At 46.3% G+C, this 285,720-nt stretch overlaps 6 protein-coding genes, 1 long non-coding RNA gene and 1 other non-coding gene across 72 annotated transcripts; 6 read left to right on the plus strand and 2 right to left on the minus strand.

Annotated features, from left to right (window-relative positions):
• The first annotated feature begins 12,901 nt into the window (after positions 1 to 12,901).
• Positions 12,902 to 13,003, plus strand: LOC121831862 (U6 spliceosomal RNA). The gene has a single exon (XR_006075464.1). It is a non-coding gene; the product is annotated as a U6 spliceosomal RNA (small nuclear RNA).
• A 3,064-nt stretch (positions 13,004 to 16,067) lies between these two features.
• On the plus strand, positions 16,068 to 24,422 carry Cdkn2aipnl (CDKN2A interacting protein N-terminal like). Its single transcript, XM_006991335.4, has 3 exons — positions 16,068 to 16,388; positions 18,402 to 18,501; positions 22,884 to 24,422. The coding sequence occupies exons 1-3, from the start codon at positions 16,150 to 16,152 to the stop codon at positions 22,893 to 22,895; spliced, it is 351 nt and encodes a 116-aa protein (XP_006991397.1). The 5' UTR covers positions 16,068 to 16,149; the 3' UTR covers positions 22,896 to 24,422.
• An 8,783-nt stretch (positions 24,423 to 33,205) lies between these two features.
• Positions 33,206 to 51,512, minus strand: Ube2b (ubiquitin conjugating enzyme E2 B). 4 transcript variants are annotated; one of them, XM_042283979.2, is made up of 9 exons: positions 48,965 to 49,120; positions 48,556 to 48,633; positions 47,885 to 47,958; positions 47,168 to 47,236; positions 44,675 to 44,755; positions 41,883 to 41,908; positions 38,133 to 38,222; positions 35,865 to 35,953; positions 33,206 to 34,468 (listed from the first exon to the last, which is right to left on the minus strand). In XM_042283979.2, the coding sequence occupies exons 4-9, from the start codon at positions 47,209 to 47,211 to the stop codon at positions 34,340 to 34,342; spliced, it is 459 nt and encodes a 152-aa protein (XP_042139913.1). In that variant the 5' UTR covers positions 47,212 to 47,236; positions 47,885 to 47,958; positions 48,556 to 48,633; positions 48,965 to 49,120; the 3' UTR covers positions 33,206 to 34,339. The 4 variants fall into 4 exon arrangements, with proteins under 4 accessions (XP_042139913.1, XP_076434470.1, XP_042139914.1 ...); XM_076578355.1 differs by lacking the exons at positions 48,556 to 48,633; positions 48,965 to 49,120 and adding an exon at positions 51,427 to 51,512; XM_042283980.2 differs by lacking the exon at positions 48,556 to 48,633 and having other exon boundaries at positions 48,965 to 49,097.
• Cdkl3 (cyclin dependent kinase like 3) lies at positions 51,465 to 139,189 on the plus strand. Of its 50 annotated transcripts, none has more exons than XR_013053276.1 (14): positions 51,467 to 51,685; positions 52,319 to 52,498; positions 58,807 to 59,001; positions 68,223 to 68,401; positions 69,442 to 69,554; positions 72,654 to 72,793; positions 77,038 to 77,126; positions 78,235 to 78,394; positions 78,485 to 78,813; positions 80,961 to 81,059; positions 83,811 to 83,973; positions 84,981 to 85,078; positions 117,933 to 118,042; positions 125,426 to 125,593. XR_013053276.1 is itself a non-coding variant. In XM_076578331.1 (14 exons), the coding sequence occupies exons 2-13, from the start codon at positions 52,334 to 52,336 to the stop codon at positions 117,999 to 118,001; spliced, it is 1,794 nt and encodes a 597-aa protein (XP_076434446.1). In that variant the 5' UTR covers positions 51,467 to 51,685; positions 52,319 to 52,333; the 3' UTR covers positions 118,002 to 118,042; positions 125,426 to 125,593. The 50 variants fall into 50 exon arrangements, 35 of the variants coding, with proteins under 35 accessions (XP_076434447.1, XP_076434446.1, XP_076434455.1 ...); XM_076578331.1 differs by having other exon boundaries at positions 80,961 to 81,054; XR_013053268.1 differs by lacking the exon at positions 125,426 to 125,593 and adding an exon at positions 138,907 to 139,189 and having other exon boundaries at positions 51,532 to 51,671.
• A 13,768-nt stretch (positions 139,190 to 152,957) lies between these two features.
• On the plus strand, positions 152,958 to 177,617 carry Ppp2ca (protein phosphatase 2 catalytic subunit alpha). Its single transcript, XM_076578353.1, has 7 exons — positions 152,958 to 153,237; positions 166,341 to 166,550; positions 170,533 to 170,706; positions 171,215 to 171,304; positions 171,691 to 171,852; positions 173,268 to 173,386; positions 176,132 to 177,617. Exons 1-7 carry the CDS (start codon positions 153,136 to 153,138, stop codon positions 176,202 to 176,204), a joined length of 930 nt encoding a protein of 309 aa, XP_076434468.1. The 5' UTR covers positions 152,958 to 153,135; the 3' UTR covers positions 176,205 to 177,617.
• Positions 177,618 to 206,153: 28,536 nt separating this feature from the next.
• Positions 206,154 to 221,094, plus strand: Skp1 (S-phase kinase associated protein 1). 4 transcript variants are annotated; one of them, XM_006991331.4, is made up of 6 exons: positions 206,154 to 206,356; positions 210,233 to 210,329; positions 215,862 to 215,935; positions 217,726 to 217,869; positions 218,997 to 219,137; positions 220,387 to 221,094. In XM_006991331.4, exons 2-6 carry the CDS (start codon positions 210,233 to 210,235, stop codon positions 220,420 to 220,422), a joined length of 492 nt encoding a protein of 163 aa, XP_006991393.1. In that variant the 5' UTR covers positions 206,154 to 206,356; the 3' UTR covers positions 220,423 to 221,094. The 4 variants fall into 4 exon arrangements, with proteins under 4 accessions (XP_006991393.1, XP_006991394.1, XP_042139916.1 ...); XM_006991332.4 differs by lacking the exon at positions 206,154 to 206,356 and adding an exon at positions 206,848 to 206,923; XM_042283982.2 differs by lacking the exon at positions 206,154 to 206,356 and adding an exon at positions 207,126 to 207,158.
• On the plus strand, positions 210,339 to 213,884 carry LOC143274571 (uncharacterized). Its single transcript, XR_013053263.1, has 2 exons — positions 210,339 to 210,763; positions 210,848 to 213,884. It is a non-coding gene; the product is annotated as an uncharacterized LOC143274571 (long non-coding RNA).
• Positions 220,596 to 256,527, minus strand: Tcf7 (transcription factor 7). 10 transcript variants are annotated; one of them, XM_076578317.1, is made up of 13 exons: positions 256,133 to 256,527; positions 255,924 to 255,990; positions 255,362 to 255,486; positions 236,019 to 236,130; positions 234,954 to 235,044; positions 233,275 to 233,367; positions 232,052 to 232,171; positions 231,101 to 231,263; positions 230,885 to 230,992; positions 230,352 to 230,400; positions 229,204 to 229,276; positions 228,036 to 228,056; positions 227,757 to 227,910 (listed from the first exon to the last, which is right to left on the minus strand). In XM_076578317.1, the coding sequence occupies exons 1-13, from the start codon at positions 256,382 to 256,384 to the stop codon at positions 227,898 to 227,900; spliced, it is 1,287 nt and encodes a 428-aa protein (XP_076434432.1). In that variant the 5' UTR covers positions 256,385 to 256,527; the 3' UTR covers positions 227,757 to 227,897. The 10 variants fall into 10 exon arrangements, with proteins under 10 accessions (XP_042139917.1, XP_015865097.1, XP_015865098.1 ...); XM_042283983.2 differs by lacking the exon at positions 229,204 to 229,276 and having other exon boundaries at positions 220,596 to 227,910; XM_016009611.3 differs by having other exon boundaries at positions 220,596 to 228,056.
• Between the last annotated feature and the right edge of the window lie 29,193 nt (positions 256,528 to 285,720).

The following is a 285,720-nucleotide window of genomic DNA, read 5'->3' on the forward strand; positions in this document are numbered from 1 at the left end:
CTGACTTGGGTGTCTCTGGGGATCAGAGGTAGCGCCAAGTTGGCAGGACAGGAAACTACTGTCCTACTGTGTGCTTTTAGTGATGTTCCTCTCTCTCTCTCTCTCTCTCTCTCTCTCTCTCTCTCTCTCTCTCTCTCTCTCTCTCTCCTATTCAATGTTTTCATAAGTGATTTTTTTACCTTCCCCCCCTTCTACCACACAGTGGTAAAGATTAAACCCAGCCTTGGGTACACTAAGTAAACACTCTACCACAGAGGTAGCCCAAAATGTCAGTTTTAAAATAAAAATTAATTGAATAGTTGCCTAATGTACACAAAGCCCTGGGGTTAGTCCTCATCTCCCGCCCCCTCACCCTAATTAATTTTCTTAGAAAAAAAGGGGGGGGCTAAAGAGATTGTTGTGAGTTAATTATCTCTAGTTTGGTATTCTGCTGCTGCTGACCTTGTCTGTCTGCTTTCTAAAGAGGCCACACTCTCTTTAGGGCTCTCTCAGGCTGATGGATGGATTAGAATTTGTGTGACTGAGGAGAGCTGGAATGTTCCACATGGAGAGCCAACATTATCTTGGGCTATCTGAAGCCTTCCTAATAGCCGTTTATTGCCCAGATCTGCATCTAACCTAACATCCTTTTGATTATCAAGTGAAAACGTTTGGAATGTCTTCTTACCAAACCGGGTTTCAAGATAGTGTCTGTAGCCAGCTGTGGTGTCTTATGCCTGCAACTCCAGGACTTGAGAGGCTGAGGCAGGATTGTTGGTTGGGAGGCAGCCTGGGCTACAAAGTGAGCCCCTGCCTCAAGAAGACAAAGCAACACAAAAATTTAGAGTCTGCAACCTACAGTAGAGACTTCCCTGCTCTGCTGTGACCTGCACCAGGTCCCTACCGACATATGTGATAAATGCCTCCATACGTGGTTTTCCTTTTGTTTTGTGACCTAAAAGTTCTTGTGACTGTTTCTGTGGTTGCCTGTGTTATTTAGAGAAACCCGGGTCCTCATTCAGGGCCACAGTCACTCAGTTTTGGCCCAGAGTGAAATCTCTTATATTCCCTTTGGGGGTGAGAACTGTTTTACGTCAACATCTCTGTCTCTGTTTATTTTCTTTCTTTCAAAGACTAAATCTTGACTGGAAAATGAGGTAACGTTGCCAGATAAAATACACTTGGGATATTACTTACACTAAAAAAATTATCACTGCTAATCTGAAGTTCAAGTTTAACTCTGCTTCAGCAGCATGTAGACTTCAGTTGGAATGATACAGAGAAATTTATGAAGTGTTCCATACTTTAGGTTAACTGAGCCAAGCATGGTGGCACACGCCTTTAATCCCAGCACTCGGGAGGCAGAGGCAGGAGGATCTCGGTGAAGTAGAGAAACCAGCCTGGTCTGCATAGTGAATTCCAGGACAGCTAGAACTACACAGTGAGACTCTGTTTCAAAAGAAGTCAAATTAAATTAAATTTAAATTAACTGAGCCAAGCATGGTGACACACGCCTTTAATCCCAGTACTAAGGAGACAGAGGCAGGTGGATTTCCATGAGTTTGAGGCCATACTGATTTATGTAATGAGATCCAACACATTTAGGGACACAGATCCTGTCCCTAAAAAGAAAAGAAGAAGAAGAAGAAAAGAAACTGAAGTGGTTTTCTTTGGGGAGGGGCATGGGGTGGTGTTAGTGATGGAAACCAACACTAAGAAGGAAATCTATTACTGAGTGACGTCCCTAAAGCCCATCCTGTAGTCACAGTGGATACATCAGGGGCTGTAAATGCTGGGGACACCTTCACTAGCCCCACAGGTTAGAACTGTGACCAAAAAGACAACAATAAACTGTGAAGTTTCACTCTAGTAAATACTCACAATGTGAGAGCTGTGGACAGAAATGACCACGCTTCCTGGTCACAAGCTGATGGTGATTTGGGATTGTGACCGGAATGTCAGCTCCCACCACAGGGCCACTACTGACTTCCCATCAACAAAACATCGGAGTTGGGCATGGGGGCCAATGCTGGAGCACTTGCCTGACATTGTGTAAGGGGCTGGATCCAGTCTCCAGCATCCTGGGGGTGAAAGTCTGAGGAGACAGACATACCTCTGAATATGTGAAGCCAGATAGCAGGTCAGATGTCAGCCACTTGAAGGTCCTTAGGATGGGCCCCTTCCTTGCAATCAGTGGCTAACCAACTCGGGGCCCTAAAACAGCAGGACTTGATGGCTGGACAAAACAGGGGTGTGTGAATTGTATCTCAGGTTCTGGACAGAGATGCGATGTTCTGAACAGTCCAAAAGATTGGAGATCTGTACCTAGCAGGAGGTATGCCTTGTCTCCTCCCTTAAGAGTTAAGGCAAATGTGCACAATGTGGAGTTTGCACCCTGTATACACACACACACACACACACACACACACACACACACACACACACACACACACACACTTAATTTAAGAGAGTTAAGGCAAATGGGACTGTCAATTTCCTGGAGAAGAGAATGTTTTCCAGAAAAGTTGTCGATTCTAACGACTTTAACAAAAATGTAAAAAATGTAAAGCCTACCTAAATAGGGTTGGTACAATGACATTGCCCACCCTTACCCTGAAAATCTGTCTTCTATACTATGTATCTCACCAGGATTTTTTTCTCTTTAACTTCCCTTTTTTAAAAAAAATAATGTATTTATTTTTATTTTATGTGCCTTAGTGTTTTGCCTGCATGTATGTCTGTTTGAAGGTGTTCAAAATTTATAGACAGTTGTGAGCTGCCATGTGGGTACTGGGAATTGAACCCTGGTCCTCTGGAAGAGCAGTCAGTACTCTCAACCTCTGAGCCTTCTCTCCAGCCTTCTCTTTTCCAGATCTCACTATGTAGCCTTGGCTAGCCTGAAATTTACTATGTAGACCAGGCTAACCTTGAATGAAAGATCCATCTGCCTAAAGAGTGCTGGGATTAAAGGAACACATCACCATGCCCAGTTGTCTGAATTATTTGGATGGAAATCTGGACCAGAATGATGAGGGCACATAGTTAGATCTGGGTAACAAAAACATCTCCAAAATATGTAAAAACATGCCTTGGAAACATAGATGCAGACAGAGAAGCAGCTACAATCTAGATTTTGTTTTTGTTTTTTCAAAGCAGTGTTTCTCTGTGTAATAGTCCTGGCTGTCCTGGAACTTGACTTGTAGACCAGAATGGCTTCGAACTCACAGAGATCTGCCTGCCTCTGACTCCTGAGTGCTGGGATCAAACGTGAGTGCTGACATGCCTGCCCTTAAAACTCTGCTTTTATACTGCTATTTTCTTGGACTGATAGCTTATGAAGCATTGACCATTTTCTTTTCATTATAGGAGATGGGGATATTCACTTATCTATTCTGTTTTAATATTTAATTTTTTTGTTTGCTTTTGTTTTTCAAAACAGCCTTTCTCTGGTATATCCTTGGCTGTCCTGGATCTCACTCACTCTGTAGCCCAGGCTGGCCTTGAACTCACAGAGATCCACCTGCCTCTGCCTCCCGAGTGCTGGGATTAAAGGCATGTGCCACCACTGCCTGCTTGATATTTTAAAACACAGAAGAGGGCTGAGGTTGTAGCTCAGCTTCCAGTGTGCTTTTCTACATACATGAAACCCTGGGTTCGATACCAGAACCACTCATACTGAACAATGAAGCACACGGCTGGAATCCCTGCACTTAGGAGGTGGAGGCAGGAGGATCAGAAGTTCGAAGTTGGATCAACAAGATGGTTCAGTGGGAAAAGGCATTTGCTGTCCTATGTTGTAAGCGTGAGACCTGAGTTCACATGAGAATGAAGGGTGAGGATGGGTCCACACAGGTGTCCTCTGACACTTGCCCTCCTTGGCATGCATGCCTCCCCACACATCACACACAATCACACATGTGAGACCTTGCCTCAAAACACACAAAGCAACAAAAACAAACAGGCAGAACAGCACAACCGTGAAGCATCTCTAGTGTGTATTAAATTAATTTTTAAAAATTGTATGTTTGCCTATATGTATGTATGTTCATGACATGAAGGCCAAATAGGGAGTCAGATCTCCTGGAACTGGAGTTAGAGACAGTTGTGAGCTGCCATGTGGGTGCTGGGAACTGAACTCAGGTCCTCTGGAAGAGCAGCCACCTCTCTCCAGCCCCTAGATCTACTTTATTTCAGAACTGCAGGTTAACACTATTTGAATCTTCCCAGTGATGGGGCAGTAGGGGGGTGGGGATGTGGGGATTGAGGGGGAGGGGTATGTGTAGTGGGGGGTAGGGGTAAATTCAATGTAGGTGTCATTTTGTATTTTCGGACGGTTCTCATGGTTTATAGTTGTTTAAGTCTCTTTATATTGGTGGGTATGTGGGTTGGTGCTCTCCTGCGATCCCACTGCTTACAGAGGTTGAAGCAGAGGATACCCTCTAGTCGAAGGCCAACCTGGGCTACAAAGCGTGGGGAATGTAGAATGGAATGTCCTGTCTTTGGCCAACCATGAAGAGGATGGGGCAGGGCTCTGACCAGTCAGTGGGGCTCAGGAGCTTGTTGTTTTAGGAATAAAACCCAGTGGGACCCTCCCCTGGTTGCTTGCTCCCGGGGTGTGCTGTCTGCCGGGGTGTGCTTACTGTCTGCCGGGGTGTGCTGTCTGTCGTGGTGTGCTGTCTGCCGGGGTGTGCTGTCTGCCGGGGTGTGCTGTCTGCCGGGGTGTGCTGTCTGTCGTGGTGTGCTGTCTGCCGGGGTGTGCTGTCTGCCGGGGTGTGCTCGCTGTCTGCCGGGGTGTGCTGTCTGTCGTGGTGTGCTGTCTGCCGGGGTGTGCTGTCTGTCGTGGTGTGCTGTCTGCCGGGGTGTGCTTGCTGTCTGCCGGGGTGTGCTGTCTGTTGGGGTGTGCTTGCTTGCTGAAGTGTAGGCCTGCAGGCTCCTGCGGAAGGAACACACTGTCTTGCTGAAATAGTTTGGATAGTATAGTTCTCTTCTCTGGTTTCAGACTCATTTCTAATAACAGTGAGTTCAAGGCCGGCCAGAGCTACATGAGGAGACTTTGCCACAATATAGAACAAAAGCCAGACAAGGTGGCATACATACACCAGCATTCAGGAGGCAGAGGCAGGTGTATCTCTGTGAGTTCGAGGCCACCCTGGTCTACAGCGGAAGCCTTGTCTCTAAAAACCAAACCAAACCAACCAAACAAACAAACAGCCCCAAAACAATAAATAAATTATAAAGATATAGGCTACTCAGGAAGTGGGGATGGTGGGGGGTGGCAGACCATCTACTCAGTATACAGAAGTCCTTGACTTTGATTTCCACACCACGACCAGGAAGGAAGGGAGAAAGGGAGGAAGGGAGGGAGGAAGAAAGGAAGAGACAAGATCTGGCTTTTCAGAGCATGTGCTGGCCCTATGCTTGTCTTGAGGAGTGATGGAGAACGAACAGCTCTTCAAAGCTCCTCTCATTAGGTCCTCTGCCCGCTTGTAAGCCAGCTCGGTTTTCCCTCCTCTGAGTACTTCAGTTCATCAGTGCTGGGCTTAAAATAAGGCACTCAGTCTGAAGTTCCCCTGGTACGGCCCGAGGCAAGCAAAACAGTAAGGCAGCTTCCCTCCCTCTGATCACCAGGATGAATGAGGCAAGCAGTAGCAGCCACCAGCTCCATCTTCTAAGAGCACCCTTGTGGGGTTCTGGTGGAGAGAGATTTGTGTAACGCAACAGAAAGACACTTAAGCTTGCATTTGCAAAGGTTGAACCAAATGTCTGACCAATTTGATACTGAAAATGGCATCTTTATTTTAAAAAAAAATTATTTATTTCATACCATTGGTGTTTTGCCTGCATGGATGTCTGTGTGAGGGTGTTGGATCCACTGGAACTGGAGTTACTGACAGTTCTGAGCTGCCATGTGGGTGCTGGGAATTGAGCCTAGGTCCTCTGGAAGAGCAGCCAGTGCTCTTAACCTCTGAGCCATCTCTCCAGCACCTGAAAAATGACATCTTATTAGAAAGTAAACAATGCTTTACAGGATGTTGCTGGCCGAGGGTCCTCAAATTTAAACCTCAGACTTGTGCTGTAAGGAGCAGACAACCAAGTAAAAACAATCAAACAAATGAGCAGAAAACAGAGAAGAGTTGAAAGTACTGGGGATAGATAAAAGTGAGCTAGCCTCATGTTTCAGTGTTAGAGCCTCTGGGCCACAAAAGAGAAGGTAGGCTGAACGGCCCTGGATGGTCAAGAACGTGAGACCAGTGACTGTTGTAACAATTCACCAGCTTTAAAGGGAAAGCCACAGTCCATAGCTATGGAAACACTGGCATCAGCTTTTTAAAGTGGGATTTGTCAAAACACAGTAAAAGCTTTGAACGTGTATACCCTCTCTTAAATCAGAGAGAAACCAAATTTATCAGGAGGAAAATACTCAGTAGGTATCCATAAAAATATAGTTGAAACTATGAATCACAGAGGTCTTGATAATGGTGTTAATGATGGCGATGGTGATGGTGATGATGATAATCATGGTGATGGTCATGGTGATGGTGTTGATGATGGTAATGATGATGGCCATGTTGATGGTGATGATGGTGGTCATGGTGATGGTGATGATGATAATCATGGTGATGGTCATGGTGATGGTGTTGATGATGGTAATGATGATGGCCATGTTGATGGTGATGATGGTGGTCATGGTGATGGTGATGATGGTGGTCGTGGTGATGGTGATGATGGTAGTCATGGTGATGGTGATGATGGTGGTCATGATGATGGTGGTGGTGGTGATTCCCATTATTCCTGTTATCATCATTATTATTATCATTATTTATTTTCTGCAGTACTAGGGGTTGGGCATAGTGCTCACTGCTCTTCCAGAGCCCCTAGGTTACAATTTTCCAGTTGCTGGCACTATTTAAAAGATGGAGTCTTGTTGAAGGAAGAAGGTCACTAGAGGTAGACCTTGGAAGGTTTTGTTAGTTTCTGGTTTTGCTCTGAGTTTTCTGCTTCTTAATTGGTCAAGATATAAAAAAGCTACTACCACTACAAGCTACTACCACCAAGAACCCATGTGTTATGCTTGGCTGTCCCTGCCATAATGGACGATCTGTGGCCCTATAGAACCATGAGCCAAAATAAACCATTCTTCCCAAGTTGGTTCTGATCAGTATTTTGAAAATAAGGACAAGAAAATAAATCTATAAAAAGTCCTTTATGGACAACAAAGGGTGGTCCTCCTTGACTCTTTCACATCAGAGGGACCCATCTCTCCCTGGGGCATCAGAGCAGGACTTGGGCCTTGCTAGGACTGCTGCATACAGTTAAATAGGCACTGTTAATGATAATGATAGGCCTTCATTGTTAGCTCTCTTTTGAACGCCTCTCTCTCTCTCTCTGTCTTTCACTAAGATGCTTGTGGCCAGGGCAATTTGACTCTCTAATTGACAGTTGTTAGAAGCTTCCCTTCTGCCCAGGCTGCCTTGGGCCCAGGCTTCCTAGCCAAGCAGCCCCTATTTGGCAGCCAGCTGGGCAGCCCTCATGCCAGCAGGCTGCTTTGAACACTTCACGGATGTCTTGAGAAAGCTACACTGCGACCACAGCTGCTTGCTGCCAAAGCACGACTCCAGCTCCAAAAGGCACTGCTCCAGATACTTCTGTTTCAGGCAGCTTGCGCCAGAGTCTTTGCCACAGCAAGCCTTGGTGAATTCTCAGTTGTTTGTACCCAGGCTAGAGGGTCAATGCTTCCTGTAGGCAGAGAAGAAGGCTTGTGATTGGTATAACCATGGTCTTTCATCTGAATGGACTGTGCTGTGATTGGTGCAAATACAGTCTTTCATTTGCATGAAAGAGTGTGCCTCACTGCAAACGCTTACCCACCTGCTTTCTGGCGGTGTGAGCAGGCTGTGCAGTACACTTTTGAGTCGGCCAAGAGATCCCCTTCTGTGCTGCCCTCTGGTGTTGTGACATTAGGCCCATTAAAAAAAAAAGAACTCTCTCTTTTTTAAATAATTTATTTTTATTTTATGTGCATTGGTGTTTTGCCTGTCTGTATGTCTGTGTGAGGGTGTTGGATCTTGGAGTTAAAGACAATTTTTAGATGCCATGTGGGTGCTGGGAATTGAACCTGGGTCCTCTGGAAGAGCAGTCGATGCTATTAACCCCTGAGCCATTTCTCCAGCCCCTTCTCTCTCTCTCTCTCTCTCTCTCTCTCTCTCTCTCTCTCTCTCTCTCTCTCTTCTTTTTTTTTTTTTTGGTTTTTTTCGAGACAGGGTTTCTCTGTGTAGCTTTGCGCCTTTCCTGGAGCTCACTTGGTAGCCCAGGCTGGCCTCGAACTCACAGAGATCCGCCTGGCTCTGCCTCCCGAGTGCTGGGATTAAAGGCGTGCACCACCATGCCCGGCTCTCTCTCTCTCTTTTAATTGCTTACTTTTTGTTTTGTTTCTTGAGATAGGATCTCACTATGTAGCTCTGGCTGTCCTAGAACTAACTATGTAGACCACACTGGCCTTGAACTCATAGAGATCCATCTGCTCTGCCTCATGAATGCTGGGATTAAAGGCGTGCGCCACCATACCCTGGTTGCTTATTACTTTTCAACTTTAAACAAATGAAATATATATTTACATGCATGTGTGTATGTATGTGTGTGTTTGTGCCATGTATGTTCAGGTGTTCTCAGAAACCAGAAGAGAGCACCAGATAACCTGGAACTGAAGTTAAAGGTGGTTGCAAGTGCACCGACCTGGCTGCTGGGAACTGAACCTGGGTCTTCTGAAAGAACAGGAAGTGCTCTTAACCTCTGAGCCATCGCTGTGTCTTCCACCTTTAAACAGTTTATTTATGTGCACATGGATGTGTGTGTTTCCACATATTGTGTTGTGGTGTGTGTGTGTGTGTGTGTGCCATGTGAGTGCAGATACCTGTGGAGGTCAGCAGAGGGCATCAGATCCCCTGAAGCTGGAGTTAAAAGACAGTTGGGAGCCACCTGATGTGGGTGCTGAGAACTGAACCTAGGGCCTCTGGAAGGGCAATGAGCACTCTTAACACAGCTGAGCCATCTCTCTAGCCCTTTACTTTTTTTTTTTTTAAGATGTCTTTATTTTTATTTTATATGTATGGGTGTTTTGCCTGCATATATGTCTGCTCACCGTATGCATGCCTGGTGCCTGTGGAGGTCAGAAGAGGGTTTCAGATCCCCTGGAAGTGGACTTACAGATGATTTAAGTTTTGTTTTGTTTATTTCTGAGACAAAACAAAACTTAAAAAAAAATTGTTTTTTTTTTTCCCTCCCCAAGGTCATCAGCTACACAGCAGGTTTGAGACCAGCCTGGGTTCCAGAAGATTCCGTCTCAAGCCATGGCAGTGGCAACAACAAAAGGGGCAAGGCATGGTGTCTCCTACCTGTGACCCCTGACCTGGGAGGCAGAGACAGTAAGACTGAAGTAAGTTCAAGGCTAGCCTGGTCGGGACAGCAAGGTCCAGCTCAGACCCTTTCTCCAAAACAAAACAACAGGGGCCTGTGGAGAGATGGCTCGGCATTGGCTGCTCTTGTCAAGGACCCAGGTTCAGTTTCCATCGCCCATATGGTGACTCAGCACTGCCTGTAACCCATTCCAGGGACCCAGTGCCCTCTGACGGCCTCCACAGGCATTAGGCACGGCAGGTAGCTCACGTACGTGTGTGAGCTCATGAACATAAAAATAAGCAAAGTTTTAAAAATATTTATTTACATCCCAACTGGTTTCTCCTCTCTCCTCTCCTTCCAGCCCCTCCCTGCACCTCCCCTCTGCCCACCTCCCATCCACTCCTCCATTTCTGTTCAGGAAAGGGCAGATCTCCCACGGATATCAACAAAACATGGCATATTAAGCTGCAGTGAAACTAAACATCTCCCCTTGTGTTAAGGCTGGACAGGGCAATCCAGTATGAGGAGTAGGGTCCCAAAAGCCATCAAAAGAGTCAGAGACAGCCCCTGTTCCCACTATTAGGAGTCCCACAAAAAGACAAAGCTACATAACTGTCACATATGTGCAGAGGGTCTAGGTCAGTTGTTGGCTTATTCTCTGTGAGCTCCTATGAGCCTAGGTTTGTTGTAGAATATTATTTTATGATGTGTTATACTCATTTATGCTGTGGAATATTTGTTTAATGATGCAAAGATGTGTTACATTCTTTTATGTTGCATTTGTTTAACTCTGTGAAGCTGCGTTACTGTGCCTGCCTAAAACACCTGATTGGTCTAATAAAGATCTGAATAGCCAATAGCTAGGCAGGAAAGAGGGATAGGCAGGGCTGTCGGGCAGAGAGAATAAATCAAAGAGAGAAGAGAAAGGAGAGAAAAGGAAAAGGAGAGGAGGACTTCAGGGACCAGCTACCCAGCCACACGGCCAGCCGGGAGTAAGAAGGAAAGAAAAGTAAACAGAATAGAGAAAGGTAAAATCTAAGAGGCAAAAGATAGATGGGATAATTTAAGAAAAGCTGGCTAGAAACAAGCCAAGCTAAGTCTGGTCATTCATAAGTAGGAGTAAGCCTCCATGTATTTATTTGGGAGGTGGGTGGTGGGCCCCCAAAGAGCAAAGAGTAAAAAAACCAACTATACGGGTTAGTTGTTTCTGCGGGTTTTCTTGTGATGTCCTTGATCTCTCTGACTCTTAAATTCTCCTCCCTCTCTCCAGCAGGGTTCCCCAAGCTCGGCCTAACGTTTGTCTGTGGGTCTCTGCATCTGCCTCCATCAGTTGCTAGATGGTGCCTCTCTGATGACAACTGGGCTAGACACCAATCTATTAGTATAGCAGAATATTGCTACGTATCTTTACATTGACATTTTTTCTCCAGTTTTGTTTAGTTCAAAATACAAGTGACAGCTCATCCTGGAGAGAATGTGGAACAAGGGGAACATTCCTTCATTACTGGTGAGAATGCAAACTTGTACAGCCACTTTGGAAATCAATATGGCAGTTTCTCAAAAAATCTGGGAATCAATCTACCTCAAGACCCAGCTATACAACTCTTGGGCATATACCCAAAGGATGTTCAATCATACCACAAGGATGCTTGCTCAACTATGTTCATAGCAGCTTTATTCATAATAGCCAGAACTTGGAAACAACCTAAATGTCCCTCAACCAAAAAATGTGGTACATTTATACAATGGAGTATTACTCACCTGTTAAAACCAATGACATCATGAAATTCACAGGCAAATGGATGGAATTAGAAAAAAAAATTATCCTGAGTGATATAACCCAGACTCAGGAAGACAAACATGGTATGTACTCACTTATAAGTGAATATTAGCTGTAAACTAATGGATAACCATGCTACAGTCCACAGCCCCAGAGAGGAGAAAGACAAAGGAAAAGGGGCTGCATTTGGGGGTCAAGAGTGAAACCTGGTGCAAGGGAAACTCCCAGGAATCTACAAGGATGACCCCAGCTAAGACTCCTAGCAACCGTGACTACATAGCCTGAACTGTCCATCTCCTGTGACCAGGCAAGACTTCCAGTGGAAGGATTGGGACACCAACCCAGTCATATAACCTTTGACCTGTCTGTCCTGCCTAGGAGATGTGCTGGGTTAAGGGTGGCATGGAGATTGTGGAAGTGGCCAACTAATTAATAGTCCAGCCTGAGACCCATGCCACAAAAGTGAGCCCACCCCTGACACTGCCTGGAGCACCAGGACCCAGAAGCTGGATGACCCAGAGACCTCGGATAGAACAAATAGTTTTTATTTTTATTTTTTGGTTTATTTTATTTATTTTGAGACAGGGTCTCACTGTGTAGCCCTGGCTGTCATGTAACTAACTCGCTCTGTAGAACAGGCTGGCCTCGAACTCACAGAGATCTGCCTGCCTCTGCCTCCCAAGTGCTGGGGTTGATAGTGTTTGACACCCACCACATTCAGCAACGAATCTTTAAAAAAAAAAAAATTGAAGTATGGTCTGGAAAGGTGGCTCAGCAGTTAAGAGCACTTGTTCTTATGGAGAACCCAGGTTCAATTCCCAGTACCCACATAACAGCTCAAAACTGCCTCTAACTCCAGTTTCTGGGGATCTGACATTGTCTTTTGCCTTAAGCAAATACACATACACAACAAGATTTTTAAAAATTAAAAAAACTGAAGTCCAAAACTTTGTATGCTGAAGAAGCCTGTGTATGAAACGCCACCAAATGTCAAAAACAACAATAAACAGTGTGACCGAGAGAGCAAGATTAGCTTCTAATCTGTCTTCTAGAATCAGCTCTGGGTTTTCAGGTCTGCAATCCAAAGAACTGGTGAGAATATTCCAGAAGATACACATGGGAGAAAGAGAAAGACAAAAAGAGAAGGAATAGGAAAAGGAAAAGGCAAACAAAAACAAATCAAAAGAAAACCCCCGAGGCTGGTGAAGCCTAAAGTTCAGGGGACCACTACATATCAAGTGTGGTGGGATGTATCTGAGTCCCCAGCTCTGGGAAGTAGAGGCAGCAAAACCAAAAGTTCAAGGTCAGCTTTTACTATACAGTGAGTTAGGGGCTAGCTTGGGCTACATAAGACCCTGTCTTAAAATAAAAATTAAATTTAAATAAGTAAAGGAAGTAAGAATTTTTTTAAAATTTTGTTTTTGAGACAAAATCTCACTTAAAAACCTCTTTCTGGCATAGAACACCATAAGTAGATCAGGCTGGTCTTGAACTCACAGAGATCCATCTGCCTCTATCTCCTGAGTGTTGTGATTAAAAGGATGTTTGAATATTAAAATTTTCAAGTATAAAGAAGATAAAACCAGCTGGGGGTGGTGATGGTGGCACATGCCTTTAATTCCAGGACTCAAGAGGCAGGTGGATCTCTGTGAATTTGAGGCCAGCCTGGTCTACAGAGCTAGTTCTAGGATAGCTAAGGCTATACAAAGAAACCCTAAAAAGAAGAAGAAGAAGATGAAGCCGTGTTTGCTTGGGCAGCATACTTGCTAAAATTGGAACGGATACAGAGATGATTAGCATGCCCCTGTGCAAGGGTGACATGCAAATTGTGTAGTCTTCCGTATTTTTGATTTGTTGCTAAGGATTCTTCTTTCGAAACTGATATTGCTGACTATCTTAAGTGACATGTTAAGCCTACTTTGTTCGTTAATGTAATGGAACTTAAGAAGAGTCGTGTAAAAAAAAAAAAGATACATTACTGCTTTTCCTACTTTGATCATTTCCAGTGAGTAAATAGATGTTTTGAATTAAAAAAAAAAAAAAAAAAAAGACCACGAGCCAGATGGTGTAAAAGATATGTAAGGCATAACGAACCAAGCGGGAATGGGTGTGTCAGTCTAATGGCTCACGAGACCATCAAAATACACTACCTCTGCAGCCAACTCAGCCAGGCAGGTTCTTCTCCTCATGGGGCCTGTGGCAGCGTTGCAGGCAGCAGCCTCCTCGGGAGTGTGCAGCCTCCTCGGGAGTGTGCAGCCTCCTCGGGAGTGTGCAGCCTGAACCTTGTCTGGATTGCCCCAGTGGGCCTTTGAGATTGAGTTTTCTGGTGGAAACGCATGTCTCTGAGCTCATGCTGTCCCTACTCTATGCTCCAGACCTGACCCAGTGGCCAGTTTCACACAAGCCAGGTCATCATGTCCATCTGCCTCAAGCAGGTTCAAGTTCCCTGGCCACCAGGAGATCCACATCTCAAAGAAGCAGGGCTTCACCCAGTTTAATGCATGTAAATGTGAAGACCTGGTTGCCGAGAAGCGGCTCATCCCTGATGTCTGTGGGGTCAAATGCATCCCCATTCGCGATCCCCTGGACAAGAGGAGGCCCTGCACTCCTGAGGGCTACCGCTGTGCTGAGTTCCACATTCTGCCAATCATGTTTGCTAATAACTCTTACATCCAAAACCAACCAACCAACCATAAAGCCAGATGGAGTGGCTCATGCCTGCAATCCTAGCACTTGGTACGCGGAGGTGGAAGGATCAGTATTTCAAAGCCAGTCTCAGCTACAAAAGGAGTTCAAGGCCATCCTGGGCTACATAAGACCCTATTTTTAAAAAGTGCTCTAGTGCACACACATGCACACACACACACACACACACACACACACACACACACACACACACACACATCCCACAATAGTTACACAGCATTTAGAAAGTTAAGGCAGGAAGGTTGAGATTTCAAGGACACTCTGGGCTGCAGAAAGAGACCTCCATCTCAAAAACCAAGTAAATAAAATAACAGCAAAGAAAACTATATACACACAAAGCCTAAATAAATGGAGAGATATATCATTATCATGTTTGTAAACTAGAAGATTCGATATGATAAAATTTTAATTCTCCTCAAATAATCCCCCAAGAAATATCAACAGTGTGTTTTTCTAGAAGTCAACAAAGAGATGCTAAAATTTATATCAAAAGTCAATATCACGGAGGAGCACACTTAAAATAGCAGCACTGAGGAGGCTGAAGCAGAAGGATCTTAAGTTTGTGTCTTCTGTTATTAAAAAATAAACAACATGTGACTGTAGTTGTGGATGGCTGTAAGCCACCATTCAGGTGCTGGGAACCAAACCCAGGTCCTCTAAAAGAGCAGCCTTGTGTTCTTAATGGCTGAACCATCATCTTTCCAGGCCCTGTGTTCTAATTTCTGGACCAACCACTGCAGTATACAACCAAGGAACCAAGAATGTAGCTCAGTGAACCCCAAACAATGTTTTTAAGAGATGGTCTTTCTGTGATAAGGATGACTGCAAACTTTCCGGCTCGAGTATTTCTCCTGCCTCGACATAGGGAGTAGCTGGGACAAAAGGTGTCTGCCATTGTGCCTGGCACAGTGAATGTTTTCAAAGTCTGGTCCGCTGACTTTAGAATCAGAATTACCTAGAACCTTGACCCTGAATGTCCAAAGGTTTACGTGGGAGTCTGCCACTGCAATAAGCTTGTCAGGGCATGTCACCTGCACTTTGGGAACTCAGCTCTGGTTACTGTTATCCTTAGGTCCCTGATTGCTGGGGAGAAGTTGCTTCTGTCTTTGGGTTCTCATGTCTAGTTCAGATGCTCCCTGCCAGAGTGTGAATGCCATGCCTTCCTGAGACGACATGGATGTTTGTCACCCAGCATGGTGCTGGTCCTTCACTGCTCTGGCACTGTGAACTGCATGGCATTTCTGCCTGCTGGGGTCCTAACAGTGAAATAGAAGCCTTAGGAAAAGGAGCTGTAGGCCAGCCTGTGCTATGTAGTGTAAGATCCCGGTGGAAGGAAGATATCTGCAATAACAAACATTATATAATGAATTCTTACCCTGGGGCCCACTCACCACTTAAGACCTTCATTGGAGCTTGAGATCCTGGATTCTAGGCTTTCCTCTCTACCCAACTTTATATTATATATATTCACATTTATTTATTTGTTTGTTTATTCTCTTTCCTTCCCTCCCTCCCCCGCTCTCCGTGTGTGTGTGTGTGTGTGTGTGTGTGTGTGTGTGTGTACACCCATGTACCACAGCTTGCATGTGGAGGCCAAAGGACAATTTTCAGGAGTTGGTTTTCTCCTTCCACCGTGTGGGTTGCAGAGATTAAATTCAGGCACTCTTCAGTTCTCCGACCACCACTTCCATACCTCCAAGACTGGAGCAAGTCAGACCCTTGCTTCTTCAGGCTGTGGCAATCTGACTTCTTTTATGATTTGCCAAAGTCCCATTTACTTGGGCAATTCTTTCACGAACATTCTTTAGAGCGAGGCACGCTGAACATCAAAGTGCTTGGTAGGTAGGTGATCATTGGATGGATGACTCTGCAGGAAGGCAGGGCATGAGCTGATACCACAGTAGATCTATAAAAGAGAGGACATCACTCTCCAGGGAGATCCACGGAACTTAGGGCAAGCCTCGGCTGTGGCTGAAGATAGGGAGGTGCTTTGGGAACACCCCAGGGCAAAAGGGGTACCGCAGAGCCCCAGCGGGCACCCAGCTGCCGACTCGGCACTTGTGGGCCTCAGTTTCCCCAGCAGGTTGTCCACACGGAGGACCCAGGATCGGCCCTGGCAGCCCTGGGTCACACTTAGGCCTCCGTGCCCCTCGAGGGCGCTCCAAGTCAGTCCTCCCGAGCAGTCGCGTTCAGCCGCGGCCGCTCTAGCCGCGCGGTGGCGGCGCGGGGCGTGTCGGGAAGGCGGCGGGCTAGTGCCACCTTTGGTGGCGGCGGCGGCGGCGAGAGCTATGGTGGGTGGCGAGGCCGCCGCCTCAGTGGAGGAGCTCGTTTCCGGGGTGCGGCAGGCGGCCGACTTCGCCGAGCAGTTCCGCTCCTACTCGGAGAGCGAGAAGCAATGGAAAGCGCGCATGGAGTTCATCCTGCGCCACCTGCCTGACTACCGAGACCCACCCGACGGCGGCGGCCGCCTGGACCAGCTGCTGTCCCTATCCATGGTCTGGGCCAACCACCTCTTCCTGGGTTGCAGGTGCGGACCCCCGCCGGACCCCATCTGCCGACCTTCAGTTTGGCCATGCCCTGCCCCACGCTGAACGCGAGCCAGCCTCCTACTGCCTTGGCTGATCCCCCTTTCCACTCCCTCGGGGAAGATGGGTCTCTCCTCTGAGCCTCGCTTTCCTCTGGTGAATGAGTGGTTGTGATGACTGCAGCAGGTGCATGGTGGGCAGTGCAGTGTAGCTGGGCTCGGAGGAGGATGTGTTGCTGTGGTCATTTTTCATTCCTGTTTATTAGCCCAGAAGATTGCCTTTGCAGAGTGTGTTTGAAGTCATTAGTTCCTGTCACCCACGTGGCAAAAGTGCAGACAGAAACTGAGACTTTCCCCTCCCCCTCTAGGTGAAGACACCTAGCAAGAGGATGTGATATATCGCACCGTTGGTTGGTGGATTTCACCGCTAAGGCAGGATGTAATCTTTTCCTCCTCATTTTCCTCTTTGCTTTCCCTCTTAAGAAAGTAACGATTTCTTCCTGTTCCTGTCCCAAAGCCCCCTGAACCTTTTCGATCACACCAGGAGGGCAAGAGCCTGGCCCTGAGATTCCTGGCAAGGCATTCCCTTTACTCCCCCGGGGAAAAGCACCAGGGTTTTTACACTCCCTTATGGTTTTTTATTTCATTTTCATTTTTTTATTTTTTAACTTTTAAGGCAATCGTCCTTTATAACTGAGGCTGGCCTCCAGTTTTTATGTAGCTAAGGTAATGCTGGAACTCCATTTACTGACATTATGCATGCACCTCCAAGCTCCTATAGGCTTCTAGAGCTTCTTGAAGTTGTGTTAAAATAGGATAACCTGACTCGGACCTGATTTCTGTATCCTCTACTGGTCACGTGGCCCCTCCAGGACAAACTACCTGGTTTGCTTTTGGGATTTTGTGCTAGGGATGAAGCCCAGGCCCTTGCAGATATCAAATAAGTACTCTACTACTGAGCTACTTCCAGCCCTGAGGGTACTTGGTTTTAGATCTTGGGATATTTGTTAGAACAAGATGTGGGGAAACTCTGCCAGACACACCCATCATGCACATGTGCCCATCCTCCCTTCTGCCTTCTAGGTGCCCTCTAAAATCCTAGTGTACAGGAGCCAAGTTCAGACAAATAACAGAACTGAACAAAGGAATAAATGATGTTGTTTTCATTAGACCAATATTCTGTGTGTTTTAAAAATAATCAAAACTTTGGCCCTCAAATCTCGTCCATGAATATGCACTACCAGATGTATGGTGCTCCATTTTGTAATTTTATTCATTTATTTACAGCTATTTTAAATTTTATATGTATGGGTGTTTTGTCTACACGTACGCCTGTACCACATGAGTGCCTGATGATGGTGGACGACAGAAGAGGGCATTGGACTCCCTGGGACTGGAGTTGCACATGATTGTGAGCCACCATGTGGATGTTGGGAATCGAAACTGAATCCTCTGGAAAAGCAGCAAGTGCTCTTAACTGCTCCTGTTTCTGTAATTAAAAAAACAAAAAAAACCTTTTTATTTTGTATGTATGGGTATATAACAGATATGTGTCCGGTATCCTCAGACTCTAGAAAAGGTCATCAGATCTCTGAGAACTGAAATTATAGCTATGTAGGAACTGAACCCAGGTCCTCTGCAAGAGCCTCAAGTGCTCCTAGCTGCTGAGCCATCTCTCCAGTCCCTGTTTTCATAATTCTTCAAACATCTGCCATACTGGCGTTCTTCAAGCCTCGTCCTGCACCCACAGGCAGGGGGAGCCACTTGTTACCCTGTGCCGAACACGGTAGGTCCCCTGCCCTGGCAAAGCAGTAACTGGCAGAACTTGACAGTGGTGTGTGTCTGTAGTCCCAGCTGTAAGAAAGCTCATGGGAGCCTTGCTTACACCTCGGATGGCATAGTGTGACCTCACCAACGATCAAGCAGGTCTGTAGTCTAGGAGTTGCCTTGACACTTTTATTAACCCATGACAGTGCGTCTTCCCAGGGTTTTACCTTACTGTTTTTTATTGTGCAGTTATAATAAAGACCTTCTGGACAAGGTGATGGAAATGGCTGATGGGATTGAAGTGGAAGACCTGCCACAGTTTACAACCAGAAGTGAATTAATGAAAAAGGTAATGAGGAGAGATGACAGTCCCCGCTTCGACACTGGATCATGTTGTTTTTGAGCATTCTTGTTTCCTGCTCCACAGCCTTAAGCCCTATTCATTATTGCCTCACAGTTGGTATAAACCTTTTCATAACTAGATAACAGCTCAGCATGATAAATTATGCATTGTCAGTGAGTAACACACAGGCTCAGCCTCTGGTTTGTCTAGAACATGTTTCTCTTGGTGTCAGGGCTTGGACTCAGGTCCTCTATCTAGATAAACTGGGACTCAGGAGGATCCTCAAAAAACGAAAGGCACTTCCAGCCGCACTGCTCCTGACGGACTGAGGGAACGGAGCAGACTTGACACATCCGTGTTTGTTGCTGTGCTGGTCACAGTAACCAGCCTCGGTGTCCATCACTAGACGAGTGGATACACACAGTGAAGTTCTGTGCAGCTGTGAAGAGAGATGAAATTGGATGTTCATGGATAGAAATGGAGATCGTTATGTTGAGCAAAATAAGCTAGAATTCAGAAAGACGAGCATCGTGTTTTCCCTCAGAGGTAAAATGTAGGTTTAAGTGCATCTATTACTTTCATGTTAATGAGAATTGAACCTAGAGCTTTGTGTGTGCGAGGCGGGTGCTCCACCCCTGAGCTGTACAGACAGCTTTTCTTTTGACTTTCTCACACAGGGTCTTGTCCAGGCTGACCTTGCCCTTTAGCCAGGCAGGCCTGGAGCTTCAATCCTCCTGCCTCTGCCTCCCTCGTGGCCTGGCACCAGATCTGCTCCCAGGAACAGCTAGGTAGTGTATTCATTATTTATTCATTCATTCAGTTCTTTTTGTTTGTTTTGGTTTTGGTTTTTTGAGACAGGATCTTGCTCCACAGCCCTGGCTGGCCTGGAACCTGATGTGTACACCAGGCTGTTCTCAAACTTGGTATGATCCTCCTGCCTCGGCCTACCTATTTCTGGGATTATAGGAATAAGCCCCCAGATTTGGCTTATTTTGCTTTATTTTATTTTTTATTTTATTTTTACTCTTGCTTAGAGTACTAAAGTTAGAAGTCCTTTATTTTAGACTAATTCATACAGAATATCTCTGCTTCAGCAGGTCAAGGCTGGACCAGACCAGTGTGGACTGTCTGACTTGCTGATAAGGAATGTGGTGGGGTAATGTAATGTCCAGACACCACAGTTATGCTCTGCTCTTCAGGGCTTAGTCTTATGGCTGTGGCCTTGTACACAGTGAGCTTTGCCCTAGAGTCTTATGTCTGGATCATGGATCCCTGGGGCCAGGGAGAGGCAGAAGGAACTTTGGAGGATGGGGCTGTCTATCCCAGTTAAGTACCCCAGGGCATTCATTTTTCTCACATCTGCTCTGGACTCTTCAGGCAGTAGATTGCTGCCTTGTTTCCTAAAGTCCCTTTGGTATCTATCCAGGCCTTTTATATACAAATTCAAATTATTTATTTGGGTAGAGTATAAGGCTCACTGCTGAGCATGATTCAGGAGATAGTGTAGCCATGCAGGAACCAAGAGTTCAGGACCTGCCACGATGCCACAGATGTATGTGGCTGCTGACCTGCTCTTCAGCCACCAGGTCTTCAGAGTTCCTTGCATTGAACTTGGTAAAGCCCCACCTGTGTGGGGTATGGGTTTTCTGGCAGCTAGTGAACTTGAACTTGACCTTATGCAGTGCTCCCATCACATGCTTCTTGTTCTTAACTTAGTGCAGAGGGACATGATGACCTAGCCAGTGTGAACCCAGGCCACTGTGTCCTGGGGCTTCCCAGAGGCATCTCAAGTATCTGTCTGGAGCCTGGAAGCCCCAGGACAGAACAGCAAGTCAGCATCCTGTAGCTACGGTAATGTGGAAAGGGTGGACTTGTGCTCACATGTGAAAGCCCTATTTGTACAAACACACTTGACACTTGGACTCCAGGGCTTTGAAGGAGACAGTGTGTGGAGACAAAGTGGGAATTTTGTCAATCTTAGGCCTGTGAGATGGTTCAGCAGATAAAGGTGTTTGCTGGCAAGCTTGATGATCTGAGTTCAGTACCCAGAGCCCACATGGTGGAAGGAGAGAACTGACTCCTGAAAGTTGTCTGCTAACCTCCACACATGTGCTGTGGCCTGCACACATACATGAGCACACACATGGAAATAAATAATAACAGTGTAGACTAAACAAGAGATTCTTCTAGGAGGCTGGGGATGTGGCTCAGTGGTAGAGTACTCTCTAGTAATCCCAACAAAACAAAAACTTGTGTAGATAAGGCCCTCCTGAGACAAGTCATCTATACACTGACCGGTTTGCATGCTGTTGAAAGCCGCCCCTGAGAGTCCTCTGCAGAGAGCCCAGGGTCTTCCAAGTAGTGTGTCCTTCAGTTCATGTCAGAGGAAGCTGAGGGGTAGTAGGCCAGAGATCTAAAAGCCCCATCATTGTGCCAGCCAGAATCGAGCCTTAGCTCTAAAATTAGAGGTAGCTGGTGTGTAGAAATTGAGTCACACAGCATCGTTGGCACCTTGGGGCCAGACAAGATGATGACTTAGACAAGCTCTCTGGAGTCAAGTTTTAAAAATACATTTTGCCCTCCTGCAGCTTTTGGGCAGGTGTATGTCTATCTGTCCAACTCTCTTTCTTTAGTCTGAGGAATGAGTGTGACAGGTAGGATTTGCTCGACTGTTGGAGTGTGCTATTTCTGGAAGAGGGGCATTTGGCACAAGTCTACTGAGCAAATGCCTTGGCCATCTAAATACCACCCCAAGATTCACCTGCAGCCTGCAGCCCTGTCACTGAGTTGTCAGGTGTGGTAGCCACACCTTTAGTCCCAGCACTCTGGAGGAAGAGGCAGGTAGATCTCCTTGAGTTTGATGTGAGGTTGGTCTATATATCTAGTACCAGGTCAGCTAAGGCTACATAGAGAGACCCTGTCTCAAAAGAAGTAAAACCAAACCAAGAATGATGGACAAAGAAGCTGTCATTGTTGGTTCACAGCACAAGTTGTTAGCATCACCATGTGGTTCTTCTCCTGAGAACATCTGTATCCCATGAGGAAAGACAGCAGTGTAAAAGTGACCATAGGTAACAATGGGAAAATCATGTCACGAGGTTCTTCTGGGCTCTGTGCAGTCCTGGCCAGCTCTGAGGCTGTATTTTCATGAAAGCCGTAACCAGACATGAGGGTTGACACCTTTAACCCCAGCACTCCAGAGTTAGAGGTGAGAAGGTCAGGGGCTCACAGTCATCGCTGACTACAAAGCCAGTTGGAGACAAGTCTGGGCTGTGTAGATCCTGTCAAGGGAGAGGGAGAAGGAAGAACTAGATCCAACCCTGTGGGCTGGTCTTGTCCTGAGTCCAGGATAGGTGGATCACCTGACAGCACTGTGTGGAAAAAACAGTAGCCTCGGTCTGTCCAGTTGAAAATCTGAGCAAGGGGCTGGAGAGATGGCTCAGTGGTTAAGAGCACTGGTTGCTCTTCCAGAGGACCCGGGTTCAACTCCCAGCACCCACATGGTGGCTCACAATCTTTTGTAACCCTAATCCCAGGGTATCTAAATCCCTCTCCTGGCACATCCTCAGGCATACGCATGGTACACAGATATGCAACACCTATATTCATGAAATAAATAATGTTTAAAAAGAAAGCCTGAGTGAGATGGCTCAGGATGTCTCCCCCTGGACTGCGGGTGGTTTCTTTGGTCACACTGCATTCTCCTGAGAGGAGAAAGACTGGTATTTTATCTTTGCTGAGGATTTTTGGCTTAGCTAGAAAATAGGTCATACCTTGAAATCTCTGATTACTAAAAGGACTTTGTTGCTTCCCTCACGCTGCTCCGTGTTAAGGGAATCCATTCAAACACAGGGTGACAGTCAGTGATTTCGTCACACGCTCCTTGAAAGTTTTCCGAAGCTAAGTTTAAATTTACCACGGGTGTTAGAGAGCGCCCGGAAGGAATCTGTGGGCTCCAGGTCACCGGTTTGCAGACTCACTTTTACAGTTTCTAATCATGTGAACTCCAGAAATACGTAACCGTCACATCTCCTAAGTGCTCTGACTCAGTGTGGAGTGCTGCAGATTCCCCACCTGAATCTGGGTGTCCGAGAGCAGAGGCCAGTGAAAGGAGGAGCATTTTAGTATTTCCGCTCTCACTTGAAATTGTGAACACGTATAGACAGCAAGCCACAAGTCAGGCAAGTAAGGTTCTGGTTTCCAAATGGATCATGAGGTCAGTGTTTAGCTGCATATTCTTATGTAGTAAAATATTAATAATTTCTGAGTAGACTTGCCATCTGGGTCGAACATAAATATTCCATTACTGCTTTATTTGAATGTGTGAAAATAAACTTGATTCATGGGACTCGATGGCTGTGTAACTTCTTCTTCTCTCTTTTCCCCAGCATCAGATCTAAGGCCACATTGCCACCCCTCGGGACAGGCTTAGAAAGGAGGCCGGGGTGGAGGTGACTGAACCGTGGCAGCTCTTGAATTCCTGGTGTTTGCATCCTAGAAGCAGCTGGAATGGAAAGGAATGTGTCTACAAGGGCTCCAAAGAAGTCTTGGTTTTTCCAGAAGCTGTTGCTGTAAAAATACAATGCATATTTATGAATGGCGAACTCTCCGAAATTCCATCAGCTTCGTCCAAGCCAAAACTTTGTTTGAAATGCCTTTTATGTTGTTATAATAATGACAGGTGATGAATTTTATAATTTGATGTTTTTAGCAGAGTGCTTTTAAATGTAATTCTGGTTTTTGCCTCACCCCCACCCATTTTTGTCCTGAGGTAAGCCAGATTCTCCTTATTTCTGTCTGAACCCACTCTATACTTGTACCTCACTGCCGATGGCCACTGAAGGACTGTGCGCTAACCAACTGATCACCGGAGCCCCCCCACTGCTGGGCTCTCAGGTCTTCGTGTAGGAAATGGGAGTCATGCTGTAGGCCTGCAGTAGCCGAGCTAGCTCATAGGAAGGAGGAAGCTCACACAAAATCATCTGACTTCATTTTACAGTTCACTGAGGGCCGGAGATGTAGCTCAGTGGGAGAGCGCTTGCTTAGCATCTTGAGATCCTGGCTTGGTCCCCAGTGTTGTAGAGAGAGAGAAATAGCTAGTCAGATGAAAAATGCCTGCAAGTTGATACAGCTTTGTTCAGCAGGCTAGCTGATTTCTAGACTCTAGGTCTCCTAGGCTGCTCACATGTCTGCATTCTCTTTGTTTCTAGAAGGCTTTCAGACTTGAACTGCCTTGCACATCGCCTCTAGATTGTAGTGCAGTCTTGCTTTGCTCTGAGATGTATTGATATTCCACCTGACAGCTGATCTGTCTGTTCTGAACCCCCTTCCAGTTCCTTCTACTTAGTCTCCCCATCAGGTAAATGCCCGAACTGTGGGCAGCAGTGGAACAGTGTACCACGGCAGGACTCATCAATGGCAGGCCGGTTATGGTCAGTAAGACAGTGGGGTCTGCCTTGGCTTTATCTTCTGGATAAAGGAAATTAGACACCCAGAAGCTGGGGCCAGTGGTGTCTGGTGTCAGATCAGTGGGACGACATTCTTGTTGGTGGCTTGAGATGAAGACCACATCTTTGTGTGGTTCCTAACTCCAGTCCCCAGTGACCAGGATAGATCAGGAGTCAAGATCATTGATCTGCAACCTTGGACAAACTCCCCCAGGCAATGGAGGTCAGGTTGCCAGTTACAGAGGCCTTGGCAAGGTAGTGACTGATAGAGCTGAGCTCTGTACTCACTGAGACTTTATCATTTAGCTTTATCTCCTCCTCAAATGCATCCTTGCCCTCTTCCCATTCTAATCATTTGTCAGATTTGTGAGGCTTAAAACAAAATGAACAATTGTGATGGTTCACTTTAAAATGCACTTTCCATAGCTTGGTGATTTTATTTTCTGTGTACAACCCCCAATAAAACAGCTTTCCATTAAATGAAGCTTGAGTTGTGTGATTCCGTCCCGTGCCCTTCCGTTTCCTGACTTAGGTGTAGGAAGGTGGACAGCCAGGATCTGGGAAGTGGAGCTGGCTTACAGGCATGACGTTGGGGCCAGCATAGCACAATTCTGTCACCTTGCACTCTCTGTTCCTCCCTCCAGCCTTCTCTTTTTTTCTTTTCTTTGTTTTTGGTGCCAATGATCAAACCTAGAGCCTCTACATGCAAGGCAAGGACTCCGTCATTGAGCTAAATCCCCAGGCCCCTTAGGTTAAATTTTCTGATTATAGTGAGTGAGTTTTCTCCATTTTCTCAGTTAGGCTGCCTGCCTTTCTTCTGGTCGTTATTTTTACCACTCATTGGCTGACTCACCTATAAAATTAACCAGTATTTTATTCTTTATGTATTTCTTTCCAAGCTTGAAGTGAGAGTGTGTGAGCTTGTACAGAGCATGCCCAGGAGAGGACTTTCCCTGAGAGTGCGTATCAGGCCATGGGAAGTGAGCACCCAGGCTTGAGAGGTGCTCAGGTTGATCATGCTGCACCCCGGAAGCTGCCCTCTCCAATATGCCAGAGAAGCCTGGGGCAGCGCAGGCTAGGCGTGTGGCTCAGTAGTGGGATCCCTGGATATGGTGGTGCACCCCCGTAGTCTCAGCACCAGTCCAGGCCATTCTCAGCTGATACTGAGTTCAAGTCTAGCCTGGGCTACACATGACCTTGTCTTAGAAAGAAAAAAAAAAGAGTCCACCTGATGATGATGTGAAAGGTAAGGATTCCCTCTGAGCTTTTCTAGGATTGACGTGGACTACTGGCTCATCTGAGCAATGGCAGAAATAACTGCCTACCGGCGAACTCTTTGCAATGTGTAGTAAAATGTTGCCCTAGCTCAAGCTAGACTCGAGCGCTGCCCACTTGAGCTCTAAAGGGTCATCTGGATGTTAGTCATGGTGGCACCAATTGTGGGGATTCAGCCTGCTGTCTGAGGCCTGTGTGCGTCATGAAGCCCAGGCACGGCTCTTGCTCTTGACATGTTTAGTGATGCCAGTTACTTTGGGAGAGTGCACAGGGATCTTGAGAAACAACGATTTCAGAACTTACAAACCAGACTCTAGTCATAGAAATTGCTTCCCTCAACAAATGCTGAGTGCACAGTGAAAAAAGGACCTTCTTCCTTGTGTGTGTGTGTGTGTGTGTGTGTGTGTGTGTGTGTGTGTGTGTGAAATGAACTTCCAAGTTCATTCTTCCTTTCTGAAAGATCATACTCTCGGGCCCGGTGGAGGAAAGGTGTCTGCCAGCAGCTGGGCAGTCTGTGGCATGTGCTCGTCAGTGATGGAGGGGACCTCCACTGCACCAGCTGATCAGATTCAGAGTCGGGCAAAACCACAGACTAGAAACTAATGAGGAGTCTGCTGCTCCTGTGGACTTGTGCTCCTTTGTCCTAGGAGTGAGCATGTGAGCTGGGCGGGATGCCTCTAAATACAACCCATCAGCTTTCTGCTTTCCCAGCCTTGGTAGGCTAAGGCTTAAAAAAATCCTTCACTGTGGCCTTCCAATCTCATTTGCCTGGAGGGATGCCACTGTTGCCACTGTTAAGGGTTTAAGACCCATCTCAGGTTTAAAATTATTATTATTATTATTTGTCTTTTGAGACAGGGTTTCTCCATGTAGACCTGGCTGGCCTGGAACTCACTATGTAGACCAGGCTGGCCTCCAACTCACAGAGATCTGCCTGACTCTGCCACCCAGGTGCTGGGATTGAAGGCATGTGCCACTACTATCTGGCTTAAATTTTTTAAATTTTGTGTGCATGGATATTTTGTCTGCATGTATGTCTGTGTATCACTTGCATGCCTGATGCTCTTGGAGGTCAGAAGAGGGTGTTGGATCCTTGGATCCAATCTCCTGGAGCTAGAGTTACAGACAGGTGTGAGCCGCCATGTGGGTGCTGGGAATTGAACCCAGGTCCTCTGGAAGAGCAGCCAGTGCTCTTAACCACTGAGCCAGCCCTACTTCCCTTGGTTTAATAAAGGAGCAATTAGAGGCCACCTTTGTGCTATGTGGGGCTGGTGACTTAGCAGCTCTGCTGTTCAAATTGACATCCAAATGTATTAATCTTGGGCCGTGTCCTCTTCACTCTTACCATTTTTGTTTGAGTCTTGCCATATAGCCCTGGCTGGCCTGGTGCTCCACCTGCCTCAGCCTCCCACGTGGTTAGGGTGACATATGGGATTCATCAGAGGTTCGTTCAGCTGTCCAGAGTGTGACTGTAGACACTTCCCGTTGGCGGTGCCCTGGGTGGAGGCATCTGCCCAGTATTGGAGGGTTCTGGGGAGACCAGTGTCCACACAGGCCTGGCATGAGTGTATCTCCGCTTCTGTCCTGTCCTAGGTTTCCATGGAGGCCAAGCTGCAACATGTTGGAACCAAAGCTTTTGACAAACTTGGGCTCGCACAAAAGAAAAACAAGTTTCCACAGGAGCCCTGCTCTCCCACCGCAGGGCTGCAAGAGGAAGGACCTTTCTCTGGAGAGGGAGTAGCATGGATGTGGCCCTCAGACACTTGAAGCTGACAGATGGTGGGAGGTACTGAGCAACAGGCCAACCACCAAATACAAACCCTCCAAAGTGGCAGGTCTTAGCTAACGCTCTGGCGGCCACTTGCAGTCCCCAGCTCCAAACCCTGGGTATCCTGGGACCTGATAGCACTGGGTCTAGGATGTAGAGTTCCTGTGGTGTGAGCATGCTCCTGCCCTGCGCTGTGTGCACAGCCTGTGACAGGAGGCCTGTCCCACACAGTCCTGCAAAACACCAGATTTCCCTTTGTGGTGATATGTTGTTCCTGCTGTAACAAATAAGACTTGCCTGAAGATCAGAGGGCAAGGCCAGCCAGTAGTTCACCACAGAGGCCAGGCAGTGGTGGCACACACCTTTAATCCCAGCACTTGGTATTCTTCTCTTCTCTTCTCTTCTCTTCTCTTCTCTTCTCTTCTCTTCTCTTCTCTTCTCTTCTCTTCTCTTCTCTTCTCTTCTCTTCTTCTCTTCTCTCTTCTCTTCTCTTCTCTTCTCTTCTCTTCTCTTCTCTTCTCTTCTCTTCTCTTCTCTTCTCTTCTCTTCTCTTCTCTTCTCCTCTCCTCTCCTCTCCTCTCCTCTCCTCTCCTCTCCTCTGCTCCCCTCCCCTCCCCTCCCCTCCCCTCCCCTCCCCTCCCCTCCCCTCCCCTTCTCTCTCTCTCTCTCTCTCTCTCTCTCTCTCTCTCTCTCTCTCTCTCTCTCTCTCTCATATCTCACATGGTAGCTGGAGTGACAGCCATGAGTGCTGGCAACCGAACTCCTATATTTTTGGTTGTGAGCCTAGCCTTTAATGGCTGAACCATCTCTCCAGCTCCCAGTACTTGGGAGGCACATGCCTTTAATCCCAGCACTAGGGAGGTTGAGATAGGAAGTAATATGGCTGGGCAGAGAAAGGAATATAAGGCGGGAAGAGACAGGAACTCAGTCCTTTTGGCTGAGGAGTTGGTGGGGTGAGAAGTCTCTCTAGTGGCTGGCTCTTTTACTGTTCTCTCAGCATTTACCCCGATATCTGGCTCCGGATTTTTATTAAGACTAATTAGGATTTGTGCTACACCTGGCTAGAGTTCTGGGCTGACCCTACTTCTGCTTAAACCATCGGTTTTCAGCATCTCAGGTGCTAAGTCAGTGATTTGTGTACCCTCTACTTATTTATTTATTTATTTATTTATTTATTTATCTTTATAACTTGTTAAATTCTGTTGTTGTTGTACTGAGACAGAGCCCCACTATGTAGACCAGGCTGGCCTCATAGAGATCTGTCTGCCTCTGCCTCCTGAGTGCTGGGATTAAAAGTGTGCACCTTGCACCCCAAAGATCCTCTGCTGTCTTCTAGGCTTCCTGTCCAGCCAAGTCTGTGCCTCCAGAGGTCAGCTGCAAAGCAAGCGATCCTCATTTTCCTTTGGTATACCGGATCCTTGATGCTGATTGTGGCTACTTTTCCAGCTGCCCTGAGTTCATCCCCAGCAGTGGGTAAGCCAGGTGTGATGGTGCACACCTACAATACTAGCACTTAGGAAAGGGAGGCAAGAGGATCAGACATTTTAATTTTTTTAAGGTTTTATTTATTATGTATGCAGTGTTTATTATGTATACATGGATGCCTGCACACCAGAAGAGGGCGCCAGATCTCATTACAGATGGTTGAGCCACTATGTGGTTGCTGGGAATTGAACTCAGGACCGCTGGAAGAGCAGCCAGATGCTCTTAACCGCTGAGCCATCTCTCCAGCCCCAGGATCAGACATTTAAGGTCATCCTTGACTGTATACCAAGTTCAAGGCCAGTCTGGACTAAGACTATCTCAAAAAACAACAAAAAGTGGGCTGGAGGGATGGCTCAGTGGTTAAGAGCACTGGCTGCTCTTCCAGGGGACCTGATTCAATTCCAAGCACTCACATGGTGGTTAACAACTGTCTATAACTCCAGTTGAAGGGGATCTGATAATGCCCTCTTTTGGCTTCTGTAGGCATCAGGCACGCAAGTGTTACAAAGACATCTATGCAGGCAAAATACCCATACATGTAAAAACAGCAATGTAGCTCATCATGATGGCACTTGGAAGTTTGAGGCAGGATTTTAAGTCTGAGGCTATCCTGGACTACAGAGTCCTAGGTTTGCCTGGGCTGTAGGAGACTATTTCTAGCACACACACCCCAATAAATGTGTGAAGACAAAGCCAGGAGTGAGCACCAGTGTTGGCCTTGCAGGTGCTGCTGCCTTGCAGAGGACCCCAGGGAAGAGCCCTCCCACTACAGGAAAGCTTTCAGTTCCCATTCTGCCTGGTACCTCATCTTTGTGTGTATCCAAGGGGGCATTTCCAGGACCAAGGCCTGTCACAGCATGGTAGGATGACAGCTTTTCTTCTTCTTCTTTTCTTCTTCTTCTCCTCCTCCTCCTCCTTTTCTAAGTTTTTAGTTTTTGAGATAGGGTTTCTTTGTGTAGCTCTGGCTGTCCTGGATCTCGCGCTGCAAACCAGGCTGGCCTCGAACTCACAGAGCTCTGCCTGCCTCTGCCTCCCGAATGACAGCTTTTCCTGATATAAGCATGTAGCTGAAGCTGGTGCCCGGCTAGCCTCTCCAGAGGCCTCCGTTGTCTCTGGTGGTGTGTAAGTTATCAGGTCAAGCAAACACATCTTTTTCTACGAAAAGGGAGAGTAACTCTCAGGCTTGGTGGAATGAGGTGGTAGGTAGGTAGGTGAGGACTTTCCTGTTTCTGGTTTTCTCTGAACCAAATTAGAGACATTTATGTTAGAAAATTCCCAATTCTGTTTTCTAAAAATGTCTTTGTGCGGACCAGCCAGAGCTTCAAGCCTCTTTACTTGACACTCTTTAGACGCGCCACTGTGCCAATTCAGTTAGTGGGCAGTGGTATTCTTGGCAAAAGATCTTGTTTGTAAAGGAGCAACTTTCTCCTCTGGGCTTCAGAAAGGTAGCAGCTGTAGGGAAGAAGCCTTTGCTCTGGAGAGTTCTGTGAAAGAGCAATGCCTGTCCCAGCAGCTTTCAAGACATGGTGAAGTCCTTCTCAGAGTCTACAGATGGTGGCTAACCAGTTCACAGACACTCCGGTCCTCTACGTTCCCAGCCCAACCACATTTTAGGGCTTGACTTCCATCGGAGCTAAGCAGCGTAGTGTGTGTAGGCTGCTGGGGACCAGACCCAGAGCTTAGACTAGTTACAGCAGGTGCTGCTCTGCTGCCGACCCACACACGCAGCCCACAGGTGTTGGTTTGTAACCATCACTCTGTAAAGTCTTTCTCTGGTAAGCTTGGCTAGCTGCTCTCGGCAAGTCACTGTCAGAGAAGTGCCATGTGGCCAGAGCGTTAGTTATGTAATAAATGGCAGTTAAGTCCTTCCACAGGCAAGTTCCTCTTCTAGGTCTGAACCTTCTAGATACCAAAGAGGATGCCTGGAGCTAATGATGAGCTGCGTGTGGACTGCTGGCATACCCATTTGTAAAGGAATCAGGCCATTCATCTTTTTGACCCAACTAAAACAATTCCCTAGTCTTCGTATGAGCAGAAGAAACATTAAAACCTCAAGACTTATTTTTCTAAGACTTTACCTAGATTATTATAAGTTATCATAATGATGTGAAGGATTTACTAAAAATGGCACATGTATTCAATTATCTCTTCTTTCCTCAAAGGATAGAGAAAAGGCCAGTTCTTTCAGTCAAATGACTTCTGGTATCTTTGCTTTGTCATATACTGGGACAGAAAATAATCTCTATTGGATAACAGCTCATTTCCTCCCTAACTAGATGGGAACTAAGCATAACCCTGGCACAAGTCTCTGCTGACAATCTTGCACAACTTCAACAGCTTGAACTACTAGATTTCTATTTACACATTTAACCCATAGGGCACATGCCATGGCTGGACACAATAGAAAGAACTGTGATCCACAGTCTACTCCCAAAATCAGGAAAATTGAAACATCAAACCATCCTGGGGCCAGGCAATCCAGCTTTTTAACAGAACCCTCGCCTAGTGTGCCTGAGGCCATTTTGACTTCCAGTACCTCAAAATTTGAGTCCAAACATTTCTTTCTAGAGGCATTGACTCTGTGTGGTCTGGCTAGCCTCAAATTCATGGTAACGCTCCTGTCTTGGCCTCCCAAATACTAAGCTATAGACATGAACCATACCACACATATTACTATACCCACATTCTTTTAAAATCTTCACGTGTGTATGTGTCCATGAGTGCTGGTGCCCATGGGTTAGAAGCTTCAGGTCCCCTGGAGTTACACGTGAGCTACCTGGCATGGGTGTTGGGAACTGAACTCAAGTCCTGCAAGAGCAGTGTGTGATCTTAACACCTGGCCATCTCTCCAGCCTCCAGTGTTATTTCCACCACTAGTCAATAGGAACTAGGTGTGTAGCTCATCAGTATAGTGCTTATGTGGCACTCACAAGGACTTTAGTTCAGTCCTCAGTTCCACCAGAAAATAATACACTGGGTACTCTGTTTACTGAGCACAAAACAGACCATTAGTAATCAGAGCATCAGTCTTGGCTTTCTTCATCACTTTCCAGTTTAAAACCAGTCCTCAAAGACCTTAAATTACACCGATTTTGTGTTTATGTGTATGAAAGCACGTGCCATGTATGGTTAGAGGTCAGAGGACAACTCACGGGGGAGGGGGGGGGGGCCGGCGGCAGGGGTTGTTCCCTGGGATTGGACTCTGGCCGTCACCAGACGTCACCTTCACCTGTCATCTCAGCCACTGAGGTTGTTTACACTAATGGAACCCTTTTGTTGTGAAGAGGGTTAGGCTTCAGGAGCTCAACTCAAGGGTATTTCCTGGAGGAGGGAAATGGTTTATTGAGAAACTAGTCCTTTATATAGAGACCAGGGAAGTTTCTACATCCAGACTTTTTAACATGGGGTCTGTGTTTGAAGGTGGGAAATGAGGACAAAGAGAACTTGCCCACTGGAGAGTCCCTGTGTAGCTCTCTATTAAGCAAAGTATTTCTCCACAAGTGAATTTCCCCTGAATATTACTGGTCAGACTACTCCAAGGCCAGCTAATTTCCAACTGGTTGACCTGAGTGAGACACCTCGTTTGTGTGTACTTAGTTCCCTGATCTGTAAAGAAACGAAGTCCTGGGCACAGTGCCATGTGGGCAGCTCTGTCAGCCATTACTGAGGACTGCATCACAAGCACATCCGAACCCCGATGCAAACCTACCTCAATTACTTCTAGCTTCTTGCAATACAAATGTAGAGAGTAAAACAAACATTTAAAAAATTTTATTTTATGTGCATTGGTGTTTTGCCTGCATGTATGTCTGTCTCAGATCTTGGAGTTACAGTTGTTAGCTGCCATGTGGGTACTGGGAATTGAACCCAGGTCTCTCCAGCCCCCAAAATGAACATTTTTGTATGGTAAAAACTTATCAGCCAGGCCATGGTGGCACTTGCCTTTGATCCCAGGACTTGGGAGGCAGAGGCAGTTGCATCTCTGTGAGTTCAAGGCCAGCCTGGGCTACAGAGTAGGTTCCAGGGCAGGCTCCAAGGCTACACAGAGAAACCCTGTCTCAGAAAAACCAAAAACCGAAAGAGAATAAATTTGGTGCTGACCCACTATCCAGGAAAGTCTTTAGCTAAACAGGAGAGTGCTTCACAGGTATTGCTTATTTTCTGTCCAGGTCACTGGAGGGAAAGAATTTGTTTTAGAGCTAAACAGAAGTATCACACATGGGTCTCACTATGTAGCCCTGAGTGGCCTGGAACTCACTATGTAGATCAGGCTCAAACCCATGATCCTCCCCAGCCTTCTGAGGATATGTGCCACCATGCTCTACTTAATAGCTTGAATTTTTTGTAGGAATTTTCATTAGGTGTGCATCTGTGTGCGTGAGTGCTAGTTTCTGAGGAGGTCGGAAGCTTTGGATCCTCCCCGAGCTGGAGTTACAGGCAGCTGGGGCTGTCTGAGGTGGGCGCAGGGAGACAAGCTCGGGTTCCTGCAAAAACAGTACACGCTGTTACCCACTGAGCCCCTCTTCAGCCCCTCGGATTGTAACTTCTATAGGGAAGTACCAGTTCTTATCCATCCCAGCTTTACACTTGGCTCGTAAGAGGAAGCCATGGTCATTCTGCCACCCAACTTTCCAACAGAGAGGCTCCAGAGCCTGTCTCTCGAAGGCTGGTATGGATGACAAGAGACTCAGGCTCACTGCAATAGCTGTTCCAACTACCAGAGAGACTACACAAGTGGTTCAACAGAATTTACTGGTATATTTTCCATTTTCTATACTAGTTGAAGGCATAGGATAGCTTTGTAGTAGCTTTCTACAATACTGTGTTTTAAATCTATCCAGTAAACTAAGATGCAGTACAACTGGTATACAACTGAGGAGGGGAGAAGCAACTCGGCAGGCCCTGGTGCTCAACAGTTCCAGAATAAACAGGTAGCGCGCAGCGGCATTAAAAGGTAGTTTGCAAATATTCAAGTCACACCAAGATTCCTTCCAAATATCTGCCTTGCTCAAACCAACGCAACCGGCCATTGCTAATACTGTGGCACGGCATTTAGTAAATGATGACGGATTTACTCTCTTCTTAATCAAAAGCCTGTGAAGGTGCTGCCACGCAGCAGAGAAAATCAGCTCTGCTCGTGGTCGAGGTGCCAATTGTGAAGTCACAATAGGTACAGTTTAACATGAGAAACGCACGTTAACAAGTGGCCCAAATACAGAGCTGGACAGAATCAGACCAGTAAGTCTATAATTACTCAACTGAACTAACATAAGTACATTCAAAATAAAGCCGGAGATCAGAATTGGTTTAGATTCAAATTTGCAGACTTTCTTGATAAACTAGAAGTATGCTCTTCTGCAGTTGGAAATGAAGCTCTCACCTGGCGGAGAGCTAGAGACTTCTCAGTCCCTCCTGCACAGATAAGGAAATAAGTGACAAAGTCTCTTGCACTGAAGTTATGTATTTTAACAGCTTTACATGTAATATTCATATATAAAAAACTTTAAGTGCTTTTCTCCAATTTAAAAATCTAAAGAATTCAAAAATAAGGCATTCAATATTTGAAAAAAGTACAGATTTACAAAATGTGTATATTCTGTCATGAAAACTCCACACCAACATTATACACTTGGAAAAAAATACAAACAGGATATATTACAAATTTATGCAGCAATAACTTAGTTCACACCATGCAATAAAAAGTACATTAATCAAGATACACAAGCTTTTGTAGGTTCTAAACTGAAGGACTTTTTCTTTTTTCTCTGCAGAATCCTTAAAACCCGTGGCACTTAAAACTTGCTAGCCTTTCTACTGGGAGGTAAATTATACACAACAACGATGAAAAGATGAACAGACCAGGTGTCTATTAGGAATCATTCCAGCTTTGCTCAACAATGGCCGAAACTCTCTTCTCATATTCCCGTTTGTTTTCCTGATAAAGCTGTGCTGCTTGGCTATTCGCTGGACTGTTTGGATTCGGTTCATCCAACAGAGACTAGAAGAGAGAAGAAAATGCTTTTCAGTTATGTGTTATATTAATAGGGCTCAGATGAGGACAAAAAATTTACTCAAAACAACAGAATTATTTGGAAGTTCCTATGTCATCTTTTAGGTCTCAAAACCTTCAGAAATGGCATGAACAGGTTTCTGCTGCTAAAGAACTCTAGTTTCCAAAACAATTCCAAGCTGCCTTGAGACCTCCCATTTCAAGGAAATCAGCCAAGAACAATGTTCATTAGCAAATAAGAACTTCCTTACCAGGAAATAAACAGCTTCATTTGGTTAAACTATAATGCTTGTAAATACCTTAGTAATTGTTATTTTCATATAATTTTTACTGTTAATTCCTAACATTTTTTTGGTGGTGCTCAAGTCTCCAGCATGCTAGGTGACCAATTTACTACTAACCACACCCCAGGCCTAAACATTATGGTTTAGGTTACTCAGCCAATCTGTAGGCAGGCTTGCTCCTCTGATACATAAAACACGTATGTTCAGCAGGGAGGGAATGGAATAGAAAGGTGATCGGGGTGTGAAGAACAGAGAGTGACCAGTAACTAAGGGAACAGCTGCTCTTCTGTGGGGACTAGACCTTTAAAGACATGGAACATGGGAATGGGAAGTGGATTATGGCAGAGGGCTATGGGGGAGGAGGACACAACATACAGGGATGGGACAGATGGACACAGTGAGCAGGACAGACAGGTAGTGGGGAAGCAGGTATGAGTAAGGGTCAATGACACAGTACAAAACAGCATAATGACATTCTCTAGAGATGAGCAGAACGAACAGTAGAGTAAAAGACTCACAAAGATGGACATAAATTGAAACATTTTGTGCTATTCTCAAATCAGCACAGCTACAACAGTCTCCCAAGACTCACTGGCAAACAGTTCCTGCCCCTCTTTTATACACACACTTTCCTGGATGGGACAAAACAGGCCATGGTTCTTTGACTCAGCAGTTCCTAAAGGTCCCTATGGTTTTCTAAGCAATCATCTTTACTTCTCCACAGATACCATGTGAACATGAGTAAGTCTGACCTGTGAGAATGTGTAGCACATGATCAGGGAACAGTTGTGACTGACTAGGCGTGGTAGCACATAGGCCTGTACCTGCAGCACTCGGGAGAGAGGCCGGAGGATCAGAGGTTATAAGTCATCCCTGGGTCAGCCTAGGCAACAAGAGATACCACCCTGACCTCCAGAGGAAACAGGTTGTGGATTAGACCTCATATGTCAACTAACCAAGTGCAGATGAGTCCAGGGTTCTTGTCTGAGCGCTGTACTAGCTCTTGGATGCTGGCTGGTTGGTCGCTAGACAGCTCTGAGTAACTGGTTATGTCCCACAAAATTACAGACAAGTTGTGATTCTTCTGAGGACACACGTACCTGAATTGAAGTTAAGATGGAAGAGACATCGTATGTGGGACTCCATCGATTCTGCAGGATATCTAAACATATGCTACCATCAGCATACACTGCAAAGACAACACTGAATTAGTTACACCATCAACTCACATCTAGTTAAGAAAACTTGTCAACACACACATTACCTGACCAAGTCATACATTCTAATCTCTTCCCTTCTGTCTTATGGGGAGACTTGTTCTTAAAAGTCATGTCTGTCTCACTTCAGAAGGTTGAGGGAGAGACTTTTTCAAAGCACAACATATATTAATCACTCCATTTCAGGTCCAAGGTTGTAGCTCAGTGGTAGAGTGACTCCCCAGCACCCACACAGAACTACGCCATGCTTAAGTCTCAAACAGAACTCTTAAAAACCCTACTCCTAGAGATTATCTTCAGGAGATTATTAAGAATATGTAACAGATTTATGGTCCAAAAAAAAAGGTGTCTGGCTAAACAACAGCACAATCCTGCCTGGAGGTGGAGCATTTACACTCATGGACAAAGTCCTGGGTTAGGTTCCCAGCATCCTAAGAATAGTAAATGATGACACATTCCAGGAACACTACTAGTTTAAACATTATAAATGGCATCTATCTACTGTGCTTGTCATGGAAACAAGAGGTTTTGTTTGTAGACAGGTTCTTACTAAGTAGCCCTGGCTGGCCTGGAACTCATAGAGACTGGCCTGCCTCTGCCTGAAAAAGTCTAAAAATTATATCTAGTAGTTCTGTATTTTGTTTTTTAAAAAAGTACATAAATACCCTTACATTGAGTAAATGAAGTAACAAATATTTGTAAAATTAGGCCAAAATATTAGCAGTTAAGACTGTCGGCTGACTTTTACCCCATCCCCCAACCCCTGGCCACACACAAGTGGAAGAAAAAGACAGAAATGAACCACCTGGGACACACCTTCTACCTCTTAGGCCAAGGTTACAGGTACTGCCAATGTGCAGGACTTCATTCTTTTAGAAGAAAGTCTCACGTCGCCCAGGCCTGCTATGGAGCCTAGGACAGCACTGAGCTTCTGAGCCTCCTGCCTCTCTCTACCACCCAAGTGCTGGGATTATAAGCATGCTCCACTACTCCTGGCAATATTGCCAAACCGAAAAACCCCAGAACCGTAATATTCTCCATAGCAACAGGGTTAAGGAGCGCATGTGCCTTTCCTCAGGGCTTCATCCTAGGGTTTCTCTTCTTTCCATCCCCATTGTTCATCTCCGGGCAATTGTATCTACCCTTTTGGCCTCACCTTGTTCTCTATGTGCTCAGTATTACTAACGGTTAACCTCAGTCCAGATCTTTTGGCCTGAATCAAGTATAAGTCAGCCACTTCTCATCTGTCCTACAGAATCAAATGTCACACCCCATAGCCTCCCCCTCCTAAAGAAGCATTTGATAATTTTAAAGTTTTAAACTAGTTTTGATTTTTTGAGATGCTAAAAGGAAACTTGAATCCAAATGTCCATCCTTTGATCAACAGGTAAACAGAATATATTTCTACATAGTAAAACATGATTCAAGCAACGAGACAAAGTACAGTTATAAGGCTGGGATGTAGTTCAACCACAAGAGACAAACCAAAAGGTTTATTAGGCAGAAAAGTCAGTAAAGAACCCATTAACACAAAATATCCAGACTGTTATCTCACAAGAGAAAGGGAAATTGGCCACTTTGATGGTTTTACTGTGTCTGTGACTATATCAAAACTGACTCTGACCCTGAACTCCTTATTGCCCATCCTCTGGCTTGCGTGTGTGTGTGTGTGTGTGTGTGTGTGTGTGTGTGTGTGTGTGTGTGTGTGTGTGTGTTTTCTTTTTGGTTTTTCAAGACAGGGTTTCTCTGTGTAGCTTTGTGCCTTTCTGGAACTCGCTTTGTAGACCAGGCTGGCCTCGAACTCACAGAGATACACCTGCCTCTGCCTCCCAGCCTCCCAAGTGCTGGGATTAAAGGTGTGTGCCACCACCGCCCAGCACATGTGTGGTTTTTAAGAGCCAAATTTCAGGTAGAATTTTTGTTCTTTAAGCAAATAGATGTCTATTACTTTTAATTCAGATGTTATTCAAATTACTTTACCTCACACATGGAAAACTGGACTGTAGCAACAAAACTGCGGCTAGCACGGGTATGGAAGTGGGATCTGAAGACAGGCCCTAACTGTAAGAATAAGCTCTACCCAAGGGGAGGGACAAACCCTCCCACACCCTCATCCCATCACTGACAAAAATCCAAGAAGCTGCTACTTACCATTTGGATGAAACATTTTGGATAAAAACCTAACGGTTGGTGGTTTATTTGGATATTCTTCAGAAAATTCTATGACTAGTTTAAAAGTACCTAGGTAAAAACAAACCAAATTACAGTAAGGACAAACATTACTTTGAAACACCTTCATCAAATAATTCTTAATTCCGTATCAGATTTTGCACAACCACACGTTAGCTGGAGAACTCCGGTTTAGCATGTAAAACATCTAGCACACTTCTGTGTAGACTGTGGACAAGCGATGCTGGCAAGCACTTGGAGGACAGGCACTTTCATGGGCTACTACACAAGTGTGGAAGTAGTAACGGTCCTATCTAGCTCGCTGACTGACTGGGGGTGTGTGTGTGGAGGTCAGAGGTCAACTTCCTTCTGCAGTTCTTTCCTCCCATCTTTCCCAAAGTTCTGGGAGTCCCTCAGGCTGTCAGTCTGTGGGGCAAGCTCCTTTACCCTCAGCCATCTCTCCAGTCCCAACTGTCATTATTTTTGACAGGTAACTGGACCCTAACTACTAAAATTTTAAAAATTCACACTTAAGGAACTAGAAAGTTTTTTACAGCTTAAATGGAGGATGCCAAAGGATTCTGAAAGAACTGACTACCACCTGACAAAGGGCAGCTTAGGCCCGGGTGCTTATTGGAAAATAGTTCTGCTTCCTTCATTTGAACACGCTAAAAACAAAATGGATCGTTTATATCTTTACTCATCATAAATTTGGAACACAATCTCCATTTCTTTACTGTTGCTGTTGGTGGGAAATTTGGCTAAAGATACAAACCTAAGTTCTATTTCCTATGTGCACATATAACAGAGGTAACTCAGACAGTTAATGAAGTTAGCCTTAACTACTATCCTGAGGATTAAACCAAGGGCCTCACATCTATCTCAAGCATACACTCTTTGCTGATGTACACCTCAAGCCCTTACATATTTCAAGTTTACATTTTCATTTTTGCAATTATAAAAACAGCTGGACCAAATACAATTTCAAGCGAAAGTATGGGATGGTTAATCTTAAACTTTTTGGTCTCAGGACCACTTAGTAGTATTAATCCCACTATGGGCAAGAAGTGGATTCATGAAACTGAGGTGTAGAGAACACCATACACTATGATAACTCACCATGGTAACAGACGTTAAGAATTCTAAGAGCCAGATAGTATCGAGTGGCAGAACAATTAGAAAACTACTTTGTGGTTCAATTATTACCACTTTCTGATTTCTAGAATGTTGGTTTTTCGAAACAGGGTTCCTCTGTGTAACGGCCTTGTCTGTCCTGGAACTCACTCTGTAACTGTAGACCATGTTGGCCTTGAACTCACAGAGATCCACCTGCCTCTGCCTCCTGAGTGCTGGGAGTGAAGGCATATGCCACCACCGCCCAGCTAAAACATTGTTTTTAAAAGCAGCATTTAATTAAAATAGCGGCTGCAAAACTCTCCGAGGTTTCAACAACCGGCCCTTGTGTTTCTGTATCTACTGCCTCCAATAAGACACTGGTGGTATCTCCTTGTCCTTGTACTAGAAATTGTCATTTGACAGCTGGGGACATAGTCGGTGGCAGAACACTGCCTAGTGAGTGGGTACAAGGCCTGGGGTGGGGTGCATGGGAACCGGAAACCCAGCTATTCAGGCAGCTGAAGACAAGAGGATCTCAAGTTCTGGGCCAGTGTGAGCAACTCTGCAATACCTTGTCTCATAGAAAGGGGCTGGAGCAGTGTCAGCTCAGTGAAGAGCTAGCCTGACACACTTGGGGTCATTCTCCAGCTATCAAGACAGAGTAACTGAAAAAATCCGAGAATTCATAAAAAAGTGACTGAGCCTTACTATATATTAACCTAAATTATAATATACTTAAGAGATGTGCTAAATAATCTACTTAAAGACATGCTAGCGACAGGTCCATCATTATTCTTCATTTTTACAATTCTCTTTAAGGCTTAGTTTAAAGAAGACAGCTGGGTTCTCCTATCTACACGCAATCTGTTGCAATCTGTTGTTTGATTGAAGTATAGTACATGAACAAAATCTGGCCTCACAGAATATGTAACTGAAAATTTTCACAGCCCTTTGGATAACTAGACTGGCTTGCTATGGCACGAGATCTGTTTAAAGGCTTGTTGCAATGGAGCATCTACACTCTTATCCATAAACGTTCTGTGCTCAGTTATATTCAACCCTGCTGCACTCTGGATACAGTTTGGTTTTGCTTTGGTCCTTCTCTGACAATGCTAGACTAGAGCAAGGCCATGCCAGGCACACACTCCACCACCCAGCTCCTTCCCGGGCCTGTCAGTCTTTCTTCCAAGTGAAGATCTCCATGACAAACCAGGAGCCCACTCTGTAACCGACTCCCAAGTGCACAAGTGCTTTTGTCATGTCCCTTCGTCACACACAACACCAAGGAGCAGATCGAGAGTCCAAACTGAATGACACTAGCAATTCCAACTGTCGCCAAGACATTTTAACACGCAGAGAACACAGCGACTGTTAGTATAATTGGGTCAAGGTCTCAACTTGTTCTTAGATGCTCGATTACTTAAGGTAGAGACCTAGCTTAGATTACTTCTGTACTTGCGAAGGTCAACAAACACTGTTATCAAGACGGTTACATGGTCTCCTGAAAGGGGACTCAGACAGCCTGAAGGATTTGTAGATCAAACACAAGTGAGAAGTCCTGAGATAGCTAAAAAAAATTCTGCTATAGTCATTCAATACCTCCTTGGATTCCTTATAACTACCTAGAAATAAGTGTGACGAGTGTGGCATGTGTCTCTAACAGATGCATACATGTTAATTAAAAAAAGAGGATAATCCCAGCACTTAGAAGGCAGAAGCAGGATTTTCTGTGAGTCCAGGCCAACAGAATGAGATCTACCTCGAACACAGATCTGTATTATTCTACATGATTTCTGTCTAAGACTTATGACCAGATCGGCCTCATTACTCAACAGGTAATATTTCGAAGCACAGTACCACTTGCTCATTAGGCTTTCAGGTTATCCCTTGACAAACAGTTCACAGTAGTTATTCTGTCAAATATGTTAATAGATAAATAGAAGTCACGTGATAATTACAGCAAAGCTGTTTAATTTCTTAAAATCTACTGTAATTAGGAAAAATCTTGCAGCACCTGCTTAAAACCAATTTAATAAACTTAATCATGATTACAGATTAGAACTGTTCTCCCATTTCCCTGGCTCCTGTTAGACAGACCCAATGTGAGATGCAAACGACTGTGCAGAATGCTTCAGGTGTCACATGCTAAGTAGGGAAGCTACTGGAGCTATGGACTCAGGACTGGGGAGAGCTTGTTTAGAAACACAAAGCTCTGGGTCTGATTCCTAGCACTGGGGAAAAAAGACAAAAAGAAAGACTTTTATCACAAGACCACTATCATGTAGGCAATAAGTAGAAAACTACAATTATCCTCTTGGTATTACCTCAAGAACCCCTTCTGCTAGGCTGCCCAAACATAAACTACTCCTAACACAGACCCACTACCTAGTCCTACAGCTCTACGGGCAAATCATGCTAGACAGGAAACTGGTGACAGAGGTGTTCAAGCTGATCTGCAAAAAGGATCCTTGTCAACTACAAATTTTCATTCACTTGCTTAGTGTCCATGGAGTTTATTAAGAGTAAAACCTGACTTCAAATAGGTGTGCTGGTGTTTGACTCTGACTTAAAAGCACCTTTTAATATCATATAGAATATAATTTAAGAATTACTCACCATCTTCAAAGGGTGTCCCTTCTGGTCTGAAAACAAGAAAATTTCCGATTAAACCATTTTTTACTCTGCCTTTTCTGTCTCTAAGGGGGAAGGGTAACTGGGAAACTAGAAAGGCTGTGGTCACCCAGTCACCTGGAGAGCTGCACAAACTGCCGCTTAGGCCAAAGCACAGCCTTAGCTTTTCAGTGATAGAGCAGAGATGACTTTGAATGTTTAAGTCCATCCATCCACCCCCCACCCCGCTAAGGGTAATTTTACTCAACAAAACTGTCTATGATTTTGCTCCGAAAATAATAACACAGTGCAGCTAGGTCTCTGAGTTCAAGGTCAGCCTGGTCTACAGAATGAGTTCCAGGACAGCCGGGACTATACAAATAAACCATCTCAAAAAACCAAAACCAAAAACCAACAACAACACCACCCAAAACAACAGTATACAAGTGGACATGGTGCTACACACTTGTAATCCCAGATACTCAGGAGACTGAAGCAGGAGGATGTCAAGTTTGAGGCCTGCCTGGCATACATGAATAGTATGAGGCCTGCCTGAGCAACTTGTATGAGGCCTGCCTGAGGAACTTGGCAAGACGCTGTCTCAAACTAGAATTTAAAAAAGGGATGGTATAACATACACAGGGGAAAAAAAAAAACAAAAAAAACAAAAACTGGGTGTCACAGCCCAGGCTGGCTTGACCCTGCAGCAAGCCCCCTGCCTCAGACTCCTGAGTGCTAGGATTAATAAGTATGAATCAGAACACCTAACTATTTTGATTTTCTTGAGACAAGGTCTTGCTAAATAGCCTACGTTGGCTTTTGTGACCCTTCTGCCTCATCCTTCCAGGGTGTATGATTACAGATGCCCAAACTAAGGCCTCGAGAAGGCTAGGCAAACACTCCACCAACTTAGCTACGCTCCCAGTCTGCCAGGAGACTTTAAATGTAGACTCTTCTGCCGGGCGGTGGTGGCAGCGCACGCCTTTAATCCCAGCACTCAGGAGGCAGAGCCAGGCAGATCTCGATGAGTTCGAGGCCAGCCTGGCCTACAGAGCGAGATCCAGGACAGGCACCAAAACTACATGGAGAAACCCTGTCTTGAAAAAGCAAAAAGCAGACTCTTCTAAGCTGGTTCAGTGACTGAAACTCTTACACGAGTTCCCACACCCTCATCAGGCAGTGCACAACTTTAACTACGGCTTCAGAGCTGACTCCCCCACCTGCCTGTATTCCACAGCACCCCCTTCAAACCCTAGGGTTTTGGTTTTGGTTTTTTTGAGACAGGGTTTCTCTGTGTAGCCCTGGCTGTCCTGAAACTCTCTTTGTAGACCAGGCTGGTCTCGAACTCACAGAAATCTGCCTGCCTCTGCCTCCCGAGTGCAGGGTTTAAAGGCATGACGCACCACCGCCCGGCCCAAACCCTAGTTATTAATCAATTACCTAGACTGACTGTAAAATACCACAGGCAGCTGTAGTGGCAAACTCAGCTGTGGGACCAATCTCATATCAACAGACACACATAATCAAAAACAAATTTTTAAGTTTTAAATAAAAAAGGATATGCAGGTCTAGCAAGACGGTCCAGCAAGTAAAAGTGTTTGCCTCCCTCTCCCTGGAACCCATGATGGAGGGAAGAAGTGACTTAACAGTTACCATCTTCCCTTTACCTTGAGTACTGTGGGTTACAGGCACCTACACTCACTCACGCAGTCATATGCACAGTCACATACACCCTCACACGAAGAAATAATAAATAAGAATTTAAGGAAGTATTAAGTATGGTGGTCCTTGCCTATGATTCCAGCACTGGGGAGGTTGAAGCAAGAGGATCCTAAGTTTGAGGACAATTTGGGAAATTCATGGAGATCTTTTTGCATTTTTATTTTGTTTTTGTGAGACAGGGCCCCATTAGGCAGCCTGGACCTTATTCTCCAAGTGCTTAATCAAAGGGCTGCCCCAACCCTTGTCAACAGTCCACCTCAAAATCAAATTTTAAAGGGGTTGAGTGTGGCTTGGCGATGGAACACCTGCCTACAATGTGGAACGAGCTCCGGTTCAATCCCACCATCACCCAAAGTAAACTACTTCCGTTCGTATACAGATGATTTTTAGCTGAAATTCTTGTCACAGCAAAGTTCTCATTATTTTGGTTCCAAGCCTTTTTACAGCTCTGACAGCATGCACACAAGAACTTACTTGCATGGCACATTTTGCATGAGATAATTTATTTCATCTCCTTTATTTAACTTAAAATATTTACTTATTTTTTTTTAGTGCTGGGGATCAAACCCAGGGCCATATGCATGGTAGGCAAGCATTCTACCAATCGGCTTCAGTCAAAGCCTTTGAGCTCGAGTTTTTATCAATTACCTGGAGTGGCTGGAAAACCATAGTCATACTCCCACAATCCCAGCTACTGGAGGGCCTAAAACAGGAGGAGCCCTGCAGCCCAGTTCAAAATCACCCTGGGCATCATTTCAACATCCTGGCTCAATGAAAGAAAATCAAATAAAACTATATATAACAGCAAGAAGCAAATCAATTTTATGTAACTGTCCTAGACTCAATAAATGTTTCAGGGGTTGGGTGTGCAGCTTAGTGGTGGAGCACTAGTGAGCAAGCACACATGGGGCCCTGGGTTCAATCCTCAGCTTCTCCAAAGTGGCACACCCCCACCCCACCCCCACCCTGTCCAGCGAGAATCAGATTCTACCTCCACCTCTTTCCTCAGTGCTTATATACTTACTTTTCTGAAGGAGTCCCCACACACCTATCACCAGGTAACTATTTCAACTCACCCAAATATAACTGCGTTCCACTGCATGATGTTGTTTTCAGACGGTGCACCACTGACCCCCACAGGTGGGTCCTCCTGCAATCTAGAAATCCAGAGTGGTCACTTTCAGAGTTGAACATAAAGGTTATTAGTGAGGTCAAATTCTACTGACTCTATTCTGAGAGAATGACTAGATGGACTTTCTTGTTATTGTTGGAGCTGGAATGAACCACATTAAATCAATCAACCAGGTTAACACATTTAGTAATACTACAAGTGATCTCTAAGTCCAAAGGCCTAAGAGATCATCTCTCTTCAAACAGCAAAATTTAAGATACTCTCTCTTGAAGAACTCATGTTTTTAGACTGCACTCTTAACTCATTAAAGGTTTACAATCTCATCAGTAAAAATGACTGCTAGAGAATCAGCAACTTCTCCTGGGCAGTGGTGGAGCAGGCCTTTAAACCCAGAGCTTGGGAGGCAGAGGCAGGTGGACATCTTGTGAGTTGGAGGCCAGCCTGGTCTACAGAGTGAATTCCAGGACAGGCAAGGCTACACAGAGAAACCGTCTTGAAAAACAAAAACATGGGCTGGAGAGATGGCTTAGAGGTTAAGAGCACCGACTGTTCTTCCAGAGGTCCTGAGTTCAATTCCCAGCAATCACATGGTGGCTCACAACCTGGCGCCCTCTTCTGTATACATAATAAATAAATCTTTAAAAAAAAAAACAAAAACAAAAACATAACAAAAGAGAGAACCTCCAACCTTCCTACCTTAATCATGCAAGCCTCACCAGTTCTAACCACAGACACTGTACAATATAAAAACGTAGTAAATCTCTGTATACTGTAAACGACTAAAACTCACATTCAATTCAATCGGAAAGCAAGTTTTGCTTTATGCTTTGTGCTTCAGACAGTGACTTTCCAAAGTGGCCAGAAGCTCCAGCTAGCTTTTCTGGAAGCCTCTATTTTAAAAGCTGTTCGAAGGCTAGATCTACCTCTCAGACCAGGAGACTTCATACAAAGCTTCCAACAGATGCCATCACCAAATTCTTGTAACCCGAAGACCCTTGGAAACCCACCAAAGGCATTGTGTCTTCAACTCAGAAGCAAGTACAGGAATTGCAAAACTGAACAAGAGGTAACAATGGATGTAACTGGGAAGATTTATTTGCATTTTGGTCTCAGAGCTAATCAAATATAGTGACTTCAGGCCTTGGGTGACTTTTGCACCAAAAAAGGGCATCCTTGCCTGTCATATTAAAAAAACAAAAACAAAAACAAAAACCCTCTCCATTTAACACACAGAAATGTTATTTTCAGGTAGGGCATTTAGCAATCAGTCCACATAAGACGTGTACTGTTTGGTCAACATCAAGCAGATTAGGCCGCTGACAGGGCTGACAGGAACTACTTACTGCTTGTCTCCCCACTTTTTAGTGGCTAAAAGCCGCAACGAATGAATTAAACGATGAAGTTGTCCAGGGTGCAAGACAATGGCTTCCAAAGGCCTCATACAGGGCTCTATCATGGCCAAGTTAAGAGATTACTTCCTGAGCGGCAAATCTAAGTTTTTCTAGTACAGATTTGTCTCAATCACGGCAGGTCTGCACCAGAAAAGAAAACTTAAGACTATCTCGACGCTGGACTTCAGGTACTGTGTCTGCACTTGTACGTTTCCAAGGAAATAAAAGAACTGGAAGAGGAGGGGAGAGGTCATTTTCTTCCTCCAAGCCCCGTATTTCCTAACAAACCCGTATTTTCCAAAAGGAGGCCCAGGTGGAGTATCAGATTAGCTCCCGGCTGAGGGAAGGCATTTTTCCAGGCTGGGGAGGCTATAGATAGGCCTTTATTCCGCGGCCAGATCTCAGCTCCAGAAGGCACTGGCAGCACGGAGTGGCCATCTCCCGGTCCAGGTTTCCCGAGCCAGTTCTCAAGGTCCTTCCAGGTGGGCGGGGGCAGAGTCGGGTTTCGGGGGGATGGGCTAACTACCTCCGGACCTCGCGCAGCAGACCCCACCCTCATCACTGCAGAGAGGGAAGGGACGTGGGACAGCGTTCACCCGAACCCGGGAACCCGGCTCCAAACCGGAGGCGGCGGGGCGCTGTAACAAAGCTGGACGGCTCGGCCCCGCGAGGCCCGAGCCTCAGGCGGAGCTCCCTCGCACCGGCTGGGGAGGGGACGCCCGCCGCAGGGTGCAGAGGCGGGAGATGAGGCGTCGGCAGCTGGCCGAGGTGGGCCTTGGGACACCCAGGCCCAGCCATGGCCACCTTCCTACTTTGGGTGCGGGGGGAGGGCAGGAGGCAGTATTCCCGACCATCTTTACTCAAAGGGAGGTACCAGGCAAGGGAGTGGGAGCCGCGGGTAAGCCGGGGGCTACCGCGGCTCCCGCAGGCCCACAGTCCGCCTCCTCGGGGTCACCAGGGGAAGATGTCCCGGGTCCCCTCTCTCCCTGCAGTCCCGCGGATTCGGGAAGGGGACCGTCATGGTGGACGAAGGCGAGGGCCCTTACCGCTTGAAATCCCGCATGAGCCTCCTACGGGCCGGGGTCGACATGCTCCGCAGCTGCCCCGCGGTCAGTCTGAAAGAAAAGAGTCCCGTTCGGCCCCCCCACCCCCCGGCACAGCGGCCGAATCACTGTGGGTCGCCGCCGCCGCCGCCGCCGAGACTGCACAAACAACCCTGCAATGACGTCTCCCTCCGCCGCCTCCGGATCCCTCCGCCCTCCGCCAGTACCACCGCGGGAGGAGGGGGGAGGGGGCGGGGCGAGCGGGCGCGCGCGCGGCCCCGGCCCGCGCCAGGGGCCGGCTTCCGGGCTGGTTGGCTGCGGGGCGGAGCGGGCCGTCCGCTGCCTGCTCCCGCCGGACGCGGCAGGCCCCGGGCCGCCGCGGGCCACACTCTACCTTGCCTCTTCCCCCCCGCCGCCCCGCCCGCCCGCCCCCCACGCCGGTCGCTAGTTTCAGATTCGGCCGGACGGGGAGAGACGGGCGCATCCGGAGCCTGAGATTTCAGGGAAAAGGAGGCGGGGGGGGGGTGACGTCAGGTCACGTGACCGCCGGCGGCGTTGTCAACAATCCACCCCCCGAGGGGGAGGGAGCGAAGTCTCTAGAACCACGTGTCCCTGTGACGCCGGTAGAACGGGTCACGTGACAGCGCCGCCCGGCTCCCGGTTTTGGGGGTCTAACGAGGCAGGTCGTTGAGTTTCAGGGCTTGACACCTCCAGTCATACCTTGTCCTTTGGGTCCCAAGTACAGGGATTTAGCCTAAGGAGACGTTGTGGAAGGAGCCGCTTGCGTTCTAAGTCTTTAAAACGGAACAAAAAAAAAAACAAAACCTGGATTTAATTCTCTGTTTCAAGTGACTTAGCAAGTCTGGGACGTGGGGCAGGTACTGAGAAGGTCGCGTAGACTTATAATAATAATAATAAACAGCTTTGAATGCTAAGGCCGGCGCCAGTGAGGTGGGCTCATGGGCACTGGGACCAGTAGCCTGTTCCTGCTAGTGGGATTTCTGTACTTAAGAGTCCAAACGGAGATGAGAATGGAATAAATTGGCCAAGCCTTAAAGACTGCACAGAACTAAGGAAATTGAAATCTGAATTTGCCTGCGTTTGAGGCATAATTGTATTTCTAAAAAAAATGTGGGGGTGTGATTTTAGAGCATATCAATGGGCTGCTGGTTGTCAAAGAAACCTACAAAATGATTCAGATCGGGGGAGAGACCGTGCAGACATGAGTGGGAGGTATTTCTTGAGTCTGAGATAATTCTTTATAGGTTTTGGATAGTGGCAAGGACGGTGCAAAAGGACCGGAAGTGCCTGGTCGTTGGGTGGTGATGTGCAGCAGGTCCAGAAGCCTAGACCCTGCAGGCTCCTCCTTTTCCGAGTCACAGAATACTCACCCTCAGCTTCTATCTCCAGTTGGGAGGATTTGTTAGTCTGGGGTACCGAACATTTTAGTAGACGCGGAATTCTTAGCTCTAGAAGGAGGAAGGGAATAGGAATCCACCTCTCCACTCCTGCCCATATATATTTCCTTGAAACCAGGAATGGTTTACAGTTTCCCACTGTTCTTATCCATCCTTCTTCAAACTCTGAATTCTCTTGATTTAAAAAGTAACCTCCAGGGGCTGGAGAGATGGCTCAGAGGTTAAGAGCACTGACTGCTCTTCTAGAGGTTCTGAGTTCAATTCCCAGCAACCACATGGTGGCTCACAACCATCTGTAATGAGATATGATGCCCTCTTCTGGCGGGCAGACATACATGCAAGCAGAACACTTATACATAGTTTAAAAAAAAAAAAAAGTAACCTCGAGAACCCGATGTCTTGGTGCATTCTGCTAATCCCGCCATTCAGGTAGTGGAAAGGATCAGTTTACGAGTAGCCTTGGTGACGGTGAAATGGTGGCCATCCTGGGCAGCCTGAGGCAGTCTCATCCTTCCACCCCACCCCCAACCCCTTACCCCTCCTACCCCTCCCACCCCCGGAAAAAAGTAACCCTGAGGATTGTTAGGTAAGTCTAACTCCGTAGCTGTTGCTATGCACTCACAATGTGACTAAGTTAAAAGTTAAATATTGGCTGGAGAGATGGCTCAGTGGGTAAGAGCACAGGCTGCTCTTCCAGAGGACCCAGGTTCAATTCCCAGCACCCACATGGCAGCTCACAGCTGTCTGTAAACTCCAGTTCCAGGGGATCTGACAACCTCATACATACATGCAGGCAATACACCAATGTACATAAAATAAAAATAAAAAACTAGATAAATATTGAAGAAAAGTTAAATATTCTTGCCTTTGAGTTTTTTCCCTCCTTGTTGAGGTATGCCATAGAACCCCAGGGCCTTTAAATTTTTATTGAGCAGGATGGATAGTACACAAGCAACCTCAGCACCAAACAGGCGGTGACAGGATCGCAAATTCCATGCCACCTTGAGCTACATGGAGAGATATCTGTCTCGGGAAAAATAGTGAGACAGACAGACTCCTTAAGTTCCCCAGGCTGGCCTTAACTCCCTCTGAGTAGCTGGCATAGGTAACAAGTGTCTTGCCTTTTTTAAATTTGCCATCCAGCCATACCAGTCCTAATCTTGCACATGGCTAAGAAGGAAGGCAAACGTGGGGTTATATGCAGTGAAATGCTAAAGAGACTGTGTTTTTTTTTTAAATCTCACTCTGTTATCTAGTAATTTATAACTTAGAACTGGATGGGATAGTTTGATTTTTCCAAAATGAAATGTTTTGACATATTCCATGTACTTCTTAAAGCATTAGAGAGCAGAATGTTAACAAAGTCTACATTATTTCTTGATTAGGAGGCTCGCTGAAAACCTACAACCATAGTCTTAGAACTTATTTATTTTATTTTATTTTTAAAACAGGGTATGTGTAGCTCAGGCTGGCCTGGAACTTGCTATGTAGACCAGGCTGGCCACAATCTCAAAGAGCTCTGTCTGCCTCTTTCCAAAGTACTGGGATTAAAATGGGCATCAGTGACTTTGTAGCTTTGTGAGTTAAAAGATGCCAGGAACTCAGTCTGGTTCATGCTTTGCTCCTTGCAAATATTTAGTTCATAACAAATAGTAAATAAACATAGAGCACAGTATTGTAAGACTTAATTATGGCATTTTGTTTTTCAAGACAGTGTTTCCCTATGTAACTGCCCTGGCTGTCCTTGAATTTACTCTGCAGACCAGGCTGCCATTGATCTCAGAGATCCTCTTGCCTGCCTCCTGAGTGCTGGTACTAAAAGTATGCACTGCCACCACCTGGCTGACATTTTTTTTTGGGGGGGGGACGGGGGAGACCAGGACAGGACAGACCTGAGGACAATGACAGGGACACAAAACAAACCCAAACCAGGTACACCCACCCCTCCTTACTCTCATGCTCCAAAATCCAAGCTCTAACAGGATGGACAGGATAGTAGTAAAATGAGATGCACCTAAACTGTTTTTTTAAAAAAGCAAACTAGTTTTTTCGTTTTTACATACACTACTCAGCACACTTCTTGTGCACATTCATTTATTTTTGTGTGTGGGTCAGAGGACAAGTTGGAGGAGTTGGTTCTCTTTCCCCCAAGCAGACCCAAGGGATTGGTCTCAAGTCGTCAGGCTTTATAGCCTTTTCCTACTGAGCTATCTTGCTGACCTAGTTACTACCCTCTCCGGTTAAATCAGGATCCCTAGAAGCGGAGTCATTTAAAAATCTCTTCGGGTTATTTAAATGTACATTCCGAAGTGCCCTCGTATATCACTCGGTCCAGTGAATTATTTGCTCTCCTGAAAAGTGTTGCGTTTCACATGTAGTGAGAATTTTTTTTTAAAGGGCTGCTAGGGCTGGGGACATGGTAGCACACCGTGCCTCAAAGCAGGTAGATGAACTAACTCTTGGCCAGTCAGGGGAGTAGCGAATGCTGAGTCTGCAGCTTACCACTGAGCTATGCCCTCTAAGAACCATCTTGTCCCTGTTTAAGGATCAATGTCGACTCTGAGGTCGAGATCAGGTGTATGGAATATTAACGCAGCCTTGGCAAACTGTAGTCACACGGGGCTTCTTTGGATCAGTTGTCTCTAGTGACAACCTCTTTAGGACCGGGCACAAGCAGGTGACCAGCAGTCACCCTGGCGACTAAACGCTCTCCTTTCCCACTGCGCAGAAGGAGCCCTCCAGGACGGTCAATGTGCGATAGAAACCGCCTCCCCGACTCTGCAAGCACGCGGGACTCGGGCACGTCCCCCCTCCCCCGCCCCGTCCGGTCCCGTCCCCACTTACATCTAGCTTCCGCTTGGTGTCACTTTCCCTTCCGGGTCGGGACCCCAGCGATTTCCAGTCTTGCGTACGGAGGTTCGAACGCCCCCGGCCCCGCCCCTGCCCCGTTGCCAGGGCATCCGGCGGCCCAGAGCCGGCGAGGTCGGCCGGGAGAGGAGGCGTGGTGTCCCGTGGCCGGCTGGGACTTCGTGGAGCCGAGCCGCCGGGACTACAGGATGGGCTGAGGCGGCAGCGGTTCTCAGGACGAGGTTGACAGCGAGAGGCGCGACTCGGGTCGGGGTTGCTGAGACTGGGGGTGTGAGGAGAGGGAGGGATGCGTGGGCGACAGCAGTACTCAGGTGGGGGTTCCCACGCTTGGTGGACCGGAGCCTGTAACAAGGGACCCTGTAACAAGGGACCCGTAATGTTTGTTAGTTTTTTTGGTTTACCAAGACAGGGTTTCTCTGTGTAACAGTCCTGGCTGTCCTCGAACTCACAGAGATCCACCTGGCTCTGCCTCCCAAGTGCTAGGACTGAAGGTGTGTGTCACCGCCGCCCGGCGTTGGTGGGACTTTTTTAACCTGGCTTTCGTTGTAGTTGCTGTTCTCTGAAAGGGGACCTCGTATTCTATATCGCGTATTCTAAATCCCGTATTCTAAAAGAATTCCAGAATTAAGCGCGAATCAAATCTCCCTTTAATTTCTCAGTCCCCAAATGCCTGATTAATGCGGGACACTGTCCCCTGTGAAAGTTGGAGCTTCTCCGACAACCCAAGAGTTCCCAGGCTGTGTTATAGCCAGCTCTTCTGGTTTTTGTCCTTATATCTGAGAGTAGGGGGTTATGGACTCCATACATTGTCTAGCTTGAAAAATTTAAAGTACGAACTTTTAACATTTTCTTTATTTCTGTGAAGCAGAAGCCAGGCTTGAAAATGGAGATGTATGAAACTCTTGGAAAAGTGGGAGAGGGAAGTTACGGAACGGTCATGAAATGCAAACATAAGGATACTGGGCGGATAGTGGCCATTAAGATATTCTATGAGAAACCAGAAAAATCTGTCAACAAAATTGCAACGAGAGAAATAAAGTTTCTAAAGGTTTGTTTCTTTTGCCTTTTATTATATAGATATATGTATATTTTTTAATTTTTACATTTTTTTTTCCACTGGTACTCCACTATGAAGCCCAGGCTGGCCTGGAACAATTACTTTTTCCAGTGCTGAGATTTACAGGCTACATTACAACTCTGTGCTTCTTTTGCCCTGATTGTGTAGTCAAGAGAGAAATTGTTATAGAAGAATAGAAACAAGGGGGCTGCAGAGATGGCTCAGAGGTTAAGAGCACTGGCTGCTCTTCCAGAGGTCCTGAGTTCAATTCCCAGCAACCACATGGTGGCTCACAACCATCTGTAATGAGATCTGGCGCCCTCTTCTGGCCTGCAGTCATACATGCTGTATACATAATTAATAAATAAATAAATAAATAAATAAATAAATCTTAAAAAAAAAAAAAGAATAGAAACAAAATGTATGAAAGAACATTTCCATTAACATATACTAAGACCTACATATATAAATCCTCATTGTCAACAGTTCCTAATTTTTTTTAGTGATAAAAGATCTGTGTGCTTGTGTATAACAGAATTATGATAATATTGTGAAGTCACTCAAGACTACTCAAGTTATAATAACTAAAAAGGTCCACTTTGTACAGGGGATTGTGGAAGAAGGTAAGACTGGAAAGAAGTAAAAACTTGTTCCTTAATGACTTATAACTAGGCAGGAGGGTATATAAAAATAATCCTGGATAAGAGTGACTCATGCTGGGCCAGAGAGAGGGCTCTGTGGTTAAGAGCACTTACTGCTCTTGTAGAGGGCTAGAGTCAGTTCCCAGGACACACAGCAGGAGGCTCACAACTGCCTGTAATTCCAGCTCTAAGGGACTGCCTGTAATTCCAGCTCTCAGGGATCCTACACCCACTTCTGGCCTCCAGGGACACCTGCAAGTTTGTGTGCATAACCACATACCCACACAGTTGTTTTTTTTTTTTTTTTAATGATTAATATTAAATTCCACAAATTTCTGTTTGGCAGGGTAGGTTTTTTGCAGAAGGTCTGGTACGTTCTTGTCCTTGAAGGATGTGTAGAATTTGGGTAAAGTGGAACTACTGCTGAATTCCAGGTTAGTGGAACAGCATTAGCTCACAAAGACTAAAACAGACAGAGCAAGAGTGGAAAGGAAAAGAACAGATACTGCCTATGAGTTTCTTGTATAGAATTAGAAAGAGGTGTGATTAGTGCAGCAAATTGGAAGTAGATTTTTAAAGCGTTTTAGGCTAAGAAGTCAAAACTTGGTTTGGGGGCTTGATTTGTTGTAGTTCAGTTGGTAGAGTGCTGGTTAAGCATGCATGAAGCCCTGGGTTTGATCCCCAGAACCATATAAAACTGAGTGTATGCAATCCTGTTGCCATCCTCTGCCATGTGTTGAGTTCCAAGCCAGCTTGGGATACATGACAGCCTGTCTCAAAAGCACAAACCTGATTGTCGAGGGAGGTTTCTCCGGTCCTGCCTGGCCCTTCGATCGGACGAATCTCTCCCACTTGCATCCCGCAGCTGCTTGGTCCCAAGTAAACACACAGAGGCTTATATTATTTACAAATGTATGGCCTATGGGTCAGCTAGCTTCTTGCTAGCTAGGTCCTATAACTTAACTCAACCCATTTCTATTCGTCTATATGTTGCCACGTGGCCATGGCATTGCCGGTCTGTGGGCATCTTGTTGCTCCTTGGGCAGCGAGCTGGCGTCTCTCTGACTCCACCCTTCTTCCTCTCGTCTTCAGTTGAGTGTACCGCCTAAACTTATCCTGCCCTGCCACAGGCCAATGCAGCTTTATTCATCAACCATCAGAGCAGCACATATTCACAGAGTACAGAAAGACATCCTGTAGCACCTGATTTTTTAAGAGCTGGCAAGTGAAGGTCAAGTTCATTGTAAAGAATTTCTGTTAAGTATTAATCTCTAATGCTCTGTAGAATGTATCAGAAGACTGAAATCTAAAAGGGTCTGATGAGAATTTAATTCAGGAGTCCTGCTAGGATATCATGAGTCCTCTTTTAGAATTCAGCAGTATAAATGGTATATAGAAAGGAGTCAGACGCCTTTGAAGTTCTGAGAATGCTGCAGTTGGTGTAAGTTGGAAGAGAAATTGAGAACTAGTTCAGTTTTGGGAATGTTGTCTTGGAGATGACTGGAATATTTAACTAGAGACTGTTAGGCTTCTGCAAGGATACAGCGACAGTATCAGGAGAGATCAGGGCACTGTAGGTGTGACAGACAAAGAACTGAGGGGGTGAAAAGGGGATGTGAACATTCCTTGGGGACTGGGTCCAAAACTAGAGTCTGAAAACATTGCCTACTAATACAGATGTTCTATTTTACTGGAATCTAGGTGCTGTAAGGGTTCTCTCCTTGACAGTGGAGTTCAGATGTTTTATATGTGATGAAGAATACAACTATTCTTGCCCATCTTTATCTGGTATAGAGGAAGCATTTTCTTTCTTTTTGGTTTTCAAAACAGGGTTTCTCTGTGTAGCCTTGGCTGTCCTGAATCTCACTCTGTAGCCCAGGCTGGCCTCAAACTCACAGAGATCCACCTACCTCTGCCTCCCTGGTGCTAGGATTAAAGGTGTGCACCACCACTGCCCAGCTATTGTTTGTTTTTTAAGACAGGTCTCACTATATAGTCCTAGCTGCCCTGAAACTTCCTATGTAGAACAGACTAACCTCTAACTTACAGAGAGAGATCTGCCTACTTCTGCCTCATGAGTGTTGGAATTAAAGGCCTGTGACACCATTACCAAGACACTTGACTCTCACTGACTTAGTTGGGATGTCCCAGCTGCTTTCCCTCTCTCCCTGCCTTTCTTCCTTTAAAACATTTTTGTGGGGGGCTGGGAGGGGACTTTCAAGACAGGGTTTCACTGTATAACATCCCTGACTGTCCTGGATCTCACTCTGTAGACCAGGCTGACTTTGAACTCACTGAGATCCACCTGCCTCTGCCTTCCCAGTGCTGGAATTAAAGGCGTGCACCATCACTGTGCCCTGCTACAATAGTTTTCAGACGTAAAGATTTTCATTTTATGTCTATGAGTGTTTTGCCTGTATGTGTTTGTGCTGTGTTGGTGCAGTGCCCACAGGGGACAGAAGAGGGTGTCATACTTCCTGAAACTGGAGTTACAGAGCTGTGAGCCTGAGGGTTCAGGACCAGAGCCCTAGGGGCTGGAGAGTTGACTCAGCAGTTAAGGGTACTTGTTGCTCTTCCAGAGGACCTGGGTTCAATTCCTAGAGCCCACATGGTGGCATTTGATTTTCTCTTCTGACCTCCCTGGGCACCAGGCATGCATCTGTGTATAGACATTACATGCAGGTACATTCATACATAAATAGTAAAATAAATCTAAAAGAACTAGAGTCCTCTGGAAGATCAGCCAGTTCTATTATTGCTATTTCATCTCATTGTATAGCTCAGGCTGGCCTTAAACTCTTCCTCATTCTGCTTCAGCCTCTGGAGTCCTGGGGTTACAGGCACATGCCACCACATACCACTTTTCAACTTAACATAATCTAATAGATTTCTTGCATTTGTTAATATTCTTAACCTAAAACGATAACTCATTTTTAACTAAATTTTCATGGTAGACTCTGATTACCAACAGAGCAGTTATAATATCTGTGGAAAGATTGTCCAGTAATAGAGAAAGATATAATTAAATACATTAAAAAAGAAGTTCCTGCTGTTTTTGTTGGCTCCTTACTGCCTCCTAAAGACTAAGGTCTGGAGAGATGGCTCAGCTGTTAAGAGCACTTCTTTCACAGTTGGCTCACAGCCGTCTGTGACTCCAGTTCCAGGGCTGAGCACCAGGCACGCACATGTGTACAGACATGTATGTAGATCAGACACCTGTCCACATAAACAAACCTATCAAAACTATGAAATGAAGACCAGACAAAGCCAGTCGTGTTCGCTAGCGGGGCCGTTCTTTTGGTGTCCGAAAGCACTCACCCTGCACTGTCCCTCCGCTGCTGCCAGTGTTCTGTTGCTGCTGCACCACACGGGGCATCCTCGGATCAGGGAAGTTGAGAGCAAGCAGAGGAAAGGAACCTGGCATTGCCTTTTGGCAGAAATTTCGTCCAGTCATGTTTCAAGGATTTTAGTTTCTGTTAGCACAGGAAAGTGGAAAACCTGACATTGCATCACTAGAATAAAAGCATTTTAAAAAAAATTATATTTTGCTAGTGAATCTAATAATGAAAGTGCAGTCATTTTTATCCAAATTTAGAAATATTTTTGTTAATTTAAAAAAGCAGTTAAGCTGGGCGGTGGTGGCGCACGCCTTTAATCCCAGCACTTGGGAGGCAGAGGCAGGCGGATCTCAGTGAGTTCGAGGCCAGCCTGGGCTACCAAGTGAGTTCCAGGAAAGGCGCAAAGCTACACAGGGAAACCCTGTCTTGAAAAACCAAAAAAAAAAAAAAAAAAAAATAAAAATAAAAAAGCAGTTAAATATTTCAGAGTTGATTGTAGTAAGGACAATAGTAGCTTATGCATAAAATGTTAAGCTTCATTTGTGTCCTACACTGATACATGGTAATTATTTAAAAGCATTTGTTTTGTGTGTGTGTGTGACGTGCATATGAACCTGGATGGCAGAGGTCCATGCTGGGTGTCCGTCCGCCTCTTACCACTCTCTGCCTTATTTTTGGAAACAATTGAGCTAGGAATGGCCAAGCAGTGAGCTGCCCTCCAGCCACCCATTTTCACCTCATTCAGTGCTGGTCACAGGCACTCACTGCTGTGTCTCACTGCTGTGTCTGGCTTATCTGTGGTTGCTGGGGATTGAACTCAGGTCTCGTGTGTGTGTGTGTGTGTGTGTGTGTGTGTGTGTGTGTGTGTGTGTGTGTGTGTATAACAAACAATTTCCCACTGAGCCATCTTCCCAGCTCCTTAAAACTGTTTTTGACCATGGTTGTTGATGGGAGTACAAAAAGGATTTTTGTTTTGTTTTTTAAATGACTTATCTAATTTTTGTTGGGATGAAATAAAGAGCTCACTGTGTTGCCCAGGCTGGCCTCAGATTTTTCTTCCTGTCTCAGCCTCCCAAGGAGCTGAGACAAAGGGTGTTTTGTGGTTTAGTAGAATTATAGAATAGACAATGAATAAAAATACCATAAATATTTGCGTATTTATGTTGTTTCTGTGGTTATAAATTATTTCACATATTTGAAGTTTTTAAAAACATTTTGATATTCTTTTGATTATCAAATGAATTAATAAATAACCCCTAGAACTTAATGGTTTATTCTCTACAGTTTAAGACCAAAATTAGAGAGAACGTTGTATAAATATATAGCACATGCTTAAAATGATGTTTGAAATATATGCTTGGGCTGGAGAGATGGCTCAATGGTTAAGAGCACTTGTTCTTACAGAAAACCCAGGTTTGCTTCCTAGCACCCACATGGTGGTTCACAGCCATCCTAAACTCCAGTTCTAGGGGATCTGACATCATCCTCTTCTGACCTCTGGGTGCAAGGCATGCACATGGTGCACATATATACACGTAGACCAACACTCATACATACATTTTTTAAAAATGAAAATTCATACTCATTTGAAAGCATGAGGACCTTAGGGGCTAGATATTTTCAGCTCAGCCTGTAAAAAGATCTCAAGTTCAGTTTCCAGAAAACAAAACCAGTACAAATTGAACATGGTGGCTTATATCTTTAATCTCAGCACCCAGTACTCCAGAAACTGAGACAGAAAGGTTGTGAGTTCTGGTCTAGCCTGGGATACCATAGCAAGCCTCTGTCTCTGAAAATCAAAGTAAGAACAACAGCTACAAAAATAATAAACAGGAAACAAGGTCCATTTTATTTTATTGACTGATTTTTATTTGTTTTGTTTTGAGACTAGCTCTCACTCTGTAGCTCTGCCTAGCCTGGAACTCCCTATGTAGACATTGAACTCAGGGATTGGCCTGCCTCCGCCTTCTAGGTACTGGGATTAAAGGCTCATGCCACCATGCCTGGCCCATGAAGTCCTCTTAAATTGTTAAGTACAAACCAAATTAAAAGATAGCAAAAACATTTCTTATTGCATTGTGGTACATTAGTTCTAAATTATTTTAATAAATAATCATGTCAGCATGTCTCACCTTTACAGAGAGCAGGAAATCACTTAACAGTAATTTGTGCACATTAAGAATGTGACAGATCACTTGAGACATTTCTGTTGAAAGGAAAGAAGTTGAAACTTCCTGTTTTCTTTCAAAATTATATAGGTGTTTGAATGAGTTACTGTTTGAAACAGTTTTATTTAAAACTCTGTTTCTTTTGTTAATAGCAATTTCGGCATGAAAACCTGGTCAATCTGATTGAAGTTTTTAGACAAAAAAAGAAAATTCATTTGGTATTTGAATTTATTGACCACACAGTCTTAGATGAGTTACAGCATTACTGTCACGGACTAGAGAGTAAGCGACTGAGAAAGTACCTGTTCCAGATTCTTCGAGCAATTGAGTATCTTCACAATAATAATGTAAGTGCTTCAGAGAGAGAGCCCAGCTGGGACGGGTATGACTCACAAGTGCCATTTGAATGGTTCTATTTTTATGAAGCTTGTTAAGATTTTTCTCTGTATAACAATAGTAGACTTTCTGAAAATGAGAAGGGGGAGATTGCCTTTCAGTTTATTTGCAGAACCCCAAAGCTTTTATTTAGTACTTAGTAATTGTAATGACAAGGTAGACTGAGTCTGAGGTACAGTTAGTTTTCCATAAGCTGTGACCAAAACCACTGTGAGGACAACTTAAAGGGAGGAATTACTGTTTTGCTTCATGATTTCAGAGGTTTCAGCTCATAATTCTCTTTGAGCATCATGGCTGCAGGGGCTTGAGACAGTGTGTTTGTCTCGTGGTAGACAAGGAACAGAAAGAGAAAGGGTCCCAGACAAGGTATATTCCCTCAAGGACATGCCCTGTGACCCACTTCTTCTAGCTAGACACCCTCCTGAAGTTTCCTGAGACACCTCCAACAGCAGCAGCAGCAGCGGGGATATACCCTCCCATGAGCCTTTCGAAGGGGACACTTCACATCCAGTCAGTGGCAGATGCTAAAAGCAGCATCAATGAAGAACTTGAGAAATGCCTCAGAATGTTGAAAGTCAGAGCCGTGCTTTCATGGAAGAGTCCTTTCAATGAAGGGAGGTTTGGGGTCTGGGTGGATATTAGGTAAGAGAATGGCAAGTCAGTGGATGCCTTTAGGAGAAGAAGGCAGAGCAAAGTGTCCATCACTCAGTCTGTGGAAGTGTATATATATATATATATATATATATATATATATATATCCAACTCTTCTGATTACTCTTTTAGTACTGACTTCAGTAGTATTTAAGTAGTAATGTAGCACATCAGTTTTTTTGAGACACAACTTCTTCTTTTTTTTTTTTTTTTTTGGTTTTTCGAGACAGGGTTTCTCTGTGTAGCTTTGCGCCTTTCCTGGAGCTCACTTGGTAGCCCAGGCTGGCCTCGAACTCACAGAGATCCGCCTGGCTCTGCCTCCCGAGTGCTGGGATTAAAGGCGTGCGCCACCAACGCCCGGCCGAGACACAACTTCTATATAGCCCTGCCTGTCCTGAAACCTGCTGTGTAGACCAGGCTGGCCTTGAACTCACAGAGATCCTCCTGCCTCTGCCTCCTGAATGCTGGAATCAAAGACATATGCCACCAAAGCTCAGCCTAGCTTAGCAGTATTTTGTGGCATTTTATTTTTTTTCAGATGGCTGTACTTTCTGGAAAGTACATATAGTCAGGAAATAGCAATAAATTATATGTCCAGGAAAAAATCATAAAATCCTCAAAAAATAGTTTTGTTTTGTTTTTTGAAACAAGGTTCTCAATGGGTAGTCCAGGCTAATGCCAAATTCACTATGTATTCCAGGCTAGCCCCAAGTTCTAGGTCTTTCTGCCTTAGACTTTAGCATACAGGGATCATAGTGCAAGCTGCTGGCTTGCTGTATGTATGCTGTATCCACACGGCAGAGCAGCACTCAGTATCTAAACAGAACAAAGCACTAATACACGTCCCAACAAAGACGACTCTGGACTCTGCACTAAGGTGAAGGAAGTCATGTGCAAGGCTCTGTGTTTCCATGTGCTGGCATTTCAGAGATCATTTTGTTAACGTAGTTGATACTGGTACAGCTGATTTCTCGGATGGTTTCTACTGCTTTGATTTGCTAATAATGCTGCATATTTCATGGCTTTGAAAAATATTGTGATATCAATTGGAGTTCACATGGTGATGTCCTTGCCAGCTAGATCCGAGAGGAGGCAGTTATGAGGTCATCAGGAGCATGTAGAGCTGGGCATGTGGTGCACACTTGCACTCAGCTGGCCAAGGCAGGAGGATCACTGCAAGTGCAGGCCAGCAGACTCTGTGACAAGACCCTGTCTCATGAAACAGCATGTACAGTCTTAAATCACACTAACCAATGTTTTCACCACATGTTATCTCTGAAAACCTTTGTGATTTGTGGAACCAGAGCTGACAGCTTCATGATTCCATACCCTGGAGATTTAACGTTCTTTGTTTCACTTGTCTGTTTTGAGAAAAGGTCTCTCACATAGTTCTGACTGTCCTAGAGCTAACTCTGCAGACCAGGCTGGCCTCAAACTCACAGATCTGCCAGCCTTTGCTTCCTGAGTTCTGGGACTAAAGGCCAGCACCAGAACACTTCTTAAGACTTAACCTTCTTAAGCTTCCCTTTCTTGTTTTTTTTTTCCCCCTTTCTTTTTTTCTTTTTGGTTTTTTGAGACAGGGTTTCTCTGTGTAGCTTTGAGCCTGTCCTGGAACTTACTCTGTAGTCCAGATTGGCCTTGAACTCACAGAGATCTGCCTGCCTCTGCCTCCCAAGTGCTGGGATTAAAGGCGTGCGCCACCACCGCCTAGCTCCCTTTCTTGTTTGTAAAATAACACGACTTTACTTCACTGACTTTAAAATACCAAATATCCAGCCAGGTGGTGCTCGTGCGTGCCTTTAATCCCAGCACTCAGGAGGCAGAAGCAGGTGAATCTCTGAGTTTGAGACCAGCCTGGTCTACAGAGTAAGTTCCAGGACAGCCAGGACTACACAGAGAAAACCTTGTCTTGAAAAACCAAAATAATAATAATAATAATAATAATAATAATAATAATAATAATAATAAACCAAATAGGCTGTAGCTAGAATGTGCACCCCACTTCACACACACACTCCAAGCAAATTGAAAGTGTAATGCATGGTGTCTCCAGGGAGTGTGGGACAAACAAACAGTAAAAGTTTGAGGATGAGGTAAAGTAAGTTGGATTGAAATGTCGCTAGGAATTCATTAGAGAAGTGTACACAGGTTGCTACTGAAAGATGGAAGTCGACCTGAGCAAGGGACTTAAGACTTGAGTGGCGCTAAATCAGGGAGGAGGAGACACGATCGCCCAGTTGTCCTGGACAGGGTTTGCTCCAGAGCACACACACGTGCACACAAAACAAAAGAAAATAGATCAACATTTTCAAAGTCACGAGGGACAGTGGAGACGGCCCAGTGGGTAGCACACTTGCTGCCAAGGCCGACACACAACTCCTGATGTCCTCTCACACACTGGCACACATGCACCCTTCCACACGCAGACTCACTGAAGAAGGAGTGTCATGGTGCTCTCCTTTAATCCCAGTGCTCTGGAGGCAGAGGCAGGTGGACCTCAGCCTGGTCTGTATAGCTAGTTTCAGGACAGCCAGCACTTCAAGTGAGACCCTGTCTCAGAAAACAAATGAGACCCTATTTCATACAAGTGCTATATGCTAACAACAACAACAACAAAATAAGCTGATTTAAAGGCTGTTCAGCAAGTACAGTGTTGGCATCTTGGAAAAACATCTACTGAGTTACTGAGTGCTGTATCCTGATTTTTTTTTTACATGCCCCTAAGTTTTTGTTGAAAACAGGATATTTAAAATAATATGGCAATTACAGAAATCAGAGTTTTCCATCCCTCTCTGGGCTTAACTCCCCACCCTACACACACACACACACACACACACACACACACACACACACACACACACACACACACACACACACACACCATATCCCTGCTAAGTAGGTGTGGCTGGTCTGGAACTCATTATGATGATCAGGTGGCCTCTCACTTGCTGAGATTCTCCTGGCTCTGTGTTTCCATGTGCTGGCATGGTAGGAAGGTGTGAGTCACCAGACCCACTCTGCCTGGGTTTTTCAGGTTAATTTTCCTGCACTTTAAAGTTCTTTTTAAAAAAGTTTTATTTATTTATATTTTAGGTGTGAGTATACTGCATGTATACCTTTATGCCAGAAGGGGGCATCAGAACCTATTAGAGATGGTTGTGAAGCATCGTGTAATTGCTGGGAATTGAACTCGGGTCCTCTGGAGGAGCACCAGCGCTCCTAACCCCTGAGCCATCTCTCCAGACCCCACTTTAAAGTCCTGAGTCTGCAGTCTTTGTCATGTCTACTCAATTCAGTGGTCAGCTAATGAGTGGACAGGGATTTTAAGTTAGCTTGCTTCCTTTTACTTAGTCCCAGTTTCTAACCTCAGCTCCAGGAAGCCGATAACCAGTTTTGTGTTTATAGATAGGCTTTTGCTGAAATTTTCTTAAAAATAAAACCACACAGTGAACAGTCTTGCACATGGCTTCCTTCACCTTAGTGCAGAGTCCAGAGTCGTCTTTCTTGGGACGTGTATTGGTGCTTTGTTCTGTTTAGATACTGAGTGCCATGTGGATACAGCATACACCAGCTGGTGGTCTTTCAGCTTGTTTCTAGCTCAGGCTTTCTGAATAATACTGCCATCAACAGCTCTGTTTTATTTATTTTAGTGGTGGTGGTGGTTTTAAAGAAACTGCCACTGGGTGGTGTTGGCGCATGCCATACTACCAACACTCAGCGCTCAGGAGGCAGAGGCAGGCAGATCTCTGTGAGTTTGAGGCCAGCCTGGTCTACAAAGAATTCTAAAGAAAATCTGTCTTGAGGGGGAGAAAAAAAGAAAAGAAAGAAACTGCCCAGCTGTTTTCCAAAGTGACGGATTCATTTTGGCTTTTTGGTGCTGGAGCTCTGACCCAGGGTCTTGTGCATGCTGAGCGGGGACTGACCCAGCCCTGTGACTGTCACTTTTATTGTAGCTAGTGTAGTAGCTGCAATGGCAAAGTATGCTGTCGCTGTTCACAGATAACATGCTCATTTACATAGAATATTCCCACAACAAAATTTTCTGGATTGTAGGATACAAGATGAACATTCCTATATTCCTAAATCTGTTGTTTTACTTCCTCCTCTTCCCTCCCATCCCCTCCCCTCTCCTTCCCTTCCTTCCTTTTTTTTTTCCAAGACATGATTTCAGGGTTGGGGATTTAGCTCAGTGGTAGAGCACTTGCCTAGCAAGCGCAAGGCCCTGGGTTTGGTCCTCAGCTCTCGAAAACAAAACAAACTAAGACATGATTTCTCTGTGTAGCCCTGGCTGTCTTGGAACTTGCTCTGTAGACCAAGCTGGCCTCAAACCCAAAGACTCTGCTGCCTCTGCCTCCCAGGTACTGGGATTAAAGGTATGTGCCACCACTGCCTGGCTGTTTTTCTATACATTAGCAACAAATAATCAGAAACTAGAATTTTTAGGGTATGACCATCGCCTGGTAATGTCAATTAATTGGTGGAGTGCTTGCATGTTCTTGGTGTGATTCCGCACCCCCCAACACCATATAAAACTGAGTGTGGTGGCACACTCCTGAAATCCCAGCACTTGGGAGGTGCAGACTGGAGAATCAGAAATTCAACGTAACCTTGACTACATAGTGGATGGAATACCCTGCCTGAAGTAAAATAAAATGCCATTTACAACATCAAAATATTATATAACCTAAGAAACACTTGACAAAAGATGTGTGAGATCTGTACATTGAAAAGTAAACATTGGGATTAGCCTATAGAAAAACGTCTGCCGTAAATCAAACAGTGAAGGGGAAGATGAATAGGAATCTCACTTACACAACTTGAGTAAAACATAGCTCTCTGAACAGGTGAAGATAGGTTTCTTCTGTATCCCAGAATCTAATCAATATTTATATGTATAATACAGCTATCATTTGGCTTAAAAGGACTTAATGGGAAATGTTACCATTTTTACTATTTTCTACAGAGAAAATATTTTACTGTTTAAAATAACCCTGGATTTTTAAATTATAACCTGTTTTTATGTTAAAAACAAAAAGAAAAGTAAACATTGTAGAGAAATACTAAAGATAGTCTAACCATACAGAAAGAGACAATTTTTAAAGGACTGTCAGTGTGACAATGACAGACCAAAGTTTCTGAAGTCCATGAACCACATTCAGAGTCAACTCAAGATAGACTGAAGACTTAAAGGTGAGGCTAATGCTGAAGCAGTTCTGTGACACTATGGGGCATAGATTCTCTCTCTCTCTCTCTCTCTCTCTCTCTCTCTCTCTCTCTCTCTCTCTCTCCTCCCCTCCCCTCCCCTCCCCTCTTTTCTTCTCTTCTCTCCCCTTCTTTCCCCTCACTTCCTCTCTTCCCTCCCCACTTCTTTCTTTCTTTGTGAGATAAACTCAAAGCACATGTAGTAAAAGCAAAAATAGACAATGAAAGAAGATGAGACCCAGCTGAAAAGCTTGTGTGTAGCCAAGGGAAAAATGTACAGCATGAAGAAACAGCTTCCAGAATGGGAGAAAAATGGGAACCAATAAAGAATTCAAATAACTCAGTGTAAATAAACAGAATGATTAAAAATGAGCAAAGGAAAGCCGCATTTTGAAGTAGACCAGGTATATGAAGGTGGACAGGTATATGAAGGTGGACAGGTATGTGAAGGTGGACAGGTATGTGAAGGTGGACAGGTATGTGAAGGTGGACAGGTATGTGAAGGTGGACAGGTATGTGAAGGTGGACAGGTATGTGAAGGTGGACAGGTATATGAAGGCGGACAGGTATATGAAGGTGGACAGGTAGGTATATGAGATGGACAGGTATATGAAGATAGACAGATATATGAAGAAATGTTCAAATTCTGTCATTATCAGAGAAATGTACATTAAAATGACGGAAGTCACTGAATGGTGATTTCAAAGGCAGAAATTAGAATGTGGAGGAAATGAAACCTTTGTAGACTGCTGGTGGTAGTGTGAATTACTTGGACATTATGGGAACCGTATGCAGGGTCCTCAGTAATTTCAAGCTAGAACTGTGGGTAAGCCAGCAGTCTCACTACTGGGCATGTATGGAAACAAATGAGTTCGTCTGAGATAGCTGCAAGTCTGCATTCACTGGAGCATCATTCACAGTAGGCAGAGTGTGTTGCCATTAATCTAAGTGTCCAACCATAGATGAATGGGCCCAGAAAATACAGCAAAGAAAATTTGATGTACATATAGTACTGAGACTTGGCGATAGGGCACAATACTTACGTGGGTAATTATATTACATGTGAAATCTAAAAAAGGAGGCTAAGAGAAAGATTTCTGTCAAGGCTACCAAGTTTCAGATAGGAGTAAGTTCAAGAGTTGTTTTTCTTTTACAACATGGTAACTATAGTTAGTGACTATTGTGTTGTTAAAATTGCTGAGAGTAGATTTTAAGGTCCATTTTGCAAAAATGACAAGAGGTAAGAGGTTAGTCAATCTAATTTAGTTATTCCTTGGTGGGTTTTTTGGGTTTTGCTCTTTTTTTTTTTTTTTGAGACAAAGTATCTATTTTAGTTTTGACTATCCTGGAGCTCACTATGTAGACCAGGATGGCCTCTAACTCACAATGATCCTCCTGTCTCAACCTCCCAAGTGCTAGGATTAAAGGCATGTGCCACTGTGCCCAGCTTTGTTGGTATATTTTAATAAAAAAATTAATAAAATGTATGCAATTAATATATATTTATGTCAGTTAAAGCATTTTCTTATTCTTTAAAAAAAATTACTAAAAAGAGGGGTGCTGAAACTGAAATAGATCAGTCAGTAGGTGGGAAGAAAGAAGCACATGGATTTGTGATCTCCAGAACCACATGATGAAAGCGGTCCACGGGTAGAGACGGAGAGCCGAGTATGATCGTGTGTCTGTGATCCTGGGAGACCAGGATGGAAAGTTATGCTTGCCTACATAGTGAGTTGAAGGATAGACTGGACTCCATGAGACCCTGTTTTAAAACAAAACAACAGAAAACCAGGGTGGAGGGCAGAAGGAGGGAGAGAGAGAAGAGCATGGTGTTTGAGAAGGGAAAGTGGGAGACAGTCCTACATTTAAGGGACAGAGAAAGGAACTTCTAGGCCAAGAAAAGACTTTTCGGGCCCAGGACCGCAGAATAGAGGGTGTTTGGTAACATGCTCACACTAAGAAATCAGTGAGGTAAGGGCTGAGAGGTGTCCATCAGTGTGCCAGTAGCATTGATGACTGTCCAAGGCAGTTGAACACAGCATGGAAGCAGAGGACGGGGTAGTATACAGTATTCTTGCAGAGGACGGGTTAGTATACAGTATTCTTGCAGAGGACGGGTTAGTATACGGTATTCTTGCAGAGGATGGGTTAGTATACGGTATTCTTGCAGAGGACGGGTTAGTATACGGTATTCTTGCAGAGGACAGGTTAGTATACAGTATTCTTGCAGAGGACGGGTTAGTATACAGTATTCTTGCAGAGGACGGGTTAGTATACGGTATTCTTGCAGAGGACAGGTTAGTATACAGTATTCTTGCAGAGGACAGGTTAGTATACAGTATTCTTGCAGAGGACGGGTTAGTATATGGTATTCTTGCAGAGGATGGGTTAGTATACGGTATTCTTGCAGAGGACGGGTTAGTATACAGTATTCTTGCAGAGGACGGGTTAGTATACAGTATTCTTGCAGAGGACGGGTTAGTATATGGTATTCTTGCAGAGGATGGGTTAGTATACAGTATTCTTGCAGAGGATTGGCGTGAAGACAGTGGATACCACTGGGTCAAAGCAAAGCTGAACTTTTTCTCACTAGGTCCCTTTGATCTTAGAGTGTGACTAATGGAGCAGGCTTTCTTGGACTGCCAGCCCCCAGATCATGACACAGAGACTTACTATTAAGTATGAATGCCCGGCCTTAGCTTAGGCTTGTCCCACTAGCTCTTATAACTTAATTTAACCTGTTTCTCTTCACCTAAATTTTGCCACAGGGCTTTTTACTTTTTTCTCATTCTCTGTGTCCTACTTTTCCTGCTTTTTCTGTGGCTGGCTGGCTGGCTGGCCCTAGGTGGCTCCCTCTCTTTCTCTCTTGTTTTCTCCTTTTCCTTCTCGAGCCTAGGTTCCTCCTCCTCCTTACTATCTCTGCCCTACATCCCCGCCTATCCCTCTCCTGCCTAGCTACTGGCCGTTCAGTTTTTATTAGACCAATCAGGTGCCTTAGGCAGACAAGGTAAAACAGCAACACATCTTTACATAATTAAATAAATACAGCATTAAAAAATGTAGCACATCTTTACATAGTTAAAGTAATATGCCACAACAGTGTCTGTTTTGGCTTCATTCCATTTGGAAGTGATGGATGGAGAATATGTAACATTTTACCTGTGATTAGGAAATGTCTTCACTGTCTTAGCTGTGAGTTAGACTTTTCTCTGAATAGTTTTTGATTCTGTATAAAAGGAGACCCTGTTTTAGTATATGTGCTCCCAAAGCGAGCACGGAAACCCTGTTTTAATATATTAAATTTTCTGTTTGTTTTTAGATTATCCATCGAGATATAAAGCCTGAAAATATTTTAGTCTCCCAGTCAGGAATTACTAAACTCTGTGATTTTGGGTTTGCAAGGACACTAGCGGCTCCTGGAGATGTGTACACAGACTATGTGGCCACACGCTGGTACAGAGCTCCGGAACTGGTGTTAAAAGACACCTCTTATGGAAAGTACGTATACTTTGGGGACCTGCCTGGCTTCTCCCAGGTGTGTCATTTTCCCTCTATTCCTGACACTCTGCCATCTGTGTCTGGCTTTGGTCAAGGAAGAGGGACACCTTTGAAGGTAACCGGAAGACGCTTTGGGCACCTGTGCTGACACTGGAGGGTTTAATGGCTGCAGCAGCTGCTGGAGGCCTGCGCATATGTCCTCACACTGTGTCCAGGCTTGCTTGAGCAGTCTGTCCACACCTCTGCAGGGCTGTCTCCTCTGTTGATGTTCTGCAACGGTTAAATGATTTATATTTCATTTAATGATGGGGTAGGGCCCATGGCATGCATGTGGAGGTCAGAGGACAGCTTGCAGGAATCAGTTCCTCCCAACTATGTGGGTCCCTGGGATCCAGCTCAGTTTTCAGACCCAGTGGCCAGTACCTTTGCCTGCTGAGCCATCTTGACAACCCCTCCAAAGACTCTCCAGTCATTTAGCATGATTCTGTGTTGAAATAGGATCTACCAAGTTTGTTGGAAAAAGTGACGTCTTCTTTATAAAGACTGAAAGTGATGATTTTTTAAAAAATTGTGCTCTAGATGGCTCAAAAAGGAGCACAGTCTCACAATTAGTGAATATACTACAGTGAAAACTTGTAAATAATACCACTTAACCATTATCTCCCCCACTCCCCACTGGTCTTGAGACAGGGCCTCACTGTGTAGCCTTGGCTGACCTGGAACTCAATATATAGACCAAGCTGGCCTCAAAACCACAGATATCCATCCGCCTGTTTCTGCCTCCCGAGTGCTGAGCTTGAGACATGCACCATCACTTGTGGCTGTCCCCCTTTGGGGCTGTATTAATCAGATAGCATAATGGCATATATCAGGACATTTTCTTGCACATACAGTTTGATCATGTTCATCTGCCTTAGTTTCCCTCCTCCTCCCTTTTAGCTTTGATTTGATATAAAATGTGTTTAGACTAGTTATCACACATATTGGTGCCTGACAAAGTAATTTACTCCTTTGTTTGTTTGTTTGTTTTGTTTTTTCAGACCAGTGGACATCTGGGCTTTGGGCTGTATGATCATTGAGATGGCCACTGGTAATCCCTACCTTCCTAGCAGTTCAGATTTGGATTTGCTCCACAAGATTGTTTTAAAAGTAGGTAGGTATTACTGAAATACTCTGCTATGTGTCTAAGTAACTGCATCAGTTATCCTTGGTGCCCATGTTTAGGGAGTGAACACTGAGGAAGCACCTTGTGAGACAGGTGATGGCAGATGGGGTTCCATGCTGGTAAAGAAGGCAGAAAATGGTTTTGACAGATAATGTTTTCCTTGCAGGAACTCAAAGCCACATGTTAATCATTGCTGCTAAGAAAAGTAGAGTAGTTCTCTCCTTCACTGAGTTAAGTCTCCAACCCCACCCACTACTACAAGTTTTCTAAAAGTTGTGCTGTTCTAGAACTAAAAGTTGGCCTCTGCAAATACTTGCTCTTTAGACAAGGGCTTTTAATAATAAAGTTGAGTCAGATGCTTTTTAAAAATATTTGAGATAGAAAAGCAATTATTTGCTAATAAATTATTTTCTTTTTAATAAGATCTATTTTGTTTTAATTGTGTATATATGTATGCATCTGTGTGTGGGTATGTGCATTTAAGTGCTGATGCCCAGAGACCAGAGGTGTTGGCTCCCCTGGAGCTGGAGTTACAGCAGTCAACTGTAAGCCACCAGAGGTGGGTTCTGGGAACCAAACTTGGGTCCTATGGAACTGCAGAGTGCCCTTAACCCCTGAGCCATCTCTTCCAGTCCCCTTAAGTCATCCTCTTTATCAACAACCACTACAACCCCACAGTAGAAAACCATGTAGCTAAATAATGTGTTCAGTAATATAGCTGATGAAAAGTAAAATTTGAAAGTATACTTGATAAGAGTTTAATTACTTTACAATCTGTTTTAACTACTGTCTTAGATGCTTTTCTTGTTGCTCTGATAAAGCAACTTTAGGGAGATTAGGTTTATTTTGGCTCACAGCCCCAGGTTCTAGTCCATCATGGAGCCGAAGTCACAGCAGAAGCTTGACCTGATTACATCACACCCACAATCAGGAACAGACAGTAATAAATACATTCATGTTGCTTGGCTCCCTTTCTCCATTTCTACAATCCTGGACCCAGCCAGGGAGCCATCCACAGTAGGAGGTCAATTAATGTAATCAAGATAATTCCCCAGGGTGTCCCCAGAGGCTTCCAGGTTGACAATTTACACTGATCACCATAACTACCTAGACATTTTGGTCATTAGCTTTGCACATGATATTTCAGTCTGAAGGAGGAGCTTGAGGAGCCCCAAGTGTGCCGGGAAAACTCTTCATAAACACGTAATTGCAGGACTCTGAGGAAGAAGGCACTGTGAACAGTCATTAAAGCAGTAGAACCTGGATTAACGTTGATTGAGGATGATTTAAGATTAATAAAAGTCAGATCGAGCCTTGAAGCATCCACTTTATGTGCCTTTTTAAAGCCCTGTTCTGAGACTGTGTTGGAAGAGAGCTTGGAGGTGATGACATTAACCCTGTCATCTTACAGAGGGAACCAAGCCATAAATGACGAAGAGATTTGCTCTACGGCACAGTATTAGTGGTGGTGAATGGTACCAGAGCCTAGTCTCCATGAGTGTTCACAGTTCTTTGCACTCTGTGGCTGGTCTTCTTCCTTCTACACCAGTGCTCGTCAACTTAGTAATGCTGCAACCCTTTGATACAGTTCCCCATGTTGTGGTGACCCACCACCATAACATTATTTCCATTGCTACTTCATAACTGTACTTTTGCTGCTGTGATGAATTGTAGATGTTGGACAACACCAAGGGATCACAGCCTACAGGTTGAGAATCACTATTCTATACAATACTTTGGTTTCTGAATTACTTTTGTGTTTTTTTTTTTTCAAGACAGGGTTTCTTTGTGTAGCTTTGGCACCTTTCCTGGAACTCACTCTGTAGCCCAGGCAGGCCTCAAACTCACAGAAATCCACCTGCCTCTGCCTCCTGAATGCTGGGATTAAAGGTGTGAGCCACCACCGCCCAGCTAAAGACTTACTTATTTTATCAATGAGTGCTCTACCTACATGTACAACTTCATGCCAGAAGAGGGCATCAGATTCCACTATAGATGGTTGTGAGCCACCATGTGGGTGCTAGGAGTTGAACTCAGGACCTCTGTGGCCAGTGCTCTTAACCACTGAACCAGCTCTCTAGCTCTTTACTGTGTTTTTTGTTTGTGTGGTTTTTGTTTGCTCTGTAGACCAGGCTGGCCTTGAACTCAAATATCTGCCTGCCTCTGCCTCCTGAGTGCTAGGATTAAAAGTTGTATGCTACTAGGCTGGAGAGATGGCTCAGAGGTTAAGAGCACTGACTGTTCTTCCAGAGGTCCGGAGTTCACTTCCCAGCAACCACATGGTGGCTCACAACCATCTATAGTGAGATCTGGTGCCCTCTTCTGGCCTGCAGGCAGACATGCTGTATACATAGTAAATAAATAAATAAATCTTAAAAAAAAAAAAAAAAAAGTTGTGCACTGCCACCACCTGGCTCTATTGTTTTAGCTGTTATGAGTAAGGTTTCAGTCTGTAAGAATGAACACTTGACAGTTAAACTATTAAGATCAAGTAGAGAAACATGTCCAATTTTAAAGTTCTTTTGATGGTAGGTATTTATTATGCCTTAGAGTTTGGGGACAAAAGAACCATATGGTTTTATGTATTTTGCTGCCTGTCAGCAGCTTACTGGAGGAAACTTCAACTTATTTATTTATTTGGGTCACATAGATTTTCTTTTTTTATTAAAAATTTTTCTATTCACTTTACATAACAACCACAGATTCCCCCCCCCCCCACTCCCCGGAAACTTCAATTTTTAAAACTTCATTTTTTTTTTAACAGAGTTGGAAACTGAACCTAGGGCCTTACACTTGTTAAACAAGCACTCCACTGCAGAGCTGTGCCCCTAACGTCCAGCCTCTGTTATCGTGACACATTTAGATAGTTCCTCAACCGTAAACTTTTCTTTTCTTTTTCTTTCTTTTCTTTTTCTTTCTTTTTTTCTTTTCTTTTTTCTTCCTTTTCTTCTTTTCTTTCTTTTTCTTTTCTTTTCTTTCTTTTCTTTTTTTTCTTCCTCTTCTCCACTCATTCATGACTGAGAGCGAATGGCGTGCAATCTCCACTGAGAGCAGTTTCCTGACTCAGACACTTGGTTATCGTTTCAGGCAACCTGACGCCACACCTGCACAATATCTTTTCCAAGAGTCCCATCTTTGCCGGGGTGGTTCTTCCTCAAGTTCAACACCCAAAGAATGCAAGAAAGAAATACCCAAAGCTCAACGGATTGCTGGCAGAGATAGTTCATGTATGTTAAGACATTAAGAACAACTAAGAATTTGCAGAAATCATAATAACATGGAATCTTGTCTTCTCTTTGGTGTTAGAAATGGAGCACACAGCTGGGCGAGCATTCTATCCCTGAGCCATACTCCCAGCAATAATACAATTTTAAAATATTACTTGAAAGAGATTCCAGAAAGACCCCTAAAGTGATACTAACACGTTATATACTACATAGAAATTAATAGAGAGAAATTAACATTTAAGATACCGAGGGAAAAATTGGGAACACTTGAAGGACTTTCCATGTTTCCCACCACCTTCAGCATCTGGTCTACCAGGCTAGGGCTGTTGTTTGTCCTGTGCTGTCCTAACTTTCTGCAGAGGCATCTGTTGGCAGCGATCATTTGAATGTTGCTGAGAGTACACCAAGTACCCAAATTCACAAAGTAGAGAAAACAAAAACATTTAAGAGCTGTGTGTGTGTGTGTGTGTGTGTGTGTGTGTGTGTGTGTGTGCGTGAGCGAATGCTGTGCTGTGCGTGTGTAGTATACATACTTGAGAGTATGAGTGTGTGTGCACATAGGGCATCTTGTATGCCTGCATCTCCAGAAGTCAGAAGTTAATGTAGGTGTCTTTCCTTGAAGCTCCCCATGCTTTGTTGTCGTTTAGATAGAATCTCTTTCTAGGTATAGCTCAGGGATACAATACTTAAATAACATTCACAAGGCCCTGAGTTCAGTACCCGGCATGGTGGGTAGAGGGAGGGAGACAGGAAGGAGAGAGGGAGATATCCATTTCAGTGAACCTAGAGCTGCTGGCCAGTGAACATAATCCATATGTCTCCTCTTCACTGGTGCTGGGTTACAGATCCATGCAGCCATAGCATCTAAACTCAGGTTCTTAGGTTTACATGGCACTTTACCAACTGAGCCATCTCTCTAGCCCTTGTTTCTTATTTTAAGTTTTAAATTTTATTTAAACTAAGTAGCATATGAACACAGTTCAAAATTCAAATAATATAAGGTGGATTTATTATGAATAGCAAATCTTATTTTATTTCTCTAACCAGCTGGTTTCCTATACCAGGAGGAGTGAAGATGCTCATTTCTAGATGAGTGTTGTATGACCATTGTTGTGGAATGTTAGTTTAAGATGTGTTACATTCATTTATGCTGTGGAATATTTGTTTAATGATGCAAAGACGTGTTGCATTCTTTTATGTTGCATTTGTTTAACTCTGTAAAGCTGTGTTACTTTACCTGTCTAAAACACTTGATTGGTCTAATAAAGAGCTGAATGGTCAATAGCTAGGCAGGAGAGAGGATAGGTGGGGCTAGCATGCAGAGAGAATAAATAGGAGGGGTGAGAAAAGGAGAAGGAGAGGAGGACACCAGGAGCCAGCCACCCAGCCACACAGCCAGCCACGGAGTAAGAAAGAAAGATATATAGAATAAAGAGAGGTTAAAAATATAAACATAGAAGAAGAAAAACAAGATAATTTAAGTTAGAAAAGCTGTCTAGAAACAAGCCAAGCTAAGGCCCTGAATTCATAGGAAAGAGTAAGTCTCTGTGTATTTATTTGGAAACTGGGTGGCAGGCCCCCAAAGAGTAAAACAAACAAACAAACAAAACCCAAAAAACTACAGACTGTAGTAGAGTCCTAGTTTCTAATACACAGCTCCTTTTACTTTTATTTTTAGATTTACATGTGTGGCTGTTTTGCTTGCATGTGTGTCTGTGCACCACGTGTGCCTGATAACCACAGGGGCCAGAAGAGGGTGTTGGGTCTCCTGGGATTGGAGTTCCAGACAGTATCTACCTGCCTCTGCCTTTTGTAGTGTTCTGATTAAAGATTGCACCATCACCACCTTGCCTGGCTCTTAATCCCCGAGGTGTCTCTCCAGCCCCAATGTGAAGTTCTTAAACATGGTTTCTGGAATTTCAGAACAAATAAAATGAAGTATCTTCTAAAAAGTGGCTCTTGGCTCAGTTGGTAGTTGTTTGCCTTGTAGACGTGGGAACCTGAATTCTGTCCTCCAGAACCTACGTAAAAAGCTGGGGCAGTGGTGTGCACCAGTAATCTCAGGACTGAGAAAGTGGAGAGAGGAGGACCCCCAGGCTTGCTGGCCGGCCTTTCTGGCTGAGCTGGTGAACCTCTGGTTCAGTGAGAGACGATCTCAAAAAATTAAGGTGGAAAGTGATGGAGGAAGACACCTGACATCAACCTCTGGTCTTTACACTTGTGTACGCAGCTGCACACATGAACACATGCACCACACAGACATGCACACTCAGTTCCACTTGAATTTCTCCATGTGACGTGCAGTCTCCCTTCTCGCCAGCACTTCTAACCCCGTGTGCACTGTGTGCAGCAGAGCTATAGAACTGTAGTTCGTACTGTGCACTTGGAAGATAGCAGAAGACCTTCTGTATCTTCATTCCGGTCCTTCTACGTAAGATCTTAGGCCGGGGCCAGCAAGATGGGTCGGCATGTCAAAGTGCTTGTTGTGCGAGCCTGCTAACCCCAGTTTCTTCCCGGAACCCACCTAAAGGTGGGGAGACAAAGCCAACTGCACAGTGCTGTCCTCTCACTTCCACACATGCGCCATGGCATGCCTCCTGCCCTACAATAAATGAAGTTAAAAGACTTAACGTCTACAGGGCTTGGTCTCCTGGAGTGTTCACAGGACAGCAGACTGTGGAGAAGTACCGGGAAAGGGCCTTTTCGCAGACCGAGAATGCATTTTTTTTTTTTTTTTTTTTTGGTTTTTCGAGACAGGGTTTCTCTGTGTAGCTTTGTGCCTTTCCTGGAACTCGCTTTGGAGACCAGGCTGGCCTCGAACTCACAGAGATCCGCCTGCCTCTGCCTCCCGAGTGCTGGGATTAAAGGCGTGCGCCACCACCGCCCGGCGAGAATGCATTTTATAAAGCACATGCCTTTCAGTCAAATCCTGTGGCCATTGTCCTAAAGAGTGGTGCTCTGTCGTGACAGTCTGGGTATTTAGTGGCCTGTGGGTCATTGTGAGCAGCTTCCTTTTCATAACTTGTCCCATGAGTTGCCTTTGGGTTTTGGTTGTCTCCTCAGCTGAGGCATTCCCAAGGCAGAGAGACACAGAAGAGCCGATCACTGATTTAAAAAAACAACTTTATTTTATGTATGTTTGTGTTTTGCCTGCCTGTATGTGTGTGCATCATGTGTGTAGTGCCTGCAGAGGCCAGAGAGAGGGGTGGAGCCCCTGGGACTGGAGTGAGCTGCCATTTGAGTGCTGGGAATTGAACCCAGCTCCTCTGGAGAGTGCTCTGAACTGCTGAGCCATCTCTCCAGCTCCAGAAGAGCTGCTTTAATGCTGGGCTTTCAGAGGCCTGAGAGTTGCAGTATTCACTGAGCTTCCTTAGGCCACAAAGGGTGCAGCATTAGGAGCCAGCTGATACAGGTTCAAATCCCCATTTGACCAATCACTGATCATGCTTCTAGATCTGCACAATATAAATTATTCCCTGTGAACTTCTCCCCCACAAAGGGCTGACAGAAGAGCAAAGCTAAATTATTTCTGTTAACCTAATGCAACTTTATGATTTTATTACTGCTTGTGTGTAAGAGAGATTCTGGGGATTGAACCCAGAGCCTTGTGTGGTGGGCCAGCACACTACCTCTAAACTATACCCTCAGTTCCTAATTTCTGTTAATTATAGCATGAGCAGGCTGATTTTATTTTGGCTAGGATCATATAACTTTTAACCTGTAATAAAAGTTTCACTGGCTGGTTAGGTGGCAGCTGATAGAGGCACTTTAATGCAGGCCTATTGACCTGAATTTAATCCCCAGATCCCACAAGGTCTCAGGAGAGAACCAATAACAGAGTTGTTCTCTGCACCACCCCCCATGTGCCTGTGGCATGCACATATAAAATATAACTTTTAAAATAAGTTTTGTGAGAGTAAATTTCTTAGGTAAATAGATTGTCAGAACTTAACTATTAGAAATCTGTATATTTTGGGCAGATCTCTGTGAATTTGAGGCTAGCCTGGTCTACAAAGTGAGTTTCAGGACAGCTAGGGCTATTACACAGAGAAACCCTGTCTCCATAAAACAACAACAACAACAAAAGAAAAGAAAGAAAGGAAGGAAAGAAAAGGAAACTTGCCTATTCTGTTAGCACTGAAAAATTACTTTGTCATGTGTCAAATCAGTTTTTTACCTATTAAAGACTTAATTTTAGAGCAGAGCCCAAAGCTCATCTTGTATTAAACCTTTTTCTCTTCCAGGCTTGTTTACAAATTGACCCTGCGGAGAGGACATCATCTACTGATCTTTTGCATCATGATTACTTTACTAGAGATGGATTTATTGAGAAGTAAGCATGTGTGCTCTTTCTAGAAGGGGAATTGCTAGGTAGAATAATGTTGCAAACCACAAATATTCAGCTTCACAAAAAGTTAACAGTTACTGCACCAGGTATTGATCAGGTACATGGTAGTCTGGCAGGTGACATGGGTGAGAGATTTAATGCAAGTAATTGCAGCTAGCATTCATTACAAGGACATGGGATTGTAGGCAGTGTACCAAGATCCCATTCTACAATTGTAGCCTTATCTCAGATCAGAGGACATATTTAATACAAGAATTAAGGGTGTGTTTTCTTTTTATGTATGTGTATGTGCACATGTGTGTGGGTGCCTGTGGAAGTTTGAAGAACAGTAGATCCCCTGGAGGTAGAGCTACAGGCAGTTGTGAGCTGCCTGAGTTTTGGAAAACAAGCTCTATGTAAATCCAGAGATACAAACAGCTTCTCTATCACAACCCAAATTGACATTTCATTAAATTCACATCTCAAAGGGAATCTAATGAAAGTCTGTTCTGTAAGTTTGTTTTTGTTTTCTTTCTCGAGACGGTTTCTTTATGTAGCCCTGGCTGTCCTGGAACTAGCTTTGTAGACCAGGCTGGCCTGGACCTCACAGAGATCCACCTGCCTTGGGTTGTTGTTGTTGTTTGTTTTTGTTTTTGTTTTGTTTTTTGAGACAAGATTTCTGTGTAGCCCTGGCTGTCCTGGAACTCTATTTGGAGACCAGACTGGCCTCCAACTTGGAGATCTGCCTGGCTCTGCCTCCAAGTGCTGGGATGAAAGGCGTGCGCCACCACCGCCCGGCCTGTTTTGTAAGTTTTATGTGGTAAATTTCCCTAGCAAAATGTCCACAATTATTGTTAAGTAAATATTTACACGATCTTGGGCAAGTATGGTATGGTGATGCCTGTCATCCTAGCACCCAGGAAGCTGAGACAGAAGGATTTTATGCATGGCACCAACTTGGGCTATACAGTGATATCCAGTCACAAAACAAATCAAATAGTGCCATCTCTTGATGTCAGTTATTATAAAGCATTGTTTATGCTTGAAAAATGCTTCTAGTAAGATAAACCATGTAAGTTAAAAGATGATGGGTAAATATCGCTTGATTCATCAGATTCATACCAGAGCTGAGAGCTAAATTGTTACAAGAAGCAAAGGTTAATTCCTTCATAAAGCCAAGAGAGAATTTTAAAGAAAACGAACCTGTCAGAGATGAGGGGAAACCAGTTTTTACCAACACGCTGCTTTATGGAAACACGTCACTTTATGGAAAGGTGAGCTGCGCCTAGCCTTTTGTTTCAGCCTGTCTAGTTATGTCCTAGTTAGGCCTGTCATGACTCAGACTCTCAACGTACCTATTTCAGGAAATGGACAAAGACAAAAGGCCCAAGGAGATCAAAGTCCGAGTTATTAAAGTCAAGGGAGGGAAAGGAGATGTCCCAGACCTGAAAAAGATCGAGTGTGAAGGGGACCACCGCCAGCAGGGCCCAGCCGATGACACGCACAGCTCGTCTCAGGACAGAAAGCCTGCCATCACCGAAGTGCCAAACCCTGTCAACCCCACCACGAACTCTGACGGAGTCAAAGAAGCCCCCCATGCTGGGGGCTGTATGATAATGCCACCCATCAACCTGACGAGCAGTAATCTGATGGCTGCGAACCTCAACTCCAACCTCTCCCACCCCAGTTCACGGTGAGCTGGAGCAGAGGAGAGAGAGGCCCAAGTAAAGCAGCTTCCTGTCTGATGGCATTTCAGAATTACTTCTGTGATGTCAGTGGAGACTGAATTGGAAAAAGATCTGTTGAAATTACCATCATGGAGGAGGGCATTCACTGAGTAGTTTTGGGGAGTGCCATATGATAAGTTTTTTCTTAGCTATATAGGTATTTAATTTTTTTTTTAAAGACAAATTGCCACAGAGCCCAACTAGGCTAGAACTTGGCTTTGTAACCCAAGCTGGCCTCCTACACATGGTCTGCCAGTCTCAGCCTCTTCGGTGACTGGATTGGAGATGTGTACCACCACAACCAACTTAGATTCTGTCTAATTGTTCACTGGTGTCTTTGGCATAGCTTTAAATTTTTATTTTATGTTTGTATGTGTCCCTGAGTATATTTATGTGTACCACATTCATTCAGGGTCTGTGGAGGCCACAGGGCATCAGATCCCCTGAAGCTGGAGTTAGAGGCAGTTCTGAGCCACCACTGGGAACTGAACCCAGGTCCTCTGCATGGACAATACTCACTCTTAGCTGCTGAGCCTGGAATATCTTTTTTTAATGACTTAATTTATTTTTATTTTATGTGCATTGGTGTTTTGCCTGCTTGTATGTGTGTATGAAGGCATCAGGTCACCTGGAACTGGAATTACAGACAGCTGTGAGCTACCATGTGGGTGTTGGGAATTGAACCCAGGTCCTCTGGAAGAGCAGCCAGTGTTCTCAACTACTGAGCCATTTCTCCAGCCCTGGAATATCTTTTGAAAAGAAAAATACCTTCTATTTGAAGAGAAAAGGGTGATTTGACTTAGGTGTCGGCCCCCATGTGTCTTGCTCTGTTATTGCACTTAGGATGCTGTGACAAGAACTGAGACATAGGGTGCTTTGTGAAGAAGAGAGGCGTGCTTGGCTCGTGGTGATGGTGGCTGGAGAGTCCAGCAGCATGGTGTTACCGCTCTGGCAAGGGCTCCTTGTCTGTGTCACAGCACAGCAGAGAGGGAAGCAGGAAACTGAGCCCATGTAGGAGTGGCGTGTGTGTAAACGAGGGAGAGCGGCCAGGGGAGATGCCAGGACGCTTTATAAAGACCCTCTTTTGCGGAGCAGCCTTCACGTGCAGGGATGCCTCCTGAGGAGAAAAGTCATCAATCCCTCTTGAGAGTTAGTCACCTCCTTTGTGAGAGTCCTCACCACTTACAGGCTCCACTCCTCTGCACTCTGCCCACTGGGACCAAGCTTCCAGTATGTGGACCACTGGAGGACAAAGCCTATTAGCCGTAGCACTCAGTACTGCAGGGTAAGCTTTATTTCTGCCTCACAGCAGCTTCTCTCAATGGAAAAAGGATGCTCCAAAATTAGTCCTTCCCAGCAAGTCACCTTTCAATGTTAAATGTTTTGGTAGGAAAATGCTCTATCAGGCCAGTTTTCAATTAGCTCCTGTTGTAGATTGAGAGACTGATACTGAATCTGCTTCATCTGGGGACTGGGAATGAACAGTGAAGACATCAGGTCTCTGTGCAAACTTACGCTGTGAGGGGCATTAACTCAACTAGATTCTCACAGACTGATTCAGGCTACAGGTTGTGAGGATGAGTGGTCCTGTAGATGTAGACCAGTGGACACGTCTGTCTAGTCCAAAGGTACATCAGGCCTTAGACTGCAGTAATCCAAGGTGTTCTTAAGGTGACCCCCGAGCCACACTCCAGTAAGCATGGTTGTAAGCCAGTCTCAGGCAACAGCTGAGAACTTCAGAGGTTAAATGAGCCAAGTTTAGAGCAGATCCAAGGGAGCAGATGGGCCGCAAGTGTAGCTTCAGGACATATTTTCACCGGCAGTTAGCCATGCGGTAGCTGTTCTGTCTCTGGAGTTCTGAGGACGTAAGAACTTTTGGGCACTCAGTGTTCTAACAGCACCGTGGTATAAACCCTTTTCTTTCTCATAAGCTACAGTCTGGTTCTGCTGCACAGGCTGTCCTTAAGTTAACAGCCCTGCACCAGCCACTTAAATGTCAGGGTTATACGTGTTTGCAGCCAGGTCCGTCTATTATAACTTACTTGTTCTTAAAGCTAAAGCAAGGGCAATTCTGGGGGCTTCTAGTAACTTCTCCTTTATTTTTAATTCATAGGTTAACTGAAAGAGCAAAAAAGAGACGCACTTCTTCACAAGTCATTGGACAAACTTTGTCTAATAGCAGACAAGAGGACACAGGTCCCACGCAAGTAAGGCAAGATGCTAGTCATTAAAATATGGACTTGGGCTGGGGAAATGTCAGTCAGTAAAGAGCTAGGCAAGCAAGCATGAGGATCAGGGTTTGGGTCCACAGCACCCTTGTACAAAGCTGGGCACAGCAGTACAGGCCTGTGACCCTAACCCTGGGGAGTCGGGGAGGAGGAACCTTAGGCCTTTTCTGGCATCCCAGTCTAGCCCAATTAGTGAGCTACAGGTGTAACAAGAAACACTGTCTTCAAAAATAAGATGAAGAGCTACCCAGAAAGACATGCAGATATACCCACACACACATGTACACACATATGAACATGTACACACACACATACAGGGAATGAATAAATTGATTAATAAACATGACCTCTTTAAACATTATCTACCTTTTTTCTCTTAAATTCTCACGTTAAAAATCTTCCTTCCAACCTCCCCTATCTCTCTCCCTTTTTCTCCTTCTTCCTTTTCCTGTGCCAGGACAAGTCCAAGGCTTTGCATGCACTAAATGAGTGCTCACTGAGAATCGCTGCCCCGGCCCCTCTTTTCTTCCTGAAAGTAGACCATGATTTCCCTCGTGCTTCTCCTCAGGCTTCATGATTTGGGTTTGTCTCACTTTCTTTTTTCAAAATTTTCTTTTAAGATTTATTTATTTTATTTTATATGTGAATACCTACTTGTGCCTGTGGAGACCAGAAGAGGGTATTGGTTCCCTGGAACTAGAGTTATGCATGGCTGTGAGCCACATTTGGGTGCTGAGACCTGAGCCCAGGTCCTCAGCAACTGCTCTTCACCCCGGACCCTCCTCCCCAGCCCCGTTTACTAACATGTGACTTCGACCTTTCCAAATCACAAGACTTGTGTTTTTCTCTTCCAAAACTATCTTTATGGATTAAAAACACTTGCCAAATAGATGAAGTTTCCTTGCCCTAGAAATGCTAACCATGTCTTTCTTTTTTTGCTCATCATTTCTTTAATAGTATAATCAGTTTATTACATTTGAGGCACAACATTATTTATAATAATATAAAATTGAAAATATCCGAGTGTGGTGGTGCATGCCTTTAATCCCAGCACTCAGAAGGTAGAGGCAGGATGATCTCTTGAGTTCAAGGCAAACCTGGTCTACAGATCAAGTTCTGTACATACATAGTGAGACCCTGGCTCAAAATAAATAAATAAAATATAGGGACTGGAGAGATGGCTCAGCAGTTAAGAGCACTGACTGCTCTTCCAGAGGATCGGGGTTCAATTCCCAGCAACCACATGGTGGCTCACAACCACCCTGTAATGGGATCTGGTGCCCTCTTCTGGCCTACAAGGACACATGCAGGCAGAACACTATACATGATAAATAAATTTTAAAAAATAAAATATAGAAAACACAAACCTATGCAAGAGCTGATAGTTTCAGAAGTACACTAGGGTGCATTTGCATGATGTGGTGCTGCATGTTACACTGGAAAGTATTCCCTGTTTTAGAGAAGTTTTTTATTGCATTCATTTATTTTGGGAGAGGGACATTCATGGGGAGGCCAGAAAACAATCTGTAGGAGTCAGCTGCTCTTCTACTCTGTGGCTCCCAGGGATGGAGCCCAAATCACAGGGTTTGATGACAAGCATCTGTACCCCCTGAGCCATTTTACCGCTACGGAGACTTTAGAGAGCTCTGAAGGTAGCTCTGCTGTCAGGGTCCTGAGCTTCATCCCTAGCTTGGCCTGAGCCAGGTGTGGTGGTGCGCACCTATAATGTCGGTGGAGTTAGAAGAATCAGGAGGTCAAGCCTCGACTGCTTTGTAAGTTTGAGGCCAGCATGGGCTACAGGAGACCTTAACTCAAAAAAAAGAAAAAAGAGGTCAGGCGGTGGTGGTGGTGGTGGTGGTGCTGGTGGTGCTGGTGGTGCTGGTGGTGCTGGTGCACACCTTTAATCCTTGCACTTGGGAGGCAGAGGCAGGCAGAGCTCTGTGAGTTTGAGGCTAGCCTGGTCTACAGATTGAGTTCCAAGACAGCCAGGGCTATACAGAGAAACCCTGTCTTGAAAAAACAAAACAAAATAAAAAAGCTGGGTGGTGGTGGAGCACACATTTAGTCAGACAGATCACTGAGTTCAATGCCAGCCTGGTCTTCAGAGCAAGTTCCAGAACAGCCAAAGCTACACAAAGAAACCCTGTCTTGAAACACACACACACACACACACACACACACACACACACACACACACACACTCACTCACTCACTCACTCACTCACTCTGTGATTCTCAAAATCAAGAATAGTAAGGACTAAAAACCTTGCTTGGGAAACTTCCCTGGGAATCTGGTCTTCTTGTATGGAGTAGTGCCCTATTCTTTTGGTTTGTGTGTTTGTTTTTGCTTCTGTTTTCTTTAAAACAGGCTTTTACTATCTACCTTAGGCTGTTCTTGAACTAGTGATCCTTCTGCCTATCTCCCAAGTGCTGGGACTGCAAGCATATCTACCAAAATTTTGTTCTGTTCTACTTCTTAATTATTAAGATAATCGCTGGTTTGTGATTTTACAGTTAGTTTCACATGATTTTTTTAAAAATATTTTAACTTTATTTTATGTGTATTGGTGTGAAGGTGTCAGATCTCCTGAAACAGGAGTTACAGTTTTGAGCCATGTGGGTAATGGGAATTGAACCCAGGTTCTCTGGAAGAGCAGCCAGTGCTCCTAACCCCTGAGCCATCTCTCCAGCCCCTTCACATGGTTCTTCATGCTAACTGGTACTTGTTTGTCTAGAGCCAGGTGGAGAAAGGCATATTTAATGATCGAACAAGTCAGAGTGATCAAATGGCTAGTGGAAACAAAAGAAAGCTGAATTTTTCCAGATGCGACCGGAAAGAATTCCATTTCCCTGAACTGCCATTCACAATACAGGCAAAGGAAATGAAAGGAACGGAAGGTGGGTACCTGGTGGTGCACAGCTCCACAAAGCTCTGGGGATGACATAGGTAAGGGATGGATGTAAGGAAGCTTACATGTGACCTTTTACAAGGTAGTAATTTGCTTTGAAAAAGCAAATCCCATTATGAGATTTTTTCTTTTATAATTAAGGGTCAGACGTTTGTTTTGTTTTGTTTTAGACAGGGTTTCACTATGTGTCTCTGCTGTCCTGGAATTCACTCTGTAGACCAGGCTGGCCTCAAACTCACAGAGATCCCCCTGCCTCTGCCTCTAGAGTGCTGGGACTAAGGGTGCACCACTGCCTGACTTAATAGAGATAATTTTAAAGAAAGGTAAAGACAGCTCCAAAGGGTAAATGTTTTATTAGCTTGAGATGCTGGGGCAGAATTTGAAAAAGGTGAATTTGGTTCAGTGTATAGCCTATGGTAAAGTACCTTCCCTGGTTGTTTGCCCAAAATTGTTATAGATGCTTTGGGCATGCTGGGATTTGGTAGATTTTATAAATTTAAAATTCATTGTCACCTTAAGATTTAATTTAAGGGCTGATGAGATGGCTTAGCAGGTAAAGGCATTTGATGTTAAGCCTTGGTGACCTGAGTTTGGTCATGGGAATCACATTGTAGAAGGAGAGGACGGGCCCCACCCCCCAAATAGAATGTAATAAAAATTAAACAGATATTTATCTTAAAATGAAATGTGTTGATGTGAGGACAGAGACCTGGTGAGATGGGGCGCAGTAGCAAGGTGTAGAACGTGTGCCCTGTGAGGGCCACTCAGTAGAAAGAACAGACATGCCTTTGTGAGATCAAAAACAAAGCGTACCATATTTTCCAGCTCACAGCTACTCAGTGCCTTTGCAGCTAACTTCAGACGTGGGCTGACTAGCTGTTAGGGTGCCTATCTGCACTGCTTAAAAGAATGGTTTCTAGGTGGGCCGGCAGGGCCAACAAATTATGTTTTCTTCTTCTTCTTTTCTCTCTCTCTCTCTTTTTATTTTGCAAAAAGTTAAACAGATAAAAGTGCTGAAGAGAGAGTCAAAGAAAACAGATCCACCTAAAATACCAACTTTACTTACTGTGGACCCAAATCAAGAAAAACAAGAGGTAAACATTTTATACTATTTATAGAATGTTGTACTCGGTGCTTGAATTTAGTTGCTTTTGCTATTGGAAAGTTTTGTAAAAATTAAAACTTTTATAATCTTGAAACTCTAGAACAGGTCTGTTTTTATTTTCTTTTATTTGCATGTTTTTTGGGTTTTTTGAGGCAGGGTCTTACTATGTAGTTCTGGCTGACTGGAACTCACTTATGTAGACCAGGCTGGCCTCAAACTCACAGAGATCTGCCTGCCTCTGCTTCCCCAGTGCTGGGATTAAAGGCTTGTAACCCCATACCCAGTTATTTATGTACTAAGTGTTAGTTTTTGAAGCAGTAAGCACAGCCCTCGTTTGAACTGTTCGTGATCAGAATATGCAGACAGCACCCAGGACAATGGTAGCTGTGTTATAGTCCTCGTCCAGCCTTGTTCAGGTGACCCGTGCCATGGGACGCTTGTGGCTGGCTGCTGTCCCAGCTGTGTTTGCCTTTGGCTTCTTCCCTTCTGTTTCCTTCGTGTTTACAGTCTTTGTTCCCTGAATCTGGTCCTGCTTTCACAAATACCTGCTGTCGGCTCCAATGCCCACCCACCACAGCTATTGCTGGATTTTATTTGGAATCTTGTAGTTATCAGCATCCATCTGAATGCTTCCTCTGAAGGGAAGGAGACTGAACTGACAATCACTGAGTCTCAGCATACGTGTGGCCTTGGATTCCCTAGTGAGGTCATCTCCATGCATAATCTATCAATTTTATTATCCCCATTACAAATAAAAGTGACTACATTTGAATTCATGATAAAGATATTCCTGCTTTATTAAAGAAAATTGAGTGAATTAAAACTATGGAGGGCTGGGGAGGGACTGTAGCTCAGTTGGTAGTGTGCTGGCCTAGCATTGACAAGGCCCTGGCTCCACATAAACCAAGTGTGGCAGTATAGATCTCTCCCCAGCACTTGGGAGGTAGAGGCAGAAGGGTCAGAAATTCGAGGTCATCTTCAGTGACTTTGAGACTTCGTATCAGAAAAACAAAGGAGCCATATATGCATATTTTTTTCTGAAACCCTATAAGGAGGCATTTTCATGGGGACATTTGAGGTACAGCTTTGACAGTCCCAGGACTTCTTATCTATGTCACAATCTACTTTGCAGAACCAGCTCTGTTATTGAAGAGCAAAGCCATTAGTGAGCATCTTGTAGTTTGTTATAAGTCACAAGATCCTTTAAGCTTGTGCACTGAAGGATGTACTCATGTCCTGGAAGCCTGCATAGCATACCGTTTGAAGATAGATAGGTTAACTAATTGGGTGAATTAGGGCTCCTGGGTTTGAAGAGAGTTGTGATGTTTCACCTGCTATTCCATGAGAGGCTCAGAGACCAAACCCACATATACATGCAGGGAAAGATGAATCAAAACAGTGCTCTCAGGTGTTTACATGGTGTAGAATTCCTGAAAAGGCAGCCGTGAAAGCAGAGTAACCGAAACCAGTTGCAGTTATTAGAAACACCAGGAGCTGTCTGTCAGTGCTGCTCAGAGCTTATCCACCGAGATGCAGACACAGCGTGAGTTTGTAGCTGTAACTAGTCCGAGCACAGTTTAGTGAGTCAGTGTCAGAATTAAGAAGGTTTCTGAGCTGGTGAAATAAAGTGAGTAAAGACGCTGCCAAGCCCGAAGACCTGAGGTCCAGCCCCAGAACTGACGTCATAGAAAAAGAACCAGGCCCCACAAGTCAGCCCCTGACCCTGACATGAACATCATGACACACATTCATGCACACACAGAATAAATATATGTAAAATTAAAATACTTTCCTTAGTGGTGCATGGTTTCACATGCCCTTAATCTCCATACTTGAGAGGCAGAGAACACTTGAGAGACAGAGGCAGGTGGGTCACTATGAGTTCCAAGGACAGCCTGGTCTACAGAGTGAGTTCCGGGCCAGCCAGAGGTTCATAGTAAGACCCTATCTCAAAATCTTTCCTCTAAATTTTCAGTCTGTAGTTTGTTTTATAGTTTGAGAGAATATTGAAACATGGGGTAGCATCTAGGAGTAAAGCTGCTGGGGCTCATCCGGCATGAGCTTGGTCTACAGCACCCCAAACAAACGAAGCCCAGAAGACAGGGAGTAGCAACTCATGTGGTCTAGTCTGACCCTTCCATTGGCTTGGATTTTTAATTACTTCATCAGATCCAAGCATTTCCTAGACGGGTAGTAAACCCTTCCAGGAGACTTAGCAATCCATTGACATAATGTAGGTGCACACTGAAGGGACTCTGACCAGAAGGACCCCTGCATGACTGTGAATGGGTAGCATGGGCAAGAGAGAAAAGAGCCCTGTTTGTGAGGAGGGGTTAGTCTCCTGCCACCAGTCTCCCTAGGTCCTTATGAAGCAGCCTGTAGTGCAGAGTACAGGTATTTTGTGTCAGCTTGAGTTCCCTTAGCCAGTGACTCACCACTTCCTGTTTGTTTTTAGAAAACAAGAAATGCACCAGCTAAAGGAGAGGAACCTGTTAGCTGTAGACTAGAAAATACAGCCGATGAAAATTCAGGGAATCCCAGACTCATGTGTGGTTAAAACAGCCCTTTTTCTTAATGTTTCAGCACAGAAGTGCTGACTAGCAGTGAAGCCTGGATAGCTGGGTGTAGTAATTTTGCTTTTAAATGTATAATATTGTTCCTGTTTTCTTAATTTGAACATTAAGCTCACAAATGCCTGTAAATAGAACTATGTATCACATCAAGTCATGTGATTTTATTTAATCATCTATTATTTCTGGCATGTTGATTAGTGATCGTTTCTAGGTTTGGTTGAGAGCTTTATAAGTATATAAGGGAAAGTTACTAAATATATAACATAAGAGTCCAATGCAATATGTAATACAGAGAGTCCCAATGTAAATATAGAGTCCCAGTGTAAATATGTAACACAGAGTCTGAATGTAAATATGTAACACAGAGTCTGAATGTAAATATGTAACACAGAGTCCCAATGTAAATATGTAACACAGAGAGTCCCCATATAAATATGTAACAGAGTCCCACTGTAAATATATAACACAGAGAGTCCCAATGTAAATATATAAGTGTCCCCCAATGTAAATATATATGAGTCTCCCAATGTAAATATGTAATACACAGAGTCCTAATGTAAATATGTACTACAGAGTTCCACTGTAAATATGTAATACAGAGAGTTCCACTGTAAATATGTACTACAGAGTTCCACTGTAAATATGTAATACAGAGTTCCACTGTAAATATGTAATACAGAGTTCCACTGTAAATATGTAATACAGAGTTCCACTGTAAATATGTAATACACAGAGTCCTAATGTAAATATGTAATACAGAGTTCCACTGTAAATATGTAATACAGAATTCCACTGTAAATATGTGATACAGAGAGTTCCACTGTAAATATGTGTTACAGAGAGTTCCACTGTAAATATGTGATACAGAGAGTTCCACTGTAAATATGTAATACAGAGAGTTCCACTGTAAATATGTAATACAGAGTCCCACTGTAAATATGTGATACAGAGTTCTACTGTAAATATGTGATACAGAGAGTTCCACTGTAAATATGTAATACAGAATTCCACTGTAAATATGTAATAGAGTTCCACTGTAAATATGTAATACAGAGTTCCACTGTAAATATGTAATACAGAGTTCCACTGTAAATATGTAATACAGAGTCCCATTGTGAATATGTAATATAGAGAGGCCTAATGTAAATATGTAGTACAGAGAGTCCCAATGTAAATATGTAACACAGAGTCCCACTGTAAATATGATAGAGTCCCACTGTAAGTAAATATGTAATACAGAGTCCTAATATAAATATGTAATATAGAGTCCCAATATAAATATATAATAGAGTCCCAATGTAAATGTATAACACAGAGAGTCCCAATGTAAATATGTAATACAGAGTCCCATTGTAAATATATGATACAGAAAGTCCCAATGTAAATATGTGAGACAGAGTCCCAATTTCTAGGAGCCAAAGATTCCTAAGCATGAGCGGGTGTTGGGTTCCACACTGAACATGCTGGCCGGACACTGAGTCCTGTCCCGTAGTTTGATTGAAAGGATGGGACTTAAAACCTGAGTAGCTCTTACCATTCAGTAGATCGCCTGTAGTGTAACATTAGTACAGACATGGCTTTGACAACAGATATTCACATTTCTTATCCCTGGTTCTTACTGGCTTGGTTTTTAATTTTAGGGTGGAGATGGCGATTGTGAGGGGAAGAATTTGAAGAGGAACAGATTTTTTTTTTCCCGATAGTGTTTTGTCTTTTAAGTAATCTTAAAAATCCAAGCTTGACAACTCTTTCTTTGTTATTTACACACATAGAAGGTAACATAGGCTGCTGTTAAGATAGCCCTTCATTCTGTCTGCATCAGCATCGTCTGCTTTTTTGGTTTTGTTAGCAGAATTTTAACCATTTTTCTCTTTCCTCTAAAAACTGTGTTATTTTAATGCTGCGATTTGGAATTATAAAGTCACCTTACCTCTACCTGCTTCCTTCCTTGCCATGATTACTGAGTGGGTGGTCACATGATGTGCCCTGCTCACACTGCTTTCAGCCTCCTGGAAAGCACTGGCCCCTTCAAGTGGATGCTCCGTGAACCTTCTTGTCTGTTGTCTAAGTAACTGTTCATTTCCATCACATGATGAAAGACATCCTGTTGGTCAGCAGTGAGCATTTATAATATGTTATGTAACATTTAACAGTGAGATGCTGTTCCAGTGTTAAATTCCTGGAAACGAATCATTGCCTGCGTTCCCCCAGTCCCCTAGGCTGATGCCTTCCATTTAGCTGGAAAATTTTCCCTAAAGAAACTGTGCACAACCTGGGAAAGGCTTACCTTCTCTCCTGGGCTGTTTTCTGTTGCTGAATAATACAAACTGGGTGGAACATAAAAAATAGAAATTATTTAGCTCATAGTTCTGGAGGCTAGAAGTCCACTGGCATCTTTCAGCTTCTGGGAGGACCTTGTTACAACCAAGAATGGCGGAGGTCACCATGTGGAGAGGCAGAGCAAGCCACTAATACATGGAGGTGCCACTTCATGGCCTCATCCATTCTGAATTACCTTCTGAAGGCCCCGCTGCCTGAGGCCATTGATGTATTAGCTTGGGCATTGTGTTTATCACACATTAACTCTGTTTTCCTCTGAGGATGCTGAGAAGTGAATTCAGGATGCACAGGTGCAGGGCAAGCTCTCTACCTCTGAGCTAGAATATGACCTCTTGTTGTTTTGTTCAGACAGTTTCTTATTAGATACAGCTTCAGCTGACCTAGTACTCTATTTGTAACCCAGACTAGCCTCAGACTTGGAGTACTCCTCCTGCCTTAGTCTACTGAATTCTCAGAGTATAGCCATGGTCCACACATGGACTTTTGAAGGATATATTTAAACCAAAGTACTACCAAAATTCTAGATTTTTTTTCACCCTGTAAAAATTATAAAATTGTCTTACTTGGTGTTTAACCAAGCTTCTAATCTAGTTTTCTAGTTACTAATAAATATGAAAAAGAAAAGAAAACACATTTTTTGTTTGTTTTTTGAGAGTTTCTCTGTGTAGCCCTGATTGTCCTGGAACTCACTCTGTAGACCAGGCTGGCCTCAAACTCAGAGATCTACTTGCCGATGCCTCCTGAATGTTGAGATTAAAGGCACATGCCACCACACCCAGCAAGAATTTATTTAGTATAACATTGTGCTGTTTTTAATTTAGGAAAATCTTTATTTATTTAGATTTTTCCAGACAAGGTTTCTCTGTGTAACCCTAGTTGGCCTCAAACTCTCTCTGTAAACCAGGCTGGCCTCGAACTCACAGAGACCCACCTGCCTCTGCTTCTCAAGTGCTGGGATCAGGCATATACCACCACTGCCCACCAAGAAATTCTTTTTAATATATTTTATTAATTCCTTGTATTTCCTTGAATTTCATGTATTTTGATCATATTCACTTCCTAATCTTGTCCCTAACTCCTCCCAGGTCCATCCCTACCTTCCTATCCCACTCCCAATTTCATGTCATATACTTATTTTTACTTTTAATTACCTATCGGGTTCAATTTGTGCTGCCTATATATTCCTGGGTGTGGGGTCATCCACTGGAGGGTGAGCAACCTCCCAGGAACCACACCCTAAAGAAAACTTTCCCCTTTCCCCGGAAGCCATCGGTCATCCAAAGCCACACAGTTAGGCTAAGGGCTTGTGAGCCGCCTCGCCCTCATGCTAGAGTGACTGGCTTGATCCTGGGCAGGCGTCCACAGCTGCCGTGGCGGTCTTGAGAGAGGGATTCTGACATGTCTGAAAGATAGCGTTTCACTCCAGTCCTCCCTGACCTCTGACTTCTGGAGTCTTCTACCCCTTCTCCCATGATGCTCTCTGGGCTCTGTGAGAGGCTGAGTGACATAGATGGTCCCTGTGTAGATGAGCGCTCCACTACCACTTATTTTCTGAACTCTGACCAGCTGTGAGTTTCTGTGACGTGAGAGCCACACCAATCTCTGGGTATAGAGACACAAATTTAGAGAGTGGTTTGACACAATGTCCATTTAGGAGACTAAACCCTGGGGTCTATGGGCTCTCCGCAGTTGTGGATTCTTAGCCGGATGTACAGTACCAGGTATGCATCTCCTCCTTTGCAGGCCTGATGTGCAATCAGAAAGCAGCTGTCGATGCCCATAGCAGCATGCCGCTGGTGGACTCGTTAGCATCTCCTGCCATGGCAGTCGGTACTGTAGTGCACTAGGCCCATAGCTAGGTGAGACGCTGATGGCTTTTCCCTCAGCAGCCTACGCAATGCTGTTCAGTACTATGATAACTAGCCAGCTGGGAGGAAACTTCCTTGGAAAGTACCACCTTGGTTTTTCTGTGGCCTGGGACAAAAGTGTGTGATGTCTTTAGCACAATAGGGGCTTACCATTAAGTTCTAGTGTGCAACCAAGAATAATGGGAATAGCCTGTATGGTTTGGGGAATCTTAGGAAAGTTTTGATTTGGGCTGGAGATTTCATGTAGTTGACTGAGTAAGCATGCATGAAACCCTGGGTCCATGTGGCACACATGAGGCCCTATCTAAAAAAAAAAAAAAAAAAAAACACTTCGTAGACTGGAGAGATGGCTCAGCCGTTAAAGGTGAGGCTCACAACCAAAAACATGAGTTTGGTTCCCAGCATCCATGGCTGTCTCTCCAGCCACCCACAATAACACACACACACACACACACACACACACACACACCCTCACCCCCCCCAAAAGCGTTTTGAGGTCTGGAAGATAGCCCAGTGATTAAGAGCATTTGTTGTTCTCGCAAAAGATCTCCGTTTAGTTCCCAGCACCCACACAGTGGCTCACAACTGTCTGTAACTACAGTTCCAGGAGATCTCACCCCCATTCTGGCCTACATCAGTGCACGGATATATGAGCACCCTGAGTCAGTGCAGGGACATAGGAGCACACTACATCAGTGCACCGGACATAGGAGCACACTGCATGAGTACACTGCACATAGGAGCACACTGCATCAGTGCAGGGACATAGGAGCACTGCATCAGTGCTCTGGACATAGGAGCACACTGCATCAGTGCACTGGACATAGGAGCACACTACATCAGTGCACAGACATAGGAACACACTGCATCAGTGCACAGACATAGGAGCACACTGCATCAGTGCACTGGACATAGGAGCACACTGCATCAGTGCACTGGACATAGGAGCACACTACATCAGTGCACAGACATAGGAACACACTGCATCAGTGCACTGGACATAGGAGCACACTGCATCAGTGCACAGACATAGGAGCACACTGCATCAGTGCACAGACATAGGAGCACACTGCATCAATTCACAGACATAGGAGCACACTACATCAGTGCACTGGACATAGGAACACACTGCATCAGTGCACTGGACATAGGAGCACACTGCATCAGTGCACAGACATAGGAGCACACTGCATCAGTGCACAGACATAGGAGCACACTGCATCAATTCACAGACATAGGAGCACACTACATCAGTGCACTGGACATAGGAGCATATACTACATTAGTGCACTGGACATAGGAGCATATACTACATTAGTGCACTGGACATAGGAGCACACTGGAGCACACTGCATCAGTGCACAGACATAGGAGCACACTGCACCAGTGTGTAGGACCATAAAGAGAAGGCAATCTGCCCAAATTCAGAACCACACTGTCGGAAGTGCAAATCAAAGGGCCCTAAATGGAAATTGGGCCATGTTACTAAAACAGTCACAGAACTGTACAGGGAAATAATCAGAAAATCTTAGGTGACACAGGAATTGTGGTTCAAGATGATTAAAAATGAGAAAATCTTTAAAAATTTCGAGAATAAAATTAATTTTTAAAAACAGACTACACATAAAACATAAACACATTAATGCTGTGCTGTGTGATTTCAAGAAAGCACTCTTTGGTTTATTGGAAGGCAAAGCACAGAAAGAAAATTGTCTCTGTTACCAGTCTCCTGACTACCCAGCTTTCTTTTCCTGCAAAGGTAGGAAAGTTAATTAACTGACCGTGGAGACAGGTCCACAGCAGCTCTTCTTTTCTGAAAAAGGAATTCTGAGGTCAGATAACCAGGAGTGTGCATCCGTGACGGGTGACACTCAGGCCATGCTGATGAGAAAACCAGTCAACAAGCTCTTCAGGCTATGCTTAAGCTTGTCCAGTACATTAGTTTTTATTTTAGGATTTTAGAAAGTTGCTGTAGATTAGTTTTCATTTCTTCTCTCTGTGTGTGTATGTGTGTGTGTATTGTTGTTGTCATTGTTTTTATTTTGTTTTGTTTGTGAGACAGACTCTCATGTATGCCTGTAGTTTTAATTTCTTACTTGGGCAACCTCTCCGGGGGCCAACTAGCTTATCACTGTTCTTAAAAATGTGTTAGTTTGAGAGCGGTGGTGGTGGCGGCGGCGGCGGCGGCGGCGGCGGCGGTGATGGTGGTGGTGGTGGTGGTGCACACCTTTGATCCTAACACTTGGGAGGCAGAGGCAAGCAGATCATTGTAAGTTCAAGGCCAGCCTGGTCTACATAGTGAGTTCCAGGACAGCCAGGACACAGAGAAACCCTGTCTTGAAAAGCAAAACAAAAGAAAAAAAAATAGGCTTAGATCACAAAAGAACAAATTTATTTCTCTCTAGCCTAGATGGTCCCCAGACTCCCATGTTCAGATTTTCAGCCATCTGACAGTGCCATTGAAACATGTAAGAGGCAGAGGTCTCTGATCACGTTCCTCATTCTATCAGTGATCTCCATATCTCAGTTGACATCAACTCCATTCTTTTTGTTGCTCAGGAGAAAAGCTATGGAGTAGAATCTCCTCCTCTCCTCCTACCTACCTCCATCCTTTCAGGTCTTTTTTTTTTTTTTTTTTGAAGTATTTCCAGGGTCTAACCACCTAGTTCTCTATTGTTTTTCATGACATCTCTTGTCCAGGCTTGGTAGAAATCCCCTAAGAGGTCTTCATGCTTTTATCCTTGTTCAACCTTGAGTTTCATCCCAGTGCATGGCCAGAATGTTCCTAAAAAACCTCGTCAAATGTGTTGCTTTGTCAAAACTTCCTTTACTTAGAGTAAACCCACAGAGGTGAGGTGACTGTCAACCTCTGTTGCTTTTGGTCCTGTTTGCTGCTTTCCTCCAGTCTACCCTAACCCAGAAAGGCAGCAGCTGTCCAGTGCCTTTGTGCCTGTGGGTTTCTCTGCTTCAAACCCCTCCCCGATGGTGTGACCGCAGGGTCTCCTCACCCATCTGTACTTTAGGTATGAGACACCCTGTGGCTTCCAGCTCCATCCCCACTCCCATTTCCTGTTTGATTTTTTATATAGCCTTTTCAGTCTGATAAGCTGTTCATGTTGTTTATCTTACCACTGAAATCTTGCTTCGGGAAGGCATGGATTGCTGTTTAATTCACTGTTGTAGTCCCCATGCTTTGAGTAGTGCTTAGAAGACATTGGCATTCAATAACGCTTGATTTGTGGTGAACCAGTGTAAGCACCACACATACTAAGTCTTGAGAAAGCAAAAGTAGCGTGCCACAGTGTCTTTCTGTGGTTTGCATGGACAGTGTCTCACTGTGTAGCACAGATTGGTCCTGAATTCCTGGACTCGAGCGATCCTTCACTTTCTTGTGTAGCTTGGACTACAAGCTCATGCTACTGAGCTTGGATGCCGTGTGGTAGTATTAACTTCATTTTCTGCAGCTCAGAATATATGGTAGGTCCTTACAGTGGACTGCATGTGGACTGCAGAGGCTCCCCTCCCCGAAGATAGTCTCCTCCAGAGGGAGCCCCAGGTCTAGACTTTTCAGGACTCCTGGTCCCTGTTGGGCTGAATGGGGCTGTGGAGATGCATCAGTGCTTTTTGCTCAAAATCCTCTAGATGAGGATGTAATAAAAGGCAAGCTTTGGGATTGGTTTCCTCAGGTGTAGGATTTCTAATCAAACCAAGCCCTAGAATAACGTACATGTGGTTCAGGCCGTGTTTACACTTGGGTGGCTCCTTTTGGGAATTTCTTCGTGGTTACTAATTATTACGTTGAAATGTGTTATTACCACGTTAAAAGCATCTGATGCCTCAAGAAAAACAAGTTTTATTATGGAATCATGTTGCCATCAATAGTCCCTTGGATTGTTGTCCAGTTTGGAAAATCATTTCCTTTCACCTGTCTCTCATCTGCAAAGAGACCATCTAGCAAGATCAGAACATTCATTGAAACTATACCTATACAATTCTGCAGATCCTTTCATTGAAAATTCTTATTGAACAAATACTCCATTTTTATTAAAAGCCATAAAGAGTGTAACTATCAGAGTCCAGATGAGCATCAGAATGACAGTGAAAAGATGAATACCCAGTGCTCAACACCTTTACCATTTCTTTACATTTTATGTGTGTGTAGATGTTTGGCCTGCATGTATGTTTGTGTACCATGTGTGTGCCCAGTGCTCACAAAGCTAGAAGAAGGCATCTGATCCCCTAGAACTGGAGTCATCAGCTACCATGTGGGTGCTGTGAACTGAACCCCAGATCCTCAGGAAGAGCAGCCAGTGCTTTTAACTGCTGAGCCATCTCTCCAGCCCCCTTTACTACTTCTTCACTGAGGGATTGTGTGTGTGTGTGTGTGTGTGTGTGTGTGTGTGTGTGTGTGTGTATGTGTGTGTGTGTGTGTGTATAAATAAACTATTGTGCCCTTTTCCAACTGGAAAATCTGAAGCAACACAACAATACACACACACACACACACACACACACACACACACACACAGAGTAAATTAATATAAAAAGAATAGATTTTTTCCTAGAGATATTATGTTGTTGGTTTTTTATTATATATGAGTGTTTCATCTGCATGTAAATATGTGCACCATGTGCTGGCTCATGCAGAAGCCAGAAAGGGCCTCAGATGCCCTGGGACCTGAGTTACAGGCAGTTGTGAGCTGCCATGTGAGTGCTGAGAACTGAACCTGGGTCCTATGGAAAAACAGCCAGTGCTCTTAACAGTTGAGCCCTATTTCCTGGAGCTCTTGTGAGGATGCTTGAGATATGCTTGATGACATAAGGTACAGTAGGTTTGCACCAATCAAAGTCAGTTATTTGTAGGGCCTGCAGAATTTCCTTTGAGAAGATGGAACTGTGGTCTTTGTTTTATTTTGGTTATGTTCTGATGTCTAAGTGTCAGAGTACATCCTGAGTTCTTTACTTTAGGAATAAATTCAGTCCAGAAGTGCCCTCTGCTCTGTGGCATGTTGTCTGAGTAGTTTCATTTGCTTTGGACATGAAGCTGGCACAAGTGATAACATACCCATTGTCTGCTCAGTGTGCATACAATGTTTCATTAAATAGAAGAAGAAACACTATTCAGAGGGGGGTTGTTTGATTGGTTGGTTGACTGGTTAATTTTGTTTTCAGAGTCTACTTGTGTAATCTAGACGGACTTCAAGCTCCCTGTGTAGCCCAGGCTGGCCTCTAACTCACAGTCTCCTACCTCACTTTCCCCTCTGTTTGAGAGCACAGGTCTGAGCTACCATAACCATATGAATTTAGAGTTTAAAAAGACAGAGCTAGAGAGGTGGCTCAGATGTTAAGAGCACTGGTTGTTCTTCCAGAGGTCCTGAGTTCAATTCCCAGAACCCACATGGTAGCTCACAACCATCTGTAACTCCAGTTTCAGGGAATCCAACACTCTCTCCTGTCCTCTGCCAGCACCAGGCATGCAAGGGGTACACAAGTATGCATAAATAATATGCATAAATAATACAACATATGCATATGCATAAATAATACAACAATCCAAAGATGCACATGCACGTCTCCTAGTGTTCTTGGGAAGAAAGTTAGTGTGAAGACACCATGGCTCTTCAGTGTTGTGCCTCCTACCACAGGGGAGATGTTAGTGCTGTAGTTAGTTTCCGTCAAGATCACGGATCATAGTTTTTCTTTTTTTGAGTTTACATTGTTCTGCTTTGTTTTTCCTCCAGAATTTTTGTGCATTCATGGAGTTCATTGCTGTTATCTTATTTGCTTGTTTTACAGGGTCTCACCCTGGCTGGCCTGGACCTCACTTTGTAGACTAAAGTGGCCTGGAACTCACAGAATCCACCTGCCTGTGCCTCCAGAGCACTGGGTTAAAGGTGTATGCCACCGCCCCGCTCATGGAGTTCTTAAGGGGGTATTAGAAACAGTGCTATGGTTAGTGGATTGCCACTTAATTTAGGCGTCTCCAGGCTTTACAGAGGTTAAGGCTTTTAAAGGAAAATTCTTTTTTGAGGAGAATTTCATACTTCAAATGCAAAATCACTGTGCTGCTTCTGTGGCCCTGGAAGAAGTGTGGGCTGGTGATGGGTCACACGGTCTCTCAGCAGGCTGGCCCTGCTGACAGGATTGCTCCCACTGGAGCGCCTGACCACCAACTCCTTCCTGCGAGCACGCTGTGGCAGTGCAGCTGAATAGGTAATCGGGTGCTTGGCTTTTGAAAGCTGTGGGGTAGGCGTTCGTAGGATAAGGGCAGAAGTCCTGGCTGCCGTTCTTTGCCCACAGTTCTCACAGCAGAAAGGGTGACAGCTGGTGGCTCAGTGGGTATTGCTGTGTGGTACCCACTTCCTTTTAAAGAGAAACAGAGGGTGTAGTGGAGAGGACAGGGCATGCCCTGCTGCACTAAGACCTCAAAGAGTAAGATTTGGCCCGCTAACTAAGGGGTCTGGCTCCTGTTTAGCCCGCCATGAAACCTCACTTTGGGCTCCAGTTACCTCCTAAATCATTCAGTTCGGTGGCTTTCTTCACGTGGTCCCCCGACCTTTGTGTCACCTTTGACACCATGAATCATCTTCCCTTTGTGGAAGCATCCTCATCTTTCTTGTCACATGTCAGCACTCTCTTCTCACCTCCAGTGCTTTTCTGCTCTTCTGCTAATTTTATCTTCCCACCTGTCTGCCTGTCAGCGTGTTCTGGAGCATGGGTCTTCAGTTCCTTGTTCTTCCCATGTTCCTGGGAGCTCACCTCAGTCGCCACTTCCCAGGTACCGAGAGCAGAACCCTGGAGTTCTCACGCTGACGTCTGGCTCTTGGAAGCTCCAGCTCTGGCTGAATGCTTGCTCACATGGCCACTTCATCATCTTGAGGTCCCCACAGTGCCAAACAGGATGGAGTCATCCACAAACCAGGATTTCTGTCTAGTTTGTCTTGTTTTCAAAGTGGAACTGACGTGGATTCCTTGAGTGTGAAGGGACCTGTCTTAGCTCTTGGTCAGCCTAACCCGGGGAACTTGGATCTGGACAATCAGCAGTCACCAAAGCTGCCCCCAGCTTCTGTTTTTCTTTGGTTTTTGTTTTGTCTTATACCCAAGAATAACAAGAAACATGAACAAGAAGTGAGCAGAGGCGACATAGAGTTATTAAGGAAAAGGAGACTGACTCCTGAGAACGAGAATGGGGGAGGGGTCCAGGAGGGGTCCAGGAGGGGTCCAGCTATGGACCTGCCTAGTGGTATTCTGTTGTGTGGTCGGAATTGGGTGGAGACTTAGGTGATCTTTTTTAAGGTTGGTTGTTTGTGGTCGATCGCTTGTATCAGGGGCTGCACCTGTGAGGAGTCTACACGCCCTCTGCATGCTCCCTTGGGTCAACCAGAGAGGTGATCATTTGTTACTCATCCAGTCAGGGGAATGGTTATGAGTGGTGACCATATTTTTTGTTTCCAAACTGCTTGACTAGCTCATGGTCCACTGTGGGTCCTGCCCTTCCCTTCCCATGGGAGCTGACTCATGTCTCAGTCCCATGGTTCTCCCTAGCCTGGAACTTGGCATCAACTTGATACTTTTCAGTCTCTGTATGTCTGAAAGTCATTTAGGCACAAGGCCTACTTAATTTATTCTTGCTGTCACATTTTGGCTCTCCCAAATTATAAAGTGTTCCACAATTGAGCGCATATATATATATATATATATATATATATATATATATATATATATATATATAGTCATCTCTTTTTCCTCTAGATTCTCACTTTCTTAAAATTGTTTTTTTAACTGATTCACATCCTGTTTTTTGACATGAGTTACCTCTTAATTTATGTTTGTCCTCAACCAAACCAGCCTTGAATTGCCTACTTTTAAAATTTGTCTATGTGAGATAAACATTACATTATTATGCTTAGTTTTTGTATTAGAGATCTCCAGAGAAGCAGAACAATAGACTAATCGAATATGATTACAAAAGGAGGGTTGACTTACATCATCAGAGGCTGACCAGTTGCACAGTGGTCATCTGCACATTGGAAAGCCAGGGAAAACTGGTAGTGCTCAGTCCAGGAAGCTGGAAGCCTCAGCACACGAGACATGATGTAGCCCTAGTCTGAGGCCCCAAAGTCCCGAGGAGCCTCTGGTGCAAGTCTGTACTTAGAGGCTGAAGAATCTAATGTCCATAGGAGACAGTAATGACAAAACCACGTTCACTCTGGAAGGGTGGAACATGCACTTACCAGCTCCCCGCTCCTGCCCATGTTTGCTCCATCTGACGCCTGCCCGTTGGAGATCCCCCGTGTTCATGGTCAGACTTCTCACGTCACCATCCTGCACTCCAATATCTCTAGAAAGAACTTCACCCCAGCTCTGCTTTCTCAGCCTTCCAAACATCACTCTATCAAGTCAGATTGACAGCATACTAACCATCAGCATTTCCCAAAGAAAGGATAAAATGACAAAGAAATGATACAGAAAACCAAAACAGCAGCATAATTAGTTCAGTATGTCAGTGATTTTAAAAAAGTATCTAGGGCTGGTGAGATGTCTCAGCTGCCAAGCCTGACAACCTGAGTTTGATGCCTGGGAGCCACATGGTGAGAGGAGAGAATGGATTCCCATAGTTGTCTGCTGACCTCCACATACATACCGGGGCATACATGTGTGCACACGCATGTACACACACAAAGACAGAGAGAGAGAGAGAGAGAGAGAGAGAGAGAGGAGAGAGAGAAGAAAAAATTTTGCAACTAGCTAAGGTGTAAATATAAAATGTAAGGTATTAATAGATAGCTACTGCCGCAATTCATAAATTATTAGGACACAAAAATAGAGAAAACAGCCAGGCGGTGGTGGTACACACCTTTAATCCCAGCACTCGGGAGGCAGCGCTCTGAATTTGAGTCTAGCCTGGTCTACAGAGTGAATTTCAGAGTAGCCAGGGCTACCCAGAGAAATCCTGTCTCGAAAAAACAAATAAAACAAAAGGAAGAAATAGAGAGAAAACTTTGTTAAAAGACACAAGGCAAATACTGATAAAAGTAGTGTTTTTGTAACTATGTTAATATCAGAAAAAAATTTGAGGCCAGAAAGAGACACCCTTCTGGATTCAGTAGGTAAGGGCGCTTGCTACCAAGCTTGCTAACTGAGTATGAACCAATGGTGGAAAGAGAACAGACTGCTGCCAGCTGTCCCCTGACTCCACACAACACACAACACACACACACACACACACACACACACACACACACACACACACACTGAATAAATAAGCATGAAAATTATAAAAAAAAAACTGAGTATACATAAGATGGGCACTATTATGATTAAATGCTAAAAATGTTTGTACCAACCTTCTGCAGCTGTAGCTCGGTGGCAGAGCATGTACCCAGCATGCATCAGGCCCCTGGTTGCATGTCCAACACCACCCAAAAAGGTCTTGTATCTATCAGCTTATTTTCAGAATATGTAAAAGACAAATTTAGTGAGCCCAAGGAGAAGTTTTGAAGTCTGTTATCAAAACATGAAATTCCTTTTTGTTTGTTTGGTTTGAGGGTCTCTTTATATAGCTCTGGCTGTCCTGGAACTCATTATGTAGCCCAGGCTGACCTCAAACACAGAGATCTACCTCTGCCTCTGCCAGAGCAAACATCAAAATGAAACAACAAACCAAACAAAAATGTGGATATGGATTTGAGTAATGCAGTGTTTAACTTTGCTATAATGGACTTGTAGGACAATTGTTTATCCAGAAATGAAAAATAACCCATACATAGGAAAGTTTAAATATATTTTCTAAATGTGTCAAGAAATAAATAATAATGAAAACCAGGAAACAAAAAAGGACATTAATGAAAGTAGAATCTTGGGGCTGGAGTGATGGCTCAGTGGTTAAGAGCACTGGCTGCTTCTCAAGAGGACCCAGGTTCAATTCCCAGCACCCACATGACAGCTCACAGCTGTCTGTAACTCTAGTTCCAGGGGATCTGATTCTGGCATACATACTTGCAGGCAAAACATCAATGTATATAAAATAAAAAGTAATATTTAAAAGAGAAAAAAGAAAGTTGAATCTTACCACAGGACAGGAGACCTGTGCTCCTGCGAGGACTTTGGTGGCTTAAAACAGTACTAATAAGCTGCTGTTGAAAGGTAAGCTGGCCATAGTGGCCCGTGCTGTACCCTCAGCACTTGGGAGGCAGAAGCGGCATTAAGTTCAAGGTCGTCCTCAATGCTGTACAGCATGTTTGTGACCAATGTGGGATATGTGAGGCCCTGCCTCAGATCAGAACCCAGACAAAAAGCTGATGGTGAATGATAGTTTGAGGGGATTATTTCAGAGGCACTGTATGACACCCCACACTCCCCAGTTCTCGGGAGTATATTGATTTTGAAACAAGAGACAACTGAGGTTGAGGCTTCTCAGAGAGATAACATCCCTCCGTTTCCCTTTCACAACCATGTCCTAGCGGAAATGTAAGAAGAACTTCACAAGGACCAGAGTGAAATCAGATTAAAGAGCTGATGCCCTAAACCACTCCCAACTGACGGACGAGCAGTCTGTATTACAGACACCCTGTGACCCCAAAAGAGAGACTATACAGAAAATGCACCAGGTGAACACTATGGGAGACTTCAGCAAGCAAGTATACAGCCTCAGATGAAGTCTAAAAAGCAAGAGAACCAACAGTAGAACATGATTCCTGCCAAGGTGCGCGCCTGACAAACAGGCACAAAGTGGGAGAGAAGAGCTGCCAGCTGAGGATCTACATCCAGAGAGGGGTGCTTCAGAGATGGGGGAGACGACAGTTTTTGTCTACACGGACAAAAACAGAGACAACGTATTACCAGCAGTCTAGCCTTAAGGCAAAAGCTTAAGGAAATTCTCTTAATTTTTTTCACTTTTGTTAATGTTTGTTACTTTACTTAAAATTTTAAAAAACTATGTGTTTGTGTATGTCTGTGTGAATATCTGCCACATGCTGGGGGTGCCCATGAAGGCCAGAAGAAGGCATCAGGTCCTCTGGAGCTGGAGTTAGGTAGCTGAGAGTTTCCCAGTGCGGGTTCTGGGGACTTTTACAAGAGCAGCAAGTGCCCTTAACCACTGAGCCACCTCTCCACCCCGCTAATTTTACATTTGTGTGTGTGCGCGCGTGCGTGCGTGTGTGTGTGTGTGTGTGTGTGTGCGCGCGCGCGTGTGTGTATCCGTGCGTGCACTCCTTTGAACGCAGAGGGCCAGCTGCAGGAGTTGGCTGTCTCCTTCCACACAGCGGATTCTGTGGATCAAACACATGCTGTAAGGCTTGGTGGCAAACTCCTTTGCCTGCTGAGCCATCTTGCCATTCCCTTTACGGGAATTCTTTAGATGAAAGAAAAATAGTCCCAAATGGGAATAGGAAATTTGGGGAAGAATAAGGAACAAAGGGGAAAGTGTGGGTAAAGATTATGTATGAATAACAGGGTTTTGAGGGTTTAAAAAATGTGTGATGTGGGAGTACAGCTGAGTGGTAGAACATCTGTCCGATGTGCATGAGCCCCTGGATCCAGCACTGCAAGAATATAAAAATAAAAGCAGAATTACAGTGCTTGACCATAGGAAGACCATGAGGAACGGGTAAAAACAGCTAATGTGCTCTAAGCTTTCAGAGTGAGCATATTTTTACTAAACCCAGACAAAAGGCAACAGGAATAAGCACAACTATATTAGTAACCATATGAAATGGATCAAATACTCCAAGTAAATGCCAGGATTGTAAATTATCAGGATAGATAAAAACTATCCACCCCTATGCTACTTCTGAAAATCTTTACATAAAAGACACTGGCATGTTAGAAATGAAAGGTGGAGGAAATCTAGTATCTGATGTAGACCAAGTAGATCTCAGGGCAAGAGTGAGACACCAAGGATGTGTTGTCATCACAGAGAAGGCACCGTCAGAAGAATATATCTATTTACATCCTAAGTTAGTGTTCAGTGACTAGCGCGGTTTCAGAACACAAAACGCAGAAATAGAACTGGAAGGAGATGATGGATCAATCTGCAGTAATAACAGTCAGCACGCTTCTCCCGGATACGTATAAAACAGGCACACAAGAATCAGTAACAACATACAAGGCAGAAATAGCAGGTGAACAAGCCCCTACCGACACAACAGAGCACTGCACACAAGATTCGAACAGTATCAGTTTTAACTGAATGTGGGGAGTTTTCCAAACTGACAATTTAGCAAACTTCACCAAAGTCTTGAAATGCTGAGAATATGTCATCTGGCCACACTAGGATTAAGATAGAAATTAATAACTATAAAAAGTGGTTTAAGGGTTGGATATTTAGCTCAGTGGTAGAGCACTTGCCTAGCAAGCACAAGGCCCTGGGTTCAGTTCTCAGCTCTGGGGGGAAAAAATGGTTTTACTAATGCACTTAAAAAAATTCACATCAGGCTGGGCGGTGGTGGCGCACGCCTTTAATCCCAGCACTCAGGAGGCAGAGCCAGGAGGATCTCTGTGAGTTCGAGGCCAGCCTGGTCTACAGAGTGAGTTCCAGGACAGGCTCCAAAACTCCACAGAGAAACCCTGTCTCAGAAAAAGCAGGAAAAAAAAAAAAACCAAACAAACAAAAACAGTAAACTAAAACCAAACGAAGAAAACAAGATAAAAATATTCCTAAATGAAGAAAACACATATTTTCCCAAGAACACTAAGGAGCTTTGTTTCTGCCATGAGGGAGTAACTGTCTGATACTTCGTCTGGCCTGGTAACAGATTGGCCTGAGGAGTATCTGAGTGGAGAGTCAGCCGAGGCCAGCCTCAGGAGCAGAGGTGAGCCTTACGCTCACAAAGGGCTTCTACCTAGAGGCAGCTGCTGAACCACAGCAGGGACCCAAAGAAAGCCTCAGGAGTTTGCTGAGGTGAAGTATGGATAGAAGCTTGGAGAGGCTGAGGTAGCTTGAATTGTGGAGACAGAGCACTCACAAAGGGAGAACTCTGTGGAAATAAAGGGAAGCTCCGGCAGGCCTGTTTGTGGCAGTACTGCAGAATCTTGACTGGAAGCTTCCCCTCAGCATCACCAATCTTCCTTAAAATTGCCCTGCAGTCCAGGTCTCTGCCCCTCCACGTTTCCCTCTCTCAGCCAAACGTGTTCTGTAGTGTGGTGCCTCTACCCAGCACCATGGCGCCCTTCCCAGTTTTCTTACAGGTATTTCCCCTGGCAAATCTCCCGAATTCCTAATTCTCTCTTTCAATCTATTCCTCAGACTATGTGGGCCAACACAGTGATGCCAAGAAAAAAAAAATGTTAAGCTAGGATCTGAGACTAGCTGGCACACCTTGGGTTAGTCAGAAAGGACAACATTTTGATTTGTCGCATGCACCATAAATAGATCCTGGCACAAACTGGAGCTCACAACCAAGAATTTCATCGTTGATGACCTGCAGGGTGTTCTGTGAGGAATTCTCTGTCGGATGCGATGAGGAGGGCCTGAGAGAGACGGAAGAGAAAGGAAGACCACTACAGGGATAGAGCTGACGGCTCACTGGGCTGTGCTGACCCTAGCACAGGAACAGAGACTGAAAGCTCTTTTGAAGATTTATTTATTTGTGTGGGTGCATGCATGCACGGGTCCACGGAAGCCAGAAGACTGGATCTGGAGTTACAGGTGGTTTTGAGCTGCCCAGCGTGGGTGCTGGGAACTGAACTCAGGTCCCCCGCAAAGAGTAGCAGGTGTCCCTAAGTGCCAAGTCATCTTCCCAGACTCAGAGTCCTTAAGGAGTTGAGGCTGGATGTCAAAGCCAGTGGCCGTGGTGTCTTAGGAAGTCTCAACAGAAGGACGGATTCAGCTGTGCAGGAGGGGGGGTATGTGTAATTGTTATGGTTGCAGGCCTTCAGGGGCTCTGAATGCCCAGCACACCAGTGGAGGGAAAGCCCAGAATGCAGAAACAGAATGGGAAGCCAAGTGTAGTGGTGCACGCCTTTAATCCCAGCACTCTGAGAGGCAGAGGCAGGTGGATCTCTGAGAGATCCAGGCTGGCCTGGCTTATAAATTGAGTTCCAGGGCAGCCAAGACTGTTATACAGAGAAACTACTGTGTCCCACTCTACCACAAAAAAAAAAAAAAAAAAAAAAAGGAGGAGAAGGAGGAACACAGAATGGGAACATCTGGTGGATGTGCATAAGGATCCTGGCGCTGGTGCAGCGGCCCTTGGTTCCTGTGGGCTTGTGGAGGTGGCACAGTTTTCCTTTGTAAGAACTAGCTCCTCCACCTTGCTGGGTGCTGCAGATCTGCTTCAGTTGCTGCCCTGATTCATACTGCGATGTCAGGTTGAATTGTGATGTAGCTCCATTGAAACCATCCTGGGCCTGATGAGGAAAGAGAGAGACAACAGAAGAATTAAGTAGCTTGCATGTGGCAGGAGCCAGGGGAGCAAGAACGCTTGGAATTCATTTTTTAGGGTGTTTAGTCAGAGATGAGAATGTACCCCTAGATAAAGACAATTCATTGACTTTGACACATTTTCCCAGAATGTAGGTCATAAGGCAGATCTACCACTGAGGTGACTCTAAGAAGCTTGGGAAAAGATCTCAGCACCCGGGGGAATGGAAAGGCCTGAATTGGCATTTATAAACGGCGGAGGAAGGCATAAAGAGTTGAGTAGGCATGCTAGAATACATTTACTGTGTAAAGCCAGATGCCCAAACAGAGCACTGTTCCACATGAGGCCACAGAAGGTAGCACCCACCCACCGAGGCCGTCAAGGAAGCCCCACCACACAGCAGTGCAAGCCTTGTGTGCTGAAAACCATAGCAACAGACTCTGATGCTTTCCCAGAGAAGACCAACCAAGTCCTACATGTCAGCCTCCTCTGTCCTGGGAGAACTTGGCTTTCATCCTCATGGGGACAGTATAGAGCCTGTGTGTAGCTGTGTCATGATTGCATGTGGATTCTTACCTGGGGTTCGTAGAATAATTAATCCCTGGATATGGACTCCCACACAACCCAGCACTGGACCTCTTCACAGTGAAGGAGGTAGGGAGGGCTCTTGATCATGGTGTTCACTGGTGCTGTCACATGGAGTCCCACCTAAGGCATCCAGCCTTGTGGAATGCTGGGCCAGCCTTTGTACATCAGAGCAAATACATGACAAGAATGCTGGACTATTCTGTGGGCTGTGCATTAAGTCAGAGACCTTTTAGAGGGCTGGGTCCCCAGCAGGCAGGATACTTGAGTCTGGGAGTCTCGGCATGGAACCAGAAGTAGTTCTACTGACCATCACTCCCAACATTGGGGTTGACACCCCCAATTTAGAGGGCTTTGTGCTCCCATACCTGTAGTCTTGGGCTTTGGAGACTTGGAATTCCTTATCTCCAGAAGGCACGCTGCTGTCAGGTAGCCTGGGAAACTGTCCATCTGTCTATCTGGAGAGATAAACTGCCAAGAATTAGAATATTAAAATGAGCACAAATCACAGGATATGGGGGCACTCATCTGTGACCACGCCACTCTGAATGTGACTGATCTCAGAAGCTGAGTGGCGCTGGCCCTCGAAGATACTTGGATGGATGAAGGGGATATGCCAGCCACAGGGGGCGTGTGGTGAAACACCACGGCTGACCAGGAGGCCTGGCGTACGAAGGGAAACCAGGCCAGGCTGTTTACTATGGCGTCTTGGGAAGTAACAGGAGAGATGGGGTGAGATGTTTTAGGATGGTGGTTTGTCTTAAGACAGAGTCTTGCTATGGCTGACTTGGTACTTGATACACAGCCCAGGTTGGCCTTGAACTCATGAGCCTCCTGTGTCAGCCTCCTGAGTGCTGGGAATACAGATGGGTGCAATTACCTTGGCCAGAATTGCTGGTTTGAGTCATTTCGGTGGATTTGCGGTGAAGCGGCTCTCGCATTGTCTCCTGGCTGGTGGGTGTGGCTACAGTGGTAGAGAACACCCTGAGTGTAAGAGGCTGGTGAAAAGGTGTCTGCGCCTAGGCTCTGGGGGAGTTGTTTGCCCTGAATGGCAGTTTCAAGTGAGGCCTGCACTGTTGCTAGGAATTGTCTCATGCTGGGGCGGGAGTTGGACAATAGTCCCCTGAGGATAAGGAAGACTCCATCGTGTCAAAGCATCAGAAATACAGAAAATACAGTCTATTGAGAGGGCTGTGGAGAACATCTAAAGTGGCAGAAAACAGCTTCCAAAATGAGAACACGTTCTGCAAATCATATACCTGATAAGAGACTGGCATCTTCATAGAATATATGAAGAAATCTACAACTCAACATAAGTACTGTGTTAGTTGGTTTTTATTTTGAAGAGGGACCCTCAGTGAGGAGTTTCCTGGATCACATTGGTCTTGACTGATGATTGACGGGGTGGGCAGACCTAACCCATAATGGGTGGCACCACCCCTAAGCCAGCCAGTAAGCTGCCTTCTTTCGTGACTCCTGCACCAGGTTCCTGCCTGGGGCTCCTGCTCTGACTTCCCTTCTGACTGTTTTCAAAAAGGATTAGCTGAAACTGACTCTTTCTTTCCCAAGGTGGTTTTTGTTTTTGTTTGTTTGTTTTTGTTTTTTCTTATAGTGTTTATCACCGCTCAGAAAGCAAACTCAGACAATTTATCCGATTTTAAAAATGAGCAAAGGACACCCACCGTATCAGATAGGTCCCTATCCTTACAACTTCAGTTAGCCTTAATTAGTTCAGCAAAAACCCTGTCTGCAAAACCAGTCCGCATCGGACAAGAGTGGGAACCGGTGGGTTACAGCTCAGCCCATGCAAATCCCTTTGCTCACTTAACGGACGTTTATTTTCTCATAATTCTGGAGGCTGGGGATCCATGATCAGTATCAGCCTGGAGAGGGGCTGGTAAGGCCTCTCCTGGTTTGCAGGTGTTCACTGTCACTGTGTACTCACACGGTCCTTCCTCAGAGCATGCTCAGTCGTGTTCTGTTGTTAATCTACACCTTGAATGATTCGGTGTGTGAATGTGGGTTATGGAAACCCACACTCATTAAGACAGGACTTGAATAGACCTTTCTCTGAGGAAGATGTACAGGGGGCCAGTATCTTCAGTAAGCTCAATATTTTTAGTTCTCAGAGAAACGCACATCAAGCCTCAAATTGGGTACAACTTTACCATCCCTTAGGCTAGACAGAGTTAGAAGGTCAGTTAATGACAAACACTGGTCAGAATCTGGAGAAACTGGAATCTTCATACACACTGCAGATGGGTTATAGAGTGATTCGAGTGTTTTGGAAAAAAGTCTCATCAGTCCTCCACTGCTTGCAGAGTTCTACTCCTGTATGTGTCCAGTAGAAGTGACAGTATGCGTCTACAAAGAAACATGAGCTAAACTGTGTCATGCCCATGGAAGGGAGTAACATTTGCCCATAAAAAGAGTAAAGAGGCCCCAAGATGGCTCTGCAGGTCAAGGCGCTTGCTGTCCAAGCCTGGTGAGCTGAGTGTGATCCTCAGAGGGAGAGAATCAACTCCATAATTGTCTTCTGCCCCCCAATGCATACTGTGATACACGCACCACCCCTCCACATCACACGTGTGTTCACACACACACACACACACACACACACACACACACACACACACACTAATGGTAATAATAGCATCTTAAGGAATTTACTGGTACATGGTACAATATGGAATAACCTCAAAAAAAAAAAAAGTGAAAGAGAGCCAGGTTTGGTGGTGCACATTTTTAATCCCATCACTCAGGAGGCAGAAGCAGGTGGATCTCTGAGTTCGAGGCCAGATTGGTCTATATAGTGAGTCCGGGGGCAGGCGAGGCTGCAGAGACCTTGTCTCAGAAAACCAAAAAAAAAAAAGAAAGAAAGAAAGAAAGAAAGAAAGAAAGAAAGAAAGAAAGAAAGAAAGAAAGAAAGAAAGAAAGGAAAGAAAAGAAAGTTACAAGAGCTACTTACTATTCGTGTGAGGTGTCCAGTTTAGGGAAATGTAGCAGGGCAGAATACAGGTTATCAGTTGTTTTTGGCTCAATATAAATGCAATGTGTGTGGAAACTGACATTCCAACCCTGTAAATGGTTACAGTAGATATAAATGGTTCAGGAAGGAAAAGAATATGATCAAAACAGTATGCAAAAATTTTAAATACATAAATGGTTCAAATCATCAACAAAACTGAGAATTATCCGGTTGAAAGAGTACGATTCACTAGTAGTTAGACTACGAGAAACATGCTTTGGTGTGAAGATGCATTATAAAGGGAAAGGAAGGGGAAAGCGTGCTAAGAGCAGTCATTGGAGAACTGAAGTGTCTTATCTGACTGAGTCAAGTCCTGGACAAGGAGCGCAGCGATAGAGATTCGCCAATGATAATCCATTCTTAACATGCAACTATTTCAAATACAAATGCGCTACGAAGGGAGCCTTAAGATGCACAGAGCGATGCTGGTAGATGAGTTCATAAACATAATGTCTTTCAATCCTTTAGTGTTTGGACCACTGAAGCCATGGCCTCACACACGCTGGAGATGTGCTCTACCGAGCAGTGACAATCCACCTCTTTTTGTTCCTTTTCTTTTGAAATAGAATCTCCAGCCGGGTTAATCCCAGCACTCAGGAGGCAGAGCCAGGAGGATCTCTGTGAGTTCGAGGCCAGCCTGGGCTACAGAGTGAGTTCCAGGAAAGGCGCAAAGCTACACAGAGAAACCCTGTCTCAAAAAACCAAAAAAGAAAAAAAAAAGAAAGAAATAGAATATCATTAAGTGCCAAGGCTGCCCTTGAACTCATGCCTAGACAGGCTTTGAACTCATGCTCCTGCCTTAACCTCCCAGGTAGCTAGGATTACAGGCCACACCCCCTTCAGCCCCCTTTCAAACAAGTGATAGGAAAGTTAGTGGAGACCCAAGTGATCTGAACAAACCAGCCAGCTTGAATAGCAGGTGCTTCTAGAATACGACACCCCAGATAGCTGAAATACACATTAAAAAATATTTCATATTTTTATTTATATGCACTTTCTGTGTCTGTGTACATGTATATTTACATGCACTTTCTGTGTCTGTGTACATGTATATTTACATGCACTTTCTGTGTCTGTGTACATGTATATTTGCATGGAAGTGCCACAGTGGCTGGAAGAGGGCATCAGATCCCTTGGAACTGGACTTACAGGTGATTGTGAGCCACCTAATGTGGGTTCTGGGAATGAAATCCCAGTCTTCTACAAGAACAGTCTTCTACAAGAACAGCCAGTGAAGCCGGGCGGTGGTGGCGCACGCCTTTAATCCCAGCACTTGGGAGGCAGAGCCAGGCGGATCTCTGTGAGTTCGAGGCCAGCCTGGGCTACCAAGTGAGCTCCAGGAAAGGCGCAAAGCTACGCGGAGAAACCCTGTCTCGAAAAACCAAAAAAAAAAAAAAAAAAAAAAAAAAAAAAAAACAAAAAAAAAAACGAACTACTTCTCAGGCGCACACCTTTAATCCCAGTGTGCTTAACCACTGAGGCATCTCTCCAGCCCCAAGAACTACACTTTTAAAAGTGCAAATATACACAAGGCCCTGGGTTCGGTCCTCAGCTCCCAAAAAAAAAAAAAAAGTGCAAATATAACCTTTACTACATGGACCATTGTGCTGGCTAGTTTATGCCAACTTGATAGCAGCTAGAGTCATTTTGGAAGAGGGAACCTCAATTGAGGAATGCCCCCACCTGATTGGCCTGTGGGACATTTACTTGATTGGTGGTTGATGTGGTAAGGCAGTAAGCAGCACTTCTCCATGGTCTCTGTATCAGCTCCTGTCTCCAGGTTCCTACCCTGACTTCCCTCAGTGATGGACTGTTGCCTGGAAGTGGAAACGAAATAAATACTTTGCTCCTAGGTTGCTTTTGGGCATAGTGTTTTATCACAGCCACAGAAACCCTGAACTGAGACAATCATATATGGAAACATAAAGCAAATCTTAGTACATTTATAAGGATTGCTACTGCACAACTGCTTTTAAAGGAATTAAATATTGAATGAATATTTAATGAAATAAAGTGGAAGGGAGAGGGCCAGCCAGATGGCTCAGTGGGTGAAGGCCCTTGTGGCCATCCTGACAATCTGAGTTCAATCCCTGGGACCCACATGGTGGGTTATCCCTAGAACACGTCTGAGCACATAACCACACACATACAAAATAAATAAATGTCATTTAAAAAAGAAAGTGGGGGGTGCAAAAAAATGGTTCACTGTTTAAGAACACTGGGTGCTCTTCTAGAGGATCCAGGTTCCATACCCAGCTCCCACACGGCAGTTCACAGCTCTCCATAAGTTCAGGTCCAGGAAATCCAACGCCCTCTTCTCAATTCTGTGAGCCTGAGGCGCACATGTGGTGCACAGATATACGTGCAAGCAATGCATCCATATACATAAAAATGAAATAAAAAAATACTAAAAGAAGAAAAGGAAAAAGGGGGAAAAGAAAGGAGAGATTCAACAGTATGTGGGATGAGGGGATGTAACTGCAGATTCCACAGACATGAGGACTTGAAGGTGACCAGGCACTCGTGTGGTGCAGACACAATGCAGGCAAAATGCTGTACATGAAGCATGGTGTTAAAAACATAAAGGTCACCAGGCGGTGGTGGTACACGCTTTTAATCCCAGCACCCGGGAAGCAGAGCCAGGTGGATCTCTGTTGAGTTCGAGGCCAGCCTGGTCTACAGAGCAAGTTCCAGGACAGGCTCCAAAACTACACAGAGAAGCCATGTCTGGAAAAACAAAACAAACAAACAAACAAAAAAAAACCATAAAGGTGTCTAGTAAACTTTGTGCCAATAAATTTGACCCCAGATGGGAACAGATTCCTTGGAAAAACAACACTGACAGAAGATTCAGAAAATCCAGGGAAGCCTTGGTCTGCTCTAAAGATTCTAAAAAGCTCTCCCTCAGGCCGTGGGGCCGCTCTGGGAGCAAAGGCACTTTATGTGCCACTAAGCCAGATGGCTTGCCTTCAGTCCCCAGAGCCCACATGGTGGAAGGAGAGAACTGACTCCTGCAGGTTGTCTTCCGATCTCCACTTGTGTGCTGTGGCGTTCACACACACACACACACACACACACACACACACACACACACACACACACACACTAAGTAATCAACTAAAAATAAATGCCTTAAAAATGTTTCTTAGATCCAGACTCTGGTGTCACACTCCTTTAATCCCAGCACTCGGGAGGCAGAGGCAGGTGGATCTCTGTGAGTTCAAAGCCAGCCTTGTCTACAGTTCCGTGACAGCCAGAACTGTTACACGGAGAAACCCTTCTTGAAAAGCTCCCCCCTCCCCCCGAAAAAAAAAATGTTTCTTAGGCCAGGCATGGTGGTGCATCCTTTTAACCTTATCACTTGGGAGGCAGAGGCAAGCAGATCTCTGGTCTATATAATGAGTTCTAGGCCAGCCAGGGCTACATAGAGACCCTCCGCTTCCCACAAAGTTTCTAGATATCATTCCTACATCTTTTTTAAAAATGCTTTCCCATGCTTTTTACAAATTGCCAGTATGAATTTGGCCCCATGTGAGAGCATCTACATCTAGCTGACCAGAGGGCCTGGAGCCAAAGTTTCTTTTCTTTGTCAAGCAATCTTACCAGCTTCACATCAAGGTTGTGCTGATTTACCAAGGCTAGCTGAGTAGTGGACTGTGTATGGCTAGTCACAAGTATTCACTCCTTCCCCCGAAAAGATTGCATATGCCCGCCTTCCATCATGTGATTAACAGAGATGCTTCTGGAAGAAGAAATACCCTTGTTCCAGCAGGCTGAGATTTGGCCCAGTGACTTGCTTGGCCAGTGGGAGGTGGATGGATGTGACAAGTTCCTCATCTGAGCAGCAGCTGTGAAGGTCATGGTGTCTTTTGCCAACTCCTTGCTCTTTATCTTCGATAGTGGAACCAGAGAACAGCAAGTCCTAGACTGAGGTTGCTCCTTCAGCTTGGATCCTGAACAAAGAAACCGCAGGGCCGAAAGCCATGGTTGCCCTCAGCCCACAGAAGAGCCGCAGCAGATTCCCAGCTGACGTGAGAAAACAGGAATCTCTCTCGTCTTGAGTTACTGCAACTTGAGGGTTGTTTGTGTCCACAACACAAAATAGCCAAATTACTGATGAGATTTATTGAGACAAGGTCTCACCATGTATCCCAGGTTGGCCTGGAACTTGGGATCCTCCTGCCTCAGCCTCCCAAGTGCTAACAGTGTGGCATGTGCTACCACACCCAGCTGCAAAGTTCAACTGATACTGAAAATATCCCTTAGGGTTGGGAGTATATCCCAGTGGTAGAGTGCTTAGCTAACATGTGAGAGTCCTTAGGTTCAGTTCCCAGTACTAAATGAAGTGTCCTTTTCTTAAAAAAGAAAAAAATTACTGGGCAATGGTGCTGAGAGCCTTTAATCTCAGCACTCAGAGGCAGGCAGATCTCTGTGAGTTCGAGGCCATCCTGGTCTACAGAGGACAGCCAGGGCTGTTGTACAGAGAGAGAAACCCTGTCTTGAAAAACCAAATACATAACTCAGTCCTGGGGATCTAGAGAGGAGAGGCGGCTTAGCTACTCAGAGCACACAGTGCTCCTGAGAGGACAAGACTGCCAGCGCCCACACCTGGAGGCTTGTGCTCCTCTGGCCTCCAAGGGCACCTGTATTTGCATGTGTACACACAGACACATAATCAGAAGTAAAAATAAATCTTTTAAAGACAATTATCTGAAAACTTTGTGTAACTTTGGTTACATCTCTTATTTCCATGATAAAAACCCATCAATTAAATGGAGTTCTCTTGGTGAAAGCTCACTCCCTTCCTCTTCTCCCCTTGTCTCTCCATTCTTTCTTCCCCATCTCTTTCTCTCTGCTCCTCTCTCCACCATCCCCTTCCCTCCCCACCACCCCCTTCCCTCCCCACCATCCCCTTCCCTCCCCACCATCCCCTTCCCTCCCCACCATCCCCTTCCCTCCCCACCATCCCCTTTCCTCCCCACCATCCCCTTCCCTCTCCTCCCCTCATAAGTTTATGTGCTAATCCTACACAAACTTCTAGAATTCAGTGATGCTATATAATACTTGGTGTCAATAGCCCACTGCTAGCACAGCTCTGCTGGTGTGCTGGAGAATCCAGGGGAGTATCAAGTAGAGAAGAGAGCAGAACATTGTGTGGTCACATGGATGAGCTGAATTGGAGAGGATGAGCCTCCTTGTGTGAGAAGCGCAAGCTAAGATGAAAGCCAGTGTCAACACTGGCCTGGTCTGAGGCTACAGCTATGTGACATAGACTAGTAGTCCTGTGCTGTGATCTAAAATAAATGGCTCAGTGGTTAAGTGCATGCACTCCATGGTCTTCTAGAGGACTCCAGTTTGATTCCCAGCACCCACATGATGGCTCACAACCATCCCTAATTACAGTTCCGGGGGATTTGATGCTGTCTTCTGGTCTCCATGGACACCGGGTACATATGTGGTACACATACATACATGCAAATAAAACACCCATACACATTAAACAAAGAAAAATTATCAGCATAAAATTATTCATAATATGCTGGGCAGCGGCAGTGGCTCGCATCTTTAATCCCAGCACTCAGGAGGCAGAGGCTGGTGGATCTCTGAGTTTGAGGCCAGCCTGGTCTACAGATCGAGTTCTAGGACAGCCAAGGCTACACAGAGAAACCCAGTCTCAAGAACAAAACAAACAAATGCCCAGAATATTGTAATTTGTGAGTTTTCTAAGTTCTTCATCACTTTTTGAGTAGCGATTTTCTCTATTGTGTTTATTTTCTACACCTTGATGTCTGCTCTGCTTTTATTATTTTCTCCTGCTCTATTTTGATATCCCCCATCCCATCTTACTTTTATAGCCTAGACCGACCTTAAATTCAGTGTGTAGCCCAGGTTGGCCTTACACTGTTGTCCTCCTAAGCACTGAAACCAAAGGTATGCACAATCACACCTGACTGATTTCATTGACTAACAACTGCTGTTCAGTTCTGTTAATAAGAAACACATTTGTGCCATGAATTTGCCTCTAGGAACAACTTTAGCTTCATCAGACAAGGTTTTTGTTTTGATTTGGTTTGGTTTGGTTTGGTTTTTCAAGACAGGGTTTCTATGTGTAGTTTTGGTGCCTGTCCTGGATCTCGGTCTGTGCACCAGGCTGGCCTTTAACTCACAGAGATCCACCTAGCTCTGCCTCCCGAGTGCTGGGATCAAAGGCGTGCACCACCACTGCCCAGCAACAAGGTTTAATATATGTTATTTTCATTGTTACTCTGTGAAAATATTTCCTAGTTTCCGCCACAGTAACTTCTCTGAATCATGTGTTATTTGGAGATTCATTTCCCAATTTTCAGGTACATAGGAACATTTGAAGCTGATATTTATAATTAGAGCATGGTCAGAGACTCTGCTCTGGAGTATTTTTATCCTTTGAAATGTATTTTATTTGGTTTAAATACCAATATACAGTGAGTGCTTGAACTTAAACTTGAAAAACTCATGCATTCTGGGTGCAGTACCCATTCGACAAGAGTGGAATTGCCTTCTTCTGGGCTTTATGTCACTTTTGGTCATTTGACATGTGCTTACTCTAACAGTTTTCAGGGCTGTATGTTACAAATTCCAATTATGATTGTGGGCTTATCTGTTTATTTTAAAACTTTTTTTTACATCTTTAATTTTTATGTTGTGTCTGTGTGCATATGGAGGTCAGAGGCCAGCTTGTGGGAGTGGGTTCCCTCCTTCCACCATGTGGGTCCTGGGGATTGAACTCGGGCCATTAGGCTTGGTGGCAAGCACCTTTCTTCACTGATCCATCTTGCCATCCCTGTTTCTTTTCAAGCTTCATTAAGGCTTTCGTATTAGGTGCATGAAATTGAGATTTGTCTTCTCTCCTTGTGGAACTGCCCCTCTTCATGTGTGCCTTTGATTTACCAAGGCTTAATATAATTTGCATTCCTATTCTTCAGGCACAGTGAAATGGCTTAGAACGTCTTCACCCATTCCTCTCCCTACTCTGATAACAAATCCATTCAAGTTATGTTTTTCTGAAACACCTTTATGTCTGTGTCCTTGCTTCCTCACCAGCACTGGCTATTTATTGTTTACTCCTGAGGTGGTAGTTGTTGTGAATGGGTGAGGGCTGTCACTCTGGTTTGCTCCTCTGATGGTAGTTGTTTTGAATGGGTGAGGACTCTCACTGTGGTTTTGAAATGTGTTCATCTTCCTAACAATCATCGATGTTGTGCAGGTACCATATCTTGGCGACCACTTACATATCTTCATTTAAAAAAATATGTGGATCTGTGGTCCCAGGGAGAGCATGTCTCAGGAGAATACGGTGGAAAGTGACTGAGGAGACACCCAGTCTGTGTGTGTACATGCACACACATGTGAACAGCACACACAACACACAGACTGTTCTCCTACTGAACGGATTTGCACCAGGTGTGTGTGTATTTGTGTGGTAGGAAAGGACTCTACACAGAATACCAGTACTAACAAATCAACCAAATTATTGACTAACATGGTCATGCTGAGAAGAAAAAGGACAATCTTTTTTATTTATTATACTCTAATATATTGTGTGTGTGGGGGGGGAGGTGTGCACGTGCATGCTCCTGCACATGAGGAGATCAGAGGACAACATTTTATCTTACTTCAAGTGTGCACATGTGTATGTGTTGTGGACATGCCCTGTCACAACATTGATTTGGAGGTTAGAGGACCAGTGGCAGGACCCAGTGCTCTCCTGCCACAATATGGTCCTGGGGATGGAACACGGTCATCAGGCTTGGCAGCGCCTTCACCCACCATGCTTTTTAGCTGGCCCAAAAGAGACTAATCTAAGTGAGTTTGGAAAAGGAAATTTTGCCTAGATGCTGTAAGGCTAAAGACAGAAAGAATAATGTGCTGCTATTGCACTCCAGTTTGTGGATTTGTTCCACATCTGTATGTGTTAGTAGTTCTGAAATTGCATGTATGTTCTAGGAAAGGGTTGGGCAAATGTATTATGGAATGAAGTCATGTTTTTATTAGATATAGTGGAAATGTTTTGTGCCAGAAAGCATGAGTAACTAAATAAATTATGCAGGCATATCAGAAGGACACAGAAGCCAACCAGAAGGAGCTCCCAATAGCCAAATATGGGGTACTAAAATAATCACAGTTACAAGATTGGAGTAGACTCGCTCCCGCATAACAGTGAGTATCTATGAATCCATTCACAAATGGGTGATTTGTGCAGAGACAATGTTAGAAGGCATCTGTAACTTTATCAAAGTGAGCATGCTTGGAATAGGGTAAACTAAGGGCTAAAGAGATGCCCACTGGTTAAGAACGCTCCCTTCTTGCAGAGGACCTGAGTGTACCTGTGACCCCCTCTTCTGGAGTCTGAAGGCACCATCATGCATGTGAGCACAACAGACATACATGTAAATAAAAATAAAACATGATATAACATTGGACAATGTGCAGCAAGGAGAGCAGCATTGTAGCATTATTTCCCTGGTGTTCCTGCCAAAAAGTAAGCGACTTGACTCTAAATACGAAAGAGTATCAAGGGTGATGATGGTGGCCTGTAACACTCGAAAGATCGAGGCCAGGACTATTTTTTGTTTTTGTTTTTGTTTTTGTTTTTTTTTTTTTTTTTTTTTTTTGAGACAGCATTTCTCTGTGTAGCTTTGGTGCCTTTCCTGGAACTCACTCTGTAGCCCAGGCTGGCCTCAAACTCACAGAGACCCACCTGCCTCTGCCTCCTGAGAAGGTCATGACTATTAAGGAAAGACTGAAGAGAAATACAGGACTAGGCGTATGACTCAGTGGAATACTTGCCTGACATGCATGAGGCCTTGGTGTTTGGATGCCCAACACTCCATAAGCCCGGGGTACACACCATAACCCAAGCACTCAGGAGGTAGAGGCAGGAGGATCAGAAGTTCAAGGTCATCCTTGGCCACTTCCAGGCCAGCCTGGGCTACAAAAGACCCTATCCTAAGCGAGGAAGGAAGGAAGGGAAGAAGAGGGGGAGGAGGGAAGGGAAGGCACATTTATTTATATTAATCACTGCAGGAAAAAGTAGTTCAATATCTGTTTCTAGTTAAAAGAAAAAAAAACCACTTAAGTAGAAATGGAAGGAAAGCTCATGAATCTGAAAAGGGATCTACACGGAAACCCACTGAAATACCGGACATATATCAAGGGATCAGCAAGAAGAGAAGGGTTCCCTGAGCATCCTCCTTCCTTCTTCAACAGGAACTCAATGTCAAAAAGGTGTCAGCATCTCACAGGGCATGTTAATATAACCCAGCAGTTTGTGTGGGGATCTGGACTATTTTAGAACTCATACAGAACAGCCAAGGACTGAGAGCTGCCAGCACATCATAAAAACCAGAGTAGAAGAACTTGTCTAACTAGATTGAAGACACTTTTGAAGTTGTAATTAAGACATTGCTGAAGTGATGAAAGGGTGGAAAATGAGCCAGTGTAACTGATGAAGAGAGAACAGGCCCATTCATGCTCAGAAACTTAGCCATTGATAATCCCGATCACCGGGGAGATGCCACACCCTTAAAAGTGGGACCGGACTATGGTAAAAGGACAGAGGAACTGGGCTTTTTCTTCCTTAGAAACACCAAGTATGTACTAAGAATTGTGAATGGAGAAACCTGAAAACTTTAAAATGAAAATCTAGACCATGTATGTATATGTGTGTGTGTATATGTGAGAAAGAGAGAGAGAGAGAGAATCTTTGTGTGTGAGAGTGTGCATTTGTGTGTGTGTATGTATGTGTGTGTGAGAGAGAGGAGAGAGAGAATCTGTGTGTGAGAGCATGCATTTGTGTGTATATGTATGTGTGTGTATGTATGTATGTGTGTGTGAAAGAGAGAGAGGAGAGAGAGATAGAGAGAGTGTGTGTGTGTGTGTGTAGGTCAGAGGGAGAACTTTCAAGAGTGCCCTTCCATGATGGGCTCCAGGTCAAACTCAAGCAGTCAATCAGGCTTGCTTAGGGAGTGACTTTACCTGCTGAGTCATTTAACTGGTCTTAAAATACATATTTCTTAAAAGGGGGGGGAAGCCAGGCGGTGGTGGCACACACCTTTAATCCCAGCACTCGGGAGGCAGAGCCAGGCAGATCTCTGTGAGTTCGAGGCCAGCCTGGGCTACCAAGTGAGTTCCAGGAAAGGCGCAAAGCTACACAGAGAAACCCTGTCTCGGAAAAAAAAAAAAAAAAAGAGAGACAAACGGGGGAAATGATGGGCAAATTGAACTGTTAAATTTTATAGTCATCTGCTGATGGTGGTGGAGCACACCTTTAATCCCAGCACTCAGGAGGCAGAAGCAGGCAGATCTCTGGGGTTCAAGGTCAGTCTGGTCTATGAAGCAAGTTCCAGGACAGCGAGGGCTACACAGAGGAACCCTATCTCGAAAATTAAATAAAAAAAAAAAAAACCAGAAAAACAAACAACAAAAAAAAACCAGAACCAACCAACCAACCAAACAAACAAACAAAAAAAAACCTGTCTCAAAAAAACCCCAAAATCATGCCGGGCGGTGGTGGCGCACGCCTTTAATCCCAGCACTCGGGAGGCAGAGCCAGGCGGATCTCTGTGAGTTCGAGGCCAGCCTGGGCTACCAAGTGAGTCCCAGGAAAGGCGCAAAGCTACACAGAGAAACCCTGTCTCGAAAAACCAAAAAAAAAAAAAAAAAAAAAAAACCCCAAAATCAACCAAACAAAAAAATTTTATGGTTATCTATGGGCCCAGCTCTTAGAAATATTGGTTGTGCCAGGCGGTGGTGGTGCACGCCTTTAATCCCAGCACTTGGGAGGCAGAGGCAGGAGGATCTCTGTGAGTTCGAGGCCAGCCTGGGCTACCAAGTGAGCTCCAGGAAAGGCGCAAAGCTACACAAGAGAAACCCTGTCTGAAAAACCAAAAAAGAAAAAAAAAAGAAATACTGGTTGTTCTTTTAGAGGACTGGGGTTCAATTCCCTGCATCCGAATGGTAGCTCACAAATGTCTCCCTCCAGTCTCAGAGGATCCAGCATTCACTCCTGGCCTGTTCAGACCTGCAGGAAAGTGGTTCACAGATAAACAATGCGGACCAAACACACCTACCCTTAAAAAAATATCTCAAAAAACTTCAAGTATATCATTCTTCTTCATTGCAGATCCATAAAGAGAATGGAAAAGTCACTACTTGAAACTTAGAGTTAACACAGTAATATCTAGAGTACAGTGAATTCCTAAAATCTCTTTAACAAAACAGCAGGAAAGGAGTAGATCGGCTGGGCGCGGTGACCATCCAGTACTCAGTGGCAAAGGCAGGCAGATCCCCAAGTTCCAGGCCAGCCTGGACGACACAGCAGGTTCAGTCAGGGGCCACCCAGGAGACCCTCTCTTTAAAAAGCAACAACAAAACACCTCGGATAATAAAAGAAAGGTGAACGGCTAATATCAAGAAAGGACTTTATTAGAAAGCAGAAAAGTAGATGTGAAAATTGTGGATCCCGCTTTTCATTCTCACCCACTTGGCAAGGACTAGTCCTTGGCACACGGTGCCAGTGAAGGATGAGACAGAGCAGCTGGAAACAGTGCGCTGCTGGCGGGAGTGGCGTGTGAACCCTCCTCTCTGGAAAACAACCTGGCATTGAATGCTGAAGCCTGGTCCACCTCAAAGAAAGCCTTGCACACCGGCTTCCGAGGAGTGTGATGATGTTCCCAGCGGTGTTTATTATAGCAACATCTGTAAACGTTGCAACAGCTCATCAACAAATATACTAATGAATGGTTATTTCTACACAGTGAAAATCAACTGCAGTTACAGCTATTCACATGAATAGAGCTTACATTTTTCATAAAAATATAGTTATGAGAAAGGGGAGCTATGTCAAAGTTGAGGATAGCAGAGTATCTCATCAAAAATGTATTATACTTGCAAAGAAATGGGCTTGTATAAGTCAGTGTAAAACATTTAATCTAGGGAAGCCAGGCAGTGGTGGCGCACATCTTTAATCCCAGCACTTAAGAGGCAGAGGCAGGAAGATGTCTGTGAGTTCCAGGGGCTACAATGGAGATACACTGTCTCAAAAAAAAATCTAGTGAGCTAGAGGACCAGGTTTGATTCCTAGAGCCCATATGCTCGCTTGCTCTCTCTCTCTCTCTCCTCTGTGTGTGTGTGTCTCTCTCTCTGTCTCTGTCACTCTCTCTCTATCTTTGTCTCTGTCTCTCTCTGTCTCTGTCTCTCTCTCCCCTCTGTGTGTGTCTCCTCTCTCTGTCTCTCTGTCTCTGTCTCTGTCTCTGTCTCTGTCTCTGTCTCTGTCTCTCTCTCTCTCTCTCTCTCTCTCACACACACACACACACACTATTTTATTAAAAAGAAAAAGTATCCCTAGAAAGCCCCAGAGGACCCAGCACCCTCCTCGGACCTCCACAGGTAGCAGGTGTGCACATGGTGCACAGACACGCATTCAAGGAAACACTCACATACATAAAAACTTAACGATATGCTCTGGGGCAGCAACATGGTATTTGCCACCAATCCTGATAACCTTAGGTCAATCTCTGGGGCCCATATGGGAGGCAAGAACTGACTCTAAGTTGTCCTTTGACCTTCATATGTGCACTGTGGCACACACACACACACACACACACACACACACACACACACACACACAAAATAAAATGCAATAAAGATTTTAAAGTAAAAATAAATCAAAAACAAAAGCAAGTCATATTACAATGTCATGTGTCTCAGTTAAATGCATTTTAACTAAACTTTGTTGAGCCAGGGTCTCACTGTGAAGCCCCGACTGGCTGGGACTGGGACTGGGCAGCATCCTTGTGTTTGGGTCTAAGATTGCCGGTATGTGCGCGGACCTGCAAAAGCTTACGTAGGTTGTGTTGTCTGGCATATGTGTTGTCATATTATTTTTAATTGTGTGTATCTGTGTATGTGCATGGGGTGCTCAGGGTAGACAGAAGGGGGCGCTGGAGCCCCTGGAACTGCTGTGACAGGTGGTTGTGAGCACCCTGTGTGGGGCTTCGAACTGAAACCAGGCCCTCTGCAAGAAGAGCAGTGCTTTTAAGCACCAAGCTATGTGTAGCTTTTTTGTTTTTGTTTTTTTCAAGACAGGATTTCTCTGTGTAGACCTGGCTGTCCTGGAACTTGCCCTGTAGACCAGGCTGGCATTTTAATAATGGTATAATGTGGTACATTTGCAACTCCTCTGTCTCTCTGTCTCTGTCTCTGTCTCTGTCTCTGTCTCTCTCTCTGTGTGTGTGTGTGTGTGTGTGTGTGTGTGTGTGTGTGTGTGTGTGTGTGTGATGGAATATGACAGGATTGTTTGTGTCCAGTTTTAATTTATGCATTCAATCCTCCAAGATTTTAAAAACTTTTTACTATGGGTAAATCATACATGCTGAAGAAAATAGAATCTCATAATGACCCATCCCATGTACTTACCACAAAGCTTTTAAGAATGTTTTACTTACATCTGTTTATTCCATGTAATAATGGATTTCACTGTAACGTTCTCATATGTTTGCATAATGTGTTTCTGTCATAGTCACCCCTGTTACCCATTCCATGTCTTTGTGGTGTGCGTGTGTGATCTGGTGAATTTTGTTAGGCTTGTTTATAGGAGCACATGCACCTTAGTAGTGGACACACCACTGAGGAAATGTTTCTTTCCCCATCCACCATTAACGGCACATAACATCCTCAGGAGCAGAAATGGTGGGGCCCTGTGAACCCTTCCCCCTCCCATGACAGGTGCTGACAGGTCCAGTCGTGTGCAGCTCTTGTGCAGACAGTCACACCTACTGTGAGCTCAAGAGCGCAGCAGCCATGGCAGGCCGCAAAGTGCCTTCCTTACATCGTTTCCACCCTCCTTCCGCAGTGTCTCCTTAGCTTTGGAAGGGGTGATATCGATGTCCCATGTATGGCTTACCACTCAATACTCATTTATTCTCCATGCTTGGGACCAGTTATGAGCCTCTGCTGACCCTGCTGACTACAGGGAAAGAAAAAAGCTTCTCTGCCCAAAGCAGACAGGAGCATTATCCCGCGGGCATAAACAGAGCAATGTAGAAGGCATATCGTGTCCACTTAGAAAAAACAACTATCGGCACACTTCCCCAATGGGGCCTAAGGCGTCCCCAGCCACGGGATCTTGACTGGATTTACAACACCAAGTGTGAATTACTCCTATGGAGTGGACCTCAAGTCCAGTCAAAAAGCACTTGATTATCCCGTAACAGACTTAAGGCTACTGCACCATGCGCTCATCTTGCCAGGCTACTTAGTAGCTTTACACACAGGGTCCACAGCTGATTAAGACCGTTGGTGGCAGTTCTCCCCAGCAGTGTGTATAGCACCTTCTGGCACTCTAGCCAGCAAAGAGGAAGTTTCCAGCCCATTTCAGTTTAATTTCTCTTAAGTTCTGTGACCAAAGCATGTAGAGTCTTATCAACTAGTTCTGATGGTCAGTCAATAGCAGTAGCAAACTTCTGTATTGCTTTGGGGGATCTCAGGGGCCCCCTGACCAATACCTCAGGGAGGTACCCACTCCTTCACCATGTAGTTTGAACAATTGTCCACACACGGTCAGTTTTTGTCCCCTTTATTCTCTCAGGCATTTCCTTCTCTCTGTATTATTTTGAAGCACATCCTAGGTATCATTTAGTTCTTCACTAAATATTTTGAAATGTATCTCTAAAAGTTAAGTGTGTCTTTAAAAACATGTAATTGCTTATCACAACTACAATTTTTTTTTAAACCATCAAAACTCTAGTCAGCATTTAAGTTTCCAAGTTTCTCACGTGTCATGTTTGACATTCTGTTGGAATCCAGTGCCTTTTAGTCTTTTTAAGTTGGTCATGGGAAGTCCCGTGAAGCCCTGAGTGAGGTTCCACTGAACATATCTGAGGCTGAAGATGTCACTGTAAGCACAAAGTAGCTGGTTCATCCCATGGGGAAGGTTGTGATTCCACACTTCACATGGCTTGTGAGAGCCAACAGCCATTTCCACAGATGCCTGCTTTGTACATCTCTGATGTGATGCATGTCAGATACTGTGGTTTGGTTTCCCTGCTTTGGTCCTGTAAAAAGGCCCCTTTAATGTCTGTCTCATTCCCAGCTCATCAAATGTCTCCGTAGTTACTGTATCAAGTAAGACAAACGATACTTGTTTACTAATGATTTACGCTAAACAAATACTGATTTGCACAGGCTTACCATTCTTGCTCTTCCACAAAACTAAGAAGGGTGTGGGCTGAGAAGACTGAGGTACTGAACAAATGAGATAACGCATGAAAGTGAATTGCAGCCCGGGAGTGCTATGCAGAGGTGTCTTAACAGAACAGGCAGCCTCATCTCTCAGCTGTTTAAATTTGGTAACTGTAAGGAGACTTCCCTCTGTGTACCCATCAGGGGGCGGGCTGTTCAGGTTCTCACCTACCATCTGGGCTGTTGCAAATGGGGCATCCTCTGCCAGGCCATGATACAATCTTGCTAATTTGACCCCACTGTAAGCACTGTGATATTTTGTGGCAGTTTGATTTTTTTTTCTCTTGTTTGAAAAAACAGAAATGAACAGGAAGAGACAAGGCCACTACAGGTACAGCTAGAAGCGGTGTCCACAGCAACGTCATACTGTTCACAGCAAGGCACCTGGAGTCTCAGCTGAATTCTTGGTCACGTGCCATTCTTTACATATCCCACTGCTAAGTATAATAAAATGAAAGCAATCTAAAACCATGGAAAATACATTGTTTGAGGCTGTAGATGGGGCTCAGTTGGTAGAGTGCTTGACTAGCATGCATGAAACCCTGGAATTGACTTGCAGCACCCAATAAATTGGGCATGGTGACTACACCTGTAATCCTAGCACTGGGCAGGAGAATCAAAGTCACCTTTCCGTACTTAGTTCTGGGCCAGACTGTGCTACTTGAGAGAAGCGGGGGGGGGGGGGGGGGGGGGGGGGGGGACACACGGGACGGGACGGGGACGAGGAAAGGAGAGAGGAGGAAGATGAGCAGAGGGAAGGAGGGAAGGAGGGAGGGAATGAAGGAAAGCTGGCCATTGTTTGGTACTGTGGTTGGAATGTGAGATGTGTGGTGCTCCCCCGTGAGTCCAGCTTTCTGAGAATGACCCGTCCTTATAAGAGCTCACTGTTTGATGTCCATGTTTTAGAAACACACTATGCTCAGAAACAGAACTGGCCATAATTAGCTAAAGCCTCCTCTCCCATAGTTCCTGGCAGAGCTAGAAATCTGGAGATGGAGTGAGGCAACCAGGCAGACCCTCCCCCCGGGCCACAGTGGCCAACCAGCCTGGCATGAAGGCAGCAGCAGGGAAAGAGTGGGCAGCTGTGCCCAGCAGGCAAGCTGCTTCTTCTCTGCCAGCCCAGGGAAGTCACTTCATGAGATGTCACTCTGATGACATGCACTCAGTTCACACGGTCAAAATATGCTGTCCAGGTGCATCGCTTCCTCTTGTGGTAGGCGTTGTGGGTGTCATCTTCTGGTATTTGGGTGAGGCGGAGCTTGGACAGCCTTGCTTGAAGTCTTGATGACACTGAGCATCCAGTAGTGACAGAGCGCCATTTAATGTAAGGTACAGGACTCCTGCAGCAGGTAGGATTACTGGCATGCTGGAGCTGACGCCCGGCGTAGCCCTTTCCCTCGAAGCTTTGACTGTCTATGGACAGGATATGGGGGTGTGAGGTGCAGCATATTGAACCGCCTGTTCTCAGTGTCATGTACACACCAAGAAAACACATTACAACTGTACCATCAGGCAAGGGAGGCCGGGAGGGATTTTAGCCCTCTGCTGTGTTGGAACTCCAACACTTTGTGTCTTTCTTTCGGTGAAAGCTTTGGGAATGGGAAAGTCAGAGTTGACGGAATCCTCTGAACCTGACACCACTATGTTGCTTTCCCTTGACAGTTCACGGAGCTTTTCTGTGGTCAACTATAATTCACTGTTTTTTGGGGAATAAACTCCTCCTGATAGGAGGAGAAACAGTCCCTATTTGAAATTCAGCTCTGACTGAGATTGTGCCATGAAGAGAATCTCAGGACAACTAAACGTTACAGAGACGACAGTGAGCCACCGCCTCATTCAGCAAACTGGTGACTTGTGCCCAAGTTGCTGGCGTCTGTCTGCTAATTAGATTTTCTATAGTTAAGGATCAAAAGTTTCCTCAACTTTTTTTCTTATAGCATGCAACAAAGGGCAGGGATTCACTAAAGTGTGTAGGTGGAGTTTTTTGTCGGAATTGTCGGTCGGCTCTATACCACTAGCCACTCCAAATAATCACATGGAGACTTCTTATTAATTAAGAAAGCTCGGCTGATAGCTTGGGCTTGTTTTTAGCTCACTCTGATAACTTAAATTAACCCATTTCTGTTAACCTATGTGCTGCCCCGTGGCTCATTTACCTCAAATATGTACTTCCCATGCTGCTGCTTCTGAGTCCAGCTGGCAGCTCCTGAGACTCCACCCTTCTTCTTCCCAGCATCCTCCTAGTCTAGCTTTCCCGCCCAATCTCTACCTGCCCACCTATAGACAAATCAGCTCTTTATTAACTAGTGAGAATACTACATACTTACAGTGTGCAAAGATTGTTCCACAGCAGTTGTGTCTATAAATACTTATAAGGAGGCAGGAAGTGGGCTGAGAAAGGTGTGAAAGAGCCATGAGATTCTGGGGGCTGTGGGTGCTGGAAAGGCTCCCCAGGGAGTCAGCTGAGCTGAAGCTTGGGCAGCAGGTGGACTTAACACAGGTAATGAGTTACTGTAGGCTGGATGCTTATGTGTGGGGATGCTGGGCTAAGCATGTACCTACCTGATCCAACTGAACCCTCCTGGCAACTCATTGAGATGTGTGTTATCATTTATCATTATCCCAGGTTAGAGCTGGAGAGATTTGTGTCAGACGAAGTGATTTTTCTCAGAGACACAGTTGGTGAATGACGCAGGCAGGATTCAATCCAGTCTGACACGAAGGGTGGCTTTTAAATACTGGGCTGTCCTGTTCTTTGTTCTAGGAATGAACTCAGTGGTTTACTTCAGTGGGAAAACATGGCTCTGGTGTGAAAGCTTTGCTTGTCGGGAGGCTAGAGTGTGCGGTGGGCAGAGAGCAGTGGGCTCTTCTATAAGTCAGGGGTGGATCACAGAGAACTCTGGGTGCCGTGTTAAGGAAGTGAGAGAATCTTCGAAGACAGTGGAAGCATTAGATGCCTATTAATGAAGTGGCAGGACCACATATGTGTTAGGAAGACAACTTGGTGTTGAAGGGCAGGATAGGAAGCATGAAAACCAGTTAGCTACGCCACTCTACAACTTTAAAATTAGATTTTGGACAGGTGTTGTGGCCCATTCCTGCAATCCCAGCACTCAGGAGGATTGTCATGAGTTCAAGACCAGCCTGAGTTATGTAACGAATTCCAGAGAAGCCTGGATTAGTGAGACCATGTCTCCAAACAAACAGAAGAAATGGGAATTTGTTCTAGAGAAATTTTTGCACATGGATCTTCAGGTGCTTCATGAACAGACTTATTTAGGGCTCACTCACCAATCCTTGCAAGGAGTATGGGAACGTGCATACCTGTATCACAACTAAAACCCTTTATGTGCATGACTGTCTTCTTCTATTCCTCATGAATGGCACTGTTATTACATGCCAAATAAGCGCATGTTCCTAGTTCCAAGGAGACAGAAACCAACAAAATTGGACTGTGCAAAGCTCTCACAGACTGCTGCTTCTTACCTGTGTTCTAGATGCACATGTGACACCCTTGCCCTCTGTGCTGCTCACATTCCTGGGCTGTGTGTCACTCTGAGGTAATGTGTGTCACCATGGCATGGTGTCACAAAGGGGATTGCTCATGAAGAGACAGACATTCTAATATTTTTGTGGTGAGTGTGTCCTCATGACTTCCCACCCCAAGTGTAGACAGTAACACACATTGGACTTCCTGAAATCTCATAACCCAGCCTGGGGTCCTAGCAACAGATCTGACATGCCCTTCGTTTAAATTAATGCCTATGGGGATTTGGGCAAAGTCGATGCAGATTTTGAAAAGCTCTGCAGTCTGAAGTAGTCAGGTGTCACCCATATGGAGAAGGGCCGTCTGACCTGCACCTTACAGCTGTCCCTTCATCAGTGTTTTGTTTGCTGCCTAAAATTAAAACAGCTGGATATGATGGAGCTACTAATTTAAGTATAGAAGCGATCAAATTGAAAATTTAAATTTTATCCTTTTTTTTTGTTTTGATGGGAGGAGTTGTTTTTGTTTTGATTTTTGAGACAGGGTTTCTCTATGTATCCCTGGCTGTCCTGGAACTCCCTCTGTAGACCAGGCTGGTCTCAAACTCAGAGATTTGCCTGTCTCTGCCTCCCTAGGACTGAGATTAAAGGCGTGTGCCACCACTGCCTGGCAAAATTTTATGTTTTAGAGACATATATTAAATATTTACAAGTGAGATTCTAATGCATGGGATTTACTTCAGAATATCCCAGGATGAGTGTCACGAAGGATGCAGAAAAGTAATAATGGCTTTGAGTTTGATGATTGTGGAGCCAGATAATGGGACCTTGCCTGGGGAAATGGAGTCATTATACTATTCACTATATTACATAAATTAGTGAGTAATTATGACCTTTATAGGTGTTTGAAATTATACATGTTACATTTGTTTAATTATATATGTATATACACATATTATGCATGTTTGAAAATACACATAATTTTTCAGTGATCACTCTTTAGGTAGAGGGCAGGATTGGTTGTATTAAATCTCATAGCAGTGCTGTGAGAAAAAGAACTACTGGCGATTGTTTCCGGAGACTCATGTGCCCAGGAACACCTCAGCTTCATGTGTGGCATTCTCTTCGCCCATCAGCCATCTCAGTCAAGCCTGGACTGACCTGAGCTGACTGAGCGGCGTCTAGTTATGTGTGCATTTCTCCTCACCTTCCACTGTCTGCTCAGAGCGCTTTAACTTCGGTTTCTCTTGTTCTTTACAGGGCTTTCTACCCAATCAGCACTCATCCTATGACCCTGACTGAATACTATAGTGTCTTGAAGATTAGAAAATGATATATTAAGAATAAGATGCCAGGCGGTGGTGGCGCACGCCTTTAATCCCAGCACTCGGGAGGCAGAGCCAGGCGGATCTCTGTGAGTTCGAGACCAGCCTGGTCTCCAAAGCGAGTTCCAGGAAAGGCGCAAAGCTACACAGAGAAACCCTGTCTCGAAAAACCAAAATAAAATAAAAGAAAAGAAAAGAATAAGATAAGACATCAAAGAATATAAGTGAATATTCTCAAAATGGTGATTATCTGGTGCTGGGTTCAGTGTCCAAAATCTCTGAGCTTATTCCGACACTGATAGTATTCCTCTCTGAAACTAGGGGATCACAGCATGTTTAATTCCTGCAAAATAGAAATAATCTAAAGACAGTGTCTTAGTTGGGGTTTCTATCGCTGTGATAAACACCAGGACCAAAAGCAAATTGGGGGAAAGGGTTCATTTCATCCTGCAACTTGTCCATCTTCCAGGAAAGTCAGGGCAGGAACTCAAGGCAGAAGCATGGAAGCAGGAACTGATTGCAGAGGCCACGGAAGAGTGCTGCTTTTTGGCTTACTCCGCACACCTTGCTTAGCCTGCCTTTGTATACCCCAGGACCACCGGCCGGGGTGGCTCCACCCACAATGGGCTGGGCCCTCCCACATTAATTACTGTTGTTCAAATCTTAGGTGGTCTTATAATAAAAAACCCAGAGCCAGATACTGGGGTGAAAACTGAAAGATCAGAGAAGCAGAGCAAGCCACAACCGACCCCACCTCGCCAACTCCTCAGCCAGTCCTGTTTCCTCAGACTGAAAGCCTCTGAGTCCTCACCCGAAAGGGTCTCAGCTTAACTGCTTTAGTTCCTGTTTCCTCATGCCTTATATACCTTTCTCCGCCCTGCCGTCACTTCCAGGGATTAAAGGCCTGTGTGCTTCCCAGTACTGGGTTTAAAGGTGTGTGCCACCACTGCCTGTCTCTGTTTCCAGTGTGGCCTTGAACTCACAGAGATCCAGACAGATTTCTGCCTCACTAATGATAGGATTAAGGGTCTGTGCCACCACTGTCTGGCCTCTATGTCTAATCTAGTGGCTGGCTCTGTCCTCTGATCCTCAGGCAAGTTTATTAGGGTACACAATATATCACTACATTTCCCTTTTTTTGTCTAAAATAATAAAAGAAGGTTACAACTAATATAAGAAAAACTATATGCAATAAGTACAATAAGTATATACAATCGAGTTACATTAACAATGTGCAGTCCATTAACATGTGACAAATTCAGAGAAAATACTGCATTATTTATCCTATTTTGGTGAGTCCAAAATGTTGTACCTAATTCACTTTCTATCCTAACTTGTATTACCAACCAAAAACTATCTTTTGACGTCTTTCAATCTTATACTTTACACATCTTTAGTGAGTTTCTTTTCTGAACTTGTTAACAAGGAAAACTATAACTACCTAATCTTCAACTCCCTCAGAGAACCAAGAAGGAAATAATATTACCTAAGTAAGCAGCAAGTGCAAACAAGCAACTTCCAAAAAATTATGAGAAATGACAGAAACAGTTGGCTGCCTGGACAGTCACCAAAGGTTTCTCTGCAATGTTGGGGCATCCATCTTTGGCCTACAGGCCTAGTGTATCTGAGAGTCTCATCTGTGAAGCAAGATTTTCTTTTCTTTCTTCCCTTTTTTTTTTTGTTGTTGTTTGGTTGGTTTTTTTGTTGTTGTTGTTATTGTTGTTGTTGTTTGTTTTTTGAGACAGGGTTTCTCCGTGTAGCTTTGGTGCCTTTCCTGGAACTCACTTTGTAGACCAGGCTGGCCTGGAACTCACAGAGATCTGCCTGCCTCTGCCTCCCGAGTGCTGGGATCAAAGGCCTGTGCCACCACTGCCCAGCTCAAAGCAGGATTTTCTAAACGGCCTTCCTACCTTGTCTTGGCAAAGTTAGGCAGTTCTTTCTTTTGTATCCTGCTTGTGTACTTTGGACAGCATACTGTCAGCAGTCTAGACAAGGGCATTTTCTTGCCCAGTGGCTAACTTGCCACAAAGAAAGTAAACTGCATATGGAATTTTTTCAATGCCCATCATCTTCTCTGAAGTATATTGGTGCTGCTAGGAACAGACATGTCTCATTGTCATAAAAAAAGAATCTGTGTTATTAAAACATCATAAATGCCACATTCTGTAGATCTCTGAAGTGTTTGAAGATGAACTGTTTCTCTAAAATATATTTCTGTTTGACCTTGAAAACGTACCTAATATGACTACAAGTTTGATTGTAATGACTATTAACTTGCATTTCTTATATCCAACTTAGTTGGTAATAATAACTTTCAAGGACTAGCAATTTGCATTACATTGTTAAATGAACTGTATAGGTACAATACCTTGAACAGGATTAGAAATATATTTACAGTATTTTCTAACAAAATCAATATCAAATTTGTATCAATATACATAATTTGTATACAATATACACAAATCCAATCCAATGTAAATTATTTAAAACTAGTAGTTGCCTTTTAAAAGTAGATTCAATAATCTACCTTTTTATGTTATATCTATGCCCTCTTTTTTCTCTTCAGAGTAGATTCAATAATCTACCCTTTTATCCTGTCATTTCTATATTTTTTAGAGTAGATTCAATAATCTACCTCTTATCTATATCCTTGGGAGATTTCCATACCTTAGCCTTACTTTGTTCATTAAACTTGTTAATTAAAAAATGCACCACAGGCCAGTCTGATATGGGCATTTTCTCAATTGAAATCCCCTCTTCCCAAGTCACTCCAGTTTGTGTCAAGTTGACATAGATGGGCATGGGGGCAAAGACCTGTCATCCCAACAGTGGGGAGGCAGAGGCAGGAGGACTAGAAGTTCAAGGCCTCATAGTAAGTTCGAGGCCCGGCTGGGCTACATGAGGCCGTGTCCAAAAGCCAAAGAGGGGTGGCATAGTCTGGTCTTGGGTGGAGGAAAAAGGAGCGAGAGGTGGTTCAGTTATTCCTACAGTTCTTTGTCCTCTTTTATCATAAAGTTGTAGAAAATACTATAGCTAATGTCATAGCATTATCTTAAACATGATCCAAAGTCCTTCAGTGTACGGGGACTTGACATGAGGTCATGCCAGGTCTCCTCCACAGTACAGGACCACAGCCAACCTCAACCTTGGGGCCTTTCTTAGAGGCTGTGGGGGATCAAGTGATTGCTTTCTAGAATGGCAAATTTTGAGAATTATGATCTCTAGTTTGGGATTCCAAATAGTGTTTTGGAGGTAATTTGTCTTTCAAGCAAGCTGTTGAATCAACCAAATGAATCACCGTGGGGAGTGAGTGATACTGTCTGCCCTGCCTGGTCCCAGGCTGAAACTGAGCTAGGCTGGTGGTAAGGAAGTAGAGGAGGAAACAGAGCTGACTCATCAAGACCTCAGAAGCCTGGTATGTGGAGCTAGGAGTCCCTGGCTGTTGGCAAGGCAACAGCAGAAAACTTTCTCATCCCAGGGCTTGACCCCAGGCAGGGAACCTGCTGGTGGTGTGTGGACACTCATCTGTTCACTCTGAGGAGCTCATGGAACTGTAGGGACGTCAGGTGTCCTCTCTGGTGTTCAATTCTCCAGCACGTTGGTTTAGAGACTCTGTATGGGACTTCTCAGTGTGAGTGAAGGTTCCCATGTAGTCTAGAAGGAGGCATTGATCCCCTGGAGCTGAAGTCATAGGCTGCTGTGATCTGCCTGATGTGGGTCCTAGGAACAAAACTCAGGTCCTCTGCAAGGAGGGGACCAAGCTATGCTACAGCCACCCCCTTAGAAAGGATAAATGACACTTGTAAAACTAGCACTGGATGTGCTGAGAATGGAGACCCTGAGTTCCAGGCCAGCCAGGGCTACAGAGTAAAATCTTATCTCAAAAAGGCAAAATAAATCAATACAAATATCAAATAAGTAACAGCAGCTTTCTTTATGCCTAGATATTTCATCTCTTCCACACACAGTCATTTTAAGAGGGCTTAAATGTGTCTGTACAGTCAATAAGAATTTCTGCTGGATCTCAATCCTGACCCATTTTAAAAGCTCACCAGATGGCTGAAACCAAGCCTGTTCTTTGGTGTCCTTGGGTGGAAACCACTCTTATTTGTTTCTGTCACAGGATTTTAGCAAGGGGCAAACAGGGGTGGCACGGGGCCAGGTCTCCACACATGGCAAAGCCACTTGGAGCTGCTGCTCAGCAGATGTGGTTCCTGTGTCGCCTAGGTCCACACAGGAGCGTGTAGTAGTGGCAGGGGGGCCATGGTTCTCCACCATCTTCAAGACAACAGGAGGCAGCGCTGGCCCTAAGCCCTTGGCCTCGGCCAAGGGTATCTTGAGCAAGGGGCCAATGAGGAGAAGCCTTCACCTGTAGCCTCCTGAGTATGGACCCTGCCTCAGCCAAGTACAAGGACAGAGCCAACTCCTGAAAGCTGTCCTTTGACCTCCACGTGCACCGTCTGTATGCCCACACATGTGAGCACACACACACACACACACACACACACACACACACACACACACACACACACCTATGCACACACACACACATATGCACACACACACACACACATGCACACATGCACACACATGAACATATGGTAATAATGATAAGTTAGAAAAAAATGTAACTAAAAAAAGAAAAAAAAGAGGGAGCCGGGCGGCAGTGGCACACGCCTTTAATCCCAGCACTTGGGAGGCAGAGGCAGGCAGATCTCTGTGAGTTCGAGGCCAGCCTGGTCTACAGAGCAAGTTCCAGGACAGGCTCTAAAGCTACACAGTGAAACCCTGTCTCAAAAAACCAAGAGAGAGAGAGAGAGAGAGAGAGAAAGAGTCCCATGGGAGTCTGATATGGGTCTGATATGTTCCTGTCAGCATTGGTTTGAGAAGAGACGTTGGAGGCACTAGGGTACCCATGACTAGGGAAGCAGAGATGACAAACACCATGGGTGTATACTACAGAGGGTCGTTCAGCAGTTGGGCTGATATATGAAATGTACAAATAGAAACATGGGCAGGCCTAGAAAACATATTGAGGGGTGGAAACAAAAAAGAAGACAGAATGAGATATGTAACTTAGTATTGTTCATATAAATGAAAATACATGCCAGCCATAGTACACACCTGACATGGACACATATAAGCCAGGAAACATCAAGTGTATTAGAATGATTACTTGAAAGAGAAGGCCAGAGAAAAGAATGGGGCAAATACATGCATGCCCCATTTGTGTATATATAAATGCATGCATATGCACACACTACTACATGCATACACAGATTCATGCATCCACACATACTAATGTAATGTGTGCATGCATGCAGACATACTAATACACAAAATGACAGGAGCCTTGCATGGACTGATTACAGTATAATGTGCTATGAACTGATACAATGTGAGGAATGCTCTCTATCTGAGGTTTAATGAATTAGAAAAAAAACATTAAATTTCAAACGAAAATAAAAATGAAGTGCCAGACCACGCCCTTCGAGGCTTTCCTCACCCGGATGCTTACTTCTGCCTTTATCGGTGTTATCAGAGTGTTCTGATAATCTCACTGAGAGAAATGTTTGTTTGGCTTTTCAAGACAGGCTTTCTCTGTGCAGCCCTGGCTGTCCTGGAACTCACTCTGTAGACCAGGCTGGCCTCGAACTCACAGAGATCCGCCTGCCTCTGCCTCCCGAATCCTGGGATTCAAGGCGTGTGCCACCACTGCAGGCTTCATTGAGAGAATTTTAGCTTCTGTGGGAGTGTTTTGGTACTTGCCTGCCCTTGTCAGGTGTGAGGGGTATGATGCTATTCTGCTCTATCAAATGCTTAGAAATTGGGCTGCAGGCTGCAGCCGCCGCAATGTCATCTGCAAGAATAATTTGACTTTATCTTTTCTGTTTCCATCCCATCTATTCCTTTCCTTTTCCTCTTAATGTTTTCAATAAGACTGTGACATGAATTGGTTAATTTTTATTATCAACTTACCGAGATCTAGAATCACCTAAAAGACAAGCTATTGAGTACCTATTTGGGATGGTCTTCAATGGGTCCTTGAAGTTGATTTGCTCATATTTTGTTCAGATTTTCACAACCATTTACATGAAGTCCTTGAAGTTGATTTGCTCATATTTTGTTCAGATTTTCACAACCATTTACATGAAGTCCTTGAAGTTGATTTGCTCATATTTTGTTCAGATTTTCACAACCATTTACATGAAGCTGTGAAATACACTCAAGCAAAAGTCGAGTTGCCCAGGGTGTTGTCCTGGAAAGCGCCATTCCAAGTGGCATTTCCTTGACTTGAGCATGGGTCTCTGATTCTTGGACATTTGCCCTCTGCACTCCTTCATAGAATTTCTTCCAACCTCAGCTGTGTGTCTGTCAAAGTATGTGCTTTCTAAACATTTCAGAGTATAAGAAAAGGAAATGTCATGCTGCACCTCATTTATTTCACCCTCTATGCAAGTCAGCATACTTGTGAGTGGGTGTGACAGTCGAGTTCTCCACCAATATAACTCAAGGTTTGACCAGTGAAGAAAGTACTGCCATACAGAGCCAGCAGGATCAAACCATGGCTTTCTGCCTTCACTGTGGTTGTGTGAGCACCGTGAGGACTTCTAAAACTTCTAAGACCCTGGAGAGTCACTAGAAGCAAGAAAAAGCTAATTAAAAATGACACATATCAAGAAGTTTGGAAAGACTGGGAAACAGAACGGTTTGTTGGTTGGTATAGATGTTGGCTTCATAGTTGTGGGAAACAAAAATAAAGCTGGTGCTGGAGAATAAAGCCTTTGGAATGGACAATGAACAAGCTCAGATCCTGTGATGGTAGTGAGAGGTGAATGGGAAGATCTAGTTGTCTTTCCCAATTCCTGTTGGGACTACATGATAACCAAGCAGAGACCACTTCCTCAATGGAAATTAATGTGTGGTGAAGAGGGGGATGAAGGTGTAGAGAGCAAAATAAGGATGCACTTTGCTTCTGACTTATATAAGAAAGCACACAGTATATCATTTGCTGGCTTTATTGCTATAGCTTGGTTTCTTAATTTTATGTACCTTCAAATTATTATTTTGTCTTTCTAAAAATTCAAAAATATATAAATACTTGGGTTTATTATTGTAATTTGTATTTATATATATAATATACCATATGTAGATATATGATGTGTATTATATAAAATACATGTGAATACTAAATAATATTTACTTTTACCCCAAATAGGAAACATAAATAAGATAATACATAGCATTCCAATCAGTTTGTGGTTAAATATGCCTATAAATTGTCAGGCCATAAATACCCAAGAAATTCAGAATAGAGTGTCAAGCACTTGTCCTTTAATTTTAGAAAAAAAAGGCTAGGAACGCTTAGACTGTATCCCAAATTATTCTACCAATTATCAGTGTGAATATCTGGTTGAACAACAAGTCAGTTTATCTACCTGGTCTCATGTCTTATGTGTTTCATATGGGGATATTCATGACCACTCTCTCATGAGATTGAGTTATATGATACACATTATATTTAACACACAGTATGTCCTCAAGAATATGTGCAATTATTCATAATAATATTGAAGATTATGGATCATAAGTAGTAGTTGTATGGTTTTGGTAATAAAGTTCAATTTCAGAAAATAAAAAAAATAAATAAATAAAAATAAAAAAAAAAAATAAAAAAAAAAAAAGAAATTGGGCTGCAGAGACGTCTCAGTGATTAAGAGCATGTACTGCTCTTGCAGAGGACCTGGGCTGGGCAGTTCACAGCAGCCTAGAACTCTACCTTCAGATGATCTGATACCTTGCCTTCTTCTGGACTCTGAGGGACCTACATTCACACATGCACAGCCTGTCCCCCAACATTCACATAATTGAAAATGCATCTTTTTAATGCATGGAAATTTATTTTTTTTTAATTATGTAACTTATTTATGTGTATAGGTATTTTGTCTACATGTATGTCTGTGCACCACATGCATGCCTGGTGCCTGCAGAGGCCAGATGGATACCCTGGAACTAAAATTATAGGCAGTTGTGAGCGCGCCATGTGGTGCTGAAAATCTGACCTAGGTCCTCTGGCAGAGCAGCCTTTATGGCTTAACCATTAAGCCATCTCTCAGCTCCTAGGAAATTACTTTCTATTAGCTTCCTGACACCCAGAAGAAGATTGTAAATACTTACTCTTATATTTATCCCAAATACAAAAGCTATGCTAACAATTAATGAGGCCTGAAAAAAATTAGTAAGGGAAAGGAAAGAAAATCCTCAATTATGTTTGGCTTGGTTTCCTAGAAATTCTATGTCCATATTTTATGTCTAGCTAAGCCTGACAGCAGGTGGGTCAGGTCGGGGTCCCTGGACATTAGGACACGTTGTCTCAACTTCTGAGACAGTGCTATAGCATGCGAAACCAATACAGCAATAACAAGTGTGAGACCTGCAAGCTAAAAGTGCATACCATTTAAAAACAATGTTTGAGGGATGGAGAGGGATCTCAGAGGCTAAAAGCACTTGTTGCTCTTGTGGAGGACCTGGGTTCAGTTCTCAGCACCCATACTGGATAGCTTACAACCTCCTGTAACTTTAGTTCTCAAGGATGTGATGGTCTCTTCTGGTCTCTGGGCACACACACTCATGCACAAGCACACACATATAATTTAAAACAATGTTTAAGTAATACAACATCAAGTTTTAAGGTTAACTAGCCTGTCTAGCTTAAGGCACAAAAGACCTAATATGCTCCATCACAACCTATGTACAGCCCAGTGTCAGGAAGACACATGCCTCTAACGGCTGCAGTCCAGTGGGAACCTGCCGTCCTGTGGGGTCTAACATGAAGCGGGGAATACCCTTGTTCCTCCTGGGGATGGGGACACAGTTGGTACCGAGTTTCAGCCCAGTCAGCCCCTTGTCCAGGGTGCAGTGTGCACAGCTGTGGGAATATGCCTGACTTCCTCTTCTCTCCTCCCCCAGGGTTCTTCCGTTTACAACATCTTTCCTGGTTGGTGCAAGAGAGGCAACTTCAACTGGCCATCCTGACCGCCCACTTGGTCATCCCCCACGCTCTGCTGGGGTCTTGCTACTCTAAAGGTAGAGTCTGACCCATCCCACTGGAGAGGGCTCGGGACATTCACCTGCCAGAGCCCAGGAAGACTGACACTAAGCTCTGAGATGTGGTGGCAGAGAACGATACAGCCTCTGGCTTGTTGGCTGGAATACTTTGATCCCCATAAAATATAACAAAACAAAACAAAAAGTCTGACTCTCTTGAATCCACCCTGCTGTCAGAAAACTGAGCCATAAAGAATGGCCGTGTCGGGGCTCGGCTGCAGCCCTTTTCGGGGGTCATCAGACCTTCAGGTGTTGCTAGATCTCATCTGTGACATCATTGCTGACTCCAAATCTTCCCAGCGGAGGCCCCAAATAAGCATGGAACAGAGAGAAGCCACCCCCACAGTGCCGCCTTTGAATTCCTGCCCATAGACTCCAGTGTGTGCGATAAACTGGTGGTTACTCTAAAGTGCTAGACTGGAGTAATCTGTTAACTAGCCATCCAAGTAAAAGACCTGTTGTCTTCGGTCCTACCAGAAAGTTCGCGATAAGAAAGAGCAACTAGCCAAGCACAGTGGCTCATACCTGGGATCCCAGGACTCAGGAGGCTGAGGCAAGAAGTTCATTCATGAGTTTGAGGCCAGCTTGGGCTACAGAGTAAGACAGTTTCAAACAGGAAAAAACAAACAAAATACAAATAAGTAAAGGCAAGGGTGGAGGATGCTATTACAAATTAAAACTTTGAAAATTATAGACTAGTTGGGCAGTGGTGGTGCATACCTTTAATCCTAGTACTCGGGAGGCAGAGGCAGGCCTATCTCTGTGAGTTCCAGTCCAGCCTGGTCTACAGCGTGAGTTCCAGGACAGCCAGGGCTGTCACACAAAGAAACCCTGTCTCAAAAGAAACAAAAACAAAACCCCCCAAAAATTACAAACTAAAAGTAACTAAAACTATAAAGAAAGACTGGATCCTGCTCTCTGCTTGGCCTTAGCGATGAGCTCTGTCCATAAATGCAAGAGGTATTAGTGTGTTTTCACTTTAGTTAGTTAGTGTTGCGATGTGAGGTCGGGGTCCCCTCCCATCGAGTAAGTCCCTGGGCTTGGCAGCAAGTGTCCCCAAGCTAAGCCATCTTGTGGGCCTGTGTGTTTTAGTTTTGTTTTTGTTTTATTTGTGTTTGTTTGAGATAAGGTCTCAAGTAGCCCAATCTGGTCTGGGATTTGTTGTGTATAACAGAGGATGAATGGCCTTGAACTCTCTAGTCTTCCTACCTCTGCCTGCAAAGTGCTGCAGTTACAAGTTACAGATCTACCCCACTCTAGCTGCTCAAATAGCATTGCTTTGCTCTGAGTCAGACCACACTATTGCAGTAAGTCAGTGAAGAACAAGAAACACCAGATCAGTTTGCCCTCTGACCCTAGATGACACTAATACATCATTGTTTTTTCAACCTCAATACAGTAATTGTTGAAAAAAGTCTGGCCGGGCGGTGGTGGTACACGCCTTTAATCCCAGCACTCAGGAGGCAGAGCCAGGCAGATCTCTGTGAGTTCAAGGCCAGCCTGGGCTACCAAGTGAGTTCCAGGAAAGGCGCAAAGCTACACAGAGAAACCCTGTCTGAAAAAACCAAAAAAAAAGAAAGAAAAAAGAAAAAAAAAAAGAAAAAAGTCTGTGTTTCCTACAGGTACATATAAAGTGTATAAAGTGACAAGGACTATGTTTGCTTTAAAATGGATATTATTTTAATGTCAGGGGAATGGTTGGGTATGGATGGAATGAGATTGACATATGTTGATAGTCACTGAAACCAGACAGTAGCTAACAGAGTTGATCTCATTGTCATCTGTACTTCTGGACACACTTGAAACTTCTCATAAGAGAACATTAACAAGAGAGAGTGACAGGACTCACACTTTGTTTCTTCCAGACCTGGGTTTGTGCTAACTGGTGCCAGGCTTAGATAGATCTGAGCATGCCCCTTCTGGGTGCCTGAGTCTTCTGGAGACCCCTACTCAAGTACGGCGGGTGTCTCACACAGAAGCAGACTAGTCGAGAAGAACTTGTTCTTGGGTGGTGCTCCGACACTCCTCAACTTAGCATCATTTTTTTTTTTTTTTGGTGACTAGGAATCTCCTGGGGACAGAACTGTCTTCCTTGACAGTGCCTTTTGAGTGCTAAGGACACAGAGGACATCAGCAAATTCATGCATTTGACTAAGAAATCCAAACTGAGCATGGTGGCCTCCTGCCTGTAAATCCCAGGCCTGGGGTGGTAGAGGCAGGAGGATCAGGAATTCAAGGCCAGCCTTAGCTACAGGAGATACTTTCAGGAAGGAGGGGTAGCTGTCAGTTCAGGGTTAGTCCCCCAGTTTCTCTTGAATGTTAAGTAGTGTTTAGTTTTCAGTCTTGAAATACATCTGTCAGCAGAAAGATAGACAGATGGGCTGCGTGTTGCTATGCAGAAGCCGCGCTTTGGAAGGTTCTTTTTGCTGGTGGATCCTCTCTCCCCTAAAGAAAGCTATTAACTCACGCTGCAGCCCGCAGCTCTTGCTCGGTTTTGGCTATGTCACCAAGCCCAAAATAGAAAGTTCTTTTACCGCAGAGCATAGCAGCAGGTTTAAATTTATCAATTCAAGAACAAAGGGTAGCATTATACTGGCTTTCCTAGGATAGTGAGCAGGGAGAGAGAATGCCTGTTTCATTAGGAGTGATCTGACACTGGCAGGGGCTGGGACCAGGGGACAATCTTCCACTGTGGTAAGCTGGGCACGTTTCCCACCCCGGCTCCCCTCACAGCCTCCTTCCAACACCGGCACTCCTCTCAGCACATGGGAAAGCAGCTGAACCATTGGGAAATGCGTCCCAGAAATCACTGCCATTATCAGACTGGAGGCAATTCTCAGAACCAAAAACCTGTTCTCAGCTTCAAGAGGACTCAGGACCTGGCCACAGAGCCAGGAGAGGTCACCTTTTGTCCGTGAGATGGTCAAAATGGCTTAAATGATCCTGTCATTAAGAAGAGTGTGGGAAGGTGCACACTATGTTCCTTGAAGAGGAGTAAACTGCTCTCTCCATCTGGAGAGTGGCCTGACAGCGGGGCTCTCAGGCCATAGAAGTATGAACAACGAGAATGAGTATCCAGAGGGTCTGGTCTGTGGCTGGTGCAAGTGAAGGAGATGTTGATGACGTCATAGATGTGCTGTGTGGAAGAGCAAAGCCTTGGAGATGGTGTTTGTCATCCATGGGAGAGTGAGAGGATGATGAGCCCTGGGACATTTATGCCTCTGTATCCATCCATCAACGTGAATAACCCACAGCAATGTGCAGTGATATAGCTGGATGAAAAAGTCCTAAACAATTACATACAACATGATACCCTATTTGTAAAAAAATTATACTTCAGGAGTACATAAAGAAACACTGAAACAACATAAAAAGAAAAGCAAGGAAATGAACATAGATCAAGATGGTGCCCTTGGGTGGGAAGGAAAGGGAGATGGCAGGCTATGGTTAGATACTGGTTACTGATTACATTATTAAATTAATAAATTTGTTGCCTAAATCAATAAGATCGGACCATCCACTGGTCAACTATGAGAATGTGTCATGAGCCAGGAAATATGATGCAATTCTGCATACCTAATATTAGCAAAGCAACAGCAGAGTAGAGATGAGCCACTCCTAGGCATCTGTCTTGAAGAAATAGAACCAGAGACACAAGCTTATAAGCAAGGACATTTACCACAGCACTGTATACAGAAATGAAAATAGGAAGCAATTTAAGGGCCAAGATCATGCATTATGAATTGTATGAATATTAACATATTAGAAAACCAGATAGTAACCAGGCGGCAGCAGTGGTGGTGGTGGCGGCGGCGGCGGCGGCGGCGGCAGCAGCAGCAGCAGCGCTCGCCTTTAATCCCAGCACTTGGGAGGCAGAGCCAGATGGATCTCTGTGAGTTCGAGGCCAGCCTGGTCTACAGAGCGAGATCCAGGACAGGCACCAAAACTACACAGAGAAACCCTGTCTCAAAAAACCAAAAGAAAAAAAAAGAAAGAAAGAAAAGAAAAGAAAACCAGATAGTAACTGAAAATGTGATTGTCACATGGTAACTAAGTACACGAGGCAGTGCTTGTGATCCATAAATGAATAAAGCAGGCTACACAGTACGAACTCAGCTTTCAATTCCTCTGAGTATATAGACACACACAAGCTGGGAAGGTGGGCACAGTGGCTCATACCTGTCATCCCAGCATTTGAGAGGCTGAGATGGGATAATTACCAGTTTGAGACCAGCCTGGTCTATATAGAGAGACCCCACCTTAAAACAAACAAAACCCAAAAAACCCAGAAAGACACAACTGTATATGGATGTGTGTGGTATGAATGTGTGTGATGTAGATGTGTGTGGTGTGAATGTGTGTGATGTGGACGTGTGTGGTGTGGATGTGTGTGATGTAGAGTTCGAGGCCAGCCTGGTCTACAGAGTGAGATCCAGGACAGGCACCAAAACTACACAGAGAAATCCTATCTCAAAAAAACAAAGCAAAACAGCCGGGTAGTAGTGGTGCATGCACCTTTAATCCCAACACTTGGGAGGCAGAGCCAGGTGGATCTCTGCGAGTTCAAGGCCAGCCTGGTCTACAGAGCGAGATCCAAGATATGCACCAAAATTACACAGAGAAACTCTGTCTCGGGAAAACACACACACACACACACACACACACACACACACACACACACACACACACACACACACACACGATGCCTTGAACATGGCTCCCAGGGGCTGTTCAGAGTATGGGTCTGCTAGGAGTCAGTCTGCGGCAGAGAGTGTCGTCTCTGTGAAAACAGCTGAGAATTGAGCAGCCTTATGGGGAGCCTGAAGCCCACACAGAACTCCCTGGGGTGTCTGAGCCAGAGGACACAGGAGGAAGCTAACCAGCAAACACAGGGAGAACAGACATGAGGGGTCAGGACCCCCATCCCTCTGGGAGGTTCTGATGAACCCTTGACAAAAGGGCTAACTCAGTAATTAGAGGGCTAAGATGTTTTATTCATGGCTTGACCAGCTCTGACTCCCACCAACAGTTGAAGGATTGGCTTCCAGAGTCCTCCGTAGAGAGGAGGAGGGTGGTGCCACCATGAGACAGAGTCAAGGGCATAGCTGCGGTCTTTTCTCATCTCTCATGCTTTAAATATAAGCTCTGATGTGATCAAAGCCCCAGAGATAAAATGCCTTTCTCAAACTAAGCAGGCAGGATCTGGTGTCCAATCTGGACAAGAGAGTGGAAAACAGACTCAAGGGGGAAAAAATCTCTTGGCCTCGGCACATGCACACAGGGGTTGAAGAATTTGACACCTTAACATTGTAAACAAACATAGACATGGTTTCCTGTGTTCTCTCCAAGCACTGAGAATAGACTAGATATGATTTAAAAGGAATGGTTTTTCAACAGTTCTTCTCTTCTCAGCTAGAGAATTCCGGGCTCTCCTTCAAGATGGAGCTCATGCATCAGCTTCTGCAGAAAGACTTTCCCAATGTCACCAAGCAATGTCCTCTCTTTTGGGGACATGATTAATAAATGATCTGTCTGCTTGTTGGACTGCCTGCCTCCCTGCTGGGACCCAAGCTCAGTGGACTGTGTGGTAGTTCCGTGTCTTAGCACTGTGCTCAGTGGATTATATAGTAGTTCTGTGTCTTAGCACTGTGCTCAGTGGACTGTGTAGTAGTTCCACGTCTTAGCACTATGATAAAATACCTGATAGAATCTCCAAGGGAGGAAAGATTCATCTGGGCTCATGGGTTCAGAGGGGTACATCTCTAAGGTAGGGGAGGCGTGTGGCTGGGCAGGAGCAGCCGAAACCAAAGTCTGGGCTGTTACTGCCTAAGGTCTGCCCCTTGTGAGCTATACTAGCCTGGCTTACCTTCTGAGGGTCCCAAAGTCTCCCCGAATAGTGCCAAGAGCTAGGGAACAAGCACTGAGATTGACTGGGCATGGTGGCACATGCCTACAATCCCAGCTCTTTGGGAAACAACAGTCTCAAGAGCCTGTGGGGCACATCTCAGACTTAAATCATAGCGTTCTGCCACAGGCCCACAAAGAGTTATGGCCATCTCTTGATGCCAAGTGCATTTAGTTCAACCCGAATATTCCACATAGTGTAATGTCCCACCACTGTTGAGAAATCCCAAGTTTCTTCTGAGACTCAAGGCAATCTCTCACCTGTGAGACCTCGCAGAATACAAAAGTAAGTACTTCCAACACACAATGGCACTGAGTGATATTCCCAGCCCCAGAGGGAAGAACAGGAATACAGCACCGTGCTGCAGCAAATCAAGACCCAAAGTGAGCCAGCGAGCAAGTCCTGCGGCTTCATGGCCGTGTGGTGGCATCACATGAGCTCCTAAGGCTGAGTTGTCCCTGGCCCAGTGACACCGTCTGGGGATGAAGTGTTCAAAGCCATGAGCCTAGGGGGACATTTCTCATTTAGACCACCACAGCGGTGGGCTAGGAAGCAGAGAAGGTTAGGAGCAGATTCTGGGTTAGAATCTTCAAAGGCCTGTCTCTAGTAAGTTACTTCTAGCAGCTGGACCCACCACCTAAAGGTTCCACCACTTGCCAAAACAGCACCCCAGCCAGGAAAGAAGTACTTAAACAAGAGCCTGTGAGGGACATTTTGAATTCAAGCTGTGACAGGCTATGCATTGTGACTTTGAATTTTCCTTTCTCTCCCCCTACCTTCCTGTCACCTTTCACCCACTGTATTCCTGTGCCTGTCATGGTGGCACACACCTGTAGTGCCAGGATTCAGGAGGTTGAAAGACAGGAATCACAAGTTTGAGTCCAGCCTGCGCTATAGAGCAAGTCTGAGGCTAGTCTGGACAACATAATGGGACATTGTCTCAAAATGGTCTGGGTTGATTTTTGGAACTGAGAGCTGTAGAGGTTTGGGGATCTTCGTCTTCTAGAATCCCCAGAGCTAGGAACCAGATTCCTTTTTGGAAACCAGGTACTTGAGAGAATCGTAATTGTGAAGATAAAGGTCCTTTTTACAGAAAGAAAAAAAAATGTCGATGCAGAAGAAAATGCCAGCTGGGAGAACACTATATAGAGACTAGCACACAAATGTGTATCTAAAACTGGGCAAGTGTGAGTCACACACGCTGGCTGAGTCGATGACAGTATCCAAGTTGTAGCATTGTATTATAACACTGCAAGATGTTGGTGCCGGGAAATGGTGATCTCTTCATGTTATTTTTAACAGCTGCATGTAAATCTAAAATTTCTCAGGGCTTGGAGAGAAGGCTCAGCAGTTAAGAGCACTGGCTGCTCTTCCAGAAGATCCAGGTTCAATTCCCAGCACCCACATGGCAACTCATAACTATCTGTAGCTCCAGTTTCAGGGGATCTGATGCCCTCACACAAACATACATGCAGACAAAACACCAATGCACATTAAATAAGTAAATAAATAAATAAATAAATAAATAAATAAATAAATAATTAAAATCTCTCAACAAAAATGTCTATTAAACAACAACAAGCCGGGCGGTGGTTGTGCACACCTCTAATCCCAGCACTTGGGACGCAGAGGTAGGTAGGTGAATTTCTGTGCATTCAGGCCAGCCTGGTCTACAGAGCATGTTCCAGGACAGCCAGGGCTACACAGAGAAACTCTGTCTTGCAAAACCAAAAAACAAACCCAACCAAAACAAATAAAAAACATCACCAACAAAATTCAACCAGGTGTAGTGTTGCATGCCTGTTATCCCAACTCTTTGAGGTTAAGACAGGAGGATCAGGAGCTCAAGTTCTTTCTTGGCTACATAGTGAGTTCAGGGCCCAGTTTGGGCTACCTGAGACCCCAAGGAAAGAAAGAAAAGAAGAAATAAAGGAAAAGAAGACTAAATTGCAAACACCTCCTGGGGGTGGAGAGACTATCTCTACATGAATTAAAGAAATGAGAATTTGCCGGGCGGTGGTGGTGCACACCTTTAATCCCATTATTCAGGAGGCAGAGCCAGGCAGATCTCTGTGAGTTCGAGGCCAGCCTGGTCTACAGAGCGAGATCCAGGACAGGCACCAAAACTCCACAGAGAAACCCTGTCTAAAAACCAAAAACCACAAACAAACAAAGTAAACAAAAACAAAAATAAATGCTGTCTCTTGTTAGTGTTAGTTTCGGACAGAGGCTCGTGGCCTTTTGTCTGTTCCCCCAAAGATGAGGCAGATATTTAGCATGCTTCCTCTGAGAACTGACCATCAGCTTGTAGACATCAAGTCACCCATCACTTTTGTCTGCACACATTATCTGTTCCTTCTTTTGTTTTAGGATTCAACTCCATTGTCATCCCCCGGAATCAGAACTTAGGGATGAACACAGAAAGACCAGGGAGGTGACTAAGTGGATAAAGGCCATTGAGCCTGGACCAGAATTCCACCCCGGGGTTCCTCATGGTGGAATGAGGGAACCAACTCCTGCAAGTTGCCCATCCACTAATGCCAACAACTTAAATTTAAATAATGAATATGTAGTAATCAAGGGGCCATCTTGCGTGCTGGCTCCCCTGTCAACTTCAGGAGAGCTATATGGACCTGTGAGTGACAGAGCATTTGCCTGGCATGGGAGAGGCACTGGGTTTGATGCCCGGCACCACAGAAAGGAAGAAAAAGCATAAGAGAAAGGGTGGAGGGGAGGATAGAGGTGAGGAGAAGAGGAGAAAATGGGCATAAAGAAAACAAAAAAAGATGAGGACGAGAGACCGAAAGTCAGCAGAGAAGTTCAAACTGACTGTGGACAAAGGCTGAGCATGGAACATGGCGGACAAGAACAGCTCAGGTGGCGGGGGCTGGAGCTGGGGGTAAGGGAGCCCAAGAAGTGAGGACAGAGCCTGCAAGAGGGAGGGCAGGAGGAAAGACAAGTTGGAATTCTGTCTGTCTGTCTGTCTGTCTGTCTGTCTGTCTGTCTGTCTCTCTCCTCTTTGGTTTTTCAAGACAGGGGTTCTCTGTGTAGCCCTGACTGTCCTGGAGCTTACTTTGTAGACCAGACTGTCCTCGAACTCATGTAGATCCACCTGCCTCTGCCTCCCAAGTGCTGGGACTAACGGTGTGTGCCACGACCACCCGACAACAAGTTGGAATCTTGGGATGCCTGGTGAGGAGGCAAATGAGAAGGCCGTAAGAGAGCTGGGGTTCCTTTTCGTCAGGAAGTGGGGGCCGTAAATAATGGCCCAATGCAATAGTTAGCTGGCCTCCTGGCTGTGAGGTTTTACGTCTTCCTTTATATTTTACTTTTCATCTATGCGTGTATTTGCACATTCCACAGCACAGGTGCTCAGAGGACAGCCCTCAGGAAATCAGTGCTCCCTTTTCACCCTGTGTATCCCAGGCTCAAACTCAGGTCATCAGGCTTGGTGGCAAGTGCCTTACTTAACCCACTGAGCCATCTCTCTGGCCCCTAGCTATGAGTTCTTTGAACCTGTGACTCTCCGAAGATATGCCCGGTCTACTCAGATATCCTGGGTGTTTTCTTTTCACTGTCATAGAGGTAATATGTACTCATTATAGAAGAATCAAGTAAGCACAGGTTTAAAAAAAAATCCCACTCAACTATTACCACCTCCTGTATTTGGAAAAGATGCTTCATACAAATGGCTGTCATTTTTTTGTCTGTTGGCTTTGAGTCAGGGTCCCATTGTACAGCCCAGGTTGGCCTCAAACTCAGGATCCCACTGCCTCAACCTCCTGAGTGCTTGATGTACAGGTATGTCCCACCACACCCAGATATACCTGTTGTTTCCTAGGGTACTTTTTACACTATAAATAGTCACCTGTGTCAATAAATAGACTTATGACAGGACTCCTGGGAACTGCGGGGCTAGTGGCAGCGTTCCTGAGGCTTGGCCTGCCTTCTGGACGGTGAACTTTGCCTTTCTTTTCCTGTGCTGTTTCCCTGTGTAACTGAGAACTGCCTGGACGTCATGGGCATCAGGCAGCGACGTGATCCTCTCTCTGCCTTTAGTCAAGTGACACGAGTTGGGAGGAAGGTCAGGAGTGTTTCTGTGACAAAGTTCCTGGCCACAAAACTTTGGCTACATCTATAAAACTCAGTGTAGGTGAAAAGGCATATTTTTTTTTCTGAAGACTTCAAAAAGGAATAGATAGCTATCTCTGGTAGCCTTGGGTAGGTGGAGTGCAGAAGGCTGGTGGGGAGGCAGGCCCAGTTGGCCAGAGCATCCTAGGCCTTCTTCCCTGAGCAGGGCCGGTAAGATGCTGGCTGGGGCTTCTGAGGCTTAGGAGACGTAGGTGCAAAGAACACGTTCTCCTTTTTAGGTCTGGTGATCTTTTTAGACACAGGATTTGGAGCTGAGAGAAGCATGAGCCTGACAAATATATTAATTCTTGGATTTATTTCTAAGTAACTGTCTCTATACAACAGGTCTCTTGGTGACGAGGGAATTGTTCTATTTCTACTTCTTTCTTTGCCTGAATTTCCTCTCCCACCTCCACTTCCTGCTATGATTTGATTATACATGGTGTTTTTGATATACCTGAGGGATTCTAATGGGTAATGGGCATGTTTAAAATCGGATTTACAATAGAAATGATATAAAACACTTATTAGCTATGTATTCTGTGCTGCTCAGTGCTATACCTTTATAATCTCACTTAATGCTCAGAATAGACTTACTTGGCTATTACAATTATCCTTACTCTATAGCTAAGGAAGCCAGGACTTAGACTCTCTAGATGACACTGGGTGCGGTGACGGCGCCTCTAATCCCAGCCCTCGGAGGCAGAGGCAGGCAGAGCTCTGTGAGTTCTAGGCCAGCCTGGTCTACACAGTGAGTTCCTGATGAAAGAAAGCAAGAGAAAGAGAAAAGACTGAAGGAAGGTAGGGAGAGAAAGGGGGAGAGAGGGTGCCCCCCCACTTGGCATCTGCAAAACAGTGATTTGAACCCAGTCCCATCGACCCTAGAGCTGATCCTTCCATTCCTCCGCTTTCCATGTCAGTGGGTTAAGTCGGGGAAGGAGCACCAACAAGAAACTAAAATGGGGGTTGGGGATGTAGCTCAGTGGTAGAGCGCATGCCTAGTAAGCGCAAGGCCCTGGGTTTGGTCCTCAGCTCCGGAAAAAAAAAAAGAAAGAAAGAAACTAAAATGTAGCTGGATAATGCTGGTGAAGTATATGTCATTCCTTCTCCATGCTTAATGTCAGTTTAATATCTTGGCTAAGAGTGTCTATTATACAGCTATTTGCTCAAGGTTATCTGCCTCCTACCCCGCCCCCATCATCAGATGATTTTTATTTCTAGCTGTGTTCAAACATCCTGGGCAACACAGACTCACTGTACACTGGATGTCATCTAAGCCATGGTCAAAGTTGTCTTCATGATTTTGTTTTTGTTTTGTCCAGAAGTTAAAAAGATAATTCTTTTTCTTTTTAAATTATCTTTTGGCTTTCAAGACAGGGACTTACACTGCAACCCCACTTGCCTTGGACTCATTGTATAGCCCAGGCTGTCCTTGAAATGAAGGAAATCCTCCTGCCTCATCCTCTTTAGTGCTGATATTACAAGCATGAGAAATCACTCCCAGCTGTTTTAAATTTTTTGTTTCAAGTATCCATCAGCTCTCAGATTGAGTCATTTGGGCCAAATTAGTTGAGACCAGATTAATCAAACCCAACTTCCAGCTCCCTTGATTATTTTGAGGTTCTACAGAGTACGAAAGCATTCTGTTTCTGCTGAGAGAAAAGGCACCCCGATTCGCATGGTTCTGTGTTGTTTATGGTCTGGTATGCCTTATTCTACTGCCTGAATACTAATGAGAGCTTCCTAGAAGTCATTCCTCAAGAAGTTAAGTCACAGCATCTAATTATTTGGCAGGATGTTTTAAGTACATATAATTATATCTACCCTCCATTTTGTGAGGGTTGTGAGCCAAGTAACCTGCATCAAGAGAAAATAATAACACATCAATGCTACCAGCAAGGAGTGCCTCACTAGTGCTTTGGAAGAACCCTCATTATATAACCTTAGTATATACAGTGGGCGTTTAGTACTTTTCAATCTGCCAAACTAACATCATCACTGTCTACAGGTGAAAAATGCAGGCAGAGGTATGCATGCTGATCCTCTTCTGTATTTCAGGAGCTGTATGGCTCTGGCTGAGACCTTGGCGGTATGAAGTGCTCAAGCTTGACCATTACCTTGGAGAAATCCCTTCTGTTTTGTGTGTTCCTGCCTGCTTCCTACTCTTCAAGACAGGCCCAGTTCTCACAGGGGTCCAGGGCAATGGTGAAGAATAAGACAAGCAATGCAGTGAGCATAGCTGTATAACTATGGGCGCCCACAATCATTTCTCTATTCATCTCACACAGTCTTAACTCTTGTACCTCCGTCTGCTGTTTGTTCACTGCGAACCAGTCAGAATTTGAGCTGAAATGACTCTTTCCCCACACAGAACAAGTGTGTAAGAAAGCTTCTAGAAGAGTAGATCTCAGGTACTTTCTTCGGGCACCCTAGAGGGAGGTACCTAGGAAAAGCAGAATTGGTCGAGCCAGTTCACCTGGCCAAGCAGGCTGTCCTTGATAAAGGAGGATTTTCAGCCCTGCTGTTTGTGGATGGGACCACTGAGGCCCTCTCTTAGCTTGTGGGTCAGGGTGATGCCCTCAGAGCTGCGTCTTGCCCAGCATGATCAGGTTTGACTGCTCCCCACAGTAGAGCCTAGAAGATGAGCTCTTGCCTTCCCCTTCATGGTTAACCGTCCTTTGACTTCTGTATCTCTCAAGCTCTGGGGAGAGCAGTGTATAACTTGTGTCCATTCCATCCATCTTCGCTGGTACTGTCGGGAAATCTCAAGCTCCATTGGGGCAGCAGCCCTTGTTTGTCTGCATGACCCCTCTATCCTCTAGGCATGGGATCTGGTAAATAATAGTTGGCGCTCTGCGGAGCCAAGTATCTCTGTAAGTGCAGGGACAGTACAATGTGAAAACGTTTCGCAAACCCCAAAGAGATTCAATAACCAGGTCAAGGGCCGATCCTTGAGTATCAGCTTCCTTTCCTGTAGCTGCTTCTCCCAGCACCAGAACACAGCCAGGACCGATATGTTCACGTTCTACCGGCTTGTCCTCTAGAAAGTAGGCCAGGATCATTTCCAGTGGGCGCGGGACTTGGAGAAAAGTGCACACCGGAGCTGCGGAAGGCCCCAGGAGAGGAAGCTAGGCTCGGGACGAGGCCAGGATCGATGGCCTGGCCTCGGCCTCGGCCTCGCCACCGCGCTGGGACAGGTGTCTGCTGGGGGTGTCAGCTGAGCGAGTGACACACCTCAAGCAGGTACACCTTCCTCCGCCTACGAATGACCTAATTACAGCAGCCTGCAACGCCCAGAGGTGGGGAAGGTCACTCCAGGCAGCCTGCCACTAGGCGTCAGTTCTTGTCCTCAAAGATGTGGGACTCTCACGCGGTTCCCAGGGCTGCCGGACTACGCGCCTTAGTGTTGTGACTGTTGTTTCAGTGATCAGGCTGCCGGGCCCAAGACCACATCTGAGAGGTGTCATCCTTCCGGCAGCCTTCCAGGGAGACCAGGTCACGGAGAGCCAGCCAGCCCTCGCCTACCCGGACTGCTCATGCGCGGAGTCCGCGCAGGCGTCTTTCGGAGCCTAGAGCTCCGGGATTAACCGGGTTCGCCGCTTCGAGCACTGCGCTTGCTCCGACTCCGTTCCTTCCCTTCCCCCCCGCCGCCCTCCCCCGCGGGAGGACCACGCCCCGAAATCGAAGGCGCTTCCTTCGGCATCCAGCTCCGCTGCGCCTGCGCCTGGGCCCCACGGTGCGCCGCTCTGGGCCCGGGCCCCGCTCCGACGCCCTCCCCGCGGCCCCCCGACGCCGGCGTGACGTCACCACGCCGGGCGGCCGCCATTACAGAAAGCCGAGTCCCGAGCTAGGGCGAGCGGAGGAGGAGGCACAGCGGCCGGCGGCCCAGCACTGCGGAGCGAGCCAGCGGGCCGGCGCCAGCGCCTAGCAGCCGCCAGGGGCCGCAGGAAGCACCCCGGGGGAGCGGCGGCGGCGGCGGCGTGTGCGTGTGGCCCGGGTGCGGGCGGCGGCGCGGGAGCAGCGCGGAGCGGCAGCGGGTTCGGGCGGGCGTCATCATGGACGAGAAGTTGTTCACCAAGGAGCTGGACCAGTGGATCGAGCAGCTGAACGAGTGCAAGCAGCTCTCCGAGTCCCAGGTCAAGAGCCTCTGCGAGAAGGTGAGCTATGCTAGGCCCCAGGTGCGGCCGCTGCCCGGGGCCCTCCGCTCGGGAGGCCGCGGGGACGGTGCAACATGGCGGCACGGAGGCCGCCGGGCCCCTCGAACCTCGTCCACCGGCGCCCGGCGCTGCCCGCGGCGACTCGCGAGCGACCCGGCGCCCCCCGCCTCCCGTGCGCTGATTGGATGGCGCCGCCGCCGCCGCCGCCGCGGCCTAAGATGGCGCCGCGCGCCGGACTCCGGGCTTCCGAGCCTCCCGGCCCGGGCCCGGCCCGACGCTGGGAAGCAAGCAGGGCGGCCGGGACCCTGCGTGGTCCGGCCGGGGACTGGCTCTGCTTTGGGCCCAAGAACGGGACCCGGACCTGCAGCGATGTGGAGAAAAGGCATTGCGCTTGCACCCGGGCTTGCTTCTTGGAGCCGGCGCTGCGCACAGGGTCCCCCCACAAGGCGGGCTTTTAGGCCAGACCCCCGCGCCTCTGGAAAGGTCACATCGCGTTCGTGTTGGCTTTCATAAGCTGTCTTCCTCGGAGCCCCGTTTAAAATGCGTTTAACGATCCTGAAAAAAAGTCACTAACCCAATTTCTACGAAGGTCATAGTGGGTTTCAGGGGAGGAGTATAAAGTTTTCTTAGTTGGAAGAAATGGAGGATTTGGTGAGTCATACTACACGAAGAGCTTTGGGATTGGAAACCCAGTGTCATTTTAATTTATGATGTATATATGCTGACTCAAATTGGGTAGTGTGAAATCCTTCTCTGTGTAACGTACTTTGGCCTGGTGCCATTTATGTTTAGAATGAGCAACACAAACTGGAAGAGAGTCAATTTTTGTGTCCTTTCTTGGTTGAAAAAGTTTCTTGATTGTATTTTTGTGGCTACAAGTAGTGTTGGTAATCCCCCGAGTTGACCTCTTTCTGTATTTCAGACATGGTGCTGGGTCTACTCAGCAAAGTGATAACTACGACTTGTATCTCAGGTTATCTCGTTCCATTGGTTTTCCCCAAGAATTGGGAGAACGGGTTAAGCTTTTGGTCGTGTTGTATTTTTGAAGTGTTATTAATGCAATTTTCTAATATAGAATGTTCGTCTCCACTCCATTTTGGATTCGCTTTTCACGGTTAATTTTAACAATTAATTTTGCCGGGTAGTAGTGGCCTATGCCTTTGATCCCAGCACTCAGGAGGCAGAGCCAGGCAGATCTCTGAATTCGAGGCCAGCCTGGTCTACAGAGAATCAGGACAGGCACCAAAACAGAGAAACCCTGTCTCGAAAAACAAAACAAAAAACCAGAACAAAACAAAAACAATTAATTTTAGTGTAAAATTAAGGATTATGTTAGTAATTTGTATTGGGAAGAATTTTCTGAGCACTGTATGCACACTCCTTTGTGGTTTAGTGTAAAAAGGAGGTTTTTGTGTTTGATGAATATTTTCTGACGACACAGTTTTTCAGAAACTGCTGATAACAATTGGAGTGTGGATTTATTTATCTCAACAAGGCTTCCTGACCTTCCAGGTATCCTTGGCTGCCCTGGTACTGATTCTGTAGCCAGGGTACCTTTGAACTTGTAGACCCAACATCTCATCTTCCCAAGTGCTGGGATTACATTTGTGCGCTACACCATGCTCCACTTGAATCTCCAGTATTTTGATCTCACATTAAATGAGGTTGCTGTTTTTAAATTTTAAAAGTAATTTTTTTTTGTTTGTTTTTTGAGACAGGGTTTATTTGTGTAGCCCTACCTATCTGAACTTTAGACCAGGCTGGTCTTGAACTCATGGAGATCAGCCTGCCTCTGTCTCCCATTGTTGAGATTAAAGGCAGGCACCACCACTGCCTGGCTAGGAATAAGCTTTTTAAAAACTACTTGCTATACTTTAAAAAAAAAAAAAAAAAAAAACTTAATATATTGCCAGGCCTTAGTTTCTAGGTGCTGACTGTGAACATTTTGAGTCAGCTAGATGGCTGGTTATCTGTATGGACCGAGTAAGACCACTCATTGGGCTGTTAGACTAGACACCACTACTTTTTGTTTCCCAACTAAGTGACTGTAACTGGTTTTCAGATGACCATTTACTATAGAATAGTTAACCTGTGTTCTGAGGTCACCTCTAATCTGGTAGGATTGTGTCCTAAACTAGTACTTGTGTTTCTGAGTATCCAAGATGGCATGCAGTTCTGAAGGGAATCAGAAGACAGTGAAGGATAAATTATACATATTCTCAGGAAATTTTTAAAAAAGATTTATTATGAATAGTGTTCTCCCTGCATGTATGCCTGCAGGCCAGAAGAGGGCACCAGATCTCATTACAGATGGTTGAGCCACCATGTGGTTGCTGGGAATTGAACTCTGGGCCTTTGGAAGAGTAGTCAGTGCTTCTTAACCTCTGAGCCATCTCTCCAGCCCTCTCAAGAAACATTTAATCTAGTTGGAAAGACTAGAATGGTATTGTCAACATGACATGTTCTAATCATTGGTTCTCAACCTTCTTAATGCTACCTACAACCCTTAAATGCAGTTCCTCATGTTGTAGTGACCCCCAACCATAAGATTATTTTTGTTGCTACTTCATAACTGTAAGTTTGCTGCTGTTATAAATCATAATGTAAATATCTGATATGCAAGATGTCTGATATGTGTATAATCCCTGTGGAAGAGTCATGACCCACAAGTTGAGAACCGCTGCTCTAGAGTCACCAGGAAAGGGAGTTTTGGGAATTGTCTAAATTAGGTTGACCTGTGAGCATGTTTTAAGAGTGCCTTCTTTTATGTTGAGATGGGAAGACACACCCACTGTAGGTGGCACCATTCCCTAGATTGCCAGGGGGGTGGGGGTGGGTGGGGGTGGGGCTCCTCAATTGTGTAAGCATAGAGGAGGCTCTTTATGGTTGAGGTCCCCAATGACCTGAGTGTGACCCGTTAGGACCTGCATGGTAGAAACAGCTTACTCTTCAAGATGTCCTGTGAGCATGCATTCATTGCTCTGTTTCTGACTATGATGTGAGACCTTCCTCAGGCTCCCGCCACTGTGACTCCCCTGCTGTGATGGACGGGGAGTGGGACCCAACCAACCTCTCTCCAAGCCAGGCATGGTGGTGTGTCCCTGTAATCCCACCTCTTGGGAGAGGGTCTACAGAGCAAGTTCAAGGACAGCAAGGGCTACACAGAGAAACCCTGTCTCGAAACACCAAAAATAATAATAGCTGTTGTTGTTTTACAAATGTGAGTTCATGCAAGTTTGTGGAAAGAAGACCCAGAGCACTGTATTCTCCAATTTACACCTTTAGCAAGTTAATTTCTGTATCCCAATACCTCTTATTTAAGCTCCCCAAAGGGACAATGCCAAATGCAGATTCTCAGTTAAGGAATGCCTGCGTTTTCCGGGTTGTTCCTCAATCAAGTTTGCATAGGCTTTGCGCCTTTAGACAACTCTCAGACGAGATACACATAGAAGGTACCAGGAGACAGAAGGTAGCACTCACAAAGACAGATGAAAGCTGGGTGCTAATGCTTCAGAATCAAACCAGCGGCAGCTCTGCGGGAACTCCCCAACAAATAATTCTTGAGCCCGGTGGCGGTGGCGGCACAGGCACAGGCCTTTAATCCCAGTACCTCAGGAGGGATCGCTGGGAGTTTGAGGACAGCAAGGGCTGTTAACGCAGAGAAATCCTGTCTTGACAAACCAAAAAACAGCAACAAAAAAACTTGATTGGTGCATGCCTTTAATCCCAGCAGAGGCCAGCCAGAATTACTTGGGGGTGGGGGGTACCTTTAAAAAAAATAAAAAAGTAAATGAAAATAATAGTTATTGAATTTATTTTAAAGTTTCCTTGAAATAGATTCTTTTGATGAATGTTGTTGCCTAACCTCCTTGGTTTTTAATTATATTTCAACTTTTATAACTATGTACACCTTTTAAACAGTATTAAGATGTTTTAGGCTGGGAGATGCAGGCCTTGGTATACCTTGTACAAGTCCTAGTAAGACAGAACAGATAATGTTTTATTACCAGTTCTGTCCTTAGGTAAAACTACATTTGTTTTTGGTGTGTTTGCCTTCTAAATATTATTTGTTCACGTATTGTCTTTATTTTGAGACAGCTGTGTTTCTGTGCCTACGGCCAACCTCAGACTCACCATCTTCCTGTACTTTCAGGCCTTCCAAATACATAAGGAATAAATGTTCTTAGTTTTTTTTCCCCAAAGGAATTCTTGATCTTGGCATGCAGTTATCCATTTCTTTGCAAACATTATAAATGAAATAGTTGTTATGGTGTCATTTAGTTTAACATTTGCTACATGAGTATGGGGAAAGGAAACTGCTTCTTTCCTAATTTATTTGATACGCTGAACTTTTTAACCAATATTGCAGTCTTTTCTTTTTCTTTAAGATTTACGTGTATGGGTGTTTTGCCTGTGTATATGTATGTGCAACCATGTGCATGCCTGGTGCTCCTGGAGGTCAGAATTATGGCTAGTTGTAAGCCATTAAGTGGGTTCTGGGACTCAAACCCAGGTCCTTTGCAAGAGCAACAAGTGCTCTAAACTGCTGAGCCATCTCTAGCCCCCAAGATTAAAGTCTTAGATGAAGTAATATATTTCTGGGTTTAATTTAAAAGGCTGTTTGGCTGTCTCCATAGTACTAGTATTTTAATATTAAGAACAAACAGGTGGGAGAGGCATGTTAGGATGTTTTCATTATACTTTGGTGTGGTCACTGTTGTAGTTACAAAGCCAAGGCTCAGAAAGGTAAAGAGGCTGGTGAGGGAGGCTGGAGAAAAGGTGTGTGGATCATGACTTCTAATCCCAGTTTTCCCATCTTGCTTCCAGGCCCTGTTGACGTGTTAGTAATGAAGGTGTGTGTAGACTGGGCCAGCCTGGATTGTGGGCTCTGATTCTGTGAACTGAGCTTTGTGTTCCTGGGCTGCAAAGCTCCATTCATCAGATAGTGTTGTCCCACCTCTCCTGGAAACAGAAATTACTCCATTTGCATTTGGCTAACTTCATTTGTCCCTCAAATAAGATTGGTAAAATGAAACTGGGCAGTGGTGGCTCACGCCTTTAATCCCAGGACTCGGAAGGCAGAGGCAGGTGGATCTCTGTGAGTTCGAGGCCAGCCTGGGCTACAGAGTGAGCTCCAGGAAAGGCACCAAAGCTACACAGAGAAACCTTGTCATGAATGAATGAATGAATGAATGAATGAATGAATGAATGAATGAATGAATAAGATTGGTAAGGTGAAAACTGTAGGCCATTTTTTGTCACATAATACAAATCTCATTTTGTAAAATGGCCTCTGTTGCAATTGGCACTCAAAATGATGTTCTTTTCATCTCCGAATCCTCCACACACACCTGTGAGAGTTTGTTCCATGTGTTAGCAGCGTAGGGTGTGTTGCAGCTTGGGTTATAACTGAATGAGAAACCATAGTTATGCTCACATTCGGATTCCTCTGTCCTCCCTGTCCCCTGACAGGGGCCCAGAATTCTCTGTCTTCAAATACTGGCTATAAAGATGAATCTCAAGTAGTATCAAGAAGGATGAGCCTGGAAACCAGACCTGGTAGTGCAGAGAGTCTCAGCTATTCAGAGGTTGAGGTAGGAGGATTTCATGTTCAAAAGCAACCACTTAGTTTTGAGAGCCTGTCTGAAAATAAATGAAGAGAAAGCGAGGGATGTAGTTCAGCCATCCAGCACCTGCCTCGCATGACAAAGCCCAGTCACAGAAAGAGGCTTTATTTGTTCCCATCCTGTAGGAATGAATGGGACAAATTCATTTCTGTGTTCAGTCTGTGGTAACCAACATTTTCCCTTTTTCTTTTTTTTTTTTTTTGGTTTTTCGAGACAGGGTTTCTCTGTGTAGCTTTGCGCCTTTTCCTGGAACTCACTTGGTAGCCCAGGCTGGCCTCGAACTCACAGAGATCCGCCTGGCTCTGCCTCCCGAGTGCTGGGATTAAAGGCGTGCGCCACCACCGCCCGGCTCATTTTCCCTTTTTCATTGTAAGTTGTTGTCATAGTTAGCTATGAAGTATCCTTTTTAGTGTGTAGAAAATAAACATGAATTTTGAGTTGAGTCTTCTAAGGGCACTAAAGGGACAGCACTTTGCTCCTACTGTGACTATTTCTTTTTTTTTTTTTTTTTTTTTTGGTTTTTCGAGGCAGGGTTTCTCTGTGTAGCTTTGCGCCTTTCCTGGGACTCACTTGGTAGCCCAGGCTGGCCTTGAACTCACAGAGATCCGCCTGGCTCTGCCTCCCGAGTGCTGGGATTAAAGGCGTGCGCCACCACCGCCCGGCCGTGACTATTTCTTTTATTTCCATTTTTTATTCTTTAAAAATATTTTTTTCATCTTTGGAAAAGCTCTCTCATTCCTGGGCTGTAACTGAGTTGGACTGGCTTTAGGAGGGGAAATATTCTATTGGTGGCATCAGTGTTTTAAATAGCTTGCTTTCTTTATAGGAGTGGGGTAGGCTTAAGAAGGGGGCGGGGGCTCTCTAGCTGCCAGGTTGGGAATGAGAGGTGACTTGAACAGTCTTCGATTAGCTGCTTCATTTCTTCACAGTACAGTGCTTTTACCTAGTTATAAATTGGGGGGGTTGTGTATTGGAACGGATGAACACAGAGAGGGCATGTTTCTGAGTCCTGGGTAATTTGTTACTGCATGACCAGCTGGTTTGTTGCTCCTCCATTCCCTCTCCCTCCTGTTTCAGTCAATTTTAGTATAGATGACGTTTAAGTACTGCGGGGGGGGGGGGGGGGGGGCCGGCGTGGCGCGTTACTGTTTATGTTACAGATGATAGTTCTAACCCTTGTGTTGGGGCAGAGTAGAAGGCTTCAGACTTTAGCTCTAGGCTGCCCCATCGTTCACCTGCGCGGCTGTGGAGTTGAGTCCACAGACTCTGCGGAGTTGGTTGTGCTGGTGAGGACTGTGCTTCTGCTTTGGATTCCGTTGGCCAGTCCTCATTAGGCCTTCACTGCTGAACTTTGTCTAGATGGCCTATCTCTGCACAGATTTAGTTTAGCAAAGTTTTAGCAGGACAGTGGTGGTGCATGCCTTTGAGGACAGCCTGGTCTACAGAGCAAGTAACAGGACAGCCAAGGCTACACAGAGAAACCCTGCCTCGAAAAACCGAAAAAAAAAAAAAACCAACATAAAATGATTGATGGTTAATGTCTCCTAGAGACTGCTCAGGGCAGAATTTGTGAAACAGAATTATTTCTGTAGCAAAACATCATTAATATCCAGTGACCTGCATCACATTTTCTTCAGTAAAGCCCTTAAGAGTCTACTTTTGATCTATTATAGGAATTGCTTGGAACACCTTTTAATTTTTTATTTTTATTTATTTATTGTATGGGAGTGTTGGAAGATGGTCTTACTGTACAGCCCAGCCTGTCCTACAATTCAGGATCTTGCTGCTGCGTTGGCCTCCTGAGTGCTGGATTTACAGGCTTGTTTCTCCCACACCCTCCCAGGAGTATATTATTGTTTTAAAGGAAAACACTGTAAATATCCACCTTTAAGAAAGTGCCTCTAGGAGCTGGAGAGATAATGGCTTAGCAGTTAAAGCACTGGCTGCTGTTCCAGGTTCAATTCCTGACATCCACATGGCAACTATAACTGTCTATAACTCCAGTTCCAGACGTACATGAAGGCAAAAACATAAAATGCACATAAAAAATTTTTAATTGTAAAAAACAAAAGCTTAAAAATGTATCTCTAATTCTAACACAGTAGGCTTTAAAGGTCTTTAAGTTAGAGGCTCTCCCCACCTCAGGGCTATATAAATACTTAGTCTTAAGAAAAGGAGGCGGGGCATCTGAACTATGTGAGGTTAAGTTATTGGCACTGTTAGGGAAGCCCTGTGTTTGAGTCAGGGGGTCCATTTAAATAGAACAAACAATGAGCATTAGATGCCTGAGCCAGTACTGGAAACAAGGGATTTGGGTTTTTTTGGCACACTGAAGTATCGTGATTCTTGCTATGTGATTCAGTGGCTGGTTTTTTGTTTCTGAGACAGGTTTTTTTGTTTGTTTGTGTCTTGTTTTGTTTTTTGAGGCGGTGTTTCTGTATGTGGTCCTGGCTGTCCTGGAATTCAGATCCACCTGCCTCTTCCTCCCAACTGCTAGGATTAAAGGCCTGCGACCATCGGCTTGGTTTGAAACCATCTTAGTATATATATTGTCCAGGACTTGAATTTTTTGGAACAATGTCTCATGGGTTTAAGTAACCTAGTAGCCAAGGACAGCCTTTAACTCCCCATCCTCCTGCCTCTGCTTCCAAAATACCAGGCATTTGCAACAATTCTGCTATGGATGAGTTACAAAGTTTAATTCCCATAAGCCTGCTTTCATTTCATCTTATTTGATGATTGGGATGGCCCATATTTAAGCATGGTGACACACACCTTTTATCCCAGCACTAAGGAGGCAGAGGCAGGTGGATCTCTAAGTTCCAGGACAGCCTGGTGAAACCTTGTCTCGGAAAACCAAAAGAAAGAAGAAGGTCTAGTCTCTAGGTCACTTAGAGCAAGCAGGTTGACAGTGAAGTTGTGAGATACCTGAGTCCAAAGAATGTTGTTGGTAGTAAGATAATGACCCCCAAAGGTGACATCCTTTCCAGAATTTCTATGTTGTTTGGATTGCATTTTAACTTCCACATTTCCTGACCATAAGGTCTTGTTTAATAAATAGCCTGTTTCTAGTTTTAACCTTATTTTAGGACGTTTCTGTCAGATTTGATTGTTCCAATCTATGCTATAACTAATTCTTTTTTAAAAATAATTTATTTGTATTTTATGTACTTTGATGTTTACCTACATATATGTCTGTGTGAGGGTGTCAAATCCCCTGGAACAGAGATTATAGACAGTTGTGAATTGCTATGTGGGTGCTGGGAGTTGAACCCAGGTCCCCTGGAAGAGGAGCCAGTGCTCTTAACCTCTGAGCCATTTCTTCAGCCCTATAACTAATTCTTTTATTTGTTTTGTTTTTGTTTTTCGAGACAGGGTTTCTCTGTGTAGTCCTGGAACTCTAGACCAGGCTGGCCTTGAACTCAGATCCATCTCCCTCTGCCTCCCAAGTACTGGGATTAAAGACATGTGTCACCACAGCCAGCAAAACTTTTAATTTTTTGTGTTTCATCAGATGAGAAATTTGAAGGCTGGGTATGTGTTTTTGTTTTTGGAGACAAGGTCTCTATTATGTAGCTCTGGCATCTGACTCCCCTTCCCCAGTACTGGGATTAAAGTTCTGCACCACCACACCCAGCCTGGGGAAAATGATTTGGTGGAAGCAAAAAGTGGATCAGCAAGATGGCTCAGAGGGAAAGATGTCAACTGTCAAGTCTGACTGCCTGAGCTTGATTCCCCAGGCCTCACAGGATGGGAAGAGAAACCAGTTCCCACAAGTTGTTCTCTGGGTGCTGAATGCATTCACACCATGGCTCACAGGTGTGGCTTCCCTCTGCTTCACTAAATAAATGTAATAACTTTTTAAATATTTTCTTTTGCTTTGCCTACAAGAGTAAAAATACCAGCCTGAAATTGATTATTTTAAACACTTCAATGTTCTAACATGAATCAAATTACTTTGAAAAGCTCTACCATATTAAAGAGTGGTGGTAATTCCCCTTTGAAAACAGATTGATGAAGACCTGTGTCTCTGGAGGGTGCCATTAAAGGCCATAGAGGCCGGGCATGGTGGTGCTTGCTTTTAATCCCAGCGCTGGGCAAAGGCAGAAGGGTCTCTTGAGTTGGAGGCCAGCCTGGTATACAGACATAACAAGACCTTGACTTAAAAATAAATAACAAGGAGCTGGAGGGATGGCTCGGCAGTTAAGAGCACTGGCTACTCCTCCAAAGGTCCTGAGTTAAATTCCCAGCAACCACTGGTGGCTCACAACCATCTCTAGTGGGATCTGATGCCCTCTTCTGGCATAAAGGAGTACATGCAGATGAGCACTCATACATTAAATGAATGAATGAATAAATGAATATATAGTAGTAAAAATTAGAAGGGCATGTCGGCTCTCCAGGCCAGCCTTCTTACACGTCTCTCCTAGTTTTCCTAGTTGCACAATAATCTTCAACACATACATCTGCAGTCTTTATTATCTAGGCATTTAAAATGATTTACTTTTCTGTAGTCATTATCTTAGTGTTGATAAACTTGAGACAGAAATAAAAAATACATTAAAAAAAACAGTTCTTTGTAAGTTTACATTTTTGTTGTTTGTATGTAACTGGGAATAAAGAGATGGCTCACCGATTAAGAGCACTTGGTACTCTTCCAAAGGGCCTAGTTTGGCTCCCAGCATCTATGTCTAGTGGTTCACAGCCACCTATACCTCCAGTTCCAGGAGATTTGATGCCCTCTTCTGGCTTCTCTGGATACCCATATTATATGGCATACAAACACATAATAATACACAAATAAAAATTTTTTCAAAAAGCCTTATATTATGAAAACATTTTGTGTTTGCTCGCTCGCTCTCTCTCTCTCTCTCTCTCTCTCTCTCTCTCTCTCTCTCTCTCTCTCTCATGCGTGTGTGCGTGCGTGCGTGTACGTACTGGTCAAAGGACAGGATTCTCCTTCCACCATATGGGGTGCAGATATGGAACTCACCATCAGGTTTGGTAGCAAAGTGCCTTTCCTGCTGAGCCATCCCTACAGCCCCTGTTAAAACATTTTTAATATTGCATCTGATACATAAAACTGTTTTTCCCATATTAAATCATTACTGTTTTGTAAAATTGGGTCAGTGGGGCAAAAAGAGAAACTAGATTAGCCTTCTCAGGTTTGCTTATTAAAAAAAAATGTAAATGTATTGGTTTGGGTATGTAGGTGGAAGGCAGGACAACTTGTTGGAATTAGTTTTTCTTTCCATCGTGTGGAGTCCAGAGATGAAACTCAGATAGTTGGTGTCAGTGGCAGGCACCTTTATCTTCTGAGCCATCTTGCTGGCCTAATGGTCCCAGATTTAGAAGTTAGAAATTTTCACTTCATACTTTTCATTTTCATGTTGATGGTGCCAGTATTGAAATATGCAATTTACTGGACAATATAAGTTCATATGTAGTATCTGCTCCTGGGAATAATGGAATGTATTACTGGGTGTAGAGAAGCAAATCCTAGGAGACACATTGCTGTGTTCTCATGTGTCCACCTCCTTTGACTGTAGTTAGGATCCAGGTCTGTGTCTTTGCATTAAGAACCAAGAGAAGGGGTTGGGGATTTAGCTCAGTGGTAGAGCACTTGCCTAGCAAGCTCAAGGCCCTGGGTTCGGTCCACAGCTCCAAAAAAAAAAAAAAAGCAAAGAACGAAGAGAGGCATTGTTGGAAAAGTAGGTGCTGGAGAATGTAGTTTTAAAATGCGAATCATTTCACCTAAGAAATGCAGGGCTATGGTTTATGGGGATGTTTACTTTTATGTGTGTAGGTTTGTTTGGTCGGTTTTATTTTTGTTTATTTTTTAATATAAGAGTATATCCTGCCTGGCTTAGACCTTTAATCCCAGTATTTCTGGGAAGTATCTACTGAAAATATTCTAAACTTGGTGGGTGTCTGGAAAAAGTCTTTGGAGAGTAGCAAATGGTGATTTTTTTTTTCTTTTCTTTTTTAATGTGGTTGTACTTGTTAGGACAGCATTGGTAGGTGTGGGGAGGGACTTTAAATGTTACTGACTTGGATTTTATTTTCACAGATTACAACTTTGGGGAAGAAACAGAGCTGTGTTTCAGATGTGTGGCCTTAAACTGTGGTGATGTCGGTTGTCACCCGCTGGCTCGTTAGCAGCATTGTTCTCTATTTGGGGGGGGGGGTGTGCTGTGGAGAGGGAGTGTGTTTTGAGAGAGGATAGGCATATGTAATTGTCCAGGCTGGCCTTGAACTTGTGGCAAGCTTTGGCCCTAAGGGCTGGGATTGCAGGGTAGCAAAATTTCAGTGTGGGTAATTGGTGGTGTATGATTTGAAGTGGTCTCCCTTTCCTTTGTGATACTTGTAGTCTGCTTTGTTCAGTCGGTCTGTTCTTTCTTCCCCCTCCTCCTTTGCCATGGAAGTGGCCTGTTTTGTACACCAGTCTCTCTGGTGGTTAGCACAGGGCAGAGTCATTCAGGTGGTTTAGGAGATCATTTTCCAGTATACATTTTTAGTATATGTAGAGGTCTGGCTGAAGGATGGTTTCTAAAAGCAGCCTAGAAAGCATGTATGCTATATTAAATACTCTAATTATAAAACAAGAACTTTATATTGTTATGAATAACTAGAACAAAATCAGAAATTTAAATGTCTTAACCTCCAAAAAGTCAAGACCAAGAAACTTCAAAGCCTGAGAAGGCAACATTAAGCACTCTTTTTTTTTTCAAATTTATTTGCCTACATGTATGAGGACACTTCCATACAGTGTCCTCAGAGGCCAGAAGAGGTGTTGGATTACCTGGAACTGGAGTTGCAGATGGGCGTGAGCTACCTTGTAGGTGCTGGGAATTGAACCTGAGTCCTCTGTAAGAGCAGCCAATGCTGTTACAACTGAATCATCTCTCCAGCCCACGTCCTGATTTTCATTGATTTTGTGTGGGTGTCACTGATGTCTTCAGTATTCTAGTGGGGTGGAAATATGATCACTTTTACAAACTAGAGTAGTGATTGAATGTCATCTTGGTACATGCTCTCTAGACAGCCCCCATAAAGTAACCAATAGACTGTGACCACATCTTGTCTTATAAATATAGCCAGTGGGCTAGTAAGGTAACTAAGTCTCTTGCCAGTAAACCCGAGGACCTGGATTTGATCACTAGAACACACATGGGTGGAATGAGAACTTGCCCACAAAATACATAAAATGTAAGATTTCGGCAGGGAGGGGGGGCTGTCTCAAGATAGGGTTTCTTTCTGTTTAACAGTCCTGACTGGGATAAAAGTCGTGACCACCAACAACCGGCACAAAATGTAAATTTTAAAATTAAAAATGTTAATGTTTATTTTGGGTTGAAAATGTCTGTGGTTTCATATTTTACCAGGTCTGCCTTTTGCATTAATATGATCAAAAAGCATCTTTTTTGCCACCATTTAATGCTGAATGTATTGCTTTTTTTTCCCCCTCATCTGTAGGCTAAAGAAATCCTGACGAAAGAATCCAATGTGCAAGAGGTTCGATGTCCAGTCACTGTGTGTGGAGATGTGCACGGGCAATTTCATGACCTCATGGAACTCTTTAGAATTGGTGGTAAATCACCAGATACAAATTACTTGTTTATGGGAGACTATGTGGACAGAGGATATTACTCAGTTGAAACAGTTACACTGCTTGTAGCTCTTAAGGTAATTTTACTTTTTTGTTTGGGCCTTTTGAACTGGGTGAGAGCCTTCTGGAATGTTCTTTTCCTGTGATGATTTGTTATCTTTATCTGAATGTTAAATTTTAGAAAAAACTTCCACATTTAGGAATGCAAATAATCATGTAAATGTCAAAGTTAATCATCATGTCTGGCATTTGGAGCCAGAAGATGGTTTAGAACATAGTGCCATGGGATACCTCAGGTTTGGTGTGTTTGTTTGAGACAGGATCTCAGTACACAGCTCTGTATACCTCAAACCCAAAGAGTTCATAGTCTGCCTCTGTCTTCCAAGTGCTGTGATTGGCAAACTGATCAAGTAGAAGTTTTAGTTCAGTACATTGGCTGTGGAAATAATAAAATAACTGCATTAGGTACTAGGAGCGTTTGAACATCTGTGTTGGATTATTTACATCATTTGACAGTCTTATGAAAATTTCACGGAGATCAGATTATAAAGTGAAGATTTTGTTTTTAATGTTAGAAAAGGAATTTGATCTAAATGTACAAGAATGAGCAAATATCTAAACAATAGTTTACTTCCCTGGAGTAATAACAATTAAACATGTGAACTGAAGTCTGTAATCCCAACTCTGGTGAGGCCAGCCTGGCTTAAACCATAAGACCTTTTCTTTTACAATAATCATAAAAGAAGGAAATTTTAGACTCCTGACTTATTGTTTGTAGCTCTGAAATGTAGAGATGGAGAGTCACCACTGAAACCCGGTGGTGGCATTGGTGTCAGAGGTGGAGCGCTACGTCTGCCTTAGGAAGCTGTCTGACTCTGGAGGGGAAACTACTGCTCTTCCTAGGCAACAGACTCACTTGTTATTACAGAATATTCGGAACAGGAAATCGGCTATCACCGATTTCTCTAACATTAGAGAAGAGGGGAGAGTGTCTGTCCAGAGCTGACTGAGGATTAGCATCTGCACTGCCTAGAATACTAAGTGGAGGGTTTAGCGGAGATGGTGGGCACTTGGTGCAGTGACGCCGGATACTCTGCAAGAAGCTGGTAGCCCAGGTTCCCGTGGAAGGAGGAGTGGGCTGCCTGTAAGAATTCATGTGCCAGTGGGCCTGCTTGGCACTGCTCTGATCCCAGTACTCCAGAGGCAGGGGCAAACTGATCTCTTGAGTTCGAGGGTAGCCTCATCTAACATAAAGCTCCCACCAGCCAAGGCTCCATAGTGAGACCCTGTCTCAAAACAGCAACAAAAAAAATTATGTACCAAGGCTAAACTGCATTGTGTCCACCTAAACGTCATAGGCCCAAATCCTAGTTTCCTGTACCACAGAGTGGCTGTGCTTGCTGCTAGCACTTTACATGGATACTTAAATAAAACGAGGTCATGTGGGTGGGTCTTGTTCTAGTATGAGTAGTTCCTCTATAAAAGAGATTAGGGGGCTAGGGAAGTTGGAAGACCTGAGTTCAATCCCCAGAACCCATTTTTTAAAATGCCAAGCATGGAGGCATGCACCTATAGTCCTAGCCCTGAGGAAGTAGAGACGAGAGAGTCTCTGAGGTCACTGGCCAGCTAGCCTAGCCTAGTGAGCTCTAGGTCAATGAGATGCTGTCTCCAAGGAGGTAGATGGCCATTTCTGAGGGTGACACCCAAGGTTGTCCTCTGGCCTCCAGGTACACATGAACATAGGGAAGAAGATGAGAGACTGCATAGATAAAACAGCTGTCTGTAAATCAGGAGAAGCCTTTAGAAGACCCCAGCTCTGCTGACACCTTGAGGAAAGGAAAGGCACCTCCGTAGTGTGTGGACCCACTCCGAAACTCATGGTGGCCCTTAGCAAATGAACACTACGGGGGAGGTGGCCCTTTCTCAAATGGTGTCTGAACAAATGCATCAAACAGATTGTTGGTCTAAATTAATAGCAAAGGCTGTAAATTCAAGAAGAAAAAATATCTGCACACTTGATTAGGCTCAGATTTCTCAGCTGTGTTCATAGAACGATAATCCAGGGCTGGGGATGCAGCCAAGTTTCTAGAGTGCTTGGTTAGCATGCAGGAAGCCCTGCACTGGACCCCCAGCACGTTATAAGTGTATGATAAAATATGCATGTAATTCTAGCATTCAGGAAATGGAGACAGGAGAAGCAGTTCAAAGATACTGCAAAGAAGAAGACATTTGGTTAAATGGTTATTTTCTTGGTGCTGCTGGTTGAATTCAGCCTCTTACGTGCTAGCACAGGTTCACCACAGTTACTTCTTGTTTTGTGTAACTGTGGGGGCGGGGGTACATACATGCTGCCATCAAGCATGTATAGAAGTCAGTTCTCCTTCCGCCCTAGGGGTCCTAGAGAGCAAACTGGTAGCTAACAGATGAAATGTAGCTATAGCTTGTCTTGTGACGTAGGCTGTCTTGGGCCAGTGAGGTGGCTGAATAAAGACAGTTGCCACTAAACCTGATGTCCTGAATTTGATCCCTGGGGCCCACGTGGGCAGAATGAGATGACACACACACATGCACTTAACATAACTTTTCAAATTAGGCTCGATGACAGACACCTTTACCCTCAGCCATCTCACTAGCCTGCACATACCTTCTTTTAAAGCCTCTTAATAATAAGGTAGGTTTTTTGTTTGGAGGAGCTTATTTTGGTGTTTTGTTTTGCTTTTTATTCTACAGGGTATCTAGCCAAAGCTGCCCTTCAGTTGGTTGCAGTCTTCTTAGTGTTGGGATTATAAGCATATGAAGCCATGTCAAGATAGATTTTTTTTTTTTAATTTTCATCCATTTATTTATTTTTGATGTTGTTTTGGTTTTTTGAGGCAGGGTTTCTCTGTGTAACAGCTCTGGCTCTTCTGGAACTTGCTTTATAGACCAGGCTGGCCTTGATCTCACAGAGCTTTGCCCTGCCTCTGCCTCCTGAATGCTGGGATTACAGATGTGTGCCAACACTACTTAGCTAAGACAGATTGCTTGAGACAGGATCATACTGTAACTTGAACAAGCCTCAAACTCTTCATTCTTCTGCATGGACCACTATGCCTAACCTTAGATTAGTTATTTCATCCTAGAAGATAGATGGTTAGTAAGAATGTGGTTAGTTAATATCGTTAGTCATTAGGAAATTATAGTCACAGATACCAACTACTTCATGTCTTTTACTAATACAGTGGCTATAGTCAATACCATAGATGAATATGCCAGGAAATTAGACTCCTCATCCATTCCTGTCAAGAATGGGAAACGGTCTGACCAGTAACTAATGGAGCAAATACAGAAGCCATGGTGTGTGGCCATCCTGGGAGCTAGTGTACAACTGTGAAAGGTGTGCAACCTCATCTGTGCTCCAGCATGGTGACTTCACGATAGTGCTCCAAGGAATCTGCAGCACGAGAGGCTGTGTTGTGTAATTTTTCACTAATATGAATTGTCTAGAAAAGCCGTTCTCGAGAGAGGAAAGTAAATCAGTGGCTGTCGGGAGCTGGGATAGTGGGAGTAGCGAGAGGGATTGCAGATAAGTGTGAGGGATCTTTGTAAGTAATCCAAGGTGCTAAAACTGAGGAGGAGGATTGTCACTTAACTATAAATTTAGGAAAAGTGATAGAAAAAAAATGTATGATTTTATTTTACACAAGATGGTACAGGGAGTTAGATTTTAATTGAGGTAATATTGATAAACATTTTATTTTTAAGATGTTTATAATTGCCAAATGTTGTAGTGCACACTTCTGATACTCGAATTTGGGAGGTAAAGGCAGGTGGATCTCTGAGCTCTAGGCTAGCCTGGTCTACAGAGCGAGTTCCAGGACAGCCAGAGCTACACAGAAACCCTGTCTCGGGAAAACAAAAAAATTTATAATCTATGATTTTAGTTCATTGAAGTGTAGAAATGTGTGTTTGTTTTTTTATCCTTCAAAGTTGGAACTCTGGGTTTCCCTCTGGAAAGTTTCATGAAGTGTCGGTTGTTTTTTGGAAAGAACTAGCTGTCTGTTGTCCGTTTTGCTTTAGGTTCGTTACCGTGAGCGTATCACCATACTCCGAGGGAATCATGAAAGCAGACAGATCACACAAGTTTATGGTTTCTACGATGAGTGTTTAAGAAAATACGGAAATGCAAACGTTTGGAAATACTTCACAGACCTTTTTGACTATCTTCCTCTCACTGCCTTGGTGGATGGGCAGGTGTGTGCACCTTAAAACTCACCGCTGGTTTTCCTTTTTCCAATAATCTGCTTTGTTAGTATTTAGGAGCCGCTGGCTTTCCACCCTTACAGCTCATATCCCTTTGGGATACTTTTTGGTAAATGTTGCTAGGTGTTTTTAAGTTTTTTTCTATATTTCAGGTGCTAAACTGTACAGAATGGGATCATGGAAAATGTAACTCATTCAGCTTTGGGGCTGTTTATAGAGTAGTCTGAGAGAGATAAGGGGCTGTTTGCTTGTCTTGGTAGATGTGTACACACTAACGTGGAAGAAAATTCTGAGTATGAAGGTGACTGCCAGTCTCTTGTGGGGCTGTGGGTAAGGTTAGAGAAGCACCTTCTTGAGGGGTCCTCAGGGAAGAAGAGTGGGTACTCAGTGGTTGGGAGTAGGCCAGAACAGTGGCCAAATGGTGGGGACTCCTGCCTAAAGTGTCCCCCAGATACTTTAATTCTTAGATGTAGTTACCATTTGTAATCCATCTCTTTAGATCTTCTGTCTACATGGTGGTCTGTCGCCATCCATAGACACACTGGATCACATCCGAGCACTTGACCGCCTCCAAGAAGTTCCTCACGAGGTAGGACTTCTCTCTGATAAATCCCCCCAGACACTCTTCAGGAAAAAGGAAACTTGTTTAGCTGTGCCTTAATTCATTATATGTTCACTCACATTTTCGAAATGAAATGACATGTGAGCCCTCTTACTATTGCTCAGAAGTTTCGAAGCCTTCTGGTCGTCCCCATTAGCCCATACTGTCTGATAGTGAAGCTTGGCCACACAGGCAGGTAGGATAAGTTACTGATGGAATGCTCCTGTTGATCTGCACTGTGCCTTGTTAGTTAGAATCGCTTCTCATTTTGGAGTGACCTTAACTTCAGTTCAGCAGATACTGCCCAAAAAGTGATTTTGTAGAGTTCTGCTTCTGGTGAATTATTAAATCAAGAACTTTTACCTGCATTTTAGGGTCCAATGTGTGACTTGCTGTGGTCAGATCCAGATGACCGTGGTGGCTGGGGGATATCTCCTCGAGGAGCTGGTTATACCTTTGGCCAAGATATTTCTGAGACATTTAATCATGCCAATGGCCTCACGTTGGTGTCCAGAGCTCACCAGCTGGTGATGGAGGTATGTATGTTCTTTGAACCTGCCAAACTAACTTTCTAGTAATAACTGAAGGAAAGGAGTTTGACATGTGAGACATTCCTTTACTCCTGAGTCTGCCCCCCCTCCCCCGAGTTTAACCCTTCTCAGTAGCTGTGCATTAAATGCAAGTCAAGTTTGTGGTGGCAGTGATGCATGTATGTTTAATGTGTCTTCAGATTCTTAATGACTGGGAGGGGCTTGGGATTTAATGGTGGAAGGGTTAAGATGTGGAGATAGCCGGGCGGTGGTGGCGCACGCCTTTAATCCCAGCACTCGGGAGGCAGAGCCAGGCGGATCTCTGTGAGTTCGAGGCCAGCCTGGGCTACCAAGTGAGCTCCAGGAAAGGCGCAAAGCTACGCAGAGAAACCCTGTCTCGAAAAACCAAAAAAAAAAAAAAAAAAAAAAAAAAAAAAAAAAAAAAAAAAAAAAAGATGTGGAGATAGAGAAGGGTATAATAGAATGCAGTTGTTTGTTTACACATGTTTAGGAAAGCGAGGGAACATCATAGCATTTATGTAGTCCTTTGGATACCTGTACTGTAGGTGATATGAAAGAAGTCTCCTCTGGTGGATTCTTACCTTGAAACAAGGGCTACCACAATTTTTTCTGTAAGATGTTGTCAGGACTGATCCTCGGCATAGTATGGCAGCACACTCTTGCAACCCTATTAGGCTGAAGCAGGATTGCCTTTTGATCCAAACCAGCCTGGGATACACAGTGACACCCTGTCTCAGAAAACAAGTTCATTTTAAAATCATGTCTAAGGTCATATAAGTGAAAGACAGATTTATAGAAGCCTACTATATGAGAAGCAGTTTATTAATTGGGAATGGATAATATTTAAGTTGGATTTGTTTGTTTGTTTGTTTAATTAATTTATTTGGTTTCTTGAAATATAGTCTCTCTACTACAAATCTCTGGCTGTCCTGGAACTCTCGATGTAGATAAGGCTGGCCTCGAATTCACAGAGATCCACCTGCCTCTGCCTCTGCCTCCTGGGATTAAGTGTATGCCACCGCCAGGCAGTGGTGGCGCACGCCTTTAATCCCAGGACTCGAGGCAGAGGCAGGCAGATCTCTGTGATCTGTGAGTTCAAGGCCAGCCTGGGCTTAAGACTGAGTTCCAGGACAGGCTCCAAAGCTACACAGAGAAACCCTGTCTCAAAAAACCAAAAAAAAAAAGTGTATGCCACCATATTTGGCTTGTTTTTAAATGCTAAAAAAAAAGAAAATATTTTCATTTTAGCAATGACGAATATATTCATGTACATTTTATAGGTTGTATGAAATATAAAAAATTGACCTTCTTGGAGAGAAACTGTCATTTTTCTGTCTTAGAGTCATCTTTACCTGTGTAGGTAGGCAAGTAACTTTTTTTTTTTCCTGCTTCTTTTACAGGGATATAACTGGTGCCATGACCGGAATGTAGTAACAATTTTCAGTGCTCCAAACTATTGCTATCGCTGTGGTAACCAAGCTGCAATCATGGAACTTGATGACACTCTTAAGTATTCTTTGTAAGTATCTGCCCTGAGCTAAAGCTGCATGTTCTCCAGCTCTTGGTAAACCAGATTACCGGTTGACTTTAAGATTTCAAGGGAATGGACCTACAAGTAACAGGAATAATAACAGCTTCTCTTATTCGGAGCCCAGAGTGAATTACTAGGTCTTCAATTTCTTGTTATTATTTAGAACAGGGTGTGATTGTATAGTTCTGATTGTACTGAAGGGGCCCCATTATATAAAAATGTAGCCTCTAGGACTGAAGTTGATTGTTCTTGAAATACAGTTACATCACAGGTTCACAGCTCTAATCACTCAGAGAACTGTGTTTTATTTAAGTTGTGTAAGTGAGCTTTCTATTCATCTTCCCCTTCACTGTTTGATTTACGGCAGACATTTTTCTATAGGCTAATCCATAATCTAAAAAGATTTTAGCCTCCCCTCCTGAAAGTATGGCCAGCATTTTCATCATCTTTCATCAGCTTGATACAGTACAAATTCTTACCTTAATAATAAAATATTTCACTAAAGCTTGCCCAGTGATTGGGCAAAACCAAAACTTATAAGCCATAGTCATCCTAGGGTTCCCCCCTGCTAGGTAGCCTCCCTGGATCTGTGGGTTGTAGTCTGGTTGTCCTTTGCTTTATATCTAGTATCCACCTATGAGTGAGTACATACCTTGATTGTCCTTCTGAGTCTGGCTTACCTCACTCAGGATGATATTTTCTAGTTCTATCAATTTGTCTGCAAAATTTCATGGTGTCATTGTTTTTCTCCACTGAGTAGTACTCCATTGTGTATGTGTACCACATTTTTTTAATCCATTCTTCAGTTGATGGGCATCTAGGTTGTTTCCAGGTTCTGGCTATTACGAATAATGCTGCTATGAACATAGTTGAGTATGTATCTTTGTGGTATGATTGAGCATTCCTGGGGTATATGCTCAAGAGTGGTATGGCTGGGTCTTGAGATAGATCGATTCCCAATTTTCTGAGAAACCACCATACTGACTTCCACAGTGGTTGTACAAGTTTGCACTCCCACCAACAGTGGAGGAATGTTCCCCTTGCTCTGCATCCTCTCCAACATAGGCTGTCATTAGTGTTTTTGATCATAGCCATTCTGACAGGTGTAAGGTAGTATCTCAGAGTTGTTTTGATTTGCATTTCTCTGATGACTAATAATGTTGAGCATTTCCTTAAATGCCTTTCAGCCATTTGAGATTCTTCTTTTGAGAATTCTCTGTTTAGCTCTATAGCCCATTTTTTAATTGGATTGTTTAATATTTTGATGTCTAGTTTCTTGAGGTCTTTATATACTTTGAGATCAGTCCTCTGTCAGATGTGGGATTGGTGAAGATCTTTTCCCATTCTGTAGGCTGTCTTTTTGTCTTACTGACCATGTCTTTTGCCCTACAAAAGCTTCTCACTTTCAAGAGGTCCCATTTATTAATTGTTGTGCTCAGTTTCTGTGCTACTGGTGTTATATTTAGAAAGTAATCTCCGTTCAAGACTACTTCCTACTTTCTCTTCTATCAAGTTCAGTGTAACTGGATTTATGTTGTGGTCTTTGATCCATTTGGACTTGAGTTTGTGCATGGTGACAGATATGGATCTATTTGTAATCTTTTACATGTTGACATCCAGTTGTCCCAGCACCATTTATTGAAGATACTTTCTATTTCCCATTGTATAGTTTTGGCTTCTTTGTCAAAAATCGGTGTTCTTGTGTGTGTGGATTAATGTCAGGGTCTTCAATTCGATTCCATTGGTCTGTATGTCAGTTTTTTTGCCATATGAAGTTGAGTATTCTTTCCAAGTCTGTGAAGAACACAGCTCTAATCTTAGTACTCATGAGACTGAGGCAGGAGGATTGAGAGGTTAGGGACATCCTTGACTACTTTTTCTATTACTGTGATAAAATACACTGACCAAAAGCAACATGAGATTAAGGGGAACAGTTGTTTAGCCTATAGTTCCAAGTTATAGTCCGTCATTGAGGGGAAGTTGAATCAAGAACTTAACACAGCTACTCAAATAATATCCACAGGCAAGATCAGAGCTGGGTGTAGTGACACATGCTTTTAATTCCACCAGAGGTGGGAGGATCTCTGAATTTGAGGCCAACCTGGTCTACATAGAGTCCAGGGCAGCCAGAGCTATATCCAGAAACCCTGACTCAAACAAAACAAAAAAAGCAGAGATAAATGTATGAGTCCTTGCCTATGCTCAATCAGCTTTCTTGATTCTTAAACAGTTCGGGGCCCTCTGTCTAGGGAATGGTATTGTCCACAATGGGCTTGGTGTGCCTACATCGGTTATGAAGACAGTCTTCCACAGGCCAGCCTGATTTAGACAAGTCCTCAATTAAAACTGTCCCCAGGTGATGACTTTCTTGTACCAGGTTGGCAGTTAAAACATGATCAGCACCCTAGCCCTAAAAATAAACCAACAACTTGAAATGCTGTGTAGCTTTGGCTAGCCAGAACTCAATTCACTGACCTCTGCCTTCCAAGTGCTGGAATTAAAGGTGGCTTCATTTTTGAATTTATAGCCCAAGCTGGTCTAGAAGTGTGATCCTCGTGCCTCAGCTTCCCAAGTGCTGATGTTACAGCTGTACCCCAGTATACCTGTCTCTAAAGTTGGGTTCCAGTCTGTTAAAAAAGGCTGAATTGGATAGGAAATAAACCATAACATTTGAAAAATTGAAGGTCTTAATTTTGGTAAATACATGACCGTGAATTTTATTTTGTTTTTCAGCTTGCAGTTTGATCCAGCGCCTCGTAGAGGCGAGCCACATGTCACTCGTCGTACCCCAGACTACTTCCTGTAATGGAAATTTAAACTTGTACAGTATTGCCATGAACCGTATATTGACCTAATGGAAATGGGAAGAGCAACAGTAACTCCAAAGTGTCAGAAAATAGTTAACATTCAAAAAACTTGTTTTCACACGGACCAAAAAGATGTGCCATATAAAAATACAAAGCCTCTTGTCATCAACAGCCGTGACCACTTTAGAATGAACCAGTTCATTGCATGCTGACGCGACATTGTTGGTCAAGAATCCAGTTTCTGGCATAGCGCTATTTGTAGTTACTTTTGCTTTCTTGAGAGACTGCAGAAATAGGATGTAAACATTAACACCCGTGAGTCCAGTTGACTTCCACTTAGCTGTAGCTTACTCAGCATGACTGTAGATGAGGATAGCAAACAATCATTGGAGCTTAATGAACATTTTTAAATAAGTACCGAGGCCTCCCCTCTTGTTTTGTTTCTTTTCAGGGATACCATTTAATTTAATTGTATGATTTGTCTGCACTCAGTTTATCCCCTTCTCCAATCTCAGCCCCACGTTGTTCTTTGTTACTGTCAGAAAACCTGGTGAGTTGTTTGAACGGAACTGTTTCCTCCTGTAAGATGATGTTACTGCCCAGGTCACCGCAGTGTTTTCATAATAAACTTGAGAACTGAGAAAGTCAGGTTTGAATTGTATCGGTGGGCACGACTGGTGCTGTTCATTAAACAAGAGAAATCAATTGATCCATTGTGGAATCTGTAGAATTCCAGGTAAAGAAAAATAAAGATCAAGGCCACTGTGTAACCTCTCTGGCAACTCGTTGGCGTTCTTCAGAAGAACTTGGGGACTTGTTTGTCTGACATTGCAGTTTGTCTTGTTGCTGGCCTGCGCTTTTGAAAGGAGGCTGCTGCTTCAGTAGGATGATCGTTAAACCCTAGAACTGGAGAGTTTGTTCTTAGGATTTTACTTCAAATGGCATGTTTTCAGATAGAACTTAACAAACTAATGATGTGTCTACTTAGTGTAGTTTCTGATTATAAATATATTGCTATGTATATTTCATGACTCTTTAAAATGATTGACAGAATGGTAAGTTCTTAACAAACATTTGTACATTTCTTGTCAAGTCATGTGATCTTAGAGTTAAGTTTGTCTCAGATAAGCTGTTAGAACCTGAGCCTGTGTTAAGTTCCTTAAGTGGTGAATCAGTGAAGCCAAGTAGAAACCGATGTTTGGGTTCGTGTCTTGTCCCAGAACCGAGAGTGGTACCCGAGTGCCATGCTCAGCGAGTGATGAGTTTTCCCTTCTCTTCTTTGACTTGGCTTAAAATGAAGACACTTCTTCTGTGGAGACTGAAGATTTGCTGTTTTAAGCTTCCTGGGCAAACATCAGGATGCTTAATCATTACTGTGTGAGTGTAGTAAATAAATGTTTCCTTGTTTTGTACTGTGTTGAATTTGGAACTAACAGTGAAGTTACAACATTGCCCTGTATAAAAACAAACTGGTTTGAGTTCATTGTCCAAATCAAAAGGTTTTTCTAGGTATTTTCTTTTCTTCTTGGCCAAACAAATAATGTCTATATACAGCACTTTCTCTTAAAAAAGAATGTGGGGAGGGCAGGGGCCCAGGGTCTTACTGTGTGGTCATAAGTGACTTGGAACTTGTATCGGCCAAGCTGTCCTGGAACTCATGGGTGATCCTGCCTCCACATGCCGCCATGCCCAACTTAATGTACAGCAGCATTTCTGATCCAATACTCAAGTCATCTGGACACCCATCAGCTGCTTTGAGGATCCTGATAATAAATAACAGAGTGGGCTCTAATGGAGTCAGTGTCCTGTAGTTGACATGGGTTGTCTACATACAGAGTCTCAGAATGGGGCTTATGGCAAAGATTGGTTGATTTTCAAATCATTCCCGAGTTGGAGCAAATTCCTAGGCTTTCCCATCTAAACTTGAAGATGTTAATAATACTCTAACCTGATTGTAAAATGTGTGAGCTTCATAAATTCTTCTAAGAATCTAATTAGAGTCGGATGGGAATCACTAAAGTAAGAATTTCTTAATGGGTACCATACTGAGATTGCCGTAATTTTTTTATCTTCTTGATTAGGAGCAAAGAATTGTCAACTGAGTGTTACGGAGGAGTTTGGAGAGGTGTTTGGCGGTTAATCAGTTAGTTCTCAACTGCCTGTAACTTTAGTGTCAGGAACTCTGATTCCTCTTCTGGCTTCCACACCATCAGGCACACACACGGTGTGTATACCTGCAGACAAAACACTTGTATTCATAAAATGAAATGAATCATTTCCAGAAGTATTAATGGCTACAGCTATAGTTCGTTGCAGTTGTCTAGCACGTACTGTGCCCTGGGTCCCAGCTCTAAAAGTCATGTATGACACACGTCTGACCCCAGCCTTGTGGAGGCAGATGATGGATGTCTGTGCTTAAGCATATGAGTACTCCAAACAGAAGTTTCCCGGAGCTGGTGAGACAGTAAAGGCACGAACTTACCGCCAAACTTGAAGACTGAAACTTCAGTCTGTGGGACCCTGTGGTGGAAGGAAAGAACCAGCCCCTGCACGTTGTCCTCTGACCCCCGTGCCCAAACAACAGTGATGTATATACCCACATACACAGATGTTTACAGAAAAATTGGGGCTAGAGATGGATCTGCGGTAAAGAGCTGGTACTGCTCTTGAAGAGGACCCACACCACATCTGAAGCTTCACGGTTGCCCATAACTCCAGTTTAGGGGATCCAGTGCCTCTGGTCACCACGGACATCAGCATTCCCATCACATACATACACACGCATAATTTTTAAGATAAATACATTTTTTAATTAAAAAGTTTGAGACTGAATTTATAAAGCTCATTGTTGAGTTTGAATATTTTAAGAAAATATGCATTATGTTTTTATTTTTAAACATACATAAAAACAATGTCATATTAAAAGGGCACCAGGTAATATTTTGAGGCTTGTACACTGTAATGTTTAAGTCAAACTAAGTATGCCTCAAGCATTTATCATTATGATCCTTACAGCTTTTTGAATGAATGTCTAGTATAGTGTTGTGGTTGCTGCCTGCCCTGTGTACTGGGACATCAGAGCCTCTTGATACGGTTCAACCATCAGTAGCCATTGGAAGACATTTTACCTTTCTTCCTTACACATGCAAAAGGCTTTCCCTTCTCTTGGGTGATTAATGTATTTATGTTGATTTATTTATGTGTGTGGTGCCCACAGATGCCAGAAGACAACATTAGATCCTCTGGGGCTTCAGAGTTGTGAGCTGCTGGTGTGGGTGATGAAAACAAAATTTGACCTGGGGGACAACAAGTACTCTTCACCTCTGAGCCATCTCTTCTTCCCTCCTGGCTATATGTTAAATACTTGTTGGTTTTAGTGGGCGTGTTTTGAATGGAAGTGTAATGTCTGTATTCTGTTCTTTTTCAGAAGGACCTAGCTTCATTGGAAACAATAGTTATTTCTGTGGGTTTCAATCTTGATGTCCGTAGAGACTTTAAATGATTTGCAGGAGAGCCTGGTCATAAGTACTTGTAGGGTTAAGAACCTCTGCTTAGCCTGGCCTGGTGATATCACCATGGTGATCTCACTTTGGAGGCAAAGGCAGGTTGGTGGATCTCTGAGTTCAGGGCTACATAGTGAGACAGTCTTACTGTGTAGCTCTGGCTACCCTGAAACTCAAAGTGGACCAGAGTGGCCTTGAACTTAGATCCACTGGCTTTTGCTTCCCAACTGCTGGAAGTAAGGATGTGTATTACCATGTCTAGCATGAACCTGCCTTAACAATAAAGAACTATTGCTTGTTTCCCAACTACACCTGGATTTTTATGGTGATGGTGGTGTCTTTTGGGGTAACAGTGGCTTTCCTAATATGTTACTAGAAACAGCCAATAGTTTAATAATAGGCTTGGTTTTGAAGTGATCTAAACTTTTTTTTTCTTAGTGACTTCTTACTCTCATAGTTGACTTTATAAACTTTAATATTTTGGGGTTTTTTTTCCCCCACATTTGTGCCTATGTTAAAAATAACCATTGTCAGCTGAGCATGGTGCCACACACCTTTAATCCCAGCACTCGGAGGTAGAGGCAGGCGGATCTCTTGAGTTTGAGGCCAACCTGGTCTACAAAACGAGATCCAAGACAGCCAGAACTGTTACAAAAACAAACCCTGTCTTGATTTAAAAACTAAAATAAAAAACAATCTTTGTCAAGGTTGTAAATGTTTTTGGACATGACTAGTGATGACCATGCCTCTTGTCAGTCTGTCTTTCTATGTTAGAACTGTAAAGATACTGTTTCATTGTGACATTTTCATATGTGTGTGGTGTACTTTGATGGCTCTCCATTCTATATTTTGATTGTGTATATTGTTTTCGGTAATATGACTTTTGTTATTTTTGTTTGTTTTTATTTTGAAACAAGGTCTTATTATGTAGCCCTGGCTGACCTGAGACTCAGATCCACCTGCCTCTGATTCCTCAAGTATTGGGATTAAAGACGTGGGCCTCTGCACCAAATCTAATAGGGCCATTTTAACAGTATTCTGCTGACCCAGGAATGCGGTGTGTTGTTTGTTCAGTGTTACATGGTTTATGTTGTAGGGTCTTTCTCCTTGGTTAGGTTTGTTGCTAGATCTTTTTTTGAGACTTGTGAATGAGATTATTTTCCCTGATTCACATAGGTTATTAGTATATGAAAAACTCATTTTTTAGTAAAAAGATTTTATCACTAGCATGCAAGATATATTTTCGGGTATAGGCATGCCATGCGCATGTGTTGCTCAGAGGACAACTTGATAAGTCCATTCTCGGCTTCCAGTTTTATGTGGATCTAGGGTGGACCTCAGGCTTACCTGTAGAAAGGTCTTTTGGTTCCAGGTTACTGGTTTTTAAATGCTGGTTTTGTAAATCTTACTGCTTGGCTGAATTTATTAGGTCTAAAAGTTCTTAGTCTTCAGAGTCTTTTGAAGTATAGAACCATATGCTCTGCAAATTGGAAAAAACACATTTATTTATTATTTGTTAATTTATTAGGTGGTATCACTGTGCTGACCTGGAATTCTGTGTAAATTAGGCTCTCCTAAAATATAGACACCTGCCTCTGCCTGCCAATTGCTGGGATGATTAAAGGCGTGCCTTACCTTGCCAGGTTCTTGGGGGGGGGGGATTTGTTTTGTTTTGTTTCTCTTTTGAGGCAGGGTTGCATGTAGCTGGAGTTCTCACACTTGGTATGTAGCTGCAGATGACCTTGAACCTGACCTAACCTTGCCTTGGGCTCCCAAGTCCTAGAATTACAGGTCTTTGATTTCAATTTTTAAATCAGTATTATATTTACTGATTTAAAAAAAAAAAAAGGCCATCTTTGTATTCCCAGGATTAAACCAGCTTGGTAGTGAATTATCTTTTTAATATTGAATTCAGTCTGCAAGTATTCTGAGAATTTTTGTATTGAGGATATTGGTTTCTTTTTTTGGTTGTGTCCTTTGGTGAGTTTGGAACCAGCATAATTCTTCATAGAATAACTGTGGAGGCAAGTCTCAGTATGTTATGGGATAGTTTGAAGAAGTTGCCCACCAGTGTGTCTCACTTTATGGTCAGTACTTTTGTGTATGCGTGCTCTGCCATTATGGGTCTGAATGTACCACATGCATGCCTGGTGCCCACAGAGGCTAAAGAGAAACATGGGATTTCCTGGGAACTGAACCGGTGTCCTCAGCAAAAGTACCTCAGTAAGTACCATTAACCACTGAGCCATCTCTCCAGCTCCATCCCTTTTAAGGTTTTTTTTTTTTTTTTTGTTTTTTGAGACAGGGTTTCTCTGTGTAGCTTTGCGCCTTTCCTGGAACTCACTTGGTAGCCCAGGCTGGCCTCGAACTCACAGAGATCCGCCTGGCTCTGCCTCCCGAGTGCTGGGATTAAAGGCGTGCGCCACCACCGCCCGGCATAAGTTCAACTTCTGGTCACTTCTTTTTTTTTTTTTTTTTTTTTTTGTTTGTTTTTGTTTTTTTTTTTTTGTTTTTCGAGACAGGGTTTCTCTGTGTAGCTTTGCGCCTTTCCTGGAACTCACTTGGTAGACCAGGCTGGCCTCGAACTCACAGAGATCTGCCTGGCTCTGCCTCCCGAGTGCTGGGATTAAAGGCGTGCGCCACCACTGCCCGGCTCCTTTTAAGGTTTTTACTACGTGTGTTTATTTACCTATTTAGGGTACAGCTTGGGGGACACATGCCAGGGGGTGTGTGTGGAGGTCAAAGGGCAAGTCGCAGGACCTGGGATCAAGCTTGGGGTGACAGGCTTGGCCGCCGGTGCTTTTACACCCAAGACGTCTTTGATAGATAGTAGCTATCTCTCCAGCCCCTAGATAGTGTCTGTTTAGTCCTGGCTGTCCTGGAACTCATTATGTAGAGCAGGCTGGCCTTGAACTTAGAGAGACCTGCACACCTCTGGCTCCTGAGTGAGTGCTGGGATTAAAGACTGAACCACCACACTAGGCAAAGTTTTGTTATTTCAGGGGTTGGGGGTAGGAGTGGGTGGGTTGTTGTGTTTTATTGTCTGTTACATATCTTGATGTTTTGTTCCCCTTACCAATATATGATGATGATCTTTATTTTTTTCTAATTATGCCTTTAAGTCTGCTTTGTTGTTAGACTGAGTTTGGCTATTTTAACTCGTTTCTGAATTCCAGCTACTTAGAATCTTTTTCTTGAAAAAAAAATTTTTTTCATGCAGTATACTCTTGAGTATACTTTTCCCCTCCCCCAACACCATGCCCTCTCTCTTTAAAAAAAAAAAAGGAAACATATACACAAAAAATCCACAAAATCATAAAACCAAAATAAAGAAAACACCAATAAGACAGAAAATACATCCAACAGAACAAAATGAGCCATACATAAAGCCTACAAAAATACTGTTGAGTTCATTTTGTGTTGATGATCCTGGGATCTTTTAAACTTTTTACATTTATTTATCGTGGTGTTTTTATGTATGTGTGTCCATGTTCTTGTACATGTATGTGTATGCATGTGGAGGTCAGAAGACAACTTGGAGAGTCTCCTGAGGAATCAGTTTGTTAGGCCATTGGGGCAAGCACCTTTACCCTTTCTAAAAGGTGAGAACCACCTATGAGATTTTTATAGGTGTTGTGCCTGCATAGATGTCTGTGTATCACATGCCTGTCTAGTGCCTGTGAAGACCAGAAGACGGTGTGGGATTTCCTGAAAATGGAGTTACAGATGGCTGAAGCCAATATATGGGTGATGGGAATTGAACCTGGGTCCTCTGGGAGAACAGTGTTCCTAACTACTGAGCTGTCTCTCCAGCCCCACTGGTTTTGCCTTTTGGATTTTGTTGAGACGGTTTTTCTGTCCTGGAACTCTGTAGATCAGGCTGGCCTCGAACTCAGATCCACTTACCTGTACCGCTTGAGTGCTCCATCACTGCTGGGCTGCTTTTGTTTTTCATCCATTCATCCAGTCTGATTTATTTTGGGTTTTGGTGCTGAAGATTCCACCCAAGGTCTTCACAGGACTAGGTAATGTTCTGCTGAACTGTACAGCCCCAGCCAATCTGTCGTCACCTCATTGGACTGTTGCGTTGGGATTCTAGTGGGAAGGTCTGTGCTAACCCCTGTCTATCGTGCTGTTAGTGAAGTAGTCCAGTTTCGTCTAGGGCTCATGTGCTTCTCTGTCTATGCCACATGCTTGGCTTGGGCTGCTGCTTCTGTGGGGAGGATTCCTTTGTCTTATGCACTGTTGCCTTGGTTGTCCAATTCCTATGCATGTATCTTAGTCTGCTTCTCAGTTGGCTGAAGGATACCTGCTGGCTGTAGTGATCTAGGTTGCCTGTTATTTTTTGACAGCTTGAAATGCAGAGTGTTAATCTGTTCAGATTTGTCAGCCTTCATAAGTGTAGTGGATGGGGAGGGTCTTTCCTGCAAGTGCATGAAGTTCTACACATGGGTGTCTGAACCTCCCCAGGAGAGGGTTTCTACCCTGGTTCGTGAGTTCTGTCTTTGGTATGTTTCTTGGCATCTTTTGTGTTGGTCCTGTGTAGGGTTTTGCTTTGGTTTGGTTTCTCATTTTTCAATACATGGTCTCTCTGTGTGCCCCTGGCTGTCCTGGAACTCATTCTGTAGACCAGGCTGGCCTTGAACTCGAGATCTTCCTGTCTCTGCCTCCCGAGTGCTGCAATTAAAGGTATGTGCACTGCCTGACAATGGTTTGTTTTGGTTTTGGGTTTTTTTTGTTGTTGTTGTTTTTTTGGGTTTTTTTTGAGACAGAGTTTCTCTACACAGTTTTGATGCCTGTCTTGCATCTCACTCTGTAGCCCAGGCTGGTCTCGAACTCGTAGAGATCTGCCTCACTCTGCCTCCTGAGTGCTACAATTAAAGGCATGCACCACCACTGCCTAGCGTAGGTTGTGTGTGCGCGTGCGTGTGTGTGTCTGAGATCTAGCATGATGTCTTCATCGTCCTGTTTTCTTACTGTCTGTAGGTGTAGACTTTCTCACCAACCTTACTTACCTTCAGGCTTCGAAGTCTGATTCTACCTAATCTAGTCTATTCAGCTTCCTCTCTGTTTAATTCTGCTTTATTTTTGAGACATAGTCTCAGTATAGCCCATGTTGACCTCTGTATTCATTTTCCTAACTGCCTCTCAAGTGCTTCAATCTTTTGTTTTTAATAAGTCTTTTTTGATAGACTCTTGAAATTTCCTTATCCTGAATTTCCTCTAGCTAAATATCTGGAGTAGAAAACTTTATTTTGTGCCTAGGTTCCCCTTCACTCCTCAGGTGATGTGGATTTTTTTTTTTTTATATTCATTTGTTATGTATACAGTGTTCTATCTGCATGTTTTGCCTACAGGCCAGGAGAGGGCATCTCATTATAGATGGTTGTGAGCCACCATGTGGTTGCTGGGAATTGAACTCAGGACTTCTGGAAGAGTAGTCAGTGCTCTTAACCTCTGAGCCATCTCTCCAGCCCCAGTGATGTGGATTTTGACACATTCTATACTGTATTGGTGCTTCTCTGTTCCCAGGTTGGTACCTTGGTAGATCAGGCAGCTAGGTTTAGACAGTGATGTGTCCCAGCTTACTCCTGAGATTCCTCCTGATCTTGTGAGCAGCACGTGGTGTGGAGGGGTGTGGAGGCAGCCTGCCCAGTGGTCTGCACGGAGAGGTGGTATCCTGTCTTACTGTTTGTTTCTCCCTGCTCTTGCTGTAGGGTAGATGTCCAGCCTGGAGCCCCTTCCTACTTCCTAGCTGTTGCCACTTGGATTGAGTCATTGGCTTGGGGTTTTATGTCCCCTAGTCTTTAAAATAAAATACTTGACGTCGGAGTGGAATAGTGCATAACTGAACAAATACCTAGGAGAGAGCTATTCTGCTCTAGTCTTAGGGATACAGTCTGTCATGGTGGGAAAGGACAGTGGTTAGGGCTGCCCTATCCATGGCAGCAGACAGGAAGCAAAGAAGGTAGATGCCTCAAAGTCCTGCCCCTGTGACTCACTGCCAGCCAGGTCTCTCTCACAGCCCCCCAGAACACCACCAGTTAGAACCGCCTATTGAGGCATGATCTGTCCATACTGGGTGGGTGCTGTGTAGAGCAAGGTGAGGCCTAAGGAAGGATTCAGCTAATGGCAGAGCTGCTACCTAGCATACCAGAAGTGTATGGATGCCGATGAGGACAAAAGGCAAGTGAAGTGAAGAACAGCCACCATGATACCACCAACCACAACAGGAATGATGGGGGCGGAAATAAGATGGCCAAAAGTTGGAATATTCAAAGGGAAGACTGGAGTGAGAACTGAAGCGGCCAGGCTGGGAAGGGATCGATCACAGTGTGTTGTGCTCGTGTGTGTAATTCTCAGAAAACGCTGTCTCTGCCCTCTGCTGCAGCTGGCACTCCAGTCGCAGCCCAGCCCACAGCCCTCCTACACTGTACTCAATAAACTTGACAACACATGCACCACATCCTGGTATTCTGTGTGTGTCACACACTGCCCCTACTGTGGTGGACAAGCAAGGATGACCTCACTTCCGCTAATCTTGTCTTGACAATCCTTCCCTGTTTTCTGGCTGCTGGCAAGAGTAAAGGCCGGGGAATATTCATCCCATTATTGTCATCATTTGATCAGTGCAAGTGGTGGGACCAGGGCTGGCTGGAATACTTTATAGTGCCCTGGTTTCAGAACTGGAGTTCCGTCGGTGGGAGTCAGGTGACCCTCAGGTGCCTTCAGAGATAAAGTGGGAGAGGGGCGTGAAGGACCCAGGGTGCCTGAGTACCATGTGCTCTCCACCACCCACAGCTGTAGGTGGGTTTAAGTGACCTGTTTGTGTGGGTGCATAGGTTTGTTCACAGGAGTGCTGTGACCGCAGGAGTGCTGTGACCGCAGCGGCCAGAAGTGCGTGCTGGAATTAAAAAGTGGATTGTGAACAACCATATGGGTGCTGGGAGCCTCATTCAGGGCCTCTGCAAGAGCAGCAAGCGCTCTTAACTACCAAGCCTTCTCTGCAGCCCACCCCTGTAGTTTTCTATGACACTGCGTGGAGTACAGGGTGGCTGTTCTACCCCCTGCAACAGGCTTGAATGGACCTCACGATCCTCATCGCCACACCACACTTTGACACTGAGAACAGCTGTCTCCACTTCACAGCTCCCAGGCTGAAGACTGCTGAGGCTGGCCGCTCCTGTGTCTGCTCCTGTCTCCCCACTGTCTCCCTCTTTTCCTGGGGCTCTGTGGGCTCAGCTGATGCGCTTTTCTCACCCTTCCTCAGACAGCTAGAGTCTCTGGGTCTCTTCTCGTGCACAGTCATGAATGTGTGCCTCTCCATCACCAGCCTCGGGAAGTAGCTGTTCTCAGTCTCAACTCTGAGCTGTCAGAAGCTGGAAGGTTGCTTGGAAGCCCCATCTGTGTTCTTTTTAAAAAAGATGGCTTCCCCAGCTGTCCTCAGACTTACTATGTGGCAGAGATAGTCTTTGAATTCCCAATCCTGCCTCCACCTCCAACAAGCTGAGATGCTGAGATTATGGTGCACACCACTACAACTGGCCTCTCACATATATTGACATATAGGGGTGTGTGTGTGTGTGTGTGTGTGTGTGTGTGTGTGTGTGTTACAACAGTGTTGGTCTCAATATGTAGCCTTGGCTGGCCTGGAAATTGACATGCAGTACAGGCTGGCCTTGACTCACAGAGAATGCTTTTGCCTCCCAATTGCTGGAATTAAAGGCATGCACCACCACCACAAGAGGCCTTTTTTACCTTTTATTTTATTTTATTTTACTTATTTTTTGAGGGGAATGATGTGTTCCTGAAAGCCAGTATCCATAGAGGCTAGAAGAGGGCATTGGGTCCCCTGGGAGCTAGGGTTACAGGTAGTTGTGATCCCCAGGCATGGGTTCTGGGAAATGAACTTGGGAGCAAGAGCTATCTCTCCAGCCCCTCTCATAGGTTTCCTTAAAATAGAATCTTAAGGGTTGTCTTGTAGGTCTTTTGAGTTTCCAAGTTCATCTCAGATCCTGGGGGTAGGAGGTACTTGGAGTACTAGGCTAGAAATCAGGAGCCAGCACTTTAAAAATAGGACTGGGGGTATGTGGGTTTTTCAAAATGAGATTATTTGCTTAAGCTACCTAGGAACTGGAACATTTCTGTCTTCAGCCTGGCTGGCAGATGGCCCTGCACCATTCACTGCTTCAGAAGTACAGCCTGAGGGATTGGCGGCTTCCACCAGTACATCACTTTGACACTGCAGATCCTCAAGGCGCTGCTGGTATAACGAACCAGCTCACATCAGTACTCCATGCCGAAGGAAGAATCCGCAAAGAGGGTTGAATTGAATGCAGACTAGCCAGAAGAGCAGTGATCCTGCATGTTTGGGCCTGAAATGGCAGCTGAGAGTGAAGACTGCGTAGCGCTGAGCTTTCCTCGTACCAGACGTTCTGTGTGGCATGCTTCAGTTGAGGTGTCTCCACACAGTTCGATACAGCGAAGGGCCTGCTGCTGGGGAGTCTTGGATTCCCTGGAGACACCTGCTAAGAGTTCTGGAAACCGATCTCGTCCTCTGCAAGGGCAGCAAGTGCTCATAACCACCGAGCCATCTCTCCAGCCCCTACCTTAATGGAAATTTGTGTGTGTGTATACACACAATACATGCACATACTGCACATGAGGTGCAGGTGCCTGAGGAATCTAGAAGAGGGCATCAGATTCCCTGGAACTGGAGTTACTGACTGTTGTGAGTTGCCCCATTTAAGTGCTGGCCCTCTATAAGAGCAGTGTGTACTCTTTACTTTGAGTCCATCCTCTCCACTTGTCACTGATTAATATGGCAAAGCACAGTCTCAAATGCCTTTCTCCATCCTCCCATCAGAGCTACCAGTCTCCAGCAGCTGTACCTCTAACCTGGACCTGCATTGAACCATCCTACCAGTGTGCAAACAGGGCTCTCTTGGCTCCTAGAAACAAACTCCTTAAGCACCTGCCCCTTCCTGTGCTCCTATAAAAGCAAAACTTAAAGGAACATCTTGTGGGCTGGGGCTGTAGCTTGGTGGCCAAGTGCCTGCCTAGTGCATGCGAAGCCTTGGTTCCATCCCCAGCTCTGTGAAAAGCAAATTTCATGCCACCTTGTTGTCATCTGTTTGTTCTTTTGAATTCTTGTTGTTGTTGTTTTCGGTTTTTTTTGTTTTTGTTTTTTTTTGTTTTTGGTTTTGGTTTTTTTTTGAGGCAGGGTTTCTCTGTGTGGCCCTGGCTGTCCTGGAACTCGCTCTGTAGACCAGACTGGCCTTGAACTCAGAGCTCCTCATGCCTCTGCCTCCTGTGAATTTATTTTTACTTTTTAATTCATGTTTATCTACGATGTAGGGGTGTGTGTGTGTGTGTGTGTGTGTGTGTGTGTGTGTGTGTGTATGCACGTGTGCACGTGTGCACGTTGCCCATGGAGGCCAGAAAAAGGCATCAGATTCCCTGGAACTGGAGTTGCTGACAATTGTGAGTCACCAGGTGGGTGCAGGAAATCAAAACCCGGGTCCTCTGGAATAACAGCAGTAAGTGTTCTTAACCACTGAACCATCACTGCTCCTACCCCAGGCTCTTCCTCTACTCTCTCCAAGAGATGGTTGAAGCATCCCAGGTTGTAGCCTCAGACCAGCTTCTCCCCTGAGCTCCCGAGCTGCATCACCAACTACCCACTTGTGCCTCATCTGGCCAGCATCTCAAAATGAGTTCCTGGAGCCAGCCAGCTGGTTCACTTGGTAAAGGTGCTTGCTGCCAAGCCTGATAACTTGAGTTTGATCCCCTGAATCCATAGCGTGGAAAGCAAGGATGGATTCCCACAAGTTGTCTTCGGACCTTCTCAAATAAATAAAAATAAATAAATAAATAAATAAATAAATAAATAAATAAATAAATAGAAAATGAGTTCTTTACCTCCTACCCAAACTCTTGGCATTTCCTTCGCCCTTCACACAGCTACCCTTGACATCTGCCTCTTTCCTCCACAGCAGACCAATAGCAGGATTTACAAGCCATCTTTCTCCTCATCATTCACCCACCCTAGCTCAAGCCTCCTCAAAAAGCCCACCTGCAGCTGGGTGGTGGTGGTGGTGGTGGTGGTGGTGGTGGTGGTGGTGGTGGTGGTGGTGGTGGTGGTGGTGGTGGTGGTGCATGCCCTTAATCCCAGCAGAGGCAGAGCTAGGCAGATCTGAACTCACAGGTTCAAGGCCAGTCTAGTCTACAGATGGGCTCCAGAACAAGCTCCAAAACTACACAGAGAAACCCTGTCTTGGGCGGGGGGCATCTGCCCCTGCTGCCCCACCTAATGAGAACTTGTTTCACAGAGGGGCACTGGTCCAGCATGGAGGACAGAACCACACCGCACTGGTTATTCAGCCCCTGCTGATCAGACTCTGGACAGGACTCTCCTGAGATCTAGATGGGGTGCAGGGAGCGCTTGTGGGACAGCCAAGTAGCCCTCTGGCACCCTCTGCTGGGCAGACCAGTGAGTGCTGGTGGTCCTGGTGCATTAGCTAGGATAAGGCTGCTCAGCTACAGTCCCTGTCTCTGCCTACTGTGAGCACTTGCGGGGTATCCCTCATCTGTCACAACAGACTCTCCACTCTGGGGCAGGGTGGAGCAGAGTAAAGGCCATTCTCTTCTGAGAAGCTCTGACTGCCTGTAGTGAGACAGCCACACCCAGGTTCAAAGCCTGTCTCCTCACTTTTTTTATAGTTGATTTTTTTATCGGTTTCACATCATGCACCCTGATCCCACCCAACTCCCCGTTCCTTCATATCCACTCTGCCCTTGCAGCCTCCCCTGAAAAACAAAACTAAAAAGAAAAACAAAACAACCAAACACACACACACACACACACACACACACACACACACACACACACACACTCGCGTGTGAGTCTCAGCATGGAAGCCGTAGTGTGGCCCAGTGAGTAGCACAGTAAACCCATTTGTAAGTGTTCATTGCAATGAGTCGTTGGTCTGGTTCAAGGCCTCTGGCTTCTGCTGCACCCTTGATACTGGGCCCTCACTGGACACCCCTTGGATATCCTGTTATTGCCTTATGTCATGGAGATCCTGCAGCTTTAGATATTCAGGTCCAGCCCCTTCACATGCTCCTGTTGTTCATAGATGAGGTGGATGTTGGGGTGGGCCAACTCTTAGGCCTGGCTCTGGGCCTGGGTGGTAGCTGACCTGGTCAGCCTGCCAGCTTTCCCTCATTAACACCAACAGGGAAAGTTCTCCAGCTTTGCCCTGGCTGGCTCACCCACTACAGCAGGCAGTAAGGAGTGGGCCGGTTCTCCTGCCCTGACCCACACCCACGCCAGCTCTGTTTTGCCCAGGCAAGGTGAACGGAACGGCCTGCTCTCGTGCACTCTCGTACTCCGACGACAGCTCTCCTGCCTTCCTCAGGTGGGGGCAGGGGGCATCTTTCCCTCACCCATGCCACCACAAGGCAGATGTAGGGGGTGGGGTCAGCTCTCCTCTCACACCCTCAGGGCCGGCTCATCTGTTGAGCCCCACCAACAGGGTCAGCTCTGGCTTGTCTGGGCAAGGTGCAGGGTCCATTCTCCTAAGTGCTGCAACTGGTGAGGGGCAGGACCAGCTCTCCCACCCGCCACAGGTGGCGAGGGTCGGGGGTGGGGGAGGGCATCTCTCCCTTACCCGCTCGACCATATGGCAGATAAAGGGTGGGGCCAGATCTCCTGCACCCCTGTCAACAAGGTGAGCCCTATTGTGCTGCCCAGGTGAGATGCAGGCCCACTTTCCTGAACGCTGCAGCCAGTGAGGGGCAGGGGCAGCTCTCCCACTCTCACGCCTTCAGGGCCTCAGGGCCGGCTCACCTGCACCCCGACCAACAGGGTCAGCTCCACTGTGCTGCTCAGGCAAGCAAGGTAGAGGACCCGCTCTCCTGAGTGCTGCAGTTAATGGGGCAGTGGTGGGAGGGCCAGCTCTCCCTAGTGCCGCCGACAGTGCGGGGTGGGGCTGACTGTGCAGCCCTCTCCTCTCTGTCTTTGGTGGGAACAGAAGCCACAGACGTGACCCTTGGCAGCAGCCCAGTCCCAGACCACATTATGGTCCCAGGTGGCAGCATAGGTTACTCAGATCTGCTGTAGGATGGTCTGTATGTCAAATCTGTTGCTCTGATTGGTCAATAAATAAAACACCGATTGGCCAGTGGCTAGGCAGGAAGTATAGGTGGGACTAAGAGAGAGGAGAAAAGAAAGAACAGGAAGGCAGAAGGAGTCACTGCCAGCCGCCACCAGGACAAGCCGCATGTGAAGACGCTGGTAAGCCACGAGCCACGTGGCAAGGTATAGATTTATAGAAATGGATTAATTTAAGATATAAGAACAGTTAGCAAGAAGCCTGCCATGGCCATACAGTTTGTAAGCAATATAAGTCTCTGTGTTTACTTGGTTAGGTCTGAGCGACTGTGGGACTGGCGGGTGATAAAGATTTATCCTGACTGTGGGCAAGGCAGGAAAACTCTAGCTACACAGATCTGTATGGCCCAGACAGCAGAATGACCCTAGGTGGTGGCTCAGACCCCAGTCTCAGACCCCAGTCATATGCATGGCTCTTGGTGGCAACATGGACCATGGATAGTAACACAGACCTGGACATGGCCCTTGTCAGTAGCCTGGCCAGGATGTTACCATGGCCCTGGGTGGCAATGCAGGTCACTCAGATTGGGATGAACCCAGTGGCTGTATGGCCCTTGAACACCTACATGGTCTCAGGTGGCAGCCCAGATCCCAGGCATCCACACAGCCCTCAATGGGAACAGGAGCCTTGGACATCAACACAGACCCTGGCTATGGCTGGGCCCAGCCGTGGCCCCAGATGCAGCTTGGCCCACAAGATGTCCTGGCCCCAGTTGGCAGCCCGTGTCATTCAGGTCTATATGGCCCTGTCAACAACACATCCCTCAGATACCAACCCTGCCACAGGTGGCAGCCCAGGTCCTGGGCATCCATGTGGCCTTTGGTGACAACATGGGCCAGAGACATCAACACAGACCCAGGCCACAGTAGGACCATGGACTCAGACATGGTCCCTGGTAACAGCCTGGACCCAGATGTCATCATGGTCCTAGCTGGCATTGCAGGTCACCCAGATTGGCATTGGGTCACCCCAATGGCCACTTGGTACTCAAGCACCAATATGTCCCAAGGTGGCAGCCCGCCCCCAGGCATTTGCTTGGCCTTTGATGGTAACAGTAGCCACAGACATCAATGCAGACACTGGCTGTGGTAGGGGCCATGGACCCAGACACGGTCCTCAGCTGCAGTTTGGGTCCGGATGTCACCATGGCCCCAAGGGCCAGCACAGGCCACCCAGATCTATATGGCCCTGACGGCTGCATGACCTTCAAACACCAACATGACCCCAGGTGTCAGCCCAGACCACACGCTTCTCTCCAGTCCTCTGTGGCATCAACACATGTGACATCAACACAGAGCCCAGCTGCAGCAGGGCCACAAACCAAGACAGCAGTCTGGCCAGAATGTCACCATGGACCTGGGTGGCAACACAGGAGGCCTCTTTGAATGGCATGGTCCCTGTTGGGGCACATCCCTTGGTCCTGGACATGGTCATAGGTGGTGGCCCAGCCTCCAGGCATCTGCAAGGCCCTCAGTGGTAGGAGGAGCCATGGACATCAATACAGACTGCCAGAGCTGTGCCAGGGCCACAGACCCCGACATGACCCAGGCCCAGACATCACCGTGGCCCCCATGGCAAGCAGGCACCCCTGTCAGCCGGTTCCTTGGGGCTCTTGACTTCAGATATATGCCTTTCCCCCCAGCACATGAACCTTTCCGCTTCCCGCTTTCTTCTGTTTCCCCACCATATTCTCCCTCACCATACCGGTGCCTGACTGCCTGGTGCCTGTGGCTCAAGGTTGATCTTTGCCTGCCCCGGGCAAGGGTCCTGGGGCAGAGCGTTAGCTGTCCTCCATGTTCTGAGGCCTTATGGCGCCAGGCTGCTTATAGTTGGTCTCTGGGTTTAGTTTATCTTACAGCTTGTAGTCCTTCATGAAGAGAAGTCAGAGTGGGAATTAGAGGCAGGAACTAAAGCAGACACCATGGAGGAATGCTGCTTACTGGCTTGCCTGTCTCTGTAGTTGGAATTTTCTTTGGGCCACCAACCAGATCCCAAACAAAGACATGGAGATTTATTGTTAATTACGAAAGCTCAGCCTCAGCTTAGGCTTGATCCACTAACTCTTTTAACTTAAGTTAACCTGTTTCTTTTCATCTACAGTTTGCCTTGGGGCTTTTTTACCTTTCTTCCATTCTGTATGTCCTCGCTTCTTGCTTCCTCCATGTCTGGCTGGCTGGCCACTGGCATCTCCCTCACATCTCCCTGGTGTCTCCTTTTCTTTCTTCCTCCAGCCTAAATTCCTCCTCCTCCTTACTCCCCCTGCCCAGAAGTTCTGCCTATACCTCCTCCCTCACTATTGGCCATCCAGCTTCTTATTAGACCAATCAGGTGCCTTAGGTGGGTAAGGTAAAAACAGCAACACATCTTTACATAATTAAACAAATGCAACACATCCTTGCATAGTTAAACCAATATTCCACAACATTTCCCCCTTTTGACTAAATAAAAAGAAAGGTTTTAGCCTTAACATAGTAAGACTATATACAATAAGAACAATTATCAAGTAAGAATTACATTTACAATATCCAGTCTATTTGCATTTGGCAAATTCAGAGAAAATACCCCATTATCTCTCCTATCTTGGTGAGTCCAAAGTTGTGTACTAATTTTTTTGTTTGTTTTATTTTGTTTTTTTTTCGAGACAGGGTTTCTCTGTGTAGTTTTGGTGCCTGTCCTGGATCTCTCTCTGTAGATAAGGCTGGCCTCCAACTCACAGAGATCTGCCTGCCTCTGCCTCCCGAGTGCCACTGCCTGGCTTGTGTATCTAATTTACTTTCTATCCTACCTTATATTACTAACCCAAAATTATCTTTTTAGGCCTCAAAACATTTTCTTAGATGAAAAAATTTAAGCTTTAATGTTTCTCAACCTTATAAACTTTACATCTTTTTATGTAAGTTTCTTTTCTGAATTTGGTAACAAGGAAAACTGTAACTATAACTATCTTGTCTTCAACTCCATGTGAGACCCGGGAAGGATATAATATTACCTGAGTAAATGGGAAGTGCAGAGCAAGCAACTTCCAAAGCTACAGAAACGACAGAAACAGCTGGATGCCTGGACAGTCAGTCACCCAGGGTTCCTCTGCACCATTGGGGCATCCATCTTCAGCCTACAGGCCTAGAGTGTCTGACAGACTTTTCTGTGAAATAGGAATTTTGAAGGACTGTCCCACTTTGTCTTGGTAAAGTTTGGCAGTCTTTTTCCTTTGTGTCCTGCTTGTCCAGTTTGGACAGTATATGGTCAGCAGTCAAGGCAAGAGTAGTTTCTTGCCCAAAGGGCTAATTTTGCCACAATGAAGTGAATTCCATATGGAGGTCCTTTGATGCCCATCATCCTTTTATGAAGTAGATTGGTGCTGCCAGGAACAGACATGTCTCACTGTCGTGAAAAGCTTTAGGTTATTAAACATTTTAAATGCCATATTCTGTAGGTCTCTGAAGCATTTGAAAATCACCTATGTATCTATAATATCTCTGTTTGATCTTGAAAACATACCTAACATGACTATAAGTTTGATTATTATAAATGATTAACTACTAACCTGTATTTCTTAATTATCCTAAATAGTTTGTAATAATAGCTTTCAAGTACTAGAACTTTATATTACATTTTTAAATGAACTGTATAAGTACAATACCTTAAACAAGAATAGAACATGTATACAGTATAACAAAAATAACCTTAAATTTGTATCAATATGGAGCTGGAGAGATGGCTCAGAGGTTAAGAACCCTGGTTGTTCTTCCAGAGGTCCTGAGTTCAATTCCCAGCACCCACATGGTGGCTCACAACCATGTGTAATAAGATCTGGCTCCCTTTTCTGGCCTGCAGGGATACATGCAAACAGAACACTGTATATATAATAAATAAATAAATAAATAAATAAATAAATAAATAAATAAATAAATAAATCTTTTTAAAAATTTTGTATCAATATACAAAAATCCAGCTGGGCAGTGGTGGCGCACGCCTTTAATCCCAGCACTTGAGAGGCAGAGCCAGGCGGATCTCTGTGAGTTTGAGGCCAGCCTGGGCTACCAAGTGAGTTCCAGGAAAGGCACAAAGCTACACAGAGAAACCCTGTCTCAAAAAACAAAAACAAAAACAAAAAAAATCCATACCAATGTAAAATATTTGAGATTAATAGTTGTTTTTTATCCTGTATTCCTATATTCCCCACTAAATGATGACAAGTATTCATAACCCACCAAATGACCAAAAACCACTCATTCCCACATTCTTGGGAATGTGGGCATTGTATTCTCTAGACTGCTTGCTGTTGTCTGGGGGCAACAGCATCCCCAGGGAACCCTGAGGAATTGAAATAATGGTCAAGTCCTAAGAAAACCAGCTATAGCATTTGTTGTCCAGTCTCTGTGTAATGGGAAAGTGCAAGGCTTATCTGAAGTCCTGTCCAGAATAATCTTTGAGGCTGGAACGTCTCAGTAGCATCCTTGAAGTTGTTCTGAACACAGAACTCTGAGGAAACTGCAACAGAGGCACTCTGAAAGGCTGGATCACCCAGGCTATCTATTTTCATTGGTGTCTAGTCACCTTGCTCTAAAAACACACAAACTTTCAAAGATAACATACATATCTGCATTAACACAAGTATGAACTGTGCATTGTATGCAAGCCAGACAAAGATGTTTTTTTTTTGTTTTATGTTTGAGCAGGTAAAAGACATTTGTCAACTCTATGTGGGATTGTATAATCAAACCTCTATTCATGACATATGAAAGGATGGCCTGTAATAAGTCATGAGGACTCTGTAACCAACAAGATGTATCTTGTCTCATCCACTCTTGGAGCTGTTCCCATGCCAAGGGATCAGCATACATGTCACCTGTCTTGTAGTTTTTCTAGGTTTATTTCTTTATGTCTGTAGCCAAGATTTTCAAGGGGTCTTGAAAATCAAATCTGGTCTCTATTAATTTTGAAGGAATCCACAGCCTTTCATTTCCTGTGGAAACAAATGCATAACCTCTCTCCAAATACAATACATTTTCTGAATTCCATTTTAAAGTTAAGACATCCCTAAAGTATCTAGGCTAGTTTAATTCAGCAGTTCCTTTTATAATCCCATGTTTCTCAGCAGCTATCATTTGCTCATCAGCATTCAAAAAATTCAGTCAACAAAGCACCATACAGGATCCAGACTCCCTGTGTATTTCCCATCTTTACATGACTTATTTTTTTTTTTTTTGGTTTTCCGAGACAGGGTTTCTCTTGTGTAGCTTTGCGCCTTTCCTGGATCTCACTTGGTAGCCCAGGCTGGCCTCGGACTTATTTTTTTATATTACTTTACTCTTTCTTTAAAAATTTTACTAATTATTTTTAAAACTATTTATTATTATTATTATTTTTAAAACTATTATTTTTTCCTATGACTGTCTATGCTCATTTTCTTTTCTTTCTTAACCACCTACACACACTATAACCTGTTTAAATTCTTTTTTCAGTCTGAACCTGTTTTACTGTGCACCTGTAGCATTCTCAGCCACACTTTAAACTGCTAAGTGGCAGCTAGGCCCTCTGCCATGCGGCTCTGGTGGTTGACACCTGCCCTCTCCTCGAGTATGTGAGAGCTGAGCCTTAAGCCCATCAGCCTGCCTGGGAACTGTGTTTAATTAGGAGCTGCATTTAACTGCCCCAGCTCTAGGAAGTTGGTGCCTGCAATATAGCAGGAGTTTTTACTTAGCTTTCGGTTTCTACTCAGCATGCTGGCTGCTCAAGTGCTCTGCTGCACAGCAGTGCCTCCTAAAGCAGCTGCATCCATTCTTTTGTTTGTTTGTTTTTTCCAGCTTTCTCAGGTCCTATGTGGAAATTTGGGCTCCATGTTGGGTGCCTCTTGTATATTACTAAAGGACCAGCCTTAATAATACACTTCCCAGGGGCTCAGGAGAGAAACTACAAATGGCAAGAACTATTTTGGGGAAGAAGAATCTCAGCACAACGAGCCCTTATTCCATTGGTTTATCCTCCTCTCTCGTCTCTCCGTCTCTCCGTCTCTCCGATTCACAGTTATAAAACCAAGCCAAAGCAATCCTCCCCCTCAGGCCTGAATTCCTGCAGGGTCATAAAGGCAGAGAAGAATTTTTCTCAGGCAGTGACTGCCAGGCTTTCTTTTATGACCTGAAATGGAGTGGTTAAAGGAGGAAGTCAATTGAGAGCTAATGATTGGTTAGTATATCAAAAAGGGGGTGTATGTGCTCAGTCTACATTCCTAGAAGTGGTTAGGTAAGAAGTTAGGGGTCTATAATGTTAAGAAGGAGGATCCAAGTTAAATTGTGCGAAGCTATTACTTCAGGTCCACCTGGCCTAGGTAGTGTCTCCTTGTGGAATTTACCTTAATTCAGGAGACTAGCATGTAGTGGTCTGGAGTGTTATTTCTGTTAGTTCTTGAATGTGGTTAAGGGAGATATCTGATTTCAGTGCTGAAAGGGGAGAAACGGATGGGCCTGAGGGAAGGAAGCCTTTCCTGAGGCTGGTTTCAAAATACCTTGAATGTATACGTCCAAAGAGTGATCAGTCCACACTGTTAGCAATTCTTAGGGAAAAATCAACTGGGAAAGCTATGAAGGGACACAGGATTTTCATAACAGAAGACAGCTGATTTATAACATGCCAAATAGCACCAAATACTTCCTCTGAAGGAAATCCTTGATCCCTTCAGGTAGTGGCTTTGCCATAACCAGCTGAGTTCTTACAACATATTCCTGTGGCTCATAGCAGGTGCCATTTGTAGTTGGAATTTTCTTTGGTTCACCAACCAGATCTCAAATAAAGACATGGAGACTTATTATTAATTATGAATGTTTGGCCTTAGCTTAGGCTTGTCCCACTAGCTCTTTTAACTTAACCTTTTCCATTCATCTACATTTTGCCTCAGGGCTTTTTTTTTTTCATCTTTCTTTCCTTCTATATGTCCTACTATCCTGCTTCCTCCATGTCTGTCTGTCTGGCTCCTGGCATCTCCCTGGTGTCTCTTTTTCTTCCTTCCCTGAGCCTAAAATTCCTCCTCCTATTTACTCTCTTTGCCCAGAAGTTCCACTTATACCTCCTCCCTCGCTATTAGCTGTTCAGCTTTTTATTAGACCAATCAGGCTGCCTTAGGCAGTCAAGGTAGAACAGAAACACATCTTTACATAGTTAAACAAATGCAGCATATCTTTACATAGTTAAACAAATGTAACACTTTTTTGCACAGTTAAATAACTATTCTGCAACATGTCTCCTTACTTTTCTGACATGCATTCTGGCACAGCTTATGTAGTCAGGGGCAGCTTGGCAAACTCTCCTAGTGTTACAGAGTTGAGCTCACTGGCACAGTAGTTTCAACAATGCACTTCTCAGTTCCTGCATCGTAGGGAGGCCTGCTTTGACAAGACCCCCTGAGCCAACCTGAGCCTTTGGTGGCATGGAGGACAAATGGCGTCAGCCACTTTTCTCCTCTGTTACTTAGGGGTGGACACCACGCCTGCTTTGAGCTTCCAAAGCAGCATCCTGAGGTTATGTATGTCATCCATCAGGAGGCGCTGCATTGGATGGCCCAAATAGCTGCACGAAAGCTATCTGATGGACCTTTCCGGAGCTTTGTACACCTCTCGTTGCTCCTCCAGCTTTGGCAGAAAATGACTGGGCAGCCATTCATGAATGAGAGGACACAGAAGCGCCTAAGTCCCTCAGGAATGAACACTGACACCAATTCAAGAACACAGCATGTATTATGACATTGCCATGTCCTAGATAATCTTTTAGGGCCTGGAATAATGTTCAGCTGCTAAGACTACGTGTGCTATTCCAGAGGATACAGGTTTGGTTCCCAGCACCCATATTAGGCAGCTCACATCTATGACCACAACCACCTGCAACTCTGGCTCCAAGGGATCCAGGACCCTCCTCTGGCCTCTGGGAGCACCTGCACACATATGGTAGACATGCATACCTGCAGGTACACACACATAAATAATATAAAACAGATACATAGATTACAATTTTTAGCACTTATTTTATAAAAATTTTATACCAGCGGTGGTGGCACATGCCTTTAATCCCAGCATTCAGGAGGCAGAGGCAAGTAGATCTCTGTGAGTTCGAGGCCAACCTGGTCTACAGGGTGAATTTCAGGACAAGCTCCAAAGCTACACAGGGAAACCTTGTCTTTAAAAACCAAAAACAAAAATTTTACTCTCTCTCTCTCTCTCTCTCTCTCTCTCTCTCTCTCTCTCTCTCTCTCTCTCTCTCTCTCTCTCACTGTGTGTGTGTGTGTGTGTGCATCCCTATCTGTCATGGCATGCATGTGAAGGTCAGAAGGCTGCTAAGCCATCTTGCTGGCCCTAAAACATTAAAGTTTTAAAATTTTCTTTTGTGTTCATGGTGTGTGTGCATGCCATGTACGCTTGTGGAGTCCAGAGGACAGCATTTGGGAGTCAGCTCTCTCCTTACAACATGTGGTACCTGGATTTGAACTTGGGCTGACAGACTTGGTGGCACTGAGCCATCTCACCAACTGACACGTTCTCTGCTTTTGACTTATGTCCAATAACTTTTTCCTGTATCCACACATGAAACCACCACCTGGATCAAGACAGAAAGAACCTGATGTCCCAGAGACCTCCCTCAACACCTGTCACCTGCTCAGTGCCATTCTTGGCTTCCCCCACAAAGACTTCAGCGTCCTTTGTGGTCTTTGTTGGAATGGACTCACACAGTAAGTCACCTTGCACCCAGCTGCTTTCATTTAACTTTGAGGTTCATCCATGTTCTATTGGTTTCTCTTTCAGTTTAAAATTCTATGGCATGAATATCCTACAGGCTATTTGTACAACAGATGGATTTGTTATTTCTAATTTTTGATTCATGAATAAAGCTGCTGTCATGGCTCGGGCGTGGTCTGATCATAACCACTGAGGATTCCCATCCTGGAAGCTCGGTCCTCAATGTGGTGATATGGAGGAGGCAGAAGTTTTTAGTGACTCCTTAGCCTTTAAAGTACCTAATGTGAGGTACCTGGGGCACTACAGAATTCATTGCAGAATGAGTTAGTTCTCCACAGAAAGTGTCTGTCCTTAAGCAGAATCATCCTAAGCAACTGGCCCCTAATACAGTTGTTATGAATATTAAACATAACCTGTGGTGAACACGAGCACCCATTTCTACTGGATATATATTCAGAACTGGAGTTGCCTAACCACTGGATCCATTTATGTTCATCTTTAGTAGATACTGCCAATTAGTGGGGCTCACCAATCTGTACTTCCACCAACAGTGTTTTTGAGAGTGTCAGCTGTTCCATGTCCTTGCCAACATTAATACCGTCATTCTTTTTAAGTTTAGCCATTCCAGTGACATAATTTCACAAAAACCATGACGTGTTATTGTTAGGAAGGTCTGACTTACAGAGAAGAGGACCACGCAGGGGGAACACTGTCCCACATCACATGAGAAGTGTGAAGCAAGTATGCAGCAGCTGGGCTTTGCGAGTCCTGTGCATCTGTGCTTGTGTGAACCTGAGACTGCTCACACCTGGGGACGTAGAAATGGCAGTGCTCTTATTTTACTACTGCTCCCCCACAGTACGGGAGATTGAACCCAGAGTGTGCTGGTTAATGACAACTCGACAGGATCTAGAATCACGTAGGCGGCCAGCCTCTAGACCAGTTCTCAACCTGGGGGCCGAATGACCCTTTCACAGGGGTCACTTAAGACCATCCTGCATATCAGACATTTAGATTACAATTGTTATGACAGTAGCAAGATTACAGCTATGAAGTAGCAATGAAGATAATTTTATGGTTGGGGTCACAGCATTAGGAAGGTTGAGAACCACTTCTTTTAGAATATTGTGGGTCATCAGGAGTGTCCCTCCAAGAAGGAATGTTTTATCTCTGAGGACATTGGTACCCAACCACTGCTTAGCTGAGGTGCTAGCCTCTGGCCTAGAACACACCAAGCATCTACTTATCGTCTGCCTTTTGGGTGGAGGCCTAAGAAAGGGAACATAAACTGAGTTCTGAGCTGCAGAGTAGTTTTGATTGAGTTATTGGTTGGGTTGGCTGATTGAGACAGGGTCTCATGCATCTCAGGGTAGGCTCCAGCTTGCTGAGAGTAACCTTGAACTTCTGTCTTGACCTCTCAAGCTCTGGGATCAAGGATGTGCACCACTGTTTCTCATTTGTATAGTGCTGGAGACTGAGTTCCAGGGCTTTGTGTCTGTTGACGAGCACTCTGGCAGTTGAGCCAGTCCTAACCCCAAGGTCCTGGTGTGATTTTGTTGTGGTGGTTGTTTTGTTTTAAATGTGTGTGTGTGTGTGTGTGTGTGTGTGTGTGTGTGTGTGTGTGTGTGTGTGTGTGTCTTAGTTAGGCTTACTATTGTTGTGATGAAACCTCATGACCAAAAGTAACTTGGGAGGGAAAGGACTTATTTGGCTCTCAGTTTTGTATAGTAGTTCATCATCAAAAGCAGTGAGGGCAGGAACCTTGAGGCAGGAGCTGATGCAGAGGCCATGGAGGATGCTGCTTACCGGCTTGCTCCTCATTGCTGACTTTCTTACAGAACCCAGGACCACCAGCCCAGGGGTGGCACAGCCCACAATGGGCTGGGCCCTTCCCCATTGATCACTAATATAAAAAATGCCTTACAGCCGGATCTCATGGAAGCATTTTTTCAACTGAGGCTCTCTCTTCTCTGATGACTCTAGCTTGTGCCAAGCTGACATAAAACTGGCCAGCACAGAGTGTTGCCTGCATATATGTAAGTGTAGTAACCACCTGCAGAGGCCAGAGAGGCCACGGAATCCCCTGAAACTGGAGTTACAGGCAGTTGTGAGCCACTCAGGTCAACTAAACTCGACCACTGCAAGAGCACCAAGTGCCCGTGTGTGTGTGTGTGTGTGTGTGTGTGTGTGTGTGTGTGTGTGTGTGTGTGTGTTGTGGTTTATGGACACAGGGTTTCTCTCTGTGTAACCGTTCTGGCTGTCCTGGAACTCACGGAGATCCACCTGCCTCTGACTCCTGAGTGCTGGGATTAAAGGCGTGCGCCACCACCGCCCGACACAGCAGCAAGTGCTTTTAAGTGCTGGCATCTCTCCAGACGCCAAATCCCTTTTAAAACCCACTGAGAAAGCTGGTCCTCACAGGAATCTTTCTGTGGACCCTTGACAGCAGGGAAAGAGTCTCTCACTAAGGCAAATCATCTCCAGAAACAATGTGTCACAAACAACTACATTTCCCAAGTGCCCTGCCCTACGCCCAGGCTCTCATTTTACCTGGAGGTTGTATCCCAGGGAAACAGGTATGTGTTAGAACTTGTCTGTAGTACTTGAGGGGTGGGTCTGTGCTCTGGGCTGTCATGGTATGCATGTTGGAGCCAGGGCTCTGTTTTTCAGTTGCTGCTGAGAAAGTATGTCCTCTCCGGCTTTGTTTCCTTCCTCTCTAGCAAAAGGTTTGTTATTTCCAAGGCAGAGTCTTTGAGTGTACTCAGGTTGCTCTACAACTCATTATATAATCCAGGTTTGACCCCAAACTGCTGATTTTCCTGCCTCTCTTCCTGAGTGCTAGAGTTCTATGTGTGTATCATCAGACCTGGCCAAACAAGGAGTTTTGATTACTCGTATATGGGGAGAATGAAGGATGACACCTCAGCCTCCTCAGGGCTATCTTTGGAACACACACACGCAGACTCCATGGAGCCAGTTCTTTCTGATGTAGGCTGACAATTACTAATAAACTGGGCGAAGATGCATCATTCAAGCCTATACCCTGCAATCCTGCAGACATCTGGCTCTCGAGCGGAGGTTTCCAGGGAAGGTAGGGTTGATTCAAAAAGTGTGGCACTGATCCAGTCTTTTCTGATAAATACAATGGCTTCTTACTGGCAATGCATTATCACTGAGGCCCTACTACAGAAGTTTATCCTCTTACCCTAAGCTTATGAAGCACTTTGGGTAATTTAAAAGGCAGGAAACCTGTTCCCAGGTTAGATTAATTACACTGAAAATGGACTCAGCTGCTTTTCCTTACAGTAGGCCAACTATTTTCTTATTCACTTAAAAATATTTTTTTTAAAATTCAGGTTCTTTCTATATAGACCTGGCTGACCCAAAATTATGTAGACCAGGCTACCCTTGAACTTAACTAAGTGCAGAGGATGACCTTTAACTTCTGGTTTTCCTGCCTCTGCCTCCTGAGTCCTGGGATGACAGTTTATGGGGGTGTTAGGAATCAAACCCAGGGCTTTGTGCATGCTGGGCAAACACATCACCCATTGAATCACATCTCTAGACCCAGAGAATAGACTTTCAATAGACTATGGTGGATGAGCTGAAGTGCTGTGTCTAATTCATTGCAGGGGGAAAATTAGTATGTGATACATGCCTGTGAATCCATAGCCAAAGAGCAGAAAAAAGTATAAAAGTCACCCAACTTTTGCCCCAGCTGCTTAGTTCCATTTCTTTTAGGCAAACAACTTCTTGTGCATCTTTTGTGAAATAATTTGTATCTTAAATAGTCTAGATGTGGCAAGGATTAAACCCAGGGCCTGGGCATGGTGAGCTTTGCCCCAGCACCAAGATCTCCATTTTCTCTTCCAAGCATCTCTTGGTAATTCTAATATCAGAGGCTCTCATACATTCAGAAAAACATACACCTGTTTTGTGCCAAGCCCTGTGCTGGGATCTTAGGCTAGCTGTATGAGCCAGCACTGCCTAGCACCGTTTAAGATGCCCCCTGCATGGAGGGAAAGGCTTTCTCCAGTGGGCCTTGCCTAGGAGGCCCGAAGCAGGAGCTGTGAAGGGCAGGCAGGGCTGCAGAGGAAAAGGCTGAGAACTGTGGGCCTTTCATCTCCTGGCATCAGCAGTGGCACCTGGCAGACACTGGATACCACAGCCTGCAGACAAAGACCTGGTAATTGAAGCCACTGCTTGGCCTCTCTGCCCGGTCCTGTCCTGGAGAAACTGTAGTTTCTGGTTTCTTCAGGAGGCCCCGTGTGGAAGTGTCTTTTGTCTTTGTGGTGTCTGGAATACCATCACGTGCTCGATGGCTAGATGAGCTGGGCGCCTTGGTGGGGACAGTGATGCTCCCTAGACACAGGAGGGGAGGGCAGGGCAGGCAATTGCACTCCTGACTGGGCTGAGGCCAGATGGGTGCTCTCAGGCCTTTCCCTTTACTTCAAAGCTGTTTCAGCCTAGCGACCTTATCACAGCCTTTTGTGAGCTGTCCACACAGCACATTCTGTTCAGGTTGGGCTTGACTGTCCTGGTTCACTACTGGAGTCCCAGACTGGCCTCACCTACAGGGCCGAGGGAGGCCATGGTTACCCAAAGAATGTCTCTATCCTCACTGCCGTTTCGATGTTTTCTCTTTCTAGGCTTGGAGCTTCACGGCAACAATGGCTATCTGAGGTGTGGAAGCCTCTTCAGAGGTCGAAGATAGGAAATAAAGGTTAAAAATATCCAACAAGGTAGTGCATGCCTCTAATCCCAGCGCCGGCACCCTGGAGTCAGGCAGATTCAAGATCACATCCAGCTTTGTCTAAATAGTGAGTTCCAAGCCAGTGTGGTCTATATAGTGAGACCGGTCTCAAAACAAAACAAAACAAAACAGAATGAGTTATCAGGCTTGTAATCCCAGAGCTGGAGGTGGAAGATCACGAGTTTTTAGACCAATCTGGGCTACAGAGTGAATTTATGGCCACCCTGTGCTACACGAGACCCTGTCTCAAGAAAACAAACAAAACCCCAAAAACCAAAACACAAAAACAACGAAAATAAAGCTTTTAAAATCAAACCAACAGGGTGTACTAAGTCAGGAGTATCCCGAGTTCTTAGGCCTGAAGTGATCGACATGCCGTGAGATTTTTTTAAAAATTCAGCATCAGTGGAGTAAGGTTCAAGTCCCGAATCCCTGGTCGGCAAACACGACCTCACGTCTTTGGGTTCTTAGGGGAGTGACTAAGGTCAGGGTAAGGTGAATCCTTTAAGTGAAACACACACACACCCCTAAACCGGTTCTGCGGTTTGTTGTTGCCAGGCTTTTCAGGACTGGGGTCTTGCAATGCTGTCTAAGACAGCCCTGCCTGAAAGACCCTTCGGGTCGCGTGGGTACCCCCAGCCGGTGCCGGGGTCCGCCTTGAAGGAGAGCATGGCGCTCTTGAGGGCGGCGGAGGAAGGTGAGGGCCCCTCTCCTGCCTAGCCGTCCCTCCACCCGGTACTCCTCAGCGTCGCTCCCGGAGACCTCTCCGGTGCTCGGGGTCTGCCAAGCCGCTCTCCGCCTGCCGTCAGGCGATCGCAACGGCCGGCCCGGCCGGCAGTGTGACGTCACGAGCCCGGGGTCCTCGGCGCCCGCTTCCCGCTCCTATAAAAGCCGACGCCGCGCGGCGTTGCTGTAGTGGCCTCGTCCTCGGTGTTTCTCTTCTCCTCTGAACGCCGCCCGGCTGCCTCGGGCCCCGCGGTCCTGAGACCGAGCACCGTGAGTAGCCGCCCGCGAGCCGGACCGGGACGTGGCCCCTGGAGGGCGGGTGGGGTTGGAGCCCCGAGGCGGCTGTGGCCTGCACGAGGCGGCGGCGCCTCGGCCTGGCGTAGCCTGAGGCGCCGTGGGGCCCGTTGCCGACCGCGGGAGGCGCGAGTCGGCCGAGTCAGGCCTCCTAGGGCCGCGCGTCCTCCCGGCGCTCGCCCGAGGAGTGTGAGCCGAGCCCTGTGGAGGAGCCTGCTCCTCTGAGGGCGGCGTCAGTCGGGCCCGAACGCGGCTGCAAGGCCCAGGCGTCGGCCCGGGCCTGCCTCAGCGACAGGCTTGCCGCCCCGCGCTCCAGGCTTGGAGTGGGGGGGGGGGGGTTCCTGGTCGCTCAGGTGGCGGCGGTCGTTGTTAGACGGCTCGGTCTCTGGCTCCCCCTCTTTCTCCTGTATTGGCGCCACCAGATCCCCATTGGTCTTGCCGGTTCTGCCATCGAAACTGTAGGTGCAGACTCGATCTTTCTTGGCGTTTTGTCGTGCCCTGCAGTCTCTGAGCCTAACTACAGGAATAGCAGACCCGTCCGAGGTGTGTGACTTTTAGGAGCCCTCGACTCTAGAACTTGGGGTGCCTGGGTTTCTTAAGGGATAGTGTATGTAACACCCGCCCTTTGGGTCACTTCTAATGGAGTCCGCAGGTTTGGGGGACTTGCAGTTTCTCTTCAGAATGTCACTGTAGAATGTGTCTGTGGCATAGAACAATGCAGTCCCCTCCATCCTGCAGTCTAATAACAAGTGGCAGAATTTCCAGTCACCTGAAACAGGTTTGTTTTTAAAGTCTGGTGACCTAGAATTCTCTAAGTTGTTTAATTTCCAAGTCCGGGAGGGAGCTGGGAGAACTGAAGAAGGGTTTTTTGTTTTTTGTTTTTGAAAGCATGTCAAGTCGAAGTCTCATGCATTATTACTTAAAAATTTTGCACTCAATTCCAACACAACACCGAAAGTTAAGTCTAGGATTACAGAGTGCATTGAATTACAGATTAACCGATTACCTCCCTGTCATTTAATGAGATCCTGGCTCCCGTACAAGCAACCTAATACCTGAATTTGACTATGACTAAGCACATCTTTATTTATTGTGGATTGTTTCAAGGAAATATGGAATGGTGTTACTTTTAAAGTAATTTTATCAGCTACGTAGTTAGCCTTGTTCTGGAGTGTTCATTACAGTTCTAGGGACTATGAAAAGAACAGTGTTTTGCTATTAAAAACTAGCCTCCCTTTATTGTTAACTTTATTGTTGCCTTATCATAGGGTCTGCTGCTCTGGGCTTCTCTGTTCTGCATTATTGGCAAGCACTGAGTAACTTGGAGAAGCAGACATGTTTGTGAGTTGAAAAGTGAAATCTGATTCTCTCAAACCATGGATGAGTGAGAGCTCAGTATTTCAGTGGATGATTGTAAAACGCGATTCTGCCCCCTCACCCCACCTCCCAGCTTGTTTGCTTGAGGGATGGGGACAAGTGTCTGAGGAAAGCTGAATGAGTATTTTAGGAGATGTGTTGAGTCTTAAAGTGTTTGACCCTAAAATGGGTGCAATAATTATTTTCAATGCCAAATCCTATACTTTTGTGAAAATTCATATAATTTCTTAGTACAATCCAGATCAGAAAGCTTCAGAGGTACCTTCAGTTAGTACATGGTAACATTGAAGGATTGTGTCTACCTCAGAATCAGACCTAGAAGCAGAGACAGGCGGATCTCTGAGTTCAAGACTAGCCCTGGCTACAGAGCAAGTTCCAGAGCATCCAGGGCTACACAGAGGAACCCCATCTCAAAAAACAACCAACCAAAAAAAACAAAACAAAAAAAGAGTTGCATGTGAGTTTTAAAGAGGTCTTGAATTAATCCTCTTTTGGAGGAATGAGGGAGAACTCTGAAGATGATAATACATTGCTGCTTTTAGTTTTAGATTTGTTTGGTTTGGCTTTCCCTCAAATTCAAGTCATGTTAGGAGTTTTAGTTTGCTTAATTTTTTCATATATGAAATTATATTTTTCTTAATGACTCATATTTTATCTGAGTTGATGAGGTTTTTGGAGTTTTTGGCTGTTGAGTTTAGTTTTTGAGACAGGTTCTCACAAAACCCAGGCTAGCCTCATACTGCTTTCCTATGTGTCAAGAAGATGGCCTTGAACTCGTGATCCTTCTGCATGCCTAAATGCTGGGATTATGATGTGTGCATATGCATTGGCTCACTTTTGGGGCAGAGGGAGAGGACAGTGTTAGGCAATCATTATACTACTGAGCTAAATCCCCAGCTTCTTTGGTATTTTATTTTGAAGCAGGCACTTACTGAGTTCTCCCAGGCTGGCTTGAACTCATTATGTAACCTGGGCACTCCTTGAATTTATGATTCTCCTGACCTCAACCTTCCAAAAATTGGGCATTACAGGACTGGTTTCTCTATGTATTCCTGGCTGTCCTGGAACTCACTCTGTAGACCAGGCTGGCTTTGAACTTGCAGAGATCTTGCCTGTCTCTGCCTCCTGAGTGCTGGGATTAAAGACAAACACTGTCACTGCCCGCCATTTATTTTTAATAAATTTAAATATAAATTTCTTTATTTTTGTTTTGTTTTGGAGACAGGTTCTCATGTTGCCTAGGGTGAACTTGAACTTGACTATTTACTTGGGGTCTGAATTCCTGCCTCTCAAGTACTGACTGGATTTATAGGCATGTGCCACTATGACTTAAATGCATTTTGTTGTTGTTCTGTTTTGTTTTGCTTTTTTGAGAAAAGGTCTTTCTATGTAACCCTGGCTGTCCTGGAACTCACTATTTAGACCAGGGCTGGCTTTGGATTTACAGAGATCTATCTGCCTCTGCCTACCAAGTTAGAAATTAAAGGCATGTGTCACCATGCCTGGCTTAAAATGTATTTTGAACCGGGCAGTGGTGGCGCGCACCTTTAATCCCAGCACTCAGGAGGCAGAGCCAGGCGCATCTCTGTGAGTTTGAGGTCTGCCTGGGCTACCAAGTGAGTTCCAGGAAAGGCGCAAAGCTACATAGAGAAACCCTGTCTTGAAAAAAGGGGGTGGGGGGGTGGGGGGAGTATTTTGAAGCAGACTTTTTTATTGTAGGGAATTAGAGTATCTCAAACTTGGACACCTGAATAGTAGGTAATGAAAAATTAAAAAGGACTCTTCTAAATTTAAGCTCCTTGTGGGCTTTAGGGATTGTATTGATGTCTGCTTATATGTTTTCTTTTTCTTGTGTGTACTCTTGCATTTGTTTATAAGTGAGCATATCATAGTCTACTCTTTGGAGTAGTTTACTTGTTTTTCACTGGTAGATTTCACTGTAAGAAATTTGCTTTTGTTTGATAGCTTTGTTTATTTTGGATTGATTTCACTCAGGTGTGTAGGTAGTTAATTGTGGCAGTTAATTTTTCATATTGAGTAGTTATTACTCTGTGGGTGCATAAAAAGCATATATCTTAAAATTTCTGAGGGTTTGCTCAGCTGCCAAGCCTGATGACTTAAGCCTGATCCCTGGAACCCACATAGTGGAAAGAGAGAACTGCAAGTTGTTCTCTGACCTCTGCTTGTGTGCTGAGGTACATGCACACCCACACACATTCTGAAGTAAATGTCAAATACAGATAGCTCTTAATACCAGTTGTAAATTCAGTACTGCCTTTAAGTGGACCTTAGGGCTGATGTTTAAAGGAGCTGTAGTTGAGAATTTTGTTTTTATACAAACAATTATAGGCTGATTTGTGAAGAACTTAGAACTGTATAGTAACTCTTAAGTTACAGCTTCCTGATAGACTAGTTAATGAAATGTCTTGTGGAATTAATAGCTCTTACATTTCTTATTCAATGTATCCTTTTTAGATGCCTTCGATAAAGTTGCAGAGTTCTGATGGAGAGATATTTGAAGTTGACGTAGAAATTGCCAAACAATCTGTGACCATCAAGACCATGCTGGAAGGTAACTTTATGAAACCTTGGTGTGAAAGGGAGGGGGGCGGCGTGTAACTTAGGGTAGTAGCATGTAACCTGCAAGTATTATTAGGTTTACATGAGCCAGTCTGTTACAAGCTTGAGAGCAAAAGGGTAGTTTCCTTTCTGCATTGTATGAATAAAACCATAAACGATTAAAGTGTTGGGGTTTTTTTGTTTTTGTTTTTAAGATTTGTTAGGCATGGTGGCTTATACCTTTAATTCAAGCACTTAGTAGAAGTGGGGGAGTGGGGGATCTCTGAGTTTCAGGCCAGCTAAGATGACATAGTGAGATCCTGTCTCACAAACAAACAACATTTTATTGTGTGTGCAGGCATGCCATGTTATGCCAGATAATGTATTCCAGGAGTCAGTTTTCTTCTTTCACCTCTACTACTCCACCTTGTTGGGGTTTGTTGTTGGGTTTTTGCTTTTTGTCTTAAGACGGGGTCTGTTTATGTAGCCCTGACTGTCCTGGAACTCTCTCCAGGTTGGCCTCAAATTCAGGGATATCTACCTGTCTCTGCCTCCCATGTGCTGGAATTAAAGGTGTGTACTATTATACCTGGCTATGTTGCTGTTTTTAAGGTTTTATTGTTAATTTTGTGTGCGTTTAGATTATGCACATGCTTGCAAGTACCTGTGAAGGCCAGAGGCATTGGATTCTGCTGGAGCTGGAGTTAACAGTGCTTGTGAGCTGCCCAGTGTGGTGCCAGGAACTGAGCTGGGTCTGCTGTAAGAGCAGCCATTCTCTTGACCACTGAACCCTACCTCCCACACCCTTTGTGCCACTGCAATACACGTCCTTACCTCCTTGCCACAAAGAGTGCTGAGATTACATATACAAGCCTCGACATTCAGCTTCTTAAGTTGATTGTGAGGCTCAAACTCAGCTCTTCTTGAATAGCATGTACTTCTACCCACTCAACCTTCTTGCTGGTCCTAATGTGACTTTAAGTATGAGACAATGGTCTGTTCTTTCTTTCTTTCTTTTTTTTTTTTAATTAGTTTTTTGAGACAGTCTTCTCTGTGTAGTCCTGGAACTAGCTCTATAGACCAGGCTGGCCTTGAACTTAGATCACTTGGCCTCTGACTTCTGAGTGCTAGGATTAAAGGCACAAACCACCATGTCTGGCTACAATAGTCCATTTCTGTTTCAAATAAATTTAATTTACAAAAATCTTTGTTTTTTTCCTAATGATAAAAATCAAAGCACTTGGAAAGGGATAATGTTGCTATATGGCAGCTAAATAGAACTGCTATGGATTGGATTCTGTTGAAGGCTTTTTTAAAAGTCTACACCTGAAGAATCTTTTTAATTTTTTAAAAATTTATTTTCTGTGTATGACTGTTTTGCCTGCATGTGTGGTGTACTGTGTTCATGCAGAGGTCAGAAAGGGGCATGGGATTCCCTGGAACTGGAGCTGCTAGATGTGGGAGCTGGAAACCAAACAAACCCAGGTCCTCTGCAAAAGTAATAAGTGCTCATAATCACTGAGCTATCTCCCCAGTCTCTGCAAGTTTTATTATGTATCTCTGTGTTGTGTGTGTATGCGCATACCTCAGGACAACTTTGGGGAGCTGGTTCTCTCCCTCTGTTGTGAGTTCTGGGATCATTGGATCAGGTAGTCAGGCTTGCATGGCAAGCCCTTTTTATCTAAGGTGTCTTTTTTCAAACAAGCTTTCTTTTTTGTCTACTTGTCATCCTGACGAAACCGCTGCAATACATTTGTGTGATTGAATAAGGGTGGGATAAGACAATGGGTCCAGAAATTTTGAAAGCTTACTAGTTAATAGTAATAGTATATATAGAAAATGTACACACCAGTGTTTAAAATTGATGGGAGAAATAACTTAGTAAGAATATTCTCTTACTTATAAGTCCTGGGGTTTTGCATAGGAAAGGTCAGAAGCTTTTAAATAGTTGAAGGAAATAGAGAAATCTAGGTATAGTGGTCCATGTCTATAATGTTAGCACTTGGGAGGTTGAGGCAAGACCTTGGAATGGGTGTGGGAGTTATATATGAACACTAGCTATAAGCTGCTAAAAAGGTGAAACATGATCTTTGCTCTAATTTGCTTTACAAATTAGAAAGGGTGCCAGATACCACACAGAACAAACTGTCACTCAGTACACTTAGTATATTAGTAAAGCTGTATGCCACGTGATGCTTCAGGAGCATCTTGACTGGTGATATTCCATGTTTTAGAATGACGACAGTGTGTGGTACTAGTGATATATTACATTTTATATCCCATGATTTGGGGAAGTTACACTGAGGTAAAATGGATTAGTAAGGAAAATTAAGGTAGTTGTGGTGGTGCATTCCAGTAATTACAGCATACAGAAGATCAAAGCCAGCTTCTACTACATAGAAAGTTTAAGGCCAGCCTGACCTACATGAGACCTGTCCTCTCAAAAAAGGAGAATTGAGAGGCTGGAGAGACTTATCAGTGGCTAAGAGTACTTGCTGCTCCTGCAAAAGGCCCGAGTTTGATTTTCAGCATCCACATCAGACAGCTTACAGCTGCCTGTAATTCCACTTCCAGGGATCTGACCCCCTTTTCTGGCCTGTGTAGGCACAGCACTTACACAAGTACAACCTCCCCACCCCCACATAACTAAAAATAAAATAATTTTAAAAAAGAAAGAATTGAGGGGGCTAGAGAGATGCTCCAGTGGTTAAGAGCACTGGATGCTTCTCCAGAGGACCCATATTCAAGTCCCAGCACCCACACAGCACCTCATAGCTACCTGTAACTGCTATTCCAGGTCATCCAGCACCCTTTCTGGCCTCCACAGGCACCAGATGTGCAAGTGGTGCACAGACATATTCAGACAAACACCCATCCACATAAAATAAATAAATGCAGTTTTTTTGTTTTGTTTTGTTTTTTGAGACAAGGTTTCTCTGTGTAACAGCTCTGGCTGTCCTGGAACTTTGTAGACCAGGCCTCAAAGATCTGCCTGCCTCTCTGTCTCCCAAGGGCTGAGATTAATTAAAGACATGAGCCACCACCACCCAGCCTACATACAGTTTTTAGTAGCTGTCTAGATGGTATAGGAATGTAATAATGTAATTGGTAAAGATGTAAATGAATTTGAGAGGACGAGAATTGAAAATGACTTTGAACTTGAATTGTGTTGGAGATTCCTTCACGGGAAGAGGGAACATTTCTAGGTGACTGGAGTGCTTACTGATTGCATAACTAATAGAGGTGGAGTTGGCTTTCTCTTCCCCTTGCATTCCTGGGGACCAAACCCAAGGCTTGTGTATAACTAGACAAGTGCTTCACCTGAGGTAGAGGACTTGTAATGCTGATTGCAGAGGATATGTCTTCTTTGTGAATGACTTTTTAAAATAAAAGCTGTGGACACCCTCTCTTTGGTAATTGATACGTGTCATGTGGCACCTGAAGTCCTATATTTTGGTAACGAACATTGTAGATCCCTTACATTACAAGCCTGTAAACTCCTAGTCATAGTTTATCAAGTACCTATTAAATGAAGGAGTATGAAATGGTCACAATAAAGAGAAAGTGATCCAAGTGTCTCTGTAAAGGTAAGTAAATAACCGACAGCAAACTTGCTCCCTGAATACTTGTTTTGGCAATGGAAGTACTTACTTCCATCTTAGCGGTTGTTTGATGTGTTGATCTGTCCTGTGGTGATTCAAAGAAGCATTTGCCAATTTAAGAGCATTAGTTATCTGGAAACACATACAGACCAGCTTTGATCTCAGAAGTAAGTAGACTGTTACATAGCAGTAGTTAAAGGAGTCTTTCCCTCTGTATCCTTTGTGGGCTCAAAGCTGCATGGTTTCATCTGAAGTACCTGTAGCTTTTAGGATTCTAGCCTCTTGAGGTCTGGAGTTCTTGAATTTGGCTTCTTTCTTAATGGTTTTGTTTTGTATCTACATTGTTTCTGGGTAGTTTTGTGTGACTTTAAAAAACAAAACAAAATTCTTAAACTCAGGGTAATCCGAAGTAAAAATCTTGATATGTATACATGTGGATTGGCTTATTTATTCAAGTCCAAGATGTGGTATCAGATACAGGTGTCCATCTTCCAGAAGTCCCTGAAACTAAATAGCTTAAAGGAATGTATTTTGCTACTTTCATATATGGTCCTAAAGAAAAAAACCACTGCTCATCTAAATACTAGAGAAGCAATTCTTTGTAGCCATCAGGACCTCTTATTACTTAAGCTTCTTCCAAATAGCTTTGTATTTAAACAAAGGTAGTATTTTTTTATGTTTTCTTACAATATCAATATCTGTTACCCAAAGAAAAATTTTACAGTATAGATTCTCTTAACAGTACTTTTGGGGGGTAGGGGAGTACGGTGGGGCTTATATATGAAACTTGAGGCTTTGCTTTTTGTTTTGTTTTCTCTTTGTTTGCTCTAAGGTGGGAAGGGGTCTAGGACAAGTATTGGCGTTACTGGGAGAGGAGATGATCTACTCTTTACACTCTGCTGAAACTTCAACTTCTTGTAAAGGACCTTAGTGAGTGCCTTGTGCTCAAGTGCATGTCAGTTTTGGTTCTCATCTAGATTTGCAGTACCTGAGGGTTGACCTTTTACTTCTTGTTTGACTTCCAGGATATACGTTTTTTTTTTTTTTTTCATGTATAAGTGTTTTGCCTGCGTGTATTTATATACACTCTGTGCATGCATTCCCTATGGAGGCCAGGAGAGAACATCAGATTCTCCTTGAACTGGAGTTACAGACTGTTGTGTAAATTGATGGAGAGGGGAACCCTGTAAAGTTGTTGATTGCAGTTGTGTAATGGCTAAGGACTGTGGCAAAGAATCTCAGGCTAAGGATATCCCCAAAGAGTACTTCAAATATAAGAAAGAAAGAAATAAAAAATTTGACTCATATTAAAAAAGAGAAAGAGAATAGGATTCAGCTTTTCCAGATTGTTTCTTAGTTATCCATACTTCATTGAATCACCAACAGGTATGTGCCCCCATGCCCATCGGTACTAGATAGTTTTATGTCAGCTTGACACAAGCTAGAGTCAAAAAGGAACCTCAGTTGAGAAAATGCTCCCACCAGATTGACCTATGGTGGGGAGGTCAGTTTCTTGATTAGTGATTGTTGTGGGAGGGCCCAGCCTGTTGGGATCTGTCTCACCTCCAGGCAGGTGGTTCTGAGTTGTATAAGAAAGCTGACTGAGCCAGCACTCAGAAGGCGGATCTCTGTGAGTTGGAGGCGAGTCTGATCTATAGAGAGAGTTCCAGGACACTCTGGGCAGTTACACACAGGGAAACCGTGTCTTGAAAAAAAAAAAACAAAAAAAGGGAGGTGGGGGAGAATGCTGGCTGAGCAAGGCAGAGGAGTAAGCTGGTAAGCACTGACTTCTGCTTCAGTTCCTGTCTTGAGCTAGACGTATAAGATGAAATAAATGCTTTTCTCTCCAACTTGCTTTTAGTGTTTTATTTATTACAGTAGAAGCCCTAAGCATGTTGTTACAGAGTTGAGAAATAATGGCTTCTCTCTCCTGGTTTTCTTAGATTTAGGAATGGATGATGAGGGAGATGATGATCCTGTTCCTTTACCAAATGTTAATGCAGCAATTCTAAAAAAGGTAAGTTATTATTTCATTCTTGTTTTTCTTATTTTGGCATTGGGGATTGAATTTAGGGTCTCAAACATACTTAATGTATGTTCTGATACTGAGCTACATCCCCAGCCCAGGTAAGATCTTTTTTGGGGGTAGATTTTGTTGTTTTATTTCTTTGGTTTGCGTTTGTTTTGTTGTTATTGTTGTTTTTGAGACTGGGTTTCTCTGTGTAGCCCTGCATGTCCTGAAACTTGCTTTGTAGACCAGGCTGGCCTCAAACTCAGAGATCTGTGTGCCTCTGCCTCTTGAGTACTGGGATTAACGGCTTCTGACACCACTGCCAGGCTTGGTTTGTTTTTGTAAAGATGGGATCTTGCTTGATACCTCAGACTGGCCTTGAACTAAGAAGCACTCCTACTGCTGCCTTGTGGGTGCTAGAATTGCAGGCACGTACCACCATACCTTAAGGAACTTAGCTTTTAGTCTTTCCATTGTTTCTTTATGTAAATGAGTAATTTGGTTTTGTTTGTATGTGGTATGTGCACACGTGTTTTGGATGTCTCCCTGGAGCCTGAGGAGGACATCAGGTGTCCTGATGTATTACTTTCTCTATTTCCTGGTTAACCAACAAGCTCCCCACCCAACCCCACCCACCACAAGCACTAGGGCTTCAAATGCATGCTGTCTCAACTTTTTTATGTAGATGCTGGGTATTCAAAATCAGGTCCTTATGCTTGTTCAGCAAGCACGCTTACTGAACTATCCCTCCCCACCCAGCCCAGCCCTACATTTTGTCCTTAATATATATGAATATAGATGTCTTGCCTTCCTGTATGTGTGTGCCTGGTGCCTGAAGAGGCCAGAAGAGGGCATCAGATCTCTTGGAATTGGAGTTACAGATGGTTGTGGGCTATCATGTGAGTGCTGGGAATTGAACCCATGTTCTGGAGTAGCAGCAAGGTGCTCTTAACTACTGAGCTCTCTCTCCAGCCCCTCTGATTTTTTATTATCATTATTATTATATATGGGTGTACAAGTGTTTTGTAAGTGTACTGTCTGCATTCAGTGTCTGCAGAGGCTGGGCGACAGAAAATACAGGCAGCTGTGAGCTGCCCATTGGATGGGTGCTGGGGACTGAAGCCAGGCCTCCTATAAGAGCAGCAAATGCTTTTAATCTCTTGAGTTATCTGTCCAGTGGCTTGGTTTCTGGGAAGTTTGTTTTGTGTTTTTGAGACAGAGCTTGCTATATCTCTCAGGCTGGCCTGGAACTCAGACTCTTCCTGCCTTATTCTTCCAACTACTGGTTCCTCTACCAGTTTTTTGTTTGTTTTTAACAGAGTCAAGTGTATTGCTATGAATGATTTGATTACATCTAATAAGATGTTTCATCCTTGAAAGTTAAAAAGATTATTCAAGCTTTATTTTATCTTTCGAGCTTGGCTGTTAGAGGATGTGCCTGTAATCCTAGCCTTAGGAGTGTGGGTTGGTAGCAGGAGGATCAGGAGTACAAGGTAATCAGCAGCAACTAGCAAGTTTAGGCCAGCAAGATAGCTTAGTGGGTGATGCCTCTTACCGCCAAGCTTGCTGATCTGATTTGATCCATGAATCCATGTGATGGGAAGAAAGACCCAACTCCTGCCCAGTTGTCCAACCTTCCTGTGTGTGTGCAATAAATAAACTTTATTTTTAAAAATTGACTCTTAACTTCTTGTTAGCTCAACTTTTGGCTAGTTCTTATCCCAGTGTAGAATTGATGCCCCTAGCATTAAACTGAAAGTCTTGTAACAGAATGCCAGAAGAATTTGTTGTTGTAGGTCATTCAGTGGTGCACCCATCACAAGGATGACCCCCCTCCTCCTGAAGATGATGAGAACAAAGAAAAGCGGACAGATGATATTCCTGTTTGGGACCAAGAATTCCTGAAAGTTGACCAAGGAACACTTTTTGAACTTATTCTGGTATGTGAATGTATAAGGTCATTCTGTTGTAGAGCCTTCACCACTTAAAGGATTGAATTTGCTAGGTGCATTGATCCTCAACTATGGATATTCCCTGGACTCATGCGGTGCTATACATTAGTAATTACATTAAATGTAAATGGTCCAAGAACTTTTGAGAGGTAGAAATGTCAGGTTAGATAAAGTAAAAGTCTCTTTTGCTGTCTGTGTGAAACTTACTTTAAGTAAAGAGGCACAATTAGAATTAAAGGTGGAAAAAGAGTATGCTAACACAAATAGAAAGTTGGAATGGTTATAGTTTTGAGCTAAAGAGGGCTGTTTCATAATGATAAGGGGATTGACTGATTAATAAAGTTATAAATACCTACCTAGAAGCAGAACTTCAGAAAGTGAAAAAAGTAGTGAAATACAAAGGTCAATACACAGTGGTGCGGTCATACCAATTCCAATATTGGGTCTCAGTAATTATCACAAGTGAACAGAAAACCAGTTCAGGAACACTATTGAACAGCTTGTCTTATTTGGCATATAGGATGTTACATTTAATGACAACCATATAAATTCTTATCAAGATAGACCAAGTTATGAGCCATAAAAGTCTCAGATTTAAAAGTATTCAAGTTATACAAAGTATGTTCTTTGACCTCAATGATAGAAGCATAAAAAAATGTCTAAAGCTGGGTGTGGTAGTGTACACCTTTAATCTCAGAATATAGGCAGCAGAGGCAGGTTGAGCTCTGAGTTTGAGGCCAGCCTGGTCTGCATAATAAGTTTTAGGACATTCAGGGCTACATAGTGAGACTTTGTCTCAAAATAAAATCTGGGAAAAAATTTGCAAATATTTGAAAATTGAGGAATTTTCTAGTTATTAAAAACCAAAGAAAAATCTTAAATTAGTATTTGTAACTGAATTGAGATAAAACAATGAAAATTTAGGATAAAGGTAAAGTAGTATATAAGAGAAAAGTTAGTGAAAAGTGAAGTTAAATTGAAAGTAATTAGTATTAAAGGGAAGAGAATTTCATAGAGTTCATTAAAAGAGGTATCATTTTAAGCTCCATTTGATGTAGATTGTTTATCACTCAAACATTCAGTACACATGACTAAAAACCAGCTGTCATTTACAGGCTGCAAACTACTTAGACATTAAAGGTTTGCTTGATGTCACATGCAAGACTGTGGCCAATATGATTAAGGGGAAAACTCCTGAGGAGATTCGTAAAACCTTCAATATCAAAAACGACTTTACTGAAGAGGAAGAGGCCCAGGTAGGTAGAACACAGCCTATTTTTGATTACTTTTTAAAAAGAAACTGGAACCCAGTAACAAGAATGGATGCCTATACCGGCATCAGTGGTCACCTTTAGTCCCAGCATAGTCAGGCAGATCTCTGTGAGTTCAAGGCCAGCCTGGTCTACAGAGTGAGATCCAGGACAGGCACCAAAACTCCATGGGGAAACACTGTCTGGGAGAGGGTGGTGCAGGGAGGGCGGGGAGATGCCTGTCATGAATTCTTGGGCTAGGGCTACAGCTTATTAGTGCACTTACCTAGGATGCCTTGTAAAATGCCTTGATACCAACCAGGTGTGGTGGCAAATGCCTTTGATCCCAGCACTTAGGAGGCTGAGGCAGACTGTGAGTGAGTTCCAGGACATCCAGGGCTATACAGAGAAACCCTGTCTGAGAAAACAAAGAAAACCCAATAAGAACAACAAAGGTCTTGATACAGAGGGGTAATGTGCACCTCTGAGTCTTCACATTCTGGTCTGTCTCTGAATCTAAGTACTTAGATGATACTGTTCTTGAAGAGTTTTTAATTTTTATTCATGTATGTGAGGATAGTGGCCAGAAGAGAGCATTGGATTCCCTGGAGTTGGAGTTACAGGTGGTTGTGGGGTAGGAATTAACAGCATTCTTAACCTCTGAGTCATGTCTAGCCTGATACTCTTTTTTTAAAGATTTATTTATTTATGTATTTTATGTATGTGAGTGCTCTGTCTTCATGCACACTAGAAGAAAGGAATCTGATCCTATTACAGATGGCTGTGAGCCACTATGTGGGTGCTGGGAATTAAACTAAGGATCTCTGGAAGAGCAGTCAGTGCTCTTAACCGCTGAGCCCTCTCTCCAGTCCCCCAGCCTGATACTATTATTTTATAAGCATAAGAAAAATGGATTTTGAACCAAGGGGGTTCTTCATTACCAGATTGTAGATTTTTACCTGGGACATTTGTACAGGCCATAAATAGCTGGCTTTAGAAAGTGGAGCCTGATAATATAAGAGTGGATGAGTTTAGTTTGCTTGCCAGCTTAGGAAGTGGGACTAGAGCTCCCAATTGTATTTGCTGTTTGAAGATTTACAATGGGAGCCCAAGTCTGCTCTTACTTCACCTGGTATTTTCCCAGCTTTCCAGCTGCCCTTCTCACATCACAGAGGCTACTGATGGTATAGTATAGGTGGTCCTTAGCCATCTCAGAAAAGACCACTCAAGGTACTTCCTTGTCTGTCTCTTCTAGGTACGCAAAGAGAACCAGTGGTGTGAAGAGAAGTGAAGTGCTGTGCCTGACACTGTAACACTAGAAGGGTTGTTCCAAATGCTAGTTGCACTGCTCTGTTTATAATTGTTAATATTAGAGAACAGTAGACAAACGCAGCCTTGTCCTCACTGCATGTGTAGTTCCAGTACAGATCTGACCTATGGCTGAGTTTCTTCTATGAGCAGAAGTTTCTTTTTTTTTTTCTTTCTTTTTTTTTTTTTTCATTACTCTGAATAAAACTGAACTTTGGGTTCTCTGTGGAAAGTGGCATTTTGGGCTTTCCCTCTTTCTGTAAAGTGATTTCTGCCTAATTCATTGTCCATTTAACTTCAGTGAGCCTTTCAAAGTTGGCATTGTAAATAAAACAATGTATGAGAAGTATTCTGAACTAGAATTAACAAAACATGATCTTTGTTCATGAGTCGGAAACTGGAACAAGGCAACTTGAAGTTAATGTTGGACTCGGGTGGTTAGGTTAGGGTGTCTCCCAGCCTCTCTGCTGCTGGTAAGCTTGTATCCAACGGGCTCTCTCAATTGGATCTGAGGACTTGTTTTGTCTTGTTTCCCCCCTTAATTTTTAATCTTTTCACCTTTGAATATGTTCGGTTTACTACCCAGTTTGGTTTGGGAGGGAGGCTGTAACTAGACAATTTGTTAGCTTTTCAATTAAAAAAGACACTTACTTCATGTGGTATGTCATCTTTTTATCTCATTGTTCCCATGTGGGGAAAGACACTACTTGCATGTAAAAAGTAATTTAATCTTTAACATTAAAGTGTATGGCAAAACTCAGAAAACAGCCATCCTAAGTGCAAGATGCTTTTCAATAAAAAGTAATACAATAGGTAGTAAACAGTTGCTTTTGTGGATGTAACTGTGTCTCTTCACTTAACAGATGAATTAAGTTTTGTTATTTTTTAATTGAAGAGATTCTTAGGCAATTTGCTTTCATTAGAGGCTATTAACATTTATGTGGTTACTTGAAACCAATGCATAGTCCTTTTTTCCTTTTTACATTAGAATACTTCAGTTACATTTTAATTTTTAGTTTATGTGTGTACATGCACGCTTGGTGTACACACCGTGGCACACTTGTGTTGGTCAGAGAATGACGTGTGGTAGTCAGTTCTCATTTGCCACCTGTGTAGCCCAGGGATCAAGCTCGGGGTCAGACTAGGTAGCAGGCACCTTTACTTACTGAGCCATCTTGTTGGCCTGCTCCCCCTCTCCCACCTTCTTAAGCATTGCTTAGTTCCTAAGACATAGACCTGTTCGGCACTATTTCTAGCTCCCTTTATGGTAGAAAGGGTTGTACTTTTTTTTTTTTTTTTTTTTTTTTTTTTTTTTTTGGAATACTGAGGATTGAACCTAGGACCTTGTACATGCTAAGTGTTCTTTCTGCATCTGAGCTACAGTCCCATTTATTTTCTGCACAGAGAGAGAAAACTGTAACATATGTCATATCTTGTTTCAGACTGGTTCTGTCTTGAGTGTCATTTGAAACCTTTATTAAAATGTAAAAATATAGCTGGGCCATGGTGATAAAAGGTAGAGGCAGGCGGATCTCTGAGTTCGAAGCCAGCCTGGTCTACAAAGTGAATTCCAGGACAGCAAAGACTATTACACAGAAACCCTGCCTCAAAAAACCAAAAATAAAAAAATAAAAATATAATGTCTATGAGATGTCTGAGTAGATAAAAGCACTTGCTGCCAAGCCTGATGACCTGAGTTTGATCCCAGGAACTCATAAGATGGAAGGAGAAAACCAACTCCTGCAGGGGCTCTGCCACTCGAATGCATGTAGATGTAACCAACCGTCTTATTAAAATAAACCCAGAACCGATGTAAAAGAGAAAGCCGAGAGGTCAGAGCTCAGAGCTAAAATCTTACCTCCTGCAGTGCTCCTACCTCCCTGAAAGAGAGCTACTTCCTGTGTGTCTGTCTTTAAATAGTCTTTCTGTTCTGCCTTCTCATTTGTTGTAAACCCAAACACATGACTGCCTCATCACTGCCTGTAAGTACAGCCCTCCAGGTCTTAAAGGCGTTATGTTTCCAATGCTGGCTGTATCCCTGAACACACAGAGATCTGCCTAGCTAGCTCTTTTACCATGTGCTGGGATTAAAGGCGTGCGCAGCCGCCGCCGCCGCCGCTGCCACCACGGCAACTGCCACCACCACCACCACGCTCTTGCTATGGCTCTAATAGCTCTGACCCCCGGGCAACTTTATTAACATACAATGAAAATCACATTTCAGTACAAATAAAATACCACCATACATGCATGGCACAAAAACATGCACACACATACTTAAACATATATGTGAAAATGAAACAGGCCAAAAAGTATATTTATTATCTGGAGTTCTTTTAGAAAGATCATTGTCTCCTGTGGTTATTCTCAAGAAATACCGTTTTCCCCCATTGTGTTGGTTCAGTGAGGAAGGAAGGCAACAGTTTAGTGTTAGCCAGCGTGTTGTACTTGCCAGTTACTACTAAAATAAACACATTTACCCAGCAACCCTGTTTGTGTCAGGAAAAACCCAAGTCTTCGCTAAAGCTCTATGATTGCTGAGATATATACCATGTTTATAAAGCAAGTGTCAACTTCTAGGAAAAAGAGCCTATGATCCTTTCTTGAGACGAGGCGCTATTGCTGTGTGGCCCAGGCTGATCTCAACTCATGGACATAGCACTCTTACCCAGCATCTCCAGTGGCTGGAATGGGGGGTGAGGGCTTTACATCACCTGGTGTCATTGTTACTTTGTGAATTAGTAAGCTCAGGAATTGAGAATGGCACCAACAGGGACATCACTGTCTATTCCAAAGATGGGCAGAGGATGAGAGTTTTTTTTCTCCTTGACTTTGAAAGCTATAACCTAGTCTTTCTTGCTGCCCGTCTGTCTTAGATATGAGTCTCACTATGTATTGTTATACTGGCTTGTATCAAACTTCCATCTCCCAAGGAGCTCAATAATCTCAACATGATCCTTACTTTTTTTTTTTGCTGTTGTTGTTCTGGGTAGCCCTGGCTGTCCTGGAACTTGCTCTGTAGATAGACCCTGCTGAACTCCTGCCTCTGCTTCCTGAGTGCTGAGATTAAAGGTGTGTGCCATAACTGCCCCGCTTTCCCCCCCTTTTTTTGAACATTGGCTTGAAGTGGTATGTGAGGCTGGAGTCTTGCCTCCACTGCTCTATATGGCGCTGAACAAGTTGAAATACAGTACCTGCTATGATTTTAGTCTTTCCATCTTTTTTTTTAATGATAATTGATCCAGGATTTGGAGGCCACTGATGGCAAGGCTTACCTTAATTTCGCAGTACTGTTCATGCATTCAGGATCAGAAGTGAGAAACCCCATGAAGCAGATGAGTTAGGCACAGAATGACAATGAGGGGAAACTGCTCATAGCCTTGGTATTTGAACCCAGGGTTTTGTAAATGTCAAACACTCTACCAACAGAACTACATCCCCAGAACGAAGAACAACCTTCAGGCTTAGTTAGGAAACTGCCTTTTGTCACCAAAGAGGAAAATGTTTGGCAGATTGGTGATTGCCAGCTAGGACTGAAGAATGTTATGTCTGCACCCATCTGAAGTACACAGCTGCCACCTACAGTGCAGTGCTCTTTAATGCTGCACACTCTGTGACAGTTGTTGGTCTGTCAGCCTTTAGTTTGTTACCTATAACTGTGTGTGCAAACACGGACATTAAGGAGCTCGTATGAAGGTCGGAGGACAGCTTGGGAGAATCACTTCTGACCAAATCAAGCTCAAGTCATCACTTTTTTTTTTTTTAAAGATTTATTTATTTATTACGTATACAGTGTTCTGCCTGCACATATGCTTATAGGCCAGAAGAGGGCACCAGATCTCATTACAGGTGGTTGTGAGCCACCATGTAGTTGCTGGGAATTGAACTCAGGACCTCTGGAAGAGCAGCTAGTGCTCTTAATCTCTGAGCCATCTCTCCAGCCCTCAAGTCATCACTCTTGGCAACATTCTTTACTCGCTGGTATTACAAACTTGTTAAATTCTGAGAGTCTGAAGAGCTTCCCCTCATTTTGTCTGTATCTCCCTTATGTAGCCAAGGCTAGCTTCCAACTCAGTGTGTATCATCATTTTCTTCTGTGTTTACCTCCCAAGTACTGGGATTACAGGACCAGAATCCCTGGGGAACTTTAGGAAAGCTCTGAAGAGACTCAAAACTTAACATTGCCTTCCTAACTACGGAGAAAAGAAGTCTGCTCAGCTTTATGTAGTTAATTTGGCATCTTACATTCTTCTTGGACACATTGGACTGGCAAGTAGGATTTAATATAGCTTTGCAATTCTTGCCCCTTCTATCTATTTTCCTAGGAACAGATAACAGGAAAGAACAGAATGTAAGGAGCCATCCCATTTCTATTTTATTTAGGCCAGGCCTTCCTATCACTGCTCATTGTTTCCTGGACAGAGATAGGGAGGACTTCAGAGCCAAAAGGAAATTTTGATACAGGTGTAGCTCAGAAGAGTCCAGTCACTGAGCTTGGAAAAGAGGGAAACTACTGCCTTCAAACCGGGAGACACTTGCAGGCCCTGATCGCGTGCTGGGCTCCACTCTCAATGTATCCATTCAGCCTAGAATAGGAAGCAGCTGCAGCAGAGGAGAGCAGTTAAGAATGTACTGCAGGCAAGTCTTAAGTATGCCAGCTGTCATGGATCAGAAAGACTGGGGGTATCCTGTTTTCTAATGTCTCTGAAAGTTGGGTTGGTTCTTGGCTGGCTGTGTGAAGAGATTGGTATAATATTTGAAGTTGAATTAAGTTTGCATTCTCAAGTCCTTTAAAACCTCCATAGGTCTTAGGAATGTAGTGTTGTGTTGTGATTTGGGAGGATTCACATTTTGTTTTTGGAATCTGTTTTCTAAAGAGTTATTCTGATCCTAACAAAGTTGCCAATGTGTCCTCCCCACCACACACACCAGCCCTGCACCCTACAAAGAGTGTATTGTTCATGTACCCAGTGTACTCTTAAAAAAAAAAAAGACAAACCCGACATGCACCTGGTAAGAATGTATTTTTTTTTCTTCTTAAACTAGGCCCACAGCCACAGCACAGTTCTTTAAAATGGGACAGGTGTTACTTTAGCATCTTCCCAAAAAGAGGAAAAAGTCCAGGATTGCAAGTTCCAGTGGTCTACATAAAAACTTTGGGATGTAGATCCAAAGAAGTTAGTAGCATAGTGTACTTTACCATGGTGAGACCTGCATGTAAAAAAGTAGTCATCATTCAGACTTCATAGGTCTTATATGAAATTGGGAGAAAGTGCCTTAACAGGCAGTCCTTGGAAGAAGAGAGTGAATAGAGTGCTGTTAAGTCTTTGTGTAGGGAGCTAGAGAGATGGCTCAGCAGTTAAGAGCACTGGCTGCTCTTCCAGAGGTCCTGAGTTCAATTCCCAGCAACCACATGGTGGCTCACAACCATCTAAATAAATCTTGAAAAAAAAAAAAAAAGTTGTGTAGGGCTTTCGTGATACCAAATTTTAAGACGGCATTGCTTATTTTCCTTGAAATAAGCATGGATTCTCTTTTCTCTCTGCCCTTAGAGGAAAGCAGATCCTGAATACATTTCAGGTTGGATTGTCCTGTGTCTGGGATGGCAACTGCCAACTCACTGGTGCACAAGGGTGCTGGGGAGTAGGCTGGCCTGCCTTGCTTGAGTGTCAAGGAGTAAGAGTGGAGCTTGGAAAGTGAGCTCAGACGTGGTCAGACACAGGCCCCTGGAGGAGGTGCTGAGAGTGGTCAGGCCCAGGCCCCTGGAGGAGGTGCTGAGAGTGAGTTTTGGTTTTTGCAGCTTGGCAGTCTTGGGATCTTTGTACACACTAGGGAATACACTCCACATTTTGTGACAGCTAAGAAGGAAAGGAACATTAGGTGGGCACTGTTAATTGAAACAGCTTACTACTCACGTCTGTGAAAAACAAACCCAGTAAAAAGTATCTTTATTCTCATTTTAAAAAGTTTTTCTATGATAATGCATTAATACAAAAATATTTTGGATACTACATCAGTTTTTTTTCCCCTCCTTTTTGAGACAAGGTCTCTATACAACCCTGGCTGTCCTGGAACTCAAGAGAGATCCACCTGCCTTTACCACCCAAATACTGGGATTATAGGTGTGTACCACCACACTCTGCCAGTCTTTTCAACACTTGTAACACTATACTAGAAACATGATCTTTGGATTGAGAAACCAGTGGCTAAAAGTAGGAACTAAAGGCTTTTTTTTTAAAGGTGTGTAGAATACATGAATAACCCCTTTTCTTTGGATTCAAGCTATATACAGTGAATGAAAAAAAAAAACAGTTAAAACAAACAAAACTTGTTTTTCAAGGCTCAAGGTTAAGTTTGGCTCAAAAAGGATTTCTAGAATGTGGCAAAGAACCATGTCCACTAAAGAGGTCTTATGGGCTCCTTGCTTTGGTTGTAACAGATCTCTTCCTGCAGCCCCATAAAGTGAAGCTGGCTGGCCAGTTCTAAATGCCGAGATGGGCTCTGGCTGTTGGGGATTTGGGATTTGCCCACGAGCTGTGACTCAGCTGACATAGATGAGCTGGAGATGGAACTGGGAAGGGTGCACACTGTGTTTAGGCCAACTTCAATTGATTGACTGTAGTTTCTAGGGCTGGTGAGTTTCTCAGGAAAGACGTCCCAGTCATTCTAATTAAAGCTGGGTACTGTCCACCAGTGGGGAGGGTTGGTGCCTGGGGTGAACGGCCTTAAACTTCACCTATCCCAGTTCCTCCTCTTGCAAGCTCCTGAGAACACATAAGAAGCTTCCTCTGGCCCAGCTTAGGAACAGCAGCTGTTACTTGTAAACAGAGCTTCTCAGCTCCTTAAGAGAGAAGCGTTATTATTTAGACTTGTGTGGCTGGTTACCAACCACGAAGTCATCTTGTGTGGTAAACCAGGTATTCTTGGTCCAAGAAGTACTGGCATGGGGAAAGTGTGGCAGAGGGCAAGAGAAGCATCTGGGGAGAAGGCAGCTGGACTCAGTCAGTCCAGCTCATCTGACCTGCAGCAAAAGAAAAAAGAAAAAAACAAAACCAAAACCAGTAGGGGCTTCGAGCTAGCAAGACATGATAAAAAGGTGTGGCTGCCACGGGCACCAGGCTGCCCTTTGGAGACAGCTCCACAGATCTTATCCCTACCCACTGAACTGATGGCCTCCAGTTCAGGGAGTCGTTAGGCGGCCTTTGAAATCTTCAGCACCTTAGAGAGGACCCCTAGCTGGTTCCGAGTGATCTGGTCTTGCTGCCTCCTCTTGAGTTAGGGGTGGCCCCTGGAGCAAGCCAGGCGTCCTGTGCATGCTAGGCTGCCTGTCTCTGAGGTTCCTGTTGCTGTACCTGGGTACTCTGCAGGGTGCTGCTGTGCAGGCTCTTTGGGGACTCAGAGGCTGGAAGAGGGAGAGTTGCAGAGCGCCCTGAGAAGGTTGGTGCTGGCTCCGCTGGGCTAGCAAGCAGTTCTGTGGGGAAGTGGGGCAGCAGAAGATACGAGGGTGAGTCCTGGGGAGCTGGGGACCGGGGGCAGCCTAGAGCACTGTCATCGGAAGGAACGGGGCTGGGGCAGCGGCCTTCTCCGGGTAAGTACCGAATGCATTTCTTTTTCCTCCTAGGAATAGTGAAGAGAGTTATCTGTAAACAGAGGGTGAATCCACAGTCACACACCACAACCAGAAAATGGCTGTCCTTGAACTGGCCTGGCTAACCACTTTGTCCTGTCTGTGGACTGGAAACTATGCCCATTCCTTCAGCCCCACCACTTGGCCCAGACCTAGGATGGGTGCAATTACACAGAACAGCCACAAGATGGCAAGAGGAACCTTTTATGGGTAGGCCTGTGGGCTTCCTTCTGTTTTCCAGGGGAACTATCTCTTAGTCTGGATCCTTGAGCTACTGCTCCATGTATACTTGCAGAGATTAGATCGGCATTAGGTCAAGGGACCATGATGCTTGTGAATAATCTTGGTTCTCACAACCAGGCTAGTGGAAGAAGAGCGTGGTGACTGTTGCCTACTAATAACTAGCGCTCTGGGCATCCTTGTTTAGGACAGGGTCTCCTAATGCAGTGCTGCCTGGCCTGCCTCAGCCCTCTGAATGCTGGGGCTACAGGCGTACACCCGTCCCCAGCCATAGTTTGTCTTGAGCAGCACAAATGGATGGGATAGGACCTCTTCTAGGAATGGAACCTCCATTTCCTATTGTGAGCACACCACACACACACACACTTCTTTCCTTTTCTCTTGAATGCTTCTCTCCTCCAGCCTCTGTAACCTTTCTTGGTGTTAACAGGTACAAGATGGCAAAGTCACACACAGCTTCCTGGTGATCAGACTATTTCTAGAAGTCTCTGATATCATCATTTTGCCTTTCTTAAGCAGGAATTTAATTTTAAGGAAAAGGGGGAATTTGTAGACCTTAATCACTCTGAGGCTAGGAGTAGGGGCTCAGGCCACCTAAGTGTGACAGACTGGTTTCCTGAGGACCTGGTAAATCTGGCTGGTACCAAAGCCACCCACTTGTGTATGCCTTTCTTTCCTTCTAGAACAGTCTTTCCCTCTCTACTTGTCCCATCTAGACTAGTCATCTCCACAATCTGTATTCAGTGTTCACACATATTCTTCTTAGGAGGCATGGGTCCTTTTCTACAGGGCTTGCTAGGGGACTGAGGGCCAAAAGAGAGGCTGCAGACCCGGCGGAACATGTGCAATAAGGGAAGCAGCTTGAAGCACAGGGGAATGACGGTGGGGACAACCCACCTGCACGGACCACACCAATCCGTCTGCTGGTTGAGGCCAAAGCGAGCACGACATTTCTTAGGCGAGCCAGGGTCTGCTCACAGCCATGCCAGAGGGGCAGAACAGGGCAGAGGGCGAGCAGGCAGGCAGCAGGGCAGAACAGGGCCCAGAAAGAAGAGGTAACATCAGTGTTAGCCAGTTACAGACACCCCAGAGCCCCCACAGGCAGAATGGACCTCTCCATGGCATAGCGGGCCCCAGGGGAAGCCTTAGGACCCAGAGCAAGTTATGAGAAAAGGCAGTCACCCAGTTGGGCAAGAGTCAGTGGGAAGAATGATGGAGTGTGGAGAAAGTCCTCATGCTACCCTCCCTTGGCTGGTCATCCTGGCGTGGAGGTTCCAGAACTGCACAGGGATCTTTTAGGGCCTCTGCATTTTCTATCCTGGGCTGACTGGTCCCTTCCCCTAACTACTGCATGTTTTAATGCGGTTTCTCCTCATTCTTGTCAATGCCCCATCTCCCTCTGGCCCACATTCCTAAAAAGACTAAAGGTACAGCATAACTATACCTCATGTTCTACACTTAGGAGATGGAAAGAAGGACCTGCTCGTATCCTGAGAGAAGGGGCTAGAGGACTTTTTCCTGTCCTGTCCCAGACCTAGGCTCCAGCTTTCCTGTTTGGGGCAACACTGAGAATGTCATGGATTTTCATCTAAGTCGGAGCTGGGGACAAGAAGGAGGCATGCAGCAGGACGGGGGCTCTGTAGCACTCTACACTGCCAGGAGAAACGGGAACCAGTGGCGGAGAAATCACCAGGCACCTGTCAGCAGGCTGTTGACTACTTTTGGGTCCTGGCTGACGCTTCTGCTTTAGACTCAGAACCATGTAACCAGTTCATTAACTTCTCTGGGGAACCTAGCCGAGAGCAGGGCTGACAAAGGTAGCCCAGGGGTCACGAGAAAGCTGACTGCTGCTGGTCTGTCCCTAGACTACAGTTCAACTCTTACTGCATGGAATCAACTCCAGAAATGCAGGTTGCTTCCGGGGGCTCAGGCCCTAAAGGTTCCTGGCTGAGTATTCCGTCCCACCCTTTGGCCCAGAGGAGGGCTGCTCTTGAAATGGGAGCATGGAGAGAGGAACTTCTAGTACTACTGAAGCAAGGCCTCACCTGTGGTCGACTCCTGATGCTTTTCCCTTGACCGTCTCTTCTTCTTTCCCTGCAGGAACAAGAGAGATGGTTGGTTCTAGGAGGCAGACACTGGGATGTCTGCAGCTCTGCCTTTGAGATTCTAGGTCAATAGGCCTCACCTACTTTGGGGCTCCTCTTTCTTGGCTGTAGTACTTACAAGGCTACTGTAGCTGGGATACATTTAGGAGTCTCTCCCTTTGTCAATCTGATCTCCCCTTGAGTACAGGGAGGGATTTCTAGGCCCCTTCTTCATTCCCCCTCTCTCATGCAAACCAAATACCAGGCAACAGTCCCACAAGGGAATGTACTCTGGAGTGGAGAACCTGCCATTAAGGAAAGGTACTTAAGCTTTCCTCTTCTGAAACAGTCAGGGGAGGTCTTGGGCTCTCCATGTGTTACCTTGCCCGTACTGTCAAGACAAAAACTCCCCTTCCCATGCTGCGGTGGTTGTCTTGGGTAAGGAATCTCAAAGGTCCCGCGCCCTTCCCTGTGCTGTATCACCGGCCACTCACGTAGTTGTCCCGCGCTGACCAGCCTGGGTACAGCTGCATGTGCAGCTGCCTTTCCTTGCGGGCCAGTTCATAGTACTTGGCCTGCTCTTCTCGAGACAGTGCGTGCCACTGCAACAGAAAAGCGGGGTAGATGGATGCATCAGGGAGTTAGGAGGCTGTACCAGGGTGAAAGGGGTTGGGGGCAGTCCCTGCCAGCCCACTAGCCCATGGCCTTACCCTGCGACCCAGGATCTGGTTGATGGCAGCACTTTCCTTGAGGGTACACTCTGCAATGACCTTGGCTCTCATCTCCTTCATGTAAAGCATGAAGGCATTGAGGGGTTTTTTGATGGTTGGCTTCTTAGCCTCCTTTTCCGCCTTGGGTTCTGCCTGTGTTTTCCTAGGGTGCACAACCAGATTACATTACTTGGAAAGCACCCCCCGCCCCTGCCCCAGCAGTGATCATTACCTAATGCCACCATTCCTCCCTCCCCCACTTTTTTTTTTTTTTTTTTTTTTTTTTGGAGACAGGGTCTCTGTGTAGCCCTGACCATCCTGGAATTCACTCTGTAGACCAGGCTGGCATCGAACCCAGATCCGTCTGCCTCTGCTTCCTGCATGCTGGGATTAAAGGAGTGCGCGACCCCTGCCCGGCTCCACCACTCTTTGTGTAGTGGTTTGTAAGCAGAATCTCCCAAGTGCCCCACATTAATGAGCAGAGAATGAAGTACTGTTCCTTTCAAGAATACCAGAGCCAAGTGGGAAAGCACAGAGAGACTCATCCCCTCCCTCCCTCCCTCCCTCCCTCCCTCCCTCCCTCCCTCCCTCCCTCCCTTCCTTCCTTATTTCATGTGCCTTGCCTGCATGTATGTCAATGTAAGGGTAGAACTGGAGTTGCAGACAGTTGTGAGCTGTCATGTAGTTGCTGGGAATTGAACCTGGGTCCTCTGGAAGAGCAGCCAGTGCTCTCCACCTACTCATGCTTTTGAAGATTACAAAGCACAGCAATGGTCAGTACCAGAGCCACAGGACAGCTTGGCAGGGCCCTCCAGGCAGTCCTTTAAGATGCCAGGAAGAGGACCTTGAACCTGGTAGGAGGCATGTATATCCTGGCTGACCAAACCACTCTGCTCACCTGCCTGGCTCACCCCTTCTTGTTCCCTCCTCCCAGCCTGTGTTTTAACTCACAGGCTTCGGTCGTACGGCTGCAGCTCCTGCTTCCCTGAGGAGGGTACAATGGCTGGGTGAGGGATGGCTGCCGGGTGTCCAGGTACACCGGATCCCAGCATCAAGGACGGGTGGGTGAACCTGGAGGTAGGAGGAAAGGCAACTCTAAACCAGGGATCTGGGTAGACTTTGAACACACACAGCGAGCGGTCCCTGACAGAGGACACAATCGACAGATACCTTATATCCACTGGCCTGGACACGGTACACAAATATGTATGCATGGACATTGCAGAAGACCCACGTGTGTGCTATTCAGGTGGTTTTCAGTCCTGCCCCTCGCCACATGCTCAGTAGCTACCTGTGAGGCTTGCTCTCCCACTTCTCCTCCAGGCCCCTCTCCACACAAGAGACAGACTTTTAAAAAGAACGCCGCTAGCCCACTCCAGCTCAAGTTTCCCTGATACATAACAGAATAAAACTCAAGCTCCTGCTTGGGGCCTTTAAAGCCCTACAAGCACCCACACTGCATCTCTCATCCCATCTTCCTGCTTTCCTGTCACCACTGCCCCACCCCCCAGCCAGCTTCAGCTTCTCTGTCCACTTTCCTGAGGAATTACCTTCCTATAAGCCTCCCTGACCTCATGCTTGGTTGGGGTCTTCTTGGGGCTTGTCTTCAGCCCAGCTGGCCCACTCAGCTGTTGGGGCTGTATCTTTACCTCCTGCCATGGGCTGCTGAATGCCTTGCCCATGGCATGCCCGGCACCAGGTGTGCCACTAGGATGAGCTAAAGGAAAGGGGGCACACACCCACTCCCTCACACCTCTTTCCTGCTGTTGTGTGGAGACTCCTCTGCCCTGTGCTGCTTGCCAGGTCTAAGAAACCTGAGCAGGCAGGCTCTCGAGTCGAGTCCAGAGGCTAGGGACACTACCTCCCAGGTACTGCCCTGGCTTGGGCAGAGCTCGGAGGATGCCCCAGCAGGGGTGGGCAATAGAGCTGCTGTTAACCACATGTGCATTCAGTCCTGGCTGCTCTGGGGTGCTCTGTCCAGGGTGGCGTGGGCTGAGGCTCCTACTGCTAGTGGTATCTTCAGGTACAGAGCAGCATGGGACTCCAAGGTGACAGACAGACAGATAGACAAACAACTGACACAGGGTAAGCACTGGCTTGAACATAGCCCTGTGTGGGCACTGAAGCCTGGGCAACAGGAAGCAGGAGCCTGGCTGCAGGGATAGGGGACTCACCTGGGATAGGGGGCGCCAGGGGCTGCAGTGGGGGCAGGGAAGTGCTGTCTATATCCGCAGGAAGGGGACAGGGGGTAGAGAGGAGGGCTGGGCCTGTGGTTGGGAGAGACAGCTGTTAGCCGTCTGACTGCTAGCCAGACATGGGGAAGGACTTCCGTACCTTGTGTGGTGGGACTCATACAGTGCTGCATGCACCTGTCAGCTGTCACCGATGTTTAAAGGTTAGAAATGGCAGCCTCCTCCCAGAACCTGGCATCTATAGCCCCTCTTCTGTCCCAATCTGCCTGCTTCAGCTCTTCATGTTTATGTTTTTAATGTGTGTGAGTGTTTTGCCTGCATGTATGTCTGTGCACCACATGCATGCCTGGTGCTCTAGGAGGTCCAAAGATGGGATTAGATCCCCTGGATCTACCATATGGGTGCCAGGAACCAGATTGGGTCCTCTGAAAGAATAGCCAGTGCTCTTAACTGCTTAGCCGTCTCTTCAGCCCGCTTCCACTCAAAAGCCCGGGGTCCCAAGGTGAATGAGGTGTCTCTCTGGGCTCCTTTAGTCCCAAAAGTCAAGACAGTGTGACCAGTGGCTCGGAACTGGTGGCTTCTTGCCTAGCTGTCCACTAGACAGACTTTGTTCTGAAAGGGCAGGGGCCTAAGGTCATAGTCAGCTCCACCGGTGTTTCTCTGGCACTCAGCTCCCTTCCCAGCACACGGATGACTCAGTGCAGAGATGAAAATGACCCATGGCTCACCCAGCAGCAGCTAAGAACACAGGGCTTCCCTTCCCTGGGCCTATACCCTTCTCTGGAGGTTCAGTTGATGAATATCCTCTTAAGGCTCAGATCTCCTGGTCTTTGGAGCTTCAGGCCTAAGGGCCTTATTAGGAGGCTGTCAGAGCACTGGCTGGCACCATCCGGCCGAGCACTGAGCCCCACCTTGGTCCTGGGGGAATCACGGGGTAGAATGGAACTCTGTCCAAACAATCTGGAAATGGAGGAGTGTGCTGATCATGGATAATGGGCGAGTGGAACAGGACCGGTAGGCCCAGGTGGAAGGCCTGGCCTTCACTGCCTTCTTGGGGAGACAGCCTTTCCTGCTACTGGTTAGAGCCCTGTTCAGGTCTCACTGGTTAATGAGTAAAAGGTCGGCCAAGTGGCCTATCGAGACCCCATTCCAGCTGAGAACAGACTCTGGTCCACAGTCAGGCCTGGTCCAGCCTTAACAGACCCTCCCAGTCAGGAGGTCAGGAGTGTGGCTCAAACAAACACCAGAGACCAGGAAGACCAAAATGTTCCTCATATTGCTCTGTCAAAGATGGGTTGGACGAGCAGCAGACACTGAGGCCATCAGGAAACTACCTGTCTGCTTACCAGGCTGCTCAGAGGCAGAAGCTTCTCCCGGTGGGGGTTTATACGCCTCCTTGCACATGTTCAACTTTTCTTTCTCACTTTCTGGAGAATTTAGTGGGGGAGTGCTGAGACCAGCAGCCAGCTTTCCTACCTCCGTAGAGGAAGTACGCCAAGCTACCTGCAGGATGCTCACAGTCTCAAGAATTGCTAGCTCAGAGCCCGGGTAGGCTAAAGCTGCTGGCTACAGAGCTAGCAGCTTGGGTCTCAACAAGATGGGTAAAGGAGAAGCATGGGAGGGCAGACACAGTGCCCCTTTTTCTCTGGGCCCCCACTTACCAGCTCACAGTGTGGGGGAGCTGTCCCATGCTGCCTGAGGTCAGAGAGTAAAATCCAGAGAGATCAGGGGTCTGCAGCGGCCTGTGAACTCCTGTAGTGGAAAGGGGCCGAGTGAGTAGGCCACCCTCACCTGGGAGGTTGGGACATTCAGCAGTTACTATACCTTGGAGCCTCCTACAGGGGCCTCTAAGATCCCGCTTCCTTTTGCCAGGGGTCCACGTATCAGCTGGTTTGTTTAGAACTGTCCTAGGGTAATAACAATGGCCTTCTGACAGAGCAAAAGGGACCAAGGACAGAGGTGCTGAGGGACTTGCCTGAGAACACTGGCTGGACAGAGGCAAAGCTTGGAGTCACTCGGGAATGAGGTCAGACCTCACCAGTTCCTGGGGCACTGCTGCTCTGTCTTGCTTAGGACTCGGCCTGGCTCTTGGGGGAGAAGGCAGCCCCCTAGTCTAAAGGAACCTGGCCTGAAGAGCCAGGGCTCCACCCAGCCCCAGGTTGAGTCAGCAGGTTTCCCACAGCTGACAATGGTGGATTTCAGAATGACTTTGGCTGAGGCTGAGGTGAGTCAGCCGTCACAACCACCACTTTCCATTTTCTCACCGGGGTTGGAGAAAGGCCATGAGTTTACAGCTGCGGCACTGCACAGATGCCGCTCTCACCCTGGCATGGGGGTCCGAAACCCGTTCTGATCTGGTCCCCCTCCCCATGCTCTGTGCACAGTGCTCTCAGACTCTCAGTCCGTTTATGTTTTGTTTTGTTCTTTAAACGCCCCCTTCTGAGGCAGGATCTTGTTCTTGTAGCCCAGGCTTGTCTGGAACTCACTGTGTAGCCCAGGCTGGCCTCAAACTTTCAATCCCCCTGCCTGTGCCTTCCAAACTAGTTGCATTATAAGTGTGGTATGTACCACCACACCTGGTTCCTTTCTGACATTTTCTTTGGGCCCTGGGTTTGCAAAATCCCAGCTTCTATGGTTATAAAATGTTGGCCAGCCTATGTGGCCTCAGAAAGAATTTGGGCCACAAGTTCCTACTTCAATGGGCTTCTTCCATCCCCATGCCATACCTTGCTTCTGGCTGATGTCCGCAGGTGCAGGGGTCGGGTGTGGACTGCTGAAATGTTCGTAGAGTGGAGAAAGTTGGGGGACGCCATGGGGGGGCTGGCCAGCCTTGTTATGCTGAAAAACAACCAGGAGGCTGGTAAACGTGGAGTGTTCTGGGACAGAGGGACACAGGGGACTGCGTTCTGTGGTCGGCCTGGCAGTCAAAATCACAAGCTGATGGGAAGAGGGCACCTACACGCCTTGCGTCCTTGTGACAGTTTTCCTGCGTCCCAACCCTGCAGGACTGCCTGTGCCGTCCCACCTGCTTGTGAGCAGCGTCTTCTGGGACACTCAAGTGTTTCTCCTCTCGGAAGTCCTTCCTGGCCTCCTGGTCCCAGAGACCCCCAATGGCTGGCTGCAGCCTTTGCCTCCTGCAGTGCCCAGACTGTCCCACCTCAGGTCTAACCGTGTGTTGGCACAGGGCAGGGACCTCCTTTAGCCCCTAACTTTGGTGAGGTCAGGTGGTACCTGGCTCCCCCAAGGGACAGCCTGTCCGCACACAGCTCTTGTGTTTCCTCAGCTGCAGGGCTCTTCACAGTCACACAGTCTGTCAAGAGATGACTCAGCAGGCTGAGAGAGCGGGCCCGGCCACAGGGAGTCGCTGCCAGGCCTGGTGTCTTCAGAGCTCTTGCAGGGCAGAGTCCTGGGGGCATCTACAGCTGAGGCTCAGCTCCCACCCCGACAAGCCTGTCTGTGGGAATGTTCCTGGCTGAAAGCACACAGGAGTAACTACTCACTATGGCACCAAAGGGAGAAACGAGACATCTTGGAGCGAGACAATGGAGAGAACGCCTGGGAAAAGCAGGTAAAGGCCGGTGTGGGCATTTTGGCAGAACCACCATCAGATCTTGTGTGTCTTCTCCTGGAAGTGAATGAGGTCTAGCACAGGTCCCTTGCTTGGTACTGGGCATTGCAGCTCTAGGGTGAACCCAGAGGGAAAGCTGGGCATGAGGCCTCTAATTGGGCACAGCTCCAGGAGATCTCTACAGAAGTCCTGGTCTGCCATCTTTCTCTGCATCCTGCCTTTCGCTTGTAATATACACCTTTCCCAAGTCTCGGGCTACCCAGGCTTCTCTCTGCCTTAGACAAACAAGAGTTGATGTCTGAAGCGAAGTATGTTGGTGCTCCCCTATAGTCCCAGAACTCAGGAGGCAGAGGCAAGTGGATGAGTTCAGGGCTAGCCTGGTCTGAATAGTTTCAAGCCACAGCCAGAGCTACATACTGTGTCCATTAAGGGAGGTGAGGAGTGAACTGGGGTAGCTATGAGATGTGTGGACACATGTTAGGCACTGTGTAGACATTTGTAAGTACCTCAGCTCTAGTCCTAAAATGTCCCCAAACTCCATACTTATGCAAGTACTCTGTTACTGAGCTACATCCTCAGCCCTCAAAAAAGAACCTTTGACTCTGCCTGTGTGCTATGGACTAACTCGGTTACTATTAGTTCCATTCTTCCATTAACTGAGGACTGCTCAGAACAGACAACCTTGTCATTCTTGACACTGACCCCTGTGTCCAATTTCTCGGCAGATTCTACTGTTCTACCTTCAAAATCTAGACCCTAACCACTTCCTGCCTCCTTCTCAACCAGTCTAAGCCATCACTTCTCACCTGGACCAGTGATCCTCTCTGCCCCTTAGCCAGGCTCCAGTACACAGAGCATGCCACTCTACCTGACTATCTCCTTACCTGGTGACAGCTCTGTGATCACCCCCAGCTCCCTAACAGCTTACTGTGTCTGCTTACAGTGCCAAGGAACCCCCCAGCACTCTTACCCAGGGCTAAGTTTTGAGGTACACCATGGTGTGAAGGAAGTTGGAAGCTCTAGGCTTGCTCACCATTTCCTGATCCTGTCACTCCAGGACCCTGATCTGGACCTCTCCGCTCCTAAACAGAAATGGCAATCAGTCCTGCCCACCTCATCCGTCATAAAGAAAGAAATCTTGCTGAGACCCTTTACAATAGGAAGCTTCCTGATAATCTTTAAGGCCCTTTTTATCCTCATAGATTGCAAGACAGTGCCAGCCAGCCAGCAGCCTCGTGGTAACTCCACTCCTTCGTGAGAATTAGACTCTGGCATAAGGCACCACACCACTCACTGCCCAAGGCCTAGTTTTGCTTCCTGAGCCCCAGGGTGCAGTGCAGCTCTGACTGGGCCCAAGAAACCTCAGAGATCCAGCTTGGCCTGTAACTCCTACTGTGTGTGTGTGTGTGTGTGTGTGTGTGCGCGTGCGTGCGCGTGTGCGTGTGCACACACCAGCGCAGCGAGGTTGGGGTTGGGAGTCCTGGGAATGGTGGGCCTGTCCTGTCTCCTAGTGTTTCCTGGTATTTGGGGAAAGCCTCATTAATTGGAAGTCTGCAGCCAAACCCCAGAAGCACTGGGCGGGCAGATTGGGGGCAAAGAACCCAGCAGCCGCCAGAGGCGCTCGAGGCCAGGGCTCCCGGGAAGGCACTGTGGGCCTGGCCAGTCCTTCCCATGCTTGTGCAGTCTGCCTCGACCTCCACCTCCTCAGCCCCTTCCATGCTTGATGGCGCTGGCCAGGGGGAACTGTCTGCCACAAAGTTCCCTACCCTCTGCAGCCGGGAGAACGTCCCGCTCCAGGGCTTCAGCACAGGGCTGTCTCAGCGCCAGACACCCCAACAGGGTGGGGTCGCCTAGGGCTTGGCGTGTGCCTGGGAAGTCCAGGGACTTGAGATCCACCTCCCTCTTCTGCTTGAGGGTGACTGTCCCTAGCCTCCAAGGGAAGCAGGCAGGTTGGGGTGACGGTCCCCACCAGGCACTGAGCACCTCAACAGCACAGTCCCTCATCTCCGTAGGAAAGGACACAGTGAGTGTCAGAGCATAATGGGACATAAACATGCAAGCATGGGTCAGAGACTCAACGGCACTTGCTTCTTTTCCCCACACCCCAGCTCCTTGCCTTGGCCTGAGTGCGGGCAGCTGCTCCCACCAGCCTGTGGCACTCCAGGACAGGTCCAGGACTCGGGCCCCTGGGGTGCCTACAGCTACCCTGCTATTCCCGCCAGGAGTTATCTAGCCTGCTACCCACCTGATAACCAGCTCCCTCCCAACAGAGGTGGCCCTCCTCCCTGCTACTGGCATGTTCCTGCCGTTCAAAGATGCTCCCACGCCCACCCTCAGCCACGGTCCAAAGGCATCTTCTGCAAAGTCCCCACCCCAGTGCCCTCGCCTGGCTACCTCCTCAGGGCAAGGCAGCACAAGGTAGAGATGGGGGACCCCTGAGCTCTCTGCTCAGGAGTTGAGCTTGGGCCTAGCTAGGCTGCCCTGGCCCCCCACTTCCTGTAGGTTCAGGTAAAAAATAAACACAGTCGGCATTTTCCCTGCAGACCGCAGCGGTCTGTTCACAGGGCTGTGAGCTCACTGAGCGCCCCTGTCCCCGCCAGCAGAGAAACTCCCTCGCCTCTGACGGTTGACTCTAAAAACCCCCAAGCGCTTAAGCCCCACAACACTTTCCCAGCGAAGAAAGTTGCCATTTCCTCTGGCCTCAAGCTCAGTGGGGGTGGAAGAACAGGTCCTCTCAAGAAAGCCCTGTGGCAGGGTCTGAGCCACAAGAAGCCTCCCTGGACATCCAGGACCCATGAGCTTGACCAAGAATCAGGATGTGTTCCCGAGCTCCCAGCACGTGCCAGACCAAAGAATGTCTGAGGCTGAGAACGGCATCGGCTAATGCCCTGGTGCTGGCCTCGGGACAGGCACAGTCCTGAGCAGACACCCCTCCTTGAGCAGACCTACCATTTGCAGGCACAGTGACTGTCATCACTGGCAGGTAAGGAGACCAAAGTGTAAGGTCGCAGCTAGAGCTCTGCTGCCAACTGCTACAGTGCAAAGACCTGGGATTAGTATGGCTAGACCAGGAGGCTGGAGTGCAGAGGAGGCTCTATCCGCCTTTCCCTGCGGCTGGACCAGCTAACACTTTGCTGGGTCCGTGCTCCTCTGACTCGAGAGAGTCCTCCAAAGCCGACCTGACAGTGAAAGCCGGACACACCCGAGGCCCTAGCCGTATCTCCCTGCCCACCACCGGCATGCCCCTGTGCTACCTAGACACCCAGCTCTCTGTATCAATGCCTCTTCCCACTCCCATGAGACTTCATACTTCCTCTGCTCCTTGCCACACTGGCTCCTCCACAGACCCAGGTCACCTCTAACCTGGCTAGGGGTCTGCCAGCTTGGCAAGCAACTACCTGAGCATCCTAGAGAACTAATTATCTCCGGCTCTCTAGGCTTTGCACTCCAATCATTCCCTGAAGACTTAGAACGCAGGCCTGGTGGATTCGTGGTGCCCCACATTTCTGCACATCCCACCCACACTTGTCATTGTAACTGCGACTTCAAGTCCCTGGGGCAAGAGGCTGCCTCCAGCTCATCGTGCAGAGCTGGAGAGTGGCCTCTAGGGGACATCTGGAAGAGAGGCAGATGCACTCTAGGCTCTGTGCTCCAGGGCAGACGCTGGCGGAAAGGTGGGTTCCTGCCATGGTGGTTCACTGTGTTTGCCCAGGGCACCGCAGTGGAACTGAGTAGTGTAAACAGAGGAGGCGGCTCCTCTCAGCCAGGCATGAAGCGGGGCTCGGCGGAGGGGATGTCATCCACAGCACACAGCCTGCTGGGCCCCTTCAAGGATTCTTGGGGTCACCAAGGATGCCAGATAGTCACACCCCTCTGAACTTTCCTTTTCTCACTCAGCACCAGCCACAGAAGACTGGAGTGCTCTTCCCATCTCACAGAAAAGAAACTTCCTCTGGGCCTCTCCAGCCCTCCACACGTGGCTTCTTACCTGCCTTCTCTCCTCCCTGTGTTCTGGGATTATGCCTTTAATTTCTGTCGTTGAACTAAAGCTGGCATCCAGGCTGGTTCTCTAGTAGCGGGTGCAGATAAGCCCACGTTCAAAGAGAAGCCTGGGAGCACTGGGGGAAGCCTGGGACTGGATGTAGGGTTACAGCAGCATACGGGAGGGAACTGGGGCCACTTGAGGGTCAGGGGACAGTCCGTCTGGCATCCGAGTCCCCTTGCTTTCCTCTTTTCTACACCTCTATCCCCAAGGGACTCGGAATGACAATGACCAGAAAGTCACAACTAGACCTGCCACTAGTTCATAGGGTATCCTTGCTCAAATTAATTATCAAAGGTACACCCAGGCACAGACACCCAAGCCTCTGTCTTGGGGAACACTGTGCAGGCTGGCTTCATCCTCAGCTTAGCTCCCCTAAACAATCCAGTGGTGGCCACTGAAAAAGTCCCCTCCAATTCTCACTTGTCCTCAGACAGACAGGTGACCAGTTCCCCACGTGGGGCACAACAACAGTACCACTGTCCAGCACCGAGGGCACTTAGGAGTCGGACCAGGGTGCTCCCTAGTGCCTGAGCCCATGAGGAGGAGCTTCCCAGGATGCAGGGTTACACAGGCCCTCTTCTGCAGACACGCTCAAGGCTGGCTGCTGAGAGGAACAGACCGGAAGAGCCCTTGGTCCTTTCATCCCCAGCTCTGGCCACAGCTCCTGCTACCCACCACACAGTGCTCTCCAGGGAACAGCAACCTAGAAGCTCTCACCAATGTTCTATGCCAGATGCCTACCGCAGAGCCAGGGCCACGGCCTTGGGGGAGCAGGGCTGAAAGGGCTCGGAGATGGCTGGGCCCCACCCTAGTCCAGGAGGCCTTAGATCCACCTGCCAGCAACAAGGCTGTTGCCATGGTTGCAGAGCCCTGCCAAGTGCATGTGGCTGGTCCACTAGCCTCCTGGCCCCGACATCAGATAACGGGACCTGCCTCACCGGAGGTGAGGCCCCGAGTCCCTGCACGCAGCCCTGGCAAACCACAGGCTTCTCCACCCAGCCCAGCCTCGAGTGAGCTGAACCCACCAAGCTGAGTGGCCTTGCCCATGGCCTCTCGTGGTTTCTATTCATTTGTCTGCTTGTGTTTCCCTTCCTCCTCTTTGAGGTAAACGCCCCTCAGGACAGGATGTTTTTAGAGGAAAACAGACGCTTCCGGGAACTGCTGCAGCTGGGCTGACACTAGGAACACCCTGTCTGGGGATCCTGCAAGCAGCCTAGGGCTGGCCATGCTCCAAGTGCAGGTAGTCACCTGCTCCTCCTAAGTATCCAACGTCAGGCCTCCCATGGACGAGGCCTCAACCCTGTCTGGGCTTAGCAATAGGGACAGGGGAGGCACAGAAGCGAGCTAGAAGCTTTGTGCCCCTGGGGGCCCAGCTGGAGGCTTCTAGAGATGGACGGCCAAGAATAGCAAAGAAGGGCAGACTGAGAGCTGGTGGTCCCTGCCAGTCCAGTAATGGCCTCCTCAGCGCCCAGCAGTTCACAGAGTCCCACCTTGTGCCAGACTCCGACCAGTTTTCCACAGCCACTGTGCTGTGCATGAAGAGTCTACAGATGAGGAGTCACTCAAGTCTCACAGCAAGCAGTGACCAGTCCGGATCCAAGGCCAGCCCTCTGTGTTCCTGGTCAGCAGCTCTCCCACCCCGCCAGACCTCATGGGCAGTACTTACGCTGGCGGTTCTCTGCCAAAGAAATCAGGGTGGGTTGGTTGTTTTTAAGAAAGGGTCTCAAGTCTGTAGCTCAGGCTGGCCTGAGAGATCCCAGACAAGCCCTGAAAGGTGAAGCTGAGGGGAAGGGTGTGGAAGAGAAGAAACTTAGAGACCTCATGCTGACAGCCTGCATTTTTGCCCCAATTCAATCCACAAAGGACAGCGCAGGGCCTCACCTGGACTGCCCTGACTGCCTCAAGAAGACAGTTTTGCTTGGAGGCCACATCAGGATGCTCATTCTGGACTGACCCTCCATGCAACTTTGGGTGAAGGCCCAGGAGCTCTGTATAGACCCAGTCCAGCTAGGCATCCACGAGGTCACGAGACAACGTGCAGAAAGAAGCTGTTACAGGCTGCCAGCCCTAGAGTGCTCTCCACAACCTCGACACCCAGTGTGAGCTGGGATAGGGCGGGGCTATTCCAATCGGCGACATAGGGCCCTGAGACGAAGCCCCTAAGGAAGCCGAGTTGGGGCTCATGTAAAATCGCACTACAAAGACATTACTACATACCTGTAGGAACAGTGTGTTCCTACACAGGGCAGGGAACACCAAACTCCCATGGGTAAGGAGGCAGAGGCACAGGAGAGCCAAAAGCACCCAGCTGCCTGTGCCATGCATGCTGCCTACAGAGCAACAGGGCACTGTGGAGGAGCTGGGTTCAAATCCCTCCTCCAACACTTGCACTCTTGGTGTCCACACTTTCCGACCTATAAAATGCCCATGAGCTAGTAGACTATACTGAGGCCTAGGTGAGTTCTTAATTGCATTTGCTAATATTCTTTTTGTACTTAAGATCAAAAGGAAAAAAAAAAAAAAAAAAAGACAAAAGCAAGCCCTGTCCCTAGATAAAGGCTTTTCAGGAAAGCCAGCTCCATGCCAAATTGGGCCGGCTGGCCCTCAATGTCCTTTGAACCACTGCCTGGTCACCAGACCAGGTTTCTGAGCTCCTCTCTGGCCTGCAGTGGCCACAGGGACAGTTCAAAAACGCTGTCCTCAAAATGCCCCCATGAGGCTGGCAGGAGGCTCTGGCTCCCAAGAAGCATGTCCACAGGTGTCATACCCAGGCCTTTGGGGTGCCTTCAACTCCTAAGCCCAGGCAGTTCCAAGGACTCGGGGCCTAGGAAACTCTTCAGTCTGACCCTAGACATCCCAGAAGGGGTTACCTTGGTCCAGGAAACCTAGCAACAGGCTGTGGGCTAAGTGAGGACCTAGCTGGTGAGGAAAACTCCACAACGGACGATTTCTAACCATCGTCTGCCACACAGCAAAGCTGGCTCAACCTTACAGGTCATTTACAAACTGTTTCGTGTGACATTTTCTTGGAGAAGGGAAAGTCCTGGAGCCTTGTCTCCCAACCAAGAAATGCAGCCCGCTTCACTCTGGGAGGACTGACCTTGCAAGGTGTCCAAGGGGAGGCCAGCCCGGCCCAGGCCCAGAGCTAGGAGGGCAGGGGAAGGGAGCCCAAGTCTCTTCTTGGGGCCAGAGGAAGACATGGAGCTGCCCACCTGCACTGTTCCCACCTCTCATATTCTAGAACAGAGGGGGACAAGCAGCAGAGTATGGACAGCAGGGTAAGAGCCACATCCACATCCTAACCACCACGTACTTCTGAGCCTCAGCCCCCCATCTGCAGATGATGGCACTAACAGACACTCACTGTGGGTGTGTTTACATATCTGTGTTTGTGCACATGTAGGAACATGTGCATAAGTGTGTGTATATGGCAGCCAGAGGTCAAAGATTTCCTCCTTGTTTTCTATTTTCTGAGACAGGGTCCCTCTCACGAAATTCAGAGCTCACCAGCTAGGCTGGCTGGCTAGAAAGCTCCAGGGTCAGCTTATGCCTGCACCCTGGTTCTGGGGTTGCAAATGTACACTACCACCCAACTTTTCATGGGTGCTAGGGAGCTAAAACCCAGGTCTTAAGCCGGGCAGTGGTGGCGCACACCTTTAATCCCAGCACTCGGGAGGCAGAGGCAGGCGGATCTTTGTGAGTTCAAGGCCAGCCTGGTCTACAGAGCGAGATCCAGGAAAGGCGCAAAGCTACACAGAGAAACCCTGTCTCGAAAAACCAAAAAAAAAAAAAAAAAAACAAAAAAAAAAAAACCAACCCAGGTCTTTCTGCTTATACAATAACCATGCTACCAAAAAAAAAAAAAAAAAAAAAAAAAAAACCAACCCAGGTCTTTCTGCTTATACAATAACCATGCTACCGAATGAGCGCCCCCTCCCCAAACCAAACAGGGCCTTGTGTAGCCTTGGTCTTGACTTCAATACATACATACATACATACATACATACATACATACATACATAGCTGAGGATGACCCTGAAGGTCTGTCTGATCCTAGGATCATAGGGGTCGACACTATACGCAGTTTATGCAGTGCTAGGGACTGAACCTAGGGAGGGCTTCCAGTGTGCCAGGCAGTTCTTGGAACCTATATTGTTTTAGTTCTGGAATAAAGGAAGATATATCACGATACATGAAATGTTTTTTTTATTTTGTTTTGTTTTGTGTTTTTTCTTTTTGGATTTTTGAGACAGGGTTTCTCTGTGTAGCTTTGGTGCCTGTCCTAGAACTCGCTCTGTACACCAGGCTGGCCTTGAACTCACAGAGATCCACCTGGCTCTGCCTTCCGCCGGGCTTGAAATGTTTAACGGTTCTCTGAGCACCCAGTGAGTGCCAGTCCCGGAGTGGGGCCCTGAGACTCTCGTATCAAAAGGAGCAGATGCAGCCTGGACCCTCTATCCTTTCCAGCCGTTTCTGATCAAAGCTAGCATCCCTGCATGTTTCACTTGACATAGCACCCAACCTCTTGGCCTTGGATCTCCCTGTTTCATTTGTTCCCTATACCCCCACCCACAGGGCTACCCACCACAGCAGGGCAGCTCCTGGGCCGCACACTGCTTCAAAGCCCACCATCACGCTCTGGGGTGGCTGCCACAACCGGCACACCCCAAGTGTCCAGCCATGCCTGGCAAAGACCCCACTGCTCCCCACAGGCTGCCTCTAAGCATCAGAGGCCCACCCACCCTCTGCCTGCCTGGCCACCAGGCGGCCACAGAGCCATCTGATCTGAGTGAAACTTCAAACTTAATGACTTTCATGCTGGTTATTTAAAACGCAATGTAATTTTCTTAAACACCCTATTATTTCCTTTGATAGCTACAAAGCTTCCCCCGATTCCATAAGCGTGTTTATTTTTAGAGAAAAGAGCGGTTTGCAGTTGGTCAGAGCCCATAGGGAGAGGGAGCCCACAGAAAGCAGGGCAAGGAGTCAGTGCTAGCAGCTGGGAGGCCGCCTGCTGCTGGTTTTCCACGCCACCCATCATCAGACAGGCCCAGCCTTCCTTCCCAGCACCTCAGCCAGTGACCCTCCTGCCCCACACTTGACAGGTCAATGCTGGGATGGGCCTTGGTGCCCTGGATGGTTCCACTTGCTGCGCACGGAGCCTCCCACGGGATTCCAGGACAGGACAAGCCTAGGGAAGGGTCCACAACACACCCTCCAGCGGCCTTTCTTCTGTTCCAGACAGTCCGCCCCAGGTAAGGCCTCGGGCCTGGAGCCTTGGCCAGCACAGTAAGAGACATGTCTACACAGAGCAGCCTCAGGCCGTGGCTGCCCACACTGGGTGGGTGGGTATGTGCAGCCCTGCCATTCGGGGCTCTTGGGCAAGGGAGGTGGCATGGAGGAGGGTTGGTGTGCAGAGGTCAGCGGAGCCCCACCAGTGCGGGGCGTCCTCTGGGAGCAGCTATTTTTAGGTCTGAGGCTTTCATGTGGCTGAATGATGGGAGTTTACAAAGCATCAGTAATGCGTTTCAGATGGCGGCCCAGCAGGCCAGGAGGCTGGGCCCCTGACACCAGAGACAAGTCAGAGTTACTCAGCGTCTCCGTCCAGGGTTCCCATACCCTGTCCGTCCCTTCCCATGGCTCCTACTACCTAGTGGTGAGGCTGGTCCTTGCAATAGCCTTCAAACCCTACCTGAGGCCCACCTCATCAGGCCTTTCCAGTTTAGACCTATCTGAACCTCAAGAATCCTGCTGGGGCCAGGATTCCGACCCAGTGAGGACACTGAGTCCCAGAGAAGTCAACAGGCCACCACAAACCCCTGCCCTCACAGGAAAAGCAGCCTGAAGGGAGTGCTCCACCACCACTGACCCCAGGCCTGCTCAGACTTAATGGGGTTTGGGTAGCACTAAGCATGCACATCCTGAGCCCACACCCATTATTCCCTGGGGCCCAGACCTGCCCACCCAGGCCTGGAGTCTCTGCTATACACACGTCATCTGGAAGCAGACAGTGTGGGGCCCAGACGGCTCCCCTGGCCCTGGAGAGGGAGGTGGCTGTTTTAATGGGGGATGAGGGGTTGTGAAGGAAGCGTATTTATTTGACAGCGTGTCTACTTCCTCTGATCTCCAGGGAGTTCTGGCTGTAGAGCCGGGGCCTCGAGGGAAGGCTGTGTCACCCGCTTGGCTCTGGCTCTAAGGCAGAATCTGGGTGCAGTCCAGGGAGGCAGTCTCCATGGGTGGGACAGGCCGCGAGAGCAGCCTCCTGGCAGGAGAAAACCAAACTCACACCCTTCCCAGCTCTGCTGAGGCACAGGCCCCCAGCAAGTGACAGACATCCTCCATCCCGAGGGCCTTCACCAAAAGAAGCCCTGTGTACCAAAAGGACCCGTGGCAGCAGATGGGTACAAAACCTCTGGGGAGAGCAAACCCTACCGAGTTTGGGTGACAGGAGCCTGTAACCTCAGTGACCTAGGAGGCTGAAACAGGAGCAGCTCAGGAGCTGCAAGTGTGCCGGAGCGGATGCACGGCCAGCTGAGGAGACTGAGGAGCCGCAGTGAGACCTTATCTCACAGCGCACGGACCGGTACGTCGATATGACGGCTCCTAACTACTGAGTCCAGTACTCGGGTGGTAGAGGAAAGGAGGATCTTTACAAATTCCATGCCAGCCTGGGCTACGTACACAGCCAGTTAGTTCCAAGTTAACCAGGGCTACACCAAGTGGGTGGGAGAGAAGAGGGGTACCTGGGAATATAGCTCAGTGGTGGAGAGGTTTTGTTTAAACCCCCAGTACCACCAAAAACAAACAAACAAAAACCCAGGAAAATGGACGATGAGCCCACCCAGGCTGAAGAAAGCTTTCCAGTCTGAGGCCGACTACTGAAGCCATGCTCCTTTGTTTTTCTTGAGACAGGGTCTCATGCAGCCCAGGCTGGCCTTGAACTCTGGGATTAACCCCAGGGCTTTGTGTGTGCTAGGCAGGCACGCTACCAGCTGAGCTCCAGCTCCAGCCCGGCTACATCTTTTTAAAGTCTGCTTTTTTTTGTTTGTCTGTTTTTAAGTGGTTTGTTGTTGTGGGTTTTTGGTTTTCATTTTTTGTTGTTGTTGTTCCAGCTGTCCTGGAACTTGCTATGTAGGTTGGCCCTGCACTCACATCAATCTACCTGCCTCTGCCCCCCAAGTGCTGGGATTAAGGGCATGTACCACTGGAGTCTGTGTGTGATGGGAGGCTACAAACTGCCTGAAGGAGGCAGCAGAGAATATTCTGGGTTCTAGGAACCTCCTTAAGTCCCTAGGACCTCAGAGCCTTGCTAGATGAATTGCTGATTAGAGGCCCTCCTCCACCTTGATTGGATCACCAATGGGCTGAATGACAAGAGCGCCCATCTTGGAGACTCTCTAGCCTTACACTGGCCAACATCCTTGGGTCTCCCTAGCCCAGAGCTCACCCCTCCTGTGGTCTGCTCACATTCCTCCAATCACCCCGCCACTCCCAGTGTCCACCCTGCCCCAGCTGCCAGCTCTGCCTGCCACGGCCCTCCGCCTCCATGTCCAACCCAAACCATCTGTGGTGGGCACCGCCCTGCCCTGCCGAGGCTGCCAACCCCACGGCATGTGCCCACCCCCACCCCCCAGGCTCTGGAACCAGTGAGGCCTGGGCCCCAGGGTCACAAGCAAGATCCTTACTGGCAGCCTTCCCCAGCCTCACCTCACACTCCTCAAGGACCCTAGGGTTGGGTCTGTCCAGGTGATGATGGGAAACAAGCCCATCTAGGCCTCTCTCCTCTGCTCTGCTGTGCCCCACCCAGGGCGCCCTCCCACTCTCCGCGGCGGAGACTTCTCTCCGGAAGCCTCTGCAGCTGCCCCTGCATCCACTCCTGTGCCTCCTACTCAGCAAAGCAGAACCTCAGCTGAGCCAGGGCTCTTGGGCTCTGTGGGCAGTGGTTACTTCCCATCCATGTGGCTCAACGCTACAGCGTGGACCCAAGGCTCTAACAGGCACTACTATTAGGAGATGCTGGCTGCCTGGGGGACCCCCGCCCAGCCTGAAGGATAGGAGGCCACAAGGTGCCCACCCAATGTGGACTTCACATGTCATGTCTCATTCCCCAAAGAAAACAGAGCCCTCACATCCTTGCTTTCAGAGGGTGGCAGGAAACTTTCCCAGGGCCATCCAGCTGGGGAGTGCCATACCCACCAGTAGCAGAGGATGGACCTTCCCAGACTAAATGGTTTTCCTCTTTGTGCTAAACTCCTTCTCATCTGGCTTCCCTGTCCCCACCTGCAGGAGGGTGTTCCTCAGGAATCTGAGCACTGTACAGCTGGGGGATGGTGATGTTCCTGTGACCTGATAAAACACCTGTTTCCTCCAACGGAGCCTTGTTTGTACACAGTGGCAGGAAACCCCAGTCACAAGGTGTGAGGGGGTGTGACTCAATGGTTCTGGGACCACAGCAGACCTGAGGAGGCTCAGAGGGACTGTGGCTCCCCGGCCTCCTCGGGAACCTAATCTAACCCCAGCAGTTATAGGACTTTAAACTGGCACCCCCAGAATGCTTAACAGTTCAACTCAACCTTGCCGCTTTCAGGGACAGGGGAGCTCTGTGGTCTCTATAGAGTACACCCTCCACCCCACCCTCCTGTAACTTCTGCACCCCAATCCACGGCTCAGATACAACCACAGATCCAGGCAGAAATCTGGGTCCTACTGGTCCTAGCAACCACCCCATCAGGGTTTTGTGTTGGCCTCTGAGCCTGAGGACACAGTCTCTGTGCCCTGGTGAGCTAGCTCCTCCTGCCCCCCACAGAGGAGTCAGAAGCAGCCCTGAGTTGTTGCTATTCTTGCCCAGGGCAGGGTAGCCCAGCTCTAAGCAGGCGCCTGCAGGGCAGGCTTCCTGGCCCCGATAACAGCAGTAAGGTGCAAGGCACCCTCAGAAATTTCCAGCTTAGGGACAGAGGAGAGGCAGCAAATAGCCCAAATGCTACCCCAATCCTTCACAGCCCTCCCAGGCTTCAAAGAAATGCAGTTCCTGGGAACTTCAAGTCCCACTGCCCACCCACTGAGTGCAAAGCAACAAAGACAAAATGTCACTTCAGTCCAGGGGCACTCAGGCTTTGTACCCGCTGGGAACAGTCGTAGACTCAAAACCTACAGCGAATGACCTGGGGCTGCACTGTTTCCTGGTCCCAGAACGACTCTGGATATGTGCTCTGGGAACATCACCCAAATGGGCGCTGAGGTAAAGAACTGTGAGCAGATGCATGGGCGGTGCCTGGGGGCTACACTTCCACAGAGCTCCACAAACCAGGAGCCTCTGTGCAGGGCCAGGAAAAAGTCTGCCAATGCTTCAGCGGCCAAAGACGGGAGATCTCTTCTCCCCTTTCCTTACAAAACCTGATTCCCTCACATTCTCAACGACAGCTTTGTATGGACTAAACCTTGGTGGTGGTGTGTGTGTGTGCGGGGGGAGGCTTTCAGGAATACTGCATCCTACCCAAGAACCCCCTGAGGCAGGGGTTCAGACCATCACACCTCTCTGGCCCAAAGAGGAAGCACAGCCCTCTAGATGGGAAGCCACGTGAAGGCCGATGAGCCAGCCACTCCTGGGCCCAGGAGAGCCGAGATCAACCACGGCCAATGCCTGCCCCCAACTGCCCTGGCCCCTCTCTGGCCAAGTTGCACATCCTCACTCTACTTCTAGAAGGGTGCTTGATAGTCCACTGTCCAGAAGGGAGACCAGGAGACACGGACAGAAGGACACAGCAAGTGCCCTACAGAGCAGCGCCCACTGCCTTGGTCTGAGGCGCTGCCAGGTAGCCAAGGCCCTGAGCACGGCCGGTCAGAGGTTCCTGAAGTAATGCCAAACAAGGAATGAGGTGGTACCCACGTGAAGAGCTGGGGAAGAGGCAGCAAGATGAGGGCATGAGTGCCAAAGTCGGAGGCACAGGGATCTCTAGGTGTGGGCCCCACAAGGACATGGAGCCGGCTGCTGTGGGGGAGGGGGAGCCTCAGCACTCAAGCTGTGGTAGGCAATTTAGACTTCCTCGGTGAGGAGTGCAAGTCCTAAGCGGTCCAATGAGGCAAGAGACGAGATCTGACCCAGGTCCCCAAGGCACCCTTTCACTAGTATGTGACTGTTGGTTAAGGTAGGGGTTGGGGACGGAGAGGAAGGCAAGGGGACCCTGGAGGAGGCATCTGCTGCCATCCAGAAGACAGCAACAGGGGGGATATTGGCCGGGTGGCATGACAAAGTCCAGAAGAGGGAGGTCTGAGATGTCCCTGGAGACACATCCCTGATCCACGTAGCTTTCTGAAGGGAGGCCCCAGTGCATGCTGGGCCCTTCCCTGTCCTCTTCTGTTGAACACGCAGTGGCTTACAATGCTGCTCGCTGGAGTCCCTCGCAGCCATAGCTGGGCATTCCTGGGGCCAACCCTGCTTACGGTCATGGGGCACCCTGGTGCCACACTCCACCTAACTCCCCCAACAAGCTTCACTATGACCTAGACTGGTGCTACCGCTAAGGCTTGCAGCAAACCCTCGCTCTGGGGATAGCTAGATGGTAGGTACTTCTCCTCACCTAGCTCTGAGAGGAGCACACAAGGACGGTACCTCCTTCCTGGGCTCCCAGGAGGCCTGCTCCACCAAGGGTTCACTGCACGGCTTTCAGCCTGGACCTCAACTCAGGAGCACAGAGGGGAGCCCGGGGGCCCCAGGATGCATCCTGTCTCCCCCGTCAGCCTCCAAACAGGAAGGGCAGTTAGGCCCACCGGATGAGCACCTATACAAGTACCAGAGACCTGTGGGGACTAGGAACAGGGAATGTGACCTCTGCCATGGACAAAAGCCTCAGCTTTAAAAAAAAAAAAAAAAAAAAAATTGAGACGTAAGTCACGAACCATAAAACACACCGCTTTGAAGCATCCAATTCTGTGGCTTTTAGTAGCTATGGAAGGCTGTCACCAGTCACCACAAACTCATTCTGACATCTTCGTCACCCCAAAAGGAACCCCACGGCCGCTAGCAATCAGCCCCCTTATTCTCAACCACTTCAATGATTTGCTATTCCAGCTCATAGGCTCCAACAGGAGCCCACAGAAGCCGGGCGGTAGTGGCGCACGCCTTTAATCCCAGCACTCAGGAGGCAGAGGCAGGTGGATCTCTGTGAGTTCAAGGCCAGCCTGGGTTACAGAGTGAGTTCCAGGACAGGCTCCAAAGCTACCCAGAGAAACCCTGTCTCGAAAAACCAAAACAAGAGGGCCCATAGAAGGGGCCAGAGATTCATGCTGCCTCTGTCCTGTTCAGGATAGCACCATCACGCAAAGCCATTTATTTGCCTGAGTTTCCCTAAGTAAGGACACCTTACTCAGCCCAGCCCCTGCCCCCAGAGCCCAGCCTAGCGCATCAGTTCACTCCCCACCCTCCCTACCCCAACCCTGTTCTGAGTCTGAAATCAGAGGAAACAAGACAAAAAACAGGCGGAGGCCTGCTGCCAAGCCCGGCACCAGAACCCGAGTTTGATCCCTGGACACACGTGGAAGGAGAGAAACAGCTCCCCCAGGTTCTCTGACCCGACACACACGCAGCAGCAGGCATGAGTGTGTAGAAACAAAAACCCACCCAACCCCCGGCTATTGGTCTAGACCACTGTCTACCAGCCACCAGGAGATGCCCTACCAACACCGGTGGAGGACTCAACTTTGACCAATCTCCCATTCCTAGAGAAGGTGTAAAAGACGCCAAAACACCAAAAAAGCCACTTGGGCAAGGGGTGAGAGTCTGTGTTCTATGGCGGTTGGCTGTGACTCAGAATTTGGCTCACTGCTCTGGGCAAGGCGCAAGCTGGCCTGTTTAGATGTCTCCAATGCGGTAGCCACGTGGGCAGAGAGGCTCCCCGGAGCAGGCTTTCCCTAATACCTAGGGAGGTCTACCCATTGGTCTTCAGCATCTCAGCATAACCACTGATCTCCTGTATGCCCTCAGGAAAGGCCGGGGTAAAGAGAGAGGAGGCCCGGGTCAAAGGAGGGTCGGCAGGGCATGAGTGGCCTACTGTCTGTATTCCTACAGAGGGGCGTGGGAAAGAATCAGCTTTGGCAAAAAGACTCCCTGCCCCAGGGCCCTTGCAAGGCACTCCTTACCTGTTAAGAGAATGAGGGCACCTTTCCCAGCACCACACAAGTGAGCCTTGAAGTCAGGTGACCCATGGGCTCCCAAAACATAGGATGACCAACTTTGCTCTGTACAACCAAACTCTACTTGAAACACCCACACTTCGCGGGTTGCAAGCTACTCTTACTTTTTTTTTTAACTTATATTTGCTCTGTGTTCTGTCAGGTTTGCCAAAGAGACTCTCTCGAGCCAGGAAGATGGCTTCGCAGCTAAAAACCCTGTGTAAGCCTGATGATCTGAGTTCGATCCTCAGAACCCAGGTCAGAGTGGAGAGAACAGACTTCACAGTTATCCTCGGAGTGTGCATGCCCTCACATGCATCACACACACACACACACACACACACACACACACACACACACAAGACAGTCTCTCTACACTCATGTACATCTATCCCCCTAACCCAGCACCCCTCCAATACAAACCCCTGCCTCTGTCTTTCTAGGTCTGCTCAGCAGCTTTTGCCATGGTCAAGAAAATCAGTAGAGCCTGTCCTCCACCTCTGGGGTCACCAGAGGACAGTGGCTGAGAAGGAAGGCAGGGGGACAGTGACACACAGCTGTCCCTCTGTTGCAGCTTGAGAAGGACTCCAAAGCAAAATCCGCATAGCCCTAAGGTAGGTGGGTGCTACTGGGCCTGACTGTGGGGACCCACCACGCTCCTGCTCGTGGTCCTCCCCGAGGCCCATCACCCTTACCTGTAGGCTGGATAGCTGCTCTCCCACCCACCGCTGGCAGCTCTAGGCATCTCCTGTCTCTGGCTCAATCTATGAGTGAACCCCCAAATCACACTGCCCTCTCCATGTGTTGCTGTGCAGTCCTGAAAGACCACCCTGCCAGGCAGATCCTCGGGGGCTCTGCCTTTGGTCTACTCATGGTTACCACAGTGAGCCTAGGCCCAGCCCAAATAATGCTTGCCAGTGATTTCAAACTGGTAGGTTATGCCAGCTGGCCCCCAGCTCCGTGGCTTTACACCCACTAGGGGATTTTAAAAGGTTGTCTCTGTTAAGCATTGCTTGTACAAGGCACAAGTCTCTAGAGCAAGTGACAGTGTCCGGAGCCAGCCACCTCTTCGTATACAGGAGAAGCACCTCAGACACCAAGCCACCCCAGAGCAGAAAGGCAGGCGGACAGAGCGCACAGGCGGACAGAGCGCACAGGCAGACAGAGCGCGCAGGCGGACAGAGCGCACAGCCGGCCGGCACACACAGCTTACAGGTGAAGAAGGGGAGTCCACATCTAGAGGGTACCAGGTTCTCCTCTGCTAAGTGGCCCGGACTCCCCACCTCACCCTCCTAGCAGGGAACCTTAGGCAAAGCTTGTTCCTGGAGAATAGCATGCATCCATCTTCTCGCCTCCCACAAGCTTCCCTAGGGAGCTGCTTTTTAGAACGACCATTCTTGTAGTTATCCTGTCTTCTGCATGGACCCTGCGACTAGCCACCAGAGCCTCTAGCCTGGGGAACCTGCACTGAGCTTGTGGCTATACCCAACAGACCTCCATGCTTTCCACACACCCTAATCCCCAACTGAGGACAGTCCGGGATCCTAGCACTTTTCGAAAATAGCGTTTTGCTGCTGCTACCCAGCTCAGAACCAGCTCGCCACACTTTACCTGCAGCAAAGGGCCAAAGGTCTGGCTCACGATGAGCACGACCACGTCACAAAGCCTGACCCCTAACCAACACCCGTGCAGCCGACCCCTAACCAACACTTGTGAGTTGTAGCACTTTTAGCAAACTCTTCCTGGTGTGTGTGAGGCCAGGCCAATCTGCTCAAAACCCACACCGTGTGGCAAGGGTGCCTAGCGAGGGCCTATGTAAGGACAGTGGCCCGGTGACGGTAACTCCTGAGGCACAGCTGGGAATCGGAAAAGATTAGGTCGACCCATTCTTCTCACCCGAGCTCCCTTGCTTCCCGGGAGAAAGCTAACCTTGCTTCCCCGGAGGAGGCTAACCGCAAAGCTCTTATTCAGAGCACGCACATCACGACAGGGAAGCATATCAACTCCAAACAGGTTTCAGAGGACCCCGACCCCCAACCCCAGCATGGTCCAACTCCGGCACCTGCTTGAGCAAGCTGGGAAGGAAGACAGGCCCACCACAGGTGAGAAAAAGCGGAGAGCAGGCACGTCCGAGTTCTCCTTCTGGGTCAGACGCCACGGAGTGTGAACTGGAAAAGCGCCATCTAGGAATTCTCATCTGGGCAGAAGTCCCTTTTTGTCCAAGCTTCGTCTGCACGGGCCAGGAGGTAGCCAGCCCGTTACAGTGCCTGACTTCTGGGGTCACTTACCAGCGGGGGCTGAGGCTGGGGGAGCTGCCCTGCTCCCGAGGCCGGTGGATAGTGCATGAGCAGATTGAAGGCAGAGTAGACGGTCTCTTTGTACATGCCGCTGGCACACTCCGGGGCCTTCAGGCCTGGAAAAACCACAGCTGGGTCAGACACCAGCCCAGCCAGCTGCTCCTAAGGGCTGAAAGCTGTCTGATCAAGAGAAAAACAAAAAAAAACTGCCAAGGGGTCCCCTTCAGGTTCGTGACTTGACCGGCGAACGGGTGAGAAGATCCGCAATGCCAAGTTTTGGGGGAAAGATCCAGAGTCCAGACCTCCACTTAGCGGCCGGGACTTGACTCCTCACCCCGCCCTCCCGCCTGGGAACCTTAGCCAAGGCTTGCTCCCCAAGGCAAAGGATTAGTCAGTCACCTGGGCTGGAGGGGAGGCGGAGATGGCGGGGGTCTGTTTACTCCTATAAAGGTCAGGGCACCGGAAGTGACTCTAGCTCAGCGGCGCCCGGGAAACCCGCCCCCCACTCCCCCACCCCGGGTTCTAGCGCCTTGCCGAGCGGCGCAGAACTCACCGTCCTCTAGGGACTCTGGAAGTTTGTCCGGGAAAAGTCTCTGCGAAGTGTGCTCTCGTCCGAGGGCCTGCAGAGCGAAGGAGAGGGGTCGTGAGGGGCGGAGGAGACACAAGGGGATCCCGGGATGGAACCCACGAGGGCCGCGGGCGCGGGTCCGCACGATCCCAACCCGGGACGAGGCCCTCCGGGGAGGAGCGGGCCGGGCTCACCTCGGGCGCTCCCTCGGCCTCTCCATGCACCCGGACTCCGGAACCCGGGACCCCGGCGCTCGCGGCCGCGCCCTCGGACTCATTCACCAGTGAGGACTTGAGCTCGGCCAGGTCCCGCTCGGGGCCCGCGGCGCTGTCGCGGCTCTTGTCGTCCTGTTCCTCGCCTTCGTCTTGGAAGGCCAGCAGCTCGTCGGGCGCGCCGAGGTCGTCGCCTGCACCCGCACCGCCCCCGCCCGAGTCCAGCTGCGGCATGGTGCGCTGCGCCCGCCGGGGCGCCGGGTGCGGGGCGCGGAGGCGGCCCGGGAGGCGGCGAGCCCAGGGTGCGGAGCTCCGAGCCCGGAGCGCGGCGGGCGGAGCGCGCGCTGACTCCGCCTGAGCGGCCAGTGGGCGCGGGGCACAGCGGCTTCGGGAGCTGGCGGGTCGGAACATCAAAGGCGCCGCGGGCAGAGAGCCGGGGGCGGGGCGGGCGCCGGGGCGGGGCCCGGGTGGGAGGGGCTAACGCGCCAGGCCCCGCCCCTCCTCTCCCTGGAGAGACCCGGACGGGCCTACTGGGCATAGTCTTAAAGGGCTCGCTCTCCTCGAGCTATTCCCAGCCTGGAATCCATCGCGTAACTATAGGACTCCGCTTCCTTACCTACAAGATAGTCACAACTTGCGCCCGAGTTTCTCCTCCAGCTGCGGAGAATACTTTTTTTTTTTTTTAGACCCATGGGATATGTAGGTGGCTTGGAACCCTGGTGTGAAACAGCGTCCTGTGCTTGATCTGGAGGCTTCCTAGGGGTCTGGGCTGCTGCAGGTTGGACACACACACACACACACACACACACACACACACACCTGCCTCTTTCACTGCTCCGATCAGGGACCTTATTCCAGACCTCCCACCAACATAGGCACAAGCATTCGCGCCTCACGTTTATTGAGCGCCTGTTGCACGCGCAACTCAAACACTGAAAATATATGACATGTGGCGGCTCCGAGACTCAGAGGATGAGGAAGGACCATGGCCACGCACGCGGGTTCTCCAGCCACTCACCAGCCCGCCAAGACTTTCCCAACTTAAGGTCGACGCCTAGAACCTGCTGCCCAGGAACTAAGATTTCCAGCGGCCACGTGGGCCACGCGATTCGGTCTCGGGCTCTTCAGGCAGCAACTCAATCCGAGAAGTTGCATCCCGGAGCCCATTGACCCTAGGACTAGTTAGGGCCGCGTCTTCAGTGGCATCTCCTTGGCACCCAGGGCCGTATCCACGCGGACCTCCAGGACACGGGTGGCCTTGGCCGGCCACTGCTTCTGCAAGACACTAGGCCCTTCGGAAAGCGATGCAGTAAACTGAAGGCGCACACACCTTCGCCCCAAGCACGTCTCGGTTTGGGAGTCAGTGTGGACCCTTCCACCTCTTGCGAGAGCAGTTGGAACAGAGGGCAATTTGTGGAGGAGGACACTAGCTGCCTCTCCGGCTCCGGGCCCCACAGGACCCCTGGCAGCGGCGCAAAGCCGGCCGGAAGACAGCCGCACCGCCCCTCCCGGTCCAGGCCCAGCCTGCCTGGCCAAGGATCAAAGAGACAGAGCCTTGCTTCTCGGCGCTCAGATCCTATCAGCGCCCTGCCAGCGGGGCTTCTGGGTCCTCCAGCTCCCGGCCGGGATGCCCATTTTCACCCCTCCCCAGAGCTGGGGGACTTGGCTATTAGTGCTCAGCTTGGCAATAGAGATGCGGTGCAGACCCCGCCCTTGGCGCCTCTCGAGTCTTCCTCCCCCAGGTGCCAGCTTGCTGCTGATTTTGACCCCATCCTCTCTAGATTGAGGGAGGGCAGTGACTCCGATGGAAAGCTACAGGAGAGGACCGGTCCCGAGGCGAGGCCTCCCCGACCTCAGCTTCGAGGGGATGGTTTTGGGGTGAGCTCCTCTCTGAGAAAGTTGCACAGGAATTGAGATTATCTTCAACCCAGGCACTGTGGATCCTCCTGTGTTTATGGGAGACTCCAGTTCTGGCAAAGTCACTTCCGTGCTGGTTGGCAGACCGTGATGTCCCAACTGACACAGGCCATTGGGGGTCAAATTTCTCTCTATCCACGAAGAAAAGTCTGGGAAGGGGTGGTGTGATCCCCGCCCCCACCCCCGGTAATTTTTTTTTTCTAGCTTGGTATTGCCCTTTTATCAAAGAGCAAGGCCTTTCCACTTTATTGGCGCACTAGCCTATCCCGAAATGGTAGTGAAAAGGGATTTTTTTTATATGCCCTTATTTGGCAAAAGAAAATATACTTTTTTCTGATTTCTTCGCCCTCTCACCCTCAAGTGTCTTTGGACAACTTATAGAGCTGTGAAATCCCCCAATCCTGGGAACCACTGCCCTGAGGGATCCTGGCTCCCAGCCTCACCCCATCGCTCTGAGCAGTGAGGGGGAGGTGAGAAAGGAGACCAGGAGCTTGAGGGGGGGGGGGGAAGGGGGGGGGAGAGGGGGGGCCTGGGGTAGAAGGGCTGAGCTCGCATCCGCATCTGAGTTCGGTCTAAAGGCTTGCTGAGGAGCGGCTACTGTGCACTCACACAAGATGGTGGGCGGGAGAGCAGGCACAGTGGGATCAGAGGCCTGGAGCAGTCTGGATGGCTGGGGGGTGGGTGAGGCGGGGGCGGTGGAATTCATTAGGGTGTGGAAAGCCCCAGGGTTTGGAGAGTTAACCCGGAGAGCTAACCCAGCCTGGGCTACACAGTGAGGTTCTGTCTGAAGAAAATAAATGAATGAACGAACGAATAAACAAACAAATAAATAAGTAAATAAATGGGCAGGTATCCCCCGCAGGAGCCCCTTGCCCAGAAAGCATGAATTCCTGACGGATGGCTTCATATACCAGTGATTACAGTGTGCCGACCTCCTTAGGAGCTAGCTGCACACATATCACCTCATTTAATCATTACTGAACCCTGTGACACGGGGACAATTGTCCCCATTTTACTAATGAGGAAACTCAAGCTCAGAGAGGTTGTGTGAGTCACCCAAGGTGTCACAGCTTCCAAATGAGGGTGCTGAGCTCAGCTTCCAGCTCCTGGTGGTCAGACTCCAGAACCTAACTGACTTCCACACTTAGATCCCAGACAGATCTCAGAGGAACATTATTTTTTTCCCCTCAAGACAAGGTTTCTCTGTGTAGCCCTGGCTGTCCTAGAACATCTGTTGTAGACCAGGCTGGCCTCGAACTCACAGAGATCTGCCTGTCTCTGCCATCGGAGTGCTGGGAAGGAACTTCTTATTTATTGTACAGCATTGGCAAACGAAATGCCGAGGAACCAGCTATGGCTAATAGAAGATCCTGATTTTGAGGATGATCCTTGTTTCGTGGAAAGGCTGTGGAGGGGACTAGAGGCTAGGGGTGAGGCTTGGTTGGTAGAATGCTTGCCGAGCATGTGTGAAGCACTGGGTTTGATCCCACATAAACTGAGGGTGGTGGCTCATGCTTACAATTCTAGAACTCAGTAGATATGTGTAGGGAGATCAGAAGTTCATGGTCATCCTGGACCCACTACATAGGACCCTGTCCCAAAGGGGTGAGGGGATCTCTCAAAATGTGTCTCAGCGGCCAAGCCCTTTGGTGGCTACTCCCCTGGAAGTTCCCAGAGAGTTGGAGGACCAGACTAGCTGTGGGGGAGATCCAAATTTTCTGTGGCCGAGCCACAAGTGGTAAGAGTAAACCAGACTTCATCGGTATGTAAATGAGCCAGGTGAACTTGACGGGCCGCAGAGGCAGAAGTCAAAGGACCCCTCTGGAGTTCCTACCCTGGGGGACCTGGGTGTTGATCTGGGCCTGCCCCTCCTTCACGCTAGTGTGAGGCTGGGTGAATCACTGTCTCCTAGTAAAGAGTTCCGCACAAAGCCTGGCACATTCCAAGGCTCTAATAAATGGGTGCTCGTGAGCTAGATATTTTTCGGAAGTTGTTAGGCTAATTGGCTCTTCATGTAATGCCATGTAAATCATCTGACTGTTCTCATGGCCTGAGCCCACTTAATCATAGCTAAGGCTGAAAATACACATTTCCTCTCCTTTCCTTTCAAGTTCCTTTAACATGAAAGGCCCTCATGAACTCTCTGACCTTTACTAACAGGGAGATCCTTGAAATGTGGCATTTCCAGAAAATGGCTCAAAGGAGCCCCAGATGGATTGAGTAAATTACAGCAGGGAGAGACAGGGAGAGACTCAGGAGCAAGCAGAGGGCAGCCCTCTTCCTGCCTGCCAGCCCACTTGCCAACCTGTTGGGACTTGCCAGGAGCCGCCTGCATGGTGGTTGCAGGCTCCGGGCAGGACTGTTCCCCATGGGCAAACTTCACTCGGGCCAGAGCTGGACACACAGTCCCTGAGGCACTGTGGTCTGTTCCTAGAAACTCTCTGGACGATAGGTAGTCTCTTTCTGTGTGTAAGGGGGGATGTGTATGTTTAGGGGGAATGTGTGTGTGTCAGGGTGTGTAAGAAGGGATGTGTATGTAAGGGTGTGTGTGTAAGGGTATGTGTGTGTAAGGGTGTGCGTGTAAAGTTATGTGTGTGAGGGTGTGTGTAAGGGTGTGTGTGTAAAGGGGGATTGTATGGCCACACAACAGCAATGATACAGTGGCACGAGGCAGCTGCCTAGAATGGAGCGGGAAGTGGTAGGGAGCCATTTTTTCCTTCATAGAGAAGGATGAGGGCCTGGGATGTAGCCGGGTTAGTAGAGTGGTTGCCAAACATGCTTCAGGCTCTGGCTTTAGTCCGTGGCACCACATAAGCTGAGGATTCCTCGTCAGCCATCCTAGTTTAATTGGTGAGCTCCAGACCCATGAGATATCCTGTCTGGAGGTTAACAGCTCCTGAGAATGACCTCTGAAATTGTCCTCTGGCCTACACACACACACACACACACACACACACACACACACACACACACACACACACACGTTTTTAAAAATATGAGGACTGGTTAAAAGCCTTGGCTGTGCCTGGTGGTGGTGGTATATGCCTTTAATCCCAGCACTCCCAAGGCAGAGAACAGGTGGATCTCTGTGAGTTCGAGGCCAGCCTGGTCTACAGGCACCAAAATTACACAGAGAAACCCTGTCTTGAAAAAAAAGAAAAAAGAAAGAAAGAAATCAGTACCACAGAGGGCCTGTTACCACTATTTCCCACAGGCCAAATCCCATACTGGATTCCTAATAAATGGACTTGGAATTCACTCACCAGAAGGAATGGTCTGGGTTAAGTCTGGGGTGTTTGCCATGTGCATTGTCACCCTAATACTGGATAGGCCCAGGCCTGTGCCAGGATCTCCAATCTACCAGGGGCTTGTGGAGCAAATCCAAGTAATTCCTGTGTGTTCTCTGGGCCCGGAATTATCCAGAAACTGCATGTATCCCTTACATGGTTTCAGGGATGCAATGAGCCTAGAGCTGAAAGTCAAGAAGCATTATAAGAAGGGGGTGCCAAGTGGTGGTAGCACACGCCTTTGATCCCAGCACTTGGGAGGCAGAGTCAGTTCAAGGCCAGCCTGGTCTATAGAGGGAGTTCCAGAATAGCCAAGGCTACACAGAGAAACCCTGTCTTGAAAAACAAAAACAAAAAGAAGGAGATGTGCCTGTAACTTCAAGAGAGAGGTGTACCCACATGGACACTGGTTTGGGCTTCCCAGGCCTCCTGAATGTCTCAGAAGGCAAAAGGCATCATTAGATATTTGTCAGTCTGTCTGTCTGTTTGGTGTGGACAGTACGCTCCTATCTAACCCACACTGCCTTGTAACTTACTATAAATCCCAGGCTGGACAGAAACTTGAATTCTTCCTACTTCAGTTTCCTAAAGGCTGAGATGGTAGGTGTGAACCATCACTCCACCTTAAGATCTTTATTCTTTTTCTTTCTTTCTTTCTTTCTTTCTTTCTTTCTTTCTTTCTTTCTTTCTTTCTTTCTTTCTTTTTTTTTTTTTTTTTTGGCTAGGTACCCAAGAATGACCTTCAGCTCCCACTTTTCTGAATACTGGAGTTACAAACCTCCACCACGTGTATGTGGTGCTTGGAGTGAACTCAGGACTTCATTCTTGGGCAAGCACTGTATCAGACTCTACCAGATTTCCACCAGTCCTAATCAGGGGTTCTATTAAACACCAGACCACGGCAAGTCGGGGAGAAAAGGGTTTATTTGGCTCACATTTCCATATCATAGTTTATCGTTGAAGGAAGTCAGGACAGGAACTAAGCAGGGCAGGATCCTCGAGACGGAGCTGATGCAGAGGCCATGGAAGGAGGCTGCTTACTGGCTTGCTCATTATGTCTTGTTCAGCCTGATTTGTGATAGAACTCTAAGAGCTCCAGCCCAGGGATGGCCCCACCCACAGTGGGCTGAACCCTCCTCTGTCAATCACTAATTATTTACAGTCAGATCTTATGGAGGCATTTTCTCAACTGAGGCTCCCTCCTTGCAGATAAATCTAGCTTGTGTCAAGTTGTCATGAATCACACCACCAGCATACCACCCCAGATCATTATTCTCTCAGTGTTTTTATCAGGAGGGCTCCCATGCTGCAATTTTTTGTCGGTTGGTTTTCTCATTCCACTTTATTTTTGAGGCAAAATCTGTCATTTCTGGTCTTGTACTGTACTCCAGGATGGCTAGCCTTGGAGGGTTTTGGGGGGTGGGCGCGGGGAGTGGTGTTCAAAGCAGGGTTTCTCTGTGTAGCTCTGGCAGTCCTGGAATTCACTGTGTAGACAAGGCTGACTTTGGACTCACAGAGATCCGCCTGCCTCTGCCTCCTGAGTGCTGGGATTAAAGAGTGCACCACCCTATCTTTTTTACATGCGTTCCGAGGATTTAAACTCAGGTCACCAAGCATGCGTGGTAAGCACTTCCATCCACTGAGTTATCTCCGTGGCTCCTGTGGCTTTTGTTTGTTACTTTGCTCCCTTGTTTTTGTTATTATTGTTATTACGTTTATTTATTTATTTAGTGTGAGCCAGGTGCTAGTGTTGGAATGTGGAGACCTGTGCACAAACCACAGAAGTCAGTTCTTTCCTTCCACCATCTGGGTCCTGGGAATTGAATTCATTATTATTATTATTATTATTATTATTTTAAAGATTTATTTATTATGTATACATTGTTTGCCTGCAGGCCAGAAGAGGGCACCAGATCTCATTATAGATGGTTGTGAGCCACCATGTGGTTGCTGGGAATTGAACTCAGGACCTTTGGAAGAGCAGCCAGTGCTCTTAACCGCTGAGCCATCTCTCCAGCCCATATTATTATTATTATTATTGGGGTGTGTGTGCACATGTGTACTATGACACACACTTAGAGGTTAGAGGACAACTCTGTGGAGCTGGTCTTTCTCTTCGCACCTTTTGGGTCTCTAGGGTTGAATTCCAATCACCAGGCACAGGGGATAAGCATCTTTACAGGCTGGACCATCTCACTGACTCCAGCGGACCTTTCATCTGTGCCTTTTGTGGGTTTAAATAGGACCCATGCATAATGCTGTGACTAATACATGCTTTCCACCAGAGGACGCAGCCGTTGCACAAAGGTCCAGCATGGTTTCCAGGCTCCTGGAACACCGGGGTAGCATTTCGGCGTGTTAGTTGGTGTCTCTACAGTGTCTGAGAGGTCTATGTAATTTTTAATTGTTGTTATTGTTTTTGTTTTGTTGTAGATAAGGCTAGCCTTGAACTCACAAAGAGTTCCCGAGTGCTGGGATTAAAGGCGTGCGCCACCACCGCCCGTGGGTCTATGTGTTTTTAAGACCATAGAGGAGCTTTCTTAATCCCCAAAGCCTCCCACCTTTGCAGGTCTGCAGGGTCCTTTTTCCCTTCAGGGCTCCCATGTGCCTCTGCACTGAAGGAGCTCAAGACATCCCAGGCCCTCGGCTTGACCCCTGGGTCTCTCGTCCTCTGGTGCCAGTGTCTTGGCCTCTTGGAGATCAAGAGCTGGATTCTGGTCCGGCATAGTGAATGACACAGGTCTCTGACTCCATTTGCCGAGACTAAAGCAGGGAGGTCTTGAGTTTAAGGCCAGTCTGGGTTATATAAGAAGGCCAGGACAGTTATAGGCTACAGAGCAAGCCCTGTCTCCAAAGGGAAGGAAAAGGAAAGGTTAAAAGGGGCTGGAGATGTAGCTCAGTTGGTGGAATCAACTTTGAGCATGCGCAAAACCTGGGTTTGATCCCCAGCATCGGATAAACTGGGCATGGTGGTGCATGTCTGTAATCTTATTATTTGGGAGATGGAGACAGGAGGATCAGGAGTTCAAGGACCTTCCTGACTACATAGCTTGAGGCCAGCCTGGAACTACATGAGACCCTGTCTCAAAAAAAAAGAGAGAGAGAGAGAGAGAGAGAGAGAGAGAGAGAGAGAGAGAGAGAGAGAGAGAAGAAGAAGAAGAAGAAGAAGAAGAAGAAGAAGAAGAAGAAGAAGAAGAAGAAGAAGAAGAAGAAGAAAAAATGCTGGAGAGATGTCTCAGTGGTTAAGAGAACTTACTGCTCTTGCAGAGGCCCTGAGTTTTATCCTGAGTATTCATATTATTTGGGTAGATCACAAAGGCCTGTAACTGGCCTCTCCAGGCACTTATATGTACACACACACACACACACACACACACACACACACACACACACACGGTGGTACATGCTTTTAATCCCAGCATTTGGGGGGAGGCAGAGGCAGGCAGATCTCTGTGAGTCTGAGGTCAGCCCAGTCTTCAGAGTGAGTTCCAGGACAGCCAGGGATACACAGAGAAATCCTGTCTTGAAAAACCAAAAACCAAACCAAAAAGCAAGCAAACCTCAAAACTAGCTGTTTTTCATCAGAACTCTGACTTGTGTGCATTGTGGGCAAGGCCTTCTGGAGCCTTCTTAAGTGGGGATAAGGAATGATACTTGTCTGTCAGAGTTGCGAAGACGGGGTGAATTCATGCTGGAGACATGTTCCAGGTGCCCTGTTCAGGGCAGGTGTTTGCTGGTGAACTGTGGCCATTGGCAATCGCTATCAGTGTTCCCAGCCAGGCACCAACTCAGCAAGTAGCTGCAGGGCCATGATCGTGGGTGGAGAGTGGGGACCAGGGTAAAAGGGTAGGAAACCTACTTTCGGCTGCTAGCAGAAGCATCCAGAACATTCTGCCTGCTAGAAGCCTCCTCCAGCTAAGAGTCCAATCTCCAGATGTCTGCAGGCAGGAGGAGGCGCTGGCCCTGAGGGTAGAGACAGGACTAATGGAAGGAAATTACTCAAGAGATTTCATCTGGGCCCGAGGAAGTGTACCAACCAGTCAGATCTGGTGGACCATGGCAGCCCAGCTCAGCTGAGTTCTTTGTCCACAGAGTCGTGGGAGAAGAAGCAGGGCTTTGCGGCACACCAGCTGCCCAGGTGTCTTTACACCACAGGTCCCCCCAAGGATGAGGGCAGCCCCCTCTATTTTCAAGGTAGCTCTGCTCTGCCTTGGTCCCATGAGCCAGGGCAGGCGTCTGACCAGGTGTAGGGTAATAGACGCCACATGGGGGCTGGGGACTGCTTTTGGGGTGGGGGGAGTCCTACAATAGATCCATCTCCATGGTGCTTAGGCAACAATGGCATCTTTGGAGAGAGACAGTTTGGTCCGTTGTGGAGTCTGCCAGCTTTGTGCCCCGTACCCTCTCTCCCCCACTAGAGCCAGGAAGAGCAAAGATTGTGAGGCAGACTCTCCCTCGATGACTTCAGTTGGTTCTAAAACCGGGGATGGGAGGGAGAAAGATGGGACTCAGAAGAGGAGGAGAGCCAGGGTCTCAAGTTGGGCTGTGCCATTGACTTTGGGAAAGTCACTCTGGGCTTGTGGAGGTCGTGATCACACTTCCTATCTCTCACAGGGGTTCTTGTGAGGACTGGAGGAGTTACCACAGCTGGTGAGATGGCTTGTGAGGAAAGTGCTTGTCATGCAAGCCTGAGGACCTGAGTTCGATCCCCAGAACCCAACATAAAGGAAGGAGAGAAACAATGTCCTGGTGGCATGAGTGCTGCCCCCTCTTACACACACATACACTCACACTTACACACACACACACTCACAAGCTCACACACACCACACACACAGATACACCACACACACACATTCACACCCACACACCCACACATTCACACCCACACACCACACACACACACCACACACACATACTACACACACACACAGACACACCACACACACACACCACACACACTCACACATACCACACACCACACACACACACACATACCACACACACACCACACACACATACCACACACACACACCACACACACACACACATGCTCACAAACTCACACACACCACACACACAGACACACCACACACACACATTCACACACACACTCACACATACCACACACACACACCACACACACACACATGCTCACAAACTCACACACACCACACACACAGACACACCACACACACACATTCACACACACACCACACACACTCACACACACCACACACACACACACAGACACACCACACACACATCCACACACACACCACACACCACACACACACACCACACACACTCACACACACACATACCACACACACACCACATACACTCACACATACCACACACCACACACACTCATACATACCACACACCACACACACTCATACATACCACACACCACACACACACACACACACACACACACACACACACACACACACCAGCAAGAACAAAGAACAGCAACAACAATAATAAAGGGTTAATGAGTTGGTTTAGCAGGTAAGGTGCCTGCCATCAGCTTAACAACCTGAATTTGATCCCCAGGACCCACGTGGTTAGAGAAGAGAAACGACCCTCCCAAGTGGTTTGATCTTTACTTGTGCACACTCCAAAAAAAAAAAAAGTAATAAAAAATGAATAAACGAATAATTTTATTTATTTGTTTGTTTGTTTGTTTGTTTGTTCGTTTTTCAAGACAGGGTTTCTCAGTGTAGCCTGGCTGTCCTGGAACTCACTCTGTAGACCAGACTGGCCTCAAACTCACAGAGATTTATCTGTCTCTGTCTCTCAGTGCTGAGATTATGGGCATGTGCCACCACTGCCCAGCCTGCAAATAAAATGTTTAAAGAGTTCTTGTTTTAAAGAGTTCTTGTTTTTAGCATAGTCCCTTATTAACTAAATAGATAAAAATTAATTGGACAGCTCAGCCCTACCTAGGACTTACACCAGTTATCTTGTTTAGTTTTCACAACAGCCGGAAGGTGGAAGGACCATTTTTAGAAAAACTGAATCCAAGAAGATCACAATCATGTGCCTTGCCCAAGGTCAAGCAGTGGGAGAAAGCACTGAGGCCTGAAGCCTTAGTTGGCTCTGCTCTGAGGCTGGCAGCTTCTCAAAGGAGAGGAGGTGTCCCCCTAAATGGGTGACACTATGCCAGCCAGCCCCTTGGCCTGGAGAACTTACTGGTTGGAGACTGGATTACAAATTGTAGTCCCGCTGAGCAATCTCCCCCATGGGGACCAGGAAACAGAGGGTTTCTGGGCTGGACAGTCCAGAGGAGGGACGGGCTGTATGTCCCTTGGAGGTGATCCTGCAGAGGGAGCTGGGTTACCATAAACTATCTGGAGGGCCAGGGCCTGAGATCCGGAAACCCTGGCCCCCGGCTTAGTGTCTTTGAGCACCAGGTTGGGACAGCTCGTATCATTTTGAATCCCTTCACCGGCAGAGAATGGATGCCCAGCATAGAGTAGCTGGGCCCAAGGGTGTCTCCAGACACGTGACCAGCTCTTCGCTGCTCACCAATGTCTTCCTGTCGTCTCCTGTGCACTGCAACCCCGAGCAACTCAGTCCATTTCACAGCCGAGGAAACTGTGGCTCAGAGCAAGGAAATGAGTCACTCAAGGTCACACAGCTCAGCCCTGGTCTTCGGGCTCCAACTTCATTCTAGCCCTGAGACCCAAAGACATCTCCCTTTCCTAATGTGAGAATGCTAGAGGGTAACAAGAACCCCGAGGATGAAGGCCCCCAAATCTCCTTCAACACACAGGTGTTTCTCCAGATGTTCTGAGGAGAGTGATGAATCGGCCCCTGAATGCCAGAGCCACAGCCCTTAGGTTTTCTAGTGGGACAGGGTGTCTCAGGGGTCCCATGGCTACTTACTCACCAGACCAGCTCCCCGGAGCTTCTCCCAGACGCAAGGGATACGGGTTGGACACGTCCAAGCCATTGTCCCAAAAAGTGGTCAACCAAGCTCTGCCTCAGAGAGGGGAACGTACTGTATTCCTGGAGTTTGGGGTTCCCTGGGGTCCCCTGCCCTGTGCCTCAGTCCCTGGGTGGATCTGTCTGGGAGCTGGGTGGTGGCTGGGTCCTCAGAGTGCCATTGGCTCCCACGGCGAAAGTACGTCCTTTACCTGGGGTCACTGGTGGCCTCCGCTGACGCTGCGTTTTTCCTCGGCGTCGTCACTGGGCTGAGCTTTTGCTCGCTGCTCTGTTATTAGTCCAGAGGGATTTCCCTCAGGGTCAAGCTTGTCTTTTTATGGCTTTGGAGTGTCTGTCCTCTCCTTTGACTCTTCCTATTTGCTCTTGTGAAGCAAGGAGGTAGCAGGGGCTAGTTTAAAAGTAACCCCATTTGTACCCCAAACTCCAGGAATAAATACAGTACCGTTCCCCTCTCTGAGGCAGAGCTTGGTTGACCACTTTTTGGGACAATGGCTTGGACGTGTCCAACCCATACCCCTTGTGAGAACTGGGAAGGACCCGTCCAGTCCTTGCGTCTGGGAGAAGCTCCGGGGAGCTGGTCTGGTGAATAAGTAGCCATGGGACCCCTGAGACACCGTGTCCCACTAGAAAACCTAGGGGCTGTGGCTCTGGCATTCAGGGGCCGATCCTGTCCTTGATCCCAGCTGGCCTGAGGGGACCCCACAATATCCTCAGCTCTGAGGGTAGCCTCTGGGGAAGATGATGCTTTCGTGAGCTAGGGGTTTATTTTTGTGAGATAGAGTCTCAAGTAGCCCAGACTAGCTTGGAACTCACTATTCAGCTGAGGATGACCTTGAACTTCAGGTCCTCCTGCCTCTGTCCTCCATACTGGGGTGATATTATTCTGTTTATGTGGTACTGGAGAGCAAACCCAGGGCCCAGGGCCTGCCAGCCAAGTGCTCTACCAACCGAGTTACATCCCCAGCCTCTGGAGACTCTGTTTCCCGATTTAAGCTCCCCCTGGAGTGACCCAGTCACTCTCCTTGACTCCATCTTTCTGCCCACCTCAGGCTGCTCCCACTGCTGGGGAAGTGTTGAGCACAGAACTCTGTTGACTGCAGACAACCCTTTCTTTTTTGGATGCCTGACAGAGAAGAAATGAGAGATGGGCCCCTCTGTAGCTCCTGATTCATTGTGGGACTGGTTCTGTGGCTGAAACCTCCCCTTCAGAAATCCACAGCCCCTCGGGCTAGAGCTGAGTCTTGACTGTTAGCTTGGATTCAGAAAGGCCAGGACCCGGGGTGCATCTGAGTAGCCCTCTGTCCTGACCCAGGCTTCGTGCTCAGCAGTTGGATTTTGGGAAGGGTGGAACCAGGACTGAGGGACCCCTAGAGATTAGCCCCAACTCCTGCCTCTGTCTTGGAGTCAGAGAAATACTGCCTGTTCTTTGCTGGGCCCTGTTCTGGGGCTCCAAAAGTGGAGTGTGTGTATGCGTGTGCGTGTGCGTGTGTGTGTGTGTGCATGTGTGTGTGTGTGTGTGTGTGTGTGTGTGTGTGTGTGTGTGTGTGTATGTGTGTGTGTGAAACGCCTCCTGCTTCAGTGAGTGGCTGCCCCTCCCTTGGCTCTGCAGAAGAGATGCCGGCCTGCAGGGGAAAGCCCTCAGCCCCTCCAGCTGCTGAGAATCTTGCGTGAGGCCGACCCACAGAGCCTCTGTGTTCCCCACAAGGCCTTTCCTTCACACCCATAGAAAGTCCCGAAGTTGCCCCGGGCCCAAGCTCTCGGGGCTGCTTGGGAAGGCAGTGGAAGGGTTAACAGGGCCTGCTTGTCCCCTCGGCTGCTCAGATGTACAGAACGGGAAGCCAGGGGGTGGCACTGTATGGATGGCGTGTGAGAGATGCCAGGCAGGTCTCAGAGGGGTTTGTGAACAGTGGGACCAGTGTAATCAGGGAGAGTGGGGGCCGGGGGCAGAGGGGGAGGGGGCGAGGGGGCGAGGGGGTGAGGGGCGGGGCATCGTTGGAAGTGAGGTGGGGCCAGGAAGTGAGGGGTGGCGTGGAATAGAGGCTGAGGGCAATCCTCCTGTCCTACCTCCCTGAACACTGAAGAAAGAGCCTGCTAGAACTCAAGAGAGGCTTGGAAACAACAGCAGACCCTGTGGACATGAAACTGAGGGGAAACTGAGGCCCACAGTCAGGGAGATTTCTCCTACCTCATCACCCTTGAGTACCATTGTAAGACAGGATCTCACTCTAGCCCAGACTGACCTGGAACTCACTATGTCACCCAGGGTGGCCTCAAACTTGTAACCATCCTTCTGCCTCCACCTCCCCAAAATGCCAGGATTGAAGATATGAGCTACTATGCCCTAGCTCTAAGGAAGTCTTGAATATAAAATAATCCCGGAGTACCATTTCATGTAAAAAACATTATTGCTTTCGGAACAAAAACCTAAACTATTTAATGTTATTATTTTTAAAAAATGCATGAAACAGAGCGACGGTTCAGGGTGTAAAGGCCCTTGCCACCAAGCCTGCGGACCTGCGTTCCATCCCTGGACTCCCTATGGTAGAGGAAAGAACCGACTCCTGCAACTTGTCCCCTGAACTGCAAGTGTGATTTTAAAAATATTTATGAATTTATTTGTGTGTGAGCTTGCATGTGTGTCTGTGTACCACAGGCAAGCAGGAGCCCACAGGGGCCAGGTCATTGGATCCCCTGGAATTGGAGTTACAGACACTTGGGAGCCACTGTGCCGGGAATCGAACCCTGGGCCCTCCAAAAGAGCAGCCAGGCTCTTTACTGCTGAGTCCTCTCTCCAGGCCCCACAAATGATTTTTTTTTTTTAAATGTAAAAGCTGGATGAATGATGCACGCTTGTAGTCCCAGCACGGATAGAGGTAGGGGGTCAGAACTTCAAAGTCACCCCCACCACGTAGGGAGTTTGAGACCAGCCTGGGATACAAGACACTTAAAAAACCCAGGTGTGGGGCTGGAGAGACAGCTCAGCAGTTAAGAGCACTTCCTGTTCTTCAGAGGACGAGAGCCCACATCCCATAGAGGGTGGCTCACAACCACCTGTAACTCCTGCTCCAGGGGATCTGACATCCACTTCTGTCCTCCACAGGCATCTGAACATGTACGGCACACACACACACACACACACACACACACACACACACACACACACATTTTAAATGCAGGTGGAAAGCAATCAAACCTTCAGCTGTGGGGGGAGTGGGGCTGAGGCCCTTGCATTGCCAAGCAATCCACTCGTTCTCTGCCCTGACCCAGTCTTACCCTTACCAGGGGCCCGTTCAGCAGCCCCCTCCTCTCTGCATAGGGAGGCTCTGATTCAGTGTCAGCTGAGAGCGGCAGGTGCTGTGCACATGCGCCCCCTGGTGGTTGTCTCTGGAAGAGGCCTATCTCTGCCCTGGAGTAGACTGGAGCAAATTCTGATATTACTTGGATGCTGGGTCCCTCAAAAGAGAACCCATTCCCCTTTCCTTTCCAATAGTGGCTACCTCTGCATTCTGAGGAACTCTGTTTCACCCAGGCCACCAGGGGCTGTGGCCGTGTGTCCACCTGGCCTCTGAAGCAGGCCTAGTGGTCAGACATACTGGAGTTCACTGGCCACAACAAGAGTCGTTTGTAGTGGAATTGTTAACACAGGGCCCGAGAGGAGTGACATCTGTCAGAGCTCTGGCGGCTTCTCCACTGTCCCCAAGTTTCCTGCACTAACCTCATTAATCTTCAGTATTGACGACTGAGCTGTGACACACAGCCGGCCAGGACCCCAGAGAGGGGTGGTACGAGGTCTCTCTGCTCAGTGTCTCAGGCGGGCAGGGTAACGACGCCAGCCTTGGCAGTGACAGTTTACTCAGATTTAATGAACACCAACAGCCTGTGACATCCAGTGAAATCTCTGAACAGTTCTCAGGAAGGGCTCTGATCTTAAGACAGGGTCTCATGTAGCCCAGGCTGGCCTCAAATTCACAGTGCAGCTAAGGACAGCCTTGAACTCCAGATCTTCCTGCCTACACTTCCCAAGTGCTGGGATCACAGGCGTGTGCCACTACCTTTGGCTAGGTCATTTCACTCTTAATCGCTGAAATATGTATCCCTAAATATTTTATTTTGTTTTTACTTTTTTTTGAAACAGGATCTCATCTAACCCATGCTGGCCTTGAACTGGCTATGTGGCTGAGAATGACCTTGAATTTCTGATCTTCCCGCCTCTACCTCTTGAGTGCTGGGATCACAGACATGTTGCCTGGTTTAAGAATATAGATGTTAGCCGGGCGGTGGTGGCGCACGCCTTTAATCCCAGCACTCGGGAGGCAGAGCCAGGTGGATCTCTGTGAGTTCGAGGCCAGCCTGGGCTACCAAGTGAGCTCCAGGAAAGGCGCAAAGCTACGCAGAGAAACCCTGTCTCGAAAAAAACAAAAAAAACAAAACAAAAAAAAAAGAATATAGATGTTCACTTGGGTCATCGAGATGGCTCAGCTAATGAAGGTGTTTGGTACCGAACTTGATGACCTGGATTTGATCCCTGGGAGAGGGAGAGAACCAACTTCTGCCAGTTGTCCTTTGACTTTCACACATGTGCTGTGGCACACATGAACACACACACACACACACACACACACACACGAACACACACACACACACACACACACACAAATTAATATAATAATTTTTTTCTTGCATGACCACGTTCTTCAAAAATGAAAAATTCCCCATGCTTAAGGCAGGAGGTACCAGTCACCTTCAGGTCAACACACTCGAAGGACACAGATTATTACATCCAAGGTCACGCGGCTTCTAAATTTTAGAGGTGGGATTTGAACCCAGGGAGTCTGGTTTGGGAGCCCATCTCTGGGCCTCAGTTTCCCACTCTGGAGGTGAAAACGAATGCTCCCCTGCCTCCCAGGGCAATGGATGGTGTACCACGATGCTACTCTTGCTTCCAGGAACAAGGGAACAACAATGGAAGGCGGAGTTAACAGAATGTGAGTATACTTGAAAAGAAACCCAAGCTGAGAAAACCAAGGTGCGCTGAGCCCTGCCCGATACAGTAGATTTCTCCTGATCCCATTCATGCTCTACCTCAGTCCTTTGTGCGTAATTAACAGCTTCATCTTACAGGTGAGGGACCTAAGGGGCTGACGGGGAGGAAGTGCTCAGGGTTGCAGTGGAGGCTGGCAAGGGTAGCTCTTGAAGCCAGGCTGGTCTGTTTGGGGGTAGAGTAAAGAGATGGCAGAAAACCCAAGGGTGTGTCAGGAGCTGAAGACAGCCTCCGCCTAGGGCTTTGGGGCAGCCTGCCACCCTGGGGTGCGTGGTTTTTGTTTTTTGGAATTATTGCTCACAGGCTGGAGAAGTCAGCTCTGGTGGTCCTGGGTAAAACAGGACTTCATTGGAAGCATGTGGGATGGCTCATGGGATGGATTAGGAGGAGGAAGTCAGGCTGAGAAAAACAGGAGTATGGCACAGTCCCCAGGGCCTGAAGTCAGCAGCTAGTCCATCTAGGCCCTGCCCTTGGCATGGATCTCCAGCTGCCGGCTTCTCTGCTTGGGTGTGCCTTCTGAGACTTTCAGAAACGGGTCTGGAGTGGCAGTGAGACACTGTCCCTGCCCATCACAGAAGACAGGAGGTAGGCACTTTCTTGGAAGGTTCTAGAGCCATGGGCCATGGCCAGGGTGTTTTAGTGGTGTGAAGTAGCTTGAGCCGGAGGGGATTCCCCCCACTTTCCTCCCCTCCTTCCCAGGCTCAGCCAGCTCTGGTTTTCACACTGTAATTTTGTTTCTGGTCCTCCGCTGTGAGTCACACGTGAAAGTATCTGTTTTCCTCTGCCTCCTGTGTCTACCGCAGCTGCCACCTCTAGGCGGGAGGCTGGGTCCCCGGCTGCACAGAGCCTCGGTCTAGAGAAAGGGCAGGACACCCTGTCTGCCACTGGGTGCAGCGGCTGTCAGAGCCAAGCAAGCTTCAGGGGAATTTTCCAGCCCTTTGTGCCCCATGCAAATCAAATGCAAATGATGGGTGAAGAGAGGGTCCCTAGAGGACTTGGGAGAGCAAGGTGCAGCTCTGGCTGGGGGCACCTTCTGTCCCCTGACCTTCCCAGAAGGTGCTCAACATGGCTCCCTCTCTGGGAGAGAGGGCCCTGGCCTCTTCTTCCTCCTCCTGGCGGCCTGCCCTGGCACCGCTGGGTTTGGCACCCTTGGTGTGCCCTGAGGGCCTCCATGTAAAGACCAGGGGATCAAACAAAAGGAATTTGGATGGAGTATGATCAAAGTTCATTGTATGCATGTATGAAATTGTCAGAAAATAATTAACAATTAAAAAAGCATCCCTGCTGACTTGGTGGTGGTAAGCAAGCTAGAAAATTATGGCAACGTGGGAAAGAAAGCACTGGGGAGGCAGAGGCAGGTGGATCTGTGAGTTTGATGGGGCCAGCCTGGTCTACTGAACTAGTTCCAGGACAGCCAGGGCTACACAAAGAAACCCTGTCCCAGCACAACATCGTGGCTCAAGGCCTTTCTCCCTTCCCAGCTGTCAGCCTGCGTTCTCCAGGACTCTCATCAGAAACACCCTTTACAATAAAAACACACGATGGAATCCCCTGTGTAAAGCCTGTGTGGCTCCTGGTTTTATTTTATCAGATTGTAACTCCATCCAGGCTTCTCCGGAGCTGCCTTGTAATCTCACTTACCAGAAACAGAGAGAAAGGAGAACAAAAGAAGCTTCTTAGCAATCGTTTGAGATGTAACATGGAAAACCACCCAAATGGTGCTTGTGGTTAATGCCAAGGCACTTCACCATGACCCTCCGTGGAGACACGTGCGCTGCACTTGGGGGTGTCTTCCGTCCCATAGTCCCCCCCATCCCTCTCTTTATTTTAATCAACTCCCGCTTATCTTGAAATTCTTTTCTGTGTTGAAGTTAATCATGGCTGGTTTTATCTGAGTCAGGTCTGTAGATGATTTAGAGAAGTCCTCTGGCTGCTGCGGGTGATAGCATCAAGTGGTGTCTGCAGCCCTGCAGCCCTGCCAAGGGCAGTGCTTGCTTGCGGTCTTATGGCGGAGACCGATTCTGAAGCCCTGGTGTGTGTGTGTGTGTGTGTGTGTGTGTGTGTGTGTGTGTGTGTGTGTGTTGCCTACATGTGTGTCTCTGCACCACTTCCAGGCAGTGCCCTTGGAGGCCAGAGGGTGTAGGAACCACGGGAGCTGGAGTTATATGTGGTTGTGAGCTGCCTGATGTTGTAGGGTGCTGAGAATTGAACCCAAGGCCTCTACAAGGGTAGCCAGTGCTCTTAACTCATGAGCCGTCTCTCCAGCCCCCAGAAGATGTCCTTCATTCCTATTTATTTAGTGGTGTGTGTGTGTGTGTGTGTGTGTGTGTGTGTAGGTCACAGGACAACTTTTGGGAATCAATTCTCTACTTCCAGCATTCGGGATCTGGGGATTGAACTCAGGTCCTCAGGCTTGGTGGTAGGTGCTTTTTACCTACCAAGCTGTCTCATTGGCTTGAGAGGAGACATTCTAAAGAGAGACATTTGTGTCCAGGAGCGGGGCACACACCTGCAAACTTGGAAGGTAGAGGCAGGAGGGCTGGAAGTTCCAAGTTATCTTTGACTATATAGTGAGTTCAAGGCCAGCCTGGGCTACAGGAAACCTTGTTGAGAGAGGAGGGCAGAGGGAGAGGGAAGGAGGGGAGAGGAGAGAGAGAGAGAGTCCTGTGTCACCTCCTCCCTCTGGGTGAAGACTGTTGAAGCAATGGGCCCAGAGAGCTAAAATTTCTCCAGGAATCCCAGTCTGCTGGAAGGAACAGGCCAGTGCCAGCTAGAGAAGGACTTGCCTTACAGGAGGCAATTTCACAGTTCTGACTCTCACAATTCAATTAGTGTCTGCCTAGTTCCTGGCTTTTTTTTTTTTTAATCTTTTCTATAAAACTGTAATACTGCTGTAGGAAAGTTGGAGAAAAACTGGAGGCTTTTTCTCCTTGCCTCAGTCCAACTGTGACTAAATCCAATTTCCTTTACCAATTCCTAGTCATGATTTTGTTTAAAACACAGAAAAACTGTGTGACAGGAGCGTATGGCTTTAAATGCCTGGGAATGGTCTCAGCATTCAGGAAGTGGAGGCCAGGAGCGGGGACCAGTCCACACGAGGTGATAAGACATGCCCACCCTTATCCCCTCATCAAAAGCAAGCAGTCAGGCATGCTGGCTCATGCCTGTAATCCCAGCATCCAGGGAGGCTAAGGGAGGAAGATTGCCATGAATCCCAGGCCAGCCTGGGCTACAGAGTGAGATATCATCTCACTAAACAAAACAGGGGCTAGAGAGGCTCAGGGCACTTGCTGTTCTCACAGAGGACCTGCACATTTGCTTCCCAGTACCCATCCATATCTGTTAGCTCACCGCCACAGCTTGTAACTCCAGCCTCAGGAGGTCTGAGGCCCTCTTTTGGCCTCTAAGGGCACCTGCATGCATGTGCACATATCTACACACACACACACACACACACACACACACACACAGGCATACACATAATTAGAAATAAATCTTAAAAGGCTGGGCGATGAGATGTCTCAACAGGTAAAGATACTTGCCATTAAACCTGAGGACCTAAGTTTGATCTCGGGGACCCACATGTGGAGAGACAGAGCTGACCTTTTCAAGTTGTCCTCTGACCTCCACATGAGCACTGTGGCCCACTAGCGAAAAAACAGCTAAGCATGGCGGCACATACCTTTGCACATCGTAGCTTTTGAGAGGCGGAGGGGAGGCAGGAGGATTGCTGCAAGTTTGAGGCCTACAGATCTACATATCGAGTCCCAGGTCAGACAGGGCTGTACAGCAAGAGACAACAGGGTATGGTAACACAGGCCTGTAAACACAGTACCAAGGAGTCAGAGGTGGGAAGATCAAAAGTTCAAGGTTAGCCTTGGCTACATAGTTAGTTCAGCCTGGGCTACAAGAGACTGTCATACAACAAAATGTAATAGCCAAACAAACAGCATCCCCCTAGTCCAGCTCTCTCCACAGTGTCTGTGCACAAGGGTCTGAGCTATGCTGGACTGAGCCTGGACCTGTCCAGGGGACCAGCTGTAGTGGAAGACCTGAGGTGAGGCAGACAGGCACAGCAGATAGCTTAATAACCTGGACTCCACTTGGCCTGGGCTATGTACACTCCTCTTTTAATAGCGCACTTGGAAGCCTGAGGCCCTCACCTGCACACACTATACACACCCCAGCCACATCTCCTAACAATGCACCTGGCAGACTGAACGGGGCTGCATGTACACCCCTCTCTGAACAATGGATAAGTTTCTTCTCTCCTTAACAATCATCAAGCCAGGCGGTAGTGGCGCATGCCTTTAATCCCAGCACTTGAGAGGCAGGGGCAGGTGGATACCTATGAATTCAAGGTCAGCCTGGCGAGTTCCAGGACAGCCAAGGCTACACAGAGAAACCCTGTCTCAAAAAACCAACCAAACAAACAAACGAACAAAATAATCATCAAACTCAGATACTATTCACTCATACTCCACTTATGCCTGGATAAGAAGATAGAGGTCCAACTAGCCTAGACTGGTTTTGAGTATATGCACAGTAAGGAAAAGTGTCCTCAAAGCCAACTTTTATCGAGAATCCCCTATTTACCCGCTTAGACATATACATACTTGGGTGTGCATGTGATTAAAATCAGTTGTATTAGCTGGGTGGTGGCACATGCCTTTAATCTCTGCACTCAGGAGGCAGAGACAGGTCTATCTCTGTGAGTTCAAAGCCAGCCTGGTCTACATAGTGAGTTCCAGAATGGCCAGGGCTACATAGTAAAACCCTACCTCAAATGATAAAAAGCAGAATACAGAAGAAGAGGAGGAGGAAGAAGAGGAAGAAGAAGGAGAAGAAGAAGAGAAAAAGAAATAAAAAATAAAATCAGATGCATTATGGGAAGGATAATGCACAGTAGAGAAATGGTTACTTAACTTAATCTGTCGATCAAAACAGAGCCCAGCTGTTTTCTTTTTACTTTTTTTGTGTGTGTGTGCCACCCCCCAGCTGTTTTCTTGTTACTTTTACGAATCTGTGTGAGCCTTCACTTCAATTCCTGGAATAAGAGGCTAAGAACCTGGGAACACCCAGCCAGGTCCTCAGTCATATGTAATAGCTTTCCTCCTTCTGAGGAGTCTCCTTCCTGGGCCTGAGGGGTCCACAGACTTCCAGGAAGAGGTAACTTGGAGATAGATGCCTGTACCCAGCAGTGAACAGAACACACCCCCATTCTTTCATCATTTGAGGCGTCACCTAGTGGGTCCCAGAGCCGAGCAGGCCCTGGGTAAAGTCTCTGATCTATGATTTGAAAGCCTTTCCTCAGGATCCTCAGTGGGCTGCCACAGAGCTGAGTCTCTGGCTAATGAACTTCGTTGAGACTTTTTGTTCTTGAATGTTTTCCATTCAGACCTTTAATTAGAGACATTATTTAGTGAGGACTTTTTCTTTCATTGTGAATTAATTTCCAAACCAAGTTCTGAGGTTAACTAATGGCTGTATTTGTTAATCAATCCAGCCTGGGTTTCCCAGAGAAAACAAGATGCCATTTTCAAAACCCGGGGCTTGGGGTAGGGATGTGTGAGACCTAGGTGGCTTCAATCATCAGTGAAGGATCCTGATGGTCCCGGGTCAGGACTCACAGGTGCACAGGGGTTGATGGCGTCTCGTTGCTTAGCGATGTGTTTGAGGAGGCAGCGAACCTGGAGCCGCTGGTGGACGTGTGAATGCAGTCCACGAGCTTCTCGTGAGGTGAGCGCCTGGAAGCCTACAGCTTACGGAGAAGGGGCTGCGAGCCTTGAGGAGGCTTTGGTGCGCCTGTGGGGGAGCCCAGCACAGTCTGTCTGGAGATGTGGGGTAGAGAAGGGACAGCCATCAGGCCACAGAACAGGTCAAACCAGCTCTTAGTGTCCCTGTGTCTCTGTTAGAGTGGGATTTGAGATTTTTGTCAGGGTGTCTCCGTCTTGGCATTCCGAGCACTTGGGACCAGATGACTGTTACATTGGTGGGGTTGGGGATGAGGGTGGGTAGGTGTCTATCTATTGAGGTAAGGATGAGTAGGTACATATGTATGCATGTGCATGGGGGGCCAGAGTGTTGCTCCTTGGGTGCCATCCCACCTCACCTCTTAACAGTGGTGTTGACAACTTCATTTTTATTTTACTTATTCATTTTTGATATTTGAGACAGGGTCTCACTATGTAACTCTCTGGTGGGCCTCTGCCTCCTAAGTGCTGGGATGAAAGATGTGCACCACCGTGCCTGGCCTTAACAATTTGTTGTTGTTGTTTTGTTTTTTGTTTTTGTTTTTTGAGACAGGGTTTCTCTGTGTAGCTTTGGAGCCTTTCCTGGAACTCACTCTGTAGCCCAGGCTGGCCTCGAACTCACGGAGATCCTCCTACCTCTGCCTCCCGAGTGCTGGGATTAAAGGCGTGCGACACCACCGCCTGACTGGCCTTGACAATTTTATACATGTCTATAATGTATTCTGCTCACACTTACCCTCCCATCCTCTCTTATCCCAATCCTCCCACCAAGACCTCCCACCACCACCATGTCTGTCTGTCTGTCTGTTTGTCTGTTTTGCTGAGGCAAGGTCTCCCTATGTAGCTCTGGCTGTCCTGGACTCTCTATGTAGACCACACTGGCCTCGAACTCACAGAGACCTGCTTGCCTCTGCCCCTGGGGTAGTAGGATTAAAGGCGTGCGCCACCATGTCCAGTTGGTTTTGTTCTGTGACCCACTGAATTTAACCTGGGCTGCCTTCGAGGGATGGGCATGGAACTATCCCCTGGAGGTACACCTCTGGTAATGGTGACTCCTGCTGCCACCAGCCGCCATCAGATGGCCAGGAGCTAGGCCCCATAAGCTCCCCCTTGCCTTATATATATTTAAAATGATTTGCTTTATTTTTATTTTTTTTTTTATTTTTATTTTTTTTTTTTTTGGTTTTTCGAGACAGGGTTTCTCTGTGTAGCTTTGCGCCTTTCCTGGAACTCACTTGGTAGCCCAGGCTGGCCTCGAACTCACAGAGATCCGCCTGGCTCTGCCTCCCGAGTGCTGGGATTAAAGGCATGCGCCACCACCGCCCGGCGCTTTATTTTTATTTATGTGTGTCTTTCTGTGTGTATGTGTACACGAGTTGGAATGCAGATGGATGGAATCCAGAAGAGGGCATCAGATCCTGGTGTTCTAGGCAGTTGTGAGACGCTATGTGGGTGCTGGGAACCAAACCTGGGTCTTCTGCAAGAAGAGCAAGTGCTCTTTACCCCTGAGCCATCCCTCTGGCGCTCCCCCATTTTATTTTTATAAATATGTATGTATTTATTGTTAGTGGGGGGCATGTTCCATAGGCTGTGGAGGTCAGAGGTCAGCTTTGTGGAGCTGGATTCCTCCTTCTGCCTTAGTGTGGGTTCTGGGGATTGAACTCAGGACACCAGGTTTTTGTGGCAAGTGCCCTACCCGCTGAGCCGTCTCACCAGCCCCCTGCCCTGTTTTAATGGTGCTGTAGTATTCCATGTGTACATGAGCCATGTTTAAAGGAGCTGCCCTCTCTTGAACATCATCGAGGTGTTTCTGACACTGTAGCAGTCATCCATGGCCGGGTGGGTTTTACACACAGTCAAGTCTATCTATGGCTGATCCCTAGCTGTGGAAATGCTCAGTCAAACAGGAAGAGCTTTTGGCCTGCCGTTGTGATAAGAACGCTGCCTCCATAAGGGAGCTCCCAGATCAGAACTGTGTGTGGTTCACCACAGCCCTGCTGGTGTTACCAAATGGGATGATGCCCTTCTGATAGGAGAGAGGCACATCACACTGTGTTTGTGTTCTGTCCTTCAAGTCTTCATCTCTCAGTGCTCTGTGAGTTTTAGCTGTTGTCCTTTGGGTGATTAGACTCCTGAGATTTGGGGAGTGACGTGCCTGAGCTGAGCATGGACATACGTGCCTGTAATCCCAGACTTGGTAGGGAGGCCAGGCGTTAAAGGCCAGCCTGGGCTACATGAGACCTTGTCTCAAAAACAAACACCCCTTCCCACCGGAAACATAAAAACAAGGGGCTGGGAGATGATTCAGTGGGTGAAGGTGTTGCTGTGCCAATATGGAGACGTGAGTCCAGACCTCCAGCACTCACGCAAAAAAGCCATGGATGATTGTGCACATTTGTATGTGTGTGTGTGTGTGTGTGTGTAGACAGGAGGATCCAAGGGGCTCATTGGCCAGCCAACTGGCGAGCTCCAGTTTCAGTAAGACAGTGAGAGACTGTCTCAAAAACTAACACAAAAACTGGAAGCTAGGTATGGTAGCAAATGCCCCTCCCGACACTGGAGAGGCAGGCGGCTCTCTGTGAGTTCCAGGCCAGCAAGGGCTACATGGTGAGACCCGGTATCAAAACAAACAAACAAAAAAAGCAAAAAGCTAAGAGTGAGAGAGGAAAACATCCCATATTGACCTCTGGCCTAAATAGATGCACACATGTAAAATCAATCTGTGAGTGGATGCGCGCGCACGCGCGCACGCGCGCGCGCACACACACACACACACACACACACACACACACACACACACAGAGCATATATGACCCTAGCCCTGACCTCTTCCCTCTGCTATGTTTGGCTCTGTAGAACTTCGAAAGCTCCGAGGAGGACCCTGTAGGGTGACTCTGAGCTGCCAGGGAGTGGCTGGTGGGGAGAAAGGTGAACTGCAAGGTCCCTGTAGTCTAGACAGCCAGGCTTCTCCACAGGAGACGTCACCCATCAGTCTGGTTTCAGCGGCTAACGGGGCTGGCATTGCACACCCCCAGGAGACACCATCATATAGAGAGACTGTGATGTGACAGTGACTTGGTGGACCTTCGACGACCAGAATGGCCCTGGCTGGGGGTAGCTAGAATTCTGCTGCCTTGGTCCCAGGCAGGTCCCATGCCTTTCTGGGTGCCCGGGGCTGGGCAGGGCCAGCTGTTGGCTCGGTGTGCCGTATCTTCGTGGAACAGAATAGCCTCCACACAGTGTTTAGGACAGCAGGCGGGGACGTGGCTTCTTAGGAAGATTGCCTTCCCGCTAGTTAGTTTGCTGGAGGGGGTGTGTCCAGGGGGCAGAGCAGATGGCCCTGTGAGAGAAGCCTGAGAACTGATGGCGGGCGGAGACTGTGGGTGGGGTGGGGGCTCTGGGCTTAGGTGGGTCCCAGATCCCCAGTGAGCTGAGTTGAGGGGGTTCTCACCACACCTTGGATCCAGAGCATTCTCGGCAGAAGCCTAGCTCGTGGGACGGAATCTACCCGCAGTGGGCAGGGCTAGACAGAGGCTAGCTCTTAGCCCGGGGCCATAGTGTGGGGCTAGCCTGGGCATCATTGAGCCAAGGAGGCAGTAGGGAAGCTGAACGCTTTCTTGTTTCCCCCCAAATCATCAGGGTAGAGAGAAGCCTGTGGTTCTGTCTGGAAGAAAGCAGAACATTCTTTGTTTGGGGGGGGGGGGGGGTGGCGGGAGGAAGGAGAGACAGGGTGGCTCGAGGCCCCTCCCCCAGGCTGGGCATTCAGGCTAGTTTAGAGTCCCCGCTGCTGCTGCTGCTGCTGCTGCTGTTCATTCAGGCTGAAGTGCTTGGGGTGCGGGTAGGGGACCTCAGGGCTGGAGCCCCTTCCCTTTTTGAAGACCCTCCTCCCGTGCGGTGGCCACAAGACTGGGAAAGGAAGTGTGCTGCAGAGGGCACCTGACGGTGGGGTGGGGGTGAGGGTGGGGGTGAGGCCCTGGGCCTGGGGCACCTTCAGCAAAACTGTCCATTGAGTTGAGTCAGGCTCCGTGCCTGGCACCCTCAGACTTCTCAGATTCAAGGATGGAGGGCAGGAGGCTGATGCTGGTCTCTCCCATTCCCTGTCTTCTGTATGACTCGGGCTTGTCCCCAAGTCCTCTGAGACTCTACATGGGGCTCCCCACCCTTCTGCAAGGGCAGGATTGTTCTCTCTGTTGTCTAATGCGGTGGTCACAAGTCACACTGTAGCTGCCGGGCCCTCGTGGTGGGACTTGTGTGACCAGAGAGCTGTGTGGCAAATTGCACTGAATTTCAACGTGGCTGTTGGCTTGGGTTCTGAAGTCTGGAATCTTGAGCCTCATCAACCTCTCCTGGCAGTCTGGGCTCCTGGAGAATGGGAAGTGACCGGAGCATGGGGGGGGAGCATCACGGGGGGGGGGGGGGGGGGGGGGGGGGAGCATCACCTCACCCCAGACTCTAGCAAAGCCCAGTCTTTTTGTTGTTGTTGTTGTTACCAAGACTTCATTTATTAAATTGTGTTTTATTGCTTTTTGTTTATAATAATTTTTAGTTTTTGAAATTATAATGACATCATTTTCACCATTCTCCTTCCTTCCTCCAACTCCTCCCGACCACCCCGCTGTGGCCTCTCTCTCTCTCTCTCTCTCTCTCTCTCTCTCTCTCTCTCTCTCTCTCTCTTTCTGAGACAAGGTTTCTCTGTGGAGCTTTGCGCCTGTCCTGGATCTCACTCTGTAGACCAGGCTGGCCTCGAACTCACAGAGATCCGCCTGGCTCTGCCTCCCCGAGTGCTGGGATTAAAGGCCTGCGTCACCACTGCTTGGCCAGCCACTCTCAAATTCATTGCCTCTTTTCCTTTAATTGTTGTTTTACACACACACACACACACACACACACACACACACTTCTAAATACATAAAATAGACAACCTGCTCTGAAGAGGACCCTGCAGGTATCACAGCAGGCAGGAAAGCGGCCAGTGAAGAGGTAAGAGTGGAAACCCACTTCAGATGGACGTCATCAACCTGGACAAGACACGGGCGAGTCTGAGCCCAGGCGGTCTGTAGCAGGCTTTCGTTTGGGCCACCAACCAGCTCCCAAATCACGACATGAAGACTTCTATTAGTTATGAATGCTCGGCCTTATCTTTGCTCTTACTCTAATCTGTTTCTCTTTATCTGCGTTTTGCCTCAGGGCTTTTCTCTTTTTCTCTTTCTGTGTATCTTACGTTCCTGCTGTCTCCATGTCTGTCTGTCTGGCGGCTGCCTGGCTTCTGGCCCCGGGCATGTCTTTTCCCTTTCTCTCTTTCTCCCTCCTTCTGTTCTTTTGTTCGTTTGTTTTTCAAGACAGGGTTTCTCTGTGTAGCTTTGGATCCTGTCCTGGAACTCACTCTGTAGACCAGGCTGGCCTCAAACTCACAGAGATCCTCCTGCCTCTGTCTCCTGAGTGCTGGAATTAAAGGCATGCACCAACACCATCCGGCTTCTTCTGTTCTTCTTCCCCTCATTTTCTCTCCTGTTTATACTCTCTGCCCACCAGCTCTGCCTATCCCTCCCCTGCCTAGCTATTGGACATTCAGCTTTTTATTAGACTAATCAGGTGCCTTAGGCAGACAAGGTGAAGCAGCAATACATCTTTACATAATTAAACAAATGCAGCATAAACAAATGTATAAACACACCTTCACATAGTTAAAGTAATATTCTGCAGCATAAACAAATGTTACACATATTTGTCTAGTTAAAATGATATTCCACAACAGTGGTCCACTGTCAGCATATTTAAAAAACAGTACAATTTGGGGGGAAGTTTCCAGGCAACAAGCAGCCCAATTTTAGGTGCACAATAAAGCTTAAAGTGTGACTATAATGAAACTCCTTTGCAAAGCACATGTGACCATGAGTGTGGGTTCTATGGCTAAAAGGTTTAGAATCTAGTGTGGTCTCTGATTGAGATGGCATAGAAGTCAGCAGGCCACAAAGTGCATGTGACATCTCCCTTAAGAATGGGTTCTATTAAGTGGGAGCTAAAGACAATGGTCTAGGGAGGGGAGAATCTGAGATAAACATTCCGGTGAGGTCTGCCCCCACAAACGACAGAAAGGTCACCAGGTCACTAACAATGTTCACTCCCAGCCTTCTGGGTGGGAAACAGGTAATTCCTTTAAGAAGAGGCCCCTGCATGTTTAACATTACTGGTTTCCCAAGTGTAGTGAGACTTCTTATTAATTATGAAATTAATTAATTAAATAAATCAATGACACAGAGATTCCTTATTAACTATTAAAGTTAGGCCGATAGCTTAGGCTTGTTTTAGCTAGCTCTTTAAAAAAAAGTTATGTATAGTGTTCTGCCTGCATGTATGCCTGCAGGCTGGAAGAGGGCACTATATCTTATCACACATGGTTGTGAGCCACCATATGGTTGCTGGGAACTGAACTTGGGACCTCTATAAGAATAACCAGTGCTCTTAACCTCTGAGCCATCTCTCCAGCCCCTTTATCTTATAACTTCACCCATTTCTGTCCATCTATGGGCTGCCCCGTGGCTCATGGTTTGTTACCTCATCTTCTGCATGTCATGCTTCCTCCATGTCTCCTCTCGACTCTCCCTCCACCTCCATCTC

Source organism: Peromyscus maniculatus, chromosome 8, assembly GCF_049852395.1.
Source record: "Peromyscus maniculatus bairdii isolate BWxNUB_F1_BW_parent chromosome 8, HU_Pman_BW_mat_3.1, whole genome shotgun sequence".
Classification (NCBI taxonomy): domain Eukaryota; kingdom Metazoa; phylum Chordata; class Mammalia; order Rodentia; family Cricetidae; genus Peromyscus; species Peromyscus maniculatus.

Excerpts from the sequence above, each read along its gene's own strand:
- Cdkn2aipnl (XM_006991335.4), top strand. The coding sequence starts at position 16,150 with ATGGTGGGTGGCGAGGCCGCCGCCTCAGTGGAGGAGCTCGTTTCCGGG. Across the intron at positions 16,389-18,401 it reads CACCTCTTCCTGGGTTGCAG|TTATAATAAAGACCTTCTGG; the intron begins GTGCGGACCCCC and ends TTTATTGTGCAG.
- Ube2b (XM_006991334.3), bottom strand. The coding sequence starts at position 48,990 with ATGCACCAAGACATCGGGTTCTCGAG. Across the intron at positions 47,237-48,964 it reads CAAGACATCGGGTTCTCGAG|ACTGACCGCGGGGCAGCTGC; the intron begins GTTACTTTTTTT and ends CTTTTCTTTCAG. Across the intron at positions 44,756-47,167 it reads CTCATGCGGGATTTCAAGCG|ATTGCAGGAGGACCCACCTG; the intron begins GTAAGGGCCCTC and ends CTGGATTTCTAG.
- Cdkl3 (XM_076578331.1), top strand. The coding sequence starts at position 52,334 with ATGGAGATGTATGAAACTCTTGGAAAAGTGGGAGAGGGAAGTTACGGA. Across the intron at positions 69,555-72,653 it reads CAAGATTGTTTTAAAAGTAG|GCAACCTGACGCCACACCTG; the intron begins GTAGGTATTACT and ends TTATCGTTTCAG. Across the intron at positions 83,974-84,980 it reads GGAAATGAAAGGAACGGAAG|TTAAACAGATAAAAGTGCTG; the intron begins GTGGGTACCTGG and ends TTTTGCAAAAAG.
- Ppp2ca (XM_076578353.1), top strand. The coding sequence starts at position 153,136 with ATGGACGAGAAGTTGTTCACCAAGGAGCTGGACCAGTGGATCGAGCAG. Across the intron at positions 153,238-166,340 it reads TCAAGAGCCTCTGCGAGAAG|GCTAAAGAAATCCTGACGAA; the intron begins GTGAGCTATGCT and ends CCTCATCTGTAG. Across the intron at positions 171,305-171,690 it reads TCCAAGAAGTTCCTCACGAG|GGTCCAATGTGTGACTTGCT; the intron begins GTAGGACTTCTC and ends CCTGCATTTTAG.
- Skp1 (XM_006991331.4), top strand. The coding sequence starts at position 210,233 with ATGCCTTCGATAAAGTTGCAGAGTTCTGATGGAGAGATATTTGAAGTT. Across the intron at positions 217,870-218,996 it reads CACTTTTTGAACTTATTCTG|GCTGCAAACTACTTAGACAT; the intron begins GTATGTGAATGT and ends TGTCATTTACAG. Across the intron at positions 219,138-220,386 it reads CTGAAGAGGAAGAGGCCCAG|GTACGCAAAGAGAACCAGTG; the intron begins GTAGGTAGAACA and ends TGTCTCTTCTAG.
- Tcf7 (XM_016009611.3), bottom strand. The coding sequence starts at position 256,384 with ATGCCGCAGCTGGACTCGGGCGGGGGCGGTGCGGGTGCAGGCGACGAC. Across the intron at positions 255,991-256,132 it reads AGGCCGAGGGAGCGCCCGAG|GCCCTCGGACGAGAGCACAC; the intron begins GTGAGCCCGGCC and ends TTCGCTCTGCAG. Across the intron at positions 231,264-232,051 it reads CAGCCGTACGACCGAAGCCT|GAAAACACAGGCAGAACCCA; the intron begins GTGAGTTAAAAC and ends TGTGCACCCTAG.